The 222648-nt window shown below is 34.4% G+C and overlaps 13 protein-coding genes across 19 annotated transcripts; 5 read left to right on the top strand and 8 right to left on the bottom strand.

Annotated features, from left to right (window-relative positions):
* Positions 1-12090: 12090 nt before the first annotated feature.
* bigmax lies at positions 12091-16057 on the bottom strand. Its single transcript, XM_053747907.2, has 5 exons — positions 15774-16057; positions 15022-15098; positions 14738-14848; positions 13698-13895; positions 12091-13060 (listed from the first exon to the last, which is right to left on the bottom strand). Exons 1-5 carry the CDS (start codon positions 15847-15849, stop codon positions 12893-12895), a joined length of 630 nt encoding a protein of 209 aa, XP_053603882.1. The 5' UTR covers positions 15850-16057; the 3' UTR covers positions 12091-12892.
* A 1669-nt stretch (positions 16058-17726) lies between these two features.
* dmpd (dampened) lies at positions 17727-30280 on the top strand. Its single transcript, XM_064436064.1, has 9 exons — positions 17727-17861; positions 18172-18475; positions 19226-19474; positions 19995-20190; positions 21809-22025; positions 22925-23123; positions 23546-23665; positions 24155-24448; positions 30227-30280. The coding sequence occupies exons 2-9, from the start codon at positions 18206-18208 to the stop codon at positions 30278-30280; spliced, it is 1599 nt and encodes a 532-aa protein (XP_064292134.1). The 5' UTR covers positions 17727-17861; positions 18172-18205.
* Positions 30281-31115: 835 nt separating this feature from the next.
* On the top strand, positions 31116-50099 carry LOC128671269 (putative carbonic anhydrase 3). The gene is made up of 7 exons (XM_053747610.2): positions 31116-31413; positions 41842-41889; positions 44040-44204; positions 45618-45756; positions 48669-48774; positions 48997-49224; positions 49438-50099. The coding sequence occupies exons 1-7, from the start codon at positions 31368-31370 to the stop codon at positions 49681-49683; spliced, it is 978 nt and encodes a 325-aa protein (XP_053603585.1). The 5' UTR covers positions 31116-31367; the 3' UTR covers positions 49684-50099.
* Positions 46643-48673, bottom strand: LOC128671268 (uncharacterized). The gene has a single exon (XM_053747609.2). It carries the CDS (start codon positions 48260-48262, stop codon positions 46721-46723), a length of 1542 nt encoding a protein of 513 aa, XP_053603584.1. The 5' UTR covers positions 48263-48673; the 3' UTR covers positions 46643-46720.
* LOC128671270 (uncharacterized protein) lies at positions 50088-52355 on the bottom strand. Its single transcript, XM_053747611.2, has 3 exons — positions 51970-52355; positions 51120-51240; positions 50088-50872 (listed from the first exon to the last, which is right to left on the bottom strand). Exons 1-3 carry the CDS (start codon positions 52110-52112, stop codon positions 50660-50662), a joined length of 477 nt encoding a protein of 158 aa, XP_053603586.1. The 5' UTR covers positions 52113-52355; the 3' UTR covers positions 50088-50659.
* A 2514-nt stretch (positions 52356-54869) lies between these two features.
* LOC128671442 (uncharacterized protein) lies at positions 54870-70427 on the bottom strand. Its single transcript, XM_053747892.1, has 2 exons — positions 70289-70427; positions 54870-57350 (listed from the first exon to the last, which is right to left on the bottom strand). Exons 1-2 carry the CDS (start codon positions 70295-70297, stop codon positions 55602-55604), a joined length of 1758 nt encoding a protein of 585 aa, XP_053603867.1. The 5' UTR covers positions 70298-70427; the 3' UTR covers positions 54870-55601.
* A 5479-nt stretch (positions 70428-75906) lies between these two features.
* On the bottom strand, positions 75907-87006 carry LOC128671536 (uncharacterized protein). 2 transcript variants are annotated; one of them, XM_053748072.2, is made up of 9 exons: positions 86758-87006; positions 84843-84987; positions 83298-83420; positions 80512-80701; positions 80161-80234; positions 80001-80093; positions 79171-79769; positions 77437-77512; positions 75907-77059 (listed from the first exon to the last, which is right to left on the bottom strand). In XM_053748072.2, exons 1-9 carry the CDS (start codon positions 86763-86765, stop codon positions 76898-76900), a joined length of 1470 nt encoding a protein of 489 aa, XP_053604047.1. In that variant the 5' UTR covers positions 86766-87006; the 3' UTR covers positions 75907-76897. The 2 variants fall into 2 exon arrangements, with proteins under 2 accessions (XP_053604047.1, XP_053604046.1); XM_053748071.1 differs by lacking the exon at positions 86758-87006 and adding an exon at positions 85555-85756.
* A 2122-nt stretch (positions 87007-89128) lies between these two features.
* Positions 89129-128623, bottom strand: qless. The gene is made up of 8 exons (XM_053747666.1): positions 128375-128623; positions 115293-115490; positions 109986-110125; positions 106989-107130; positions 94436-94525; positions 92656-92787; positions 90992-91186; positions 89129-90676 (listed from the first exon to the last, which is right to left on the bottom strand). The coding sequence occupies exons 1-8, from the start codon at positions 128522-128524 to the stop codon at positions 90455-90457; spliced, it is 1269 nt and encodes a 422-aa protein (XP_053603641.1). The 5' UTR covers positions 128525-128623; the 3' UTR covers positions 89129-90454.
* Positions 128624-128995: 372 nt separating this feature from the next.
* Positions 128996-131657, top strand: mRpL32 (mitochondrial ribosomal protein L32). The gene is made up of 4 exons (XM_053747803.2): positions 128996-129199; positions 129743-129982; positions 130410-130537; positions 131175-131657. The coding sequence occupies exons 1-4, from the start codon at positions 129112-129114 to the stop codon at positions 131310-131312; spliced, it is 594 nt and encodes a 197-aa protein (XP_053603778.1). The 5' UTR covers positions 128996-129111; the 3' UTR covers positions 131313-131657.
* On the bottom strand, positions 131232-133592 carry spn-F. Its single transcript, XM_053747802.2, has 2 exons — positions 132697-133592; positions 131232-132053 (listed from the first exon to the last, which is right to left on the bottom strand). The coding sequence occupies exons 1-2, from the start codon at positions 133436-133438 to the stop codon at positions 131692-131694; spliced, it is 1104 nt and encodes a 367-aa protein (XP_053603777.1). The 5' UTR covers positions 133439-133592; the 3' UTR covers positions 131232-131691.
* An 832-nt stretch (positions 133593-134424) lies between these two features.
* drpr (draper) lies at positions 134425-158296 on the top strand. 5 transcript variants are annotated; one of them, XM_053748048.1, is made up of 20 exons: positions 134425-134683; positions 139421-139664; positions 142082-142377; positions 142953-143199; positions 145041-145169; positions 145457-145574; positions 146254-146465; positions 147303-147448; positions 147848-147998; positions 148260-148366; positions 148802-148963; positions 149927-149944; positions 150782-150985; positions 151547-151702; positions 152175-152351; positions 153018-153185; positions 153354-153512; positions 153833-154000; positions 154320-154445; positions 154756-158296. In XM_053748048.1, the coding sequence occupies exons 2-20, from the start codon at positions 139576-139578 to the stop codon at positions 155028-155030; spliced, it is 3108 nt and encodes a 1035-aa protein (XP_053604023.1). In that variant the 5' UTR covers positions 134425-134683; positions 139421-139575; the 3' UTR covers positions 155031-158296. The 5 variants fall into 5 exon arrangements, with proteins under 5 accessions (XP_053604023.1, XP_053604025.1, XP_053604022.1 ...); XM_053748050.2 differs by having other exon boundaries at positions 134425-134695; positions 153357-153512; XM_053748047.1 differs by having other exon boundaries at positions 134425-134695.
* Positions 158297-158431: 135 nt separating this feature from the next.
* Positions 158432-160672, top strand: LOC128671528 (uncharacterized). Its single transcript, XM_053748054.2, has 3 exons — positions 158432-158631; positions 159062-160250; positions 160330-160672. The coding sequence occupies exons 1-3, from the start codon at positions 158578-158580 to the stop codon at positions 160383-160385; spliced, it is 1299 nt and encodes a 432-aa protein (XP_053604029.1). The 5' UTR covers positions 158432-158577; the 3' UTR covers positions 160386-160672.
* On the bottom strand, positions 160667-200354 carry nAChRalpha4 (nicotinic Acetylcholine Receptor alpha4). 2 transcript variants are annotated; one of them, XM_053748052.1, is made up of 10 exons: positions 200083-200354; positions 184408-184562; positions 180705-180885; positions 177913-178028; positions 173973-174141; positions 171472-171608; positions 168928-169074; positions 165385-165582; positions 164834-165068; positions 160667-163817 (listed from the first exon to the last, which is right to left on the bottom strand). In XM_053748052.1, the coding sequence occupies exons 1-10, from the start codon at positions 200269-200271 to the stop codon at positions 163623-163625; spliced, it is 1722 nt and encodes a 573-aa protein (XP_053604027.1). In that variant the 5' UTR covers positions 200272-200354; the 3' UTR covers positions 160667-163622. The 2 variants fall into 2 exon arrangements, with proteins under 2 accessions (XP_053604027.1, XP_053604028.1); XM_053748053.2 differs by lacking the exon at positions 180705-180885 and adding an exon at positions 180469-180649.
* Positions 200355-222648: the final 22294 nt, after the last annotated feature.

Genomic DNA, 222648 nt, shown 5'->3' with positions numbered 1-222648 from the left:
CCCAGCAATATGTATCTAACTTAAAACACATTCCAGACCACATGTATACATCGAGTCAATGCTTACAATTAACATTGAAATATTGACAAAGATATTTGATACTTAGGTATAACAAGTATGTTCACACGATGAGATACTCTTGTAGAAAATCAATACTGAAATAATTTCCCATCACCAAGGCAAGCAATAAATTTGAAGCGAAGCCACTTTTATGAAAAGCTCTGAATTGTTGCGAAGCTATAATCTTGTCGCTTTAGCGCGATGACCGCATCTGGTTTATGCCTCCTCCGTTTCGCTACTATTGTTTCCTGCTATCAATTTTTATTTGTACTGCGAGACGTTGCTGCACATTTAATTTCCATTGCGAGCCGGTCATAAACATTTCCGGAACATACCTTTGACTGCGAGGAAATGGAAAATGGCCGATGGAAAACCGTTGCTGGAAGAAAACGACAGATCTAGCTCGGTAGCAGCGAGTGTCGACTGATTCAGTACCAGTTTAGTTTTGAGCAAGGGCGCACGCTTGCCTCTTCATTTTTATTGTTTGGTTTGGCATTAACAATAAATTAATTTATACACATAATATTTTAGACATTACGTTTGCAAACGTATATACCTATGCATACATTCATAAATGTGTGTCTCTGGAAGTAAAACATAACTTTATACTATTCCACATCTACGGCAAGTTTTCAATGTACCTAGTTAATTAGTTTGAAGAAATTGCTTATACAGAATAATTTAAATACTTTTTCAAAAAATCATATACATATAACTTAGGTAGTAAGTGTGTTTTGCATTCTCGTAGCTGCCCTTCAGAAAACTGCTTTAAAATGAGGTGAGTATTAATGTAATTGAATATTAGATAATATCTGTATAAATTATTAAAAATTTTGAAAAAAATGTGTTAGACGTTTTCGGAAACGTAAGTATTTTTTTGTTTTAAATAATTGTTGGGTAAGTTTTTATGATACCTAAATACTGACCTGTAACTGTACAAATAATCGACAGAAGTGCTTCTTATAATATAACTGTTAGAGAAACAGAAGCACTTATTATATATATATATATATATATATATATATATATATATATATATATATATATATATATATATATATATATATATATATATATACATTAGTTACGTCCTATGCAAAAGTGATTTGATAAAAACTCTGAAAATATGTGAACAATGCAAACTCTGAAAATACTTCAAGCTCGGATACTCTTCTGAAAACAAATTAGAGTAGATTGTAATGCTTCATGTGAGTATGACACCGCTGAACCATATTGAGATTTCATATTTATCAAACTCACTGAGATAGGCGTCGCTCGTAGCGAAATTAATTTGCAAATCGACCGAAATTAAATACTAGTACAAAGATAGCGAATGTTTCGATGTGTGAGTATGTCACTGAGTTATTCAATAACGCAAAATGTAATGAATGGATTTTAATGAAATTTTGGGACACGGTGAAGTTAATATATATAAAATCTGTTGTAGCAAACAGGACTTTTATCTCGAAATTCCAAAGGGAATAAGGCCCCGGGACGCGACTAGTTTATTAATATTAATGAAATTGTAGTGGTTTATTTGATCCATACTGTGGACGTGGTCTCAACCTGAACGGTTTGCATAAACATTTTAGTACAGTCAACTGCAAATTATGTTGGCCTGCGTGCATCTTTTCTTTCTTAGTGACAACCAGTTAGCAACAGATTTGAGACATTTTGAAATTAACTAAAACACAAGAACTAATATGTTGAACTGAAACATCTGGCACTATGTATTTTATTCCCACGGAGGATATGTCTAGAGATTTCCTCTGTGAGAATGAAAACATTTAGCTATTGAATTAAGACCGATTCTAGAAGCTAGACGTGTACGTATGCACATATTTAGTACGTAGTAACAGTATGAAAATGTGGTATGATGTGAGAAATACAGCGCAGTTAGCTAATCCAGAAATTAACCGCAACTCAGAATCTATAAGATTAATGATTATTATATATGAATAATGTATACTAAAAAAATATATTATATACTAAATAGTAACATAATAATGTCATTTTTGACATAAGCTTTTGTTGCTGTCTGAAAGATCTTAATGTATTCAATGTGTGACAAAAATCATGTCCGTGCAGTAAACCACTGAGGAGTTCCTACGTCTGGAGCCGATCCTGGGTGCACCATTAGGTCATGTTTGTCATAATAATACATTATCCTCCAAACTAAATGTGTGTATGAAATTTGAGCTCAATCGGCTGAAGATATCTGCTTCGAAATTAAGTTGCAGTAGTTACACTAAATAAAAGGTTGTAAAAATAAAAAAATGCTTATTTTAAGATTCAACTTTACCAAAGTTTGTCAATAAAATAAATACCTATAGAATAGCATAAAGCTCATCTAGACGATGGTTTTCAGTCAGATAATACCTACTTCTTTGTTTCTTATCAAGTTTTATTTGATTATAGTCATCTGACACGACTTTTACGAATGCCGCCATCTATGACATACGCATACATACACAAAAATGTGAACTAATTGACTGATGGATTTAATAAACTAATTCTCGATTTTCCTAAATCAAGCTTTCCATAATAAACTGAAATTGTGAAATTAATTTTAGAGTAGGCCCCGGTGGCCCCCTCTAAAATAAATCAATAATGTCGAATATATACGAGTATAATCAAGCATGATTGGACCCGTAAATTTTGACGCTGACTTTGATCGGCGACGTTTATACAAAATGGCGTACTTTGGTATTTTCTGCTCAAGTTAAACTTAACTGGTGCAACCCACTCTAGAACTCTATTCATTTTCTTTATTACGTGCTCAAACTTTTATCTAATAGGCACTAGATAAAAGTTTTGATGTATATTTTTTTTGCTTACATGTTAAAGTTAACATAAAAAGGCATAATAAATATAATTAGTCAATAACAAATAATAAAAACATTGCCATCTATTTTTTTTATTCTACATATGTACTTAAAAGTAAACTAATCCTTATTTAATTAAATTTGACTGCTTACACACAAGAAGCTTTTTTAATGGATTTAATAAATACTCTATTAATTCCATGTGTTATATTTCAAGGAATTACTCAAAATTCTAATTTGGATCAGTAAGCTTATCTGACTCTCCTTTTAATTTTCAGAAAATATAATACGAACCTAGGTACGTATTTATTTACTTCCTAGACTGCTTTTGTACACCTCCTGAGTCTTTTTGTTGAACCAGAAAAATGAACCCCGCTTTTAAACTTGACAAATGGATTAATTAAAACTTTATCAAACTGACTCTAGTGGCGTCACGGAACTCGGACATGATGGAGTTCTAAGAATTTGTAGGTAGTTCGAAAGATAAGTAAATAATACCCTGATATACCCTCAAATCAGTGTTATCTTTTTATCATCTTGGCATAGGCGGGTATAATAAAAGTAATGAGTAGAGGAAAATTTATTTTTCTTTCTAAAGAGGAAACAAGATCGATCGAATGTCGTTCCGGAAGGAAAATACTGAAGGAAAACATGTTACTCACACATCGACGTATATGTGTATTTGTGATCCCTCTATGGTATCGTAGCTCTGGAATGGGTGAATCTATTTTGATAAAAGCCGCACAAAAGAGTCTTCTATCAGAGTGTCTTCTTAGCAATGATCCTATGTCGAAAACATTTGAAATTTAAAGAAGACCGTGATTCTTCAAAGTTAAGAAGATAAAGTAGGTTGAGACATCTCATGTCAGAAAAAGAAACTAGTAATGCATTCAGATGCTAGAGAAATGGCTGTTGAATTATATGGTATATCCGGCTACCACGGAGGAAGAGATTTATGGCCACCGCAAATAGATTCGGACGAAGTAAACAAACGAATACGATTTGTGGTAATTATGGTCACGTCACGTATTACACTATTTATGATTAGTTTTGTAATTGGAATCTACTAGAAAGATGTTACTAAACAAGATAAGACGATGAAAGTAATGATGGTTGAGTACAAAATTGTTACCTACTTCGCGTTGTTACCTCACTATTCGCGTTGATTTTTGCTTTACGAAAAAAAAAATTGACGGTTTAAAAATGTATGGTGTGTAGTGTACATATGTCTAGGTAACCGTGTTTTCATCCGCGTGATTTTCCAATGAGTCAGTAGTTTCTTTTTTAGCGACTTGAATAAAATCTGACACCAGTCTAAACAATACACACATAAGAAAAAAGGAGCCATTTTTCCATGGATGAAAATGATGCCTCATGCCCTTTAAGGATATTGATTGAGTAAAAAAAGCGTGAACAGGTCACAATAACCTATCTACCAACAACTACCTACACCAACTGACTATATATCTACAAACTTTCCTTGACAACATTAATAAGAGATATATCAACACACACGGCACTAACAAAAATTAACTAGTAAATCAAACTATGAATGTAAACAGCATGTCTTCCAACGGCTAAGTTATGTAGAAATATTTTTGAAACTTTTTTCGTCCAGTGGAGGCAGACAAATAATTTCGGGGAGTGCCCTGTGTACCCATTACGGCAGATAAACGATATTTTGTTTTGCTTGTAAGCAGTTTCGGTACAAACAAGGGTGAGGTTTCGTCTATTTGACTTTTAAAAGTCTATCATGTTCGGAGTATTAACTTCTTCTTCAGCCATTGTCCACCTATTGCGATGCTTGTACCTCATACACCATTCGTTTTGTAATATGTTGTCAAGTAGTTCGTTATGATTTTTTTTCTCTTTATCAATGAAAAAAAAAGACCAAAATAGTTGAATAAAATTAAAAAGTAATGTCTCCCTAATACTTTGTTTACAAATTGAAAAAATCCGCGAAACAAAACTCCTGTAGATTATAGATAATATTTTTATATTGAACTGTTTTTAATTTTTTTAAATTTATTTTTAGTATAGTTTTTTAATTAACTGTCATTATTCATAATAAAATGACCGGACCAGACTGGAATAGTAATGTTTATTACAATGGATCAGTCCGGAATTAAAAATAATTGGCAGTGATCGGCTTTGTGGATCAGATCGAAATAATCTTAGATTATTAATTAATAATTAGCACTTTAATTGTGGAATGTGTAATTTATTTATTGGAACTTGAAAGTAATACGAAAGTTTTAATGGACCGACCGTCAGAAAACTATTGATTTATTAGAGTAGGTTCTTACCTACTTTTATCTTTAAAAGGACTACACACTGGGTGATCATTTTATCGTAATAATATATATATGTATAATCTGTCATATAGATGTGTCTCGATGTAACTATGTGTCTAATTACTTAATTTATCCAATATGCATGAGTAAAAGCTTTCCATTAGTGCGTGTGTATATTATATTTTTACCACTTCACATCCACACCATTCGCTCCGCGTCATTGCTTTCAATTATTACATAAGAATAATTTTATTTTGGTTGAAAAATACCCTTATTACGAATCTACCAACCAACCATAGCAGTCCAATTAACATATATATTTAAAATCCTAAAATCTTACACTTTAAAATCTTACTAATGTATTCATTCCAGAATGTAGAATAAGCTAATAGTTATTTACGTAAATGACTATAGTTTCGGAACTTCCGAACCTCGCCTCTCCCGCTCACCACAGCCCATGGGGCGTCGCTCCAGGCAACGGCAAATGCAATTATCTGAACACTTTATCTTGAATGTCTCTTGCAATGTCTGCGAATGTTGGTATCTATACTTTTCCCAATTATTTATTTCAAGGTTCCATTCTTTTTCATTGTCCTGTACTAAATCAGTTTTAAATGGGGTCAGAGTTATGTCTATTCGTTCCACAACTGTTTCCTGTCATACGTTAATTCTCTTTTAAGACTTTCATATTAATCCTTACGATCTACTTCCACTTTTTCTTCGGTCTTTGTCTTTTCTATCCATTCATATCCATCACCTATATTGTAATATGCGTTCAACATGCTCTCTTTTCATTACATTTCCAAACCAAGATAGCCTCTGTCCTCTTTCTTAACTTTTACTACCAATTCTCATACTAGACTACCTCTAATATATTCATTCCCCGTTCTGTTAAGTCTCGTCACACGACACATCCATCTCTATAGCCTCATCTCTGCTACATGCAGGCATTTCTTATCCACATCTTTTGTAGTATTCAGAGCTAATAAGGCTCTGAACAACTATATAATATAATTACTGTATAATTTATAAAACTATTATAAAACTGGTTTAAACCAGTTTTATAATAGTTTTATAAATTTTGCCCTTCAGTTTTGACGGTATCTTTCTATCGCAATTGGTATCAGTTAGTTACCTGAATACTTATATTTTAATTGTATCTATGTAAATATCACTCTAGAAAAAGAAATACCCTTGATGCACAATGTGATTTTCAATGAAGAGAATATATTACAATATATCTTGCTCTGATAGCGAATAACCTTCACTACTCCTACAAATTACATTTCAATGAATCTGTTGTATATTTATAACCGTTATTCTGTTAGATTCAATAGCGCGTGTGTGGATATGAATCCGACTCCAAATATTATTCTTACAGTAAAACTATTTGTAGAGAAATGTTTGGAGTTTCGTTTCTAGTCTGATAAAAATGCTTTACAATACTGTATATATAGGAGATTTTGTAAAATATTTCCTATAAGTAGGTATTGTAAAATCTATTTATTAAATCATCGGCTTAAATTTTACCTCATACCTATAATTTTCCAAATTTCACTATGGTTTGTTTATGTTGTTGAAGAACTTTATTTTTTAAGGAAATTAATGTTTTACTAAAAAAATAATAAATTAAAACTAAATCTTTAGGTACCTACATCTAAATCAATATAGAACAACAAATCAGGGTATTGTAAAAGGAAATTTTACTTATTTCAAACCACATGCAAATGAATTTGCGAGCATTTCTAGTAATAAATAAATTCGAACTCTACAACTCTCTCGAACTTTAAATTTGACTCTGACCCAATTAGAACTATTGTGAAGGACCGGGAAATTAAATTTTCACTTAATTACATAATTATAGAAATATTATATTTGTACCAACATAAAAAAATACATTTTTTAAAACTTATTTTGTGTAAATTGTAAAAAAGGATAAAAACAAACATTTCTTTTAGAAATTATAAAATTTTCACTTTCGTTCAATATGGATTTCGTTCAAAAGGAATAATCAGATTTCATCATTTGCAAATTAATTTTTATTTATTTGCTAGTCCATGTTGTCTACTTTATTCCCATGTGTAAATAGTACCTATGTTTTTCATACAGGAAAGTTTTCAGATGTAATGCAAATTGGCTTTGACTTTGATTTATAGACGTAATAAATAAAATAGAAACCTGGAACCGAATGAACTCTGCGAACTAAATTCTCATGTGGCGATGTTGCTACACGAACAAATATATTTTTGTTTCGCCGTTACAATTTGATTAACAAGAAATCCGCTAAATTGATTTACCGTATTTCTCAAGAGATTTCGAGATTTAGGTTAAATACGTACATAAAATCAATATTTATCTATATACAGGTAAGAATTTCTGTTTTTTTATTGAGTGTGTTACCCTGGTCACGGTATATATTCAAGTCGCCTATAGCATCTGATAACACTATTTTATGACTAATTCACTCTCTAATCTGCATGTTCCCGGTTGTGTTCGAAGCTGTGACGTTAAGATTAACCTATACAGAAAAACAAGAAGTACGCCATCATCATCTAAACGACTATGCAGCTTAATTTAATATCAATGTTGACTGATGCAACCCCCTTTTAATTACAAATGGTAATTTTACGATAACCGTTAATGAACCTAATACTGTGTATGAGTTGCACTATATTAATTCATAGGGTGACCAATGTTAGTAAACAAAGCTCGATCCACATAGCGTATTATTAGAATGTTTGTTTGATCATTTGATGACGCGGTGCCCTGCAAACACCCTTGTGTTTCACTTCACTGTTTTTGAAAAAGTCGTTGTAAAACTATTACAAATAGGTATTTAAGATATTTGTACTTTCACGAAATAATATAACATGAGAGCTACTTTATGCCTTGTAAATTGTAACTTTTGCCTAATAAATAATTGCTAGATATTTTATATAACTACAAAATTATGTAAGTAGTAATTTTGTAACCTAGTCTGCTAGTTCTCAAATCACGCATAAACATGTGCATAAAATGGATAGGTTTAGGTGTATACGGGATACCTCCAAAATAGTTAATATTCATTGAATGTAATTTTTATTGCAATGGTTAAAATTCTTAACATAGTTATACTTTTCAAATAATGGAGTGAGATATCTGTCGTGGAGCATCTGTAATAATATCTATATTTAACACCCCTTTCATAAGCTGCGACCTCATTTACTGGATCATAAAATAGGGAAAATGGCAGATATTGTTCTCTGCGATCAGTTGATTTATTAGCTTTTTTATGTCCCTCACTAGAGGGACTACTAAAATGGAAGTATCTCCGTAATAACGCTTTGGTTGAGTATCGGCCCCGCCTGCGTATATTTTATGTGCCAATAAATTCTATTAAACGAAAATTTGTTTATTAAACGGAAATTAGTTGTTTTTTTTTTACAAACCCGAATTCAATTAATAAATTAACATTTTTTTGCCAAAAATTGTAATGTCCAAAATTAAAACTCATTTCAAGATACGGTATTATACAAATAATAAAATATTGCGATTAGATCGAGGAAAGGCGTTATAAAAGACTGTTGGATTTTTCTCGTTCAACTATTGTTTTATCGAGGATGCTCTCTGTTTGCGCCGAGTAACTAATGGATGATTCTTCACAAAATTACATCGCTATTGTTACGTCAGAGATTTATAAATTTGAACTAATAAGTTAATGATTTCATATAACTTTATTAGTCGTAGAAATGAATTACTTAGGTCATAGAAATAAAGTTACCGTATTCACGCGGTTAGTAAGCTCGGCTGGATACAGTTCCAAAAAACCAATCAATCCTCAATCCTTTTGGTTCAATTAGATAATTAATAATAATCCTAACTTTATTTGCACAATTGTTTTGTGCCATAATTAATTCTTCAACCCAAATCCACCGATTGAAAAAAAAAACTAAACTGCTACTACATACAATTTCAAACTCTATAAAATAAGAAACGTGTCGTTTTCTTATTTTATAGAGTTTGAAATTTTATGTAGAACACTATCGTTCTGCAAATTTCAAGTCAAGAGACAGCACTATCGTTCAAGAGACTTATATATTTTCATAACTTTTTTTCTGAAAGCTTTTTCTTTAATATTTTTAGCAATTTCTGACAAGCTAACAAAGCTACGTCGTAGCACTCTACGAAAAGACGAGGCGGCATCCGCTACGATCTAAGTTGCTACGAAACAGCGTAGTCACTCCGGCTACGGCGTAGCACTGTTACTACGCGTCGTCCTTCTACAATCTATGACAGTTTCACTACACACTTTTGAAAAAATAATTTGATATTTACTTTCTTACAATATTATTCACGTAATTTTGGAAGTGCAAAGGTACATAAAATATTATATTTTTTAAGACGGATGGATTTATCATAAGTAATATAACATGATTAAATTATTATTGACAATATGTAGTATTTTTATACCTAATACTGTAGCGCTTCATAGTAATTATAAAATATAGACCATATAGCAGAACTTACTGTAATTTTCGTTCATAAACTCAAATCCTCTATTAAATTGCAAAAGCCAAAATCCACAACAACGTTAAGTAATATCACGTTCCCCGCAAAAAGTGAATTTGCGAGGAAATATCAAGAATGATAAACCAGTTTCATTTTTACTTTTCCGTTACGTTAAGCCCCTTAGGGGATGATGGTCTCTCTGTATTAAAGTTATACCTACTTGCGTTTTCCAAGATCCCTTTGAAATACATTAAATTGTGTATTAATAATTCTAGAGTTTAAACATATCTAATATTAAATATATCTTACGTAAGTCAAAAAAAATTGAATAAATTTTATGCCGCGTCAAGTGCAAGCAAAACTTTTTATCATAATGATTCATTAAAAGGACGTTAATTTTAGCCAGCTCTAATTATAGGTTTTAAAATGAATGATACATAAAGATTACGTATTTTTAATTAATTATAAAAACACGCACTACAAATTATAAGGCTTTCTTGGCAATAACTATAGATATAATAGTGATCTTGTGGTGTAACCAAGATATTGTTTGAACTCAGACGGAGCAAGTTTCCTACTATCAAAGTTACAAAGAATTTCATTCGCCTCAAAACGAGTATAGCTCTTGAATTCACATCCCAAGAGCTTCACTCAACTTTCACAATATTCCTACTAGCTTTAAATTCCGTTCCTGCCAATGTTATATAAGAGTATATTATATTTTTTAAACGATAGTATGGTATCCACTTTACGGTTAAAAGGTTAGGTATTTACTATTGATTCTTATCGATAAACTTGAGCAACTTTTGATTTTATACAAAACAACACACGACTCTTTCGATTGTAGACATTGTTGTGCAGATTATGAATATTCAGATGACTAACTCTGATATGCAAAAGCATGAAAGTCGTGTTAGAAGACTTTGTAATTGGATCGGGACGGACATAGCAAGCTCGGGTATTTTTTCTTTTTGTTGATTTAGCGGCGGCGGCACACCTAGTAATTATGTTGCAATCAGCGTTGTACAAAGTACCTGCAATCGAGTGCTAGCTTTCATATGCCCTCATATGTAGCTGTACCTACCATTCAATTCAGCGCATGAACAAACAACACCAGGCTCAAATATTAAACTTCTAAAGTGCACGGAAACTCATTAATTTGTTTATTAGTTTTGTAGTTCTAGAGAATAATACTTACTCTATATTATATATCATTTTAATAACTAGGTAAGTCAGTTATTTGCAAAACACATCATTAGGCGTCTTCTTTTTAGATTTGTGTTATTTCGAGTACATGCCAAAGATACCTACGCCAATAGTAGTGTGTCAATCGTTATGGTTATAGTTAACATAGTTGTGGTTTGGTTATATATAGATACCTACACATATAAGACTGAAACAATGAAACAGATAAAATAAGTTTCATTTTCATGTGGATCGAAAGGTCCCAGGTTCGAATCCTACTCGTCGTACCACATGAGTTTGTATACCTATTTGATTCATATATAATAGTTTTTATCGACCACCACTTGCTCCGATGAAGGAAAACATCGTGAGGAAACCTGCACACTGGTTGATTAATTTGTGTGTGAAATGGATAGGGCAATGACAAGCCACTCAATAATGTCAAGAAAGTTGTTGTGTGTGTTTCATTCCACGTAATGACCACGACCCTCAGCCATGAGAAATACGACTAAAGAGAATACATTCAATAAAACTTAAATAATAGTTAATAACCCCTTGTGTAGGGTAACCTCTCCTTTATCCTGATAATCTCATGGGAGCGTAGTCCCGGGGCGTCTGTTGAATATTTACTTAAAACAAAAAATGGCTTTTTAAAAGTGTGTTGTTACTATAACGGATCTCAAATTTGTCAAGGTGTCAATAAGTACAGTAACAGTTGCACATTTTAATTCCAGGTGAAGCGCCACTAAATGCTGAGAATGGGTCGAAATTCTACACCGGTGGAAGCCAATGGGGAGTTACGGATTTTGCTTGTGGTGACCGTGGTGCTGGGGTTACTTCTCATGCTGTCCTTACTCATGTGTTACGCATGCGTGCTGCGACGGCTGTGCTGCGGCGCGCCGCGCGAGCGCACTAAGCACGCGGCGTGTGCGAGAAGGACGGAAAGCTACCCCATGGGCGACGTCACGCTGCTCTCACAGCCCACTGAGAGTGAGCGGGTTTGATGTAGTACGAGCTTCAATGTTACTTAGGAAATTTATTATAATCTTATTGTAAGTACGAGTTTGTTTTACTTTCATATAAAAACAGGAAAAGATCCCTAGTTAAAATCCCATTTCGTGTTTTCTCTTTTCTTTCATTACAAAATTCGAGTTATATTTGCCCATCTTTACAAACTTTCGCGTTTAATATTCACATAGGTATATACGTAATTAGGAGTCCAAATAAAAACTATATAATAGAAACTATATAAATATTTTATTTTTTTTTAATCACGATTAAAGGCACTAAAACGTATTGTCACTACGATTTGTGTAAACATTATTGTATACTATATTAACAATTCTTATCTATAATCCAATGTCACAAAAAAAATCAAACTAAATTTTAAAATCTAAATTTATCTTAATGTGTCTGTAAATAATGTAAATATAGTCCAACTATTATTGCATAACTAAATTATGTCCGTGCTTAATTTAACTCTTACAAATAATATAAATCTATACAAAGTATATATACTTCTGACTATTTATTAAAATTCCTTAAAAATAGTAGAAAAATATTGTTCAATATTTTTTTCCTCAGAGACAGGTTGTTGTATAATATTAAAGTTTTGTAGCTCAAAGTCAATATGTTACTGTAGGAAATTTTCTTTAAATAATTAATATCTTGTCACTTGACCAACAAAGTCGCCTATATTCTTTAGAAAATTTTGTAACAATAAAGAGATTATGTCCAAACGATTTATTTGGAATAACATTTCGTCCAAATTTAATATAAGTAATAAGTATAAACAAAAATCTACAGTCCAAGAAAAAAATACCACGTTTGTATTTCACACAATCTACGCAAATAGATGATAAAAATTCTTCAATATTGTTTTATCCCGACGAATTAAAATTGATAAAGAAATAGAATTCATATAGGTAATCATTTGTTTATCACATAATATCATTGAAGGTCAATGATATCACTTTAAAAAATATTCTCCTTAAACGAATAAAAAATATTACTTATAATTATATTACAATAATAAAAAAATCAAGGTGTAAAGTTCTGTTCTCGCAAGACATCGTGCACCATGGTCCTCAGGGACTGCGGTTTGCAATATTCTTCGAGCCAGTTGAACACTCCTCCGGAGAACTCTGTGAAATTGTTGGTAGGCACTGACTCGAATGAGTCGAACAATTTGTCCATTATACCCTGAAACTGAACAAAAATAATGAATCAAATCATTTATTCAGAAATTAGGCCGTCACAAGCACTTTTCACGTCGAACGTATAGTATGCATTAAGCACAGATCTTCAAGCTGTTACAAAAGTAATTACAAGGTATTGTTTTATGTAAGTGGTACTACATTTCGTTGCAACGCAACCGAGGACATGCAGAGATGAGAGAGTCACTTCTGAAGGTCTAGTCTATCTCCGTGCCAAATTTCATCAAAATCTGTGCTAGCTACTTTTATAAACAAATGTATGCCATGTATGGAATTCACTTGAGGCAGCCCATGTGAAGGCGTGTCAGTCTGAAACGCGTACGTACGTTAATATTTAATGAATATATTATTACTAGCTGGACTCCGCGGTGTTACCCCGTAATTTTTGAAAAAAAAAACTTTTTTATGCGCGCCATCTACTTTATAAAGCACTATTGACTATACTGTTAGACTTTGAACCATTCGCGTACTTTCATGATAAAAAGAACCATTTGTGTTAATCCATGGTATCAGCTACCTAAATATCAAATTTCATAAAAATCGGCCCAGCCGTTTAAGCGTGATGAAATAACAAACATGCTTACAAACTTACGCCTTTATAATATTAGTGAGATATAAATGAAACTCACAACTTGAAACTTGTCCTGATCAGTTAGCCTCTGTTCATTGTGACCCGGCACGGAATGCTGGGCTTTAACAATCTGTTCGTAGTTAGTTTGCATGATGCGCAACGCCACCACATCCTTACGAAGGGCGTTCCGCTCCTCTTCCTGTCGCCGGCGCTGTTGCAGCAGATATTGGATGTAGTCGATCGACTTTTGGAGCACCTGGAATATGAGACACTACAATTTAGTCTCATTTTCATTATTATTACCTGTTAAGTATATTACATACCGATACTAATTATATAAACTTGTTCGGGGAACTTGGTGGCCCAAAATACAGGGGGGTTGTTAATTTTCAATGAATCTTGGTAGCTTGATTTGCTGTTGACTATACGGACTTCAGTCCATACCCCGTGCTAAGACACGTGTAGGCATCGGAGGCGATTAGACAAGCCATTCATGTTACAGCAGGATGGCCCAAGCCTCTAAATGGCGTTAGTTCAGCACAAAGCCAAGTTTAGCAACCCATTCAAAAAGAAAGAAATTTGAATTAGATGTGAATTTGAAAGAATTTTGGCTGTACAAAACCCAATCTCTACAATATTTATATGAAATTGCTAAATCTCATAAAGATAGAGCTACCTTCCTAGAATTATTTCTTATTGAGTTGTAATACACAGTGCCAGATTTTGTTCAAGTTGCCTAAACATTGGATGACTTCCACAACTACCATCTATATTCCTAAAATTTAAGGACTTAGTATTTCATTTCTAGGACACAATTTGTTGATACTTTATCAACACAAATTATAATTATTTATTTTTATTATAAAAATAATATTGGCAATGTATTTAGTCACCATATCTTTTGAGTTTGCAGATTTCATACATCAATAATTTAAAAAAATAAATTATATTATAAAGAGGAAAGATTTATATATCGGTATATTATAAATAAACTCAAAAAATTGGACATACATATATATACATATAAGCTGAACCTTCAAAAGTAATAGTAATATTTACCGCAGATAATGTTGCAGGTTGCCTACAAATAATACTTACAGCTGCTTTACTAGGTTTGTATCCCGAAGCATCAGTTTGTTGACAAGTCGGAACTAACTCTTGTAATGAATCATAGCCTTTCTTTATAGCATCTCTTCTTTTCTGTTCTGCCTGTAATAATAAAATATCCAAATTGAAACTTTCTTTGGCTAAATAATTCGCTACTCTGTCAGTCACCAACAACTCACAATTAATTTAACAAATAATTAAAAAAGAGAGGATAAAAGAGAGATATAATAGAAGACATTTTGTAAGAACTTTTTCAGTAAAAATAATATGATTACCTGAGTGTGTGCTTCCCTCCTTCTTTCTTTGAAACTCAGTGCTGATGCCTTGTTGTCACCACTGTCATCTTCATCTTCTGCAATATAAATAACAAAGCTGTAAATAGTTTAAAATCTAATCTCTTCTCTTGTCATGTAGATTTAAAAAATTACATTATGCTGTAGAATAAAACAATCAAATTAGACAAAACTATTTTAAAGCCTATAATAGGTTTTTCGATCAAAGTTTAATTATGATACAATAATAATTATGAATGGTTTAAAATTAACTACCTTCTAAGACAGAAATTGTTAATTACTGATGAAACAAATGTACGAAAGTACATGATAAAAACACTTTTATTAATTTGCTTCCAGATAAAGTTCTATAAATTATATCCAACCGTACTATATTTGATTGAGATTTTTAAAAAAATGTTGGTAGGTACAGTATATACGCACATGGTGGATTCAATTGGAAGATAACAACAATTACCTATTATGTAATGCCATTAAAAGTCATGGTTATGTTCATAACAGATATAACACATGTTGTTAATATGCATTTCTGTGGGACTGATTAAACCAAAACTGTACTAATCCCTAAGTGATAAAGGTACTTGCTATGCAAATCGTAAAAGGCGAACGAGAGGATAGTTTAGTAGGTCTTCAAAGTTTCTTTGTCCTTGGTGCATAGGTATGCAATAACAAAAATACAACTAACAATGTCATATTATTCACAATAAGAAATGAACATATGGTGATAAACTTACCCGAGTTGTGATTAGAAGAAGACGGTGTCTGATGAATATTTTGAATAGAACCACTACTACCACAGCGAGGATACATTATGTAAGGGTTTTGAATTGAATATAATTTGTTGGAATTTACTTTTGATTACTTTCATAAATTAAAAGTCATAACGATTGTTAAGTAACCGTATAACTATACATACTATCAGGTAGGTGCGTATTATGGGCTTTAATTTATCAATCCTGTTGTATTTGTTTATCTATTCCAAAATATTTTTCCACTCGATAGTATCAAATCAACTGGCATTGATGACAATGAGATGACATTCGATCCAACAATCACGTTGACATTGACACAATTCACTCATAAAAATAATAGCAAAGATTTAAACTTGGTAACTGAATACCGCGAATCATTCCATCATTAAATTTTCACTTGATCTATGAAACGAACGGTATCAAGTTTGTAGAATGTAGAGTTTTTTTTATAAGTGCTGTTCAATAAACCCTACAAATATGTAGGTAGTAGGAATTTTACAAATAAAATCCTTACAAATTAGTGCATTAAAAATGCTGTTCAATAAACCTTTATCAATTCATCATCACAAAATTGTATCTACGTAAGATTATAAGTCCCAACTTTTTCGAAGAAACGGTTCGAAGTCTCTTACGCCGACTTACAGTATTTTCATTAGATGTATTAATTCAGCCGAACCGGCATGGTCTCGATAGCTCAGTTGTCAAGAGCACTGTCCCAGATAGACAGGGGCGCGAGTTCAATTCTCGCTCGATTCCAGAATTTTTTCATCTCATTATTATTTTCAATATTAAGTTAAAAAGCGTGTGTGACATGTATAAGCAAATCCATTTAAAAATAACCATATTAACTTGTAACTTGTATATTTAGTCCATTAGTTCAAAGTTATTTTTGCCATAAACTTCCATCAGTCTGAACAGAAAAAAAAACCTAGTGTACATATTTGCACAAATTAGTTAGACAAAGTAATAAATCGTGAAGTATAATAATATATTTCATCGTGTATTAACGAATTTTGTGATTGATAACTAAAAATAAATCAAATCGCAGTTAATAGTAATCATACATTTTGTTTGCATGGTGATCTACTAGCGAGCCGAACAGTATCCTGACACGGATCCAGCATACATTGATTTTTCATTGCAGTAAATAAACGCCATAAAAATTAGGTACCCATTTTTCGTTCACACAATTCGGCGATAGTGTGCCGAATGCCGGCTGGAATTAGATTATTCATAGATATCGTGAAATTTCACAAAAGTGAAATCTAAATTCTATGAACTGAAATAGGGAGTATTACTGCACATTTATCCTTTCATTATGTAAGCATTCGTTTGTGAAAATATACAACAATGTAGCATACCGGGTACCGAAATATTGGGAAAAAAAGTTTTCCATAAGATAAAGAACCTTCGAAAACTATGGAAAACGCCTCACGTTGTAAAATCGAAAAGAAGCTCGCAACACGTCACACGTGAAAACTTATTAAAATATGGACTTCATACAGGTAAGATCTTCAGTCAAAATCAAGTTTATATCAGTTTATGACCACAGTTGACCAAATAATGCAGAACATAACCTAATAGTGTTATTATTTTCAGGATAATCCACTAAATGCTTCCTTTTTCCTTTAAACTCGCATCACGATCGCGTAGAAGGTATTTTTGGTCCTAAATCTGCAACAATATTGAAAATGTTACCTCCATTGGCAATGTTTGTGTACCTTAGTTGTACCAGTAACGCCATCTGCGCTGAGCCTTTGCGTAAAATTATTATTATATTACTTTAAATAAATATAACAAAAAGTCAACGAGATACTTAATTAATTTAATTTTAACAAACATTATACAAATAGATGTACGTTGAGTTGATTGATCCTTCTGATGTGCAACTTATTTTTTCAAATGGCAATCTTTTCACTTAATTTCCAACTCCCTCCAACCAACAAAACCAAACCCACAAAAAAATATTTTTTGTGAAAGCGTAGCGCGTTTGAAACTACTGCGTCTCATTAAAATTTTGTTCATATTAAAAATCTATTTAATTAACAAAACATGTTCATGAACTCTTGAGTGAGTGATTAATCTTACTTTCTTTTGAAATAACTTGGATTGCATAAATGCTTTGCTTTAGTATATTTTCATGAGATTATATTCGAGCGATCTAGCCGTCCATGGCCACCATTTTAGAATATGCTCTGCATTGCACTTTAAATTGTTTTTATTTCAATGAAAAATGTTATATTCTAGTGTTGATTGATTAATAGTTTTATTCAATATTTCAATAACTGTTCGTTTAAAATTATAATAGTGCTATAGAAAAGGGAAATCGCAAGATTTTTTTACCAATAGTGAAGTTGAAGTGAATTGAGATAAAATTTAGTTTTCAGAAATAAAATTAAATTAATCTGGGAAAGATGGTGTCTACAAGGCAAATGAGTAGCGTGGGAGGCAGTGGTAGTAGTGAGGGAGCAGGTCCTCACATCGAGCCAGCGGCAGTGTCGCGCGTGACCAGACATTCAAGCGCTCTTCTCCCTGGTGGCTCTTCTCCTCACGCCAGCTCGTCAAAGTGCACAACCATAGTGCCAGCATCAAAAGCAGCTACAAATTTTCTTGATCTGCCAATTGAAGTCATAGATAAGATCTTTAGCTACTTGGGATTCAAGACTGTATCACAAATGCGAATGGTTAATATTTTATTTCTATGCTTTGGTCAAAAATTAGTTTAATATTCTCCTTTATTTTTAAATTCATGATCTAATCAACATTATCATTTTCTGAAGCTTAACACTATTATTACTCCATGTGATCTGTGTGTTTATAAAAATTTAAACTTAGACGCAACAATCTAGGTTACATAAATTTCTAATTGTGTAATGATTCACTACCATCAACAATTTCAGCACAATTGTGGGTGCCCATTTTATAGATTTGTAATAACAATATGTATTTGGTCAGATATTTCCAAATCATCTAAGGGCACATTTGCTTATTGACATTAAGATTGTATTACAATCAAATTTATTTTTTCAAATGCATTGATGATTTTTCATAAATATTTCCAAGGAGGGTTAAGATCAGGCAGGCAACCTGTTGTAAAATCAGAGTGTAAACTTCAATATTTAGGTTAATTTTTTATGCTGAATAAGCTGTTTATATGCTGATGATATGCTGTTGCATATCATCCTTGATGACATGGCCAATACATGTCATTGTTTACTTGAAATATTAAAATATATAATTAGAGGATTGTTTGATGATTGTCCTATGTTGGGGAAGAGGTCAATATACCTATCTGTTGGATCTGTAGGGAGTTCATTTTTTTATCTCTTAGCCCTACAACTACACAATTTGTGCTTATCAAAACTTTGCTAAATATCCTCTTGAAACTTTAGTAATGGAAGTTATAAATTGTAATATTGCATTTCTGTTGACAGGTGAATCGACAGTTTAATACAATATGTAGCACTATTTTAAATTCAACTTTTCAACGTCTTCAAAATCAGATGTTGCACAGATTCCAATCAATAAAAGCAAAGATGCCACGTCGAGAATCCGCTCGTAGGAGTCATCCATTGGCTTGTGAATCCGACATCATTGAAACTTTGCACATGAGGCTAAGCCTTCTGCAAATGACTTTTGGTAAACACATTGAAAGGAAACATTGCTGTTTCTTTCCAGGAGAGGTAATTTTTATTATTTTTATCTTATCCTAATATTATAAATGAAAAAGTATGTATGTTTGTTTGTTACCTCTTCATACTCAATCTATTCAACCAATCTTTTTAAATTTTGCATATATGTAGTTTTGAGTATGAAGAATAGCTTTCATCCCGGAAAATTAATGCGGGCGAAGCCGCGAGATTAAACTAGTTAATATTTTCATAGTGCCATGTGTAATAGACCCCTCAAAATTATATAACAAATTTACAGCTATCACCGAATAATCCTAATACTATACAACATAAAGATGGATTGATTTCTTATTTTGTAATTTGTGATATTGATTAGAAGATGGCGCGTTGGACTCGTATTTTATTTTTTATTAGAATTATTCAATCTGAAATTGACAAATCACACAGGTTGGGTTAGCCACAAAATTCGAGACTTATGGCATACTAACTCAACAACAGTGAATACATTTGATTTGATACTATATTTATTTATACTTAATATACAACACTAAACAATTACTTTGTATTTTAGATACTGGATGAGGTGTACAGTATTTTGTCATATTTAAAAACAACAACCAAATTAGCTAGACCTTATAAGGTCACTGATGAGCTTTTTGATTTAACCACCATGGCCATGGAATACTTCAAAGAGCACATAGAGCCTAATTTGCCAGAAATTACCTATTTTGGAACTGATTTCTTTGACATCACTACTGCATTTTCACGTGAGTATCTATTTTATCAAAACTCTAAGAAATCTGTCTTAATTATTTGAACCTAATGACCACAAAATAAAATAAATTCTTAACTAACATGACAAAGTGAAAGAGAATAAATAAATTCTTATAGTAAATGAATAAATATATATATATGAAAATATAATAAATTAACTAACAAGTCACAAAATGAAAGAACATTTTCATAATTTCATTTTAATAAGAGAAATGCTAATAAGCTAAGCATTTATAAGTTCATACTTGTGAAATTAACTGAATTTATGTGCACTTCTGTGGAGTTTACTTCGTACATGTTTTTTAATGACAGCTCAATTTGAGTTCTATTGTCATCAATACATATAATAAAACAGTAGAAAATACAATTTAATTATTATGTATATTTACAATGTACAGAACATTGTAAATATACATAATAATTAAATTAGGCAATAGAGTCATAGTAATAAAGTAAGAACATGAAAAAAAAAAATATATGTCTTGTATGTTTGTCTGTTTGTACACGCTAATCTCCGGAACTACTGGACGGATTCGAATGAAACTGTTTTGTTATAAAGCTATTAAGCCTGGGCAATATATAGGGTGTAAATGATTTTGAAAACTGGAAGACCTGAAGGAGGACTATGTTGGTCCAGCTAAACTATAGGAAATATAGAAATGACGACTTAACAAAAATTGTTCAGTCTGATGAGCATTTTCCATTGAGGTATAAAAATCGAAGATCTGGAACACCTGATGCAGACCTATGATGGTCCAGCTAAACTATAGGAAATATAGAAATGACGCCTTAACAAATGTTGTTCAGCCTGATGAGCATTTCCTGGCAAAGTATAAAAATCGAAGATCTGAAACACCTGAAGAAGAGTTATAATGGTCCAGCTAAACTATATAAATATGAAAGAGAAAGTGTGTCTGTTTGTTTGAGGTGATTTTTGAAGTGGAGGTAGAGAGCTGGAGTGTCATAGGCTACTTTTGCCGCGGGGGAAATGTACTAGCTGTTGCAGCTAGCTAGTACATTATAAATAAGAAAATCTGTTTTACATTTTCTTTGAATCATACTTATCTGGTGCTGGTACCCATTTTGTGTGAGGTCTGACTTTATGTATTGCTAGTGTATGATTTTCTAGGGCTATATGCCTAATAGGTCATTAAATTAGTCATGGACATATTTTATTATTACATAAAAAGCAAAACCCTTCTTTTTTTGTAAAGAGATAAAAATATAGAGTAAAGATCTTAATTTTGGACTTTCTCACCCCTGTTTCTGTGACATGTATGAGATGCTGGTTTGGTCATCTTTCTGATGTGATATGAAACATCTTTCTTGCTAATCTAGACATTATACTAGGCATCCTTATGTATTATGCAAAACGAAATATATCATCAACTAGAGTACAGGTTTCTTCATGATGTTCACTAAGTGGTCTATGGTCTATGAAACTACACATACGTCAGATTAGGATTCGAACCTGGGAGATTTCTATCACCAAATCTTTAAATAACATTTCAGCGGGGGAGAGTAGCAAGTCATATATGTGCTTAGACATACGTCAGATTAGGATTCGAACCTGGGAGATTTCTATCACCAAATCTTTAAATAATATTTCAGCGGGGGAGAGTAGCAAGTCATATATGTGCTTAGACTCGCCGCCGCCGAGCGGCTTCGAGTCGTCATCGCAGCAGCAGGGCGGCAGCTCGTCCTGCGACCGCCGCGTGTCCTCCCTCAATCTGTACATGGAGGAGAGCCTGCCCCCTTCCCCGCCACCGCCGCAAAGCAATATGGTGCTCCGGAAACGGATACACCGTATCAAGCAAGGGATGAAGAAGTTAGTTGTGACTTTTTTGTCTTAATTTTTAAATATTAACCCAAAAAGGTTAGTTGTTATTTCAGTTTAATATCTAAGTTTCTTTATTCCATCGCGATTCCTAAACTCTTCTCAGATGCAATGTGATAGATATCCTAATATTCGTTGCATTATCTCAGGTAATATTGTGACAGTTAGGAAAGATCTAGGACATGATCTGTGTTTTATACTTAAAAATATAAAAAGCATGCGCTAAAGCGATAACATTGTTATGGCGGCGTGCATTGACGCACGACTCTAACTCACTCGCAACCTCTTATCTGTCAGATTACGTGAAGACTACTAGAATATAATAATGTGGTAAATCATCATTATCCATGCAATTATCTAAGCCTGGATCGATTACATTCTCATATAAATTAATATAGTGTATGAAATCCCATCACACATATTTTAATTTTCTTTTTACATTCACATTACGTACTTACATTTAAATTCCATCTTAATCCTGTTTTCATTTATTATGTGAAAGTCCTAGAAAATTGCCTGTTTTTTAAATGTTAAAAATAATTTAGACTTTGGGCGCAGGCAGATCCTAACAAAATTACAAGTTAAGTAATAGTTATTTAGTTTTAAAAATGATTTATTAATTTCGATGATGTTTTAACTTTGTTTATATACATAAATCATATTGTAAAAGCTAGAATGTAAGAGTCAATTAAGGGAAAAAGTGATATTGACATGATATTGTAATCTGGATGTAGATGGTATTAACCTCTATTTAAAAAGAGGGTTTTTCATTTCTGTTTCGAAAGTGTTAGAGAAATAATTCTGTAACAGATTTAATGTGTTACATTTATGAATGTGTTATACTCATTGTGGTGTTTTTGAGAGAGTACATGACATAAATTTATTTCTAGGTACAATGATCAGCTATCGGCATTGCGTAGTGACCTGCGCAGTTGCAAGCGCAAGACTGCCCTGCAGCAGAAACAGATTGCAGAACAACAGAAGCAGATCGCCGAGCAGCAGAAGCAGACGTTAGAATATGCTAATCGCCTGGACGATTATGACAAGAAGAATGAAGAGACTAGCCGCAAATTTCAAACTCTGTTACAGGTTTGCATATTTTATTAAATTGTATATAATATGGGCTCGACGACAGAAAAAGGTTTCAGTGTGGTTGGCAACAGATAGATGGTCCAAGACAAAAATGTGTGGAGGACAGAAGGAGAGGTCCTTGCTCAGCAGCGGGACACGTAAACAGGCTATAAAGATATACATACATAATATTTTCATTATTCGTGCTGTTCCCATATATGTGCATATAGCTCATCATTTTATTAATTTCTTTTGAATTTAATGTAAAAGACACATTACACTTTGCATTCATTCATAAAAGCGTTCGATTTCAATGTTTTATTGCCACTTTGCAATCTCAATGTTCGCAAACTTATTTTGGGGTTTACTGAATCTTTTGTCGATAGGTATATATTTATGATTTGTATCGTTAACGAGGTGGTACTTGCGTGGTGTTGCAGGAGCTGAACAAATGCAAGACGGAGCTGCAGTACTGGCGCTCGCGGTCGCCGGCCGTGCCGCCGCTGTGCGCCGAGTGCGGCGCCGAGTTGCGGCTCGAGCCTGCAGACTCGCTCGCGCAGGTAACCTTATATACCATTTGGCTACTTTTTTGTTTCGAATTAAAAAAAATCCTCAGTACTCCTTATATAATTTAAAAAATGCTACAAATAAATATTTTTTTCTTATAAAGATTTGTATAACAATGTTTAAATTTATGTTTTGTATATAAAAAGTGTTCCTTGTTGTAAGTATATGTTAGTTTCTAAACTCTGTTACCTAATTACTATATCAAGCTTGTGTTTTGGAATTCAGTGTTCGATTGTATGTATATTTTTGTAATTTTTTTATTCAGAAGCTAATGTGGGGAGTTAAGGATAAAAAGAGTAACAATGGGTTAGAAGAATGGTTGTATATAGAAGTAAAATTGATTGTGATAAAGTGCGTTTGCGACATTTGTGTCATCGGTAAATTATGTGTGTACTTAAATATTGCTAGGTAGGAGATTTCGGGTGATATCATTAATAAAAAGCACTAGCGGCGAACATAACCCATGGAAATATAAATTGCAGTGGGTGGCCGGCACTAGCGGTACCAGCGGCACCAGCGGCACCAGCGGCACCGGCGGCACCAGCGCGGAGACGGCGGAGACGGAGACGGAGACGGCGAGCGCTAGCAGCAGCCAGGCGGGCGCGGACAGCGCGGGCACGCGGCGCCGCGCGTCGGGCGAGGCGGGGGCGGGGGCGGGGGCGGGGGCGGGCGCGGGGGCGGGGGCGGGGGCGGGCGCGGGGGCGGGGGCGGGGGCGGGCGCGGGCGCGGGCGCCGACCGCAAGAGGCGCCGCCTCACGCGCCCGCGCAAGCAAGCCGTGAGTCCCGCTCGACGTCAGCCGCTTTGAACCGTATGTCTGACCGGTAGACACCTTCGGCCTTTCAGGCGTTTTAAGCGATATGCTCTGACCCATTTTAATGCCCGAAGCCGAGGTTCGCTTCGACCTGAACGCCTTTTATGCTGTTACCGTTTCGACTGTCGCCATATTTCCTCCGGTTGAGCAGTAAAGGTCGATGTAGCGACCAACTGCGAGTAAACAGTGTTGTAGTTTTCAAAAATATTGCTTGACACAAAGTCCCTTTCTCATTTTTACATATGCAGTCTGATAACCGATAACGATTACAAACAGTGCTAAATTATGCACTACTTTATACTATTTTTTTTCGTTAATTCAGTAATGGGGTCCCCTATATTCAAGATGAAATATAAAAACCCCACGACGCGAAAATTAAAAATTATTGTTTTTGCGACAAATGTGTAAGTTCACTTTGTATCGTGGTATCGGTTAAAATTTCTATTTCAAACTTATAATGACCCGGGGCACCATTATTTGATAACAAAATCAACATAACTGATATTTTTATTTATTAACAGAACTTATATTCCTAATAAAGAGCATAGCGAATTAGTTAACAATTTAACGCAATTATATTCATACCATTTTGCCACCCATCTTGTTTTAGGGGCATGCACGCATATTGTTGCGCGTGCGCTGTTTTGCATGGAATTGTGCTGTGTTTTGTATACATGCATTAAAATTCCATACAATGATGTAGTACGGAGTTCACGTGTTGTAGCCAAACTGATGTCAAAACTTCACTCAAAACACTAAACTTTGTACAGTAGAAGATTGATTCCAATGATGACTATTATTTCTAAAAATCTGCAATTCACTGGTAAACCCGGGTCAATTTCATTAATATTTTAGAACATTATAAATAAATGAGTCGTTGTTTTTACAATAATGCTCTTGATTAAACTACCGTGGGAAATATGCTTGATATGTTGCTGGGTAAAAATGTGCAATAGTCGCCATGGGCAAAATGGGTTCATAAACTTCCGTTGCACATTTTCTTCCTGTCATTCTATCAATGCTTCTAGTATCTTGGAAATTTACTTGGAATAATAATTTAATAGTTTCTGATTAATTTTTAGTTAATCATGAATATTTTAATCATGCTCAACTAAACATTATTCAGTTTTATATACTTTTTGAAACAAATAACATTTGAAAATATTTCAATTACAGGTTACATAATAACCATATGTTACATATTAAGAATATAGCTTTTATTTAATAATTAGTAATTCACCGATGTTCTGCTGCTTAGTAAATATTACTTTTCCTATCCATTTAAAATATCTATACGCGTAGTGCGAGTTTTTAATTCGAAATCGATCATTTTCATTGTTTTCAGTCAGACGAAGCCAACTAATCACATTGCCGCGTGGTTATCCACATGTTTTAATGCCACATTGTGATTGTTTGGCTGCATCCGCCTCAAAAAATAATCGCGATCGAGTTAGAATTGCAAACTCGTAACTAAGCACTCTGTTCTGTGTGTATGGAAGTGTGTTAAAAATCAGGATTTTATTCTATCTTCCTAGGCCTAATACGCGTTCATGGTTCGAAACGACTCAATCAAATCATTACCTCTTTCGCTCTTGTGTCGTAGAAAAACATGAACCGCGACTAAGGCGTTTTGTTTATTTTCGAATATTTATTTTCTATTATTTATTAATGGTTGAGTCACGTCGTTGCTTGGGCTTGATGTGGTGTCCTCGTCCGTGTTGACCCTACCTCTGGTATCCAATGTTGAGTGGGGATGCTTTCTCTATCAAACCTATCCATCGAGCAGTTACGTTTTAACTGCTAATTGTGTGTGATTGTAGCGCAAAAGACAATTGTTGTAAATCATAATATTATATAGTAGCAGATGAACTCGTTCTCGTAAATATTGCAAATTTATTTTTCAGGGCAGTATTCTTATACCAAATGGATAGATAGATTTCTTTATGACAAACTAGGTACAATTTGTAGTTGCTTATAGATGAATGGAACTAATGCAAATATTGTGATTGAGAAATAATGTCAGGATTGCAATAATGCAACAGCAGGTTTGTTGTAGGGTTTATGTATATAATAAAAATAATGCTAGTTAATATAAGAATTAATAATAACTAGTGTTCTCACAGTGCTCAGGCATATCCATATTACTGTAATACAAAGTAATGATTCATTCCAGTCGATTTACAGTATGCACAAACCATATCAAATAGCAAAATGTAAAACTTACCTCAATGATACAATGAATTATGGTAGTTGCTGCTAAGTTCGCACGAGAATTTTATTCCATTCCAACCGTAAACGTCAAATTTTACAATGCATGTATTGACTTAACGATGAAACTTGACTTTACACGCGAAGTTTTTGACGTGATTAATGTCACGAAACTTATTTTCATGGGATGTTAGTTTCGTAATGTATTAATTAAGGCTTTACAGTCATTGCGCTCAATACGGGCAAAATCTCAATTTACCAGTTCTAAAAATATTAATACAAGCAAGATATATATGGGTTAACGCTAAGCAAAAATGTACCACACACATGCGCACGACACTTTTTGAAATTTTCATTACCCCAGCGTCCCTAGCGGCAAGTTCGCTCGTTAGCCCTCATTTTGTGAAATAAATTGTAATAAACGCGAAATTAATTCGTGTGCAAACGAAGCTCCGAGTGCTTTCTGCAAGACCAATATGTCTTATCTGATGATCCTGATCTGGGCCTGTCTTATTACAACTCGATGAGTTTATAAGAAACGTTTGTAATATATTTACATTTGTGTAGCGATAATAATTAATATTAGTTTAATTTTAGGTATTACAGCCCTGATCACCTTTTTAATATTAAATAGATGTTCAGATACTTGTGTATGGAGGTGACGGACAGTGTTGTGTTTATTTGTAAATAGTTAAAAAATCACATGTGTAATGTACAAATAAATATATTTATGATTATATAAATATACAAACCTTGTATAAATTAAATATTTTTGTGACATGGTGTATAGTTAGCAGCAGTAGTTGCAGCATAAAATATTTTCCATACATTGCGTGTTATAAGATGTTCTCGGGCTTCACACAGTTTTTGCATCATGTCACTCGACGACGTCAAAACATATCAACCAAAATTCAACGAGCAATTCCTATCATGTTAACATGTCTGTGCAACGTAACATGATATCATGTTAACCAAATTATACCGTATTCCAGATATTAAACATTTAATCGCACAAACATCAATGTGTAATCTGTAACAAATTTGGTTAATTCATTGAAACAGTTCACTATTTTCAAATCCCCGCATTCACCGTTAACATTTCAGAGTTTTTGAATGTACATTTAATAAATGGAAGATATACGTAGGGAGTTTGTATTTTGTTGTAATTAATGTATTTTAAAATCTATAAAAGCTTGTAATAAAAGCACTTCAGTGCATGTTGATCACCTACCTGTTTGGACAATAAATTAAAGCTATTAGTTACCAATTTCTGTCAAGTCTGCCACAGTAGTGAACATGCATTAGATTTTGCCTTAACAATGCTTTAATATCGACAATCATCGAGTACCTACTGACGGAAGAATATATTTTTATTGTAATTTTAAAGGGTAAAATGCTCATGCGTGTTCCCAAATAAGGCGAGACAAAGTGCTCGTTCAATATCTTTGCCATGTTATAATTGTGTATATAGTTACGTTTGTACATACTATGTATGCTGTGTGTAGAACTGTAGATTGTTTCACATTTTAGAGCTGTAAGACAAATTATAGAATTCAGAGACCACAATATTTTTAACGTGGTGATGCAATGTTATTCCTCGTTAGTGTGCGCTCTCAGCGCTCTTTTTACGTTAGGACAGTCTCCCATTCGGAGAGCGCTTGTCGTATTTGGTTATTCCTGATTCTACAGACGTCATATTTTGTCGTGCAATGTATAATTTTAGTACACTATTTTAATGTAAACAAAGAGTTTCGAAATGATGAAGGCTATGATATTTTTATATATTCCGATCAGAGTTGTATATGAAACGTACAATTAATACCTCAGGGTATATCGAAATTCTTTTGATCTTTTGAAAGTATATATTTCAACTTCAAATGAGTTGGAATACTTGCATTATTATTTAGCCTATTTTAGTCACTTTGTGTACATAATAATATAGCTTTTAAGTAGCTTTGTTTATTTTTCAATTTCATGACTAGCTTTTGTCTTTGAATAAAAGATCGCTACACCGAACGTTCGGAGCAAAATTAAATGTATTATTGTTGATAAAATTTAAATTGATTTTTGGCTTGTTTACAACAATGTGGTATACTTACGTAGCGCTGCCCAGCCAATGTATTTCTTACATCCTACACTTTTTTATTTATTATACAAATCGTGGTTAATATTGTAAATATTAATTTCTTTGAAATGTGAAAAAGAAATACATAATAAAAGTTTGTTAATGATTGCAGAAAAAATGTGCCTACCACTGATATTTCGCCTAATTGTAAATGAATATCATTGATTTATATTTTGAGTTTCTTGTTACAATATTGTATTACCTGCACATTTCTTTATTATAAAAATATGCACGTGAGCATGTTTAGTAAAACACGTGAAAATCAATTCGACTAAAATGTGAATTATTATATTGATCACTATTATGACGTAGCTATTACTAATTTTGCTAAATGTGCTTAGGTGCATATTCCTTGGTTCAGTAGTGCAATACATGAATTTTACTACCATTGAATGGCGTTATTTTGGCGAATATGTAGTTTTTTGAAACTTTAAAATTATTACGATAGGGCTGTAAATTAAGGTTTAAATAGTTCGTTTTGTGAAACCCTTTTAAAAAGTGCACTAAAGCATAGTGGGAGTTTATGTTGTGCTCTGGGGAGTGTGTACAACCAGCAAGACTGTCAATTGCTGTAGAAATCCTCTTACATAGTATATTGATATAGTATTTTTATTAGACAAAAATACAATAAATGTGTGAAGTCCAATAAGTAATTTGTTTAAATAAAATTCCAAATCCTTAACTTTTCCTGCTTTACTTAGATCTTATTATACTTAAAAACACGTAAGTAATTAGAGAGCTCGTAGGGTTTTGGTAATGGATCAATAAAAAATCATAAAAGTTATATAGGATTTTGGTATTTTACGATTTTATAGATTTCAAAGAAAATAATTCATAATAATTACATATGCGATCTTTTGATCCGTCAACCGAAATTGCGCTAATTCGGCTGAACAACTTGATATGTCACCATTTTCATCATGACTAATAGTGCAGATCCGATGTTCCAGATCTTCGATGTTTACACGTCAACAGAAAATGCTTGTCAGGCTGAATATCTTTTGGGCGTCATTTCCTTATAAGTATTTAGTTCATAATATAAACTACTCTGTGATTTAGTTGCTATATGGTGCCGCCATGGACTTAGTAGGTAGGTAATTCCATGGGCGCGGCGTCAGGCAGGTGTTCCAGTTTTCTAAATTAAGAATTAAGGCTAGCTATATGTATTTTCAACAAAATCTTTCTAGTAATTAAAGAGATAAGGAATGCTTTTTTAAATTCATGCTAATTACAAAACTTTTTTTGGAAACGATATACAGTATGTACTTACTTTACAGACTTTCTGCTTTATTATATGTATTAGATTGATATTGATATTTTGGATTAACAGTATTATTTGGGAACATTAATTCCAGGTCATGCAGTAAAGTCAAAGCTTCTAAATTTAATACGGCAACGACGTTTTACAGAACATCAAGACTGGTACAAGATTGTACCGCATGCAAGTTAGTCACGGCATCTAGGTTCACTTGAACGTTTGAAGACACGGGGTCGATTAGTTAGGGTTTGAGATAGTCTGTGGGTTGAGTCAGTCAATGAAATCTGTCGCGATCATGTGTATGTGTACAGATAAATAAATAGGGATTTAATTTATCTATGATAATATTCTTTGTTTATTTTTTTGTTATTTGCATCAATATATAAATAATGTGCTACGCTAGTAATAATATACGTAGTTCAATGGTTACCTATCTTAAACCTTTTGAAAATGTTGTCACACCCTATTATGACATACAATTTATGGACGATATCTAGGTAACCATTTTCTTCTAGCCAATATAGTTGTCTCGCTGCTGGGCTAGGGCTAAGCAAGCACACCTTGTACTTCTCCTTCTTCCTGTGTAGTTCTTTTAGTGCAATATGCTGTCATCTCCGTAGGAAACCAAATCGTTGTCGCGGTCTTTGTCGCCCTTCTGGCATCCATAAGCCAGTATCGAGCCGATCTCTCTGGCTAATTACCTAGTGCTAAAAATATTCGAATGGCTATATATATGTAGATACTTTTGGACATTTCATAAATGCACGACTATGGGTGTAGATGTAGTAAGATCTACCCAAGCTGTTCTGTAGCTTTCGTGGTTAAACTACTAGACCGATTATAATGACTTAATTGAAAGGTGTAGGTATTTAATAATTAGGTCACGTACACAATACTTACGAGGCAATTGGTTCCACAAATTGTCAGCACATTAATGATATGCTTGATCCGGGGGCTGTAGTACATGCTCGGAAATCTTTTTGCCGCAAACAGCTGACGTCCTTTCTAGTCGAGGCAAAGTAGCGGAGACACAGTTTGCCGCCAAGCACTGCCGCGCAGTGTCGTGCCAGAATTACTATTTGAGCGCACCTCGCGACACTCATCAATAAGTTAATAAACACTGATTAAGTTAAATCGAGCTAATATTATGAATCATATTTTTAACTTAAACTGACGAACTTAAACAATATCTAGTTGAAAATTACAATGCCTGATAGACGGTGATAATTTAATAAATTGCTTCTATAAAACTAAATAATTTTCTGAAAATCTACAAATAAAATACATTCATCATGCGAATATTAATACTGTCGTTTTTTGCACTCGCATTATTTCAAGGTATGTATATCTAGTTAATGAAGTCCTCACCTAAGTTAACTATATTATACATAGTTTTATATTTACTTAGTTTACCTTTCTATAAAGTACCTACTTACCTACAGCTACTACATTTCTAGAGTTCAGTAAGTACAATCACATTATCTAGATCTAGGTAAGAATGTAATGTATTGTGATTAAAAATATTTCATGATTAACGAATGTCTGAAATTAAGTACTGCTTCCTACTTGGCTGTTAATACACTACTTTCTCTTTTACCAAAATGCTGCATGTATTGTCTTTTTATTAAAAATTGTGTATTGAATTGGTAAAAACAAAGTCACTTTATATATGTATATAATAATAAAATGTGAAAGTTTGTGAGGATGGATGGATGTTGTGAAAGATGTCGTGATTACAGGTGTTAAGAGACACATATATAAGAACACATACATAACAAGTAAGAGGCTAAAGGCAAGCTTAGGTATATACATAAGCTATGTCGACATTCCAAATTTTATTTATAGACAGTAGACCAAGTGAATAGTGAATAAAAAAGATATACATAAATAGTTTTCGGGTTTAAAAAGTCCTACCGAAGTATGACCATAATTTTAAATGTATATTAAATTAACGCTAGTTTAGTAAGTATACTAGTATATTTGCGTTAGTTCATTTTAATAACTAGGTAGTATTAAATATTCTTCATTAAATTATATTAAACAATAAAGTTTTATTTTTTCTAGATGGAACTCTCACTATAACCACAGGCTACAACATAGCATAGAGCAATGTTTACAATGAAACTAGGATACCATACAATAACCTTAGGCCGAGGCGAAGCCGCAAGCAACTGTTATCCTTAGGATGGTTTGTATGGTATCCCAGTATAGCATTGAAATTTTCTGCTTTGATAAATTAAAAAAAATACGAGGCAACAAACGGAGATTTACCTAAGTATTGATGTTTAATGCATCATTCAAAACCTAAAACTTTCTCTAGGTGCTAAATAATATGAATACCATCTAAGAAAAATCTAAAATATTACATGAATGTTCGTAACCAACATTTCGTTATATATTTAGTTAGCACTACACGAGTCTCATGTAACTAATATCGTGACTGACAGTTTACACACAACAGATTCCTATTTTCTGACTTATTCCATCCATCCTTAGTACACTTATAAAGGGTTATACATTGCATAGTCGCAAGAGCACTAGACCTCGGGAGCCTACAGGAAGCACGGCAAATAGAAATTCTTGTTACTACGAGAAGATATCACGTTTCGTTAAAAATCCTTTCTTGTTTGTATTAAATAAGGGTTATATTCGGTTCGAGGCTCAGCCATTAGACAAGGTACTTAATTTGACACCTCTCTCTTAGCCCCGGTCGCTTTCCTGTATTGTCTTCTCTTCCCACAGTCTTCGGCATCCTACTAAAGATGCCGATACTTAGTTAGCCACGTATAGTACGTATAGTTAAATCACAAATACAGCATTTGGTCTGTCGATTTTCAGTAGTTAGGATGTTTGTAATTTTTGGTAACGGTCAGTAGGTAGATGATAGTCAATGGCGTATAATTGTAGAGTACTATACAAATTCATAGATTTTGTGTGATTATACTGCTATACTTCATTATAGATTTGGGTTAGTCAGATTAGTGGTTAGGTTTCTATACTTATATAGGTTCTTACAGCTACTCATTCACTAAATCAAACACACAACAAAGCATGGTGTCTTTTTTCGTAACGTTAAAGCATAAAAATGCTGCGTGTCTCCAAACAACATGGCTGACCACGACTACTCTGTCAAGAGCATACGAAAACAAAAAAAGAACTCATAATCATTTCTTCATCGAGGGATAGAAGAGATTTAAGTATTTTTGTAAAGTTACAATTTTAAAGTCCACATGCGTATCAACATGTTGTTTATGAATAATGCTTAGTTGACAGGTTGCATTTGTTAATTTACGTTTGTGAAATATAATCACGTTTATTGAACCCTGCAAGCCTTAGAAGTTTTTTACTTTATTATAAAAAGTTGATGGCAAACAAAAGGCGACCTTTAAATGCGTTAATGTTACGTTCATTCAAGGGAATTAGATTTTATGGGTCATATCGTAATCATCGACCATGGGCCATGGTACAAAACTATAGTTAATGAATTAGCCCATTCAACTATATTTACCCCGAGTTTAGGCGTAGCGCAGAAATTTAAGTGGATAAATTAAATTTGGCGGACTCAGTACGGTATATACTGCTTGACAATTTTATTGCTTAATTACATTTCTTCTGGCTCTACTTCTTAATTTTCTTTTGTTGGCAGAGTACACAACGACGCATTATTCATATTGGATTTTGTTTCACATTAATGTTTTTGATGGGGTTTTCATTGCTTAATGCCTCTTGTTGCCGCTCTACTTCATAAACGTTTATTTATTAAGGTAGGTAGGTAAGTACATACATACCATTATTATCTGAATGTCAATGTATTTAGATTGAAATAGATTAATGAGACAAGAAAAACAAACTATGACCTCTTAAGATTAAGAAAAGGGAAAAGAGTCCATTAATAAAACAACTTTAGCAAATATTGTTTTATCTTGTTTGTTAGGTCATATCGATTGGATTATTCAAATCGAAAAATGCTGAAATAGATTAAAATATAGTGATGAAGTTGATTTTGGGGATAATGGACGTGCGCACCTGACATGACAGGTCGTAAGTAATCTTTCTGATGAAAGTTTACTTACGTGACATATTACGACACTTCACACACTTTGTTTTATTTATTAAAACCGGTTAAAAATAACACTAGGGGTTGTACTATCTTCTATCCTAAGCAAACAAGAAAAATGTTTACTATAAAATGTATACAGTTTTATTTACTCAAAATATCGTGTACATAGAAGGTATGAGTTGTCTAATGGGAAAAGATAGCTGCGGTAGGTGGATATTTTCAGGACCCCGAGAATTTCTTTTTCGGTGAAATAAATTAGTTGCAAGGAAGATTGAGAAACTGCATTGAACTGAACGGTGACTATGTAGAAAAATAAAAATATGTACATTTTCCTCAAAAGTTTTTGTACTCATAAAGGCTATCAATTATTGTTATTGAATAATTAAATCACATTGAATACCAAGTAGGTATGCACAAGCTTTGACACATTTACACTTTTTTTGCAAGTACATAAGTAAGTACTTCGGCTCAGCAACCGTTTAGAAGATTGTAAAAAACATATGAGAGGAATAAAACCATTAAGCAACCGGATTTTAAGTTAGTACCTTGTCATTTTACTCTATACTACTAATATTACTGTATATCAATAAGTGTTAGAATTTATTATATCTGTAGTGGTTGTTGGAATACTATCTGTAAGTGTTAATGAGTCATTGTCAACGTGGTTTACTGCTTGGAATTGCTAAAAATGACACTCTAAATTCAACTTTTATGCGCTTTTATTTAGTAGTGAAGGGTAGCGTAAGGGAATTTAAGACAACTCCAATAAAATAAATAGTACTTAAGAGCTTATCAAATAGTGCTTAAGAGCTTATCAAAATGTTAGCCAACCAGTCAAGCATCAAATCTTAAATACTCATAAAAGTACACGTGTAGTAGAAAAAGTTGAACTCAATTCGGTCGGACTTCGTAGGAAAGGTCGAAATTTAATGTGCTTAGTTCACTATAATTTTATTTGGATGGTGTTGAGTGCGCTAGAGTTTACTTTGTTTCAAACTCTCACTTGACGCCATGTGACGGCCGAATGAAGGCTTCGTCTAATATTCACTAACTGTGATTCGATTAAATTATGTAACTGGTATAATCAAAAAGCTGTTAGAATAAAACAATAGATTCCTAGTTACTCCACAATTGTTTTTAAAGAGTTGACACGCCTAAAATTACTCTTTATGACGGATTAAGTAGGTGCTATTATTTAGGACTTAATGACATAATCATACAGAATGAGTCTAGTAGTTTTATTATTTGAAACCCAATTACTTACATATAAGTATGTATAAATTAGCTACACTATTGTTATTACAAATAGCTTTGGAAACGTTTAAATTTGGCGAACCAAACAGGGAATGTCGCCAGCCTTCTGGGCACTCTAGACTCCGTGACTTTAGGCTCAACTTCTTATTTAAATTACATACACAGAGGGTACTTTTTATTTCGATAAGTCCTCGGAAGGAAGTCCCGGGGATCATCTAGATTTGTATAATAAAAACCAAAACTTTGTAAGTTTTGGTCTTTATTATTATAACAATCTTATCATGTCCTATTATGCAATATGCATTAAAACAGACATTTCAGTTAATGACTATCGTAGTTAATAAAAGTTTTACTTTAGATATCATGTTAGGTTCGAACTGATATTTGATTTATTTTCAACAAAATTGAACGTGTTAGGAGTACATATCTTCATCATCTCTTTTTCAAGGTGGGTCTTACTGTACATGGACCATAATACGTTTAGATAAATCTTCCGCTTCTAGATAAATCACTATAAACACCTGAGTTTATTATTATTGTTATAATTAAACGGAAAGTTGGCTGCATGTGCAGATGCATAATAGAAATAAAAACAATTATGGCATTTGGATTGCGACCAAATGCATAACCTATTTACGTTCTGTATCCGGAGCACAATAAAACTGATTGATGGTAGCTGATTATATAGTTACTATGTGCCTATGACATATATGATACTTAGTAGAATTCTATTCTGTTTAAAAGACGTTATTTTCTAATCAAACAGCTGAGAAACTTAATTTTTAAATTCTAACGAGTCTCCATCCATCCCTAATGATAATTTAATAAATGCATACTTTCATTTACCAACTTACTAGCGGCCTGTATCCCGGCTTCGCTCAAAAATAAAACCATAAAAGATTATACGCCTAATTGGAATTACACTACTTATCTGTAACGGTGAAAATCGTACAAAAATCCGTCCTTCCGTAGTTTTTGAGTTTATTGCGTTCATATAGACATACAGACGCGACAGAGGGAATTAGTTTTATAAATATAAGGATTAGCAGTTTTTTTATCACCTCAGGTAGGATATCTAGAGTAACATGAGGTGATAAGAAAAACTGCTGGTAAGAACATTTTGCTCTTGTTGGAATAAAGCATAGGAGCAAAACAGCACATGTCCACAACTTTCTAAGAGGCTAATAATTTTGAATGAATCTGGACTAGGCTTAATGTTTCAAGTTTTAAGATTTATCTGCGCCTGCGCTGGATAACTTCCGCGAAGTGACAGTGCGTCATAATCGTAACATTGTGGTCAATGAATTCACTTTCCCTACAGTGCGATAACCGTTTCGATTACAGAGAATATTTTGAATTTTTGACTAATACTAAAATATTTTTTTTTGATAAAAGTCATAACAATAACAATACCAAAACCCTATCTTAACAGCGAGGTAAAGTCCCTTATACGCATGTATTTTCCACTAACTTTAGACATAATGTAACTTTAGCAAACATTACATTGAATTTGTGTTTTCAGTGGGGGAGCTAACCTAAAATTAAACTAGGGTTTTAGACCTAGTACAAAGTTGCAAAACCAAATAATTGCAATCAGAGTTCGTGTTCTGAAGTTTTAGGTTTCTGTAAATTTTGCCCAAAACCTTGCGTATAAAATTATATTATCACAAGATAACTAATGGACATTGAAGGTCGAACACAATAGGTGAAACTTGACTCCCGAACAAACAAACTCTCCAATACATTTTGTATTATGTAAAATACTTAATAATTAACAATAACAGAAGCACCAAAATTACATAACATTAATATTTACATTTGCGGATTTCACCACAATTCCCTTCTGTGTGTTTGACAATGGCATTGTTTAATATTTGTAAGACATTCTTGCGAATTTTATTTACGAACGTAAAAGTAGCCTTCCTGATTGCGAGCATTACGACGAACGACATTCGAGTTTTGCGTCAAGATTTTATAATTTCCTTGTTATCGATTTGGACATGTATACATTGACTATGCAGGTGTTAATGTTGTGATAGTGATATGTCATTAGATTGCTTAGGTACTTCGGTATCATCAAACTGTTTACATTCTAGTCTATGAGTGACGAATTAGATTTTTTGTTGCAAATTTATTTCACCTCGATAAAAAAGTTAAGTGCAGTCTTGTGACTTTATTGTACGGTCGGGTATGTCCAAGGCACGACAATGACCACTATGTGAATCTTAGATGATATGATAATGAATGCAAGGCTGTCAGGCCGGTTAAAAAAAACATGCCACCTTCATATTTCGTAAGGAATTGAGTCAAAATTTATACAAGCTTTTATTTAAGTAGTTTACAATGTACCTATGTATGCTCGGGTGGAATCATGTAACTCAATTTTGAATGAGATGTCTTAAATCGAATGAGCTGATACTTTGTAAACGTTTAGTTTAGATGACAATGCTTTATTATGATAAGCGTGTCCGAGTACGGCTCCCGTCAAAGGACCTCCTCAACGGTTTATTGCACGGGCATGTCACGCGTTCAATGCATTAAGATCTCTCTGACAACAAGAAAAGTTTATGTCAACAATTTCATTTTTGTGAAAAACTTGTTTGTTTGTTTGTAATAACTTTATTGCACGAAATAAGCACACTAATAAAAATTAATACAAGAAAGATACATTGTACAAAAAGTGTATAAAACTTGTAAAAAAAGCTCATAGAATGCGGTCTTCCGTGAGGACGTTACGGTTAATGACAGTATTGTATCCTCCATGGTACTTCATCGTTAATTAGGGTTTCAATAATAGTCTGATGTGCGTGAGCCCAAGATTTATGATGGAAATATGTTTATTTATTAATGACCCAGCCAGGGCGTGCTCGTATTATGTCGATCGCCATCAAGTCATCAAGGTGAGATGAGAAGATAGATATTATACAAGCTTGGTATTTTTTTCACGCACCACAACGAGACACATGACACCTACTTGTGGTAAATTAAATTTGAATTAAGTATATCAAGCCAGAAATGTTTATCCACAAATTTCCATACTATGTATTAAATAAACTGTTTAGGCAGCTAGCGGAGTATGGTGTTTGGTGAAGAATGCATGTGTTCTACTTTCATTAGAATTATGACTTTTTAATGCGTCCAAATCAATGTTTTGAAACTCTACAAAAGAGTAAGCAAAATATACAAGCTCTTGTTTTTGATTTAGAATTTAAATTATTAAAAAAACACTTTTCTAGGTTTACGTCAAAATTAGTTGTGTATGTTTCATTCCACATGATAACCACTTCCCTAATGTGGAATACGACTGAAGAATCTTGAGATCATATGAAATATTTTTGGAGAGCCTGAATCGAATTAATCACATTTAAATAATCTGTTATCTAAAACTCTTCACATGAATCAATGTATAAATGTAGAATTTCATAGATTTTGATCTATTGCGAGTGGAGCGCAAAGACACAATATTTTAATAAAGCCTTTCTAATATAAATAAGTATGGAAGATATATCATGATTAAGTGTCGGTATACTGTGGAATAGGTCTAAAAGATGCTAAAACAATAAAAAAACATACGCATCATAAACATGAAATGAGCTAAATTACTATGATTGAGTTGATATGATCTATAGCCGTCATCATCACAAAGTAAATTACCTACATATTTCTTCGAAAACAATCCTCATATCGTATAGGTAAGCGTCATTACGGCTTGAATTACCTATGAGGATCCCGACAGTTGCAGTAGATAGCGTGTCAGTTGCAAGTAGATACCTTTTATTTATTTAGTGGTGCATGCCATTGATTGTTCCGATGCAGCGTGTTTCAGGCCACATATTAAACTAATAAAATATTTAGAGTCGAGGAACGACACTATAACATTTGATGTCAAGGTAATTTATAGGTACCTAAGTAGTTCCTCGGTTGGACCATGGAAAGGTTAAATGTTAAAAAAGTTAATTCTGTACAACAGGTTCATACCAACCAATTAATATAGTACAATCTATATTTTCGAATACGTAATTGCTAATTATTTAACATACTTATTACAATGTTACAGCCCTTTATGGTTTTCACAGCAACTTTAAAATGGTGGAAAATCGTAGGACAATTATAATTTTAATAATCATCCTACCCTGAGTTGAAAATGCTAACCCCAACTGTGTAAATAACGTAGTGTATAAATGTAGAGTTACGATAATTTATTGATTTTGTCTTGAATTGTTTGGTTTGTTTGGTTGATAAAACAGTTAAATAATTTAACTTTCCTTTAGCAAACGGAATAAATAGCAACACTAACGCAGTTACCGACAAAAGCCTATTAATAGCGCCCTACAAAAAGTTTGTGTCTACAATTATTTTTATCAATGAACTTGACACGCGTCACTTCTCGTTACGGCACAGAATTAATGTAGTACTAACGGTTACGGGTCTTTATCATCGCTGACAAATACACAGCCAAATGCAGCAATCACTGCCTTTTTCGGCCTCACGTTTTTGTTGATGTTTGCTCAGAGTCAGAGGAGTAGTGTCTCAATAAAGCAACTAGAGCTGAAGAAAGGCCAGACGAGAATAACTTTTGCTTGTTTTATTCAATGCAGGTAAGTATTTGCGCCTTGTATCCAAAATTGACTCTACTACTTGCTTTCTGTTTGGTAAATAAAAGACTAAGGTTCCGTTAAATAAAATCCGGATGTTTTGTTAATAAGTAAATTATTAACAGAATTCATATAGAGATAAATAGAAAACATGGCAAATAAAGTTAATTCATGTGAGTGAGAAAGCTTGCTATTTTTCCAAATCTTAAATATATCTTGACGGTGAATATTACAATCTAAGCTTCAACATATTAAGCTTCAAGAAAAACTGTTACTAGTTGATGAAAAAGTAAAAAAAAAAGATTAACAAACCGTGATATAAAATCGCAAGGTGAAATCGCAAAACGTCGCCATTGCATAAGTCAAATCAGAAATGTAGTGCAAGTCTTTATTTTTTATTCATATCTATGATAAGTAGGTAAATACAAGATATATTCTAAAAATTCATTGTATTTATATACCTACATGTTTCGATTTAGGAAATTCCTATACTTAATCTTCGTATTAATTCCTGCTGGAAATCAACATGTATTTATATATTAAAAATTGGAATGTATGTTTCATATTTTCAATATATGCACGATGATGTCTAGTCCAGTATTCAAATTTATGAATTTTACTTTGAATTTTAAAGATCGTAACTAGCTCGTTTAGTACTGAGGACAAGGCTATAAATCCCACTTATATGGTGTGTTAAAGTTTGCAAGGATGCAAGGTGAATATCTAGGAAATGCAGATAATTACTTCACCTCTCATGCAGTCTTCTAAAATAGAATAGAATCAATCACCATGTCAATGTTATTCCATAATGACAGTCTTCGCAATGGAATATAAGTGAAATAGAAGCATAGAGGCTTTATACAAATAAATTATATATAAAATAGTATATATAATTTATTTTATATATACTATTTATATATAGAATTGATAAAAATCTACATAGGACTTTATACGAATTTCCTTTCAATACAAACCTTTATACATATATCTAAGTATAAGAATTTTTAACCGTCGTCTTACGCAGGGATGACAATAAGATTGTCTTATCTGTGTCTTATTATCGACTGCTTTATTTGTTGTTTTTGGCATCATAGTTTCCATTCTGATGAGCCGATATTGACCTAGTTTTTTTTAGTAGAACGAAGTGAATCAGTCGAGAGAGAGTTGGGAGATTAATTTTTTGTCTAAATAGTGGGAATGAATCGAAAGCCTGCTCCGGAGGTTTTTAATTTTCGTTATTTTTAGAGCGTTACGACGAAGTGACAGTGTTTCCAAATAAAAAAGCTGATGGCAATTCTGTTCGCGTTATTATTCCAAATTCTACGATACTGGCTGTGAATACGGAATGAGAATAGTATTATTCTAGTGTAGTCACTTCCATGTGGATCACTTGATAATATAATGACAATGTTCCGGTGTTAATACTGAACACAAAGGGACATTCCGTTCACAATACAACGTGTACAGAGATGGCTTGTAGTTGGCATAAATACACATTATTCTGGAAAAGGTCCATGTCTCGCGAATTCCGACATAGCATGTTAATTTACTGTTATGATGATAATTACTTATATCCAGAAAACTTGCCCATAATGCCGGCTCTTTTGAGCGTTCTACTGTGCTGATGTAAGTTTGTAGTCTTAATGCGACAAATCCATAGTATACTTAGTTTAGTATCCATGGTATACATGGTTTAGCTGCGTTGTGGGTTGTGTCAGAAATGTTTTTCTATGGAAAGAATATTGATACTGTTTCTTCAAGTATTATCTAAGTATCAGTCTTTACTTCACACTAATATTATGGTTGTCGTAATTGTGTAATGATATCATCATTTTATTAATTAGTAATTTTTTTCAGCACCAGAAATGACGAAAGGCGAAGACTTCGGATATGATGGTGTCATAGGTAACGTTAAAATTTATTTTTTTATGTCCCTAAAATCCTTGTAATTGCTAATAAATCAATACCTATAACTACATATAATAAAACAGTAGAAAAAAATTGTACATTGAATAATATTTACATAAAAACAAAATTAGGCGATAGAAACATAGTACAGTACACAGTAACAGAGTAAGAATTTAAAAAAAAATCTGTTTGTCTGTCTGTTTGTACACGCTAATCTTCGAAACTATTGGACGGATTTGTATGAAACTTTTAGTTATATAGCTATTAAGCTTAGGAAATATATAGGGTATAAATATTTATTAAAACTGAAACACCTGATGTAGATCCTGATGGTACAGCTAAACTATAGGAAATATAGAAATGACGCCCTAACAAAACTTGTTCAGTCTGGTGAGCATTTTCTGTTGAGGTATAAAAATCGATGATACACCTGATGTTGACCCATGATGGTACAACTTAACTATTAGGAATTATAGAAATACGATCTGGAATACCTGAAGAAGAGTCATAATGGCCAGCTAAACCATAGGAAATATATATTTCGTATGAGCAATCTTCTGTATATGTATCGTTACGCTTTGTCTGTACAGTTAAATTTATCTAATAATTTTGATTCCTTACCAAAAATTGTTCGGCCACGCGAACGAAGTCTAGCGGGCATCAGCTAGTATCATGATATAATTTTGTTGGGTAGAATTATAGGTATATTGAAGTAGAAGTTTTTTTATGTACATACAATAACAATATTTATCTAAGGGTAGGTAAGAGGTATGGATCTTTTACCTAATAGAAAAATATATTCAGCTCTACCTATTAGCGGCGGCGTGGTCAGACTACATCAAAATTTGGTCAGATTATAGAAAACAAGTTGTAATGACTTCATAATCATCTGTATGTTGCATCCATGGATTTAGTAAGTACTTCGTACAAGTACCTACTAATTTTACATGGTTGCATCTTCTTTATAAACCTAAATCTGTAACTTACGGTTCACAGGGTCGTTTCATAAGTATCATAATATACTCTGTGATAGTACTATTATAGTCATGGATTTAGTAAATACTTCGTAGTACCCACTAATTCCATGATTATAATATTCTTTGACGTCAATAAGTGATGTATATCATCATAAATTGAATAAAGAATTTTGAATTTGAATTTGAATTCTAAAACTTCTTTGTACAAACACAATACCTCTTTAGATATTATTTCCATAAGGCTACCTACAGCACTTACATGATGCAAATTACTAATTACTATAATAGGGCGTTGTTAAATTCTGCTAATCTGCATATCAAACCTTAGCTGCTTGATTGAAAATAAACTCTGGTTTATAATGCATTTTATCCGGTACCCACTGACTTCATCATACTAGCTTCTTTTGACACGTTATATAAATAAATGAATCGAAAACAAAACTTACTCGACTTTGTGTGCGATATACACAAAGTCAGAAACTAGCAGAAAAACCCAGAACCGCAGACAAATATCTGTAAAAATATGTTACAGACTGGGGATCGAATCCAGTACCTTTATTTATTTATTAGATCCGGATGGGCGTGTTGACCACTATGCCACTGAGGTCTTTAAATTTTCTCAGCAATATTGGAAAAGTGGTCGGTTGTGTGCTAAGTAAAGAGTCAAAGTCGTACGAAAGCGAGAACTTGGTTACTTGTTTGAGTTCCTAACTTTCTTAATTGCTTCTTACACAAACTGTTTGAACGAAGTTCGATTTTCACTCAATACTTAAATGTTCTTTAGTAATGACTATACTAGACAAAAAAATTACGAATACTAGACTACAATCACACACACTCAACTATATTTATTAGAGGGGAGATATCTTTAGATTGTGAGCTGTTGATAAATTATGAGCTGTAAAAACTATTCAAAATGTATTTGCTTTTTTGTCAATAGTTTTTTGTCCATAAACACAGCAGTCACTCAAATTAAATAAATATACTTATTGAGTGGGTTGCACCAGCCAACTTTGATCTTAACTTTAATCTGCGCAGAATAATGCAAATATATACCACCATTTTGTCTAAAAGTCATCGGCGCGCAGGTTAAAGTTAACGTCAAAGCCGACTGGTACAACTCACCCTGTATGAAATCCATATCTGGTGGTAATGGACAACGCTTATTAGGGCCGATGCACTGGGGCGAACGCTACCGGGAGTGCGCGGGCAAGCACCAAAGCCCCATCAACATCAACGTGCTGCGCGTTAAGCAGGTCACGCTGCCTGACATCGTCTTTGTCGGCTTCGACGACTCCATCGACGGCGTCCACGTCACCAATAACGGACATACAGGTATCTCTCTCATCCGAGTTAAATAAAACTCAAATTGTAGAAAATTTGGCTGTTATATTCTAATCTAACGTCAGCCCTCTTTGGAAATGAAATTGTTGCCTATCAGCTGCTAGGACTCTGTGTCTCATAGTCGCCTCATACGACATCTACTGGAGGATATGGAGTGGTTCTATTCCAGCGCGGGAGCAAAAGCCCAAGTATATTGTATAGATACAGAATCATACGTTATACCTTACGGGGTAGAACCAAAGTTGCGGAACTCATAGGCCATGTTTAGCTGAATGGCAGTTTATTATCACACATATTATAAATTGTATTACAATAATTTTGCAAAATTTCTCTTTTTTTGTGAAAGATTAATATATCTCCATCCAGTTTTAGTTTATAACAGGGTTTTAATACGACAACAAAGAACCTCTGAACAACATTATCTCTCAGAAGATTTCGGAGGTCTAGACCGATTGTTGTTTATGCATAAATCATTTGACAGTGTGATATGGTGTTCGACCATTCATTTACCTACTATCTCAGTAATTAATTGCAATGTCGAGCATAAGAGATAAATAAATACTTGAGTTCAATGTTCTATATTGTCTTGGAAATTTCCAAAAGAAAATTTCCTTCAACAGTTCAACTTTTTAGGTTCACGTATGCTCATAAGTATAACATTGTCCGTAATCAACAAGTATTATGTGCATTATAATCTTGCACAGAAATCAATGACAAATAAGTGGCCGGTAGCCCGCGTAATGAAAATTGACGTAAATGCATTGAAAATTAAGTGCTGATATAACTCTGCCATATAGGTAGGAGCGATATTATCCGCTTTCTACTTTTAGTTTTTTGTAGTTTAAAATCTTTTTATGTACCTCTATACTTCATAGGTTTCACCCATGCGATTCCTGATGGGGCGCTATTTTAGCTATGAAGTTAAATTTCTAATATTGGCATTGACTGGCGTTAGCAAAACAATAGTAAAATCTATAAATACGCAGGAGATAAATGGCAGCTAGGTATCCATTGATTTCCAGTTTTACTACCCAGCAGTCAATGCAGATTTTAATAATCCTAAAATATAATATTATAAACTTCTCTTGTTCTGAGTTTTGTGATAAGAATAAATCAGTTTTTGTGGCAAGAACCAGTCAAAAGAAGAATCCTGCATGATATAGATCTATCCTGCATGATTCTTCTTTTGACTGGTCAAGTGTCAAGCCATGCCATGTGTTGTTGCAGAGTTTTATTATATAAGTATAAACTTGGTCGATATCTGATGAAAAGCGGTCACATTGCGGTGACTATGAGCGCTTGTTACACGTGTTGTCGATCCTGAATCTCACGCCTATAGAAACAGCGCTTTTTAAGACCTTGTTGTTGTAGTCTCTACAGACACAATTGTTTTACCAATTTCAGTGCTGATCGAGGTGGAGAACGAGCCACACCCTCGGGTCCGCGGAGGTCCTCTAAATGGTGACTATATCTTTAGTCAGATGCACTTCCACTGGGGCGACAACGACACCTTCGGCTCCGAGGACAAGATCAACCACAGAAGGTACACACAGATTTTATATTAATTATCATTATCATTAATTATAAAATAAAATGACCTACTTAAGAAATTCTTATCATTCAAATCTGACGCAAAATGAAGAGTATGTACCTACACTATATATAGAAATATATTAATAGATTCAAGCGCATTGACCAAACCATTATTTATCATTATGATTAGCATAGCTAGTATAACCATCGGGAGATTTTGTGAAATTTAAAAGGTTGGGCACGGATCGGAAGTGAAGCGTCTGTCACGAAGCATATGTGTAATAATATAACTTCTACTGGAAACACGTTGGGTCAATTAATAACATTTTATACCTCAAATAGGAATAACGTGATCCTTAAATAGCTTTGTCTGCCTATCAAGAGACTTTTTTGAGGAAAAATATGGATAGGTGCTTAGGAACAGAAATTACACCTATCAGATACGGCCTACGGTTTTCTATTTTGCGGTTCACTGAAATTGTTTGATAATCCAAACAAAATGGGAATATTGATTCCAAAATTTTCCTCTTAACCTTATTTCACATGGTATATCCTATTTCTTTATATTCTTTTCAAGCTTCAGGGATCATTTATTATGCGAATGAAGGTTAAGATCCTAGGCTGTTATAGAGTAACATAGAAACTATAAAAATTATCAAATAGTTGTTGTTGTCAACTCGTTTCTTTCCATAATTTTGGAAAACGGAAGACATCTTCTCGTCTTAAAATATCCATTGTTCCAAATACAAGACGTCGAAAAATAGCCTAACCGACTGGATGCACTTTGTTGAACTGTATCAATACAGTCCAATAAAGTTTAACCAGTGGGTTGCTTATTACGTAGAACATATTGTTTGTTAAATAAATGGATTTTATTTATTTCAATTCCTTTTATTTTGATGTTACATATAATTTATCGCAGAATATCTAATATAGGAATTATATCTTAACCGGTATCCAAAGAGTGTAGGATATCATTTAAACTTAGGGCAAAGTTTATCAGCGTTCGCTTTCTTAAAAACCCAGTCAGTAGAGGTATTTGGACGGCTATAATGTTTAAATGTCGAATAATATTCTACTTCTGGTGGAGTAAGAGGTGAACGAGTTTTGGGTGTCTCGTAAGGAAGTATGGGAGAAGAATACGGTTCTAGTTTACGGTCAATAGGACAATAACCCCTGCTACGTGCGTATTCAGGGGTAAGTTTATAGGGGTGTTTAGCCTTCGTGAACGTTTGTGCTGAAATTGGAGTCGATGCCGAGTTTAAGTGGCTTAAGGGAACCTGTGTAACGTACGTTTGAAAACTGGGGGTTGTAGACTTACAAGGCTTTTTAGTGCAAGTTGTAGGTAATGTAGGATCAGTAGGCTCAACATCAGAGCTCATGTATCTGCTACTCCAGTGGCAACCAGATCTACTAAAACGGTTACCCGTTATAGTCACAAACGTCGATGACATAACTGGCGGGACTACACGTGGTGAAGTTATATTTTTGAATTTCTGGGTGCTTACCATTGGAGTCACCTTTTTGAGCCCTGATGGAGAGATTGGTTTATCAACATTGATCGAAGAAAGCATATTAAATGGATTTTTTGACTTTTGATTTTGATTAAACGGATTTTTTGACTTTTGATTTTGACTAGTATCAAATGGACTTTTTGGCTTTTGATGTTGACTAGATTGTTTTGGAGGATTTTTATTCTGTTGCCTGGTTTCTTCAAAATCTTTGGTCGGAGGAAAGCTGATATGTTCTCCAGGGAAAATGTCTGGCTTATGTTCTTTTGGAGCTGCGCCAATCATGGCAGAAGCGGTGGAAGCGAGAGCTGGCGCGGCACTGCCACCAGGGCAAATACAACAAGGGCCACAGGGACCGCAAGGGCCGCACGGTGGTCCACAGGGTCCGCAGCCACAAGGCCCGACTGGACAGCAAGCAGGTTTTGTCACGTGGTAAGGGCCGCAGAACCAAGTACCATAGGGATAATAATAGTACCCAGTCATAAATTGGAGACAGCGCGGAGGTACATTGCAGGGAGGTGGGAGACAAGCACAACCGCAGGGCCCTGGGCAAGGTCCGCACGGCGGAGGGCATTTGGAATATGGCCGTTTTGATGTCAAATCGGGTAAATGCGAGCTAATACATAACAAAACAGGCGAAGACTTCTTGTAGCTAGGGTCCCTAAAAATGAACCTAAATCTGGGAGGACTGAAGTGTCTAACAGGAACGTATGGCTTCGCGCGGGACTCTGGCACGAGGTTGGGGCACGACGCGCAGAATCTGACGTCTTGAGAGCGGGCCGCGCTGCATCCACGCCGGTTCTGCGACTCGAACAGATGCTTCGTTCTACTGAACCGGCTGCGACCAAGTGGTAACACTTTCTCATCCTTCGGACTCGTGATTAGCGCTGCCTTTGATAATGGCGCTGGATTATTCTTAGGCGTGGTGGTAAGAGGACGGCCCCTGATGCATTTCAACAGAGACACATTTTTCGGTAGTAATGCCTTTCTCAAAACTAGAGCCATTTTTAGGGCATTAAGTTTCACCTTAATGAAACTTGAACCTTTTAATTTTATAAGGCAATGGCCTTATTTTTAATGTTACTTGTGAATTTTATCCATTGTAAAAGGAAATATATCAGAAGGAAACAAGAATACACAGACTGTTACATAAAATGAAAATTGATAAATGTCATTCTGTCATACATGTTGCATTATGTTTACTATATGATCATTATGGACCTCTATGGAATTTGCAATGAAGTACGTATATGATCTACCTACATTTCAGAAGTTTCACATTTTCCAAAATAGTGTTTCATGCTGTTTTGGTTTCACCGCTAATTCCATTGTTTCATTAAATAATTATTTATACGCACGAGTCATAATGCTTGGCACTTAAATAAGATATTTTTTCTATTATTATTTTCAGTTTTCCAATGGAGTTACACATGGTGTTCTTCAAAGAAGACTACAGTAATACTTCCGAAGCTGTTAAGCATTTAGATGGCTTGACAGTACTTGCATTCTTCTACGAGGTAGTGTCGACGACATTTAATACAACACAATTTACTTATTCAATTTCAAATTTTACAATACATTTTTGTACAAGTTATCGATAACGAGTTGTTCGAAATATAAAAGCTTATACATAAATCAGGTTAGGTCTGCCCTATAACAGGACCAATCCATATATTTTAGCCTTGACGCCATGAAAGAAAGAGTGCTGACACTATATGTATAATAAAATCTTTTTACAGTTGGATCGTCACAAGCACCCAGCGTACGATGACATCACGTCAGCTTTGCGCAACGTGACCGAACCTCGCAGTAGCGTGGTCATGGCCCACCCGTTCTCCTTCCTCAACATCCTGCCCTACGACCTGCGGCGGTACTTCACTTACCAAGGGTCGCTCACCACGCCGCCCTGCTCAGAGGTCGTGATATGGCTGGACTTCGAACAACCCATTCGCTTGGCACATGATCAGGTAATTTACGAGCAAACTTTGAAAACATGCATTATTACTCCGAATTTTAAAATGCCTGTTTGTTTGTAATACACGCTAAGACTACTAAACATATACATATACATTTGCATGATTTTTTTGTATAGCTATTAAGTGTGGGCGACATGTAGGGTAATATACAAAAACATAGCAGAAATACCTCAACAGTGACTAACAAAATATCGATGATTACAGATAGAATCGTTCAGAGAGTTGAAATCGGCCCATGGGAAAATAACGCACAACTTTAGGCCAATCCAGCCGATAGGGGATCGAATGGTGTTCTACAACATCGATAACAACTACTTCATATACAACGAGGTAGACGAGCCTGAGGAAACTACAACCCACAGGCCTCATCGCAGGAGGAACAGCTCCTGCAGACCTAAATACCAAGTCATTTTCGCTTTTATAACAGCAGCTATTTACTTTTGTATATAAGGTCACATTTCAGTGTGGTAAACCTAAAATTTCACTGCTTTTTTAGGGTATAAGACCTTGTCAGAAAGAACCAAATCTTTACCCCGGGCAAGGCCGTAGAAGACAGAAATCTAATAATAACATCTAGACCTTTGTGGGGCACATATTAGATTTGATAAAAAAATGCCATTAGTATATTTTTTTAATATTTAGATCTCCACAGTCAGAGAGGCAAAACTATAGTGTATACTTTGTATTTGTTGCAGATGTGTCAATTATAAGTATCTATTAACGATTATATTGGATACTAATTAGAAATGTAGACTATAATAAATAGATATTATGTAATTTTGAAAATAAATAACAGACTGACAATATTATTAAGAGTTACGGTGTAATCCTGTGATAATTAAATGAAATAAAAATTTTCAATCCAATCAGATTTTTATTACTAAGAAAATAATTTTACTTATTAATATTATTCTTACTCAACATTAAATGTATGCATTACTTGATGTTTATACATTGTTTACTTTCAAAATTCTGTTATTACCAACTAAAAAAAAAAATTTTATCTCTGTAGTTAGCGATGATCAACAGCGTATTAAGCTATCGGCGAATAAAGGCCGCTCACGAGCCTCACCATCACATTAGTATTATAGTTTTCCATTACAAAATGTAGTAACAAATTACGACGACTATTTTCGTGGTCTATTATCTTTTTATCAAATTGTGTCCAATAGAGAGCTATGACACTTTCTAATAAAATAAATTACACATATTACAATCACATGTGTATTTTTTACTTTTGGCTATTAATTAAAAGAATTTGATAAAAATGTTATAGTGGAGCTAGTAAGCGGGGTGGGCCTGTCATAATAGCTGTCGTTCACCAAGCTGTCACGTGGCATAAGGCAGGGAAATTGATATTACTTACTTGACACATAAATTGTATGAGTGTATTTATTTAAATCTATAAACTTCTAATTTACCTAAATCAGTCTTCTTCCACCTGTCTGCTATCAGCCATGGTGAGCACAGCCCCCAGGTTATCTTCTGAGCCCTGCTTCAGCCGTTCCCAAATCAACTCAGCAATAGCTTTCTGTGTCCGCCTTTCGAGTTTCTCCAGCTTTTTAGCAACATCTCTTTTAAGATCCCAGTCTGGTTTTCTTGGTGCTAAACTCGATATGTCCAAATCTTGTAAGACTACCTGCAAACATTGTTAAATATCAGCACCCTGAAAAGTTTTAGTGGTGACTATTTTCATTGAGGTATGGTAAGATCTGGTAGTGTAAGTTTTGTTTTGTTTTCAGTTAATAAAAAGTAAAAACAGTAAATTTAATGATTAAAAAATAATTCCTTTATAGATAGGAATCTTTTCACATACATTGCTTTAATTTAACTTCCCGAAACCCATTGGAGAAGCATTTTCAAAATGTTTAAAACTATAAGATCACCTTTTCTTTGCCAGCTTCTAGCAAATCTTTCACATCCTCCTCCACAGCTGACGGTAATGCATCTGCAATCTTTGCCTCTTGCAGTGTTTCATCCTGAGGTTTGTAACTTCTGAACTTAGGTCTGTAATTAATTAAACATAAATGACTATAATTATTTATTTCAAATCATCAAGTGTAGGGCCTCTCTTTTTTTCAATTCTGGCCTGTACAATTATATGGCCTGAACAACCAAGTAATACATTTTGAGAGGACATCTAAAAGAAAGAACTGTGTTTATTCTGATAGCACATATTGAGGGTGTCAAACCATCTATAGGTACATATATATAAGCAATAATAAGAGTATTGATGATATGTTTTGCACTATGGATTGAAGCTTGCAATATAAACCTAATTACAAAATGAAGGTTTTAATTTTTGTGAGAGCATCCAGCATGAAAATTTACCTACTTAGCAATAAATAAGAATGTAATTGGTAATGATAGATGTAAGTTGTGAATAAATAAATAATAATAAATAAAATAAAAATTAATAGATAGACCTCCCAAGCTCTAACATAGTACTTGTGAAGGTCTGGGACACATTTCGGATTAAGCTACTTACATTTTTTAATCAACAATTAAGAAGAAATTTACGATATTATCCAATAACTAAGTAGATAGACTAAGTTGAAGTTTGATTTCAAGCAGTCTCAAGGAATGCCGAGTCTTACCAATGCAGTTTGTGTAAGTTATTCAACTATATGCCAACCTAGTCTGTACCTATGTATAAAAAATAATTTTGGTTACTAATGGAATAATCTAGTGTTACCACGTGTCTGCAGGGATAATATATCAAGGATGTCAACTTACTTTGGAAGTTGTACCACTTCAGTCGATGTCTCCGTGTCGTCACCGCTTGGAGTTTTCCTCTTAAGGTTTTTAAGTCTTTCTTTTCTTTTAAGGGCTTGTTCTTCTAAATTGCCAATTCCTTCGACAATGTCCATTATAACCATCGTAAGAAACAGCTTTGATAATAAACGAATTTATAACAAACAAATACAGTAGATAAATAACCGGTCACCTGAGCGAATTTTTAGGTCCTATTAATTTTTAATGTAATTGTATAAGATCATAGTTCATTTAGAGATAAATAAATATTTTCCAATAATTTAATTAATTAATTTAACTTTAATTTTATTTATGATTATAAAATAACCTCAAAGAATAAGTATAACTTGTATAGTAACTGGAATATAGGCTTTCTTTCCGTCCGTCTGGTCAATTCAATGACAATGACATCTTTGTCAATGTTAAATCAAATCATTAAGTGTTGTACCTAATAGCTACCTTTCCCATATATTTTTTTGTCTAAATCGATCTTTCGTTAACATCACTAATACATCTATCTTGCTTGTCTAATAACACTTCAACCTTGACATTGGCACAATCATCGTTTGACTAAATGACGAAGCCATGAAATTTAGAAGTGAAGTGAAATTTATATGTCAAAATTAAATTCTCACATCGATTAGTACCTATGGAGTAAATTCCATATAATCACACTATACTTTCATTAAAGTCTATGGTATCCACAAAGATCATTCAGTGTGGAAGAAGGAGATATTGGGCTACCGATGAAAGGGATAGCAATACATATAGGTACTTGGAATAAAAAGTTCGTGGGAGTACTGACTGGCCCAAAAGTTTAAATTCTAATCTTTTTTTATTAGGTGTAACTTTATACAGCCTCATAAATAGATATTCCTTAACCTATCCATTCTTGTGATCCCGCACATACAACGAAATAAAATTAATATATAAAATAAAATAAATATAAAATAGAACTAGCATTTAAAATAACGGCCGCTATTATGGCGCTTGATAAGATCTTTTACAACAATAAACTGCAGAAGATAGATCATTGTAATTTAATGTTATTTTGAGTTTTACGTCAATTATATAATAATGTACCAAGTAACAAGACAAAAAACGGACTTTTAAGTACTGCATCGTATTGTTCGTAAATTCTAAGGTCGTGTCATGCATGATTACACTATAATCTACAAAAGTAATCTATGGTCATGACTCGTCCCTCGCCCGTCTCGAAATCTATATTATTGGTTGAAACTACCGACCAATAGCGTTGCGTTTCAACTGATTTAAATTTCCCTCTTACTTCATTTCAATCACTTATATAATATAATACCAGCCAAAGATATGGTTTGCGCAGGGCCCTTCTAAATCTATGATACCAGCTGCCTACCAGTAGTCTGTAACCCTGTAACCCACGTAATTATTTTAAAAATATGCCTACTTACGTTTTTATGCACAGCACAGCATAGCACAGTAATTAATAGAGAGTATTACTGCACATTTATCCTAGGTTTATGTTAGGTACACAAAAGCCTTGCCGCCTTTTGCTATGTCAATGAAAACGTTTATTTTAGAGTACTTTATTAATCCTTTCATTGTAAGCATTCGTTTGTGAAAATATACAACAATGTAGCATATTCGGGTGCCGAAATATTGGGAAAAATTGTTTTCCATAAGATAAAAAACTTCGAAAACTATGGAATACGCCTCACGCTGTAAAATTTTGAGCCAGTAAACGGTCGAGAAAAAGCTCGGAACACTTCACACGTGAATACTTATTAAAATATGGACTTCATACAGGTAAGATCTTTAGTTAAAATCAAGTTTATATCAGTTTATGACCACAATTGACCAAATAATGCAGAACATAACCTAAAATAGTGTTATTTTTTTTCAGGGTAATCCACTAAATCGTTCCTTTTGCCTTTAAACTCTCACCACGATTGCGTAGAAGGTATTTTTGGTCGTAAATCTGCAACGTTATTAAAAATTGGCGCTTCGTTACATTGGCAATGTTTGTGTAGTTTAGTTGTACCAGTAGCGACATCTACGCTGAGCTTTGCGTAATATGCCCTATTGACTTATTAGATTTTTTTTACCAAATAATACGGGAATCGCGTACTTTCGGGACAAGAAAGTTGAGGTAGCTGATACCTTTGATTAACACTAATCCAAGGTATCAGAACCGCAATATCGATTTCATAAAAATTGGCCCATAAAAAGGGTGAAGAAGTATCACACATCTCACAAACTTTCGCTTTTCAGCGAGAAGGGATGAGATGGTGGGATTCATAACTAAATCATGATTTAAAAAAGAATATTGATATGTAAATATTTGAATCATATAGGTACATACATATTTTCCGTAACTATTTTATAACTGTTAGATCAAAATTAAATTTAGCCCAAAATGCCCACGGTTTCTCTTTTTCTCGGTGCAGCCACTTTAAAAAAAATTTGGCTTGTTTTATAAAAATAGGGCTTTTTGTTATTCAGGTAATAAATAAAATACATTTATAATTAAAAATTGAAATTGTATTTACATCTTATAAATTAATATAGGTACATAAAAGTATGACTAAAAAGCTTCAGAATTTGTATAGTTCAGAGCCGTTCTTGCAATTTAATTTATCTACTGACAAAAGTCCAGATTATAAATATCTCTATTGAATAGGGTCAATCCAATTGCATGACTATACCCGTAGAAAGTACAAAGCTCTCAATATTGTATCAGTTACGTTACACTATAAAAATAAACTTTTATAAAAATAATGTATAATTGAATTATGTATCAAATAGGTAGGTGCTTTCAACTCTCATTAACCAAATTTTCTACTAAACTACTTGATTTTCGTAGTTCAAGTATTTCATAATTAAAAAAAAAAACAATTTCAAACTAAGGTTTAAGATTTTAATCAAAATCAATTTATTCCAGAGAATCAAAGTATTTCATTCTTTCTATTAATAAAATGAGTTTTACATGCCTACTGTAATTCATTGCTAACACAATTAATTACTAAGTTAACTACAAATCTAAATTACCTAAGTAAAGCCCGAAAAATCAAAATTCTTATAGGTATGATGGAAAGTATCAAAAACTGCGGTAGTGCTTTTTGAGAATAGTTGACAACGTAAATAAGATGTTATTATTAAAGGTATCAAATGTTGAAAATGTTTATTAGGCTAAATATTATTTCATTCATGAATATAGATAAGTACAGTAAAACTGCATTAAAGTAATAAAACTTCACAAAGTTTACCATCAAAATAGTTTGAAGATTATTTCTAATTATTTATTTATTACATTAGTAATTTATAATTAAGGTTAAATGAGATAAGTTTTTGGGCTTTCATAACTAACTTTTACTACTTATGGCAGTTCATATAATTATTATCTATAATGATAAAATAAATAGTCATGCTATAATCTAAGAATATGGAGTAAGGTATACAAGGCTAAGCTATTACATTTACATTCTTCTTCATATTACTTCTTTGGTTGCTATGTCTATTGAAACTTATGTATTTTAATTCAAATGAAATGTTTTGTAGTACTTCTGAACATTTTCTTTTTTAAAATTTTGCTTCATCGAATTTATGGATATTAGTTTTTGTAATGATAATACTCTCTATAAAGAAGTTCTTACGTATCTTCTGCTATCAAATGGGAGTCGATTAGAAACATTATTGTTCACGGATAATCCATGGTTTAATGACAACACCTTTGATACAATATTTAAGTCCTCCGGACTTCTCGTATTTAATCCCGATTGATATAGCAGTTGCTTTAGTTCAGCATCTGGACTGAATTGGTTGAACCTGGTCGAAGGAAAGAAACGGTTGTTGTTGTAAACAGGGTTAAATGTGTTAAATCTATTAAAGTTTTGATTTTGATTATTTAAGCCAACACCGAAATTGCCGACACCGCTTTCCTGACGGAATACACGATTGCCTTGTTTTTGACCAAATTGGTTGACATTAGGCCCCGGGTGGAAATTAATAGGGTTTGGTTGTAAAAAGTTGCTTATGCCTTGAGGAAGGTGGTTTTCTTGTAGAGGAAATTGCTCAGGCTGCTGATTGCGAAGGTGCAAAAGAAAATCTACAGCTTCTCGATTAGGCAGTTGTTGGTGACTTTGAAGGGTTTGAGAGTGTTCTATTATCGGAACACTGGGTACAATAGATATCTGTGAATTTTGTTGTTTGATTCCATTATTTAAAAAATTATTTTGTTGATTTGGTTTTGGCAATTCTTGCAAATGGAAATTATTATTCGCATTTATAGACAGCTTTTGTTGTTCAGAGAAGAGATTTTGTCGTTTTTGCTGTTCTTGTTCAAAAAGAATTTGCTGCTGGCGTTGAGATTCTTTTTGTTGTAATAGAAATTGTTGTCTCCTTAGCAATTCTTCTTGTTGTCTTTGTTGCTGTTGTAGTAAGCGAAGTTGGTCTTCTAGAATACGTTGTTTTTCTTCTAATTGTCTTTGTAGTTCTAATTGCTGACTTACAAAATCTGATGGAGGAATTCGGTTGGCAATAGGAATTGATGGAATTATATTTCCATTAATTTGTGGTGGTAAGACACCCGTAGGAATATTTGTAGCAGGTTGAGGTCTTAGCGACTCTCGGGCATTGGTTTGTTGATAAATTGGGATAACTTTTTTGGGCAAACCCTGCGCATCTTGATGTACGGTGAAGGCTGCCACTAATGGAGCTTGGAACACCTGAACATCACGGTGATCAACTTCCTCTATATTTTCGCCATCATCATTGTGAGTAGGCTTGGGTGTAGTGGTGGTGGTCGTGGTTGTAGTCGTAGTTGTGGTAGTTGTAGCTGCAGGTTTGAAGGCAGTTTCTTTAATTAAGCTGTTCTTTTTTTCTTGACTAGGTGATTTTACACTTCGAACTTGCTGGAAATTTACACCACTTTCTCGGGTTTGAAATATTTCATTAAATGGAGTTTGTGTAGGTAGACTAGCGGTCACGTAATTTTCTACATTACCAGCAGTGGTACTTAATATTGATATTTTGTTGTCAATTATTGTCGGTGTGATATTTGTGCTATTGGCAAAGGCAGCTTGACCATTTACAACAAATGAATGTATTTTTATTTCTTCATTGGGTAATGGAGGCTGTAAAGTTTTAGCAATTTCTTCAGCGTTTATTGTAGACGTTTCCGAAGTATTTGAAGAAGTGTCATCGATAGTTGAAGTTTCACTTTCTTCGAGTTCAGTTAGAGCTCTCAAAAGCGCTTTCCGGATATATGGATCTAGCCTCACTGACGGTTTTGGTTCAACAGAATTAATTTTGTCATTGATTCCATCTGTCGTGGTGTCCTGCGCCGCCCCCAGCGTAATGAGAGCGACAATAAGTAACGCCAACACCTGAAAAGTGAAAAAAAAGTAGTCAATAGCATTCTTTGTTTGACCCAAAGGTTGACTGTTAGATAATGCTTTTAGCATTAAGTCCGCCTATTGTACTTTTACAAATAGTATTGTCGTGCGATAAAATTTAAATACTTATATTAAATAAAAGGTAATAATTAATTAAAAATCAGTAAGATGTTGTTTATATAATTACGAAGTTATCTCTAACACATAAGCTCACTCGTGTAGATATTAGTCACTTATTTTCTGTGATCACACTAAAATAGGTAATATCGATAAAGAGACCGATATCGAAAGTAAAAACCATAATATGCTATCTTCTGGCAATCAATTATGGAATCGTGTCACCAGGTTACGCGATGTCATGGACGGAACGCGTTGTCGGTAGTATTCTACGATTCGCATTTCGTGATTATGGCATCGACATCGTCAACGCAAGTACTTCCACGTTTTCACGGTGTTTTTAGCTCTTCGTTTACAATGTGGAACAATGACTGAGTTCTTGTAGCATCTCACGGTTATACAACACGATTCGAAGGATACTTAATGTCTGTTTGTGTTAGACCTTAGTCTAGATTTTATGCGTATTAGGTGGTTTAGAAATTGACGAAATGCTGTTATGTATAGAAAATCTAAAACATTGTCAATTGTAACATATATTTCCCGTGGGAAATTCATTCGGGTACATCTGTAATCTAACTTTTTTTTCATACGTTAAATTAAATGAACAATCAGCTTGTTTGCCATAGGGCAACGTAAGTAACCAATATAACAATAATGAAATCTTAGAACTGGTGAGGTGAGGTCGTGACTTCAAATGTAAGTAAGCATAAAGCAACAGCCATCATTTATCAATACAAAGGAGATAATTAATCAGTGGTTGTTAGATCTGTAGTTATAGCAAACTAGTTTCAATCCAATAGCTTTCGTCACATATGTTTCAACGATTTCTGTGGTTTGGCGTACTGCTACATCGGATTACCGGGTTTTATTCTTGATCAGGTCCAGACAGAAATTGATATTTTTCGATTGGGATTTTGTATGTGTCTCTATTAAATATCTGTATTAATAAAGCCATTAAGTTCATACTTTCAAAGAAATAGGTAGGCAACAAATTATACCGTAAAATAACATCGATCAAAATGTTAATCTTTTATTTTATACATACATCTATCTACACCCCTTGATTAAGTAATAATTTAAATATAGTAAATAACATATGATTAAGTGCCTATAACTAGATTATATTACTACAAGTTATGCTACTTTCGATAATGATAATTAAAAAGTTATTCAACATGATAACAAGTTCACGAGATCTAGCCCGACCTTATCAAAATGGATTTGCAAAATTAGAAAGTCTCATTCAACTGAAATTACCATTATCTGACTACTTCAAATGTTCAAAAGAATCGATTTATCTATACATCCTATGTAGGTAACTAAGTACCATACCTTTAAGGTTATTATTACACTCGTTTTACGAATGTGTTAATGAAGACGAACACTCAGGTCGCTCGACGTATACGAAGTAGTCTTTTGTAAGTAATTGTTATAAATTGCCCAATATGCTCGTAAGTAATAAATAGTGGGCGTGCCAGCAATTATGAGAATTATTCAGGAGTAGACACCTCTTGCAAAACCCCAAGTGTGTAGCGACATTGCTGCATGGCACCGCTTTCACTGGTCGCAAGTCCGTGACTTATCACGGAGACGAGCTATTCTCTTCGATTATGTATCTACCTGAATTGATTGCGTAGCCAGAAAAATGCCACACCCAAACAGACTTGACGAAAAATATTGTCTCCATGGCTTTTCAACTTTTATAGGCTGTAAGGAATACTATTGAAACACCACTGAAATACGATTATGACATAATTTTAGCAACATTAACACCTAACTACTTAATTGCTGAAATCAAAACAAACATTTTTGACTTTGGCATCACCCGATGGGCATAGTTAGCCATAATTATCTAACTATAGCCATGTAGGTTACCTGGATGACATAATCATGTGAACTGCCCACATGCGCGAAGGTACTTTTGTTTATTTTGCAAATTTCTACTCATCTCGTATTTGTTAATGCAAAGCGGGTGTTGCGCAGGACTACAGAATAATACTGCTCGTTACAAAAAATGGATCTGCCCGCTATTACAGATGGGCAGCCAAAAATTTTGTAATTGGTAGAATAAGTATGTACTTACATATTTATTAGGAAGAGAAGAAAGTTGTTGTTTTGTGCCTTACATGGTTTAATCTGCTTAGATTTAACAATGTGAGGCATTACAAAACTTTCTTCCCTTCCTTCTGTTTAAGTGCGTTTCATTTAAATAGTATGATAAATTAGGATTATTTGAAGATATCTGAGAAAGAGAAGCCAGGAGTACTGAGATAAAACTTCATATTTAGATAATTCCGCACATGACATAATTATTTATCTATCTCAAGTCCACAAACTGTAAAGTGTATAGGAAAAAAGATTCTGATTGAGCAATATGTTTTCTTTGTCATATTATATGATTAAAAAGCTAATGGCGCAACTTGCATAACAGAATTCGCAGTAAAAGTCAAGCTTAGTTAATGGCATGACATTCCAAATGCATATCGCCAGAATATCTGCACATCTATATAAAATGTGTGTGGGCTTGTTTGCCTACATTTTATATTTGTTTAATTGCATACATCTCTACTTCATATTGTATTACATTCATCTTTATAAACCAAAATAAGTAAGTGAATGAGGATTCACTCGGGAAAAGTCCTTCTCTGTAATAGCTCCTAAAACAGTAGGTACTCATTGCATAAGGTCCTATGTAATTGCAGTTATGTAGGTAGGTACATCGGAGAAAATTCCCGCTTGACCTGAGAGTCGTGAGGCGACCTCCTCCAAACCAGATATCATCGTACTGTTGAACTGTTCATTATTACTTAGTAGAAAATACTATATTAAAACGAATAAAGGTATTTACAAATTTACAAAATAGTAAAAACCTTTTAATTTAAAATAATCCTAAAATCCACTTTTGTCATAAAGCTAATAGTTAAAATAAAAATAACTCTTTGATAACTCCAACCAAGATTTTAAAACGATTAAATCTAACAGTTTACAAATTGTCAGAGAGTGACTGGTAGAGTTAAATTGCTGTCTAATTTTCATATGCATCTTGCTTCGAGGTCGATGACTCAGTGTAAATAATGGGAGAACCAGAAGACGCAGACTTAGTTAACATAACGTTACAGACGGACCGCAAGACCGGAATTTTTAGGTAATTTCGTCTTAGTATTTTTCACCGACTGTGTGGGAATTGGGAAATCAATCCGGTTAGAAATGATGAGATAACCGTAGGTGTTTCCCTATTATCTACAATGGTCAATGGTGCTACTTGAATACAATAGCTCGTAATTACATAAGTCATCATTGTCAACACTATTGGTATTTCCTTTTCAATGGTGAACACATATTCGTTTGTTATAAAGGATCTCTTTGAATGTTCTTGGATCAAACGGTTATTGACAGTGATATTCTGTGACTAGTCTCAATCAACCTTTATATAGAATCGGGCACGACGCACGAGTGACATTAATCATTAGTTACTTTGCTTTGTGTATTGAGATTGTGAGTTTAACTTCGTATAATCGTTGCTAATGATTGCGTCTGGTTTAATTATGTTGTCTTGGTCACATACTTGCGTATTGTGTGCCATAATAATATGTCAGTAGGTTCAAAATTTTATTAGCTTATTCTCGACTTATGATTATATAACTATATAAGAGCTTTTATAAAATAACATTTTTACATCCAAGTAGATCTAATTTTTAACCAACACGGCTATATATTATCTATTAAAGGAATTACAATAACGGTGGTATTGTAATCAAGTTATATTACAAAGTTACACGAATTGAGGCATAGGCGCCATGCATTGTGCAAGCAGCTAACACGGTCAAAGCTCGAATTGGCCGATAATTATAAGAGCAGAAACTGCCTCGAGCTCCTCGACATCGCCTGCGCCCGCGCAGCCCTGTTATTAAATTTGTAATACAAGTGATTACTCTTCACAGTTATAACGATCTGCATTCCAAGTTATTTTGAAATCTTTTGTTGTGGAGTGAACAATGCTATGTATATAATTTATATTTAATTAATAATTCTAGTTATAAAAACTATTTAGCTATTGTATGATAAAACACTTTCATTTAACATTGTTTTCAATAGTTAGCCTGAAAACATGTAAATAGGTAGTTATCACTACATAGTATAAAAGTGGTTTCCTGCTCTCTGTTTGTCTCTCATCTGCCATTTGTTTTGTCTGTTCCTATTTATGCTTAGATTTTTAAAACTACTAATAAAATGCTATAAATGTTACAATTATGTTTTACAAGGAAAGGATTTGTTAAGGGCCATAAAGTTAACTACGTAATGAAAGGACAAAACATTGTCTTTCCTTTTCAACACACGTTTGGCCCGAAGGCTGCAGGCATTAAGTGCAGTAAGTAACCTTAAACTACGTGGTACTCGGACGTTGTGCCCCCCATTGTGCCAAGTCGAAAGCTAATGTCTCTTACCTAACTGTGGTATGCCACACCGCAATATTATCTCATAATACGCACATATAAATTCATTGATCATCATCGTCGTCATCTAAAGACATAATGACAGGTGTTGACTAGTTATTTCCTTGAAAATATTGGCAATAAAAATAGATTTGTGCCGAACATACACTGGAAATAATACTGATAACTATGAAAATTTTACAAAGTTTTGGAGAATCGGGGCGTCTTTGTGAGTATATATGTATCATGATCAGCTACAATTAACCCAAGTTTGAATTTAATTTCAAAAAAACACTAGAAGCAATGATTCTCAGAGTTATTGTCATACGTATAGATCCAAATGAATGGATGTACATGTCACATATCGGCTTGATAAGAAGTGAAGAAAAAACGGCGTGTGATTCAATTTAGTAAACAACGTTATTCAACAAGGTAATTAGAATGCTACGATACTCTGTTTATAAAGGTGTTGTTTTGAACTTTGGAATGAAGGCAGTTATTATTGCACTCTTCACATACTATATTTCCATTTAAATACCGAACACTGCCTTCTATACTTAACGTAATAGTTACTACTTCAACTTATCATAGAAATGGTAATGGCTTAGTTCAACAAATTTAACAAAAGAGATTTGCCCAAACACACACAGTCGGCATGGGTTTCTCTCTGCCATGAGTCTATTGTCAATTTGCATAAATCATAATAATAATTGTGGACAACTTGAGTTACGTTCGTGCTTTACGAAATTTCTTGCGTAAATCGTTATACAAGCGATTCTGATGAACAGCGTGCGGGCGATTGATTGTATTTAATTAAAAAGTATAAATTTAGCTACCACACAATTATGGTGAATACAATTTTAATCACTTGTATTAATGTTACTTTATGCAAATTTCAGCGCGTTTGTCGATGCTGATGATACGTATCTAAGCACTTATTTTGTATGTGTGCTGTATATGCTATTTACTTACCCTCTCTTACGATAGAATCGTGTTGTTTAAAATAAAGTGTTGACGTAAAAATATGAATTCATAGGTATACCATAAAATATTAATGGGATCTCACGATCCACCACGCGCTCCAATGCAGAATGTTTCACAAAAACTGCCATTACCCCGAGATTACAATCAATTCGTTACACGCTACCTTAAGCTAAATTTAATGTCAGAATTTGCAATTCAAAGATTTATAAAATATGCATGAACTATAAATATGGCATGTGTTTCAATAGGATGCCCACTTTCTTCTGAAAGTCTAGAATCTTGTCAACAAATAGGAAATTCGTTATAGTTGTTGCCATTAAAATTATGAATGTTAAGTTGCAGTTACATTACGAATACACTGACCGAAATTATAAATTTAATTATAATTTATTCATAATGCAGCTATTTTATTTGCATAATTTCGTCTTTATAATTGACTTCCCTCTTCTTATTATCAAAACTCATGTTCAATTACCTATTACTAATGGATAAAGAAGGCGCGTTTTCGAAATCGAATATTCAAAAAACAAATGTGAAACAAACATCCTCAAAAAAGGACCTCAATTTTTGTTTGACAGACATATAAGTCCACAGACTTATCCACAGATTTTGATATTTAAAGGCTACGATGTGTATTGATCGACAATACTACCTTAGGCTTTGAATTTTTTTTTACTTGAATATTGTCTTTGAAGTTTTATCCTTTGTCATGGGGATCGTAAACATAGACACTTTAACTAAGTTTTAACGCTCCATTTGCCATAAATCTAGTCCACCTCCCAATATTTTTTCAAGTACATTACTGATTTATTGGGGGAAATTAATAAAATTTCAATAAAAAACTATACTAGTAAAAATAATGTTTGAAAAGTTGTCAGTAATATGTCGCCGCGGAGAAAGTTAATGTCATGACAACGTGCAGAATTTGTAAAATTGCTTTTCCTAGTTATGCATGTTCCTCACATGGCGTTCACAATGCATACATCAATGAGAGAAAATATAATAACACGTAATGAGAGGCTGGTTGCATTGATAATTATGATAAGTACAAAGTAGACACTTAAAAATATATATTTGCACATTACTTGCGTACTTTTGAGGCCCTAATGATATCTCAAGACATCAACACTAATAGTACTAGGAATTTTTATGGGATAGTTTATTTCGTTTGATCCATTGTTTAAGTTTTATAATGCATGTTCACTGTTCCTTTCTCAAAAGAAAACTCATTATGGCTTTGGAATAAAAAGGGCACAATATTTATTTTTACATAACGAAATACTTCTCTTAGATATACGATTTTTAGACATTTGGTAACTCCAATTTCCAGTTTTAATTTGTGTATACATAATATAGTACATTCTGTAATATTGCGTCGATCAAGTTTTGAAAATTACTATGATCCCAAACATTACGGTTACGATGGCAAAATGATAAATACTTCATTTGCTGAAGACAGACTTTGATAAACAAAGCAATGCGGTACCCAGTTCCTTTTAAACTTATCTGTCAACGATCAGAGCCTCATTTGGTCTAATAGTACGTTTTCCCACGTGTATAAGTAAGTACCTACTACTTACATAATTTTCCTGTATACTAAGCAATCCAAATAGTTATTAAAGATCGGCCGAGATATTTTTAAATAAATTATGTCTTGATACTAATCTAACTTTAAATTATCAATACTCTAATGGCCTGGTAAAATCATGATAAATTATACACATAATACTTCCTCAGGAATGACACTATCTATTGTTGAAAACCACATGTAAATTTGTGCAGTAGTTTTTGACTTTCTCGCGAACAGACAGCCAGACGCGGCAAAGGACTATGTTTTATAATACATAACAATAAGGATATAATACAACAGTAATGTATATGTAACATTATGAAGCAAGAACTAAGTTAGATTTAGTAATCCAGATTGTTTGGACATGCCTTCTACTATACAGAGTTTGGTGAGAAAAGACACATGCAAGTTAGTACGAGTGAATGAGCAACTAACAACCCATAGCTTGCGACAGCCTCATTAAATTGGATTAGCCTCACTTGAGAATGAGCATTGTTTGTGTTGTGTCCTAGAATATACAATGTTCTTTCCTAAAGTGTATTTATTAATCAAAGATATGCAACGTTTTGTCTGCATGTATACGCTCATTGTTATCCGTTGCGGCCTAATTAGCACTGATTTAGAGATAAGTGCATTGAATGCAAGTGATTGTTAATACGTAGCACTTTGTCAAGTTGGTGTCATGATAAAGCAATTTATTGTTATGCACAGTTTTAATGTTACATTTGGAAGGAAGTAAGGTTCGTCGGTTGTGAAATAAATTTCGAAACTGAAAACTTCTAATACTACTATAAAATATAAAATTTTACCTCAATCTTATTTGTATGTTAAAAACTTTAAAAAAAGGTATTCTTTAAAAGTTCATTTTTTTCATACACGATTAATACATTCTTAAGTTAGGAAAGTTAATAATATATTCATATGTTATAATTATAGAATGAAGGGTTAGATAATTATAGGTAGGTGCAAAGGGTTTACCAGCATTACAATTAATCCTTCATACTCATCAAATGAGATGAGATAATTACATCTTTCTTTGGATCTACATGTTTATGTGTTTATTGGTGCCATGTTTGTCTTGTTTCGATTGAGATACTTACGGCAATTAATATTTGAAGAGAGCGTGTCATATGTGCCACGAGATATAAGTATCTATTTATTAGAGCTGCAACATGTCGGACACAGAAAAAAAACTTAATGATTTCATATAAAGATCGCCAGTCTGAATTAAGCGGATGAACTTGGGTTTTTGTTATGAAATCGACTTCATTTTCTGATTTAGTATATTCAAATTTTGATTATTGATTATGTTTCATTTGATCGGTACATAAAAGCCCTTTATTATTTTGCTTTCCTTAAAAAACGGAAGATAAAATAGGAAAATTACATATGTATTCTATAAAAGTAAGCACACCTCGGAAACAGCGTAGTGGTAAATGGAAACCGAACATCAAATAAAAACAATTGTCAGGATTTAGAACAATACCTAAACGTTTGTCGCATATTTTGTATAAGGGTGATTATATCTAAAGCAAGACACGAACAATGTCTTTCACTTCCTGCCCACAAAGTGATGTCATGATACAGTTCGTAGATCTAGACGCCTGGTGCAACAGACGCTTACAATCGCTATTATGACTGAGTTCAGTACCGGCGCTGCATTGTATGTACAGTGATCTGCAATAACATACTACCGATTATTTAGTTTAGTATTTTTATCAACAGTTAAGTACTCCGATCATCCTACTGTATTTTGTTATAAATGCGGTGTACAATTTGGTGTCATATTTTATGCATTTCGTTTAACCAAACCTGGCATGCAAAATAATACAACAATGTTAATCGTTGAGTTCGTTGAGTTGATTTCTAAAATTATATGGTAATTGAAATTATCATTACTCACTAGATGTTTCAAATCCATGTAGTTACTTTAAAAATTGAATATTAATATCGAAGTCATATATCAAGCTAATACAGTTAGCTAGCGGCAAGATAAATCGCGTTGCGTCATGGGGTCACGACCTTTGCAGCATCCCAAATACATCACATCAGCCTCATACGGCGCTATGAAGATGTAAGAGAGACCCCTAGGGCACGCGATCACTCATCTACGGAGCTATTTGTAATAGAATCACCTAATTCATTTATTGTTTGCTGAAAGGTCAATGTTTATAAATAAAACGTAGATTAAATATTTCTTTAAATAGATTGTGAACTATGTTTGTTCTGTGATCAATATAGTTACATAATATATTGTGGCGTGTGAATTCCCGCCCTAGAATAAGACCACCAATAGATGTCGTACACCGACTAGTACCCGTAGCCGATAAGATTTTCCAGCCGCTTTTGAATATTCCAGAAGAATATTGACGTCCAACAGGCAGCCGGTCGTAAAACCACAGCCGAATGTTTAAAATTATGAGGGTTTTACTCTGAGAACAGTGACACCACTAAGGGTGTCACAGCCAAGTATGTAACCGGGAAAGCGCGAAGATGATAGAGATTTTCGTTGCATAATCAAAGCAGTAATAACCATGTGCAAAAATTAAAAATAGAAATTATGTTGCAAGCTCGCATTAATCAGTAAGAGATCGTGAGAGGAATATCAAAATTATATGTTTATCTCAAAGCTTTCATTGTCCCACGGCTAGAGACCGAAGCTTGGGTGCTTTTGTATAGTGACGATTTGGCTTATCAGCAGCATCTGTGATGTTGAATTGATATTTGACAGTTCACGAATTACTATGGGAATGACGATCGTTATCAACCGCGATTGCGGCATGGCTAACGTAATGTAAAATTAATAGAAATCGCATAAGGCACGGTTTGATTAACATCTGCCGTATGACAACTATTAAGTGGATGTACAACCGGAGAGGAAATTAGTACCTACTTACTTCTTATTACATCCTTTAATTAGGTGGCAATTGTGATTATAAATCAATATCTATACATCTATTAAGCACATTGTGTTAAATTATGTCTTTTCAAATACTTGGTTGACTGGAATAAATAACTTTCTGGTATAACTCCGCCTTTGTACGCGTCTCCTTTTTTCAAAAGCTTTCTTTGTACGTATGCGTTTTCTCTGTACAATAAAGAGTTACAAACTAAAATAATTTAAAGCCTGGGAAAGCTCATAAGGCAGTTGAGTCGTGATCTGTTGGGAATACCTCGGAAATGTTACTCACGTAAGTGCTTAGGTATACTGTTTCAAAGCTTCACCTATAATTCTAGTAGATCCATCTAATCTGGAAGTTGTAGAAGATCAGTAGGTTACGCTTATTATAAGAGAGAGTTGGCTTATGCCCGCTGATGCCGATGAGGTCACTGCAAACGTTTCTGCTTATTCATTGCGCGTCCAGTAAACTTTGAACTGTTTCTGTACTGACACGAGCTCACTACACTAATTCAATATTAGTACACTAATTCAATATTAATTCAATTGCTTATTTTATTGTTCTTATATTAGTATCTGTTTTATTTCTGTTTGTTTATTTACTTTTTTGTCTACTTGGACTGCAATAGAAGACTTGAGTAGTAGAAGTAGTAGTAGAATGAGCTTTTGATAAATTTTCATCAAAAGCTCATCATTTGGATTAATATTCAAATAGAAGCGCAAGGAATAAGGGAATGTCGCCAGTCTTCTGGGAACTCGATGGCGATTTAGTTTTATTATTTACTTAATTACATACTCGGCGAAATGGTCCCAGTAATGGCAGGACTGATATCACCCGTCTGGTGCTCGCATTTGCGTCCCCAAAAGTAATAATACTTAATTGCATGGTATAATTAATAGAACCTGGCGATATTATATCACTGCCTTCGATAAGCCGCAGGTCTCTAACGATTTAGAAACGTCTTATTGTTTTGGTTTCCTTCAAAATCTTCTATATCGCTTGCTATTCAATTCTTTTAAAGGGACCCTACCGTTCTAGGCTAACTAATATATTTTTATTGTGTTGTTTATAGAATGATGACTCAGGAAATGTAATACTGGACACGCAACCATAAGTATGTAATCGTATGCTTCGACATTTTTTACTATAATGGTAATTACTGCAATTACTTTAAGCTACTGTTCGGCGTAGTACGTATTTTCAACACAACTATTATACATTATTAATATATACTGCATACTACTTTATAAATATACTATAAAACTAACATAAACTATACCCTAAATTTTAAATAGCAATTTTCATATGCAATACTAATTAAAAATACTATTACTGATTTATTCATGAAATAATTCCAATTTTCTTAAATCTTACGTGTTTTACAAAGGCTACTGTCAGTTCATAAATTATGCATCTGCTTAGGTCTAAGGTAAATATTATAATTTTTACCTTAGACATAATTATGCAATACACCTGAAGTTTGCATAGGTTAAATATTGAAAAATGGTAGAATTGTAAGAATCAGTTGTAAGACAGGTTATTATGCAATGTTTACCATTGTTTCTATAAGTAAAAGGTTAAGATTAGAACTTTGCCTTCTACTTATCTCTTTCTGTTTATTATGATTTCTTTAATACTAATATTCTCCTCTCTCTCATTGTAAGTACCTACTCTAAATAATTAATGTTTCAAACTGGCTCCAAATGAGGAAGTTCATGAACAACATACAATTCATTTTGGGGACACTACTAAATACGTCACTCTGTCTCATTACAGACGACGAGAGAGAAGTGACGTTAAATAAATCAATTTCACCTACATGACGATAGCATGGTGAATGTCGCGTAATGTCTGCGCCCGCACATCAGTCGAATCCTTAATGTTATTGCATCTTTCGAGATCCGACGATCAAGTAAATGAACAGATCGCATCATCACGCATTCATCTTACGTCACTGAACGGGGGAAAGTACATTTATATTTTTAAAGATTTATAGCATAACTAACTCTCATTGCGATATTCTCCCATGGTTTTAATGCGGAACTAAACGTTATTGTATTTTTTTTCTCAAAAAAGCGAGTTCCATTAACGAAGTAATTAAGTTTAATCACGCTTCCGTTTGATTTAATGGTTGTCTTACGTGGTTAACTGAAGTTGATTTGAATATTTCTCTGTAGATCTTGTTTATAATATTTCAGGATTTTCAAAAACGGTGACCCCTGCGCATATATCTAAACAATAAGAGTGAGGTGAGAGTCAGTAATAAAAGGTCAGAGGTCATATCTACCGTACACTGTTGTCATAATGGACAAACGTTTCTTGATTGGACGTGAGAGAGAGTTGATATTTTCATAATGTTATTTTGATAAAGTATCTTTTGTTTCTTGTTATTGTTATCCGCAATGTATTGACGTATTTGTTCAATCAAAAAATCTCACAAAATGATGAACTAGCTCTGAATGAGTAGGCTCGATATCAAAGACCACAGATTGTTTACTATTCATCAATGGATAAGCATGGTCCACGTTTTCCATGTTTTGAAGTATTTCGGTCCACATCAGACCATTGGAAAAGCTGATATATGTAACTATCACAAAACCGTAAAAAAGAGCGCGAAAAACGAATGGCTTATGTTTCGGGCTATGACGATCAAATTTAGCCTATAACAACCAAATTCAGATATATATTTTGTCATTAACATTAGTCAGCAAGTGAACTGCAGTCAGTATCAATAGTTTAACGGCGAAAATTATTTTCTTAATGAAACAGTAACAGTAAAATATCATCAAAATACCAAAGTATATTAGATACAATACACTTTTTTTTTATTTTAGACATAGCCTCGGAGTCTAAAAATCACTAATAGAACTGTCAACAATTCACTTGTAATTCACCAAAACTGTCGTAATAATCACTGGTACTCACTAGGCGCATGGTGTCCGTCTGGCGATAGTCACTGGTGTCACTGAGAGTGTCTGAGATCGACAGGTCGCGTGCGCACCGGCACTCGCGCTAGACCTTCCGTATGTACTGTGACTCTGCGCCTGCGCAGCCCGACACCCGCCCGATCACGATTGTGTAAACGCAGCGAGTTTGGTGTGAAAAAACGGTTTATTTACAAACGCGCCCACTCATTAGCTTTCATTAATCAATGGATTACCTTAGTATTAACATAGCAGTTTCAAGTTAACACGCTCTCGTGTGAAAATTAGCCGTAAACTCGCGAAATTTGTAAACACGGCGCGATGTTTGCGATCTCGTCCGAATATGAAACTACACAAACGTATAACTTATTTCATACATCCTATAGGGAGTAGTAGTAGGTGCCTATTTTTACAAAAGAAATTTTTGACACAAGTTTTTGTTGTTGTCAGAGAGACCTTATACGACGACGTAAAAAATCTAAATTGAGAAGTTGCCAGGTTCCCAGCCGATTCTGGGTACACCATCAGTTCATACTTATCACATTAATACATTGCTATCCAAACTAAACGTGTGTACAAAATTTCAGCTCAATCGGTTGATTGCAAAATTGCAAGATTCCACCCGAGACATAGTTTACATTGCAAGTTAAATAAAAGTTTGTAAAACAAACATGTGCCTATACATCTACAGGTAGGTTTGAGGTATTTTTACATTATAATAGTACATTTTCAGTAAAGGTACTTATTTGTCAACACAATCATTGCTGTTTCCAGTGCCGGCTAGAGCAATAAGGAAATCAAGAAGATCCCGAAGAGATCGAATTTTATTACACTTTTTATCATCAGATAAAAAGTCTAGTAAGTGCATAGAGAGTAGAAATAATTTCAAGAGTATTATGGAATAAGCCGTCCAGAAATATGTAGGATAGACATGCCAGAGATATGAAAGAAATTATTGGACAAAAAGTTTAAATTCGATCCCCTGGGTCGTCTAAGAGGATTTTCGCATTTTGCAATATCCGAGACGTAACTTAGTTTATAAAACTAGAAGCAAACGGAACACGTGTCAGATTACAATATAATTGTCATTACATTTTACATGAGCATGTAAGTACGGTCGCATTCCCACAACGCATTTTACAAGAATGGAGAGCAAGTACCATCAACCTTATACAAAGTTACTCTGCATGGTATTTATGGGATTGTGGGGGTGACAGAGGCGAATTAGATAGACTGATGTACTTGTTCACAAATGCTAGAAATTGGCAAGACGAATGCTGAACCCGTTCTGTAACACTAGATCTGCTGGTAACTATGGCTTTAGCTTGGGTTGCGTGCTCTCTCTCATCTGAACGCATTCTCGGTTGTTTCTCTGCCATAGAGCATCGAATCTCAGGGTCCGCTTCCTTGCTTTTTCTTGTTCACTTCATATTGTCTTCAGCACCCTCAAAGTCAGACTTTATGGGTGTTGAAAAGAGGATAAGGCTGCGGAAAAAGACCCGATGAGAGAGAACAGTTATTATAGTTATAATAATTATTACACAAAAATACAACTTAAAAGCACAATAGACGAAATTATTACACATAGAAAGCATTTCCCTATTAGGTACAGGTACATCTACGTGATAAATTTTCTCCGCATACAAAAGACATCAACGCGTTCAAGTCGTTCGCTATTCATTGTATTAACCTAAGGTTAATACTATTTATTTTGTATGATAAAATTGTACTTTTTAAATAATACAAGCCCTTCTTCTAATTTTACTAATTTTCCAACAATATTGTTCACTTAAATTAGGTACAAAGATAAACTATGTTTTTACCTTTGTCTAATTATAGTTTATATACGTAATTGGTTAAATGTTAAATTGTTGTCTAAAATTTTATACACTTTTAAAATATATAAATTTGAATATTCCCTCATACTCATGTAAGTATGAAGGATTTGTAAAATATATGTATGACAATATGCGAATTGGAGGTCAAAGCTGAGCGACCGGTTCAGAGGCGGGCTCACCCAGACTTTCTTTTCCTTTACCTCGACCTGTAAAATAAGGAGTGTGCAGAAACTACAATCATACCAAGGGCTCAATTTCCATGCAATTGAAGATTATTTCACCAATTTTTTAAATGTTTAACACAGTTTTTGTATTTAAGAATATTCACAATATTTTAATCGCATGATCGATCGAACTTTTTCGATTTTGACTTTGATTTTGAACCTTCGAAGGAAATTGAAAAAATGAGCTTTAATTTGTGAGAATCGTGCCCCAGATGCTGTTGTAGTAGTTATGTTACATTTTATGACTAGCAGCTCGCCCCGGCTTCGCTCGGGTAAAACCATAATAAAAAGTAGCAAAGTCACTTCTGTAGGTTTCGCCTATCACTGCGCCAAATTTCATCAAAGTCGGCCCAGTAGTTTTCGTGTTTATTCGTTACAAACAAAAATACAAATCTTTTCTTTTTATAATATTAGTATGGATAAAAAGTACCTGAATAGAAACGTTAAATATAAAAAGCATTCATAGTATTCATTTACATTTTTGTTGCTTTTTATATTAATATTTACTATAACAGACATTTATTTAAATTTTGTGAATAAATTCAGGTCTCGCCTCTGTCTCACATAAACAAATATGAACAATAAATAATAATAACAGTATATTGAAACCGGCAAATATACAATTAGAATTTTCTCAATTCCACAAAAAACTATATCGCCGTCATATGGTGCCCGGTCCGTAATACCTGAAAAGTGTTTCAACGCCACTCAGGTCTTCTTCTGTACATGCCCAGCATCTGTCTGATATATACACGCGAGTGGAGTCGGCGACAACGACGGAACCGTCGAACGTTGCGTCACACACGTGACATAACACACTTGTATTGGCGAATTTATAAATGTTTTATAATTGAATGTGCGCTCCATTATTGAAAGTTTAAATAATCTTCCTAAATCTTCCTCTGGAATCACTCTATCTATTGGTGAAAACTGCAAGAAAATCTGTAGTTTTTGAGTTTATCGCGAACAAACAGGCAGTCTTGATAGAGAACTTTATTATATATACGTAAGGATGCTTCTACCTAAGTTTTAAAATAAATAAATATAAACAAAACTTGAATACATATTTAGATCTAGTATATATAAAAAGTTAAATTGGATATGTTTAACCATACAACTTATAGTCGCGGGACCCAACACAATGGAAATACTCGAAGCTAACCCTCCTTGAAATAAATTATTGTGGTGTGGGCTTATGCCCAGTTTCTATAAAGAAACTTATCATAAGAGACTATAAAGTTCTAGTCTAGATTTTACAACAACAACTTTAAATCCGGAAACTGAACTAAACTGGACTAACGGGGCCAGTCGGTTGCCAAACTCAGAGCAATGAGCAAAACTAATCAATGATACGCTCGAATATTTTACTTTTAAATCGCATGTGTGCAACAGTCATTATTTTATACAATACAATGTAAAAGGTCGAATTTTATCATTAAATCACTTAAGATATATTAGGCCTGCGTGAGAAGGAATTTAAGATTATTGTTTACTTGCTGTTGCTCGTAGCCTAGGTTTCATTTCGGGCTATTAACAAAGTAAATTCCAAAATTCAAAGACGACCGACATTCGTATTTATAATTTAGGTATGGACAAAAATGTCCAAAAGGGTGTTTTCTCACGCTTTCCGTAAACGATGCATTTTCGGTTCATGCAAGTCCATGTTCGGTTTGCAGGCTGACCTCACAAGTATGATATTTTATGTTTTATATGACGTTATGTTTAAATTCGGCGCAATTTTTCCACCCACACATTGGCCGTAAAGATTCAGTCAGTAAATTAAAAAATTGCAACCATTCACGTAACTTTATATCAACCTATTTAATTATACAGCAATTATTTTGTACATCTTATGCAAAAGAATTATTCTTAGAAGTTAATGTATTTTTTATAGTTGTTGGATTTAAGTGAAAGATAATATTTCAAAAGTGAAAATCGCAAGTATCTAAGCTGTCAATAATAAGTAATCTTCCTTCACTTTTTACGAACAAAGGTTACCAATCATAGATGGTGAAAAGTAATAAAAACATTCCATTGTAACTACGCTGTCAATAGAAATAACTAAACGTGCGGTCACTCAATCTCTGAGGTAATATATCTGTCATTCTTCATTTCTCATAAATGTGTTTATGCTCTTTCTCATGTTCGAGCTATAATCACCTTTTGATATTCTGATTATTTTCTATTTTGAAATGCAGGAACATTGTTATATTACATAAATGATAATATTCCCTCCAGTTTTCTCATATCAATTGATAGATTATAAATTTATAAGTGCGCAATTGAACTATACTTGTGTAGTCTAATATTGAAATGTATGAATTGCTTATATTCTTATATCGAATGGAAAGTTTAATTTGCCTGTAACCTTTTAGCTCTAGACCATAAGTTTTTGGAAATTCTGTAACAGATGCGATTTATTTGCATAAAATTTCAATAAATTTGCTTTTTGTTAGCGGATGACGAGACTGACAGATGGCCCGAGATTTTGCGGCTTTATTCCGTGTTTCGTCACAGCGGGGGCTTTCTCCCAGAACCTCATTTGCATACTGATACGCACTTTTCTGTTGACATTATGAATTTCTCTGATCCCACGCGAACGCTCGAGGACCACACTTAATTAGACATCCGGCACACTAATTGTTTACTAATACTCTAAACAGCCAATTACTAACTGTAAAAGCTTTTCGTTAGTCAACCACACGTCAAAGACGTATTATCATATTACAATATCATTATGTTTTACATAATGCACAAATTAATATGGTTATGCTAAATCTCTGTTCGGATTTGTCATACTAAAAACTTCGTTGCAACGTTGCAAAATTCTATATATATATCTGCACATCAATATTACTCAATAGCCTTAAATTTCATTCACAAAAACAAAACAAGAGAACGAAATGAGACCTTTTCAATTACATAACACTTTACAAAAAAATAACAAAGTATCGCGATTCATGTAGGCATTGATTTAAGTGCTATTTAATTATTTCCAAATTGTATAAAATAATACGATGAAATTGAACCGCACAAAGTCTTCATAAAGTATACACACACACGCACACAGTAATCTATAAAGTAAAATCGTGAGTTGGCGACAATCAGTTTTGGTGCATCGATGCAGCATTGCACAACAGTGATGGCACTGTGGTGTGTGGAATGCGCTGTGTAATTTATTAACAAAATATTTGAACTGAAACGTACTCTTACATCAATTATCAATGATTAATTCCTTCTATCGAGATACCAATATTGAATAAATTACAATTAACAAGTCACCAACCGAATTTTGTTCATAGCCACCAAATTTACCGAAGTATAAACGCGTCTCAGTCGCGACCAAATTAATTAAGTTTGCTTTTGTTTAATTTTTCTAACAATTATTTTTTAAATTTCATATGATTACGTACGAGTATTCTTGTAGTGTACGAAGAGCCTACCTGAGCTTTAGATATATTACCATTTGATCAGTTTATCAAGTAACGATTGATCGCAACAAGTAAATAAAAAATCGTGATAACAGTAATTTATTAAAACCATCATTATTTCTGTGAGAAACAACTGCATTTAATTTCGCAGACTTATTACAACATAATTAAAGTCGTGAAAACATAATTATAACAACATTTTGAATAAGATACACATTTAATAAATAATTAATATATAATTTTGTTGTTTAATAGTAAATAATTTTGTCCAATAACAGTATTCGTATAATTATCTAATATCAGTTGTTCCTTCGAAGGAACCACAGAGAATATAAAAATACGTAATGTTATATATTTATAGAGCGTGTTTGAACTGCCTAGTCGATTTTTCAATACACCTTCGTCTCAATCTTTCCAATCAAAACATAAACAAGTAAATATTTTATTAAAAATAATAATGAGATGAAAAAATTTTGGAATCGAGCCGAAATTGAACACATGCTCATTATGCAATATTGCTATTTCTTTCCCGCCCAAACTTGTGTGTCGTCTATATCATATAATTGATTTCATTATAATATACATTTAGCTATTTTAATTTCAATACTTTTATATGATTGGCACTAATCAATAATACTGTGATTCACAAGATGTTCTAAAAATTGCTAGAATCCGTGTTTTAGACATTATTTGCGATTTCTATAATTTGCTATCCCCCTAATGAGTACTAAAATATATTGTGAACAACATAATGCTGTAAATTAATTTTAGAATATTCGTATCTAGCCTATAATTGACCAGACGGGTGTAGTAGTTTAACACTGTTAACACAGAATTCAGGTGATCCTGAAAATTGTGAGTTTCTGAAACCACTGATTTGTCAAGTGTGATAAGTCAATGCCCACGAAACTAAATGAATGATTCACGGGTTAAGGTAGGTTACTGTACCCCGTACAACAAAAGAGTCTTCGACACCAAATATGCATTATGGTTATGCATCCTTTAAAGATAAAATGAATACCGCCGCCTAATTCTATATAGAAGAGCTGAGACAGGCTGCTCCAACGGTAAAATCCTGACTAGCCCCATGTGTTTCGAAGTGGCAATAGGTAAGTCTTCAGCGAGAGTTTCCCAGTGGTGCGACGTAGAGGAGCCGGGCCAGGTTGCTCCGCGCGTACTTGCCCCGGCACTGCGGGGCCCCGTGCCCCGGCCGGCCCCACAATGATGCCCAGGTCTCGTGGTGCCGTCGCACGCTCTCCGCTGAGTCCTTTCGACTCTCCTGGTCAGGGTAAAACAAATCTGAGAATTTGAGAACGAAGAACGAACGACGAACGAGAGACTAGATCGTTTTTAAATATACTAAGACAACATTAGCAACATGTTTTAACTGTATTTTATTTATTACATACTGTAATTTATTTATATATTATATCCATTATCGTTTTCTATCAAAATTAACACCTAATATAACGATAACATACTTTGTAACATAACATTTTGTGAAGCAAGATATGCAATTCATACGTGTATCGTTCACTTTAATCCCGATTATTCATATTGACCTGTAATAACGTGCAGGTTACGACCTGCGCGGGCGCACCGTCATAACATCGAGGTTGGTTACGAAATCAATTCCATATCGAACTCACGGCTCACCTCTTTCTGCTCGCACTTCACACGCATCTGATGTTTTAGTTCCCTCAAGTAATCCATGTTCAACATTTCACGCCACCTGCAAGTTTTAATGTGGTCACACCATTGTTGCTACAATAATATTAATTAGTTGAAAATAAAGAAGTAAGTGATAAACACAGAAAAAAACAATAGGTTACTCCATACTTTGAACGAACCGAGCATAGATATATACCAACAATATATAATAAATAAAAGTCATAACGGGTCAAGAAACCGAGGCTGTTTTCAGCCTCGGTTCCTCGAAAAAAAAAAATTCTTTAGATACCGCAGAATGAAATTGATATCGGAGCTGATCACACCGTACAGATATGCGTTGGTAAGTGTCAATGCGTTAATCTTCATATATGTCATAAAGCACCGATAGAAAGCGATGATGCAATGTCAATGATGCTGAGTGCGTGAGCGCTGCTATACTCTATACACTAGAGAAGCGTATTTTCTTACATGTGACCGTTATATTCGCCTAATAGTGATATATTGTCATTCGTCTACTCTTCTTGCTCTGGCCGATCGTACATACAAGCTAACATATGATTTTAATATTATGTACAGTAATTTGAAAATAATATTAGGAAAAATTTAGCCACTAAGTCGATAAGTCAAAAACAATCTATGTTGTACTGAATAAATAAGCTCCAATTATTTATATTTATATTCAGATACAAAAAATCACAAATTACTGACTTCAAAAAAAAACATCATATTACCTAAACCATCATATTAATTTATATGATGGTGACATATAAATTATGAATAGGAATTAATTTGAATTGCTGGTCAGTATTGTTGCAAACTATTCCGCAATTTATAAACGGTAGGTAGTGTTAATAACATGGCACAGATTATTTCTATAATTAATCTTCAAGTTGCATAATAAATTTAATCTATCGAAATATTTCTCAGAAAACTTACGCAGTGATGAGAAATTAAACAAGCCACATGTGAATTTTATATTTGCGTATTATAGAAACTAATTTATGAAATAATCGCAGTATTGCTTTCCAAGGCCATACACATCATCATTGTTTTGTTATCATTTCTGAAATCTGAAGTAACTAGGTATTGTATAGATGCAATTGTACATTGTTGAACTACTTGCAGTCTAGAGGATATTGTGATGATATTTGTATCCCCACGCCAAATGTAAAATCTACTGAGGATAAAAGTTAAGTGAAAATTAATTAAAAATAAGGATAAAAGTAGTCATATTTTTAAATTGTATAACTATTTAATGATGATCGGATGTAATGTACCATTTGCCGTGTAGTGTGCCGTGTAACCAATATCCAAATTTTCCCTATTTAATTGTAATAGCATATTAGATTTTTGCCCATCGGCAGCTAACAATATATCTACGTCTAACTTGATGACTTTTAATTTTCATTTGGTTTATATTGTCACTAGCTATATGTTTTTAATTTAATCGTTTTCTAAAAAAGGTCATGAGCCATGACCTCTCAAAATTAAAAGTCTATTATTCTACAACTTACCTTGGTCACAATCTCACAGTCAGTTTATCGCTTGCAAGAATATTCAAGTATTCTTACGTAAGAAATGGAAAAATCTATTGTGAAATCAACGAGACTCTAATATCATGTTAAGAATTGGATATGAGTCATGTGACAAAGGATAATGATCTTTTGTCGTTTCGTTAACCTTTGGCAGTTTAATCTTTGATATGTGATTTGTACGTACTCGCAGAATTGTTCGGGGGGTCTGGTGACATCGCTGGAGGGCAGAGTGCGCGCGCCGACACGCCTCCGCCTCGCTAGAAGGGGTACCAGCTCCACGCCGCCTGTCAATCCCAAAATAGCTGCTTCAGGCGTAGGTTTCTTCTCATACACTATCGGTTGGTCCGCATTTGTTTGTGTTCTGGTTTCGCAATCTTCACCAGGAACTACTTTTTGCACCCTCTCTCCGTTAGACAATCTCTTGACAAATTTGCTTTTTGGAGGGCTTCTGTCTCCTTTACGATGCCCATTACTATTTTTAACTTTGTTTTTGCTGTTAGGACTTTTGACATGCGTAGTATTCTCACTAGGCGCTTTTGATTCTTTGACTTCTTGTTCATGCGTTGTATTCTTATCTTCGCGTGATTTTCTATTAGCGCTATTTGTTTTATTAATGTCTGGCAATTTTTCAACTTCGCTCGCAGATGTCCTTAATACTTCAATTTGTTGCGCGTTTTCTTTTGAATCATCATCTCTCTTTACTTTAGGTAAAGTAGGCGAAGATCGTTTATAGCGCTTTTGATCCCCTGTCATTTTATTAAAAATTTCGTTATCTGTCCATCCCTGTAACACAAAATAGATCACGAACTGCTTCTCTGAACTTCACTTCCATTGGAATTTAGAAATATTAATCTCTGTACGTTTCATGATGTGGTTTATGGATGAAAAAAGATCTTATTTTGCTATATGTAACTTTTGTATTTAAATTGTTATATACCTAAATTAATAAATAAACTCTCACAAAGTTTCACGTATAAACGATTAATGGATTATGACTATGTTACTAGTACTTGCCATAGACTTGGAGAAATTTAATCCGATATCTCGAGGGTTTCGCCAGGTGGTCCCGCCAGGTCCCGGCCGTCCCCAGGGCCCCTCCATAGTGTGCTAAAATAACAAATATATAAGTCAGCTCGACATTCCGTATCTACTACTAATCAATAGAAAATTTTACCATTTTGCGCTCGTACTCCAATTTTTCTTTCATTGCTTCATTAATAGCTTTCCTTCTTTTATCAACCATCTCATCTGAAAAAGGCAGTGAAATAAATTAACATAACAGATTCAACTTGACCGTATACATCAAAATGGTAAAATTGAGTATTAAAATTAGTACACCACGATAAAACCACGTAAAACCACGATAGGACTGTGTTATTTATAAAACTGTGTTGTTGTCAATATCAGGTAAGTATCTTTATGGACGCTCTGGCGCAGATGATATTCGTAGCACAGTTGTGCGTGCTGGGTGAAATTTGATTGGCTTATAGATTGGTGATGCAAGAGACGAGGAGGCTATGCTAACCCAAGAATTGTTTGTAGCTTTGCTGCTGCACAGGCGTCTGCCGGTATCGGATGTCGTTGTCGACGCTCTGGCGCAGGTTGTCCGCGTAGCAGAGTTGCGGGTCTTCGCGCAGACGCAATGGCGTGCGGCGTATGATGCGCCGGTGACGAGGCGTCGGCCAGCGGTAGCAGGGTTCAATTTGGGATACACCCTAGAACACAAACACGGTCGGCGTTGAACTAAAATAATGTCTAATTAGCAATTACTTGTGATTCAATTGTATTGGATGATGCAGATTGTATTAGGCCGGCTACACACTATCGCCCAACTCTGGATACCAACACAATTGAATGAACATAGCGAAGTTTTTATGAGAGTTTTTATTTAGCAAATTAATTTCGCGATAATGTATAGCCGGCTTAAAGCATTTTAGATATATTTAGAAAAACTCTATGTATGTCTCTAAAAATATAAGCAAATACGAGATGTGTTGTTAAAGTTCGTTGCATCATTATGTTCTTAAATATTATTCATTTAGTAACTTAATTATGGTATTCGTACCTCATCAGTGAGCATATCAATAGAAACATTCATTATTCAAGTAAATTCAAGTGACGTAATGACGATCAATTTCGCTAATCAACTATGCTATTGGCTAGGCTATCTTTCGAAACAGATTTTTATAAAGTAATTCTTATTACTTATTTATTTTTAACCAAATTAACTAGGTAGGTACCTCGTTATTTTTAACGAAATTAAGGAGGACAACTTCCTTAAAAAAATATGTTTCGAAATATTACCAAAAATAGTATTGTTATTCATTAGTGAAATTTAATTTATATTATACATTCATGAAACGCTGGTAGTAATACGACTAGATACAAGACGAAGTCGTCTGTATTCGAATTCTACCGAAATGCCACCACCGGCGTGACTCTGAGCCGAAACTTTAGGCCTAGTATATATTCACATAGACCATTTAGCTTTAATGTGTGAAATGAAGATGATGATGCTGACAAAACAATATTTTACATCGTAAAAAGTATGATTTGGGGTACTAGTTTTTAATTTTCCACGTTTGGTATTGTATGAAAGATTTCAATTACCTATCACTCAATCAGCGTGAAAATTATAGGAGTACGTAATACCTATATATTTTTTTGTTTTTCAGATAACTTGACAACTCTAGGCTACCATATCATTTTAATGCTGAGTATACGTCTGATCACACTCTGTTGCACATCGAAGAATGTCGGTCATTCTATAGTTACAGTTAAACCGGTGAAACTTTATTAGTAGTACTAAGTTTAAAAAGTGAAAATGTTGTTGAACGTATTTATAAGGATCCTTATAAAACCCTTTTCTTAATTACGCCTCGAGTAAAACTGTAGTTTATCACTAGACGCTACACGGGGACTTCATTTTATAATATGTAAGGATAAGTTAGACGAAGACGAGAAGTGTAAGGACGTTTGTTCACATAATTTTATATCTCTGAAAAATAACATAAATGTTGTAATTCAAGAGCTCATGAGCATAAGGCCTCGGTCGCTCGTCCACGTTTCTTTGAGCGTTGCGTCACAATCGGCCCTCTTGATGGCAGCTAATGAATGAGTGGCCCCTTGCCTTATACATATTTATTGCAGTACTTGCTTTTGACACGGATGTGTAAGCAAGTCATAAAAATATATAAAAGCCATTCATAACTTTTTTAAATAAATTATAATAAACATTACTCATCAACTATGAAAAATTGAGAATTTTAATAACATTTGTTATTTATATAAGTAGATAGCTTATGGTTCTTATGTACCTACTTATAATGATTACGGTACTGGACAACGGTCATCATAATAGTACCTATGGATGCATGGTGCATGTTTCATGAAAATTTCCTGTAAACGAGAGTAATGTGTAAATACAGAATACTGTGGCAACCGAACCTAAACCACAAAGCAATGACACTCCAGTGTGACAGGCGTCAGGCCATAAGCTGCGGTGACCCCATACCCTCAGGTGGGCAGCATGACTGTTTGCCTACTGGTAGTATAAAAATCTTTGTCAGACTAATCTGGTTCATATTAACTCCCAAAACATCAGAGATGAACTATGTAAAATTAAGTTATAAATTGTCTATGCATCGAACACAATTTTTGGAAATTTAGATAAATTAGGCGTTGACTTCCTGATTTCTCTTCTGTATCAATCCTATCAGGACTTAATTTATTGAAACTGCCAACGCACTGAAGCCTCTAGGCGCTTTCTAAAATAAAAACTAGCGCGATATCGTGATTGATGGCAGTCCAATATATTACATTGACACTCCCTACTTCAACAAAGGAAATAGCTTCCAGCAAACAGCAAAATAATTTCACCTTATTAAATTTAACAAATTGGACTAATATATTGCACTGTCGAACATGAAAAGGGCAACATTTTCGTATCGCAGCTCTGAATTATGTATATATTCCACTGTCAGTCAAGCGCATGTCGTCAGCGAAAGGTCAAGCAGTGAGCTGTAGTTTCGGTTGGTCATAGTAAAATAATAGTTAATGTTAAAATAGTTCATGAGTGATAATGATATTATAAATTTTTAGTTTTTAATAACGTGTGGTTTTTAACTCAAACTAGTTAAATAATTGATCTGTTGAACACAAAAAAGTATGTAGATCTCAAGCTACTTCTATTTACATTAAAGCAAGACCTAGCTTGTGTTTTCGAAAATGACCAATTATTTTTTTCATGTCCGACCAATAACTTTTCACAGAAAATGGGCCTGATACAAAAACATAGGAGAAAAGCATTACCCTTAGTTCGTCTTCAGGGTAGATGCCGCGGGCGCGGATCTTGGTGAACCTGACTCCTTGCGGGTTGGGGGCACCGCCGCCAGCGCGGCCCCAGGGCTCGTACGAGGATAGCTCTTCTCTCGCCTGTATTAAAACTTTATTAGATTTTAGTTAGCATGTTTCGTCAGCTAAAAGACTCAATAGATTTGGTATAACAAGTAATTAGAATTAGTATGTAATTAGAACGATCATCACAACGAAGACGAAGTTCATATTTAAAAATTCTGATTATAATATACCATTATCAATTTCGCGATATTAAATACCAAAAATACACACACTTTTTGTTATATATTATTTCTCAACCTGCCCTCTAAAAACCTAGTAGAATTGAATCCCAACTAATAAGTATTATAAATGCGAAAGTAAGTTTGTTTGTTTGTTACTTCTTCACGCATTTGTTATTAAATAAAGTACATGAGTAGAAAATAATCTGGAATAACACATAGGGTACTTTTTATCCCCAAATTCCTACGGGAGCAAAGCCCCGGGGCGCAGCTAATTATAAGATAAAAATGTTGAATAATACAGATACCTATTTCATTTGGTAACTACTTAACTGTGCTCAATGAGAATATTCTTGAATATAATTGATTCGAATCGGCTTCTTTTGACTGACATCAGAAGATGTTCTAAATCATTCTGACCTGCCCTAATCATGTTCTTTAAACAGACAGCTTTTGTTATGCAAGATTAATGATAGCCTCTGCCTACCTACACCTATCCCATTACAAGGCGCTACATTCATATCGATAGTAATGAAGCGAATGCCATGGTATAGTGTAGGTACTTAATTTATCTGAGTTCACAATTAGCTGATGCCGCCTTCATAATCATTACGTGTGTACTTTTGTAAAACTGGACAATTTTCTTAACAAATCAGGTAGGTACTTGGATGTTCAAAGTTTTTAATTAAGTTTTTATTGAACATATATGTAAAGTTACTTTAATACTTTAAATCTAACATTTATTATTTGATATAAATATTCTTATAACTTTAATAACATTTAATATCTTATTAATTATTTCATAGATATAATGACTCTCTCTGACGTAGGCAATTTGTTATTTTTAAGTCGGCAAACACATAAGTAAATACACCAGCATCTTTATAATGTAACTCTGAAGGTACTTACTTCATTGAGTATCTACTTACTACATAACATACACATTTATCTAGTAGTAAACTGTGTGTGAATAGCTAGTAGGTACAACTCAATGGGTGTTTACCAATACATAAAAATATTTTGTGACTAGTTACGGCTTTCTCTCTTTACGTCAATTCCAATAGGTACATAAAGTAGAGGCTTTCCCTTTTGTTTAAGGAATTTAGAGACAACGACTTGTATGTATGTAACTAGTTAAAAATATAGACAAGGCAGATACGTAAGTAATTTCAAAGTTGCCTTTTAGCCGATTTTCGACTAGTGTCTGTTCCATCGTAAAACACATTGTTCACTTTTAGCGCATCAGGACTTGAGTCCAGATCTCCAACGTTATAGTCACCTGTCGCTGGTGCTCCAACTTTTCCCTGTGGCGTAGTTCCTGCCTCTCCCTCGCCAACCGCTCCCCCTCCTGCCGCGTCAGTTCCGCGCGGCGCCGCTCCCGAGCTCTGCGCCGCGCCGAGCCCGACGTCGGGGCACTCAGCCTCCTACAGTTATTATTTCAGTACTTTTTGTGCTAGGTGGAGTGAGAAAAGAAAAACAGTGCGACATGATAAGGCCACTATCGTGGCTGAGGAGGGTGGCAGATTGATGTCGATTCCACCGTTCCTACCTCTAAAATATTGGCAACTACAGACACCGGAGTGTTTTTAGTGGGTCCAAGTCCCACATGCCGCTACGTTGCCCGTTGGGAAGGAAAACGAAGTGTTTCTTAAGAAAAAAAATATACCTTAGGTGCATCAACTGAGTCATATGAGATTCTAGAAAGCCATTATGGCACCAATTCTTCAAATAAATTACTATAAAGTATTTACGATGAACGAAGTCCTGTATACATATGTATTTAATTAACTTTTCAAAATATTTCTTTCACCGATTTTGACCGACACATGATATAGAGAAATTAGTGTTTGATAAAAATTTATACATACTGCCGCGTATGTTTTCTGATAATTGTAATTAATTCTTCTTATTATCATGAATTATGAGGTATATATTTATTACCACAATAATATTTACTAAAATTACGACTAAACTACACTTCCGAGTCTTACCTACGTAATCGCTGCGAATGCAAAGCAAACATTTAAACTAAAATTTCACTTATCCCAACAAATAATTTCGTATCACAGTAAAGATAATGATGTAACATATTGTCAGTATTATAAGGAGCAACGACCACCCATATAAAACATAACTAAGTTGCGACTGCTCGACTGTAACTTTTCAACTGAAATCCTGAAACAGTAGGCACCGCAGTTGGATATGGTGCTTATAGATATGTTTCTGCGTCTGTTTTCACAAATGCAGCCGATACGATAGTATATACGTATTTGTAAGCTAACGCTTAAAATTATATCGCTTAATTTATAAGCAAATAGTCAACTTATGACAAGTAAAAGTGATTATTTATTAAGAAAATTTAAAAGTTTCTGTTGTCTTGCGTTTTCAGGAATAGATAATATATATATTTGTCAAAATCATATCATAAGATATGATACATGTCATAACTCCTTTTGAATGATGTGACTCCGAAATATTTTTTGTCTTTTAGGTTAGGTATTTATATAAATTTATAAGATTAAAATATACTTATTTGAACTACTCTATAGTAGTTAAATGAAATTAACTAGGAACTCTTAGTACTATCCGAATAAGATTTAACGGATTCAACCGAATCAAAAACTCTACTTTTTATTTCAAATTTAAGGAAAGTAAAAACAGATAGTATCTGTCAACAATAAAACAATGGTTTTTAACAGTTTATCCAACATAATTTTAAATACCTAAATAAAATTACAAAGTATAAATTTTAAATAATGTAAGACGAATCACGGGAGGGCCATCTTGATATTTTTTTAATTCACGCCGGCTTTTAAACAGTTAAAAAAAACAGATTATTATAACCAATTAATTCACATATTTACCAATTGCCAAAAACACTCGAAACGATTTAATTTGGCAACACTTTTGAGCACAAATATATTTTCTGAAACGTTTTATTTCAAAGGCCGCACAACTAAGTCTGGTTAGGCCACATACATTTCTAAACACCTGAAACTCTGCAAATCATCATGCATTGTGGTTCATATCTATGTGAACACGTGTTCAGCCCTCAATTATAAAGAAAAATAACTACGATCTAGGTCAAACGACTGTACGCCTGCTACGTACTTAATTAGCTTGCAGGCTTTTGAAAATGTAAACCGGTTATTTTCATGGCGGCACTAGGTTCTTTTCATGATAGGTGTAGATACCTGATCATTGTTGATAAATAATATTCGCCAGGAGGTCGCAAATTTTCAATTAAAGCAACACATTTTAAAATAATAGGACGCGAATTTCGTTCTAATTTTATCTATAGTATCTAGTTAGGCACTTTTTAATTTTTATATATAAAGCACTTTAAAATTCAGATACTTAACACCCATGTTATAATAATGTCAGTGGAATTATTTCACTGACGACAGTCTTATCATGACATGTCGAACGGAATACTGGGACGAAGATGGTAGATTCATGAATAAGGTAAATACTTGCCAAATATAACTTCGCGAGTAGGCACCTTTTCGCGAACCAGTCAATATTCTAGCGCAGTGAAAAAGTCAGTGGAAAGGTCACGAGTATTTTACGATTAATCGATAATACATAAATAGAGAACTTAGTCTATATAATTGGCTATTTACATACGGTGATCTCACGCTTCGTCCCAAAAAGGTATACTTACATGTCCTGCTCTTGCCAAACTTATAAATATTGCGCAAATGTTTGAGACAACCTCAAATTTATATTTTGTTGTTTATGTTTAATTGCCTGACTAAATGGAATGTAAACAGATCGCGAGCGCTCTTGCTAAATCTATGAATGTAAATCATATTTATTAAGCAAGCAATTGTTTTGAGTATTATTTTGCTATTAATTTTTCTTTGGTCTTAGTTAAATTTTACCTGTTTCCACTTGTCCTAAAGTCGAAATCAGTGAAATACAGTGAAATTTCCAATGTCGCTACAGTTTCCATGACTATACATTATTATGATAAGCATGACCTGATGATGCACCCAAGACTGGCTCCCAACACGCTCCCAACGAAGGAACTCCTCAAAGGTTTACAACACGCACATAGTAATTTTGTCACGCGTTGAATGTAACAAGTGCAACATTATAAAAGCTTGTAGCAAAAATGTTATGATAATTATTATTAGTTTCAAAACGATTAGGTAGGTATCTCCGTAGTTACGTAACGAGAGTTAACTACTGAGGAGACTCAGTGATTTTTATTTAGTAAAATCTGCACGTAATAGGTTATATAATCCTAATATCGTTCACAGAAGAATTGACAAAGGCAATAATAAGTACATGTCATTTTTCAGCCAACAAAGCTGGTGGTGCCGGGCGCCGCGCGATCGATAGCCGCAAACACGCAGGATAAATATTGCAACTCGCCGGCACAAGGATAGCTATTTGCGAAATTAGGTCATGTTTTATTGCTAATTCGTTAAAACGCTGGGCTCTGTAAGATTTTTTTTTTTATTTTCTTTGTTATAGCGATAACAGTCTATGCGTGAAGTTGAAATCTGAAAATACAGACTACAGATACAGACAATGAAACTACACATTAACGGTTAGGCAATGTGTGCGTAGTGCGACTTTGCTATTTACATCTCACCATCGAGTGGATTTGCAGAAGCAGCTAACCAATCACAGTGCACCATTGTGACGCAACGATAACGTCGTTCGTTGCGTCTCACTTCGAATAGATTCGATAATGAGAAGTGAAATGCGAACCCGCAATTCGAGCAAATTATTATTGTGACTTCAAAGAGGTGGCGAACTTAAGTGGGTAGGTAGGACCTTCCGCCTGTGATTGAAAGGTCCCAGGTTCGAATCCTATGTATACTAATCTGACTCATGTATCCGTATTTTCATAGACCACCACTTACTTCCGGTGAAGGAAAACATTGTGAGGAAAATTGCACACTGGTAGACAGGTTGACAGGGGTAAGTAGTCGCAATAATGTCAGATGCCTTGAAGCGACTTAAATAAAATCTGACACCAGTGTTAGCAATTAACACACTCAAAAAGAAAAGAAAGAAATATGTGTTTAATATGTAAGTCATATGTTAGATATTAAGTACCTACTAACGCTAGTAGTATATAAAGCTAGTAGTCAATAAAGTCATATTAATCTTATCCATGATCACGCAATCTCATCTATCATCATTTGGTTTAATTATACATATACAGATGATTCCGATTAATGTGATAAGTTTATCAATCTCCATCGACATGATCCATCATTTAGCCGGGAAAATTTAAATTACGTTAGAGGAGAATGTTGACACAATCAGTACACACTAACGTTGCGGCATAGGTTAAAAGCGGTACATACATTACAAAATACTGCAGTCTTGCTCCAATTACAATCATATAAGCATAAGTTATGCTTTTATGTCTGTGGCTCCAACTTTACGAACATATTTATATAAAATTGGTAGTGAAAGTTGTTCAGCAAACTTCGTAACACTTCGTATTCAGTAAATATTTCTGGAGACATATGAGAAACCTTCGTATATATGCATTATGTATATTTTAACAGAAATATTTCTGACGTATTGAAATAAAATATCTTTGTAACTAGTATTTATATTAAAAATTATTCATGATTTAGCATTTTACAGAGTAATCATATTTACAAACAATACCGGCTACGTACTTGTCTACATACATATAAATAAAATTCATTGACTCCCATTTTATAACATTAAATGTACAAAAACATACAACTCCATGTCCGCCGTGGAAGCTGGCGCCATGGCCGTGGGGATATTATTCTATATAATTGTGTTAGTACCTTGATATTTGGTCGTAAATCTGTAAAATTAATATTGTTACATAAAACTATGAGGGGTCGTCTTATTAAGTAGGCAATTAGTCGTGGACCAACGCTCGGACGAAACACAAGTCTCATAATTTTACGTAACTGGGACTCGTCCCGCGGGCCGGCCCTCGCGTCAGCTTCTTAGTAAATGTAACTTATCATTGACTAATATTTTGTTAAATAGAGAACTTCGAGAAAAGTTTTTAAAATACTGCGCTCTTGGTGCATATCTGTTGGGTACATACCATACCACGACAAAATTTCATCAGTAACACTGAAATATTCATTTTAATTATTTACAATCATTATAACTAATTTTCTAACAGAATTCCTTTACTAAATCCCAAAAGGCTTTAACAGATTTTGCCTCATATTGTGTGGCCTCATAAACCTTATAATTTAATACTACATCAGAACATATACACCTCTATAACGTGTAACGTGTACGCTAAAGAAATTGAGGTAATTGGTTTTGAAGATAAAACTCGGGTAACTTATCCAATGACTCAGCACTTACAGCGTGACTGACTGTCGGCACTGTTAGCAAATTTACCTTTCTTTTAGATCAGAATATCATTGTGCATCATACACAGGTACTTCCTAATATCTATTCAATTGCACAATAATAGAGAAACGAAGAAAACGAAAGTGTTAAATAATCCAGTATGTACATAATATATTGTATCAATTAAACAGCTTATTCAGCATACATTGTGATATTAATAACAACATTGAGCATATTGTTGTACACTTCTGTACAGCGGTATTTGGTAACGAATAGTCACATACACGCTCACTCAGCGGCAATAGCTACATCACTCGGGTCGCAGATAGTTCACGATGTTCAAAATACTCTCATAGAAAACCATCTTATTATTAAATCAGGTCACAAAAGTGAGGATACATAAAAAAAATACAAATACAATAATAATAAGTATAAATAACTTTATATACATAATATATAAGTATTATAAACTTTCGTTTCGTCACACGAACGACGTCAACGGATTCAGTCTGACTGATTTATAATAACTACATACTAGTATATCGTACCGTCGTGATCGGCACTAGCGCACTACTTGATCCGGTTGAGCACGAGGTCGGTGGTGACGACGAGCGCCTTCTGGAAGGGCGAGTCGGCGAGCTCGGCGGCGAGTCGCGCGGCCTGCGCGCCGTGCTGGCGCGCCAGGAAGCGCGTCTGCTCGAGTCCGCGCGACTTGTGCACGAGCTCGAACGCCTTCGCCACGTCGCCCGCCTCTTGGAACCGCCGCATTATCATCGGGTTCAGCTCCGGGTACTGCAACGGGAGTACCTTACTTACTGCCATCCGCAAAATCTACTTCTATAATCTCAAGAAGGGTCGAAGTTAGGCAGGCAGTGGCAAAATCAAAGCCGAATCTTCGAAATTGTACTGAATGGTGTATGATGTTCCCACAATCCCGTGTACTCTCAAGTGGTATTTGAAAACAAGCGCCCTGCTATTTGAGTAGAATATGCATTGAGATACCCATATAAATCACTGCGGCACATGACCATTTTTTATTGTTCGTTGTGAGTACTTTAATAAGAATACCTAAATGTCTTATCTAAAATTTCCATAGATATGTCATACCTTTTCGCAGGCGAAGAGCACGGGCGCGGTGGCGAGCCCCAGCTTGAGGTCGGCGGCGGTGGGCTTGCCCATGGCCTGCGCGGAGGACACGAAGTCCAGCAAGTCGTCCACCAGCTGGAACGACAGCCCCAGGTTGCGCCCGTACTGGAACGCCAGCTCGCTCGTGCTCTCGTCCGCCCCGCTCAGCAGCGCCACCTACACCAGTAGCCACTACTTAGCGTAACATATATATATATATAATGTCATTCATTGAGAATGAAAAGGCTATTACGAGCCATCGTCTTAATCACTCGTCCACATATTTACATGGCAACAGTAGACGCATTGATGCACCGGCTAATTAGTGAAATTTTATGAATTTGAAGAGAGAAAAATTGTAAAACAAGAATTATCTACACCATACTATATGTTAAATTGAGATTTTATTTATAAACAGTTGTAGTATAATAGTTGATAACTAAAGGAACTACGTTTGAAAAACATTTATTTTGTATAATTAAAATAGGATTGCGTTCAGTAGGGAGTGTTAGAGATTTGTGAACATAACCAATGTTACATCTGTGGACTTTCTCTCTCTTGTCTACTGTCGATACAGTGATCACTGTTTGTGCGCCCAGTTATTAAAATAAAATTATATTTATATTTTATACGATAGGTACAATTCATTTTCTTGCTTCGAAATCATCATGGTAGCAGAGCGCAGTTAACTAAAGCAAGAAAAATAGTGAGGCAGTTAAATAACTAAGCTCAATCATGCGTTATGGTAGCCGTCTCGTATGGCGTGTGATCTAGACATGTGCATATCCCCGAGTAAATGTTGTACGAATTGTACGAAGCGACAAAGGGACAAGCAACATTAGCATTCCCAAGCTGCCCCCGCTAGTTGAAAAGTCGCATTTGACACCACCATCATCATCTGCAGCCCACCGTGACCCACTGCTGGGCATAGGCCTCCTTCCGTCTACACCAACCAAATCTTTGACATATTTTTCGAAAACAAGTTTTATACATATTAATAGCAATCTGCAAAGCAAGACGACTCCAAATATGGTTATTATACAATTTCGAAACAAAAATGTCAGTCGCGTCATGTGTCTATTCAACTATCGGGGACAGCAAGGAGGATTGACGTTAAGCAGGCGGCCGGTTGTGAAACCACAGCCGATTCTACTTTTTTTTGAGCTTTATTCTAATAACATCGAAGTGTATGTACATATAAACATTGTATATTCATAATCCTCAAACAACACACAACTCAGAGCACTCCTTTTTTGGATAGCCGTGTAAAAATCACAAAAGGGATACATTCTGACCATGAAGTGATTTTTTGTTTAACTTAAATAATTTAACTAATTTGTGTTTTAACAAAAATCTTGCACGCAAATCAACAATTTGTTAATCAAATCAAATTTATTAATTTGCGTGTATTTTTTCCTGTACTATGTTTGTTTAAGGGAATACAAATCATAGTACAGGAAAAAATTCTTCGTTAAGTGGTAAAACATATATATATTTCACACGTATGTATGTGACTGACACAAGAATTTTGTTTTAGGCTCATGAAGAATTTGTCTCGTTTTTTCAATCGTCAATTTCGAAGACCTCATAATATTTACTTTTCCTCAATATGAATGAATGCTACCAATACAAACAAAATAACATACCGCTTTGACGGAGTTGGCTATGAGTGAGGCGGTTTTTCTGTATGTCTTAGTGAGGTAGTGCGCGAATCGCTCGTTTTCCGTCTCTTTGCTGCCCAGTTGCATGAATTCTCCCTGTACCAAATCTGTCACCACCTGAAATCAATAAAAATGACAATGTTATAAAACTACCTTCATTTTATTCTACCGTTCATTATTGAGATTTTTTTTGTCAATTTTGAAAAATATATAGAGATCGAATGTCCAATTTTATCCAAGTTGCCTAAAGGCATTCGTAAAATATCTGGTGAACTTAACAGTATACCAGTTAAAACCGATCACAGTCCATTTCTTATGTTTTATCTTTTTTTTTTGTTGTTACTCGTTATATGCGACAAGATCTCTCTGACGATAATAAGAGCTTTTTTTTGACAAAAACTTGTTACTATTTAGCTTACAGTTAGCTTACACGTACAGTGTATTGTTGCAGGCAATATAATGTGTACAGAAAATAACAATGACACGTGAACTAGATATATAATTTAATTGTGTTCATTCAGAAACGTTCACAAAGGCATGAGCAGGATGCGAATGTAAAACTTAATATGTCGCCGGAAAATCTGCTGTTTAATGGTTCAGGCGAATATTTTATATTCTTTAAAACAAGAGCGACAAAAGACATTCGATATTCTCTCTCGCTTACTCCCAGTTTCATATAAATATTTTTAGAAAAGAATTGTATCTCTATATAGAGATTGCGGACTTAGGCACAGTTTTTTAAACTTCGCATGTACATACAGTCAACCGCATGTTAAGCTACACTGCACGGATCACTATGCCGAGATAAAAGCGACGAATTGGCAATGAATTTGGGTAAGCTTATGTGCTGTCGACTGTACGGTATACCACTAATACTAGTATATACGACATTCCATTCAGCCCAACTCGCATGCTTTAAAGTGGTTACTTAAAATAAAAACAGTTTAAATACTTTATATACCACTTTAAATAGCACCCAAACCAAGTTCAAGTGTTGTCAAACAAAGAGGGCAGCAATATACGACTCGTATTGAGCGGTTCATTTCGCAAATCACCCTTGACCCGATCACCTGCAGCCGAATCCTAATAAGAATAATTCTTACGTGCCATAATCGCATGTGAGTGCTTAAACGAAACTCTTACAAATTAGTTTGTGTTTACATATTTATAAACAGGCCATTTTGGTAATTGCGTGTCAAAAATTGTGTGTTTAAGTTGACCCATCGATTATATTACAGTGCGTTTTTTCATTTACATGTGGAATGCGGCCAGTAGGTAGACTCAACCGGTGAATAACCAAGCTCTCAAAAAATTTAATTGAAATAAGTTTATTGTTGCTTGCTACGCTCACAACGTCAACGTGAATAATAAGGATCTTGAATTGAATCTTTATTATGTCTATCAAACCGGCTAAGCTTCGAGAGTCAACCCGTAGTTAGGCCCGACTTTTTTTTATGACACACAGGGAGTTACAGATTATCTGAAATATTAATTTGTGGAATCTTAATAGACACCAAGGTCTATCATATATAATATTAACATCTCGCTCTCAAATTTCCCATTCAATATTTCTGTCGCCAAACAGCAGTGTTGCATTGTTATGTTCGTCAACGCGCGTACCAGCGGTATCTACCTCTGGTGTTGTAGGACCATAGACTGCGGTGATCAATTCCCAAAAGGTGGGCTGCATTAATGAATGAATGATTAGTTATGGCTATTTGCCTGCTTGGCAGTATAGTAATAAAAAAATAGCATATTTGTTTACCTGACTGAGCACGAGTGTGACTTCGTCGCTGCGCAAGCGAGCTATCATCATCGACGCCACGGCGAGGATGAAGTCGCCGGCCATCGCCACCTGGAAACAATAAATCAAATCTTTAGCATACTTATGTATATTGACTATTGAATAAAAAAATAGGGGCTGTAAAAAAGTGTTAAATTTATTATTACTATTTATTATTTTATGAACATAAGAACTACTCGTTTTCTTCATCTTCCGTGCGTGCCATTTATTCTCAAAAAAAAGACGCGTTAACGATTCACGTCTATAATTGTACAGCAAACCACCTAACATAATCTAACGCTTTTCCTTTACCAAGCATGAAATCTTAATAAATGGCTTCAATAATATACATAACAAAATTACTCGTATCGGTATCAAAACTCGAGCAATCAATATAATTGCTGAATGTATGGAACGGTGCTCATTTCTCCTGGTGGCGGGTAGCGGCCGTAGTAAGAATGTCGAGAAAGTTGTGATGCGATGGCCGGCCGCATACTAATGTCGACCGGAGTTCCGCCGGCCAAGTCGCTGGTTTAAGGCGTGGGCGCGATCGGCACCAAGCTCATTAAGGCCGGGGATACACTACCACAGCAATAATATATAAGGAATCACTACTATTAAAATAAAAAATACGAATACTACAACGACAAGAGCAGACTAGCTCTTAAATAAGAACACTACTCAGACCTGGGATTTACACATTATACAAATTACAAAATTAACGTACAATGTTGAGTGTTGGTGTCAGGTACATTTAAAATAATTATAATTTAAAAAATCTGCATATCTGCATATCCGGTTAATCAAAAAGTGACTAGGGGAAAAGTTGCTAAGTAAATCTTTCTACCAGACCAGAATAAGATAATGATGACAATAAGTTGATGATAATAAGTTGATGATAATAAGTATGGTGGTTATAAAACTGGTTTAAAGGACAAAAAAAATATTAACGACACCAATTTATAAAGACTATTAACTGCTGTTCAATACAACTCGATCTTGTTTTTTGACGTTTTTGTTCATTGTGTAATTTGACGCCCGGGAACCCAGGACAAGGCACCCGGATGAACTGACAATCAGCACACGACTGCTATCACAAACCAAGGTTAGCAACCGTGGAGCTATTTTACAAAAATAGTATTCGACGAATTAATGAATTTAAATAATTAGGCGCTTATTTAAATATTTTAACACTTCATCTATATCTACACTCGGTGTGATCCAAGCCCTTCCACCACTGGACACTTGTTAGCCTACATCCAGTGGCCGGCTTCGTGGGACCTACTTATTGCAGTTAGAAGGACGGAAACACACGCTGATTTAAAAGTAAATCCACCGAAATGCCAACGTCTAATTAAATCATTGCAGGTTTTTTTATTTAGAGTAGTGTTGTTGTTGCGAGTTAAAAGTAACAACAAAATAAGTTATTCATATCAAGCATCGACTTCGAAGCTCGCGTCTAAGAAGATAGAGGAGCCGCGCAATAAAGAAGAAAAGTATGGTTATATTTATATTGAAGTCTACATTACATAATTGTATTAGGTTACTATTGTTAAAAGGTCACGTAAAATATTCAAATATTTTAATAATCTTTATTATGGGCCACGAAGTCGAGTCATCTGAACCGGATTTTAATATGTCAAGAGCAACCAATGAGCAGAACTTTGGAAACAACGTCAAGGTTAGTATGTACGTACTCATCCCAAAGGGAGATAATTAGATAATCATTTAATTAAAATAATCCGTGTACCTTTTTATAGGGCAAGTAGATATGAGGAGGCTTGACCTTTGGCAGAGTAACAACAATTCGAAAATGTGAAAGTTACCAGACTGGGTTACCATTTATGCTGCTGAGCTGAATCCAGACTTTGTTACACCTATACCTTAAATATAAGAATAAAAACATTAATATTTGACTGAATATATAATTAATTTTAAAAAATTGCACGTGGACAATGTTTTATCGGACGTCTTATTATTTAATGTCTAGTATTTCATACAATAGTAGTAGAAGAACTAATTAGTAGTGGTGCATGCATAAGAGCAACGGGATCGCAAACGGGAGCGGGTGGTGGCGCGTATCTTTCGCGGTCGGTTGCGCAAATTGCGCACGCATTAACATACTTTCTGTCGTACTCGGCCGAACTAAAAACGCATCCGCTACGTGCATGCGTTTGCCACGAAACGGGCGATGTAGCAAGTCCTCGATGAATTCCAACATGAAATCATATCAAATGGCTTTATGAGTTATAATTGTAAATGTTAACTACGCTGTATAATTGCTTGACTACAAAACAATAATTACGGTGCGTACTTTACAACTTTTGTTTAGGTCGATATTGTTTTGACACTGAATTCATTTAGTAACTCTGTAATATCTTCAAGTTGCAATAAAAGATGATATATAAATCCCATGATAAGAGTGAAAGGCTTTCACAAGAACGCTCGAAAGTCTGCCCAACGAGTGAGCCACATGAATAATTTACCAGAAAAATCTCTACGATTTCACGCAGACTTAATTCTGAATGCGTTGTGGTTTCTATTCTGTAATTTCATTACATTGTAATGCAAGTTTAAACTTCTGCTGAATCACTAAACCAAGCGGCAAATAATTCACAATCAATTAATAAAATCAATTAAAAATAGCTAAATACCCAAAGTAACATAGTCATTCCTCTAGATGACATTTTCCGCATTGGGACAACCAATAATACAGATATTGGAATAAATAATAAATAACGTCAGAAAAAGCTGTTGATGAGTTAAACCATAAGGGCCGGGAATAACCGGGCGGGTCATTATCACCGCGGAAGTCAAGTAAAACACGCGGAAATGTTGCCGATGGTAGTTTTACTTTATAAATTTTACGGATAGTTGTCTGGCGAAGGCCATTATCAGGTAGTTGCGACATTATTTTCACAAGCGAGTATCTCGTAACTAGATGGAGTGGTGTTTGTGTGCGTGGTTCTGTAGTAATGTTTCGCAAGGTAGCCTTGACAGTGGTGGTGGACAGGTGGCGAGGCGGCGGCCGGCGCGAGAATGTGGTGGGATGATTGTCGCGCTGGCGGCCTTGACTCCCCCCTCATCTTCTTTGCTAACCACCAGCAAAGCCAACCCACACTCACCATCCAGCCCACCTGATTTCAAGTTTAAAACCAATTCGTTTGTATATTTTGAGCCAAATTTAACAATTTGTTGAGATTTTTACAATTTATTTACTAGTAATCGAATAATTAACATAGCAGTAGAAGTGCTTTGAGATAAATCTAGTGATGAGAATAATCGTTTGTTATTCTCATCACTAGATTGTTGTAGAAGACTTAAAATCTCAGATTGAAAAGACAATTCTATGCAACAGGGGTTTCGACATTATCAGATATTCATAAATCTGCTATTTATGTCAAATAACATGTGATTAAGTATAACATCAACATTTAAGTACCACATAATATTTTAAACAATAATTTGTGGTTTATAAGTATCTATGTAAAATGTATCTATGAGCAATTTTATAGTGCTTGAAATCTTTATTATTATAACATTAAATATATATTTGGTTTGGAGACTTAAATTTCAAATTACACGATGGTTTATTATAGCCGTTTCGACCATGGATGGCAAATTAGTGAATCATGTTCATGTTTAGTACGTCAAGCAGAAAACCGAATTTAATGTGATCAATACAAGTTCGATTACAGTGAATCGGCGGGTTTCGTATCGAGTGAGTGGAAGGTCCGGTGTGTTGTGAAACCAGCGGTATCTAGTGGCGATTAGTGGTCGACGAGTGGGCATCGTTTCAACACTCGCTGGTCAGCGGCACGTGTACTAACTCTGGTTTGAAATGTAATGCCAGAGTAAATTAATCAATTTTAAGTATTTGCAAAAAAAACCTAGTACTTAGTAGTAATTTCTTGATTCTTTCTGTCTTAATTAACTTATCTTCAGTTACCGCTCACGACATTTTATCTCTTAAGTAAGCACTTCATTTGTAAAGGTTGTAAAAAGGTCTTCATGCATTTGTCTCCATTAAGTTTTCGCGCTACTATTCATCAGCACCAATTCGAATGTGTTAAAGGTAAACTACATGCACGTTATGAGCAACATCTGAATTCCTACCACAAAGATTAGTGTAATTGTAGAGTTAAATGTGTATCTTTGCTAAAATATTTATAGACAAGTGTCTGTAGTATTCTGACATGGCTTGTGTCGCAAGCTTGTGCCGTAGTCCGTTTCCACCACGCCTTAAAGCAACTAAGCATGAAGACGAGCCGACCTTGACATAAAGATTCGAGGCTTCGCGCGCCTAGGTGTACCAAAACAAAATACGCACCCAAATCTAAATGACGTTTTAGCATGACGTTAATATTTTTCGAAATATCAGTTTCTAAAAAATAAGTACATAAAAATGTGTCGTCTTGATTCAATAGATTAATATCTGGAAACAAACTTTCATAGTGAAAATTTGCTAAAATTTTGAAAAATAAATCAAAATCAGTCTGATGATTGCCAGCTACGCAGAACTTTTGACCCACATCCCCCCTTTTTCCCCGCTCCATTACAGTTATAAAATACCAGTTTTACTTTTTATTTAACACTCGCAGCATCAAATAAACTTGGCGGGTCATCTGAGGAAAGTGTTGGACGAATTTTGCTTTCAACGGCACACGCGGTCTTGCTATGACGAATCATCAATAGAAAGTAATAGTTCACGGGCTTTCATTTATTTATCACAATATATTAAGGAAAACGAGTATCGAATAATTGCTCGACGGTGTACATGACAATGACATGGTGTGTTGTTGTTTGTCCTAATATATTTATTTATTTATCAGACAGCTAATAAGTTTTTTTTATTTATGTTACATTGAGTTTTTAATGTTGGATGGCACGAGGAACGACTGTGCTAATGCGAATCGTCGCCTATCGCATCACTGCAGCGCGGTACAAACGACATCAACGCACAATTGCGTACACGCATATGATTTACTTACTTTTACTTCAACCATTTGTTAAAATTGTAAACACATTTTAGTTTTAATCAAGAAATTGGACTGATGCGCTATCGAGAGTCTAAAATGCTAGCGCAAAACGTGTTGCAACTTTGGTAATCTTGGAAAGTAAAGTAATAATAAGAATAATAATAAATAAAAAATAATCGATGCTGTTTAAAGATATTCGTGTAGCTTTTAGTGTGTTTCAGTGCTCAACTCGTTATTTATTCTGCTTATATTTTTGAGGACCCTTAATTGCAATGGCTCCTTTGCTAACCAACTCCAAGTTAACCAGGTTTCCTTACGATGTTTTCCTTAACCGGAATATAAAACAAAAATACTTGAAAAAACAAAAAGCTATTATTATATTACATTATAAGTATTATATTATAAAAAATGCATTCATAAGTTTGGTTAACTTGTTTGATAATACATCAAGGTCTATATTTAAGCTAAATGGTAATAGGATAATTTATAGTGATTTAAACATTAAAGATATAAAGATATTGTAAATCCGGTTGAAAACGTAATTAAACCCACGAAGTATACAGATTTATCATTAGCTAAAATACCACTCTTGTTATATTACTTGTTCCATATTTAATATAGTATTATAAATAGGTATATTTATATTTTAACCTATTCCGTCATACAAAGCAAAAAGCAAAGGTCTCCCCCCAGTCAATTCGACAAATTGGCCAAGGGATAACGACAAATATACAAAAATCACGCATTTATAATATTAGTTGGAATTGGTGATTTTTGTTAAGTTCTATTAATTTTAAAAGGCGATTTAATTACAAATCGACAAAATCATTGGCGGAATTTTAATACAGGCAGATGTCCAGCATAATTATCACTTCGTCTCTATGAATTTATAGCGAAGGGCTCCATAAATTGAGAAAAGGTAGGATATAAATATGGAGGACCGGCAGAACCTGTTTGTTCTTCACGCATTGTTGGAGAGGGATGGCATATTTAAGACATTTCCTTATGGGCGTGAATAAATTCTCAATATTGAAGATGACATACAATAATGCGTGTTCAATTTGTACTGCAAATTATATTCTTACTTGCTGTAGTGCATCGTAATTTATTCACAGAACGATACATTCCATGCATTGTTGTATTTTTATGCGACAGGATATTTCTTTCAATTGGTTTTATTCATTTAGGTATTAAGATTTAAATTTTTTATTAACCCTTTCGACTTTTTGAATATATTTTTTTCAATTTCAGAGTCTGGATTATACCTGACTGCTGAATTGCTCATTTGTCACATTTTTTTTTCAAATAAAGATGCAATATCTTGAAAGTCTAAATATTTCGCAGAGATACTCATTGAAATAATAGCTTATCAAGAATATGTTTAACTAATATATAAATATAAAAGATCTTTTTAATTTTAATCTAAAATGTTGTTTGTAAATACCTACCGAAATATGTGTGATTTTACAATAATTAAGTTGAACGATTAATAACAATTTATTATCTAACAACTCATAACCCAGAAACCAAGTGCAAGATAGTTTAAAAAATACGTTCAATGACCCGTCGTCGTCACCTGAGAGACTAACGTCTGGTGTTGATGGATGACGTGCCCGCGCCCCTCGCCCCGCACCCCTCCGGCCGTCAGTGATGGTGAAAGCTACCATTCGACCGCCTCTCTCGTGTCCTTCCAATGTCGACACCTGAATCGGACGCTATCAAAGCTAAATTATTTAGTAATCTACAACGACGTTCTTCCATAATAATGACGTTTCTTTCAATCTCACTTTCAATTGAATTTGTATAGTTACTACATAAAATAAATCAATAAACAAACTGAATGCCACCAAAACTAGTTTAATCAGACCAATAGTTAATTATATTAGTCGCAGCAATGGCGGGCAAATTCTGCTATTATGTAACAATTACTACAGATTTCGAAAGCATACGGATATCCGTTGAAGTTCAAAAAGGTGACGACTAACTATCGATTCATGCCATGCTCTAGAAGTTACGACAACTGTGTTATATGTAAGAAGCAAAAAACACAAAAGAATAAATAAAAAGGAGTAGCAACTCTAGTTGGTAGATCTGATAACGCAATTAAATGTAAACAAGCACTTAAAGCAGATGCCCATGTAGGATTGCTTCTCCTTGAAGTTCTCTGAATATTGACAGCCTTCATTAAGTGGCTTCTGTGTCTATTTACAAACGCACTTTACGTATGAAAATTCTAACCGCGTGCGCTCTTCATTTAAAAACGCTATTTCAACGCGTAGTGCAGACAGTTGAACAATAAGGAACGCGACATATTCCGAACAATGGTTGTAGATACGATAAGAATCCGCAATTCGCTACTGACGTTCTTTTCGCGTTCGTCAAGAGCGCCCATTGTCGCGGCCGCTGCGATCATTGCCAGCTTTATAGAACACGCATATTCAGGTGCCTTAAGTGGGTCGATGACCGCCGCTACATTCTTTTCAACATTGAAAATATTTGAATTTCCCCGCAACAATTATCCTGTAAGAGTTCGCAAGAGTTTACACAGATAAAGTATATCTTCGAACCACGTCACAGAATATTTATTATTCAAATCCCAGGTAATGTATTATATGCTATGAGCAAATATTACGCAACTCAAACTGCAAATAAATCTATATCCGCACACGGTATCACTACCATAAACGTGCCAAAAATCAAACAGGCGTGTCCTGTTGCCAACAGCGGTTTGGTACACACGGCGAGTATGGTAAGTAAGAAAACAGAGTATTCCGAAAAAATACACAATACATATGTATTTAGTTCTCTATACAAACATGATATATTTATTAGATCTCAACACGGGGCAAAGTTTACTGCGAAAAGTATATTTTGACGAGATACAACAAAAATGGAGTTCGAAGAAATATTTGAACATGCCATCGTACAACATCCTCTTCCGAAATGAAGACTGATGACGATCGAAAATAAGTTTAACTCAAAACAATCTTCTGCATATTCTTTTCGAGTCGGAAACTAGACAATAATCTCCCCATTTGTCCAACTAAATCATAAAGTTCGATGAAGCTATGCTGTTCCTCCACGTAAGAAAATATACAAGCACGCAATTTCAATTTACAACAAGTAGACAGTTATTAAATATGTAGTTGCTACAATTACCATCGGGTAAATCCCGGGTTCATCTCTTTAGTAGTCTGAACTTATTCTGCACTTAATTTAATTTTGACATTTTCCTCGTACGGAAGATAAATACTGCAAGAATTTCTTTGTTTTGCAATTTGATATTCATCTCACATAAACAAAGGTCATATCCACGCTCACAAATTAACGAATAATGATATCCCTTCCTCTTTTTATTCCAATTAAGTCTAAAGCGCGGTAGAATATTAAAATGAGATGGTCTCGCGGTTATGATAATACTTACGAAAATCGCCTTGACCAGACTAATGTGTACAATAGCTATAACAAATATATTCATTTAAAGTTGGAAATATTTCTCAATAATCGTGTTTCAGGTATTACTGCTGCGTTGTTTGTGTTGGCACGTGGAAGAGTCATAAACTCCATATTCCAAGATGTCACATGTCATACGCTCTCGTGTAACAATCGACATTTTACTTTCAAATTCATAAACTGCCGACAAATTATTTCATAGTAATCAATGAATCATTTATTTCATTGTGGGTCACAGGTTAATAAAATAAAGTAAGACATTATATAGTTATTACTAGTGATTAAGATAATTATAAGTAATGTGTTTGATTTTGCGATATTTGGGTAGTTTATTGAATATCAGAGGCAAAATACTAAAGATGCTGTCTCTTGACAATGTCATTTATACAGACAATGAACAAAGTTCCAACACCGTTCCTTTGGTTGTCAAAATTAGACTCATGAAATACTACTCTTGCAATACGAATAAAAAATGAAAACTGAACGAATTCGTAGTCATATGTTGGATCGCAATATTGTTTCATAGTGAAAATAAGGGAAAGTTTATGGATAGCCTTATTGAAGCAGTTACACAGTCCACCGACGTGTTAACAGCCGTTAATTAACGTAGCCATGGAACCTTCATGACTATGCCGACTATAATTTAACTCCCACATAAAATAGTAAGTGGATCATGCCAGCAAGTGTATAATACACGAAATATAATACTGCTCTGTAACAGGTAAACATAGAAATAAAAACGAGACGGCATCAAAGTGTGAGACCTCAGGGCACTTTCACCAGGGGTCGTCCGGCTTTCGGCCTCCGAGAGGTATGTGAGGCGCGTCCGAGACTCGCCGGCACTCTCCATCGACACTACATGTATAGTAAACAGAAACTGATTCTGACAACGCCCTGTCTCGCTTCTTCACATGGCCAGTGAAAGGAACCGTACTGCTCGGACACTTGAAGATCAGCCTCTGTAATCCATGACAACTCAGCCAAGAAGCAGTGACGATACGGACTACTTCCCACAGATAGTGTTATTCTGTTGTTAACTCAATATGTCAGGCCAATAACCGTGAACGGCTTAGTAACTTGGAAACATAGATGAGCGTTTAAATTTAATTAAGAATACGTGGAAATGTTTCAAGAGAAATGTGTCACGGATCCACTATTACATAAAATATAGCTTTCTATGAGCGAAAACGAAATTAAATATGGTCAACAGCGCTGTTCTGAAATCAATATTTGTATGGCAAATGGGTAAATACGCCTTCGTAAATTAACGCTTGAACCAGTACTAGTAAAAGATTTATAGTGAATATCACTTATCTGCCCCGTGGTCTCGGTTCCAACCATGGCTGTGTTTCTGTCCGTCTGTCTCTGTGTCTCCGTCTGTCCGTATTTGTCCAATGGTGTTGTATTTATTTCGTGTTGACTGCTGCTCCCCATCTGCTGATTATATACTACAGCCCACATCTTTTACTAGATGTATGAGATATAACCTGTTTGTGCTACATTCAGTGCCAAAATTAATTTTAATTAAAAACCAGACGTTAGATATAAGCATATTGAGATGCGAAAAAATAATATTCATATGAACGTAATCTGTACAGATCATATTCGATTCGAACACTATACAAAAATAATTGCATGTATATTAAATTACGTTATATATGGCATTAAATCTTGGAATTAAAAGAAAGTTTGTTGGCTTATGGCTAAGAAGCGAACATGGCGGTCTTGCGAGTAGGGTTGCCATCTCTTTTGAACAAAACTAAAAGTTCTTTCGCTTAATCTGTTATTTACTTTATGGCAAAGCTTCATAAAACGTGTATACCCTGATTGGATGACAACATTGATTTGCCAAGTTATTTTTTCAGGTTCTATACCACAAAAGATAAAAATATTATCCGTCTGTCAACACCACTCTTCCCGAAGATCTTTTCTCTTAAACTTGCAAATTCGTGGACTTATCATCAAAAGATTTACTCACATTTTACCGAAACCTCATTGCGAGATTCGAACTCACACTTGACCGGTTTTTATACATGTAAGTTTTTCTATTTTGATTTTCTATTCCGAATTGAATGTTTTGAAATACCTACTATTTTTCCCATAACAAAAGCTGGCAACCCTACTTGCGAGAGCCAGGGAACGACTTCAATGAACCGCGGCTTGAATGGCGTGATCTTAACCCAGATATTTCGCGTCCGCCGCAAATACCACTGACAAACGTTCTGACGATCTCCAATTTGGGTTACAAGTGTTTATTACATACATAAATACTACAGAGGTGCTATCTGAACTGAAGTAAGGTTTTACATACTACTATCACACGTAAAAAAATTAAGGCAGACATATAAGTGATTTTGTGTTCTGATTCTGAATAACATCAAAGCTGATGGGCAAAAACTATCGAATTACTAAGCTAATAGAGTTGACATTCAATTCTCGTGCATATGTCTAGAAAACAATTTTGAGACATCATCATTGATTCAGAAAATATTTTAGGGTTTAGCTTGCTCTGTGTATCTACACAGAGCAAGCTAAACCCTTGGCTTGACTTGTCGCAAATCACTAGTAAATAGACCTCAAGACTGTATGTAAAAGTAACACACTCTAAAAATCAAACTAAACAATCGAAACGAAGAGAGAAACATTGTAGAGATCGAAGGTCAAAATCGACCAAATTCCAAAAATATAGTTTTTATTTGAATAACTCGTTATAACCGTACATTCATCTCGTAGCAACAGTCATAATAAATTTGCGCTTCTTATTCCAGTAGCCTATTTGCACTTTCAATCAGCCTCGTCATCGAGTCTACCTCATCGGCATATTAAGTGCCCAATTGTCGTATCCCAATACGATAACGTTCTTCAAGATACATGAATGTAAGCGCGATACTAAGCGATAGGACTTTGTCTAACTATATAACGCCAACATATTTAAGAACTAGCCGGTTACCATAACGAAATGTAAAAAGGTTGTATGTGCGTCGAAATCAAACCAACTTTGAGGCAATGTTGCGCTAAAAAGACGTCGTGATTATTCACATCACATTCGGAATTTCCTAATAGAGATTATATTGTAATCCGTTTATTAGTAATATTAATGGATGGCCTTGAAATAATTCAACGGACAAGTTTGACAGGTATGTGGACACCATTGACAAAGTACATAATTAGCGATTAGCCAGTATTTTAAGAGAAGGGACCGTGTTGTTTTACCCATTATTTGTTCCAGCAAAGTCTACAGGTATTCAGTGCCGTCTACGCGTCTATGACACCCTTGGTATAGAAGGCGTCCATTGGCCGCGGTGACCACTTCCTACCACTTGGGAAGTAAAATAAAAAAAGTATTGTATTGATGATTGATGATCTATTTAAATCATAATAGATTATTTATTTACACATATGTATAAACCAAAACATTTAGTTTGTTTCAAAGGCGGGGAGACCATAAAAGCAAAGGCAAGATAAGGGGTTGTTTTTACCCACAAAAGATCTATTATATAAATTGAAGCAATATCCTATCGCAATATAATATCAAAATATATATTAACCTCTCGACAAATGTATAGGCTCTCTTACGACGAATCCTTAAACTACTACAGACCACCTGACACCATAAATTCGAAACAGGTTATTTTATTACACAACGTATTATATAATAATTGAAAACCAATGAACCCAAAACGGGTATATCCTTCATCATAATTATAAATTCACATAGAAACAAAATCCGGTATATACAAAGGTCTACTAAGATGACATATAATATGACATCACGTAATCTAGGAAAAGCTCTTGATGGTATAAGACATATTTACACACGCGTTTCATTTTCTTACGCGAATATCAAACAGTATTTATTACCTCGCACAAGAGTCAGTTCGTCGGTACACAAACTATTAAATCGCTGCATAATATATCTAAGGGAAAACTTATTAGAAGATACTATAACTTGATTGCTTCCAAAGAACTAGACTAGAATAGCATCTAGCATAGACAATAATTTTCAAGATGACGCCATCGCAAGGACAGTAGAAAACGAAGGTCGTCGTGTCTCATCTCATGCTATGTGCCTAGATTGCGTAATGGTGTAATAATCTGATTACCTTCTTGTGGTTCCAGAGCACGTTGACGGAGGGCTTTCCGCGGCGGAAGTCGCTCTGGTCGATGACGTCATCGTGGATCAGTGACGCCGAGTGGATCATCTCGCTGATCATCGCCACCTGTCGTTGTGACGGCAGCAACGCACTGACAGACAAACAAATATAAATACATACAATTAAAAAAATATATCGCCTTAGTATTAGAGTCTTGGTTAATAAAAAGGCTTTGGGATAGGCTCTTTTTGTTGAATCAGAACTGGGAATTCTCGTTGAAGAAACTTAAAACTAAATAGCTTTTCTGTATCAATATAATAGCTTTCATGTCGATACACTGCACACAGTAGTTTTAGGCTTAAGGCCTTGGACATTTTTATTCTACCAAAAACTAAAATAGATTGCACGTTTTATTTGTTCAGAATTTAGTTGATATTGCAAACAAACACAATCTGATTAGGCACTAACTGAATCAATTGGCTCAGATAAGGAAACGCTATCTACACATGTTCAATTGAACCAATTCCGAATCATTTTGATATCGAATGGATCGAGTACTTAAATGATAAGCGACTTGTGTTTATAATTAACCTGTGATAGTGATATATTTTATAGCAACAGGGAAACCAGTTGCTTACAATTGTTACATTTTGTAAATTAAATTACACAAGACGTAGAATGATCTTCTCCACGAATCCGTGACAACTGCTTGAAAATCCGTGAAGTGTTCGAGTTTATTTTTAACAGACGCAACCGCGGGACACTCATGAACTACTCTTACTTATGAACTAATTGAATAACTGTAAAAATACATAATTACTTCTCGCGTGTATGTAACCTTAAGAAACGTTTAACTAAATGATTAAATAAACCAATATAAGCACATTGGTTTATTTAACCATTTAGTTAAACGTTCATTCAATTCCTGGGTTATTAAGCAATAACCCAGGAATTTTACACTACATTTTTGCGCAATCATGTTAACAAAAATTTACGGTTGTTTTTCTTTTTTTACTGATTCAACAGCCTTGAATGACATATGTTAAACGATTAACACGTGCTTATAAGAAATACTTCAGCATGTATTGTAATCACACAGCTATTCGAAATAGCAAAATTATGACACTATATCTAAAATACTCGCGGTACAATGACTCAGCAAGAAAAATATTGGCAATCTGTTGCAACTATTGGAAGTGTATATAGCCTTCACGATGAGTAGCCCTGCCAAAGATGAAACTACACGAAGACAACAAGAAAATAATTTTGAGTATCTATTTCAAAATTTTGTTCTATATACACCAAAATCAAAAACTTCACTTATACTTGAAATTCTTAAGAATAACGTGAAAAATAAATGCGTTAAAACAACAGTTCGTTGGTTAAAAACAATAATTCTAAAGCCACTTTAAATTAATACAATCCATTTGTGGTTCGGACGTATAGAAATGGAAATCGTTGTTCGAACATGTTACGATTCGATTGCAGGCATACAAATAAAAAAGTATTCTCTTTTTTGGACAGAGTCTATAATTAATGTTAGTAACAATGTTATTAAATCTATGTTAGTAACTTATTTAACTTGAGTCCAGTGTTTAAGTACGGGCCCATCCACCCTGCCATATAGTGAAAAATAATGAATAAACTCGCTTATCTAAATACATTCATCGCATTTTATTTAAAATATTCTTTGCGTGTAAGGGTCTGTCTACGGCATATCTTAATGGACACGTGCGTGATCCTACAAGTCAATAAGATTATTTACTATTCATTTATTAAAATTAAGTCGATATACTTTAGCACATGTGGGTTTTCCACAAGCATTCCTAAAAGACGTGTTAAATATATTTTTAAATCATTATACTACTATGGTGTTATAGTAATTTTAACATGATATAAAGGTCTGCATTTATTATTATTACCTTTGAAATTTTAGTTTCAATTTGACCTTTGACATAATGATTCTGAATCACAGCGAAACGTGACAAACATTAAGAGGTTGATTTTGAAAAGAAACACTCCTCCAAGGTTCCAACGAGACATTGAACTATCGAGCGTGTGGTCTGATGACCGACACCGCAATCTCCAATTATTGCTAAACATAAATTGAGCAATACTCTTCATTCAGGTACAAGCATGATACACAATATTGGGCAGTTTACTTTTTTTTCTTTCATGTTAACTTTACTATTAAATCGTCTGTTCGTTTCTATTAAAATAACTCTATCCTTATTGTTACAGCACATTTGATTCCTAAAACAAAAATACTTCCACTAACCTTTTATTACTTTGGTAAGCACATAATTATATTTGTAAATAGACGAATTACAAAATGAGCCTTGTACAAATTGAACTTTACATAAACCGCACACCAACCATGACAAATAATGTACATTTTAGTAGTGAAGAAACTAATGTGAATACAGGCACTTAACTATTAAATCACGACGTAATTTAATGATTTTGAATCAGGTCATGATTTCAGAATTTTAACCTTCGTTGAAAAAATCTCCAATTAGTGGCAAAATTGCATGAAAATCCGTTCATTTGATTAAGAATTCATCGAGTTCAGGTAGAGACGCATCATCCATTATTATCAGTCATTTAAACGTCCCCACTGCTGGAGCACAGGCCTTCCTTATGGATGGATGGGACATGAACCACGACGGGGTCCCATAGCGGATTGGCGGGTTTTAACAAATGCAAATACAGCAATGCCATCCGGAATAACTCGAGATAAAACATTTTTAGTCACCCACCCAATGACCGACCATTGTGAGAGAGATAGAGACGCGGTAAGAGAATTTGTTTTAAAATAAAATATGTCTTGTCACGCGACTTCGTTCTTTTTTCCATGGAAATTTCCATGAATTTTCATGAATTTCCATGGAAAAGTATATACATTATTCAGCATGACTTTTTAAAATCGGACCCGTAATCTCATAAACTATCAGCAAAAAAAGTCTCAACTACATCAAGTATAGATGAACAATAATTTGAACTTACCTATTTTCACCATAAACGTGGTAGTTGACTGCCCTTGCCATCAGAATAGCAACCATGGGCCTGAGAGCCTTGCCTTGCCCGTCGAAGTAGTATGTAGCTATGGTGTTCAGTTCACTCTGGTTCGTGTTCTTCTCCAGTTCCTGTTGGCCAGATACACTACAGTCTAGTTTAATCTTTATCATTATTTATTTAGATATTTGCATAAAAATAAAATAATTGCAGTTTTTAACAAGCGGCAAGTGCGTTTCCAATTCTTCATCGAATACGACTATAATATGTTTTAAAACTAGTATACAAATATAGCCTCTGCCCAGCAGAGGGATACTTGAATAGGCCATTTAATAAAAATGTATATTTTTATATATTATAAACTCTTATTAAGATTTCTGTGTTTGTAAACACATAGACGATTGAATATAAGTCTGTGATTGGACCCTAAACACGCGTGGCCCGACACGCACTTGGCCAGTTATTTCATATTAGAAAATTACTTAATAATTTTATGTAATCTGACGACATAAAACTTTACCTTAACTTATGAAATTCAAATAATTTAATACCAATATAAGTATTTCAAGTAAGCCTTGCCCAACAGGTTATACGAGTCGAAAATTGTTACGAAACTAAACTTGATATTCTGTTCTAAGACAATTATTTCATTCGTTATAAAGAATAGTACTTAGTTGTAAATAAATTCAATATTAGTCGTTGTTTAAACCTTCGATTTACAATTCTACTGTCATAAATATTTGCCCCGATTGCTACTAATAGCCATAATCAAGTCATGCTACGAGATTTCATTTGTAGACGTCGCCGCTACGAAAACGCTACGCCCCAGTGCTACGACTGCGCCTACGACAACGGCAGACAGAACGTAGATTGAAACTATTTATTCCCTTATTTTGATAGCATGGGAATATATTTTTATGTTGTTATATAATACCCAAGTATAGGGTGGCAACTATGCCATCAAGTCAAATAAGATACTTTTCCCATGTGTCAAAAATAACAATGGGGCTTGTATGACAGTGGGTAGAAGAGAAGTCACAAATGTTGGAATAAAAAAACGTTTTAATTATATATTACTATACAACATTTATATTCAAATTAGATCTGGTTGCCTTAAATTATGCAGTTAATTAAATTATGCAGTTTGCCACTAACGTCAGTGTTTTTATAGTGTATTAATTTGTAAGCAGCTGTAGTAAATACAAACTAGTTAATCTATGTAAACATAAGAATGTTTGCCTGCAATTAGACGTACAAATCTAAAATTAATCACTGTATTTATTTTATTTGAACGATAGTATAAAATAGTATGATTATAAATGTGTGATTTACTTTCTTCGTCGATGTTTTCATAAATCCATCTGTCCACCCATCTGCTTTCGAAGAAAACTTTAATCTACTGAACATATTCATTGCATTTTGAAATATGTAGTTTGACCTCTACATCGCAAACAATGCATCTCAGAAATCATATTGTGAAAATTTTGTCTCATTGTTGGACCAATTTTATTGTATGGAGATAAAGGACAGGATGCACAATTCACGTAATTGTAGATACTAATGTCTATCTAAACTACAAACCTAATTTTAAAATACAAAATGTACATTATTATATTTATCACGGATCTAATAATCCACAGTTATGTTCTGGCGAATAAATTATTTTAAATAAAAAACAAATTATCTAACAACACATATCATTAGATCAACTTTAATATTTATTAGCAACCACTTGATAGTCCGCCTCCGTAAATAACACTTTCAATGTACGAACATGTAAGGTCATCAAGGTAAATACTATTGTTTTATTAGCCATTATACAGGCACCGAAAACTACCTAATATAGGTAAATTCTTTTTTTTTATATAAAAAAATAATTAAAATTAGTTTATGCCAGCAGTAACTTTGACTATCGTGTGCATTTTTTTTCTAAAATAAAAACATAGGGAAGTGCGAGGGGGATTAGTAAGACGCTACTAATAGTGCCATACTGTTGTACTATACTTGGGATAACAAGGTATTTTTGTTACATATTAAGTTGTCTTTTCAAATGTCCATTTTCAGAAAATCATAACAGAAAACAAAATAAAATACATTCAGCCAAACAATTAAATTACGTGTGAAAATACTCTTCCTCACAGTTCCCCTTCAGAATAGCAAGGTCCTTATTGTTAGTATATATCAACTATTTTATTATGTATAATAAATACTGCTCTATCATTATTTAAGTAGTATCAAACACACGTAGCATCAACGAAGCCGATTGCGAAACTCGAGGCCGTCTAGTTCAATGATCGGTTGGTATTTAAGAAGTTCCAGTATACGTTCCCGGCTACATAATGATCATAAGTAAATTATTTTATTATCACATATTTTATGATCATATGAAATTGAATGGTCAGGTGGAATCTTGAAACTCAATTTTGGGGCAGATATCTTCAACTCCTTGAGCTGAAATTTTGTACACACGTTTAGTTTGGATGACTATACATTATTATGATAAACATGACCAGATGGCGCACCCAGAAACGACTCCCGACGAGGGAACTCCTCATCGGTTTACTACATGGACATGATTTTTTAAAATCACGCATTGAATGAAATAACATATCTCTAACAACAATAAAATACTGTGTAAAAATGTGTGTAAAATAACTTAATATAGTTCATATTCGAAAAGTGTTGATATAAATAGATATTGCGGCATGTGTACTGACAGATGCCGCAATATGCCCGTTTATACCACAATTGCCTATATCGGTCAATGTCTGACAAAAGCAGACTCACTTACAATGTGGTTTCATTGACCGGACGTTATTAGATTGTAGGATATTCGTAATAACAGTGCCTAAGAAAAACAATTTTTGAGTTAAGTACGCCCTTTAACCTTAACTCATAGAAAATATTTAATTTCATTTTCTTTAAAAAGCTATAATTGAAAATAGTAAAAAAATACGTATTACTTTGCAGCAATGAATGGAAATATTACATACAAAATGTAATATTGATCATTATTTCAAAGTACTTAATTTAAAAAAAATCTTCTGACATAACAAATATAATGATAAAATTTCCGTAATGATGTAGGCATGTAATATATCTATAGATCGAAATGTAACAGTACTATTTGTGGAGCAAGGTCGTGTCAAATACATTGTCACAAATGCCGCTTCATAGAAAAAGCGCTAATTTCTATTAGTGATGTATGAATAATAACGCGTCAATGACGCATTACAAAACTTCATTCGCGTATTGTGTAAAGTGCAATTGTTGACTATTTATAAAATAAATATGTTTAAAGACATAACGTGAAGACATTTGTTGTACAAATGTTATGTCTTTAAACAATACTTTGTTCTTTTGATATAATTATTAATAAGGAATTAAATTCGGAGCATTGACTTTTCTTTCTTTCCTATATTATGGCTTCATCATTCGATAAAACGATGATTTTAAAGTCGGACAAAGACCAAACACCATGAGAAATAACGTATAATTAAATTTATTGCAGATGTAAATTTCCGCATTATACGTTAATTACGCGTAAACAAAGAAAACTTTAAACAGACTTCCTAAACTATCAAAATAAGGTCAGATGCATGGAACCATATAAAATCTATAACAAAAAAATGTACATATTTTGGATACGGATAAATTACGGAAGACACTTTAGCTATTTCTATATATGATAAATCTAAAGACACTTCAAATTAACTAATTTATCCCCCAAGTTTTTCAAGAATTTGTTTCAAGAATTTGTTTCAAGAATGTGACGTCACTGTTTCTTGTGGAAGGAAACACATCAGTGGACATAGCGCGGTACTGGAAAGAAGGTCAATGTTTAAGTTTCACGCGGTTTCACGCAGCGCACTTTCATTGCTAAGCCTACGCAATAAATACCATCATTACGCCATAAACATTGGTGAAAAAAATGGAATTTATAGAAAATGATGGGTATACAACGAGTACTTATTTGAAAGTGCATCTAAAGTACGTAAATTAAAAATATAGTAGTGAACGTGAATAAAGTTACTAATGCATTTTTATCTTTATTAAATACCGTTCTACGTATTCTAATTCCTGTTAATTTCACGTCAAAATAAGCAAAAAATGCATACATGTATGTGGATGATTATTTACTATAATTATGCCAATTCTCACCTTAGCTCAAACTAAAAAGGAACTAGTACCAATGTTGATATATACCGACGCAAAAATATCAACATGCAAGCTGATATGGCAATACAAGCTACACACGACTTAGGAAACGGGTGTTTAGAAATGAGCAACTAGCAACATTCACGTAGGGGCCTAGTTTTGGACGAGTTTTCCAACAGAAAGTAGGTAAGCGAGAAGCGGCCATTGCAAATGTCGTAGAAAACAGCCATGAATTTCATTGAAATCAAAGACAATAAATTGTTGCATTTGTTGTAACTTAATAAAACATAAGATGTTTCATATCTGTTTGAACTTACGACAACTGGGATTGGAAAACTTTATTATATTCAAATACGTGTCTGTGAAGAATTTGTAATAAGTACCAACTAATTTTAGTTAATAATATTTGACATAAGTTAATCATATAATTAACTCAAGGTGACGCACCACCGGTATACTCATAGCCGCCTTAATAACATGTAATCAAAGAATAAATATAGTTTTATTGCAATCATTTTAGGTATTAATTACTTACATATTTACTATTGTAGACATCATAGTACAACATTTTATAATTTACCATTGATGTGCAAATTACAAGCCAACAAAGCATGGCGTGCAGAGTGCAATGCAAACGCATCATGACTTTGACACACTTGCTGATCAATGAATACACCAACCATAGACACCAAATTTATTATCTGTATCTTATGTACATAGAAAAATTATAGAAATATAATTAGTCGTGTTTCCACTACATTTCATAAACTATAATAGAGTTATGTCACTGAAGCCTTAACTTATCGCACTCGTGCATATGATAAAATGAATAAGACTAACAAGTATAACATAAGTGCGTACTACGTAAACGATATTACCGAGACTAACAAGTGATATACAAAAGTTCGGCGACAAAATATAAGATGACTGTCATGCCAATCATTCTGAGCTTAGAGGAGTAACAACGATAAATTAGAAATATATCGACCAAAAAGTACGACATGCAACCATACAAAACTTTGTTACCAAGACCCATAAGTAAGTAGGTATACGTACCTACTTCGACAATGACTACTATAGTAATCTGAGAAATATAGCAGCATATTCGCTGCGACGATAAATTATGAGAGTAATCCTCACCGATCGTATATCTTCGTAAATTCCGTTGAGGTCGTCTTCTAGTAAGCGGTATGGGTCGACGATCTGTGTGCCGTAGTCTGGGAGAGAGCCGGTGCTTGTGCTCTGTAGGCTGGAGGCTAGGCGGCGTGCAAGTCCGGCCGCGGCCGGCGCAGCCGCTGCTCCGGCCGACCCGCACGCTGGTCCACATGTGGCTACTCTCTAAAACAAACAAAACACTCATTAAAACGATTCATTTTTAATCTTTTTTTGTGTGAATTACTAATACTGCCTAAATTTATTTAAGTCGCTTAAAGACATCTGAAATGACTTTAAAGACGCCATCTAGCGCCTGTAAAGGACATTGATGAAATTAATTAACGGTCGTCAAATAGTGAGCTGGATTTCACCCACAAGGCCACACTAAGAATCGAAACTTTGACTTTCGGACTAAAGTCTATAAATACTGCTATACTTATCACATTCTAAATGGGTTCTACGGAGCAAAGCGAAGTTGCCTCTAAACTAGTCAATTGCAATAAGAAGTTGTTGTATCTATGCACGCACGCAAATCAATTAACAGTTCATTAACATAAAAATAGAAGGTGTATTTTTACCGAATTATATGTGCCGGTAAGACCTCATTTTCGTATGATTAAATTTAGAATTAACTTCGACGTCTTTGTGAACATGAACTAAATGAGAACATGAACGAAATGAAATTATAGCTGGGAATATCTTGTTCACCTATTTGGACTTTAGTACAAGTACTCAAATGTTTGGTAACAGATTTGACATATAATCACAATCCATCACAATTTATGTTGAAGAATATTTATTTGTAGTTCGTCATGTTGTTTCGTTCATCTTAAAATTTTTGAAAATGTTTTCCTCTCAAGTCAATATTCAAGGGAATCCCATTGGGAACACGCCTGTGGCTGTGACATATAATTTTTTTTCACAAAAACAGACAATTTATTGTAAAACAAGTTCAACAACATAGTTACGAGAATGAGTCACTCACGCAATTCGAACGAGTGTTTCAGAAAACAATCAACCGACTATTAGGTCACTAACTGGAATCTATATAACATAACACTGCATTTACTGTTTTTTGTTCAGTTGCACCTACTATTAATTTACGCCTGAATGATATCATATAGATAATAAATCTAACGGGTACGTCAGTACTTGTACTTTACGAGGACATATGGTCCTAATCTGCATTATGATGACAAATATGATGCCATGGTATGAGATGAGGGTGAGAATGAAAGAGGGAAGGAAAATAGAAGTTGTAAAATGAAGCATTGTACTCAAAAGATTTACGCAATGATATGTCTAGGAATTTTCTTCTCTACCATAGCTAAAATGAAGTAAGATTGAAAATATGGGTAAAGCGTAAGCGTAAAATCACATATAGTATTGCATATTTGTCTCGTTCATTACACTGTTAAGCATTTGTTAGGCCGCGCAAACTTTAGTTTCACATTACTTGAATGGCAGAGAAAGTTTGCAGGTTAGGTTTTCAAAAGTTCGTAAAATTAATCAATCAAGTTGGACGTAAGATGTAGGTTTGAGTATAGCGGAGCGAGTTGCGAAGGGTGCGGCGTGTGCCCTTAACTATGTGGCGGCGGCAGTGACCGCGATTCGGGTTTCGCAATGCGTTTATGCAACTGCAGCGAGTGCAGCGCTGATGTTCGACCAGTTGCAAAACCTAGAGATACACGTACGAATGCACGTACCACGCCACCTAGGCACGCTTCCACGAGTAATTAGCAGCCAATTTCTTTCACTCAAAATAAATTTTATCTCCGATAACCGCATGCTACTTAGAATGTCACAACAAACTTTTTGTTCAAATACTAGTCGTAATTTTTAACAGAACTATTCATTCTTATCATCAGAATCGATCATGTTTTCTTTAATATAAATAACAATCATTACGAAATTCTACTATAACAACAGTTCCACCGATCAAAAATTATGATAACCGACCTTCAACAACTTCAACTTCTTTGAACAATCATATGATTGTTAAAATGAATCAGTAACTAACCGTGACTAATTAAATAAAACGTAATAGCAGACGTTCCAGAGAAGTGGCATTTTCATCGAATTCACAATTTCTTAAAAAACATATTTCTCTGTTGATAGTTTCTTAGCAAAATAATCCTTATTAATTATTCAATTAAGAAATTACTTGAAAATTGCAAATACATAAATATACCTCATGTATGAGCTTAGCAAGTCGCGTTACCAGCAAGCTCCGACTAGGCTAGGTCGTAATGGCTGTGAAGCAAATTTCTAAAGGGCTAGGCTATCTGTGCGTCGCAGTTTCACCCACCATTCAAGCAGCAATAAAGCAAAATATTCAGATATTAAGACGTGCAAATAAAAAAAGAATATAGAGATACTCCATAGCATTAACAACTTTTTAGTTCGGCACATGTGTTACTGTCATGTAAATTACCAGTAGCCGGCACCAGAAGTGACATTGTTTTGGCAGTTTTCCTAATTCCCGGTGACGTCTGCGGAATATAAATTGCTCACGCGATTTCACACGCGTCAGTGCAACCTGCGTCGAACGACTTCCAATTAGATTACGACGATAAGGAATATTAATTAAGTCATCCTTTATCTAATGGTATGCGTGTCATGATTATTATTTATTATTCGCGATGTTTTCACTATGAGTTTTATTGATGAGGACTTATCAATACGATAGACAGGATACTCCTGGAAGAAAACTTACTACTACTACTTACTTTCCTATTTACTATACTTTTCTTTCTTGCTAACCTCTTATATAAATATACAGAGCATATAATTTTTTGATGAAAGCTCTTAGTCAGACTGTGAGCTAGCAACTTCAATGTCTACTTCGTTGAAGTTTCTAAAACAATTGTTGTGTTCATTAAACATTACTTAAATATACTGCTTTCATAAAATTAAGAAAATTTTAACATCACAAATAAATCCATTAGCTACAATAAGATATTTTAACGAAAACATAACTCCAACATTATGCCCAGTTATCTAACACACTCAACTAACATAACCCTTTGTTCGGCTTTACACAACGTAAAACAAAATATTCGACTTCCGACCGAGATTAAAACATCACTTTCGGCTGATGTAAAACTGAACACATTTACCATATTATTAACACAATTTTTCCTCGTCGATAATTTAAATAAACGAAATCATCATCATCGTTACTAAGGGTGCATATTAAGTGCATTACGTGTAAATTCCATTTTAGATACATTATTGTAATAACATATTTTGATTTAGCATAGTAGATACGAAATACTCGCCATGCCGTCTGTTGCGGCTAACTTGCGAGAATGATTTTGATGACCATATTACCCAGTTATAAGTAAGTAATTAGTAACATGACTGACTCTTTGTTGTTTGAAAGTAAACAATAAAAATCTAGTAAACAAAAGGCTACGTAAGTACGTTTTTTTTTCAAATCGACGTCTAAATGGCTGTTTATGTTGTTAAAGTTTGTATAAAAATACACTAGATTATTTTTGTCGAGGGTAAAGACTAGGAAGAGATAACTTAAGCTTGGTACACACAGAATACATGACAAGCATGCCCACACTGGTGTCAACATGCGGTGGCGGTATCAGGAACCCAACTGTATTTAAACAAAACCGAATCCGTGAACAATGTAAATGATGAACAGCATAGCCGCACGTAAAATTGCATGTGTCTGTGACGGTCGCACATAACAATTAAAACACGATAGAAAGTGAGCGTTCAGGCGGTTCTTAAAATAGAAGCGGGCAGCAATTGACACGTCTTCATAATTGACTGATTGCTGTAAGAGTTTTGTCTCATGCACTCTGGATAGAATGATAAATACATTCTCACCACTACTAAAACTGTGTTCAACCTGTGTTGAAATAGTGATTTTTTTTGTTATAATTTCTATAATTAAAGCATTTTTACATAGCCAACCCCCAATAATAACTACACAAAATAAAAAACACCTTTAATATGCGTACGCCTGGATATTTTATTCTTTTTGTTGATGCATGACGTATATTATTCAGTTTCAGAGTCAAATATAAGAGAAACATAATAACTAAAATTAAATATTTGTAGAGATGTCGTGCCGAAATATTGCTGCCTTTTTTCCCATCAACTTGAATCAAACAAATTGAAAACTGAACAATTATTTTTATTACTGATACATGGGAATATATTTTTATACGTACGCAGTAAGAACAGAAACAGTATTCATAAAAAAATTTTAAATGAACAAATTTCTTATTTCGTGAAGTTTACCATTCCTGTCTTATAAGAAACTATATACACATTATTTTTAAGTTGTTTAAGTAATACTAGGTTACCGAATTTCTGAATATAAAGTTTCCACAACATAAACAACAGGCCATTATTGTCGCCAATGTTGCCTATTGTAGCTTGGAATAACCTGTGACGTAAGTCTAAACTTCCCAGTTCGGTCACTGTATTCATTTGCGTTTCTGTGCAAAATACAATCGGTAATATTTCTAAATGTGATTGCAGGTTACGTACTACCATATTAAATTATAATACTTTGTGACACATCAACTAATACGCATAATGATCAATTACCGTAATTTGTTGAGTATTCATGAATTAATGAATTATTGCTTTTGACATCCTTTATTCCCACCAAAAGTTGCCTTAAATTACGCTAAATAGTCATTATAGTTCTTTTTTATTTATTTATATCAAAAGTGTTCATATCTCTCAATATATAACTAATAATTAGATGACTGAACAAATAATTTTTGTTTAACTGAAATGGTATGCTCAAATCGATACGATAAATGCCATATATAAAAGACATCAACGCGCCACGGCCGTCTGCGCAAGCGCATAACGTTAGGTATTAAATGAAAAGCATTCGAAGTTTGAATTACAAGTTTACAAGAACAAACAAATTTGCTTCCAATCTAAACTGTTATTAGTCAGACTATTCAACAAACTGTGTCTCGGCCAAAAAGGGTCAATATCATCTGCGTTAATTATGCGTTTGGAGTAAATACTCTGGACATGCGACACGCGACGCGTTACATCTTGGGCTATTATCTAGTTAGACCACGCCTAATACTTAGTGTAAAACATATCTCTCTAAAGGTAATTCGCTAATAGGTCTCTAAAAGTATTTAGCTAATAAGTGGACTAATTATTTAAAAACCTTGCAAAATAATTAGAATAACATTAATTCCATAAAAACTATCTGATTTGGATATTAAAAAAGATTCGATTTGGCTACAATTTGGTAAACTTACGTTTGAGATTAATTCATAAAAACTATATAATGTGGTAATAAAAAAGATTTGATTTGGCTAAAATTTTGTATGTATATCTGAAGATGCGAAGGACATAGGACATTAGTTACATACCAAAAAATATATCCTTTTCCGAGCAATAATCGACGCTTTGAGAGGAATAACCCAAAATATTACCTACTAAATAATACGAATACTTTACATTGCTTGCTACATTACTAATTTAGTTTTTATTCTACCAAATTATCAATATCCTACCCTAACTCTTTGTGAAAGACTAATAAACATACATCAAATCCTCACAAAATTTCGCATGTATAATATTTGTTTGGCAGTCAACTTAATGTTGATGACTGACATTTTTAATAACTTTGTCATACACTACACTAAGTTAAGGAGATTCGGCCGTTACTAAAAGCGGAGATGTTGCAAACAGCATCCGTGTTGATATAGTCACAACCTTGGCACAAATTAAACAACCCACACTAATATGTCTAAAGACAAGACAAATCATCCAGATTAACGCAAAAAGAAGGTGTAACACAGGACGGGATTAGGGTGGCTAAAAGGTGGTGCACACAGATTGTGTAACACGTGCGCTATTTTTTGTATTGTAGCTTACGCGTTTTAGTATGAAATTGAGGCACTAAAAGCTTGTGTCTTAGCGGCACACTGCGTAGACACCACGCAGTGTGCCGCTAAGACACAAGCTTTTATTGATGTCAGAGAGGTCTTATTTCATTCAATGTGTGGCAAAAAATCGTGTCCGTGCAGTAAACCGTTGAACATTTCCCACGTCTGGTGCCGTTGCTGGGTGCACCATCAGGTCATGCTTATAATTAACTTTCAGCTCAATCATAGTTAACAAAATCCGCTTTAAAATTCCATCCGAATATACATAGTGACATAGTTATATTGCAAGTTAAATAAAAGCTTGTAAAAGCGTCTTTAAATCTAGCTCACAAATGTATTTGCCCGGAATAAGCTGGGAAAATACTTACTGGTCGTAAACCCACCTTTAGGTGTAATAAATAGACAAGTAGACATACAACTTATTTCTTGGTAATGTTAATAGAGTTGTTTTGCCTTCTCTCATTTCACAAAAAAAATAGACAATTATTATATACAAACCAATGATCATTTAATAAAAAAAATTATCGATTTTAATAAATTGATAAATTCAAGTATTAGTTCAGAATCACAGCAGCAAAAAATGACAATATAACGCATGAAAACATAAATATTGCAGAAATTCCGTAAGCATTGTCTTGCTAAACTGCGTCATACGTTAACTCCCAACTTTCTACTAAACAAAATGTTATACAACATTATTTCACTGCTTTGAATACGTGAATATACCGTTTAAACTACTCAAAAAAAAGACTTCAGCATAAATAAAATAAAACCAAAACTTTAAAAAAACTACTGCACTTTCCTGTTATTATCTCCTATTTTATGATTATTGATGCTACCGGTTATAACCCAAGGATTAAAACAAACTCCCATTACACAATTACTCTAAAACATCGATGCCCTATAAATATAATATAAGTAAGTACTCCTTTTTCGGTCGTGGAATTTAACAAGTGTTAACATTGGGCTTTTTTATTTACTTTTTAAATGTAAAAAAGGGGGCCATGCAGCGCAGACAAACTGAACGTAAAAAACTGAAATAAGTTAATAAAGAACCTTGGAAAGAACAAAGTTGCGGGCAAGAGTTAGTCTTTAATTTAAAATTGAACGGAATTCCTTCGACAAATCTAATCGACTGCAATAAGACTGCGTTTGGTGTGTAGTGCCGGGTCCGTTCACTACATCTACGGATAATAGTCGGTGTGTAATTACTGGGCCCGAATGTGGGTCGAGACGGGCCCCGCTCGGGAGGTTATGAATCAAGGACGGCTCTAACGACTAATGTTTGACGAGACGCTGATGCAGTCTGACTGTAACTATACTATTTATTATTCAGTTAAACAATTTCCAATTACACAGTGTTATAGGAGTACAGCTTTAATCAATAAAAATAAATTAAATTCTTTTAATTCTCTTGCTGTTTTGAGGAGGATTCTCCCTCCTCCAAAAAACTATAAATAAAGTTGAATAGACCTTTAATTTAAAAGCATTCCTAAGTATGAAGGAATATTTTGATACGTAAACGTTATCGCGTCTGGGGACCGCTCTGCACCTGGAAATAGGTACTTGGAAGTCGAATTTGTCCGCTTACATATAGTGCTACATACTACTACTTTTTGTTTGTTTACGGTCCCATGATGCAACAACGTTTATGTATAAATTATTATAAATATACGTATCTTTGCAGGGAGCAAAGATTAGATTTGTAGGGCAACCGAGTAAAGTAAAAAAATTCGAATAATTATATAAATTTATTTTTTATAGTCACTGACCTTAGTAAAAGGTCTTCGTTGATTCTGGTTAAAGGGCATAACAAAAAACAATAGAAACGTGTGAAAATTTTCATAATTGTTGGTCAAACTGCTAAATTTGGATGTAATTGCTCAATATACAAGGTCAAATAGGATGTTTGACCATTTTAAACGTCATTATTGCCTTTGACTTTCCGAATAATTAATAGATCGTTTCCTGACATTGATGAATCGGGTATTAGAGTATTACTTGTAGATTACGAATAATTTAGAAAACCCAAGCAAATATTCCCAAAGTAGTAGTAAACGCGAGAGAAGTCAATATAAACTTTGTAAATAAACCGTATATAAAAAAACTTTAGTAATTTAAAATAATGAAAGCAATTAATGTTTTGCAATGAAATTATGGCGCACAGAAAGCCGACATATTTTTGTAATTATGTCCCATAATTACTTAATAGCACTATAAGAGTCAACTTAAAATGCCAAAATTGGTCATTAATACTACTACATTTGTATAACATTTACAAGTATAATCAGAAAGTTTTTCATCATCATCAAATCACGATTTTTTGGGATACGCATGTGTTCGGCACGAGACTTATTGATAAGGAAGTATTATAACACTTCTTAACCTGTCGAGTACAGAGAATCGAGACACAATTGTTATTTGGTAGCCGGCTACCGATGAGTATCTGACGGGTAATATCCTGTCGAAAAAATATGAAATGAAGATTTTATATATATTTTTTTAATAATTTAAAAAAATGCCTTTTCACAGTCAAGTAAGATAGAACTAAAGGTATATATAACATTGTCCAATTTACAGAAAAGAAAATTGCAAATACATTTTATAAACGCCTTAGAGCGAAAACGTTGACGAAAACTCTTCAGTGCGCCGATAAATCTTTAACGAATTTAATAATCAAATTGTTATTTACTTGATAAAAAACCTGATATTATAAACAGGCTGGGCTGCTATTACAGCGGTAACCTTCGGAACCAGATAGAGAGTGATTTTAAGCTTCGGAAAATAAATACGCGGCTGTGAAAGGAAAGGAACGAATTATACGGAAACCACTTCTCGACAAGTTAATCGTTTTAGTTTAGATAAATAATTTATTTTTAGCATACTACTATATAAACTAAACAAACATAATGTGTCGGTTCCTCCTGCGAAGGCGTCTGTTGGCATTGAACAACGATTTCGCGGATGTGTCGCAATTCCGACTATTGGTAGACGTATGCTACACAGTACTCAATAATCTACAAGTATATAATAAGTCTTCCTTTACATAGTACCTAAAAACAGATATAATACAGGCCGTATGTAGACAGCATTACGGTACAGTCCAGACTGGGATATCTCCAAATAGATCACGATGGAAAATGATCTTTGTTCATATTTTCGGACTTTGATGTTTAATTTAAATACGTTTTCTCAGCAATAAAAGAGAATACTAGTTATGATCTCCTTTTCACTATGAAGAAAAAAAAATCTTCTGTGTCCTGTGTCACACTAGTGTGACAGAGAATCGGCATCCCTGTTATCATCATTTATATTTTTTAATTCGTAAACTTAACTGTTCTTTTGATCTGTCAGGATGACGTCTATTACTATGCTTTACTAGAATCTAATCGGATTGATTTGTCGGCTTGAAACGTCGTCAGAAGTGAAATTCTGCAGATTACCTTAAAAATAATGTCACACAACTATCACACACGCTCTCTGCGTAATTAATAACCAGGTAGGTTGCTACCAACGAACACATATTACTAAAGCTTCGTTAAATATTTGACTCGTCTCGTACGAATCTTGCAAATGACAAACAGCAATTATGTACATGAAGGCGGCTTGCTCAACGAGAAACCATGGCCCTTATCAAATATCGTCACGTGCGCAAACTACAGCAATTAATATTGCTTCCAGACGACTCTGATGAGTTCATTGTTTGCAAGTGCTGACCGAAACGGTTGCTCAACTCGACTATACCGGGCTAAGCATGCAGCTGCAAGGACAGCGAGTAACTGGTGACCCCTTCCTCTGAAGCGAAATAACTCACAATTTTTGACATATTGAGCATATTGTAAAAATCGCGAAAGGAACTCGCGCACTGTGAGAAGTAAATGTAACAGATAAATGCTTTGTTCACAGCTCTCGTATGAAATTGTCTTTAGTTATTTCATTCATATGAATCATTATATGTAATTGATTCATATATGACAAACATTATTATACGAGTAGGAATTACTTTACATTCTTATCCAAATCCAAAGAGTTTATTGTAATATTTGGATCGATTATGTTATAAACTTCACAATGTATGTAGGGTTCGTCAAAATCAACAAAATCATAAACCTATTCATCTTCCCCAAAGGAGGTCAGACGAAAAAAGCTTCGAACAAAACCAGGATTTGTCAAATTGTGTGGTAAGTTTTATTCTTCGTCACATTTTATGATAAATGATTCAGTTCACATATTGAGCACTTAATATTTTTATCTTTTAGGTAATAATCAAGTTCTACATGACCTTGTCACGTCATATGTAAATTCACGATAGCTTTACATTAATATTTATATCGGCATTAATGTGCTTTATGAGACCATTTTGTTCGAAGGGTGCTAGTGCTAGAAGCGGTTTTTTAATATTTTCAAATCGTTAATTTTTCCGCATAACAAGACGGGTTGATTCGCATAACAAGTTACTTAAACTTTTTGGTTCAGTATATTTTGACGTGGATTATGTTCATTATTGATTTCAAAGCTATAGCAGTAGAGCATCATACTCGTGTGTAGAACGCTTTTGGACAAGACTTCCAACTTATAGAAACTTGAGAGGTTAATTAATATTATTTGTTATAGGTGAAAAAATACACCATATTTTTGGGCATTTCATGAAGAAAACTTGATCAAAATCTAAAATATTCAGAATGACTTTATAAGATGCATATGCATATGATTGATGAGAGGTAGATAGACCAGAAATCCTGTAAAAAAGAAGATTGATACTTGCTTATAACATATGGCAGCAGAGCAGACGGTATACTAGTTACTTTTTCCTTGTTACAATTGACTTACAGGGAAAACAGCACATTTAAACCTAAATGTTCTTTACATAATAAATTGTACTAGTTATCAAACGTCAAAATATTTCACAGTCTTGGAACTTTTTATTAACATCACGTAATTTAGGATACGAGGTGAAAATAACATATATATACAGTATGCTACGAATGTGTTGCTGCAAACACTTATACAATGATGTCGACTGAACAAATAGTGTGTGTTCCGCATTTCTACCGAACTTCGTTTACGCAGGACGTTACGTTCAGTGCCGTAAATAAGGGTGTGTCAATGGTACCGAGGCACAGAAGCAGAAATCGCTAGGCAAAGACCACAATAAATACCTACAGCTAAAGCTGTTTATATACTGATTGACGAAGGGTACATACAAGCTGATACCTACCGAATTGCCTTAAGTTTGATAGACAAGCATGTCGTTTCTAATAGAAAATACTGGCATTATCTCACTGTGGACAATATTGAATGTTAGTAACAGATTAAAGAAAAAATAAATATGGCACTCTTTGTCAATAATGATAATATGTACAACAAAAAACCTAAGGGCGCAGTTGTAGAAACTCGCACCGGGTGTACGAAATGCTAGTTACAGCACTGGTTACGTTGCGTGGTTCATTCGACCAATTCATATACTAAGTACTACATGAAAGGTAAATGACCATGCAGGCACCTAACAAAGAAAACATTTATGCAGCCAGTTATTCAAGGATTTAAATTCAAACTTGATAGTCCACTATTTCACAGAAATATATGTGACTAGTTTCGTGTGTAGCAGCAGTTCATTTTTCTAACTCAAAAGAAATTGCATAATGAAGTAGGTACCAATATTGAATTAAATAGGTTAGGAAAGGTTTAGTAATTATATAGTACCAAGCATAAACAAAAACCAACCTAAATACCTAGATTGGAAAGGGATGTAGGTAGGTATGTCCGAGATGATAGGAGTGGTTACCAATTTGTTTGAAAAGTAAGAAAGATACAAATATATTTTAAGCAAATATATTTAATATACCTGTACTGGCTATTAAACGCGGCTTCGCGCGCGGCTATTTCACACGGGAACTGTACTTTTTCTGGGGTGAAAAATAGCCTACCTACATCTTTCTCCGCATGTATGCAAAATATCAGAATTGGTTGAGTAGATATCGTGAAAAGGTAACATAAAAATACACTTTCGCGGTTATAATATTAATTAAAATTTTATTTGATGGATGACTAATAATAATAGCGAAATGGACTAGAATACAAATAAGAAAGGCTATCCTTCTTCGACATGCCACTTGCCCACTTTTTAAGCTATTCAAAATTCAACGAATCATCACACAACTTTCACTGACAGGTGGGCATTTGCGATTTTTCGTGATTAAATTTTGCAATATATGGAGGAACGAATAACTTCATTCTAAATAAGCATGTTAACGTCCCATCGTGCCAGATTAATACAAACGGCAACGTAAATGAAGCCAGTTAATTCAAAGAAATCAACCACTAATCAGTTGCGATTGAAGAAGTAAATGAAATATTAATGCGAAAAATAATTGTTGCTTAGAAAGTTTCGTGGTCGTCGAGATTGGACATTGCATGCGCGCACGCTGCTCGAGAAAGCACGACGCTACACTACCACGGCGCTCGACTCACGCGCGTATTGAACGTTTCACGGCACAAGCGGCAACCATCCGCAGACATAAACTTACCAAAAATACTACTTATACAAATTATATAACATCGAAAAGATGTTAGATAGGTATACATAATTCATAAAAAATACAACCTTTAGTTGTTATTCCCGTTGTGTTATCAGTATCACAATGTTTCGCAATATAATACCTACCAATGCCGATTCTTTCGTGACGAGTATTTATTTCACTCGTACTACGATCTCCTATAATTACTCATAAAGTATGAATAATAAGACTGCTTTGTTAATGAAAGTAAAAGTTATGAGGTAGGTAGGTACCTACATACAGTGAAATCATTGAACAAACCCAACAAACCAGTGCCGCGCGCGATGCGACCCACTGTCCAACAGTCGCGAGATTTCACTTTTATCTTTTTGCGATAAGTAGGTCTACTTAAAATCTCCTTCTCATACATTATTTTCCAATTTGAACACAAACAAGGTAACATTTAAAACGAAGAGTTTCAAAAACTTTTGAGCGGATCAGCTGATATTAGAAGAGGTTATTTACTGTCACGCTGGGTGTTATGTAAAAAGTTCTTCAGAGGAATGTATGGAATGACATATTATTATTAGGTTGCGTTGTTACTATCAAGTTCAAGTTTCCAGAGATAGTGTGGAAATATTTTTTTAGGACTCTGAATGAAAGTTTATAGCTGAAATACCTGACAAGTCTTTCCAAATATCCGCAACGGAGATGGTCCAGGAGGTTTGAGTTTCACAAATACAGTTTGTCTTCGAACTTTATGTCCAAATTGACACAATAACTTATCTTGTACACGAGCACAAAGCCTACTCGAACTTAAACACGCCATAGTTACAACTGCAACGAAACGCTTGAGGACATGAACTACATTACGAACATAAAACACAGACGTTCGCCTTTTCCTCCCCACTTTCAGACAGCTGATTGTCAAGCGCCATATTTAGTAATAAATGTTGCCAACTTTAATCCATCCACAGATTATAAATAATGAAGTTAACTGAACCATTCATTGTCTTGCACAATGCTGATTGAGTGTGAGTGATTATGATATGCAGAACAGTCCTAAACTCAAATATCTTTAAATGCAATCATTACAAGTTATAAGTGGCAGGTGGCACACACATTTAAAAGGTTCAACAGTTGCAAGTGCAATATTGGCATCCTTTGGGCGCGTCCCTAAGGTACCCACTGTCCATCCCGCAATATTTTCATTTTAAAAATAAATATTTGAAATATTGATTTTAAAAAACTTAACAGTCAGTGTCAATGTCAAAATAATGTCGCCAAGTCAAGCGAATGGTTGTGGATCAATTGTGGAATTGTAGATGGTTGGATTGATTGGTTTGCTAACCTATAAGTAAATTAAGAACTTTATTACTTATTATTATTATTAAAATAAGTTTAAGCTGTTGTAAAATGCTTCCTCGTATTTCTCACTTTTTTAATGTTATCAAACAACTTGAACGTAACATATTTCACCGTATATTTGGTGGCCCCCCAAGAGGTGTGTAGACGATTCTATTTCGTTACCTACAATGTGACTTCAATTTCTTGATTTTTATTCTGGAAATATTATAATTTGTACATAGTAATAGTACATAGTAATTTAACATGTAACATTTTTATTAGCCTGTGGTCTCGCCCTAGAATGGGATCACTTCATAATAATATCCTCCTGTGATTGTCGAATCAATCAACTAAGGGACAAATAGATAGGCATCAATAACATTCCCAAAAAAAGTTTGTATAAGGCAGGCACAATACAATATCACAATGTAATATTAAAAAGAACAAGGTTTATTTTTTACACTTTGCAGCCTCAACACCTCAAATAAAAGCCATTTACTGTTCTGTCAACCTATATCATTCAGTGCCCATGGATACTGGTAGTTGTGACAATATGTATGTGTATGTATGATAATTTAGGAATTTTATCCTGTATTGTATTATATCAATTTAATTTATAACCTGCAATACCTGTGAATATGAACACTTGATATTGACTTGACCATACATTTGTATTTTATAAATTTGTTTTTATTTTCAGAATTTGCAATAGCTAATGTTGCAGAAAATAAAAATACTGGTATTCATAGCAAGCTATCATTGAAGGATATAATAGGAGATGGCATGTTATTAGCTGTACCTAAGTTTAGACGAACAGTGGAAAAAAGATTGAAGAGGAAATTTGGTTCTCCTGATTATGTGTGGAAAATGCTGGTGCCACAAACTAACATCAGAGTATGTCGAGATTGTGGACATCATCATGAAAATGGGAGATTGTGTGGTATTGTATTTTACTCCATTCTTCGTTTTTACTACATTGATAAATGTTTTTATCAATGCTTATAGCCTGTATTATATGTCCCACTGCTGGGCAAAGGCCTCCACTTCTGTCTATATACATAATACATAAAAAAATATTGTCATACCTTGATGTAGTAGAACTTCGAGGTAACTAAATTATTGTTCATTTGCTTGCAATCTCCAAACTTCAAGACACACATGCATCAGCTTAATGAGCTGCTAGTGTGTTATAAATGAAATGAAAACAAAAGGTGTGCAACTGTTCACAATTTGCTGTAAAATAAACTTTGCTACAATGCAGTTACCATGGTGTTAGTCACCAAGTGGTTGATTTAAAATATATATACTATATATATATTGGCCTTTGTTGATAATCACAATAAAATTAACAAACATTTTGGTTTCAGAGAACTGCTATTCAAAAATAAAAGTAGAAACTGAAGAAATAAAACAAAAAATCCAGGAGAAATTAGGATCTGGACCTATTGAGAAAGATGTCATAGTATTGTATGAAGGAGACAACACTGAGGAACAGGTATATTCATATTTTCTTCATGTTCTATGAATTACATTATATTGTTGGCAAAGTATTCATCCTCTTAGATATTGAATTTCCATATATATATATATTAGGACAAATTACACAGATTGAGCTAGCCCCAAAGTAAGTTCGAGGCTTGTGTTAGGGGGTACTAACTCAACGATACTATATTTTTATAACAAATAAATACATATATAGATAAACATCCAAGACCCGGGCCAATCGGGCCGGGAAAAAGATAATTTTCCATCATGACCCGACCGGGGATCGAACCTGAGATCTCTAGATTCAGTGGCAAGAACTTTACCACTGCGCCACCGAGGTCGTCAAATTTATATCCAGACAAATTAAGTCACACAGATTGAGTTAGTCCCAAAGTAATTTTTAAACTTGTGGTAAGGGATGCTAACTGAAGTGTATTTTCTCCTCACTTATTCGCTGGATCTAAATAGTTTATAGCAAGTCGGGATGAGCAAAATTTTGAAGATTGGGATTTGGTTTGTGTTCCTTAGTCACCTCATATAAATAAGTTCCACAGGTGGATTTGCTATCCTAAAGTGTGACAGCACACCTAGAACCAATTCTATTGCAACATTGTTTTAAATTTACTAATATCTGCATAAAATTACAGCCTCAGGAGTTCTGGAACGGAAAAAGGATAATAGAGATGCAAAAGGAAAGACCACAGTGGTTCAGTAAGAATCTTCTTCAAAAAACAACACAGCAGCCTTCTGACTCTACTGATGTTAAACCAACTGATTTAGCATAAATAAATTAATTTTGAAAGTGTAGTAGTAACTTAGTTTATAGTCAAATAGTCTAGAATCTACAACAATTTTTAAATAGTAAGAGCCTAAATTGTTCTATCTTCCACTTGACATCTCCAGAATAAAACCAAAGGGCCCTTTTGGTTTAATTTTTGAGATATCATAAATGGAGTTCTTAGTTGTCTCTTTAATTAGTTTTAAAAGCCTTAACACATTATGAATAAAATTAAATGATAGTTCAGTTTAGACTCTAGTTGCATTTATGTTGTCACATCCTAAGTTTGCCAGATGTTGATTCGCCAAAGACTTTGTAAAATTATTTACAAATAAAATGTTGCAATATCCTATTTGATTTTTTACCTATATCTAAAAAATGGGCTTCTATATAATATTGTCAAATGAAGTTGGTACATTCTCAGAATTGTCTATAACAGAATCTGGGTCACTTTCACCTATAAAATGATTTTCAACATGGGATTGGAATTCACTAAAAGCAACATCTTTCGGGAATGTTTGGCCACACATTGGGCAAATTTTATCGACTGTGTCATCTTTTAAATTATTTTCTTGGTGATCTAGATTTTTCTTGAAGGTTGATGAATTTAGTTCACTGTAGTTATTATAATTTGTAGATTCCACTGGGGTTGCCCAATTTGCTAGGCTGTCACTAGTCTCAATTTCTTTGTGCTCTGATGATATAATCTTTGTATTACTTCCAATACATGCTGAACATTTATAGCCATCTGTAAATATTAATAAAGTATTAAAAAGATGCACAACTAAATTTCATCATAAGAAATAAGCATTTATATCTATACCCTGAATATAAACTTTCCAGAATTTGACTAGTCTGGGATATAGCATCTACCTTAACAATTGTTTATCTATTATGTCTGGATTCTACACAATCAAGGGTTTAACTGAATGAATATAAAATAAATGTATTTACATTTATACTAGTAAAACAGTGGACCCTGGAATTTGTTGCTTCATGGCTGAGGGTACAACCAGAAAGATGCATAGACAAGAGAGCAATTTCATAGATAAACAGGAGTGTTTATGAATTAAGTTGCTTATTGTCAGGTTTTTTACTATATTTTTCCAAGTTCACTATCCTGGGTGAATAGTGGACTACCATTGAAAATGAATAACAATACCATTGAAAATTAATATGGTTGACATAGAGTTGTTAAAATTTGAAATCCACTGTCCTATAGGAATGACTGAATTCCTTTTCCATGCCGAATTATATATATATATATATATAATTTATACATAATATATATATAATTTATTAATTATATCATAATAAAGAGTAAATAATAATATAATCAACAAAACTAAATTAACAAAAAAAATCTAGGTAATTAAAAATAAAACCTTTACCTTTGAAAAATGATTCAATTTTTAAAATTATTAGTTTGAGGTCAGATTCTTGTTGAACAAGTTCTTTCTTTAAATTATTTAGTTTTTCTGTATGAATATGGATTTCTTTGAGAGAATCCATTGCTGGATCTTCAATGTAGTTGAATCCAATTGAGTCTACATTCAAGAAATGTTCATTGTCATCATGAAGTTGTGTCATTTGTTCATATTGCTCAACTAATTGAGATTTTTCTTCAATGTAACTGTTAATAAGTTTCAAAGATATTTCTTCTAAGCTGGACTCTGAATATTTTTCTTGATAATTAACAACGCTACCTTTTGGAGTACTGTGAAGATATGTCTCGGTCCGTAACAATGGTTGTTTGACATACTCTTTACTTGCACGATCAGGTGCACCTTTAATGGATGAAATTTTAGTCCATAAATTTTTATTCTCACACGACACCATAAATACATGATGCATTAATTGCGATTTCTGTCTGTTGAGTTCAGCTATTTTCTGAAGCAATGTTGATTTTTCGTCTTCTTGTAAAGGAACAAAGGGTTTGCTCTCAGTAGCCTTCGTAAAATCCAGTTTTAATCGCATGTTATCACTCTCTAATGCGTTTATTCTCTTTTGAAGTAGTAAACAACGGTCTCTCATTGCGTGAAGCGCTAATTCATGCACACTAATATTGTTATGATCCTTGAGTGTGGTTTGAAATGTATCATTTGTAAAACTCACTATTGATGAGGAATCCATATTTATTAAAACTGGAGCCAATCTTCCTAGGTAGGTAAGTATTTTATTTTCAATTAATTTCCATTCCACAAGATTTCCACGTAGACTGTAGTGGTAAGTTTGTTATGTATTATCTGTATCCATATGTATCTGACCATATCTGACTGATCTGTATGACGACACTGACAAATAGTGTGTCGCTCGATTCGATTGTTAAACTATCGATAGTTTGATAAAAAGTAAATAATATTATCTATAGTTTTGCATACTATCGAAAGCCGGTCTTTGTGAAAAATATTAATCGACATCATTACTGCCGCAGTATTGCTCTGCAATATTAGTTGTCACTATCGATTGTGCAACACTATGGAGATTATCGATAGTGTATCTGTTACGGCCTAAACTCCAAAGCGCAGCTATACCATGGAAGTATAAACACAGTAAATCATGTTGAGTTTGCTATTCCATGAGCTACACCTAGGTTTAGCCGGCTAAACCTACAATACTATTGTTTAAAAAACAATACTATCGATTTATATCTATTATCGATGTATTGGTCAGAAATCCTAATCCTAACTAATTTTGTAAATGCGAAAATAATTTTGTTTGTTACCTCTTCACAATCTATCTACATGTAGTTTGAAGTACGGAGAAGGACGTAAGGTACTCGGAAAAATAATGGTTTATCTTTTTTATAAATAACAGGGTTGATGTCTTATATAAAACTAGCTTTTGGCCGCGGCATCTATGTGTCTTGTATAGTCGGCGTTTTGCCTATGTGGCGTGGTAGATGTCGCCACCGTGGAATTAGTAGATACTCCGTACAACAAATACTTATTAAATCCATGGTCACCTCACCACTGTCGTTAGTATTGACATGTTGCGATAGTATCGATAGACTCTCAATACAAAAACGATATATTATCGATTGTCTGTCGCTAGGTATACTATCATCTATATGTAATATCGCTAATTGCATGACGAGCAAGACAAGTGAAGTTTGCTGCTAGTGCTTGTTGCTGCTACTGTGGCTGTTTATGTCAAACTGAGTGTTCTGCTTCTGGTGCTGGTTGTGTTATTTCTTCGTACAGTATCATTGTGCTAATTCCATTGATGTTAATTCTTTGTTTATTGGTACATGCGAATGATTTCAAGTGTTTGATGTTTTATAAAATTAACAATGTTATTTTAACAAAACAGTGAATATTAATTGCGAATGAAAACCAGTTTCAATTTTGTGTGGTGAGCGGAATATCTCGATTAGCAGTAAGTAGCTAAGTAGGTAAACAGTGAATCATTACATTTTTTTGTCTAAACGTACGAACTAGTTTCTTTGAAAAATACCATGATTATTGATCCTTATTTTTTAAATGTACTTACCTTTAGATTATTTTCTAGTTGGTTAATGTAAAATAGGACTGATATGTAATTACATCACATCTACATTAATAAAGACTCAAAATTTTGTGGTCTATGAATGTAGGAAATAGGAATATTATAAGTAGGTTTACATATTAAAAAAAAAATCTAGATAGAATTACTCAGTAAACAATATCATATCATGTTTTTATATTATTTGATAAGAAGTGGTGTATTTTGTAGTCTGTTGCAAGTATGTATGTAATTGTAACATACAACTCAAACAAATCAACTGTACACTCCACTGGGATGTGACCCTTTAGGCGCGAGTTAATTCGTAGGGGTTGTGCCTACCTACTAATGTTAATGGAACTATCCTATACCATGGAATTTGTAGGTACTCCATATGAAGTACTTACTAAGTCCATGTGCTATACAAACAACTTTTCAGCGTCATATACAACTTCAGATAACTGGTTATAATTTTTTCTATTTTAAACCACAGAATTGTGTCTTCTATTTCTATTTTAATAAATTGAAGTCTATAAATGCCTTTCCCTTTCACATGTAACTATTTCCTGTCTTACCTTTATTCCACTTGAAGACTTTCATCATTCTTAACACCACACAATGTAAACAAATATGTTGGTATACCTTAATAAATAAATAAATAAAAGAACACCTCCCTTAACCTATTTTTGAATCCTTACCTCCTTTTACTACCTTTTTTTATATTCATACCTTTGGTTTTTGCCATGCGTGTTCCTTGTGACTCCTTACTCATTACATATGCAAATGGTGATAGTCACCCATCAATTTTAGAAAAACAATTTTGGTATACTTAGAACTACTTGTCCTTGCCCTATCCAATCTTCATTGTATTTCATATGGGCCAAATGTCTATACTGAAGAAGACTCAAGAGAATACTATTATACTATTACCTATCTTGTTTGTGAGCTACATGCCATTTAAATGTGAAATTCTAAAAACTACCTTAATATTTTACTCTTATACTGATACTTTTTTGATCACAAGTACAGTTTGTAGAATGTCCTGTCAGTCTGTCCATTTGTCTATTCATCCATCTGTAAATTATAAGATACTTAGTTATTAAGTGAGTAACATTAAATAAATATAATAAATAAATATATAGGGACAAATCACACAGATTGAGCTAGCCCCAAAGTAAGTTCGAGACATGTGTTATGGGCTACTAACTCAACAATATTATATTTGATAACAAATACATATATAGATAAACATCCAAGACCCGGGCCAATCAGAAAAAGATCATTTTCCATCATGACATGACCGGGGATCAAACCCGGGACCTCTCGGTTCAGAGGCAAGCACTTTACCACTGCGCCATCGAGGTTGTCCTACCATTCACTTTATTAATTTTAATAGAATTAATATTTTCATGTTTCTGATAATACATTGTTTGTACCCTTGTGTACATGATTATATACATTTACTATGTATATATGAATCATATCCTCTTCTACCATATGGTCAGCAGATTTTTGTTTATGTTTTATCAAAACAAAAAGAACATGTACCTATCCATTGTACTTACTGTAATAACAAGTATGTTTATTTTCATCAAATTATAATCATATATTTTCACAAAAATATTTTTAACTTTTCTGCTAGAAAAAGGTCTGTAACTGTAATAGATTGATATGACTGTACCATTGCATGGGATCGCGGTGCGCTATTACTATTATTATTGTAAATAGACTAGGTATTATCACTATTATTTACGAATAATCTCTCCTTAATTGTAGGATAAACAAAAACACTTTAACAAGGTAGCTGGGTATTTTGTCACTCAAATAATGTTTATCATTCATTCTTTTCTCTTCTTACTTGAGCAATTAATGATGATTATTAGAGGTTTATGTTTTAGGTATCATGTTGGGTGTCTATCTGTATCCTGTGTATGTACCTACATGTACCTGATATATATATTCGATAGAATCGCGATAGAACGTTAGAGCCGTAATCTATACTTCTATAGGTACCTTTATTATACAAGTTTGTATGTTTGAGGCGGGTAATCTCTGAAACTATCGAACCGATCTCAAAAATTCTTTCACCATTATGAGGGTAGGTACCTAGGTACATTATCCAAGATTGCTATAGACTATATATCTCGAAATTTCGACGGGAGCGAAGTCTCGGGCAACATCTAGTACCTAATTGTTAATAAATTTATGTTGCGCCTATATGTAGGTACCTACTTACCTACTGTTTCATTTTCATAGCCAGCGAAAGAGATAGCATAATAGGTAATTATTATAACAATAAGTCTTGGCCACAAATTTTGCAACAACATGCATTTAAAGGCACTGTTGTGCGCCTTAAATAGGTAGGTAGAAAGAATTTGTGTGAAAGAGTAACAAACATAGGTACCTACCTACCTACATATACATACACACATACCTACATCCTCACAAACTTTCGCATTTATACCTAATATTAGTAGGATTTCATATGAATTTCATCAAATAAATCTTATCAATGTACCTAGGTATAATGAAACATGTTTCACTCACAATATACCTACCTAGGTAATTGGTTGTAATTGGGTTAACAAAAAGAAATAAAAAAGTGTAACGATAAGTTCGATAAAAAATGGGTGTCAAAAATTCGCAATACTTTCTTTCGCTTAACAAATGATTGCACGTTTGCCCACTCGCTTGACGCAGCACATCGCGGCGACCTGTTTAACTCATAACAACGACCTCAATTGTTTTGACTTCAACCAATGCTGACTGGTGTTTAGACAATATTCCCTATGGTTGCACCTTGGAATCGATTGTATTTCGATGATTTCGAATGTAAATATTGAGCGTTGTTCGTTTATTCATTTATTAGGTATTTTAAACTTTACCATTCGCAATCTATCTCTGCTTGATGCGAATAAATTTTCCTTTTATACGCTCCTTTTTGAAATACAAAAGCATATAGGTATGCCAAATTGTGTATAATTCAGATTGGGTATCATTCAGAGTGGCTAGATTTAATTGCTTGGTGGCAACGTCGCACTAATTCGCAAGTCAAAACAAGCTGCTCTACTATAATAACGTATTAATTTTTCGTATCAGTTAAACCGTTTATTGTAGTTAATCAGAATTAGTAATTTGCTCTCCCACGCAGAACGCAAAGAGTACTCTAGATTGTATGTAGTATATGTATATTTGGGTCATTGCGTTTTAGATTAGCATAGAAGATAGGTAGGTATTTTGAACACGTCGAGTGCTAAACCTTAGAATAAATGACGCGTATTTTCATTTTTCACGTTTTCAGTCTGTCATACCAATATCTAATCAAAAAATAATAATCTCACGGTGGAGAAAAACAGGGAGGACGTTATTACGTACATTTACCTACCTAGCTCCATGCATGTCCAAGGCAAATTTGGACTGCGCATTTCCGCCTTTTAAATAACAAGAACAGAATATGAGCAGGGCCTCATTCGCCAGTGGCGCCACTAGTGATAGAAGAAACCATAGATTAGATAACCTTCGTTGAACAGGGTGTCCATTTTGAAAACGTTATGTTTAAACCTAGCTATCGAGACTCGGATTTTGTTTTTTAGCAACATCGGCACAATTCCTGAGTATTTTACAAGACAGGATTTCTTAGATATTAAAATCATAATTATTATAAAACAAAGTCCTCTGCCGCGTCTGTCTGTCTGTGTATCGCGAAAGTACAGTTATCTGTGATTCCAAAAGTAATTTTAAGTGTAACTTGTCAGATAGTGCATAATTTTTAAATTAGCTGGAATGCATCTCCAATTTGCGGTGTCGCTGGTATCTTTAGACTTCTACTACTTATACAAGCAGCAAGTTCATGTTATTTATCTCACCCATTATTGACTGCATATTTCAATCTATTTAAAATTTACATTAATATTATACATAATACGGCAGTCCGGTTGTCCTGAACTCCTGACGTGTCATATAACATAACGGTGTTTCCATTCACGTTCATTACCCGGTTCCGTTAGTGTTATACCGTTTGAGGATATACCTACCTGTGTTTTGAAAATACATAATTATCTAAATACTTATATTTAATCATTCTAAATACTTACCTAACGTCGTTATTTACATTTAAAGACAATATAACTTACACAGCTAACTACATAGGTATACATAACCTCGCAATTTCTTAGCCAATGTTGTGTTGGATGTTAATTATTAAAATTGTACAGCTCGCTCTCAGGTCGAATAATATTATTAGCTACTGCCAGCTTAAGTAAAGCCGATGGCTTAAAGCTTGTTTTATTTTGATGTTTGATAGGAAGGCCAAGAAAAAAGGATGTCGTGATTCGCCATTCTTTTGTCTGCACAATCTCCGGCATTTCCTCATTTGTTTAATCCTCCACGGTCAAGGTGATGGTTCAAAGTTAATAAATATGTGCGTAGGAACCTTTATAATGTATCTATGTTATTAGATATATATAAATAACTAAATAATAATATTGACAAATCACACAGATTGGGTTAGCCCAATAGTAATTTCGAGACTGTATTATGGGATATCGAACTCAACGTAACTACCTATATTTTATAAACAACATATAGTACAGTTTATATTGAGTAAGTACAATTGTACTATTTTTGTTTCAGGTGATAAGCTGCCGAATCCTGAAATCAAATATGGAAATTACAGTACATTGCTAATGGGACTTTTGAAAGCGTATGTTATGTACTGTTATGGCATCATGCCTAAACAATAGAAGTGTTATGGCGGCTTTAGGATAAACTGTGTCAACATAATCGATATGTGGTTTAGAATTGGTGTGGCCCTTACCCTGATCGGCTCGGCTATTGCTTTGCTCGAAGGACCCAATGTCTGCATCAAACAGCAAGCGTAAGTACTTTATATATATGTACTTTATATTATAGCACTCGATGTCTTCGTGGCTTCTCCCGTGAGAATTTCGCGTTGAATTGTTCATAGAGCGGAACCTGGGCTCCGATGCTCTATGACTGAGAAGGGGAAAGAAGAAAAACGCTCAGATGAGAGAGCCTTCCTCATAAGACAGAAATCATTTTAAAATCTAACAAGTATACCATAAATTAATATACTATTAATAAGTAGTTCCAGAAATTGCGCTATTAAGCAGACAAACAAAAATACTAACTTCTTTAAAATATTATAATAAGTTTAGATATCTATTTATTCTAGAAATCTCAGGTGTCTGATTTCAATACATGTTAAATCGGATGACATTGCAATAAATGTTATGACATGGAGCTGGTCTAATTACGGGGACGAAGCTGGTCAATTCATACTGCACCTGTAACAAAACGTCGCAACTTTTTCGAATTAGTAATTGTTTCATCTTGAAGTAGGTACTCTACCTAGTCTCGTCATTCGTAATTTTCGTAAAGTTGTAAAATTCGCCAACGATTGTCGTCATTAAAAACTGGTATCAAAAATATTATTCAAAACACTTGTTGTATATGTTACTTTAAAAGCACGAACTACCGTAAATCCTAAGATATTCCAATGAAACCTAAGATTTACCAACTCTTAATGGTAAAAGTCCGAACAATTTTCCGAACCGAAGGCACGGTAAATGTTAAGAAAACTACTTTTGTTATTTTTTACTATTTAAGAAGTATTTTAAAGGTTATACCTTACCTTTAAAATATATTACCTTTAAAAGTTAAAAATATTTATAAATAAAAATACTTACCAAATGAAAATAATTTAAAATAGGTAAGGACTTGACTAATTACTTAGTTAATTAATTACTCTCATAATTATGAGACCTACATAAAAATATGTAAGGTTTTGACAGAAAAATAAATTATTAACAATAATTAATTCTTAATTAATCATTGTTTTATGATTAATTCCTAATTAATCATTGTTTTATTCCCAAAACCAACATTTACCAGCCGTCAGTACCAAAACCTAGCATATACTAAATTCCAATGGCAATTATTTAAAAATCCTTATATTTACCAATACCTTATATTTTCCATACCGGTAAATCCTAAGATTTTCTGAAAAAACCTAAGATTTACCTGTACTTTTACAGTAACATATATACATAATTATGAGATCCACCCACTTGGTCACACGAGACATCTGCATTTTTACTTCGCAGAAGTGCTATATGTAATAATAGACAGAAATAATAAATACAAACACATTTTAAGCAGATGTGTGAGCTATAGTTGCGATCATCAAAAATAAATATGATGAAAGTAGGTACTCCCTGCGCCTTGGTCTTCACTCCAGTGGGAATTTAGAAAAGTCCAATTTTAGGTTTTTGTGCCACCAAACTGCATCTAAATCCGTCCAGTAGTTTTGGCAAGAAAATATCTAACCAGTGGGATGGTTTTCCGCCCGGGCACAAACTGAGCTTAAACGTTTATGTTCGGGCACAAACCATCTCTGGCCATCCATTCTAACAAACATGTTTACAATGTGATATTATTAGTTTATAATTCTTGCTACACATTTTCACTCGTCTCACGCATTGATAGTACTGATACCGGTGATGGCGTGACTTGATAATGTTTGGTATATCACTCATTGTCTACTCATGGAGAAGACTAATGGCAGTCAAAAGCCGTGTAAATTTATCTCTTTACAATATGGTTAACAGTAAGAAATAATTATTATATTATCCCCGAATCTACTCTGTTAAGATTATATTACCGTCTCCTGTTCCCTGTAGGTAGAGGTACCATCTGCACATAATCATCGCATGTATAATGTAATTCCTCCCATTTGTTTTGCAGTCAAACGTTGTAGGTAACCCATTTAATTTAATTGACATGAGGACTCAGTTCTCAGAACCATGTCGCTACCATACAAACAATACGTATGTATTTTACATGATAAAATAAACAACACATACAGAGGTCTTGGAATAGAATATGGACAAATGCTGTAGGTAGTCAAGCAACCGCAACCCGATATTGCTTCAAATAACAGGAATGAGAATTGACATACATGGCCATTGTTCTTTGTTATCCGTTGTTGTCCCAATAAACGCATTATTTACTTTCATGTGAGACAGGGGCTGATTACCGTTCATCGGGACGTTATGTGCAGGGTCAGTTAACTTTATCGAGACGTCCCTTCCTGTTATGATTATTACATTGTCCAGGGTTTTTCGCTTCGCGTGAGAAATATCATTATCCTCTCACTTATCAATCTTATTGTTGAGGGTTGAGTCGTTATATAACACGTTTTACAGCAATTATTCATAAACAAAATGAGGTTAATGATATCGAGTTTTTGACTTTGACCTGTTTATTTTGCAGATATGTAACAACTATCAGGGTATCAGAGAATCAGCCGTATCAAGTAAAAGAGTCGAAATGGTGTTTCAATTTCCCACCGCGATGTTCGAAGTACAAAATACAGTTTCGGACAGTGTTCAAAAATCAGACTTTGATAAAACATCGTCCGGTGGAGGAATGCTGCGAAGGATACGCGCCAGATGAGATGGGCGAGCATTGCGTGCCTGTGTGCGAGGAGACGTGTGTACACGGCGCGTGCGTCGCGCCTAATACGTGTGCGTGCAATCACGGATATGGGGGACCAGCGTGTGATATTTGTAAGTAAAGTGAGCCCTCATTGAATAACTTGCAAAACTGAGAGGGTAATTGTCTTGAACTTTATAATAGGTACACAATTCTTGTGACTTCGGCTACAACCTTTTTGATAAAGTCATAACTATTTTTTATGATTTGCTATATTTTTTCTAAAATCTAAGATTTATGTCCTACTTGAACGTCCTTCTTACTTGTCTTCGATTCGAAAGTCTTTTTCCTAGCCAGACAAATCTATTTATAACCATAATGAAAGTATTTCTGTTGTAAAATGTATGTACAATTTTAATTAAATTAAAAATTAAATTGGTGGTGAGATAAGAAAGAAGCCCTTCTGGCATGATAGGGTCCAACACTGAGTTGAATGAGTTTCGTTCGACATTTCTTCTCAGCAGTGGTCGTTCCGAAATACTAGTAGTTTGGAGCTTTGGTACGTAAATATTATTTAATTTAGAATATGACGTGAAAAAGTGCCTGTGAAGGCATAATTTCTAAATAAATTATTTGATTTTGAAACAGTAGAGATAAGCAAGCGCAAGTAAAGATTTCTTAAGTAATTTTGTTCTATTTTCGTCCTTAGCATGTCCTCAAGGGCGCTGGGGTCGTCACTGTCAGAACACGTGCCACTGCCTCAACGGGGGTACCTGTGAGCCTTTGACCGGGCAATGCTCGTGTACGGCCGGATGGCGCGGCGACTCCTGCGAGCACTCGTGCCCGCATCCCAACTTCGGGGACAACTGCCAGGAGGTGTGCCAGTGCAGGAACGGCGCCGCCTGCCATCCTGCCACGGGCGCCTGCACTTGCAAACCGGGATTTACTGGACCTCTGTTAGTATACCTTTCACTGAGAATCACCCAGTACAAAATATGTTTTAGTACACGACGTGAAGTTTGTGTACTAAAACATATTTTAGTAAACAAACTTCACGAGACTTGATGCAATAAATGTAAAGACAAAGAAAAAGAACGACAGGCTAGCCTGTCAATCTTTTTCTTTATCTTTACATTAGTACCCAAATGAGATAGAAGATTTCCATCAACTTCCCAGCCCATCTCATACAAAGCACTGGGATTAGGTCTGGGGCACATGGTGAGGGACAAAAGAGCTATTAGCACTCTGTCTAGTTTTTTCGCATGCATTCATCGAAAGATTTACGAAGTCAACATTTTTCTCTGTCTACTACTGTCTATAAGTGCTTAAACTTTTGTCCATACAGTTAATCTTCTAGGTGTTTTCTCGCTAGAAGCCGATCTTGGATACATAATCTAATTTCTGCTTATCATATTATGCATTGTCATGAGAACTGAGCCACATAAAATTATAAACAAAAAGTTTTGCAATGTGGCCGAACATACAAGTTAAAACTTATAAAAAACTTCATTTATAAATCTATGTATGATTGAGTATTAACGTTATATACAGTGCACCATTTCATTCTGTTTACTTGTGTTTATCTATATTTAATCATCGCCATCGTATTTGTGTGATTCCCTTATCTCTACAAGCGTTGAAAGAAATAGTTACTTGCTGTGATTGCAAATAAAAATTACCACTAAACACTTATTGACGAAAAAGTATTGTGGTATTACGTTACGATTGCGACATACTTCTTGTTTTAGGTATTTGCTACCTATGACATATTACCTACTTATTTTTACATAGTCGTAAACGTGTTTATTGCATTTGTCACGTCTTCATACCAAATAGGTACATCGTCTTTAGATCATCTAAGCTGTTAAATGTTATCCCGTATGGACATGTCCAAACTATTGGTTGCTTGCGATTCAGCGTTGGGAAATGCAAATGTACATGCACACATTTTATGTATGAATTTTGTATATGAATTATTTTAATTTCATAACGATGACTTAATGTATGAATTATTATTTTTTTAATTAATCACTTTTATTTTACTAATTATCTATTTATTATTGGTTTAATAATTTAAACAAATAATAAATCTATGATTGATTCCAGTTTGTTACATAGTGCCAATATTTTATCAAAAATAAACATACAGGTCCACTAACTTTATAAGATAAGCATTACATGAGTCATATGAAGTCAAGACTGGTAATCTTTATTATGACTTTCATAATGTTGGTGTAGGACATAAGTTTATGCTCTAATAGATGTTGCTTGCGGTTTCGTCCGCGTGAATTTCCCACGGAACAATTTATTTTTCCGAGATAAAAATAAAAGTATTTCTTCCTGCTTCAAGCTACATACATTTTCAACTAGTTTGGTTAAGCAGATTCAAATTCAAATCATTTATTCAGAAATTAGACCTTCACAGGCACTTTTTCTCGTCAATTTTTATATTTATAGTTATTTCTCCCAAGCTAAAAACTACTGGCATTTCGGAGCGACCACTGCTGAGAAAAAATTCCGAAAGAAACTCATTTGAACAGTGTTGGTCCCTATCATGCCAGATCGGCTTACCATTATTAAAGATAATATCAGATAAAGCGTGAAGGGGTAACAAACTTACTTTCGCATTTATAATATTACTTAAGATTTACCTACATTTTAGAAATTTCCCTGAACCATCTTGACCTGACCGAGGATCGAAGCCAGGTGGCCTCCAGTGTAGCATTCCGACAAATGACCATTAGGCTACAGAGGTCATCTTAGTCCAGGTGATTTATGTTGTTTGTTCGTTTCTCAGATGTGAAAAGGAGTGCGAGGAAGATGAGCCCTGTCCCCAGGGGTGCCGCTGCCAGAACGACGGCGTTTGCAATGCTTTCGGGGTGTGCCGGTGCTCCCCGGGCTGGACCGGGGAAGTTTGTGCCAACAGGTATTTTGTTCAAAAAATATGTTCTTGAATCTTCGGGTTTCGTGGAAATATTTCGTCTGAATGTTGTTTTCAAAAGATCAATATTTGTTCGGTGTAGTCTTATCTAGTAAATAATAGTATCTTATAAACGGTAGACATCAAATTTTTAACTATTTTTTTTTGCCATTGCAGTAAGCCAATGTTGCCAGTCAAAAGCGCACAGAGTCCTAATTTATTTTCTATTTTTTAAATATAGCATTTGAACGTAAAATAATCCATTAACTTAATGCAATTTTTTACAATTTTAGATGTCCAACTGGCAAATGGGGTGAAGAATGCCAAAGGACGTGTGAGTGTGCAAACGGCGCCGGGTGTCATCACGTGACTGGCCGCTGTCAGTGCGAGGCGGGCTTCACTGGAGAAAAGGTTGTTTTTTCTATTAATTATTGTGTACGTTTGACCTCAATCTAGTCCGATGGCATGCTTGCCTGATGGCAAGCAAGATGAGGTCTAGAGTATACTCCCTAAGGAACATCCATACGGAACACCCTAGACCTCATTCTTGCTTTCCAAGCAATTCCTTCTGCAAACTCAAAATAATGGTATGGACCATATTTTGTTTAGATTTTTATAAATATGTTTAGATTATTTATTTTTTGTATTTATTGAATACATAGCTTCATTAATAGAACCTACATTTATTAATCATTGCTTTTAGGTTATTATGAATACATTTTCCTTTTGATATGTGAAACAATTATAATAATTAAGTACTCAGCTGTGATTCATACAGATTGAATTGAAATGATCCGTAATTATTTTATTACGTAAAAGGGTTAACTTTGAAACATCGTATAATAAGGAAAATATTCATTATTATGGTTCATGCGACATTGTTCTTGTTGTCTCTTTGTTCAGTTTTCATGACTAATATGGGAATTTTGGGATAATCTTGACATTATATGAATAAACCATCCCCTTATGTAGTAGGTAGTATTACAACCATATCATACGATTAAATAAAAACTGAAGCTTTTTTCAAATGCTGGCAAGAGTAGAGAATTCTTCCATAATAAAAAGAATAAAATAACGAATATATTCGCAGTGCATCGAAGAGTGCCCAGTGGGTACGTACGGCGTGGACTGTTTGGGCAAATGTTCGTGTCAAAACCGCGGCGAATGTTCGTCGCGCAATGGCTCTTGTACGTGCAAACCCGGGTGGCGAGGCGAGTGGTGCGAACTCCGTGCATGCCCGGATGGAAAATGGGGGCCTAACTGTTTGCAAGATTGCAAGTGTAGCCCTTCTACCACGGAAATGTGAGTATGCGTTGTGGTATTCACCTCTGACAATACTTTTATATAAGATATGAGTTGTGAATATAATACACAAAAAAAAAAAAGATATTAACAACTGTTTCAAAAATAATCTCGTTTTTATATATAGTAAATATAGATAAGATTAACCGCCTTGGCAAATACAATAATCATAGTTGCCTAGCTTTACTACAGTTTTATTGCTTTAAATACAATCGTCTACCAGTAATTTCTTAATTAGCATTTGTTTTTCGAAGTAGCTAGCGTGCGATCACGCTAAAGAAACGAGGGCAATTTGAACTCTTTAAAATCATGGAATGGAAACTAAAACTGACATGACAGTTACAATAATAGCGCCCCCCCCCCCCCCTAGCTGAAAGAAAAACCTGTCTATATGTAAATGCAACACAAAATACTTTATTGAACCAAAATTTACAAATAATACATACAGTAATATAAGGTACAAATCGCGGCATGGTCACCTAGGTCATTTCTTACAGTGAATAGTTTTTATTCTATGGAAAAAATTAAAAATATTGATTACGGTCTGCTTTCATAACTTTTTTGTCCCCACTTCGCACGGTCATCGGCATCGGCATATTGAAGATAACAAGCCAGCACTTCTTGGGTTTGCTCTTACTGCCACGGCCAGACAGGAACGGCATAGCTAAAAATTTGTTGATGTACCAGCGCAGATGGCACTCCTGGACAGAGCAGACAAACGTCTGCTTTGTCACGGACATGAAGACTGCTAATGCGCGAGTTCCTCGACCACACATCCTAAATACTATCTAATTGTACTACTAAATATGTATTCGCTGTGCTTCGCTATCGTTTCAGCTGCGATCCGTGGACGGGCGCGTGCGAATGTTTGCCGGGTTGGAGCGGAGAGGAGTGTCTGCGACAATGTCCGCTGCTGACTTACGGCAAGGGCTGCCGGAATACCTGCCGCTGTGAAAATTCCGCGCACTGTTCGCCTGTTAACGGTAACTATCCATACTTTTTTTTATATTGGTATATTACATACAACACATGCACACTCTTCCCATGTAAAAAATACTTTTCCGGAATTAAAAGTAGTCTATGTCATTTTCCGTACTCGTTAATACATGTAGTTATGTATGAGAAATTTCAAGAAGATTGGTTGAATACTTTATCTATTCACACATACACGTACATAAATCGGTTGGATGTTAGTTCATAGTGAACTTAATCATTTATAATACCTCTATAACATTTTTTTTATTATAACCTATGTTCCACAATGAAATAAATTAATTTAATTAGTTATAAAAAGGCGTAGTACCGCCGCCAACGACAAAGCGATTAGCATTTGAATATCCATTCCGACTCGACAAGAAGACTTCTATATACTTTATGCGCAGGATCATGTCTATGCGCGCCTGGCTTCCGCGGCATTCGCTGCGAGGAGACTTGCGAGGACGGGTACTACGGCGACAACTGCCAGGACAAGTGCGAGTGCTACAACAACGCTACTTGCTCGTCCGAGACTGGCCAGTGCCACTGCACACCCGGGTGAGATACTGATTTATTAAATTTCAATTTTTTTCTCTTTTTATGTGGATTTTATTTATTTTCAGTAAATTTATTTTTTTATTACTTAAGATAAATAAAATGCACTTTTAGATAAATATAATTTTTTTTTGGGTGCGTTTTATTAACATTTTGCTCCCGAATTTTAAAATGAAATTTATATAAAGCGTCGGCAGACTGTAGACTGTAGAGTATCTTATCTATCTCGTTAGATTAATTATTATATCTTATTGATTACTTCAGATACGACGGTTTGAAATGTGACAGACCCTGCGATGGAAAGAAATTTGGACCAAATTGTCTTCAACCTTGCAACTGTGAAAATGACGCACCTTGTAATCCTGTTACCGGTAAGTTTTTCACAAGTAAAATAATTTTGTTGTTGTGTACAGTCTATACCATATGACAATACATCGGTGTGGATATCCATGTTGTGGTAGCAACATTGAATTTGAATAAGTTGAAATGCTCTTGATTCGACATAATTGTGACACTGCATGTGTTTTAACACTGGTGAAAATATTTTAAGCATAGAAATTTCTATATATATGGGACTCGGTTGAATTGTATATGGAATATATTAAAAAGAAAAAAAACTCTTTTCATCATGGAGCATAAATTCAAATTCAGAAATTAAACCTTCATAGGCACTTTTTCTCGGCAATTTGATTTGAATTGTAGTATAAATTCTAATTCAATATTGTTTATTCAACTTAGAATGATGTACATCACTTATTGACGTAAAAAAATACATAAAACCAATGATACATACGTAATTGTACCAGGCGAGTGCGTGTGCCCGGCCGGGTTCACGGGCGCGCGCTGCACGCGACGCTGCGCGGCCGGCACGTTCGGCGCCAACTGCAGCTCGCAGTGCAACTGCACGCAGCGCGCGCTCTCCTGCCACCACGTCACCGGGCAATGCATCTGCGACACCAACTGGAGAGGTACGCTTTTTGTATCTTACAGGGGACTCCGCGCAATCCTAATTCATTTCATTTGTTTCGTCATGACCACTTCCGTGGCGTAGTCGATTCCCAGTGCGGGCATATGTTTGTCTTCGATTCTGGGTGTGTTGTGTCCATCGGACCCACGAAGCTTGGTGCCTGATGTGGGCCGTTGAGTGTTGTTCATTTATTTATTTATTGTTGTTTTCTATATAAATACAGAAACTATGTTAAAAAATATTTTGATGAAATGAGCATTGATTAAGGAAAAAGGCATATCATATTCCCAAGGACTTACTAGGAAGGAAGGTGACTTCTGACAAACGATGGGCCACATCACAGCCGAAACTTCGACATTTTCAAGTTTATTTTATCCCCTGATCCAAGCTTTGTGGCGTCACAACCCCAAATGACACCAGAAACAAGCGAAGATAGAAAAAGAGAGATACAAAGTGGTATGATTAGGTGTGCTGTGCACCCTGGGTTATATACGAAATTAGGCTATAGGGATTGGATAATAGGACATTAATTGATAAAAAAATAATCTGACTTAAACTAAAGTAAGAAATATACATGTTAACTATGAATACACTAACTTGTTATTTAATCAGTCAAAACGACGACAGATTAGTACGCATGCACACAATGATTTCCTCACACACCCTGAAGACGGTTTCCTAATGCAGTCCGAAACGTTGCTTTCGATCGATTTTGACGCAATATGCGCTCAACCTTGGTACAAAGTTGTGGCCTATGTATAAAATATTCGTCCTGTATTTTTATCGAATTTATATTATTTGCACACTTAGCTACTTGGAACTTTTGTTCATTGTTATGAAATAAATCATGTACACTTGCATAACAAGTCATATACACATATGTATGTACTTTGTAGATAAAAAATATTCTAGCTATTATTTTATTACGTGAACATGTTACTGACAGTATTCTCTGTTGACTCAGGTCTACCTATGACGTTTGGTATGTACCCACACTGAAATAGTTAGTTTCTGTTACATGGGATAAGCACTATGATTAAATTTTGTTTCGTACGTATTTTCTGCATGTTATTATACGTATCAATGTACGGGTATTATGTTTTCTATATCTGTTGTTCTTTTGAAAACGCTGTCCCCTTTGTGCGAACGATCTAAAACAATAAATTTATATTTGCCGTTTTTATAGCTATATGGTTTTTTTCCATTACCCATTTTAAGCGTTTCCTTAAGAGCCAGTAAGCCAGTTTAATAAAATGTGTATTGTATTGTAATGACACCACCAGTGTTAGCATTATAAAAATATAACACTCATTATAAAAGTAAGATCTTGCTATAGAAATGGGACAAATATTTAGTCCATGCAACATAGAAATATTATTAATTTTCTGTAGAAAACTAGTTCTTCTACACTATTTCGTTTTGTACGGTTTTCGAAACACATGTGATTTACAGTTTTGGGTATAATAAGATCTATATGTTAAGTGAGCTTTTTACATGCACATTTTGTTTTCATATATGTTTGTTGCACCTTTATAAAGCTAACGTCCTTTTTTGGGAATAATAAAATGATTTTTAAAATAACTTTGATACGACTATAAATAATTATGAGATGCAGCGGTACTAATGTAAAATTAGAAGCTTAAGTAGTACTGTAGTATCCAAATGGATGGACTGATTTCAGAGCGATTGTTTGAAGCTGTAAATTGAACAAAATCTGTTTAGCCGTTTGCAGAGTGTAACTTTTCTAGGTATCACGTTGACTTATAAGATGAATACAGGCTTTTTAAATAATAAAGTAATCGTATCGTATGTCGGGCAGGTGTCAGATGCGAGACACAATGTCCGGACGGTTACTACGGCGTGGACTGTAGTTCGCGGTGCCAGTGCTTCAACAACTCGTCGTGCGAGGCGGGCAGCGGGCGCTGCGTGTGCGCCGCGGGCTGGGCCGGGCCCGACTGCCGCCGGCCTTGCCCGTCCGGCACCTACGGGCCCGGCTGCAACCAGCTCTGCCCGGAACATGAAGGTCAATATAATATAACCAACCACAGACAACCGATCTATTTCTAGCTCCTGCACATTGGTGAACAGTTCATTAGTAGCGACTACTTGTCACCAGATGACAACAAAGAAAAGTCATGTCAGATGCCTTTAGGAGACTTGAATAAGATGCGACTCTAGTGTTGACTTTATCGTTGTCCCACAATCGAATTTCGAAAACCGCCACGCGGGAGGAAACCTGGAGGGGCTGAGAGGTGCGGGGAGGAAAGGCTGCATATGACGCGATGTTAGCTAAATCAAGGGCTGCAACTTTTGAGACACTATGCCTTGAATTTTTGAATTTACGTGTAAGCATCGTGTTATCAATTTAACATTGCGTTGCTTTCGATATAAATTACTATTATAATTCATTTTCACTATTGACACTGAATAACTGGCTTCACTTTGGTAAAAACATAATAAATTGTAAACCTTTGTTAGGATTCACACTATCTGGGCATGGATGGGTAGCTTCTAATAGATACATTTATCCAAATCTATTGTAAAACTAAACAGGACGTTCACATGAAAATGTATGTTGTACCAGGTAACACAACATGCAACCCAGTGACGGGCCAGTATTCGTGCCCCAGCGGCTACACGGGCCCGACGTGCCAGTACCCGTGCCCGCTAGGGACCTACGGCGATGGTTGTCAGCAAATTTGTACCTGCAAGAACGGCGCTGACTGCCATCATGTCTCAGGTATCATTTCTTAATCACTTCCCATTGATTTATTGTTGTTTGATTTTGCTTCCTGGTAAGTGATTATTGTAAATACGGTGTAGAAATATTACAATGAGGAAATCGTTATGGAAACATCCACACACCATTTGGTTGATGTTCTACTTTCTCCGAAATGATAGGTACTCCATGTACTTTTCCATATATTTCTGACTTCCTTCTATTTATTTATTAACCCTTGCAATATTATTCTCCTCCCTTCTCATCCTAACTAATATTATAATTGCGAAAGTTTGTTCGTTACCTCTTCACACATTATCTATTGGACCGATTGTTATGGAATTTGGTAAACGAGTAGAAAATAACCTGAAATAGGACATTAATACTTTTTATCCCGAAATTCCTACGAGAGCGAAGCTCCGGGGCGTAGCTAGTAAATTATAAAGTTTATTTATAAGACTCATAGCGTTGCGTTGCGTTACACATTGTCCAGGCGAATGCCAATGCCTGCCGGGGTGGAAGGGGCCGCAGTGCGAGGAGAGGTGCGCGGCGGGGTGGTGGGGCGCGGGGTGCTCGCAGCCGTGCCGCTGTCAGCACGACGCGCAGTGCCGGCCTAGCGACGGCTTCTGTCGCTGCCGGCCCGGCTACACCGGACACTACTGTACTCAGTGTGAGTTGCGATTGCCACTCTATCGCACCAGTCATTACAATTCAAATTTGAATGTGCTCTGACAGCTGTGGTGGGGTCGACTATCATTATTATCGTTCATAACATTTCTATTAGATGTTGTATGGAAATTATTGTATGTAAAAGTATGTTCAAATGTATCACTGCTTAGGTACCTAACTTGTCCAAGTCGTCACGTCGACATCCATCAATTGTAAAAGTACATATGTCAAAAACATTTTATAAAATTATAAGCATAGCTCCTTGGTTTATAGATGAGAATCTTCTTACTAGCACCCTTATTAGAAGTATTACATTAATTTAAAACTTTCCATAAATGATCTACTCAAGGTATCTTAGCACTACGAATGGATATAGATATTTTGTAGTACCCTGAATTTGTCAACACACCACAATACTTCGATCTGGCTGTGAACAATATACCTAATTGCGATGTCGTGGAAACGACTACATTAAGGGTTAGTTGCACTGTCAGCTTTGATTTTGACTTTGTGCTGCGCATCGCTGACGGTCTTCTTGTGCGCAGGTTATTGACGGCAAAGATGACGGTGCAACCCACTTGTAAATAAAAAAGTTTCGTGCCGTTACTTTTCTATATGTAATTTTGAGATCTGTTGCTGTCTGTTACTCATTATTTACTGTTAACAGTCTGCCCTGAAGGCTACTACGGCGATCACTGCATGGAGGCGTGCTCGTGTCCTTCTAGCGGCAACTGGGTGTGCGACCCCATCCTGGGCTGCATCTGTCATAGGAATTTCATTGGGGAGCATTGTGACATCCATGCTGCAGATCAGATCGTTACTAACCGGGCTGAAGGTAAATGAATTAATTGACAATATTCAACGACCCATCTTAAGCTCTATGCTTATATCATGGGTCTGAGGGACACAAACACAAAATTAAGAACTATTTAAAGTGAATTCGAAGGGAATCGAAGTGAAGCGCCCTTATAATTTCATATGTCCACTTTTATGATCGTATCAGCAGGGTCGTCGGCCGGGCTGACCGTGCTGATGGTGGTGCTGGCGCTGCTGAGCGCGGCGGGCGCGGTGCTGGTGCTGCTGTACTACCGCAAGCGCGTGCGCAACCTCAAGCGGGAGATCGCGCACGTGCACTACACCGCCGACCCCAGCAGCCAACCAGGTTAGTGCAGACAATGCTGATGGCGGTGCTGGTGCTGCTGTACAAGCGCAAGCAGTTTCAACCTAAACCACATCACACGATAGTGTGATTCCCGAGTGTATTGGTGAAAATCGTACAAAAATCCGTTCGCTAGTTTTTGAGTGTTTCGCGTTCGTACAGACTTTTTTTTACAATATGCAAGGATTTTCATATCCCACTATTGGACAAAAGCCTCCCCACTCTCTTTCCATGTATCCCTATATGTATGGATTAGTATGAATTTATAACTGTATAGTTATTTTATTATAATAAAATCTGCATATTTCAATGGTTTTTTTCAGAGCAACACTTCGACAACCCAGTGTACTCGTACCAAGGGTCGACGCGTGGCGACGACGCGACCACTTTGCTCAACAACGCCATCTTCAACAACCTCGGCAACAACAGCAAGAACAACAATGCAACCCTCGACAAACTGCGCTCGATGAGGGCTAGCGGCTCTACTGATTGTGAGTTTGTTACACATACGTATGCCGGTTACTCAATATGGCCTAATTCCACAGATGGCTTGCGTAATTTGTATGAAAGCTTTTATTTACCACAATAAAAAACCAGCAATGTATGCCGAATCCGCCAAAGTTAGGCGAAATAAGAAAATTTAATAGTGTTTTTTAAAAAATACAACTTTTCCGGAGAAGCGGACATTCTCGGTGAAATGAAACATTTGTCTGATTTGCTCATGAAATAAACATATACGGATCATCGGTTGGTGAGTAAATTTTGCTTCTTTATTATCATCTGCAATAAAAATTCATTATTTATTTTCAGCATATGATCCGCTGTCATCGTTGAAAAATAAAGATGCAGACGCGAATAATCCCAACCTGTATCATATCATCGATGATGACAAACTGGATCACGTTTATGATGAAATCAAACACAAAGAGGGATATGGTAAGTACTTAATTTTGTATTTCAAAAATAGATATTAAGTAAATAATTAAGATAAGACATATTTAACAAACTTGTTTTTGCTAGGCTAGGCTTACAATCTATCACTATTTAATCTCACAAGTAGCTAAACGTCCTCTTTGAGTTTCACGACTCTTGGCTCTAATGTCGTGGTTAATATATACCTATTTTGTTATCTATAATATTCACTCTCACTAAAAAGCATAGCCGAACAAAATCATGTTAACATCAAGAGAGACTTACGACTCAAATCGAAAGTGTAAATTCTTAATCACGAAAAATATTTTGCCAGAAGGCGAATATGATCATCTCAACTACACCCCACCGGCCAACAAATGGAAGCAAAACTACCAGAGAATGGGTAACGGCTTTAGTGCGGGCAGCGGGCCCATAGCGACCCCGCGCAATGACAAGGCGACCCCGCCCATTCCGCCGCTGCCCAAGATGAACATCATCGCCCCGCAGTCCGACCCCGACACCCACAGCGTGGGCTCCACACCCCCCACCCCGCCCGAAAGAGAAGACACCCCTAAAGACCTCCCTTCCCCCCAGGTACAAGACAAATGATTTAGTCACAAAATGTGTTCAATTGCTCACAAACGGAACGAATACGGGAGCATCGAAACGTCAAATGTGTATTTTTAAAAATCGATCATGACACTTATTTTTGTAAAATTATTTAACACGCGGTAGTGTGGTATTATTATGTAAGTGATATGTGAAGAATACGGTAGTGCCAAAAACTCGATTTAGATATTTTTAACAAATTGAAAAAACCTGAAAAAGAACGACGTCGTTGTTAATGTCGTTATTAATATATGCATATAATATGAAAATAAGATAACATTTGGTCAGTATACAATTTCTTATACCATCTTTATACATTTATTACGCTGGCAACAGCCAACATAAATAATTTTATTATTATTATTAACTGGCTGATAATCTGGTACAATTGCTTTATGACATGAGATCAAAATGAGACATCATTTAAAATGGTCTATCCATTTGTATAAATTTAATTTGATATAACTCTGTTCATACTTCTGTTTATCATAATAATATTTACGTGAAATTAAATTTTTGCATAGGTAACAGTTTACATATTTTTTTAAGCAAATAGTATTGAAGCATAACTTTCAAAATGTTTTATTTCACTAGTCGTGTAATAATTTAAACGCTCACTCTTCGCTCGATCAAAATTTACCAATTATGTAAAAAAGTCATGAATGAATGCCAAAACCGAGTTATGCAAAACATATACTATGCTAAAATAATCTTATGCGAAAGTACCGTTATGCCAAAGTATATTATGATAAACATAATTACGCAAAGAGATGGGATCCGCATTTAAAATACACCTTAAATACATGTTTATTTACATTTCTCAATCTCTCTTAAAAACCTAATTTGGAATTCATGCTGATATTGACATTGACTGGGTGCCTATTTGTTTAAGGTAATGGTTGTATTCTAACATTCTAGGTTGAGAGACTGTGTAACATATCTACTAAATTGTATAAGTTTATGTGTAAAAAAATAGGTTTTATCCATTTTACGTTCAATATAATTTCTTATCGTAATTAAATGAGTAGGTATAATTTATTGATATCAGAGTACGTATACTTCGACTATAAATTATTTCTTATGAATATTCTTTATTATTATTAGAATTAAAATACATCTTAAATACATGTTTATTTACATTTTTCAATCTCTCTTAAAACCTAATTTGGAATTCATGCTGATATTGATCATCGGCTGGGTGCCTATTTGTTTAAGGTAATGGTTGTATTCTAACATTCTAGGTTGAGAGACTGTGTAACATATCTACTAAATTGTACAAGTTTATGTGTAAAAAAATAGGTTTTATACATTTTACGTTCAATGTAATTTCTTATCGTAATCAAATGAGTAGGTATATTTTTATTAATATCAGAGTATGTATATTTCGACTATAAATTATTTCTTATGAATATTCTTTATTATTATTAGAATAATGTTAGTATAAGTAATCTAATTCTTGCAAAAAGTGATTACAACTATCGTATATATGTTTTGAATAAATCTTTCAAAATGATATTTCTCATATATAAATAATTAAACGACTTTTATGTACTTTTCTTTTTTCGTCTAGACGTGGGAATGTCACTGTTTTACATATTTATTGCTATCAATATGATGCTTTCTTTGATCATTAGCCTTAATTTTACATATTTTTCATATTTTATGAATAAATATGTAAACGAAACGGAACCATTCCTATTTACGTTTAAAATTTATAATCGTGTACCCTTATCAGTACTTTTGTTAGTTTGTTTATATTAAAGAAAGATTTTACGTCTTATATTTTTTCGTTTATATTATTTACATGAATGTTTACCAGATTTTATTATTTCTATCAAAATATACTTTATTGTATAAAAAATTAAGCAATTTCACGGTTATGCATCTCTGTCTCGTATAAAAAAATGTAAACGTATTAAAAATAAGCTTCGTAATAATATGTTTCAAAAATATTTATTGTTGTTAATATTGTGTACGTAAACAAACACGAAGAGATTTTGAAATGATTTAAAAGTTGAGAAAAAGTTTGTCTTAACAATTTCGCTAAAACCTTTAGCCTATTTGACGTAGATAATCTTAAATTATGTGTCTTTCCTCTATTGTTTTTAACCTTTGTTGAAATACCGTAAAGTTGATAAGTTTAGCCAGAACTTCTTTTTGAATGTCAGTCAAAAATTAAATAATTTTTGACTTTTGCTGTAGTATAAAGACCTTTAACGATTGTATTAATATTAGGGAGTCAGTAAACAAAGACATTTTCATATTAGATCAAGTTGCCTATATATTTATTACAATATGGGAGTGTTACCACATTTTATGTTTAAACATTAGTTCATCTTGTCGTGAAAAATATGACCTACAGTTATCGTGAATAACCTTTACATTACGAAAACTATTTATTGACGGTTCTATTAAAATATTATCCTTTTCTAATTTACTTGAAAAATACCTTAATTACTTCGGTAATATCACAACATTTATTTCGATAAAAAAATAGAGTATATGCTTTGTCTTGATATATTTCGAAACACAAAGCCACTTGGCTTTGTCACAATTTACAATGCATGCAGGCATAATTTTGGTCGCCGCTAGTATACAACTAACTTATTTTCGTAATAATACCAGTTATAAAATAAGCTAGATGTGGTTGCCTGGCTTCGTTTAAATTTCATCACCAGTTGAATAAGATTGCTCAATATGCATGTGCCAAATATTAATAAACAAGCTTAGATGTTTGATCTCACTGAAAAATGTTATAGAGGTATTGAAGTAAAAAGGAAATTAATAAAACAACATATTGAATCTCAAATCTTTTTGCTTGTCTGAAAGTTGATATAAATTTGTATTTTTTCTTATTGCATACGTTTACGTTGCAGCGTTTGAATAGTAGATTAAAATGTGTGATAAAAGGAACCCAAAGCGGTATTTTCAATGTATTAAATTTTACTCGCTTTGTTTGAATTGGCAGCTTGTTTTAAGTTTATTAAATGTTCAAAATATACTACACGTATGTATTTTTTTTAAGTATTAAAACTGACATTTTTGTAAACACTGTCATTTTTTAGCATTTAACTATCCTGAAAATAGACGCATTCGGTCAGAGTATGAGTTCAGTGAATAAAAATTACATTATCTGACAATAAAGTGCGAGATATATCGACCGCCGGGGACTGGTAGATATATAAAAAGGGTCATATATCGTGTTAAGATCAAATCTTGTGATAAATTGTGTGTAAGATATTTCAAAATAAATGAACTAATTACTCTTTGATGTTTTATTGAAACATATAATTAAACGTAATTTAGTCGTAGTATAGTTTATTTGCTTCTTGTTCATAATTTAGTTCGATGTTGTTGGGTGTTTGATAGCAAATATTGGAACAAGTGGGCAAGAAACTTACGTAGATGTAGTGTCGATTTTCGTTGAACAAATAAACGCTAAATGCCATTTTTATATTTAATATAATGAAGTGATGGGGACCTATAAGAACACTAATATGTGACGCTCTGGAGGTTATCATATGATAATAACGCAGCTTATTTATAAATGTTTGCTAAAATGAAAGTTGTTGTGATTATTTTTATTGTGTGTGCTGCACAGGTATGTAATCTAATATTTTAGTGTCTGGAGAGATATATTTTAGCTACATATAGGGTAAATTCCGTCCTAGTCTTACTTGTGTATTAGCATTATATTATTCAAATATTTTTTTCGGACCAAAATATATACCAACAATATGGACCAAAGTATATCTATATGGTGTTAGTAAAAACAGGTTAGTACATAGATATCACTTCAATGTAATGTTCTTATATCGGTGGATTAGTCTATGTTTGGCAGGTAAAAATATTTTGTAATCTAATAAATTTATAATCCAACTATAGTGTTAATCATGTAAGCTAATAATGTAAATGATACTTACTTCACATTGATCCATTCACCCTCGAATTGTTAGATCATATTTCGAATAGACACAACTTTTTAGTTATAAATGTGTAATGTGTATATTTAACAAATGTATTTATTTTAGACGTCGGCGTCATTTTTTGAAGAGTTCCGAGGAGCGATGCATAACGTCCAACATAGTTTTGGAAGGCTATTATCTGATGTTTATTCGGATGTGTCACAAACAATAGGCTGTACATTATTAGCCGTCAAACAAGTGCTAGCGCTAGATCACTCTTTCCATGAATCCTCAGACTACAACCACAGGTGCAGAGGTCTATCACCCGCAGTCACTCCACAAGTTCCCAAGACTAACAAAGAAAATTTGCCATACAGATACATAGACACAATAAATGCTAATGATGAGTTAGGTGATATTGAAAATAAATTTAAAACTGAAACTGATCGGTTGTTGGCTATAAGTACGTTGTTAAAACATGAAGTAGACAATATTCCAAATGATATAAAAATACAATTCCAGTTTAACTCTGAACCCCGAGAGCCTGTCGACAGTATTTGGCAAAATTTGAAAATTTTGCATGATGTGGAACATAGTAATAAAAATTATGCCCGAGCAAGCGAAATACATCAAGTGCTTGATAAAGCTCTGAACATTATGAACATAAAGACCACTGAGGTAAACGAGTCAGATGATGATAAAATTAAAACTATTGTGAAAGATTTGGAAAAAAATTCAAAGAGTGAACTAAGCGAAGCAAATGATCAATTTAAAGAGTGGAAAAAAGATGAATTAAAAGAAAAAGTAGAAACCGGTAATAAAAATAGAAAAATCGTTAAAGTTTTAAACGATTCGAAGGACGCACTAATAAAGGCAGATGACCAGTTCAAAGAGAGGAAAAGAGACGAATTAAACGAAGGTCTGGTCAAAGATTTGAAAAAGGATACAAAGGAAGTTCTGATTGAGGCACAGGAGCATCTCGAAGAATGGAAAGAAGAGGAAAAAGAAGTAATCGAAAGTTTTATTAAAAATGATCAACAAACAAACGAATCTCCTCCTTTGATAAAAACTACAGATAACATTTATACGAAAATAAAAAATATTGAGTTCAATAAAAAAGAAGACACAAGTGCGGCACCTCCTATAAAAATTACTACTCTTTCACCAGAATTTGAAGCATTTCAAAATTTAATTCTTTCTCAATTTGGGCAAATGGATGATTCTAAAAATGCTGTAGACGAAGCTACGAAACTTATCCAAGACAGTAAATATCGAAATAAGGTGTTTGACAGTGTGGCAAAAGCTGAAAGTGCAAGTACAGATCTTTTTGAAAATCCTGATCTCTTCGTTAATAATTTCGGTAAATATTGAATGTTATGTATGTACCCTCTCAGGTAGATCCGACCGCGCTGCCGCCGCGTCGAAGGCAGCTGGCCCGCGCCGAGATTGATCATAATGGCTATGAAATTGGAACCAGTTGGCGAACTCGACATAAACGTGTGTAATTATCTAGTTTTTTATATTTAGGTAGGTATATTTCCATTAGTTATCAATATAAATTATTTAAACAATATAAATATGATGTAGAATTTAGATTATTTATGACATTTGTAACACAACATGACATTTATTTATACTCGTATGATGATAAAATAGAGGAAACGTTAGTATATATAAGAAATTGTACTGCTTGAGAATCAAATATTGTGATTTTATGAAATAAAATTTCAATTTCTATGTATAACGGTTTTATTAACAATATAAATACGTAATTACAAACTTATCTTTCTACAATTGAGCTGCGCTACTCTACCGCGAGCAGTCAATGTGCTTAATAAATTTATTCATTATGTATTCTTATTTTGTATTTCAAATTACTACTAAACTATGCACCAAAAACATTTCCTAACTATCGCTCATCCCGACACTCAATCTTATCTAATTCATATGTCTTATAATGTATTTCATGTTAATTTTGATATTCTATAATCCAGTTTAATCAATATATATATATATATATATATATATATATTTATCGTATGTATTCTATTAACATTCGTTTTTATTTTTTATTTTTGTACAAACACTTTATAATGTTTATTTTTATTATATCGATTTTCACAATTTCACCTTTAATTTCCTTTCAATTCCTGTCCGTAGTAGACATATCACTATAGTAGACTTATCTTGCTTTTAGGTATAATATAAATACTAATAAAATAATATTGAAACGAAAGGAATATTATTAATAACAAATGTAAATGAGATGAATAAATTTCATAATTATTCGATAGAATTTATAATTATTAGAATATCAAATCAATGATGCCTGCCTTTGATTGATGGCCGATGAGAAGATGGTATAAATCAAATACTTAACAATAGATAACATAAGCTGTTAAAATATCTTTATTGAGTTGAGTATAATAATATATAATACAAATGGAAAATTCAGTAGCGAAAAATAGATACCCATTCGTAAAATTGAGCAATCATCACTTAAATTAAATGGTTATGTTGTACTCATTATCATAAGGATAATTTTTTATTACATTGGGTTTGTTACGTTTTATATGTAAAAATTCGTATCAACATAATTTTATCGAAGCCAACAATTTTCGTATATCGTTTCACACATTGGCTAAATTTCATTGGTTTCGACTTCTATAATTTCCTTATAAATAATAAAATCGATATTTGTAATGTACATGTTCTATTCTACGACATGACTTCTATTAACATAGCTTAGTAGAGATGGAAACCATCTAACTGATATTTTATAGTTTCTATAATAACTATGTTTATTTTTAATACATTAAGTTTGATTTCGATTCCTACTTAAGCGCTAACATTAATTAGGTATGCTACAGATGAAATTAATGTAGTAAGTATCTTATTTATGAGATAAGCGAGGTGCGAATTAGTAGAGTAGGTACTTATGATGCAGCTTAATCGAAGACTACGTGAACTACCTACTGCTATTAGCTATACATTTTTTGAACACAGACAATTCAATTTTGGTGGTTTCGTTCATTTTTTTTTTTTACTTTAATATTACTATGATTCTGAAAAGATTTCTAAAAATGCAAGACATTTTATTATTATATTTTAATTATATATTGCGTAGGTATGTATTTTGTGTAGTAAAATCAATTAGTTAATATAAAATCGAGTTGACTCCAGTATTCTGACAAATCATTTTCTTCTTTATTGTCTTCATCAGATGTTGAGATAGGAACGTATACAAAAATAAATTAACATAAGAATAGCTTACCTACATTATAATGTGTAAGAACAGTATTTAAGTGTAAGAGATTATGAGAAGTAGAGAAGTGTCTTACATGGCTATCTTAAATTACAGTATAGTCAGCTGCTTATCAAGTTACCCTACATATACCTCTACATCATGGCGATAGGGGCGAACTTGCGTTGAAGTTAGGTAGTTTGATATTCAGTTGATTGTACTTAGTGTCGTGGAATAGAACACGTGCCGGGCGGGACGGGTGTGCGTTGGGCTTGCGATCGTACAGCGGCTGTGCTGTTGTTCTTTATTTCATATGAAAAATATCAACTCACCTGTATAAACTGCATGTTTTCATAAATAATATACTATAATTAGAAGTCAATACTTACTCAAAAAAGTGAATAAATCGGCGAAACAAATACAAAAATTATTGGAGTATAATTTATGACGTCAATAAGGTAATTACGAAATAAACTACAACAAACACAGATCACAGCTCACTGTTGCTTCACACTTATTGAATATTAACATAATGTTCAACACAATACGCTAAACGTAGATGTGATTGTGTTAGCTCCGGAATCTATTGGCAAATAATGTTGTTTTCCACACTACTTACTATGATTGTAGGTAATAATATTACGACTAATTCAAAAGTAAACTTGGATATGCACTTATAGTCAACAAGTACCTAGGTATTAGTTATTATTTCACCTGGAATCGTCGCTCTTTATGAGGCACATGTGTGTTATTTCATGTGCAGTAATTTTCTACACGAAAGTAATTACCACAGTATAATAAAATACTAACGTAACAGTATGGTTTGGTATACTGTAGGTAGAAGTCTTCACTACACTGTGGTATGGCAGAGCCATTATCATTGTCGCTTAATGCCTTCAATGTAGCCACACTTGTTTTTTCCCTTATCTATTCCTAGATAATGGATTGGTAGATTATAGAAAAAATATCCAATTCGCCTTCTATTTCAGAGTCATTATGAATTAGTGGCTAAAAAAGAGCAAGCATATCACATCTACATATTATCGAAAACTTTTGTTGTGACTATTGGACGGATCTATCGTGCTACCATGGAAGCAACGTAAACAACAGTATAGTTATATATTAGTGTATGTATGTCACACCTACTTTTTATACTAAATTAAATAACTAGATGAAAAAATCAGGACTCGAGCGGGAATGGCACCTAACTGTCCCGGTTAGGCAAGGGCGTAGGTTCGATTCCCACGTGAGTCCAGAATTTTTCATATATCTTTATTTAAATGAAAGTCGTAATTTAAGAAGCAAGAGAAAAGTCTAGAAATATTATTTTTGTTCAAATTCTTTGAAATCAGAAAAGGGGCTGTCTTTACGAAATATATAAATATGAATTACTTTGGCTCACGAAAGTCCCTGCAATAGTCGTAACTTTGTTTTGATTGTGTTTTACGCGGGCGGCGGACAGCGCACCAGCGAAGACGTGGCGTACTGGTTGAAGTGCTTGTCGATCGGGACGCGGTCGTCATACAGAGTAGGCGCCTGCAGGATGATGCCGGCCGTGCCGACCAGCACCGCGAGCGTGAAGATCCACAAAAATAGCCGGTCCAGCACCATCGCCACGTATTTCCAATCTTCTTTTACCTATAACATATCAATTTGCCATGTTTCAAACCTTTCATCTTCTCAAACCTTTCGAAAGTACACAGTTCAATTTCGCAAAAATGCTACGATTATCAAAATTGGATTCAGTCACAGAAATAAAAGTTTATATTAGATATTTAAATATTCAAATTTCGTTTGGACGCATAGCATCGTGCATGTTTACTTGTTCCGAGTAGTTGCATTAGCGAAGTTCTCCAGTCGACGCGGGCGGAGCGGCTCTTTATATTCCCTTTGAGTATTTCCGAACGCAATGGCCACATATTTTATGATAATACACACAGGCACTAAATCCACAAGCCACGGCCGAGAAAATGTAAGATGTAAGCTTTCTCCACAGCTCTTTGTAAATATTGTTAGAGCGTTCGCAAGTTATTATGAAAGTCGAATGAGGATAAGACATTTTTACGATATTTTTACGGCCTATTATTTTTAGATTAGAAATTAGCATCCTCAGACTATTTGCTGTATTAGGTTTTTTGTTGCTATATTGTCCGTGATAACATCTACACACTCGTATAAATATAATGAATACTTACCTATATGACAAGTACGCTGAGATGCTCAAATGAAACTAATGGACTTATTACAACAGTGTATAGCCTACTTTTGGTTTAGCAGACTTGAGATTATGAGAACGAAGTATAGGTATAACTAAATAACAACAACAAACTTAATAAAAATGAAGGTCACCATTTGGAACCCAAATCAAAGTGGCTTACTTTAGTGGAGTCTTCAAGCTTTAGTGGAGTTTTTTGTTGCTATATTGTCCGTGATAACATCTACACACTCGTATAAATATAATGAATACTTACCTATATGACAAGGACGCTGAGATGCTCAAATGAAACTAATGGACTTATTACAACAGTGTATAGCCTACTTTTGGTTTAGCAGACTTGAGATTATGAGAACGAAGTATAGGTATAACTAAATAACAACAACAAACTTAATAAAAATGAAGGTCACCATTTGGAACCCAAATCAAAGTGGCTTACTTTAGTGGAGTCTTCAAGCATCCTTGTGTGCTCCGCTATGAAGCGCACGCAGAAACAGGTCTTGTGCACCTCTGGTGGGCACGCGGAGTGACTGAACCCTGGCGGGGGGTCGGGGACAGGGCTCAGGGTTTCCTCCTCGCTGGCCGGCCCCGGTAGGCCTCCCAGCTCGCCGGGGGCCCCTTCCGCAGACCCGTGTACGACGCAACTGCCGCCGAAACGATTGCTTTCACCCATACTGAGAATAAGTTGCGTTATATATGTAGGTGTTCAATGGATTTAAATAAAATAGAATAAATGTATCAGTAATAAAAACTGTTGTAAATTGCACAGTGATCATACCTACCTAGTAGTATCTGCTATTTGAAGACCTCTCTTTCATGTTTCATTCTGACGCTGGAGTCAAATAATGAAGTACAAGTAGCAGAGTATCAGCTTTTACCTACTCTCAGATGATGATATGAGGAAAGTTTATTGATGGTTAAGCATAGACTGCTCGACTTACAAGCCTTCTCAATTCAATACTAATCTAAGTATATAGCAGTGTCCGTTACCCCGAATTGAGGTAAGTGGTGTGCGTCAAGTCCTCCTTGCTGGGTGTGCGCGTGAGTGGGCGGGGCGGCGGCGCAGCGGGTGGGGGCCAGGCGCCGGGCGCGCAGCAGTCGTCGTCCGCCGCCGCCAGCCGGTACGGATACAGCGGTCGTGCGGCGCCCCCGCACCGGACCACCACGCCGCATGCTGTGTATCGCGATCTGGAGAAAAATACTTTTATGTCTGGCCTGCTCTAACATCGGTCATGAATGGGGTAAATCGATGTATTTATATCGATGATGTGAAGTGCCTACATAATAGCTACTACATTATAAAGCTAGGATCAGCGATTACCATACACTACTTCGACATAGTATAACGGCCCTTTTAGATAATTATAGCCCAAATAATATGTGTCCAAATTAGATTTTGAAGTTCAGAATGTCAGATTTCTTTAATAAAATTCACTAGAAAGTAATTATATGTAGGAAGCTGTATTAATTTTAGATACTATACTTATGTATTGGGCGAATGTTATATGTAACTACGTTTTAAAATATACTAGCTATCGTCATCAACAATCCTATATTCCATTTAGTCCAATATTGTCGAAGTTGGAGAATTTAAAACCTTTGAAATATTTTAGTTTAATAATGGATATCAGCGGGGTAAAGTCAGCTAAAATGCAAACCACGACATCAGACCGTGTCACTTTGTTATTAAAATATTCAGGCTTTTTAAAATTGTATGGCTGTTTCCGCTGGTTGGTGATATTTTTGTCTGCGATTTTGTGCGATGTCACTGTTAAATCCGTCTGTTTTCACTAATCATCAGAACAACGAGTCATAAGTAAAAGTTAATTTTGTCATAGATTTCTAATTATCGATTAGGTATCGAAGTAACTAATAATAGTACTAATTATTCGAAGAGGCTTAAAATACAAGTACTTATAATATTTATTATAACTGCAAATTTTATGGCTAGGTTGCTTTAACTCGATCCTATTGTGTATTATAGTGCGTACTTACAGATATAGAGATATTGCTTTTGTAGTACAAATTTTAACCCGCTACATATGAAATTCTGTCATCAGGCTATTGTATTCCCGATCACTTTGTCTGATTATATAGCGCATATAGAGTTGAATTTTCACCTAAACAAATATTTGGTGAAAATAGCCTACTGTAAAGGACTGAAACTGCACTTTTTATTTCTACATTGTTTAAATTTTAAAAGCCTTGCTGAAAATTAGTGCCGGGGCTACATCATAAGCTGAGGTGGTACCATTTTCGGCCACGATCTCATTTTCTAAAGCTACGTAGACTTGTAATAATGTATAATACTTTTAAATTAACACATACATTGTCATAGTCTTAATTGGTTTCTCCCGAATAAAGCTTTTCTTTCTTCCGTGAATATGTGTATTTTCGTAAATACCTACTTTAAGATAACATTATACATGTCGTATATTTCTGGAGTTTTAAGGTCGTAGTAGTTACCAGGAAGTTTCTTTATTTTCTCAATCATAATTTAATCCAACATTAATAAATGAGACAATTTGGACGAAAAAAAAATTCCATGTCATAGCCAAGTAAGCGCTCTGGTAGAGACTTATTGCAATCACGTTAATGAAAATCCAGAACTATGCTATAGGTATATATTGTTAATTTATTTAGAGATGGAGTTACAATTGCAAAACGTGGTTTTATATAAAAAGTCATCGATGAACGCTAGAAGAACTTATTACTTCTGTAAGATTTATATTATACCAATCAATATCATGTGTGTATCAAATTGCTTATGAAAAAAAAACGCACTGATGTCGAGGAAAAAAGTGCTACGGACCCTGATATAAACACAGCAAAACAGGAACCTTAACGGTTTATTACATTCGGATATATTGAAAAGAAGTGATAAGAAATTGCGATAACTTTTTATGGTAGTGTGGCGCTCATTTTGTGCTGGATAGTCGATTGTAGCGCGGCGGAGAGAGGAAGCCTAATCCAGCTGATCCATTTACGTAATGTTTGGAAACCACACTGCAGACAATGAACGTTCAGAACGTTCACCTGAATATATGGTAATCTGAATGGTAAAATTGTATTTTAAAAATTTCCTAAGTGCACTGTAAATAATAAGAATTACGGAACTATATTTAACTTCATATTATCAAGGATCGAATCCAGGCCCGTGCTTCACTTGATCTCCAACTGCCATAGGTATAACATCGCGGAATTTGTATTAGTTGTTTTACTACATGTATATTTTAGGTTACTTCAGTACATTTGAGAACAAATTCCTCAAATTTATTTTAAAATGCTCAGCACCAGAGCAATTACGTTACACCCCTATATATCAAGACATATTATTACAATAAGTATAATCACAACTATCTTACTCCTTTGTATGTTCATTATTTTATCATTAGGGCGAGGTACAAGGTGCGCCTGTTAGGTAAACCACTTCCTTTGCTAATAACACCTAATAGTCATCTTGTTATTTGGGTTAGCACAACAAGAATCATTGCAACACCATGCAATCAATTACTATGTACTAATTATTACGAGCAGGTAAGGGAAAAAAATATTTTCATTTTCAATTAATTATAAGTTGATGAAAATATTACCTATAAATATTACCTCGAGACAGATTATATAAAGTGTATTCTTTGAGTTTCACTTAACCTTCACCTCAATATAATCCATAATCGGATGAATAAAAAATTCCTTTCACATTTTCCGTTCACAATTCCAAAATGATTGTTAATTTGCGAAACGCCTCTCGGCGCGGCTGGGCATTTGGAGGCTGTCTCGGCTCCCCTTCACAAACGTTTATTTTCTCGGGCGCCACGCTACGTACTTCTGCTTTTCGACTTGAGCTTATTAATATTAAAGTTGGCAACATCCGCGGCGGGAAATAAGCGAGCAACTCCATCGACGGTTGCGGCTTTGGCAACTTATAATTAATTTACACTTGTTTTGATCTGCGGTCGGATTGTAACTACCTAACGAGTTTGCAGCACACAGATTTAATCTCGATGCCGTCAGATTAACACTAGTAATTAGTCCGCTTTTGTCATATCGAGATAAAGTTACACAACTAACAATTATTTTTACAGCATCAATTACGTTTTTTTTTCATTCGAATGCAGATTTTAACAGTACATAGCTGTGTTTGGCAGATAACATTCTTCAGTGCTAAATTGAACTGCGGTTATGTAATATATAGTCATATATTGGATTGATATTGGATTAATAGATAGAAATAAATAGAAATATATTGGACAACCCTTAACGGCACGCACTAACCACTAAGTTTGTATCGTAGGTTCGATAAACACAAATACAGAATATTTAACAACCAACACAACCAGAACCGCAGACAAATATCTGTTATCACAAATACAAATATTCACCTGCGCTGAGAATCGAACCTAGGTCATCCAGATAACTGACGAGAGCGACCACAAGGTTGTCAAATGTAATGTAAATACATGTAATGTTTAAAATGCTGTATTTTCACCACATATTATTCAAAAATCAATTGTGCCTTAATTGCCAACTCACCTCGTTGTATCGAACTTGTACTGTGGTCGTTTCATGAATAGCAGTCTTGGTAAAATGTGTATAAAAACCCTCTTCACCCACGGCGCCATCCGGTGCGTCTGCGGCGACCGGAAGTGCACGTTTAAAACCACTACCGTGACACATATACTGGAAACAATGAATCAACGTTAGTTTTACATTGTGATACAAAAGTTTTCCATTAAAAAAATCGTAAATCTTATCGTCAAATAAGTGAATTAAGAACATAAGAGTGGATTGCGCCAATCAACCTGTGCGCTGCCGTCGTTTAGATAAAATTTGGGCAGGTTAAAGTTATCGTCAAAGTTGACTGGTACAACGCACCCTAAATAATTAAAAATTGTCAAAATATAGGAAATTCGGTTTACTTTACTTCAGAACCAACTCTAAATTCTGAACTAACATTGTAAAGAATTAATAACCCTATTATTGTATCCAGGGAATAATCGAAACTACATTAATAGCCTGATAATAGTTTAAATATACAGCGCGTTAAGTATAGAGATATAGCAATTAATCAGAATTTATTGGGCGAACTTAATGGCCGGGAGAAGTACGCTCGAGGAAATTCCGCCGGGGGGTGTGTGTGCGACGCACTGAATAAGCAGTTTTGTTATTTACCTTCCCCACGGCAGCAAAATAAAGAGATCAAAGAAGATAAACTCATTGATTTCAACTATATTTAATTTAATTCAAAGTTTTAACTTTCATATAATGTGAGAGAAATTATTAAAATTAATATAAAATGTACTAATGTCCCTCTTCTTCTCTAATTTACTATATTTCAGAACATTAGACATTTTTTGGACATTTAGGAATTAAAGGTAAACTGGTAGTCAGTGCTTAGCTATTTAAGCGTATAAGTGAAATAGATAAAACATAATTTGGAGTCGGGGCCACGACAAAATGTATATATTAATTCATTGTAAAAACTACATTTTATTTTCTAGTTGTTACTGTTTAAGTTTGTTTTAAAATTAAACCAATTATTTTCCAACTTAAATACAAAACACAAATTTCTAACGTAGCCCTGTGCTAATCCTATTTATAAGTACCTACAAATACTAAAAAATACGTTTGTCACAGTTACGCACTTTGGGTTCATCTCTGTATCGTCATTAATTTATGTCAAGTGATGGCGCAGGGCTAATAAACGAATACGAGACGCAACGTTGCCTTGTTCTGTAAGCCGTAATACCTTCATTACGAGCGCAGAGTTAATTTGGCTTGTGGCAAACATCCAATAGTTACTTACAATGAGAAGCTGGATTTGCATGTAATATTGTATGTATCATTTTGGGAATTTAAAGAAACAATAAATATTTATATCAAATACTTTATAACGTGTTTTTTGTAAGGAGGTATTTTTTTCTAGCTCAAGATGTTATCATGAAGTAATGCATAAACTTTAATATCATGTTTCATAGTCAGTTAAAAATGACAATTTTTGTTTGAGTCAGTGTAACCAATCAAAATTGTTTGGTGAAACCCACTTTTAATTTATATGTAAATTGCGCAGCTCGTGAGCGAATCCAAAGCGCCATATTTAAATAATTACTTTATTAATAAAAGTGTCCGTTCTTGTAGAATATAATAATAATACTTTATAATATTACACGGAAAACAATCTATCAGGAACTTCAGGAATAAATTAACAATAATAATCATAGGGAAATTATAATATTGTATTGTAGTAGTTTGTAGCATTTCGTAGCATGTCGTAGCACGTCGTAGCAGTTCGTAGAGCTTACTTTACTACAAAGTATAGTCTTAATCTTAACGAATGAACGAAACTTTTATTATTTTCATGGGTTTCATTGGTATTTATTTGATAGGATTCACGAATATATTGTTTGAAGTATTAAGTTCGCTCATTTGAGCCTATGGTACGGCTACGGTTTTAGTTATTGAGTTGGTGTAATAGTAACAGAGTAATAAAAGTATTTAATTATAAATACTTAGCTTCTCTCTCTCTCATATTAACGTATGACTCTTGTGATGCCTAGAAGTCGGGTCTCTGATGTGGAAACCCGCTCAGACGAGAGTTGATGTTCAGGCAAAGGCGATAACAACTTTATGGTTTCTGTCCGCGTTCGGGTTTTAGTGACTGTAGCTACGACATGGACATGTTTTTATTTTCAGCATAACTTACTTTATATCGCGGGTGTAAAACTTAAGAACCCTTATTTTTATATATTAGTTTCAGTGTTTATTTTTATTTTTATATCATAACATTTTATGCTTTAAAAATGTAGGTATTTAGATCGTATTCCAGTTATATCTGCATGCCCACAGAAATAATAGAAAAAATATATTTTTTAATTGTCTACTTTCATTAATTCATACACAATCACTCTTCCTTATATATGTATAATATATTCCATTAATATTATAAAGATAAATTTTTGTTCGGAACTACAAGGAAGCTACATAGCATGCCTGTGTACGCAGTGTACTTTTATTCCGATATTCCCACGGAAGCGATGCCCCAAGACGTAAAAGTAGAAATTGTAGACCATAACTTACCTTATAGAAACCAGTATCATTGCAAAAATGAGATACTTCCCCAGGAGAGGCACGACCAGGGAGGTTGGAGGGATGATTTCCACAACTAGCAGGAAGAACACGTGGAGACTAATCAATATAGATATCGATAACGTCACCTGCAGATCAAATAAACTATATTAACAGATTATACATATAGTATATACGATATCTATATCTGTTATCTAGTCGAAATTAATATAATTTATTTGCTATTTCGACTCGAAAAGAGGACGAAAATATCTATATATACCTATTATTGTAGATATGGTATCTATATATTTTTCTATCTTGGACCCCGTCGATCACCTTTTCCAAATGTCCTAAAGGTAAACTAGTAGACAACCAATTGTATCAATCAAATGTATTTACGAGTGCAATAAACTTTAAATAAATAAATTATCAATGTCAATAAACTTTAGGAGTGTGTTGCACTTGCACGAGTCAATTTTGACGTTAACTTTACCTTCGCGCCGCCGTCTTTAGATAAAATGGCATACTTTGCGTTTTCTGTGCAGGTGAAAGTTGACGTGAAAATTGATTAATGCTACAGACCTTAAATAATAAAGATGATGCAATTACTTGAATTTATTTATATTATCTTTAATTAATGTCGTTAAGTTGTAAAACTAATTATCTGTCAATTGAAAGTTCTCACAGATATACGAGGTTATAGTTATAAATTACATTACTTCTTTCCGTCTATTTTTTGAACAAAGATAAAATAAATCCTTTTTGTACCCAACATTACGTTTTGTTTTAGATACTCTCAATCTTTTGTAGATGATTGTAATACTTAGAATTTGTATCTAACCATTAACTACTCTGAATTGTTAAAAACTTACATGTACTTAATTATTCACAAGATTACCTTAAAAAAGTAGGTATTATATCTATAGTTGGAGAATGTTTAAGATATTTTTATTCCTAAAGGAATGTCACTCAAAGAAGGTCTCTTCATAAGTTGCTTGTTAAATTGCATGTGTTGGCTATGAAAAAGATGTAACAAATTGTGACTTCTCATCAAAATGTCTTGCCAAGGGAAATATAATCTTATGTCTACAGCAATATAGTCAGATTTTCCTTGATTATGGGCAATTCCCCATTCAACGTCTCCGTCTCCGCGCAAAACCCTAAGGTTGTATTTCTTGTTAGGGTAGTGGAGCGCAAAATACTCCAATTTTATGAAACTTTCCCTCTTTGAAATAAAATAAGTACTGCAATAAAAATATGACGCGAAGTATCCTATGCGACCCAGTAATATTTTATTGCTAAGAGCTATTTAATTTTATTTTGGTTCTCACGACTACAAGAGAAAGTTGATGTATACTACACATTCCATAGGTATATAAAGTTCTTTACTGCCGTAAAGAACTTTCTACAATGTTATGCCTTCAAATGTAATTTCTATTTGTATGGAATATTTATTCTCCCAATTTTTCTAGTGTGAACATAACCATAAAATTGGAATAATAAAATGAGAATTTATGTCAGATGGGATACGGAAATACAACGGAAACCGGAAACGGATGGGTACACAGACTTTTCAAATAGGTCAATAACAGATAAATCTTTGGCATGATGACTCATTTATGATTTGGTGTCCATTGAAAATCGTGTTAATATATAATATAAAATTAAAGTGACATCGATGGATGAAGTTTTAACTAACTTTTTTCATATGATATTCAATATATTGAAGTGTAAGAACAAACTAAGGCATGTCATTTTTGAACAGCTGCAACGCACACAGGACATTTTAGTGTCAAATTTAATTTCAGGGCTATTGTGTTGTTCTTTGTGTAAATAACTAGTGTGTGTTCTTAGTTACTTCGATTTAATGATTATTCTATTCTATTTTTTATGAAATGGGCTGTCAATGGCTGCGATCGTAATAAATGGATGTCGTTCATTGCGGGCCGCATTGGAGCGGTATTGACGGATGGCAAGCGAGACTTCGTAGTCTCGCTTGGTATTCAAACTGAGTAAGCCATCGACGTCTTCGCAATTTTTCACTGACACCTAACGACGTCGTTACTGCAGTATTACCTATGCCATTATGTTCTTTAAGTTTTCTAGATAGGCAGTGAAGAGTAATTAATTATAAATAAACTGTATTAAAATATGTCAAAAACTTATAAATCCCAAGTAATTTAATCATCACTATTTTTTAGGAATTACATACAGAATAGACATACCTATTGCGCCAAACCCACATAATGGGATATGGTCACGAAAAAATATGATGATTTTAATTTTTTTTTATATTTCGTTTTACTGAAGAAATATTTTTACATCACAATATATTTTATGTATTTTTTACCAAAAACCTATATATTTTATGTAAAAACAACATATTTTATGTATTTTTTACCAAAAACCAATTCACCTACAAAAAATATTTGAGGCCTTCACGATTTATAATTTAAATAATTATATTCTTTGTAGGTGAATTGGAACATTCATAAAAAAAACTCAAGTACCTTTTCTCCGCTGTCCGACGGCAGATAAAAAGTGAGTACTGTGAGAAACGAGATCCCCATACAAGGGATTATAATGTTCACTGTGTAGAACAATGTTTTTCTCCTCATCGTGATGTTAAACGTAATGTCCAGGTACGGCTCGTCACAACACGTGTAAAACTTTTCATTCCTGCAAAAAAATGAATGTTAGCAAACAGACGTTAACTTTTAACGCAGAACAATATGGTTATTCCTTTTTTATGTACCGCGTATCCAATGATGATGTTTTGTTCCTCTGCTTTAATCATAAATTTAGAAGATAAAAAAGCATTAAGTAAATATGTATTTTTTTCCAAAAAACAACGTAAACCTCCACTAGATCATTCCTTCTAAGTATTATTTTAATTTAATTAATCTACAGACATAGCTAAATTATATATAAAAAAAAGATTTAGAAGAAATGTTTTAATCATTACTGACGCGAGCTGGAACGTGCCGAGTGAGGATCGCACGGCGTGGCGAGATGGAGAGTTTATTTTTGGTTTACATTATGGACTTGTACCAATAAATGGACGAACACACTAAGCACGAAGTTTGTATCGCGAATCTGATAGACTCAAATAGAAACGGCAGCACAACACATCCAGAACCGGAGACAAATATCTGTGATCATAAGTACAAATATTTGCCCGAATTGGAAATCGAACCCAATACCTCCAGATTAGTTGGGCATGGTGACCCTTCACCACGGAGGTCATCAAACAGTCAACTGCATTTTCTGGCAGAAGGAGTAAACCCAAAAAGTGCAGGATTTATATCGTCTAAGGATGCCAAAGGTCGAGCAAAATAGAGCAGAATAATGGACCCCAGGCTTCGAAGACTGGCTAAGCAAGAAATCGTGGAAAAGTTCAGGTGAGAGAAAGAGATCTATGCAGCGGTAATAACAGCTAATTGTCTTGTATTGTACATACATGAGCAGGACATACCTTCAGAACCCTAACAATGCACGGCGCGACGCGCATTTGACCAAGTATTACTTTGTATTTGCTGTATATTACCACTATTAAATTGCTATATTCTGACAAAAAAAATACCAACATATGTATATTTTTGTATGAATCCTACGAACTAATTAATTTTATGAACTAAAATTAATTAATTTTTTACCAATCTTGCCGCAAAAGAAAATCGTCACGCCTTGCTCAGATATTCCTCCCGTAATACAACAACTGTCGTCCACCGGTATTTACCAATTATGTTTACGGCTCACGCGACATAATCCTGCAGCACCTTATAATTCAAAATAATATCACAATATTTTTTCAGCTCCACATTAAGCTGGGCAAGATTTCAGAGACATTTCATAAACCCATTACAGGTTCTGAGAGGTAGGAAAACAGCCTTTAATTCTTCGAAGGAACTAAGGGACGGAAGCTTTATAATAACAATAATTCCAAAATACATGGCCGGAAGCGAATCCAAAGTGGATTTTCCTGTGTTGGGTCTACTCGTAACTAGATTCGCTTTAGGAAAAAAGGCATTGGGGTTTAGAATGGGTTATAATGTCGCATTAACAGTAAATTATAATCATGATTGTAATTTAGTTCTTTTTTTCGCTGAAAGGACTGTGACAATACGATAAGAATCTATTGCCAAACAAATAATAAAAAACCTTCGGCCATGCAAGCCGCCCAAGTGGATTTTTGTTTCAATTAAAACTGCAATCAATTTTAAGAAATCCTATCGATAGTTTGAATCAAGCTTCCCTAGAACATGGTAATAAATCTCCGTTTAAGAAAAGGTTTTTAAAAAAGTGTAGCTATTGAAGTGTGAAGTGGAGAATAAGATTACAAAATGATCTATAATTGTTAAAAAATACAAATTTGTAATGTGAAGAATACCCAATTAAAAAAATATAGATACTTACAATACTTAAATATTGAATTGTTGAACACCATATACGAGTAGTAGTTATTCTATGATTATAAGTTACTAAAATTTTGTAAATGATTGAAAAATTCCCATGAAGTAGTCTGTATTATTGACTCTTTATACAAGAGCTGCACGGCCTTAAACCATGAAAACAGTGACACGCAAAAAGTCAACTTTGTACAAATGAGAACAAAGTGTGCCTGTAAAAGGTCGAAAGTCGTGATAAAAGTGCCGAATGGAGTGCTTAAAGTAAGGCTTAATGTAGCAAAGCGGATACACGTCGTAAAAGTGATGTGGAGGTAAGCGATGTAGACGTAATGTCGACTCCACGTCGAGGCCTCTACGATGGAATGGACGCTCGATTATGACTTTTGCTTTTTCCGTAATGAGGTTTAGTTATATAAAAAAATAACTGGTCTAATTTGTTGACAAGGAGACAATCAACATTAATTATATTACTGAACATTATTGTAAATGAAAAGTACAAGTATTTCAGACAAATAGAGTTATTTTTTTAGTTCACCAGCAAGACTAACATTTCATTATCGTCGTGTCTCGCTCTCTCACAGAAATGAGACCCACTAATAACTTGAGTCATTTCTATTTATTTTCCGAACGCGTCTCCTCTAAGTGAGAGTAAATTCGCCAATATTTTTTCCAGACATCTAACAGCCGACCATGCCAGGCAAACATTGTAGGCGGATAATGAAATGACCCAAAATTTCTTTGGCAAATTCAGGCGATATCAAATAAAAATACACAAAACTAAATTTTTAAGCACAATATTTCGGTTTCGCTATACTCGTATGTAAGTACACTAAATTTGCTCAGATGAGAGAGAGAGAGAGAGAGAGACGTTCGATGTAGAATAACATCAATGTGAATTGATTTTCGATAGCTGTGGGTTTTCCGTATTTTTTATTTCATTGACATTCTCGGAAGCCAGCTTGACAAAATAAATTCAATAGACTGAAATTTCAACACATAAAAGACCAACATTTTGTTGGCTTTTGATAAAGAAGCTTAAAATTATTTTTATACGCAACATCACTATACGTTAATAATATTTCCCTTAATTTTGACGACAGGCCTATTATTTGGCGACAGTTTGCAAAAGCCTGGGGGTTAAAAGGGCGTGGTGGCTGTCCATCAAACCCCATTTTGTCACAGACATTAAATTTGGGTATGCGAAAAGCAATAATGTAGTAAAGATAATTGCCATACCAAATTGATCTGTCGCCAACTATATACTTAAATATGTGTAGGTTATTCATTTGACTTCGTATGTAGGTAAAATAGGAATCTTATATACCTATATTACGTTCCCTTAATATTTATGCTGTACTACTTTAAATTAGATTTCATAGCGAAAAATAAATTAAACGATACAGAAATGAACATACGCCAATTTCTGTAAGATTTTATAAAAGGCAATTCTAATTCGCTAAAAATAGAATGCCAAAAATCTGTTCGTTTCATTTTAAATGGATTAGAAATATAGGTCGTCGTCCTTTCATGAGGCTCAAATAAATCCATAATGTATATTAATCTACGGAGATGTGAGCCGAATTTCATTAAATCCATTAAGTGTTCTATGTCCTTACGCACGATAAATATGACAGACAAATAACGCTTCGTTTCGTGTAATCTTGTTTCTTTTTTCATTAGCTGCTAATACCTATGTGTATAGGCACTTTATATAGTCAAGTCATCTTAAATCTCTCACCTAAGCATATTCCGGATTTTTCCTCAGCCATAAAGCATCGGAGTCCAGAGTCTGCTGCAGGAGTTATCATATTATCATAAAATATGATATAAATATTATGATTGCTTGTTCAAAAAGTACCTAATCGTGAAAGTAAAAAGCGTACTTTAAGCAAAAGTATGTTATGTTTCGTTCTGTCAATGTCAAATATTTTAAAGTGCAATTGTGACAAAACATATTTTAGCTTAACATGCTTAACTTATGGGCATGTCATAAAAGGGCATGTCTGTGTCTATTTTTTGAGGAATGTAATATTACAAGTACCTGACAGCCGGCACCTCCAAGATGTCCCACTCGACGGACATGTAGAACTCGGAGAGGTCCACGCCCACCGACACCACGTTGCTGCCAGCCTGCTCGTCCATGTGTCTCAGGTCCACCTGCGCACACCAACTCTTAGCGAAACGGAACTATCACGTTTTATTTATTTCAGTTCATTTTGAGGCTATTCGAAATTTGAAATACTACACATTAAATTTCATAATTCGTTTAAAATATATGAATAAATATTATTTTTGAAGATATTGTTGCAAATATTTTAAAATATTTATTTATAGTTTAAATTTGTTTCAAAACTAATTTTAAAGCAAACAATTCAACACTACATAAAATTTATAAATCTATGACAATAACATCCAAATACAAACACAATATTCAACAATTAACGTCAATAAATAACTGTACTTAAATACATTTTTTTATAATATGTTATTTAAATATAAATTTTAGCGTCGGTCATGGTAATGCATTTAGTTTTCTATTTAAATTAGCTACATTATTACGTATAGCAAAAGGGCAGTCGATAAATCTTAATAGGTTTGATTAATGTTACGTATTTATATAATAATTCAATTACAAAACAGGTTACCAATCAAAGTTTTGCTAACACGTAATAGCGCATTTAAATTGTTATAACTTATTTATTTCGGATAAACGAGACTTTTAGAATATACGACGTAGATATTATATAATCGATACATGCATCCTGTCACACCATGTGTTTAACTTTCTAAAATATGTAGCTATACTTTAGCCTAATTAGTCATAAACGTCCATAAAACTTACACAGTTAATGGCGGATTTTTTTCAATATTAAGTATAATAAACATGGTCAAATTATATCGTAGAGACGCGATCCTCAAGTAGGTAGTAAACATAATAATTTACGACTGCCACCACAGTGAAGCTGGCAACGAAGTGGATAATACTGAACCTACCACAGTGTGCCAAGTTAGGATGTACCTGTTTCAACAAAAAGTGAATGAGTCACAAAAACCTGACGATAAACGATAAGATGTAACTTTTACCATAACATGTTTTGATCATGCGAAGAAAGTCAACGCGCAAAACACAGAAAACACCGATTAATAAACTAATGTCGTGGTCCTCGACGAGGTTGGAGAATAAGAAGACGACCTCCTGACGCGACGTTTTTGACGTCATTACGGAAAAAGTGTGATATTTTGAATTAAGTAACTTGTAAATTATCGAAGTATCACACTCGATTCTGGGTGATCGTCAAAAATGTGAGGAGAAGGTCGAGGTGCGCCGGCTCCGCCGCGCTGGTGTGTGTCGCGCGGACGTCGCGTCGGAGCTGCGCTGATACCAACGTGGCGACTAGCCAGCCTCAGGAATTTATACAACAATTGCACTTGTTGAGATCAGGCAGAAGCTCCGTTAGTGTTGTAATCACATGCAAAGAATGTCTCGCCAACAGAACCGATTCCGTTGGCGGAACATTCCCTCTACTAAAGTATAACATCTAATATTTTGTGATGGACTCCGTGTCTGGATTTTGGATTTGAGTAGAAATTCTGTCTTTTTAATTATTTGAAATGACAATCATGCAATGGACGACCAGCGACACCGAATTAGTACAGCCAGTGGGAGTCGCTAATAGGGAAAGGTATAAAATATGCATCATGATGACTGTTTATGCTCGATTGTGTACTGAGCAAGAAGTGTGATTTTTTTCACTGGTTATTTCACGTGCTGTGCTTAACCTGTTCGCGTGTAGGTATCGTGTAAAGCTGTGTCAGAGCCGCGGCCGCGTCTGGCGGCGAGCGACCGCCGTGATCGGGAATGCAAGTGGTTCGGAGTGAAGCCGGACTCATGCGGTGAGTGTGTACATCGACTCTGGAGACATGCAACAAGCTGTGTAGGAGTGTGTGTGTTTGTGTGTGGCGCGAGCGGAGCCAGCTAGGGAAGGTGTGAGGACCCCGCGTGACGCCACTCCGCGCCGCGATGCATGTTGGCTCGTTGGTTGACATCTTACAAGTTTAGTGCAAGCCATTTATTGAAAACTCGACTCAATGAGGATGCAAATCGCGTGGCACGGGTAGACTCAGGCGGAGCGGAATGTGTCGGAAGGGAACGGATCGAGTGAAGTATTTGCATCCCATATCACCTGACAGTTCAGAATTTTATACCTTTCCGTGTGGAGCGAGGAAGGCCGATCGAGCTAAGTGGAACCGGCCGAGGATAATCTGGAGCATTCGTGGTCACGCACGTCGACATACCGCTACTCCACATACTTTAACATCACCATCGCAATATAATGTAAACTTGCAACATGTCAGAGCTAAAGGATCAGGGGCGGGGAGCGGGCGGCGACAAGACGCGCGCTCTACACCTCTAACTAGCACCGTCGTACAGTCAATATGTAAAAGTGAGACATACCACATGGACAGAAAAGTAATGTAAATTACACGACGAATTACGTTCGAGCCAACAAGCTATTGCAAGGACATCGGCCGGGGCGGGGGCCCTAGGGCTACGGCCCGCGCGCGCGGCGCCAAGCAGCGTACAGCGGGGCGTCACCTTGAAGCCGTCATACGTCCAGCTGCCTAACTTAAGCACACAGGTTTGCACGTCGTAAGGAAAGAACTCGACGTCGATCGAGCAGGAGGATTTATAGACGGCGGGCGGCTGCCACACCACCATGCCGTTGTAGTAGACGGTGGCCTTCGTCATCAGCGTGACCTCGTAGTTCCCGTCGGCGCTGCGGACAAACAGAGCGGTCAGCGAGAGCGGTGACGGAGCTCCGTGCAAATTACCTTGAATCCGTCGTACGTCCAGCTACCGAACTTAAGAACGCACGTTTGCTCGTCGAACGGAAAATATTCCACATCAATTTCGCACGAAGACTTGTAAATGGCGGGCGGTTTCCATTCGACTAGCCCCTGGTGGTAGATTGTCGCCTTGGTCGCCAACGTTACTTCGAAGTTGCCGTCGGCACTGCAATGTGAATGCACGTTTACATGCCGCACGCGGCGCCTACCTCGCGTGCTTGTTCTCATCGCTCGAGCACTCATTCTATCATGCAGATTGTTCGCACTTGTTAACATATCATATTGATCGTAATTTAGCAATTAAACCTTACGTGAGAATCGTTTATGTAGACGTGACGTACAATGTGTACCTAGCATGTTTAAACAAGTGTTATTTGTAGTGAATCGTTAAATAAACGTCATTAACTCACATTTATTATTACTTACCCACTTTATTGAACTCCGTTAGTGTGATTCTACCACGACTAGTATTTTGGTATACCAACTAACTAAATAAGCAACTGCTACTCAATCTAAACAACAAAAAAGACAAATGTGTTATTTATTCTGCATCGTTTCCAGGTAAGGTAGGCACATACAACGAGGCGCGTGTCGAGCGAGGCTAAAGACTGAAAAATTCATTAGATATCAATTATTTATGGTGATTGGTGAGATGGTGTATCTGCATCGGCAGTTTGTAAAACGTTTTTTTTATTTGGAAATAATGTTAAAAACAATGCTATCAACAATAAGATACGTATAGACATGCGGATTATTTAGATGTAGTTTAATTGTCTGTATTTTTTTAATGTTTAAATTTAATCACATCGAGTAACATGAACACAGCAAAACATGGGGATACGCCAAAACATGTTATATAAAACACACAAATAACTGGACATGAGAATGGGGATTAACTAATGAATAAGTGCACAATAAAGAAAAAAGGTGTGCATTAGTGGAGGGAATGCGGGCTGAGATTGTAGAGAAGGGATCGGAAATGAGTAACGACGGCTGTCGCGCGGCCGGCCATTTATCAAAGTCCGCGCGCTGAGGTACCGGACGGAACAGAATTGATGCACTAAATCGCTCTTATTCCACGTGATACTAAGATGACAATGATTACGGCTCCTTTCGATACAAACAAGTTTTATTCATGACAAAATTTCGTTCCGCCGACATATTTAGAATGGATGTTCTATACGATCTCTAATCTAAATTTTAGTACACCTGAAAACCTGACTGACGTTGTTTTTAACGTTCGCAGTCAACTTCAGTGCAGTCATCAATGATTAGTAGTTTAACGACTTAATAGGGATGTTTTTTTTATGAATAGAACGACGAATTCCATGGTTAGTATTGTTAGGTATATTAGTATCATATAATATGTTTATAGTTACCACTTGACCTATGGATATTGGACGTGCATCAAGCTATCTACAGTGTGCACGGTGACGTTGTACACATCGCTTAAGTCTTCTTTTACGTCACGAATTAGTTTTGATACACCGTACTTTAAACCTTCACATATAATTTTAATACCGTAAATAATATCAGGGTCCCCGTACACCTAAAATATCACAATTTTCGACTTGTCAACTATTTGTATTAATTTTAATTTTAAAAAATAGTAATATTGAACTTACAAAGTTTAAGAACAGTAGAGAAATTAATAAATTAATTAAATGCATCATGCTAACTTCAACACGACCATCTAGAAAGTTTTAGCCTCACAAACTATACAGGCACAAGCAACTGGATAATGCGTGGAAATAATAAAATCTATTTACACTATAAACAATGAACACACAGCCTCCGTCTGTACGTTCGCCCGAGCAATTAAGCAAGTGTTCGGGGCCATAAATTAGAGTAGAACTTCTAGATAATTTTGATACTTCTTCTCGGAGAAGTTTCGAGAATTTTGCTCCTCCACAAAGAGTAAGTGCAGAGCAATTACTTATGCAAAAAGTTAATTAATTTTTAACTTTAGGTGTGGGTTTCTTATAATTAAGATTACTTTACGATAATATTTTTTTATATTGTACGGTATATGTAGTTGTATTCTCTCATGAAAGATGATAAGCGCACTATTTAAAATTATAACTTTGCCATTTAATTATTCAGCGTCTGCAAATTCACATGGGATATGTGACAATTGTTTCATCTTTGGGCAAACGCTAATGAAGGCAACTCCAGAAGTAATAAAATGAAACAGGCGTTTCGTAGGGGCCGGCCTCGTATTATACGGTTATTTGTCGGAATAGTCTGCCAGATGACAATCGATTGCGCCGCTGTCTCCGGTGTGAATAGCTATAGTATTTTGCAAGGCGCCCCGCGACGCCTCCCTCTCTTAGCTGAAAATCCATTTACGTCTCTATTTTCTGTTACAACCAACTTTCAGCTTTCGTAACGTTGTTAACGCGTCTTTAGTTTGCGAGTATTAAATTGAGTTTGTTTTTAGTTCTGAAACAAGTTCCTGGCATAAAGTAGAAGGGACTGGTTTAAAAATATGCTGATTATTTTGCGTTATGTACTTTCGTAGAGTTTGTTTTTATTTCCTGTATGATTTTTGTTTAAAATGAGGTGTTCAGAATGGTGTATATGTATGTACTAACTATGTAATAATGGTTTAAAATATGTAAACTACACACCCATATTTAAATTACAATAAATAACAAATTACGAACGATTACATTAATTGTTACAGTTTTAAAAGAAAATGAAGTAGCGATGGGAGAATGCTCGTAAAATGTACATTGAAGACAAAGTACCGGAGGTAAGTGGCTCTCGCCATCCTTTGTGGAATTCCCACTAAAGTAACCGAATGTACATAATATTTCTTCAAAACAAAGAGAGTCACTCAAAATATCTATAATGGCTATGGCGGGCGATAATGGGAAATATTTGGAGCGTAAAGGGTTTAAACAAAAGTTATTTCATTCGCGGAAACTTGGTACTTGGCGATACGGAACTACTTAACACTAATCGCAAATGGCACCATAATTTGCATCGTAAAAGTAGGTGACGTAAAGTGAAAAGATTTCAATGTATGGCACGTTATATTCTATAAACTAATACATGTGCTTTATTATTTTCTGTATTGTTATATTTTCAATGTATGTACCTATAACAATGGATAAATAAATAAAAAAACATTTAAAAAGGTATGCCCATTGCAATATATTCCTGCCAGAGTCTAACACCAGTCTAAGTCAATTCACCTATTTGTGGAAACTTATTGGGATCTCGTGCGATCAATACTCAACTTTGATCAGCGACAAAGATATCTGTGCATATCTTATTAAATATTCCGTTCACGACTGAACAAAAAATCATTAATTACACTATATCCAAAAGCTATAATAATTTACTGTATTTTGATTTATTTTATTAATATTCACACATATTTAAGACATCCAATATCATCAAATCTTAAGCTTTTAAATATTCTTATGCTTATAAATATACCATTTCAGATGGCGATTTGACAAGTGACTAGATTTTAGCCAGGTTTTAATGTATAACAGCACTCATTTCATACGTAAAACGGATTTATTTCATTAAATAATGTCTCTCTCTGCTATTCAAGACAAAATAACGATGATAGGTTCATCGAGAGCAAGTTAAATCGATCTCGCATCGCTACATCATTCCAAGTATTTTAATATCCAATTTATCAGCCAAGTTGTGGCGAGTGATGCGGTCTCACTTGTTGTACAAGACGATGTCGGGCCTCCAGATGTGGTCGGACGGGACATGGAGCATGTGCACCCCGCCGTACTCCTTGGGCTCCCAGCGCAGCTTGTAGTCGTACCACGACTGCTCCACCCATAAGTTCGTCGTCATTATCTGGTTCTTCAAGTTCTGGTGAACATAATTAATAGAAATAATTTATTAGGAGCACAAATATAATACAACTATGCTTACTTTATTAATTTATTTATTAACTGCTAGAGGACTGACTTGATGCGTTCTATCGACTTTTTGTTTATAATTTATTTAAGAGTACACCAAGAAACATCGTATAGGAAAGTAAGTAGAAGTGCAGCTTATTTCAAATGAATCTTCTTGAAGCACATGATTGAGAGGAGAGTAAAAGAAAAATGCATACAGGCGTGGTAAAGGTCAAACTAAATATCTGCTGAAATTGTAATTGATTCCGATATTATACATATAAGTATATGCCGAAAAAATATACATCTCTGCCTACATCCAAGATTAAAAAGCGTCAAAAAAATTATGGTTACTAGGTATATCAACCCATATTATGCAGCTACTTGGCGAAGTGCGATCGTAATGTGTACGACTTTATGGTTGTTTCGCATTACATTTACAGCCAGCATTATTTATTATGCTGACTTGGGGATCAATTTTAGTGTCGTTTAAACCGACTTTTAAAAAGACAATCACAACGACCATATGGACGAATATATGGCTCATATATAGCATAGATATAATTAACTAATTTGTAAGATGTCGTTTTTATTTAATGTAACGTAATGTGAGGAAAAATAAATACTAAGTAGGTATTTATTTTTCCTCATAATTCTTTCAAAATGAGTCTCTGAATAAATTAATTTGATATCTATTCATTAGTTACCTTACTAATTTTAACCAAAACCTTTATAAAACAAATATATAGGTATATCGCTAAATATATACCTAGTGCAATAATAAAACATATTGTTTCAGTACTTGTATTTTTTTAATGGTGTAGCAATCATGAAAGGAAACATTTTTATTCTCAAATATATACCCACAACATTTTCAGTGTAAATTCTAATGAAATATTCGTAACTTCTAATAGCGAGACATTTCGGCTCATATACCTATGCATCTATAGCTCAGTTCCTCGATTACATTCGTGTACTTACTTTTACGTGAACGGGATTTTTTTTCTTGTTAAAGAAATGAGAAAATGCAAAAACTTATCATAGTATTGTGGACTCGAAAGTTGTGTTGTTTAAGTTTGTTATAAAACCTTTTTTATAACATTTTAATTTGTCTTCTTTTAAAGTTGTTTTCGTTCTCTTGATTTAGTTAGACCAAAAGTAGAAAAGTGCTCGAATTTTTAACAAGCTACTATTTATTTTTGCGAGTCTCAGTATTGCATAAACAGGTAAATCGGATAAACTAATTTTGGATAAATATTGTGTATATTTATCCAAATTGTATAACTAAATCGGATAAATATTGTGTTATTAAAAAAGTTGATCATCGGAAATAAAAAAGTCGAACCTCTAGATTGACTCATTAAATTCAGTAGGACTCGACATGTAGTTCTTCTCTTTTCGTTCTGGACACAATATGTTGTACTTCTATCGCTATTTGTGCCTGACACTCTAGATAAGTAGACTTTAAGAAAGGTGTACCAAAAGAAGAAAAATATCTGTTTTCTATTTTCTTTGCAGCAAAGGTACACAAAGTTTATATCTACAATTTAGCATAAGGTACGAACCCAAAAGTTTTGAATGTTGACCAAATTTGTGTTTGTGAAAACAGATAACTTTTGGAGAAATAACTCTTCAAAAAAGTTATTATCATAATATATCAATAGTCACCAAATAAACAGACAACGAACTTTTATAAATAAGTTTATAATGTGTGTGGGATCAAATAATACAAGTAGCATATAGTGTTCTATGGAACCTTATATGCAATATAGTAATTTAAGAGTTGCATTACAATCAAAATGTTCATTTTTTCATTGCAACATTTTTAGCACTTAACATGTTTTAAATTTTGAATATTTAAAAAAAATACCTATAATTTAAAAAAATATAAATTAATACTGCTCATAACTTATTATCAGCACCGTATATTTTCATTAAAAATTAACAGCCATGATAACATGAAAGTAAATCCGTAGCTTATCTTCGTTGGTGAATATTTAATATTCCGTCGCGGCGCTATCAAACCCATCGCCGGCTGTTCCCGAAGGATATTAGATTTCTCGCGACCGACACCGACGCGATAGGTGGAGATAACTTTGTCTTCATTCACTTCTTCACAAACAAACACAAATTGTGTGAGACAAATCTTTTAGCTTGTGGATATGACAAAATATTCACTGAAATAATAATGTGCTTTCAGATATTGGGTTAACTGGAAGAGATCCCTTCCTGGGTTAAGACCGCCATTATGGCGGTCTTAACCCAGGAAGATATATATACTATTTCCTATAATAAGCATGTGTTTTTTAAATTTATGTACAATAAACATTACAAACAAAAAAAATAATTATTTATTTATTTAAATAGTGATAATGTATAAATACCGTTTGGTTCATAGGTAAGTCTCTATTCGCGAGCATTCGGTTGCAGATTTATTATTCCATTTTACTGCCCTAAATACTTATAATACTACATAAATATTTTGACGACCTCGGTGGCGCAGTGGTAAAGTGCTTGCCACTGAACCGAGAGGTCCCGGGTTCGATCCCCGAAAATTATCTTTTTCTAATTGGCCCGGATCTTGGATGTTTATCTATATATGTATTTTTTATAAAATATAGTATCGTTGAGTTAGCATCCCATAACACAAGTCTCGAACTTATTTTGGGGCTAGCTCAATCTGTGTGATTTGTCCTAATATTCATTAATAATGTATTAATTTATTATATAAATAGTTTCTGTTTCTTGTATTTCATAAACATAAGAATTTCTTAAATCCAATTCCCACAATGTGTGCAAGAGGCCTCAATATCTAGAGTACGTGTTTAAAAATTTAACGAGTTCTTCAGGCTGCGGGTGGTGTTGTAGACAAGAACCTACAGAAACTCACACAACTTTGTTTGCATTAAAAATACAAAGTTGATCGCTTTCCGTAATTTACCCGCTCAGCCTCAGTTCGGTTGACTTTTGAAAAGAAGTTTGCATAAATCTCCATAATTTCTCTGTAGCGAGGAACATCTTTTTGTTTAGTTAATGCAAACAAAGCTTTTATCACTTTACTCACAAAATAATTGTTTTTAAACAATGTACAGAACACACTAAAGATTTTGTGCCTAAAATTGCAAGGTTTCCAAAGATACCTCGTTTTATTGATTTTTGACACGTTTCGTAACATTGTCGTAGTCGAATCAAATGAAAAAAATGGAGCAATGTAACTAAAATCTGCGATATCAAATATTTTAGCTTTTTAGCCATACATTCATCATTTCGTCAAGCATTCATATCGACTTCTGGTATCGATTTTCTAAATCTTTGCATATTTTAATTCCTTTTTAGAAATATATTCAATCACTAGCACTTTTACGATACTAGTGACACAAAATTGGTTCGTTCGTCAAATGTTTCAATGCATGCATTGAATTCACAACGAGATTTGATTATTATACGTGAAATTTTTTGACGAAACTAATGTCACAAAACTAAAACTATTTTCACGCCATTAGTATCGTAATGTAAATTAGGCTTGACACACACATGGTCGCATCGTGTGAATGGAGCGCCTCCGTTGGGCCAGGTGATTAGCTGCGCGTTTATGCAAGCCTGATGAAGTCAACACGCTGTGTTTGGACTACGAGCGTCAATATGGATTCTGCTGTGTTGTTTGCAACTCTAGAACTTATCTTTGCGTTAATTTTCTGACACTATTTTATATCAAAGTAAAGACTGGCTTCTTAATAAGGAGACATTCATAAAATACGTAGGAAGAAAAAAGTAAAGTTTAAGAATTATAAACTTATGCTTCCTTTGCTAAACACACTTAAAAGTAAAATCACACTATTAACTGGGTTCATTGTCCTAACTGGTTGACCTATTAATAATATATTTCAAAGAGAATCAAATCCCGCGTAAATAAATACTATTGTAGAAACGTTATCATGGTAATGGTACCAGAATACTGATCACCCTGTTAGCATTCATTGTTACCCGACTATTAGGGTAAATCTGCATAGTCGGCTATAAATTGTATACCAGATTGTTGTAGCTTTTAAACGCCAACTATATTATTATTTGTACCAGCGTGTTATTGCTAACACACGCTGTATTTATTTGATGGTAATCTTTAAGTAATCAAATATTAGCCAATTTAAAATTGAGTCAGACAATGTAGTCTGAAATAAATAATTTTTGTTTAATTTATTACTGCAATCGGTAAGTGTCATGAACTTGTAATTAACTTACATTACATAAGACAATACTGACATTTTTATTTCAAAATAACATTTATAAAAGTGTTAGATTAAAAACTACATATACATATTTGCAACTACATTCTCAGACATTAATTCATAAAATCTTCTGATTAACAATACACAAAATCTTAATTGGCGGATTTTGGTCTTAATTAATTACATTGTAGAAGTATAATTACGGGGAATCCGTCATTTCTTCGGTCCATCTGCCTTTTTAATTCCCGCCTTTTATTCACCTCGAACAATGTTACGATGAGTGATATCCTATCGTATAGTCTATTTTGTTTTATTTAATTTTCGATATCGGTAACGTCTTATTCCATTTTGCTTGTGTTCCAACAATATAACAACATATCTCAAAACAAAAAAAAAACTATGAACTACCTGTTTCTTCTAAATAAACTTTTATAAATACAAATATACTAATAAAAAATATAGTAAATAATTTGTACAACATTAGTTCTATCGTGAGTAAATATCTCCTCTCAAACTATCGCTGGTTGACTGGAAGATCTCTCTTTATGAGATAAATCAGCCATTGTATATTTACCTTGTGTTATGTACGTACTTTTATGATTTATTTTTTGTGCATTAAAGATATTACAAACAAACAAAATCTCATTTAATTAGAGAATTATAGTCCACCAATTAAGCTAAATTATAAAAAATAGATTTTTTATCTGTATAGTATAAAACAAAGTCGCCCCTCGATGTCTGTCAGTGTTAGATCTTTAAAATTAATGGAACGGATTCTGATGCAGGTATTTTTAATAGATAAAAGAAGATTTTTAATAGATTGGTGGGGAATAGTGGGGTCCCTGGTTCGATCCGCGGTCGGGTCATGATGGACAATGATCTTTTTCTGATTGGCCCGGGTCTTGGATATTTATCTATATATGTATTTGTTATAAAATATAGTATCGTTGAGTTAGTATCCCATAACACAAGTCTCGAACTTACTTTGAGGCTAGCTCAATTTGAGTGATTTGTACTTATATAAATTATATAATAATAAGTAGTGTGATTCCTAAGAAGGTTTTGGTGTATATGGTTTTACCCGACCGAAGCCGGGAAGCTTATTAATAATAGCATAAAATATGGTCTATTTATTTCAATCAATATTTTTATATTTTTCCGTAATACGCTCTACCTTTGTTTTAACGGACGCGTATCCATCCAATGCACAATAAAATTGCATAGAATTTTAACGCATATGTATACTCGCATATACATGCAAGCGTTAAAATTCCATACAAACTTGCAGCAAAATTGCACAGGAATTCGGTGTGCGCGGGCCTTTATAGTTGTTTTTGTTCCCGTTCCCCGATAAGAAGTGCGAGCGCAAAACAAACATTTGGCAGTAAAGTTAGTGTAAATATCCAGGGCACAAAGTCGCAAGTCAAATAGGGCTCCACCCGGGTGCACGTCTGAGCGACCTTCCTTCGTCATCATAACGTGCCCTTAGGCCTTCACTTTACCTTCTGTAAATTAATAGTGAAAAGAGGATTTTACTCTTGAGGATTTTATTTTATTTCAGTAAAATAATTTGCCTGCAAATATTATTTCAAGCTGAACTTTTGTTGACTTTTTCCGCTTAAAATAGATTAATAAATGTAAATAAATTAATAAAGTTTCCAACTATAATGGTTGGTCCTTCACATTCGAATAAATATATTTTTTATTCAGGTATATTAAAATTTGCAATTCATATGTATACTTTGAAATCGAAATTAGAGAAAGTCTCGGAGCGTGTATTAATTCGATTCCGATTTTCATTAAATTAATCCAAGATCCCAAAAAAAGAGGCTTTAATTTTCAGTCTAAATCACCTCTAAAGTTTCAGGACGTATAAGTTTCGGCTTTGTGTATCAAAGGGCACGTCACCAGTTCCGACGCCGAGTCACGTCCGCGCGCCGCGCCCTGCAACCCTTGAAAGCTTTCCCCAAAGCTCTAATCACTGAATAACATTACGACTCGCAATAAATCTGCCGTGACGTTTTAAATTACTGAAACAAAGTAAATACATTTTCGATTACATTCTTGACATTCTTGACAATATATACATTTAAAAGTTATTTAATTTATATCTCCATTTTATATATGTTTTTCCTTTGATTTCTTAAAAACAAATATATGACGTAATTTATTTATTGTTAAACCAACTCGTCTAAGTTTAACCGTTATTATACGAGACATTGCATCCAAAGATATTTGAATTACGACAATATTTTTAGGAGAGTTTATCGTCCTTTTGTAATTAGTATAATGTCAATAAATAAAACTTTATTTTTTACTATAATTCAGCAATAATTTCAAGAACTTTTAACAATGTTCTTAATACAATTCTGGGAGTAAATATTATCCTACTTCTTATTGTTAAATAGAAATGGTTCAGATGACTTGGCCTAAACTATGCACCAGATGCAGGAACCAGGAGTTAAATGTTAAACTCTTCAATAGCATATTGAACAATAGTCCAAAAATACTGCGAATGTTATAATCTGATTTACCATTATTTTGGATTTCCTCTAAACGAAAAATTAAACTACAACAATAGTTTATTCTCATAATGCACCAAATCTGCGTTATGCAAACAATATAAAAGCAAACTGCCAGAAAATCCAGAATAACTTCACCGTTATTTTAAGTGACCTGCTAGAATTTCAAATAGATGCAGAGCGGGTGGATGTTTGAACGATTTACTTATTCTAACCTTTATTCCAGCATATGAAATCCGTGAAAGCTTTCTGGAATAACACACAACTAGCGGTGAATAATATTATTGCTAGACGCGCAATAAATATTACATAAGACCTTGTTACTTTACACTACATTCTAGATTTGCCACGTAGTTTATTCCCTTCCTGGTCGTGATAGCATGTTTTCGTGTTTAAGTAATAGTATGTGGGCTTGTAGCTAGGCAATTTTGACCAATGCACTAGTCTAGCCATTTATTGTTAACGAAGTGGTACTACAACTGAATAGCATTATTATCTTTTTAAAAGCATTGTTATAATGTAAATTGTATTAATTTATCAATTAAATAATAAGGGCGCTGCACAGTAAACACAGACTCTGTACATTTTAATTCCTTAAAAATAATACAGTTACCACTTTAATGTGAATTGAATATTTTTTTAAAGTATACGCATCGAGGCATATGTGTGTCTGTTCGTGGTATAATTCGACAATGGAATACTTCTAAATTGGCTAATAAACGAAAATACCTCAGGAAATAGCTGCTCTTTGGCTTTGGTCGTGTTTTGGCTCAATCAAGTCGAAGAATCATGAAGAAGTGTGTGCAGTGCAGTGTAGTGGTTTTTGTGCAACAGTGCTTTTCACTTATAAATCTATATAAGTACTTAATTGGTTATTTTATTCAATTGGTTGTTTTATAACAACTACTGGCTGAAGGTGTCTTTAAAACCAACAATCGATATTCACCATCATATGATTAAATATCAGCTGGTTATTATGTTCCGATAAACAATTTCATCGTCATCGTCATCAATAAAATGGTCCAGTGGTCAGCGCGTCTTGCTTCTGATCTGCGGGTTACGAGTTCGAATCTTAGTCTGTAGTTAGATGTCTTACTAGTTATGTTTTTCTTTTTATTATCATTAAAATATTACATTTATATTATTGATTGTGTTTTTTATGGACATGTTATGAACTGGAATGCAAATGTTTTACATGAATAATTTTTTTTGTCTTCATTGTTATTATTATTTTTGTGATTATAGGAATTAAATTATAATGACGATTTGCAATAAATTCATATTATTTCAAGATTATTGTGACTGAATTATAAATGTATTTAGGCAATTGACAGTTTAACTTTTTATTTTATATCTGGTTGACTTATATGAAACATTAATATAATTAATAATTAAAAAAATGTATATTGTATTTGGATTATTATATTTCTGAGCGATTGATTTAATATAAATACTGTCATTGTAACGAGTTTGGAAATTATATTAATTTAATGCATGGTGTTGCATGTTATTTATTATTATTTGTTATTTTTTTTTTACCTTTATAATGTCACTACCAGACCCAGCTCCTGCTGCAGTGTCGCCTGGCCCCACGGTTCTTTCTTTAGATTCTTACCAAAAGTGTGAGCAGTGTGATCGCCCGCGTTTTTTTAAAGGACGTAGGGGTCTTAATGTACATATTTCTCGGGTTCATAAGGCTTCATCTTCATCGGTATCAAGTTCTAATCACAGGTCCAATACTGATGGGCCTCCTCCTTTATTGGCAGTTTCCGGTCCAGGTGATAGTCCGGATGGTGATCCGGAGGGTGTGTTTTGGGCTCTTTTGTCTAAGTACAAAAAATGTTTGCCAGTAGTCAAGAGAATCCCCAGGGGTGCAAGATTGTCGGTTGCAACAGCTTTAAAAAAAGTTATCGACAATATCATTGTGACCAACAGTATAGAAAGCTGGGAAAGCTTATTGTCTTTTGCTTTCAGAATTTTGCATGTACACGGTGAGGAAGGACGTTCATCTTCCCTAACCCAACTCATAAAATCGAATTGTTGTCAACATGATCATTATCTAGTTAGTATTGGGGATGCGCAACGCTTAATAAATAGGTCCAACAATGTTCTATTTGGTAGGATTAAGAGAATTGAGAATAAGGTTAGCGATGGGGATGTGAGGGGGGCAGCTCATTTGATTTTTTCCAATGATGCTCTTGCTCCAGAAACTGATGAAACCTTTGAATCCTTGGTGAGAAAACATCCTCAAAATACAACGCGTAATCTTCACCCGGATCCTCCTGTAGATGCAGACCATAACCTACAAATTTCTGCTGATCAAGTATTGGAATCTCTTAATTCTTTTAAAGGTGGATCTGCAAGCGGTCTGGATGGCTTATCACCACAGCATTTGAAAGACCTTTTGTGTGGTGCCACTGGTGATACGGGCCGCGCTTTACTGCAGAGTTTGGTTGCGCTCATTAATTTAATGTTGGCCGGTAAGGTTCCCAATGAAGTAGCCAGGATTTTGTATGGGGCTAATTTATGTGCCCTCGTCAAAAAGGATGGTGGTATACGTCCGATAGCAATAGGTTGCACAATAAGAAGATTGGCTTCCAAAATTGTTTGCAAAAATGTTTTCATTACTTTGTCTTCATTATTTCAGCCTAAGCAGTTAGGTTTTGGAGTGAAGGGTGGCTGTGAGGCTATGGTACACTCTGCTAGGACTTTTATCAATTCTGCTAATAGTGAGGTTTTGTTAAAACTTGATATATGTAATGCTTTTAATTCAATTGATAGAGGTGTTTTCTTGCGAGAAGCTAGAGAGCACATTCCAGATATTTATTCATATTTGTGGCAATGTTACGGTACACCATCAAATCTTGTCTACAAGGATAAACTTATAAAATCTGTAACAGGTTGTCAACAGGGAGATCCTTTAGGACCTGCCATATTTAGTCTCGGTATAAACCCTATAATATCTACTCTCAGTTCTCCTCTAAATATGTGGTATTTAGATGATGAGACCTTGGGTGGGAACGCTGAGACCGTAAGGGCGGACTTGGAGACTTTGATTCATAGTTTTGAAGAGGTAGGGTTAAAACTAAATTTCTCCAAGTGCGAACTATACATAGGCGATTCCTTTACAGATTCAGACAGAGACAATATTTATTCAAGTTTTCTAGCAGTAGCTCCTGGATTGACTTTGGTGAATGGGGATAGTTTACGTATTTTGGGTGCCCCGGTGTTGGAGGGTTCTGTTGAAAATTTCGTAAATGAACAGGTCATTAAATTTAATTCGTCTTCAGACCTTTTATTTAAAATTAATCCTCACATGGCTTACTTTATTATAAAATTCTGCCTCTTTGTGCCCAAGTTTACTTATGCTATACGGTGCTCGTTATTGTGGAAGCATCACAATCATCTAGAAGTCCTTGATGAACTTATTAAAGTTTCACTGGTAAGAGTGATCAATTCTGAAATAAATAGCGAGGCCTGGCAGTTTGCCTCACTACCAGTTCGTTTTGGAGGCATAGGCGTGCGTAAAGTATCTGATGTGGCTCTTCCAGCCTTTTTGTCCTCCGCTCATGCGGCATCCTCATTATGTGGTAGGATTCTGTCCCCGTTATCGGGTCCCATTGAGGTGTGCGGCTTGAGCGAGGCTGAGGAGGTATGGCGGTCAATTAGTTCGGAGGAGTTACCACTAAACAGAAGTTCACAGCGACAGTGGGACAATCCTTTATGCAAGGCCATCCAGGAGAGGACTCTGTCTCAGTGCAGCCGTTTGGAGGATCGTGCTCGCTTTCTAGCTTTAATGGAGAAAGAGTCTGGTTATTGGCTTCGGGCACTCCCATCAAAACATGTAGGCACTCTTTTAGACAAAACCACTTTTACCTTGGCTATGGGACTTCGCTTGGGTGCGAAAATAAATCAACCCCACATTTGTCAATGTGGTATGGCCGTTAACAGTTTCGGTCATCATGGCCTGTCTTGTGTGAGAAGTGCAGGGCGAATTCCTCGTCATGCATCTCTCAATGATATCATTCGCAGAACATTGGCAACGATTGGTATCCCTTCAATCTTGGAACCCAACGGGATATTCCGTGCTGACGGTAAACGCCCGGACGGTATGTCCCTTGTCCCTTGGCGCTTGGGAAGGAGCCTGGTTTGGGATGCCACATGTGTTGACACTTTGGCACCGTCACATTTACCGTCCACCTCTCTTCATGGCGGCGCGGCGGCTAGTGCGGCTGAAGCAGGCAAAATGCGAAAATATATGGGTCTGGTGGATAATTATTATTTTTTACCTTTTGCTGTTGAAACGATGGGTCCTTGGGGTCCTGAAGCAAGGCTATTTTTAAGAGAAATAACGACGCGCCTCGTGGAGGCAACGGGAGACTCGAGGGCTGGCAGTTTTTTTGCTCAGCGTGTAAGCCTCGCTATACAACGGGGCAACGCTGGCCAGTATACTGGGCACGTTGCCTCCCTGTGGCACGTTGGAAGATTATTTTTATTTGTAAAACGGCATTTTTGTTTTGTATTTATGATGCTTTTTGTAAATAAAGTAGTAATAGTAGCAATAGATAAACAAGTTATTATGTCGTAGCTCACCTATGTCAATATTATTATTTTCATGTGTATATCATACTATAATTTTGGTATATAGTTAGCCTTGTGTGTATTAAACCTGATTCTTTTTATAATTAGCATAAGTTTATTAGCGCGAATATAGGTGTAGATTTTCAGCTGAGCATTTTTCTGATTGCTTTCTTTGCAGCAGACTGTCGAAGCTCAGAGTCAGCTACGCTAAACTAAAGTCGAGAGAAGACGTGTAGACTTTAGTAAGAAATATATAGTAAGTAAGTCTCATGACTTACTGACTGTAAAAATAATCTGTACTTTATGTATGCAGGGAAATACCTATATTGAGTTGATCGGTCCGCTTTTATATAATGCTTTAGTATATGTAGATATAATAATAAAACAACTAAAAGATTTTTTGAAAATTGTATGCAAACAGCAATCGTAACTCAGTAGTCACGTTTGTGAACTTCGGGCTCCGAAGACATGTTCATTCTAATATGTCGTGATGTGCACTGCGAATAAAAATTATTGAGTAAAATACATACCGTTTCATTCTAATTTTTGAATAAAGTAATTAACTGATTTTCACATAACATAAAAAAAATCAAAATGTGTAATGTTGGGAGAATAGTATTGATGAAATAAAAGTGACATTTTAGATGCGTCATACATAATAACATATATACGAGTACGAGTAAGCACTATCAAACGTATGTATTGTTAATGTAGTGTTTTACAAGGCTATAATTTAAATAAATTCAATGGGTATATCCAGCAGTTCGCCAATCCGGACTCGCGTGTTTTTTAAAAGCATTTTCTGGAAAATGAGGTGCTAATCATTGAATGTCGGAGTGATAAATGTGTCGTGTCGTGACCAAAATGAAGGATTGGTCCGGTGTTACACGAGAATAATTCATCGAAAATATGACAGCCGAGATTACGAACTTCTACGAGTACACACATCAATAACAAACACATTTTTATTTCATTGTGGTATATATATAACTTTATTTATTCATTTCTAAACATAGCCTTGTGCTTTATGATTCTTAATATTATATTATATACATCTTAATAAACAAGCTGCTTGACATAATTACATTATTCATAAATTATGCAAAATTATAAGAAAGAATATAAAAAGAAAACAAAACTAAATATACATTACTTCAATAAATTCGGTAATAATAATCCAGCGTCCCTAAATACTAAACTTATTACATTACAAATGTGAATAAAAATGTATCACATTTTTTACTTAGGTCTAATAAAAATAAAAGATCGCGATGAATTGATGAAAAGAAACGTCCTTTATCTAAAAGTCACTTAAAAATGTTACCTCTTCATTGACACACACATGAAACAAGTGACAGTTAATACCTACTACTAAATGTTTTCAATATGCATGATTAAAAATCTAATTCTTGTTTCGCTATTTATTTTATTTTCTCCGGAGGACATGTGAGTTCAATTTCTCCTCAGCCACCTCGGTTCTACAATGTATATACATATTTTAACGCACGCGCGTTTTGCGGTGAAGTAAACCAGATTTTTTACTACAACCCGCCGTATCGCTTACGACAAGAAACACTTAACGTTTATCTGTAAATACGAAATTGTTTGACTCACAATGTGTGAATATGTTAGTAAGGAAATAATCTTTGTTTCTCAAATGTAAAACCTACTGGATAGATTTCAATATTTGACAACCGGTAAATAAAAAATAACAATGTGGAATTTAAGGTTTTTTTAATAAAGCTTTTCCCGAAACCTATGTCCTATGTATGGTTTATATTTGCTTAAAGAAAATCATCAAGTTAAATTAAAAAGTAAATTAGACAAATTAGATTGAATCGTGTATTATTAAGACGCAAAATTGATATTCCAATATTGGAAAAGTAATTATTTTAAAAAGCAATAATCAAATCAACACATTTTTATATGCCTCATAAAAATAATAAGTATACTGCCAAGATATAATAATAGATACATAGGCCTACGGAGTGCTACAACGTGCTACAATGTGCTACAGCGCGCTACGAAGTGCTACGAACACAGACCATGACTGAGCGAGACTGGGACTAGGACATTTTCAGATGACTAGAAAGTAAAACAAGGAATGCGATTGATTTGTGTTTTAAACGAATATGTGTACTATATAATTTAGATAAGATGATACACAGAGTACGCAATTGAGGTGCAAGTCTTTATGATTGGACGATGTATTCGTCATAAAGGAAGACGCTGCCATCAACATCACCAAAATGTTCCTTAAAATCTCAACATCGATTTTTTTTTATACTTACACGGTTATACGTCATCGATTTATTTATTAATCATTTTAAATCTATATTCAATAGAGATTTATAGTTACTGTTCGATTTATAAATTTTATGTATAGCATTTGCCACACAATAACGTCACTGCTATTATTATACAAAGTAACGCTGTGGTTCCGAATAAAATACCTGCCATTTGTTACAAATGTTATCTATCCATTGTAGCGGGGTGGCTCTCGATGTCTCGCAATAAGAATATCGCTTCCGCTTTTAGCCGCAACTCGATGCTTCCATTTGTTATCGATTCACAGCCGATTCTTTCCCAAAGATGTTTCGTTTTTGATCGAGTGAAGTTGAAGTTGTTAATTTTTAAAACATTTTAAAACTTCTCTAACAGGATGGTAGATACGGAAATAAGTATTTGAGTAATGTGTTTACTTCCCCTTTTGCGTATCTACATAATAATGAGAATCTGTCAAGATAGATTCAATTACATTCAAATTATTCATGTTTTGATGAGGCCCATGTCATCATATATCATATCATGTAATATCGATATCTATTTAGCGTCATTATCAGTCACTAAAAGTGCGGCGTGTAGTTCTGCCCTAGAATCTACACTCCATATCCTCCCGTGGACGTCGTACGAGGCGACTAAGGGATACAAAACTTTAACAGCTGAGGCAACGATAGCATTCCCAAAGAGGGTCGAAGTCAGTCGGGCGGGCTTTGGGGCGTCACAGCTCCGAATGAAACCAGTAACACGACAGAGAGATTAGCAATCAGTTAAAGTCAGTTGGTGGAGCTCTGACAATCTACCAGGGAAGAGTCTTATGGAGCACTCGTTTGCGATATGAAAGAGATCTACTCAGGAGATGACACCACTAGATATATAAACATTTTAAATGATAGAAAACTATGTTGTTGTAATACCGTATATTGAAGAAGTCTTTGTTTGATTTGACGTTAGATACAGTTTTATTAATAAAAAAAAATAAAGCCTAAAGTTTGTTTAGCTTTTTTATAAATAAGAAGGTTCCTAAAGCTACCAGTCGAGTTCTAAAATAACTTCATGTATGATAGCCGTATTTAAAAAGGGTGTCAATTTTCTCAAAATTCTTATGATAGTGAGTTTACGAAATTGATATTTAAATATTTGAATTTGTTGTGAAAATATTAACCGCGCCAGTTAAAATCGCAACAGTAAACAGAGTTTTACTGGAAAGTGAAATTGAGGTAGAGTTAAAATAACAGCTTATTTATGAATCACAAATATTTAGCTTTCCTTCTCCATATATACATTTATATATTTGTACCTTTGTATATTTATACATTTCTATATTTCGTTTCAACTAAATAACAAATTAGGTAAGTGTTGGTAGCATGGACAAATAGACAGTAATGTCTTGTTTGTACAAAACGACGTCGATCATTACTATAATTAAGTCCATTTTCATCAAAGCATATATTGATAATATTTATTTTCTTATCAATCAAAGCGTCATTTGATGATAAGGAAAAGAAAAGTTCACAGCAGAATACATTTACCATCGAAAGATACAACCTGAATAAATATAAAGCGATAAGTATACGATTCCTTATATCCTGGTGATTTATGGGATCTGATTTGAAATACATAAGGAGACAGCGCGGCGCCCGCGAGAATTTGCGATATCGGGGACGTCCGCTGCGCGAACTTACATAAATACTCAGCTGCCTCCGCTTTAACTAGTGTTTGTGTAACCTGAAGTGTTCTGCTGAAACTGGGTCGCTGCTCGAGGCGTTGATGCGATTCATGTCTATTTAAATTCCAAATGCGACGCGCAAGTGCAAGGTATGCCAACGCATGGCACCCTTTGAAGGGTATGTAGGTCAGTTCGGAGGAGGCACAAACTTACGACATCGATGAGTTGGCTGAGTTTGAGCTTAATGCAGACGCGGAGGACGTCGGTGGTGTTGACGACGGGGCGGACCAGTTTGTTGTAGTTGGAGAGGAGGTCGTCGTAGAGCCGCTTGGCGTCGGGGTTGCCGGCGGTGGCGGCGCGTAGCAGGCAGCAGGCCGCCAGCCACCACACGAGCGCGCCCATCAGCTCACGCGCGCGGCCATCGTTACGTAAGGAGGCTGCGGGCCGGGGCGCGACGCGGCGCGGACTGCCGCCCTGCGCCCCCGACCGCCGCCGCGCCCCACACCACCCCGCACCGCTCCGCCGCACACCCGTCTCGCAAACAATCACCACACACCCCGACAAGCGACTCTTGTATTCGTAGTTGCGGTAGCTTTAATTAACGCTATTTATTTCTTGCTAAAAATTCTGTAGTATACTAATATAGGAACAAGAATTTTGCTAATTTTTCATTCTGAAGCCAAGATAAAATTTTATCAGATTTTAGCACTTTTAAAATATTATACAACGGCTAAAACATATTTCTATAAGATACTTACTGATGTACCGGATTTTTAAATGCAAACAGGTTTATCTAGCATAAGAGCAAAAATATAACTATCCTGAGGTTACGACCGTTAATCGATAAAAACTAAACATTATTTAGGTATGTAATAAATTTTACCTTTTTTATGACTCAGGATATCTGATTAAGAACTTCTATACTAAGTCAGTGAAACTTAAAAATAGCGGATATTTAATTATTTCAATTTTCTAATAATATCACTAACTATCAATAACTTTTAATTAATTTATATAAACTTTTATGGTAAGTTGAAAAAAATGTACCTGTGTGTATGTTTATGTGTGTAACATGACATTAATTATGCACTCATAACGTTATATTTATGAGTGGTCAATTAATGTAATGTTACTGTCCACTCCACATTCAAGATTATCTCTCTCCTAAAACATAAAATATTGAAAATTACACACAGGTCTAAAATAAAATCTCGATAATGTCGAATCGTACCCATACTAACCGGTGTTTAGGGAGTACGCTGTGATTTGTAATAGATCCCCTGGGATATGCGGCCTGTGGCACGGAGTGGCACAATGTGGCGAGGCGTGGCGCGGCGTGACGCGGCGTGGACACGGTGCTGCCCAGAGCTATAAATATGCGAGTCGATAGCGCGGTGCATTGCCTGATCCCTTTGTTTGCGCTGAAGACGTGTCTGTTCCAGTGTTGAATTGCTTTCTACTAAATGTGTAACTCATATGTGATATTCCGCGAAAAAAGGTACTTTATGGAGGGCAGTCGTTTAAAACGTAGTATTTATATGCGCATCTATGGTAAATATGAACAATTGAATGGTCATAAACGATTTCCTTCTTTAAGGTATTATGCACGATTTCTAAGACCCGGCCCTTTGGCCAGGTCTTAGAAATCATGATTCTCTAACAGTTGGGATAAAACTTTGATAATACGATAGCAGGAGTCCATCGTCAAAAACTGAAAAGTAAACTTAAAATTCGGATTAAGAAAAGTGCACTCACTGACAAGTTTTAAAATCAAACCCCGTGCCAAGAATGAAAAAACTTTGATTAATTTGATCTAACAAATAGACAATTACTGTCAAAGATGGATTTTTAAAAAAATGCAATGTTTTGGAAATATTTTGATTTTTTACAAGTTTATTCGAGAGAAAATAATTAAATGAAAAATTAAGTTCGCAACAATTCTGAAATATCTTGTAATAAAACATCGGCAGCGAAAATTTTACAACCTATTTTTTTTTTCTCGTAATAAAGTGCTGCATTGAGAAGAAACCGCCATAAAAACGTAATGTAATTTGTAGTGGTGGAGTACTGGCAAATATAATAAGTGTGGAGATAGAAGAGCGAGATATAAGATTACAGTCGAGAGCGTGATTTCCCAAGAAAATGACAATCTGGAAGTTTGTCGCCGGATCATCGCATCTCCGGTTTTTGTCCGTCCAAAATAAGAAGGCACTCCGACCAAAACACCGAATCACGGTGACAATAGGAACTTAACTCAGCAGGTATTCCTTTTCAATTTGGCCAACTAAACAAAGACATTTAATCTAATAACCACCGGCCCACCACGATGCCGCCGTTAATAAAGAGTTTGTATCAAGAGTTTTGCGAGCTCACGTAATGTTTAAAACACAATTTAGAGTTGTACGCAATGTTTCAGAATAACATACAGTGACCCGAGAGTTTTGCTGTTTATAGCTTTTTTATTTTAAATAATTCAGAGGTTACCGTTTATCCGTAATGAAAGTGAGTATTTTTTTCTTTTTTAAATGGATTATTTTATAAAACAGAAGCGTGATTATTAAAAAGTCAGTTCAAAGTACAGTCTATCTCTCATCTGAGCGTCTATCTGGGTTCTTCCTCAACCATAGAGCGCCGGAGCCCGGGATCAGCTTTCCCACTTTATCTTTATCTCCTCCTCCACCTCGAACAAATGCAAATGCAAAGGTTATCAATTTGTTGTCAAACATGCATAAATAATATTGTCGCATCATCATGCTTGATGACATCAAGCTTAATAATTTTAAAATTAGAATAATACAAATATTTTTGCTCAGTAATGTTTTGGACCAGTAGAAATTTTAGGATTCGTTAAAACCGTTCGTGAGTTATCGGAGACATTTGGAGACCCTTTCTTTCCAAACCTCGAAGATAAAATTTAAATTACAGAGAAACATCTTGGTTATGCTTGAATCATATTATGTGATAGTTCTCATATGTCATACAAAGCTACATTTTTCTTCGTTCGTTGTACGTTTCCTTCGTTGGGTGTAAAAACTTTATTATGTTAATAATAATTATAAAATTATTGAGTTTACATATAATAAATATATATCTACTAATTCCATGCCTTATTGCTACTTATATTTTTTTTTATTGGCTGAAATAGCAGTTGTCTTCGCATTTAGTTGGGTGAATGATTTTATTAGCTGAAATAGCGGTTGGATTTTGCGCATTATGATTGGCCAAATCTTTTCTTTTGGCTGAAATAAATTTCTGATTTCTTTGACATCTTAAATTCATGGAATTAGTAGGTAGTAGGCACCGACGAAGTACTTACTAAATCCATGATCAAATTCTCTTCATGAACTAATACGTCAATGAATTCAATTAGTTGGAAATTTCCTTTTACGGATTTCATCTCCAGTATTGGAAGATGGTGAGGATAATATTTAATTTACTCTTTAAGTGAAACGAAAGGAAAATTGTCGGCTTTATTTACCCGGAATAACAGCTTGCGGCTAAAGATTTCGTGGGTCGCAAATATTGTTGTTACTAAAAAAACGTGTTGTTTTATAATTTTATGCTGCATATCATATAGCGCGTGGTTCCGCCCTAGAATAAGACAACTCCATATCCTCACCTGACCGGCGCCAAAGCCTCAAATGCAAATAAGAGAGTGAGGGAGAGATTTTAGTGGCCTTCTTTTAACTCAAGTACATAATAATTGTTACATGAACTAAAAATTAGTTTTTCTTATGTGATTTAAAAAAGTTTAATAGAACAGTTCAGTGGAACAAAAATATTTTTTCCAGAATTAAAATATGTATAAATGTCACTTTAACTTCAACTTTCCCAATAGGTACGTAATTAGTCGGCCAGCGAGTTAAAAAGAAAATCCGGAATAACTGAAGTATGCTAAGAGGGTACCATTATTACAAATAACTTCCAAAAGGAGGACTGTAATAAAGAACTTTGTTATTCTTTGTTATTGTTAATTGAATTATGATGTCTTTGAGTAATATAATAAAGAAATTTGGTTTTCTAGATGTGACAACCCTGTGGCATACCGACTTACCTTATACCTCATTGGATACCAAGAGTTAAAACTAGTATCATCGATCATAAAACGTAAACAATCATGTAGTTTGACATTTATTTCGTACGTATGTCTTCAAGCTATTTTTATTTTATTTTATTCTGCTGCTTTGATTTATATTAAGTATCATATATTTGGGTCAGTGCCTTCTATGAAATGTATTATTTTTCTGGCAACAATTAAAAAGCAGTTGTTTGGATTTCATCTACCACCGCCTCAACAGCCACAACCCTAATAATATCGACATTATATCCCAATCTGCACTGTAATTTTTATAAATACGAAAATATTTTTATTACTCGTCACGCTGCCTTGAAAGTTTGCTTATGGGGACGGAGAAGGACATACCATTCATCCAGGAAAAAAACGGCTGCCGTGAAAGATTTACGTGGACGGGGCCGCAGGAAAAATGTATAAAATTTCCACAAAAACTCAGGAAGTATATTGTATTTTATTCAAGTTACATTCTTTTTTTATAGTTTCAGTAACACCCTTGTCTTTCATTTCAACTCTCCTCTCATGAGAGGATTTGACACATTGAAATAATCACCACCTTTGTACTTACTTTCGTATTTACTGTTCTCTTTTTTGTATCTATGTGTACATAAAATGTTAAATAAATAAATACTATATTCGTATTTCTATTAGATCGATTCAATTGCAACTGTAAGCGGCAAGGGGTCTGAAGGGTAGATAGATATATACAGAATCATAAAAGTTCAAAATTTCCATAAAGAAGAAAATTTACGAGTTACACATTGGCGCGGCGCGGTTATTTCCTCGGAGCTGAAGATTTACTGTCTCTCCGTATTACCTACGCATTTGTTAAGGGGCTACAGTTCAAAAAGCAGACTAATGGCCGCCGGCTGAGCCTGACAAATGACGCTGCGTCAGATACCCTCTATAACCTTTAATTAAATAAACTTCATATTCTCAATGCCACTTTTCTCAATTCGGGGCTGTAAAGCCGCGAAGCCCGGGGTCAGCGTAAGTGATAAATCTCATAATATTGGACATTCGGCTGTGATTTGACGTCACTCCTCTTTGGGAAAGTTATTGTTGCAGTAGTTTACGCTTAGTAAGGAGTAGTCTTATTAGTAGGGCGGGACCACACGCACACTTCTTAATACCATGACTAACAAAATATTTTGTTTTATTCGTTGTAGGTTTTTGGATTTTACAGTACTTACCTATGATAATATACTAACAAATATGATTCATAAATTAATTCCCAACACTGACGTCGAATGTCAATTAGTTAAATTAAACGGTCACTAATTTACATCATCAACATCGAGAAAAAAATATGAATATTACAGAGTTAACACTACTTATGTATACAAATAAGTAATTTACTGGTTTGACCAGTAAATTCAAATTATTTGAAAAAAAATCAAATTATTTGAATTCTTAGGATTGATGTCTCAAGTTTGCTTAAATATAACCGTCTGAGTCAAAGCGCTGGTGAAGAAGAAACGGCGCAACAAATTTCATCGAAGCCTTTTCAAATACTCACATGATGTATAGATGTATACATCAGTTATATCTATGTAATAAACAGATTTTTGATCGATTTATTCGCTAAAAAGTAAGTACAATAATTAACTTTTGACAGTTATATACTTACAAAGAAAATTATAAACTACATTTTGATAAATGTAATTTTTTTTGTACGATTCAAATGTCACAGTTAAAACATGCAGGAAAAAATATTCGATTTGCTTGTGTTTGTCTGTTTCTATACGTTTTGTACGAAATTTGCGGCAACGGCAATGCACTAATGCTACTACGTAACAGTAGGTTGATGTATCGCGCGTTAACTAAATACACAATCTGTAATCATACAAACTTAGTGCTTGATCATTAACTAACGATTTGTATTAGTAGAATGTAGATGTTTGTATACAAAATTAAAAAAAAACGGAATAACCAATAAAAAAGCTTAATTAAGTATTAAAAAGGTTTACATTTATCTGCGTTTCTTAGATCAAACGTTGTAGATCGACTTTTTAGATGTAAACAACTTTATGTATTGGTCTGTAATCTATAATCCTAAAAACCCACCGGTCAGCTTTAAAAATCCATTCACTGATTTTATCAAAATAACTAACTTATGTACAAGGAGTACAGTTGCCTAATGTTGAAACTGCTATTCAAGAGATAACAGCGAGAGGAAGATTAGTAAGCATTTATTATGTACGCTTAAGAGCTTTGAGCCTCTTAATGCTAAAGCTCATTTAGCTAAACATATCGTATTGACATAGGATATTCCCAGTTCGTGAGATAAGTAGCAACGAACAACACGGTCTATAGGTCACGTTACACTTGCGAAACTCATCAAAAGTTTCCGAACAAAGCGGCAATGATACTTCAACTGTCATAAATCTGTCGGCGCCAAAACACGCCTTAACAAACATGCTCGTTAATAGTTGACAATTGATAACGCAGCAGATGAAACGGTGGAATGAGACAACCTTTAATCAGCTACCAAAATAAACACGACTAGTGATCTGCCCTTATTTTGCACGAGTTTTGAATAGCTAATGCTATTTTTTATTAGATTTTAAAAAAATTAACATACTTACCTAAATTTTTTAAATTTATAATGAAATAAACACTAATAACGACCTCAGTGGCGCAGTGGTAAAGTGCTTGCCTCTGAACCGAGAGGTCCCGGGTTCGATCCCCGGTCGGGTCATGATGGAAAATGATCTTTTTCTGATTGGCCCGGGTCTTGGATGTTTATCTATATATGTATATATTATAAAATATAGTATCGTTGAGTTAGTATCCCATAACACAAGTCTAGAACTTACTTTGGGGCTAGCTCAATCTGTGTAATTTGTCCTAATATAATATATATTTATATATATATATAAGTAATTATTTATTATAAAATCGCTAAGCTAAAAGGAAATTAAACTACCAAAATCCTTTCAGCCATGCCCATTTAGATCGGATGTCGTGTTGCCAAACCGCGCTGATACTAAGAGGATGAGGCAAATCCTTTAATCCGGCCCGATGCTGTCAGACAATAAAACCTAGCTCGTAAATGGATTTACTGACTCCGATATTTATTGATTGTATCAATCTTTCCCTCGGATACTGATCAGATTACATTAAAAACTAATTTCACAATATGTATAAAACAGATTTAATTCAACCGCGTTTCCAATGAACACAATGTACAACATACACCGATCAAATTAACATTTATTACGTACAGTCAACCATATATAAATTTAAGGTAATTTGGTTGCCTCTGTTATGTAAAACATCACTTACTAGATTTTTTCTCGGCTACGTGCGCGTAAAATTTCCATGTGAATAGTACTTTTTCTGGGAAGAAAAGTACTCTCTGTTATTTTTCATAGGTACGCCGCCATCACATTTTTGTCAATTTCTTTTAATTCATTACGAATACTAAAAATATCACAAGAGATAGTAATATTGACCAGGCAACTTTCTGTAAAATTTCAAGAAGATGGTTGTGAAGATATAACAAAAAACGAATAGGTGAACTTAAATCGATTGGGATTATTTGTTCTATAGTAATAGAGGCAAATTTACAACGCACACCATGTCTATTTCGCTACAACACATTGCCCACAGAGCTGAATCGGATTCCGATGCCCATAAATGCTCGTGAGCACATTTTTATAACAGATCCGACATGGACTCGACCGTGTATAGCAGTGTGCAGTGACCGTGTGTATGGCAGTTGACATTATTTTGAAGATCGGTCTGTTTCAAATATACTTAGCTCCAGACATTACGTACTTACTAGGGGCTTCGCTCGAGTAAAAACATAATAAATTATAACCCTAAAACCTTTCTCAGGAATCACTCTATCTATTGGTGTAAACCTCATGAAAATCCGTGCAGTAGTTTTTGAATTTATCGCGAACAGACGCGGCGGAGGAGTTTGTTTTATAATATGTAAGGATATACAAAAATGTCCTTCTGGTTAGGCAAAATAAATCAAATTAAATATGTTTATTCAAGTTAGGTCGATATACGTTAATTAAGTTTGACCTCAAAAAGGATAGTACTACTACCGACTTCCAAACCGCATGGCAAACCACTCCATTCACAGTGTCAAGAAAGTTGCTGTGTTTAATTCCACGTAATGACCACGACCCTCAGCCATGAAGAATACGAATACAAAGAGAGTAAAGATACGTTAGCATAGCATCGAGAATGACGCAGCATCTACTCCGGACGAGATCGTTTTTCATCTCAGCCTCGGATTTCCTCGAACACGAAATACGTTTCGTTAAATTTAGGTACAGCAATATTTCACGTTTATTGTATTGTAGCGGTTTGTCACTTGTATTATGTGATGATAAAGGGCTTAGCACCTCTTGTAATCGTGTAATTCTTGGTACGTGTGTTGCCTGACAAAAATTATGCCTCCGTGGCGGATAATACATAACACCCGTCGTTATCTTATTTTAATCCTTATTTTCTAGAAAATGTAATTATTTTGTTTAATCAGTCTTAATATATATAAGGAGTGAAGGTAGCACTATAATAGAGGATTTCTAGATATTCCCTCGAAAAAAGAAAAATTGAGATTTTTTTTCGCGATTAAAAACTCAATTGACAATCAGGAACATAATTTCATAAAATAAAATACAATATATTGCGATTAATTGTACCTAAACCGCCTATTTTAGAAATCGGTTTAAAAAATTTACTAAAATGTCTGTATAAGAGAGGAGTGGTGGTGGTTTTACGATTTCGCAGTATGGCAGCAATATAGTTTTACGGGAACATTGCTACTTTGAGGTCATTGCTATAATACTGGTCTATTGACATATTTTCAAATCTACTTAAATTAATTTCTTTTCTGTTATCTAATAGCGGGGTAAAATGAACAAAAGTTTTCACTGCAACTTAGAACCAATTACATTCCACTTTAAAAGAAAGTGGCTCGAGTAAATTGCAGTACATTTTGTAAAGGAATATTTTCAACTTTTTTTAAACTATTTGCTTTTATTGTCAAAACTAACACATCTTAATGTAGCAAAATAAATTTAAAGCAATAAATTATATATAAAAGGATTAATATATAAAAACTATTTGGAATTTAATGTCATGTTTTTGTACACTGTTTATTGCATATTTGTACACAAACATATAGACAATGTGGAATCATATAATTAGCTATCGTAGATATCATAAAATTAGCGATAAACTGAACGCAATCTCGCCGTGTGATTCTCGGGGGCACTCCGCTCGTTTTGGTCAAATCAAGAGCTATGCTCATTCCACTTTTGCCTGTATTCATGGTATTTTTTTGCCTTTTGTTGCCTCTGTTTACATGAAACGTATTCTTTTGTCTGTATTTCGCTGTGAACTCGGGCTTGTTAGGTTCAATTATATTGATGTTAATGAAAAATAAATCTCACCGCGGGCGCTCCTTGGAGTTATAATGGACTTTAATTTAGTTGTAATAAAACAGTACATGGAACTAGGGTGTCTGTTATTTTCAGTTTCAGAATATAGAATCTTATAAGCCGTAACTATACACACACTAGCGCCACCAACTAATGTTTATCTACTTCTTTTTATTTATTAGAGAAAACTAAAAAGTAATCTTGGCAATTTACGCTCCATTAGGTATAAATTAAGCCAAGCACAAAATTTGCCAAACCGATACAACCAACGTTCGTGTAGTCAATTGTAGCAAAATTTTAAAATGGAAAACTATTTTATATAAATAAGAATTTTTGTTGACACGACGCACTAGCGCACTATAAATACTATTACAGTACAGGAGTACCTACCTGTACTTTTCTACCTGTAATTGTATCGGAATTAAAAATATCGGCACACTATCAAGGTGGTGGAAAATCATGACCCGCTTCTTGTATTATATACACATATAATCAAATAAAATGAATATGCCAGAATTCATCTAGGTTTCAGGAACAGCGGATGGCTGTCGGTTCCCGTCCCGTTAAATTTAGTTAACACTGGCGCGCTGACAGCCCCCATTCACATTGATAACAACTGAAGATTTAAATTGAATACTGAAAATGCTAACCGGATTTTGCGCTCACAAAAAAATCACACACGATGTGTAATGTATTAAATGCATAAAATACATATTTTGTAACCATTACAAAACTCTAACCTAATGACATAAAATGTTTGACATTGTTTATTAGGAATAAGTTGATTTAGCTTCACCTCTAAGTGTCTATGTTCAGCATTTCAGACCTACGTTATATCAATCAGTCAGCGAGCGTCCTCTTTTTATGATTCAAGATTTTACTTAGTTTCACCTGTCCCGCCTGTCTATCTCTAATCAAATCTTACCTAATTATTGAAGTTTCAAGTCCTCAAACTTTTAATTTTCCACGCCGCTAGAATTCTCATAACAATGCATTATTATTATGAACAGTATGACAAGATAGTGTACCCAGAATCAACTCACAAAAAACGAACGTAAATCCTCAACGGCTTACTTCACGGCTATACTTTTTTTCACGCGTTTAATGCAACAATATCTCTTCGACGACAAGAAAAGATGGGCTCAAAAGTTTTTTTTAAAATACATATTAAAATATTAAATAAAAATTACCTACAATTACTACACACGGACCCCTACACCGAAGGCCTACACCGCACGTCTTCGTTTCTAGTAACTTTCAATGTGTTTAATCGTCTCTAGCTGACTTTCCTCTATTCCAAATGTATACATAATTTATCAACTTACAGCTAACTTTTCTGATTGACGCCATGCATTTTTCATTAATCCAAGTGAGTTTTGTGATCATAAAATTTAAACGTCTTGGGATTCCCATATATAAGAGAAGCAATTATCAATACGGTAATCAATGGGAACATTGTATGGGTGCTAGTTTACAGTGAATAAAAAACCTAGCTAGTCCATCAGAAATTAATACATTTTCTCAAAGTAATATTTCAATTATCTGACTTGTTCCGAGTTACATTCCAGACTGTAACGTTTCAAAGCCAACTTAACTTATAATACTGCCAAGTGTGTATGCCTTGCGAATAGTTGACACAAGCAACTGCAGATACCACATTTAGTTTGCCTAGGATCAAGTCGGGCCGTAAACACCCGAACATTACGTTTCACAGAAGACGAGCCAACTTGCTCCGAGATTGTTGCACTTATATGGATGCTTCCGAGCTGAGTGAGTAGTAAAAGACTAACTAAGTACTGACATACATACAAAGTTGTACAAAGTCTTCGGAGGCCGAAAAATACATTATGGACAAGCAAACATTTTAATTATCTAAGTAATAAGTCATACACATGTAAATAATTTGTCTTTCTAGTTGAATAAACATACCTAAGTACTAGGTTGCGATACTGACATATGTGTGTACTTTCCTTACATATGTGTGCTGGTAGAAATTTCATTTGGAATAGGCAGCCTTTTCTATTTACTACGAGTATGTGTTTCGTTATCATTTTCTTTAATGTCTCTGTGTGTGTTTATGAGTTTAGACGCAAGCCAGATATAATTAACAAAAGAGATATAATCAATACTACAAATATATTTGTATACATATATGGTACCTAAGTAATATTGTGGAGACAAAGTTTTTACGTGTGTCCTTGTGTCCTAATTTTTAATAAGACTTATATTTGTTATTTGACGTCCTTGCAGAAAAGGCTGCGGTGAAGTTTGTTGGGCCGCTTCTTCTTCACCTGCGCTTTGGAAGCCGGCAGTAGACTTAGTTTATTTTTTTAGGTTTGCGATATGACAGATGAATAAAATGACAGATTTTGATTTAAAGACAGAGTTACTTTCGCATTATAGTAAGTAATATTTGTATTTGTTTGTATTATATTTTTTATTTAAATGGACACCATCATCCACCATTTTGCTGTTATATGACAAAGAATTTGGTAATATTAATATTACTAGCTTTTTAAACCCGTAGAGGGCCTACGATGACGTAGCTGACGGTCTCGTAGCCAGTTTGGGCGAAGAAATGCAAAATGTCAGTTATAATGGGGTGTGTAGTGGGATTTCTGAGAAAGGTTTAGATAATAATTTATTATGGTTTTACCCGAATACAGCTGGAACGGGCCACTGATTATTAATAAAATAATAAAAATACAACAAATATGGATAGATGGCGCCGTGGTTGGCGCTCTCGGCCATTGCTATTTTGGCAGTGGTCGGTCACAAAATGGTTGATCAAAAATATAATATCTTCAGCTCCGAATGTTTACTTCGTGTAGTGGGTCAAGTTTAGCCCATCCATCTATATCTATAATGGTCTGGTAAATGCCCTAAAAGTGGTATTTCATATAGTTCCTACTCTGCATCACCGCTCTCACCTGCCGAATAGACTAAAAAGATTAACTCCATTGTCGACGGTTTTCCGATATTGTGCATGCAATATTCAGCTATCATTGGATATATAGACATTTCACTACTACTTCGTAGTGGCGTAATTATTTTTAATATTATATTTTATTTGGTATTTAAATACCAAATAAAATATAATACTTCGAATCAATTCAAAATTCAAATTGCTAAAACGATAGAAATTACTAAAAATCTCAAAAAAAATCGTTTAAAACACATATCTAATCCTATATTTTAGGATTTGCAATGATTAATCCAAGGTCAAATAATCATCTAAAGGGTCAGAATAAGGAATCCAAAATAGGTAAGTACAATGAAGGATATAAAATGGAGCTTTGTTCATTTTCGAGGCGCTCGAGGACCAACAATAGGCTCATGTTTTAGCGTTTATATAAATATTTAATTTGTGCTCCACTCCACACGCTGGCCGACGACGTCAACACCTAAGTAGATATTTATACAGTCGACAGTATATCAACATATCCAAATTCACAGCAAATTCGCAACTATTACCGCAACATAGAGGTCTATGGAGGGAGTGAACTTGACTTATGATTGATAGTACCTCGTTTTTAACTTCTTTATGAGGGTGGTTTTGTGTGAGTGTAAAGCTCCACTTAACAGTCAAATATAAAGACACTTATATCAAATTAGTTATAAAGAGATTTTACAATAAATACATAATTTATTGGTTACATAATACAGAAAATTATGTGCAAATGCAATCATGATTATCTTTGTTTTTATTTTAAAATTCTTTACTTCACTATTCTCACTGTCTGCAAATCTTTAAAGTAGCAATAATTTATTACACCTTTATGTTTTACAGTATTGTAATAAAAAGGTCGCTTCGTCCCTTCAAACTGCAATAACCCATAGCCACGGCCTAATAAAACATTAGTAAACCCAACCTCTCCCTCCAATATACTGAGGTACATTTTTTCCTCGCCACGTATTCTTGCTACGATACGAGCAGTTTACTTGCGACCATTCACATAAAGATAAGTGAAAGTATCCATCTAAGCATCACTTAACCTTTAAATGAAATTCAAGACTAGCACATTATCTAGTCTTTTATGAGGGGCTGAGTACGAGTATCTGTTTAATATCTGGACTGGACTGGTGATGCTAACTGCCAATTACTTATACAAAAAGGTTTCTATCTACCTACTTACTTAGTTATGTTGTATTTTTCATGTCTATTTTCTTAATTCATAAAACACAGCGTGACTTATATATTGGCATTATTCAACCACCCTATATAATAGTAATTTGTTTGTTGCTGTTCACTTGAAATCAAATGAAAACCGTTGAGCGCATATCGTCAATAAATATGACTTTTAAATTGCTTTACTGTAAAATGTACATAAGTTATTTTTCACTTAATTTTCCTTCCATTATAAAACAATATTTTGTTAAAATTTTTATCATAACTCTACCAAAGAAGTTTGGAATCACAGTCAAGACATCATGGTAAAAGCTAACATAACTCAGCGATCAAATGCGGAAATCCACAATCCTTCAACCGCCTCTGAGTGTGTGAGAAAGTTCTCACAAAACCGCGAAGCGTGGAAAGCTCCTCAGCAAACATGTCGGGAAAATATGCCCGCAGTTGCGAGGAGCTCATATGGTTAAGTTCCTTTGATTGAAATAATGAAAATAATGTAAAATTGATCCATAGTAAGGATGTTTGACATCATCTGTTGCTATATTTTATACAAATCAACAATTTTGTTCTATTCTGTAACCACTAACTATTATGCTTCGACACCCACCACGGTCCGCTGTGAATTATGAAAAGTCGGCTGCAGTTTTACGACCGGATGCCGATCCCGCCTGCCTCCAACCCTTTTTGGGAATTTTGAACATAAAAATACATATAATTTCACAGTTCACGATACCAACCGACATCATCATTAATACTATTCATCATATTTAAATATATACTAAATTTATTAAAATACATGTGTGTCATGCGTATCTAAATAATTTAAATATATTTCTTTATTTTATAAGTAAAATCATAAATGTGGGCCTTTGAATGTGGGCGTACCCTATTTAAATTAAGCAGTATTTCCTTGTAGTAATGTCACTAAAGTGCCGCTCACAGTATGCGCTCTAGACTCAATCTAGGAGAGTAAAGATATGGCGTAGTTAATTGAACACTGATATTAACCACACTACCGTCGTGATTTAGGTATTGAAAGCATCTGGTATTAAATACAAATTCTATGATAGACAAATGTGAGAGTTGGGTCTAGCACGAGCGCTTTTACAACGCGCGTTAATAAAACATTTTATCTGTCCACACACAGTCAGAACTTTTATAACACAACGTAATTTAATGCATTTCAAATGTTGTACTGTATGTAGAATGTAAGTTCTACGAGTATGCTATACCGAAAGTGTTTTAAAAGCGACATCGTCAAGAGATTTTCAACGCGCGTGCACAGGAGGCCTTAGTTAGAATGTGGAATACCATTGACGCTAAACGTATTTCTGAATATCAATCATTCCGATGAATGCCCCACGTTCCGCGCATTCAATCGGCTTAGTATTAGAACACAAAGCACGCCTAACTTATCAATAACTATTATTACTACATCGGCATCACAAGTAATCACGCAGTATAAGACATTCTGGGAAAAAATATGAAAATTTGTTGTATAGCGATGGTTGGAGAGCAGAAGAGCGACATATGGGTTCGCCGCGGTCAGAGCCATGGACAACAGTTGGTATTTATTTAACAATGGCATGTATCTATTGCGCTGCCAATCCCTATGGTAAACACGATGCTTTCAGTGCTGACATCTAACCACAACCCTTCCGAGGTCCTGTTCATCATACATACTTCACATGAATGTACATATTTTAAAGATATAATATACATATAAATTTAACTCATGAGGAATTTCAGCATGAATAGAAAGAGTTTCAAAGTTCCAGACCTCATTTCAGTCATTCATGAAAATATCTACTATACAAAGTCCAAAAACTATTTCCTAATTGTCTTATGAAGATGAAAATGTGCATTATTATTTCTTAGAAAATAAATGCAGTCAGCTAGAAAATTTAGATCATAGTGCAGCAAAGAAACTGAAATTGGTGCCTTGAAAAATTTTCTCTCCACGAACCGGCGCTGTGAGGAAATATTGCGCTAAACCAGGTGGATTATTAACCACCTGTTGTACATATAGCTATATGTACAACAGGTACTTTACGTTTATATTAAAATTTTTAACGATCACAATAAGTATTCAATTAAGGTCTATGGAGGTTTTATAGGGAGAGATTCATGTTTTGGGAATTGTCTTGTTAAAAATACATTTTAACGATGGCTTCATTTTCAATGTACATTAAAAAAATATCTACTACTTTTTACAATTCGGAATATATAGTTTTGTGAATAAAATTCCTATTACAATTAACTGATCGTATAAATAGGAGAACAAAAATATTCTGGCATTTTTTGATTCGACATAGATTTTTTGGAATCCAACTCGGTACACTATTTCTAGAAACAAATATTAAAAAAAACTGAATAAAAACATTTTGTCAAAAACCCTACAAATAGAAATAAGGCAAATGCATAATTCTTTTGAAAAGCTTTCCTTCTCTCATTGACTATCAAAGGGCCTTGGCTTATTGTCTGCGCGGAAGTGAAATAAATCTTTGGAGTCATCCTGGTTATTCTTTTGTCCCGTCGGCCAAGCGAACTGACTTTTCAATCAGGACTAGCCTCTACACAATTACTGCGAGAGAAATATCATACAAGGGTCTATCTGTGTCGGTTTTTGAGAAAGAGTTTGTTAATAAAGTAAGGTAACGTATTATAGCATATTTTATACCGCTCCATACAAGATAGTAATTTAGAGTGAAATCAATAAATGTCTAATGAAATATTTTTAGTTCTATTTAGAAAAAGTGAATCTGTCAATAATGTGTTTGTCTCATAAATATATATGTTTGTCTCTTCATTGATAGCACGTCCCAATGTTTTAAAAATATATATATACACCGGTGCTCTTATAGAGATGCCTAGGATAGCAAACATGATTTATCTATCACCATAGTAAATAATCTTAGTAAATATCGATATACATAGCTCCTCCGGATTATCTGGGGATTGTCTGTCTTTCTGGATCTCATTTTCCATGTTGCTTAGCCATGTAGCTGATGGCCTGTACTTATTTTCAAGGAGATTAAGAGAGATTAACTTGATTTTCATTGCCCATAAGGTATGGATGGTTTGGATAATGAAAATTACTATCATAAAGGTTACCTTACCCTTTTTCAGTGTTATAGATAGATGTTTAGATATTATCGATACGATAAAAGTAGTATTTAATATGTTCTAAATAATGCATGTACAGTTCTAGCCTCCGTTTTACGTAACAAATTATCTCTAAGAGCACTTTGCTATAATTGCTCCATGCCGAAGGGTGCTTGTCGTATTTAAATGGCAGCCATTCACAACCCCGTGTACTCTCGAACAGGTGAATCTTCTAAGAATATTAATTCACGTTGGACGCCTCAGTTCAAATTAAATATTCTCTATCACTCTACTCAATAATTGCACCCCAGCGTTTTTATAATGGAAATCTGTCTCATTTTAATGAAAAGAGACCTTTTTAAGTTTAATCAACCGCTGATTGGGATTGATTAAACTTAAAACGAATTTCGCACTTTATCATATAAAATAAGTAATGTAGTAATAAAAAAAACTGCTAAATAATATATATTTAGCCGTTTATAACAGCATACAAATATTAATCCATTGCAATTTAAAATGATAGATTTTATATGAACTGTGTAAAAAAAATTTGTAAGTATTTATAAAATAAAAATATTGGTTATTTTTTGTTATCGTTCGCAACTTTTTAACTATTAAAACATTTCTATCTGCCCGCTGCCAAACATTAAAAAATTGAATTAGATTTATAGACCATCTCGTAGTTAGCGAGTGATGCTTCATAAAAATATAAGTATATAAGTTACGATTAGGAGCGGTGGTTATGTAATGGTTAAGACGTCCGCCTCTGTAATCCGATCGTAAGGTCCCAGGTTCGAATCCTACTCGTGCCACATGAGTTTGTATAGGTACCAATCTGACTCATGAATAGTAGTTTTCATCGACCACCATTTCTGGTGAAGGAAAACATCGTAAGGAAACCTGCACACTGGTCGATTATTAACTTGTTTGTGAAATGGAGAAGGCAATGGCAAACCACTCCATTAAGAGTATCAAGAAAGTTGTTGTGTGTGTTTCATTCCACGTAATGACCACGACCCTCAGCCATGAGGAAATATAACTATGACAGAAGAATGACAGTTTACGACGTCATCCCTTACAGGGAAGACCAAGAATCGCGAAAATTGAATAGATTCAGGCATTTCAGATAAGAGCAATGTCAATACTTACATTGTTATTCATATAAAAATTAAAATATACTTTAAGCTAAAGTACATTTTGTTTGACAAAACACATTTTAACTTAAAGTATGCATGAACTTTTTATGAATATTGAGGTTAGTTAGTTGGGTATAATGCTTTCCCTTGATTGACTTTCATAAACTGCTCGGGAGACACAGCTTATTTTATGTTATTTTCATCAGAGCGGCATGGAAGCAAAAACATATTGTCGAAATTAATTTACTGATAGATGAGGTAAAGATGTCGAGAGTACCTAACAGTACTTAACAATTTTTCACAAACAGTCCCAAAACCAAATAACACTTATTTACTTACGCCTTATAACGTCGAGGTTAAATTGGTCGTAATTAATTGCAATTCGTATAATCGAACTCATCTCAAATTACTTAGACGGCACTAATTTAATAAATTAATCCCCGCAATTGGTAACCACTTGATCCCATTGCGCCAATACTTCCAATTAGCGAGGTGTAAATCGCGAGTCGAATTCAATTTTCATATCGAGATAAACATGTCCCTTCAGGGTAAATTGATTAATTTTAAGTTACCATGTGTAACTTTTTCGATAATTTTGGGTAAAAATTAATAATAATAAGATGTTAATTTATTCTATCTACAACTATTTGCAAACAGATTTAGAGATTAATTACAGCTAAGACATAATGAAGTTTATACAAAAATAATAAAAAGTTTGTGGAGAACTGGAGCCCATGCTAGGACATCCAAGGCACCTTTATTATTACAGGTCACAAGGAAAATTAATTAAGTATAGCGTTTGGTCTTCAGAAACAGTTACCTATAACTACTTACATATAAGTAATCGCGTGACGGCATCGCGTGCCCTATCTGCATGAGGGTAAGAGATATCTAATAAATTAAAAATTTTGCCATTTCTCATCAAATATCTACTTATTTGATTACCTTATCATCTGTATTTTTAGATTAGTGCTAAAGCTTTTTCCTTTTAATCCCCTATTCACTGATATAAAGGATTATAAGTTTAAATAATAGATTAAAATTTCCGGGAAAGTTGCCGAAGGTAAGACAATTTTGTATTCAGAAATGATTTTCAAATTTTCAGTATTCGTATTTTTTTATATTTAAATGTTATTGGGGTAATCTTAGAATAAGTAAAATATATATTTCTTGTTGCTGTGTTGTGAAGAAATAAACATGAGAACTTTATCCACATTGCCACACTCTGCGGCAAAGTTGTACTTGTGTACCTTTGTTGTTTGGCGAATCTTTGTTACAACCCGACCTAAGTTTAACGAGTGCCTTAATTCATTAATTAATTTTATTACAGTTACAAAAAGTTACTTTACTGATTGCTGCTTATCATGTTGCTTGTGTGAATTCAGTCTATAAAATATGTAAAAATTACCACATTAAGGGGAGAAATACCTACTCGTATAATGAATCAAATTGCATATGTAACATTATTTGCTTTGTACCGTAGATTTATACGAATTGCCTGGTTATAAAATAAATAATGTATAAATTCACATATAGAAACACGACAATCACATGTCACTTTAATTGACCAATTTTATTTACAGTATTACATGAAAAAATTTAATATGTATATATTCTAATTCAAGCACGTGCCAGTTAACTATGTTAGTTTACTTTCATCTTCATTCATAGATTACGATAATATAATACCTAACTTAATATAAGTAAGTATCTTTCACTTTCCAACTATCTACACTAATAAAAGGACAAAAACATCATCAATTATAACTTGTTCTCCGCTCTGTGACTCGTCGAAAATGTAACCTAAGAACGATGGTGAATGTTGTAAGTGTTGTTATTGGTTACGATTCTTCAGGGTATCGCTCCCGTGGGAATTCGCGATTTAAAGTACCCTAGTGTTATTCCAGGTTACATTCTACACGTGTACCAAATTTCATAACAATCGGTTTTGCGTGAAAGAGTAACAAACATACATACGCACAAACATCTTCACAATCTTTCGCATTTAGGTAGGACACTTCAGTTCACTGCTAGACCTTAACCACACGTCACGACGCAAATTGGCATAGATCAACAAAAGGAAAAAAAGTCGGCACACTTGGTGAGCGAAATATAATATAATCGAGATATGGCACGTGTCCTACAATATATCGTTATAAAACTGTTTACTGTATTGGCCTAATATCAGAAAATGGGTAAAATGTAATATCTACTAACCTATAGTACATGGTAGTAACAAAATGGCTCTCTTGAGAAATGATTAAACGAAGTAACCGCGTAATTGAGTACAAGTATGGCATATACAACTATCTGGAATCTACGTGAATACTAAGAGTGGGTTGCACCGTCAACTTTGATGTTAATTTTAATTTTTATTCAGCAGAAAAATGCAAAGTATGCCATTTTGTATGTAAAGTCAGCGGCGCGGCTGTTAAAATCCACGTCAAATTTCATGTTAACTTCAGTTTGTGGCAGCATATAAACATAAAGTACATTTAAGACACATTTTGCAAACGTCAGCACGCAGGTCACAATTAACGTCGAAATTAATTGATACAACTCACTCTAAGATGAAAATTCTGGTCTGGACAAATGCTACAAAATACTATCATAAAAATGAAAATAATATTTATAATATTACATAATACTATCATAAAAATGATAATAATTGAAAAATATAAGCTACAATGCAAGAAATAAGGCTATCACGACCTTAGCTAAGCTCATGATTTTAGTCGAATTTCAAAGGTAACTACCTAATTTATACTCAAAATATTAACTAACACCAGAAAGTTAGTTACAACTTTCCTAACTTGGTTATTATCCGCTTCGTGCCGGGCGCAATGATTCCAGAATCCAGGAAATTTAATCCAGTAACTACCATATATAACAGGATCTAATCAGCAGCTGACTGAACAGCGAACACCTCATACTCCATATTCCGAGCAATTTACTTATAAGCTATTGTTGCTTTAATAACATACCTATTTGTATTTTAATTTTAAAGTACTAAACACTAAATAAAAACTATTCTAAAAAATAGTGGACAAAACTGAAGTAAAAATCGATTCCTAAAAATAAATTTGAGATCATGTAGATCGATCAAAGGTTGTCTGTATAATACTTTTATTTTATTTATTTATTTATCCAGAAAAACAGTTCCAGGTTAGACTAAACAAAAAATCGCCAAACTGTAAACCAGTTGTCGGCGAAAAACAAATGCACTCACTTTTGACATAACCTAATATTATATTAAACTAAGATTTTTCTATTATTACGAGTATATATTTATTACTATCTATTCATTTTTATTATTGTACTTTGACAAATTATATTTTTGTGCAATAAAATAAAATTTAAAGAACACCTAATTTCTAACCTTGAAAGTTGAATGAATTTGGAATAAAAATTTCATTCAACGAGCAAAAAATGCTGTTTTAAGTAAATCCTACATTTTTCCCAGAATCAATTGAGATTCCGAATAAATGGAATCATTGAAACTTCGAGGGTGGCGGCGCGCGGTGCTCGCCGCGGGCAACAATAGGTATGTATGTACCTCTAGGTATCTACATCGTGACTAGATGCAATATTCAAACTCCTAAAAATCATTCCAGATTTATGGATGGAAAGATAAAACATATTTCTGGCATAATATACTTACAAAAAACGTATGTATCGTAAAGAGGTACAGTTAGAAATATCGATACGTTATAGTTCGATAGTTATAAGCAAGAAATTTACTTGTTCTCGTTGTCAAAGGCCATCTACAAAGAAAAATAAGCTAAAAATAACATATATTTTTTCATGACACAGCAACATGTACGCTACTTTTCAAGACGTCAAAGCAAAAACTTTCAGAATTTATGACAACCAAAAGATCGCGGTTTGCTTCCAACTTTTCTAGCAGTAATTTTTCTTTAAACTTTTTTTGGGATATTGATATATTTCTTCTTCTCTTAACAATTTATATTTAACTAATGACTGGCGTAACCGCATTAATAAGCTATGTAGTATTTTTAATTTGACTATTCGCCTTAATTCGAATGAAGGATCATAGTAATAGTTCAGTTGGTTACAACACAATTTCTCTACCCCTATGAAAACGGACGTGCGCAGTGACTAAATAACTTTGGGCCGATGTGGCTTCATATCTGTTATTTAACCTGTCACCTAAACACTATGACATAAGAACTCATTTTCAATGTTCACTATTTCTAAATTAAAAGGCAACTTGCGACGTTGGGCACGTAAACAGACGAAGAGGATAATATTGGACGGGAGGATATATTGAGTTAGTTATCTGTTGGTAAATCCCCTTTGTTGCGGTTCTTCGTTGCGGATCGTAGATGTATGAGAAGTATAATAGCCATAATACAAATCATGAAGGTTTTGATTGTGTAGGTCTTCTTCTTCTTTTCGAGTGTGTTATTGCTAATACAGTCAGATTTTATTCAAGACCCCTAAAGGCATATGGCATAAATTTTATGACTACCAAACACTATATAATCTATCTAGTGAGTGATAAGTAGTCGCATACAAACTGGTACACTGAATAGTTAACCAATGGACCTATGAAAATTACTATAATTAGTCGGATTTGTATACAAACTCCTGTGGCACGAGTAGGATTTGAACGTGGGACCTTTCGGTTCATATGTGGGCGTCAAAATTATAAGGCCACCGACGCTTGAAATTACTTATATGAGCATGTGAGAAATAAGTTTCGACTCGTGGCAGCTTTGCAAGACAAAAAAACGATTTCATCCCACACGATCTCTTTTATAAATGTGCGGCTAAATAGGTAAATTTAAGCAAAAACAAAGAAAAGGTATTTTTTGTTTCACTTTTGCAACGCAATAAAAATATCACAAGAAAATGTTGGATTTAATTTTGACTTTTAATGAGAACGATTTATTTAATTTATAGTTACTT

This window comes from Plodia interpunctella, chromosome 7 (genome assembly GCF_027563975.2).
Source record: "Plodia interpunctella isolate USDA-ARS_2022_Savannah chromosome 7, ilPloInte3.2, whole genome shotgun sequence".
NCBI classification, from domain to species: Eukaryota; Metazoa; Arthropoda; class Insecta; order Lepidoptera; family Pyralidae; genus Plodia; species Plodia interpunctella.
This window is presented reverse-complemented; position numbering and strand designations above follow the sequence as displayed.

What these genes read in the sequence shown, in the direction of transcription:
- bigmax (XM_053747907.2), bottom strand. Translation starts at nt 15,849, where the DNA reads ATGTATCCTCGCTGTGGTAGTAGTGGTTCTATTCAAAATATTCATCAG. An exon ending in TTCTTCTAATCACAACTCGG is followed by an intron (nt 15,099 to 15,773) that starts GTAAGTTTATCA and finishes TTTATATTGCAG; the next exon opens with AAGATGAAGATGACAGTGGT. An exon ending in GGAGGGAAGCACACACTCAG is followed by an intron (nt 14,849 to 15,021) that starts GTAATCATATTA and finishes TTATTATTACAG; the next exon opens with GCAGAACAGAAAAGAAGAGA.
- dmpd (XM_064436064.1), top strand. Translation starts at nt 18,206, where the DNA reads ATGGTGTCTACAAGGCAAATGAGTAGCGTGGGAGGCAGTGGTAGTAGT. An exon ending in GCTGTTTCTTTCCAGGAGAG is followed by an intron (nt 19,475 to 19,994) that starts GTAATTTTTATT and finishes TTTGTATTTTAG; the next exon opens with ATACTGGATGAGGTGTACAG. An exon ending in CATCACTACTGCATTTTCAC is followed by an intron (nt 20,191 to 21,808) that starts GTGAGTATCTAT and finishes ATAATATTTCAG; the next exon opens with CGGGGGAGAGTAGCAAGTCA.
- LOC128671269 (XM_053747610.2), top strand. Translation starts at nt 31,368, where the DNA reads ATGCGAATATTAATACTGTCGTTTTTTGCACTCGCATTATTTCAAG. An exon ending in TACTTGCATTCTTCTACGAG is followed by an intron (nt 48,775 to 48,996) that starts GTAGTGTCGACG and finishes ATCTTTTTACAG; the next exon opens with TTGGATCGTCACAAGCACCC. An exon ending in TTCGCTTGGCACATGATCAG is followed by an intron (nt 49,225 to 49,437) that starts GTAATTTACGAG and finishes CGATGATTACAG; the next exon opens with ATAGAATCGTTCAGAGAGTT.
- LOC128671268 (XM_053747609.2), bottom strand. Translation starts at nt 48,262, where the DNA reads ATGGCTCTAGTTTTGAGAAAGGCATTACTACCGAAAAATGTGTCTCTG.
- LOC128671270 (XM_053747611.2), bottom strand. Translation starts at nt 52,112, where the DNA reads ATGGTTATAATGGACATTGTCGAAGGAATTGGCAATTTAGAAGAACAA. An exon ending in GAAGTGGTACAACTTCCAAA is followed by an intron (nt 51,241 to 51,969) that starts GTAAGTTGACAT and finishes AATTAATTACAG; the next exon opens with ACCTAAGTTCAGAAGTTACA. An exon ending in TAGAAGCTGGCAAAGAAAAG is followed by an intron (nt 50,873 to 51,119) that starts GTGATCTTATAG and finishes CAATGTTTGCAG; the next exon opens with GTAGTCTTACAAGATTTGGA.
- LOC128671536 (XM_053748071.1), bottom strand. Translation starts at nt 85,586, where the DNA reads ATGTTTGCTTTGCATTCGCAGCGATTACGTAG. An exon ending in AGTTGGAGCACCAGCGACAG is followed by an intron (nt 83,421 to 84,842) that starts GTGACTATAACG and finishes GTTTTAATACAG; the next exon opens with GCGAGAGAAGAGCTATCCTC. An exon ending in TAAATTTCTCCAAGTCTATG is followed by an intron (nt 79,770 to 80,000) that starts GCAAGTACTAGT and finishes TTTGTGTTACAG; the next exon opens with GGATGGACAGATAACGAAAT.
- qless (XM_053747666.1), bottom strand. Translation starts at nt 128,524, where the DNA reads ATGGCGTGTTTAAGTTCGAGTAGGCTTTGTGCTCGTGTACAAGATAAG. An exon ending in CACGTTTATGGTGAAAATAG is followed by an intron (nt 107,131 to 109,985) that starts GTAAGTTCAAAT and finishes TTTGTCTGTCAG; the next exon opens with TGCGTTGCTGCCGTCACAAC. An exon ending in TGCTCTTCGCCTGCGAAAAG is followed by an intron (nt 90,677 to 90,991) that starts GTATGACATATC and finishes CTCCCGTTGCAG; the next exon opens with TACCCGGAGCTGAACCCGAT.
- mRpL32 (XM_053747803.2), top strand. Translation starts at nt 129,112, where the DNA reads ATGCTTCCTCGTATTTCTCACTTTTTTAATGTTATCAAACAACTTGAA. An exon ending in TGAAAATGGGAGATTGTGTG is followed by an intron (nt 129,983 to 130,409) that starts GTATTGTATTTT and finishes TTTTGGTTTCAG; the next exon opens with AGAACTGCTATTCAAAAATA. An exon ending in GAGACAACACTGAGGAACAG is followed by an intron (nt 130,538 to 131,174) that starts GTATATTCATAT and finishes ATAAAATTACAG; the next exon opens with CCTCAGGAGTTCTGGAACGG.
- spn-F (XM_053747802.2), bottom strand. Translation starts at nt 133,438, where the DNA reads ATGGATTCCTCATCAATAGTGAGTTTTACAAATGATACATTTCAAACC. An exon ending in AATTGAATCATTTTTCAAAG is followed by an intron (nt 132,054 to 132,696) that starts GTAAAGGTTTTA and finishes TAATATTTACAG; the next exon opens with ATGGCTATAAATGTTCAGCA.
- drpr (XM_053748048.1), top strand. Translation starts at nt 139,576, where the DNA reads ATGTGGTTTAGAATTGGTGTGGCCCTTACCCTGATCGGCTCGGCTATT. An exon ending in CAGTGCCACTGCACACCCGG is followed by an intron (nt 147,999 to 148,259) that starts GTGAGATACTGA and finishes TGATTACTTCAG; the next exon opens with ATACGACGGTTTGAAATGTG. An exon ending in CGTTACTAACCGGGCTGAAG is followed by an intron (nt 153,186 to 153,353) that starts GTAAATGAATTA and finishes TGATCGTATCAG; the next exon opens with CAGGGTCGTCGGCCGGGCTG.
- LOC128671528 (XM_053748054.2), top strand. Translation starts at nt 158,578, where the DNA reads ATGTTTGCTAAAATGAAAGTTGTTGTGATTATTTTTATTGTGTGTGCT. An exon ending in TTATTGTGTGTGCTGCACAG is followed by an intron (nt 158,632 to 159,061) that starts GTATGTAATCTA and finishes TATTTATTTTAG; the next exon opens with ACGTCGGCGTCATTTTTTGA. An exon ending in GGCAAAAGCTGAAAGTGCAA is followed by an intron (nt 160,251 to 160,329) that starts GTACAGATCTTT and finishes GTACCCTCTCAG; the next exon opens with GTAGATCCGACCGCGCTGCC.
- nAChRalpha4 (XM_053748052.1), bottom strand. Translation starts at nt 200,271, where the DNA reads ATGGGCGCGCTCGTGTGGTGGCTGGCGGCCTGCTGCCTGCTACGCGCC. An exon ending in ACCACTTACCTCAATTCGGG is followed by an intron (nt 165,069 to 165,384) that starts GTAACGGACACT and finishes ACTTATTCTCAG; the next exon opens with TATGGGTGAAAGCAATCGTT. An exon ending in TGCTTGAAGACTCCACTAAA is followed by an intron (nt 163,818 to 164,833) that starts GTAAGCCACTTT and finishes GATATGTTATAG; the next exon opens with GTAAAAGAAGATTGGAAATA.